General features: G+C 41.5%; 1 protein-coding gene and 1 long non-coding RNA gene across 4 annotated transcripts; one reads left to right on the top strand and one right to left on the bottom strand.

The window, feature by feature from the left end:
• The first annotated feature begins 4,942 nt into the window (after positions 1-4,942).
• LOC103755782 (sodium channel protein type 5 subunit alpha) lies at positions 4,943-210,894 on the top strand. 3 transcript variants are annotated; one of them, XM_018089200.2, is made up of 28 exons: positions 4,943-5,063; positions 39,831-40,149; positions 41,862-41,980; positions 47,188-47,277; positions 50,856-50,984; positions 55,762-55,853; positions 63,871-64,101; positions 78,547-78,610; positions 91,882-92,023; positions 93,694-93,891; positions 97,892-98,065; positions 100,469-100,870; positions 109,887-110,019; positions 113,172-113,410; positions 118,223-118,396; positions 119,816-120,172; positions 141,165-141,635; positions 155,718-155,864; positions 162,683-162,803; positions 172,113-172,267; positions 176,061-176,234; positions 190,293-190,415; positions 196,656-196,937; positions 203,496-203,549; positions 204,829-204,966; positions 206,288-206,392; positions 206,889-207,159; positions 208,926-210,894. In XM_018089200.2, the coding sequence occupies exons 2-28, from the start codon at positions 39,883-39,885 to the stop codon at positions 210,158-210,160; spliced, it is 6,087 nt and encodes a 2,028-aa protein (XP_017944689.1). In that variant the 5' UTR covers positions 4,943-5,063; positions 39,831-39,882; the 3' UTR covers positions 210,161-210,894. The 3 variants fall into 3 exon arrangements, with proteins under 3 accessions (XP_017944689.1, XP_025752603.1, XP_025752602.1); XM_025896818.2 differs by lacking the exons at positions 4,943-5,063; positions 39,831-40,149; positions 41,862-41,980; ... (4 more) ...; positions 78,547-78,610; positions 100,469-100,870 and adding an exon at positions 91,283-91,331 and having other exon boundaries at positions 155,721-155,864; XM_025896817.2 differs by lacking the exons at positions 4,943-5,063; positions 39,831-40,149; positions 41,862-41,980; ... (4 more) ...; positions 78,547-78,610; positions 100,469-100,870 and adding an exon at positions 91,283-91,331.
• On the bottom strand, positions 58,378-59,592 carry LOC108644425. The gene is made up of 3 exons (XR_001923245.1): positions 59,532-59,592; positions 59,001-59,168; positions 58,378-58,458 (listed from the first exon to the last, which is right to left on the bottom strand). It is a non-coding gene; the product is annotated as an uncharacterized LOC108644425 (long non-coding RNA).
• Positions 210,895-245,682: the final 34,788 nt, after the last annotated feature.

The raw sequence follows: 245,682 nt of genomic DNA, 5'->3' as shown, positions 1-245,682 counted from the left end.
TGGGCTGGCGAGCAGCTCTTCCCAAAACACAGGGCGGATGGTGGAATAAACGCGGTGATTCAAAGAGGATTTGTCAATACTAAAAATAAACAGGCCCGCAGATGTGTCCTAGAGGGTCATGTACAGGCTCAACATTTTCGGGGCCAATGAGCTGATTTCGGCGATTTTCCGTCTGTGTGTCCTGTCCAAGGTGCTGAAGTTCATTTTGCTGCAATTTCCCTGAATTTCGGGGTTTGGCAGAAGTGGTCTTGGAGGCTTCCTCTCGTCTGAAACTGGTGAGGGGGTTCCCCCCCGGGTGGTATGAAGAAAAAGCAGGGATGTGTTTTCAGACACGTATATTTGATCCCTCCTTTTGGCGTGGGAAAACAGGCCAGGTGGAGACGCAGATGGATCCGGCAGATCCTATAAGCTTTTGGTGGCAGAGAATTGGAAAGGTCAGAGCTGTGAGGCAGTGAGGAGTGAAACCCTCTCATTCTAATGGACCAAGAAAGTGGTGGTTTTGAAAGTGTCAGTTTTGTTGGTTTGAGTGCATTGCCTCAATGAGACATCTGGTTCTGGCAAAGTTGAGGGGAGCCCAGTGCAACAACGGAATGGAGATGATCCAAATGGAATTGAAGTGATATTCACTGATTTTGTTAATATTTTTTTTTTATTCTGATGTAGCCTTTTGAAAGGGCAAACACAGTTGGCAGAGAGCTTCAGAAGTAGAGGGTCCTTTAGAAAAGAAGAATGTCTTTTGGGGGCAAATGTCTCAACATGTAAGCAACAGAAGCCTGTCCTGCAAGTTGTGATATTTTTAGATTAAAGTGACAAAAGGTCTCAGCCTCGAGTAGTGGAGTTTATGTAACTTTGGTAGAGACAGATCACAGTATTGCCAGAAATAATCACAGATTAATATTTTACTTAACTTGTTCATGATTGGAGTTCAATACTGTCACATGGTTTTTCTCAGATCTTGACACTCATTCTGACTCATTCATAATGCAGCTTTGTACTTCTGTCTGACACTCCGAGGGTTTTACAAACACGAAGGGTCAGATTCTAAGGCCAGTGTTCTCCCACAGAAGTAGGTTTTGCTGTGAGGAGTCCTGCAGATTTAAAGCATGCCAGAACTCTGTACAGTGTGGTAGAGAACTGATACTGTTTCATGCCCTGAATCATTCGTCAGAGCTCACAAAGGTATTCGGTTGCATCATTGGGTATGTAGCCTAAATACCTTGACCATGAAGGGGGTATGTAGACCACGAGACTTCATGACTCTGAATGACATCTTATGGGTACAGACTTTAAAACTGCAACAGAGTTGAGAGCATTGTATTCCTGACTTGAATGAGAAACTGGCCCTGGTTCTCGCTGTGATGGACTAACACCTGTGGCACCGGCTAACATCTCTCAGGACTTTTACAGGTTACAGGAAAATGTTGAGTGGTTGCTGTGTTCTTGGTTTAAATGTGTTGTCAAAATTATATTCAAAAATTTGCTGTTAGGAAATGACATCCTAAACTGGCATGGGAGATTTACGAAATATAGCTAGTTAGTTTTAATTTCTTTAAAATATCCTGTTTATGATATTAAATAGGGATTGGTTTGTCTTCCCATTACCATTTTCTGCTCAATATCTTGAAAGAATCCTCTGTGTATGCATGTGAGTAAAGAACATGATGGCTTGCATATTAAAACATGTTGGTTGTCATTTGGAAAGCCTGGTCATGCTTTTCAAAAGGAACAGGCTGTCACCTGTTATCACTTTAGATGCCTTAGGTTTTGGAAGCTCAACTTGAAAAACATAGAAGAGACCTTTTGTTTTCAGAGAGTGAGTGCTCAGTTCTTCCTGAAAATTGCTACCTTGTAAGTTGTCTCTGAACATCCTCAAGAATCACTTCTGAAAATTATAGCCCTAATAGTTAAAAAGTGACAACAACTAATTTCTGAGTTCTGTAAAATAAAACTTTGGTAACACAGAAGCAGCATCACTCTTAAATATACACTTGACCTTTCTGCTTTGTGTTCACATGTTGTCTTCAGGTAGGGCCTTAATCAAAGTATACAGCAATTTATATTTGGAATTCTGTCATCACTTCTCACTTGCACCATCTAGCCTGTAGGAAAACATATGAAGTCAGTTGGGTATACTTCTATTTGATCATAGTGAATATCTCTTTAACAGTATCATGTGTGACTGCAAAAATGTTCAGATAAACGTGTGTTTATTTATCTTTTAAATAGGATTGTCCTTATGAATATCTACCAAAAGGAAACCCTGGTTGTATTTCTGTTGATCTTGGTTTATTATTTAGTCTGCAAACAAAACTGATGGGCCCACTTTGACCTGTCTCTGTCTCTTTGGGTTTCTCTTGCAAAGTGACAGTTTCTAAATCAGGAAGAAAATCAGGTCACATTTCTGGCTCTACAGGATTTATCTCATTGCTCTTCTTTCAAAGTAATTAGAGTTACTAATAATGAGGAAGAGAAAACTTTTCCAGAACTGTAATGTCCCTAACTCCTCTCTCCTTCTGGCAGTTTTTGTGTCACTGAAGAGATCCACGTAGTTCAGAAAGTTTGTTGTGGAGGATCCTTTTGCTCCATCATACACATGGTATCTTCCTTTTAGTTTAACTGCAGGTGATCTGGTCAGTCTTGCAAATGTACCTTCTTTTCCTTAGGTTAATTATGTCTCCTTATTTATTTCCCAGTCATTCTGGGATGGTGTTACTGGACCAGCTCCGGGCTGTCCAGTTGCAGTGAGCGAGATCCCGGATTTCAGGTTGGAAGAAGAAAAAGGGCACATCTACCGAAGTTATCGCATATCCCAGTCCCTAGCTGACTCAGGACAGAGTGGTTTTGTTAAATGCATGTAGTACCAGCTGTCATAATTGCCCCTTCTACGCCTCTTTTTCAGGTTTCTTATCAGTCTGACTTCACAAAGCCAAATTCCCAACAAAGATGGCAAAAGAACGACAAAAATTCCCTCTCTTCTCACACGCCCACCTTTGAGGAGGTGTGGCCTGGCCTTCCACGAGGAGGTCACCTTGTGAATCTTTTGTGTGCAAAATTTTCATCAGTGTCAAAAGATTCCTTATCCTTCATGGCAAAACCATGCCTCCTTGCTCTTTGTATTGAACAAAGCCTTTTTTAATCACAGTTCTGCATGACAGGAATGGCTTGGGTTTTATTTTTGTCGTAATATTGCAAGAGCTTTTTGAATTAAGAGATCTGACACATCAAATAGTACTACTGTTGTACCAAAACATGCAGAAAAAAAATTAAATTCTCCTAAGCTCCAAGTTTTCTCTTTTCCCTTTTTTATTTGATTTTAAAATCAGAGGTTTTCTTTTATATCTTGGAAAAAATAAGTCCATTCTTTACTGGATTATTTATTTCATCTCTCAGCTTGAATTGAGCTTTCTTGCTTTGCTAAATTTCTGCCAAAGAGGCTTTTTACTGCAGTGCTGAGAGCCCTACCAACAGGTTGTAGGTTCTTTTTAAAGCTTGCTGGATTCCTAAGGTGCTAAAACTGCTCTGCATTCAAGTTATCACTTGAAAGATATCTGCAACTTGTGCTTTATTAATTTTAATCCAACTGCAATATTAGTATGGAATACATAAAAAGTCTTACTGATTTTAATTGCAAGTTTGTAAAAGTTAGGTAACTGAATGCAGACTGTGGTGTGTTGGAAGAAATGAGTCTTTCTCAATATTCATGGCATGTGAAGCCTGACTGTGAACACTAAGCCTAAGGTTTTAGGGTTTTGAAGGGTTCTTGGGAGGTGTGAGTTGTGGTTGAGGTTTTTTGCCTGCTGACTTTAAGGCTTAAGAGAAAATAAAACAGATCTCTATGATACAAAGCTATAGAAAAACTTGTTGATGGGCAATTTTTTTTTAAGACCTGCTAACTGAAGGTAGATTAAAGATTAACTTTTTAGGCCAAAATCCATTCTTAAAAACTGTATTATTTCTAAAGTTATTTTCCCGAGATTCTTTTCCTTATCATAATGAAATGGTCACTTTTGCCCCCAAAAGTGGTCAATTTTGTTATTGTCTTGGTGGCTGAATATGCCACTGTTCTGCCTGGCTGGCTTGCAGCATGTTGGGTCTAACAAGCTTTATGTGCATGAAGGCTTCAGGTTTACAGAACCTTGGTCCTGGGAAATCAAAACAGGACAGCACAGAGGGATCACTTCTAGTTATTTCCAGTGAGCAAAAATTTACCCCTGTAGGAGCCAGCTTGGATTTTATGCCCCACTACCAGCCCTTTTTGGTCCTCTGAGGAGCATCTCTGTTGCCAGGCTGTGCGAGGTCAGACACTGCCCTTGGGAAATCCCAAAAAACATGAACTTTAGAAAGAAGCGATGATAAATAAAGAAAGCTCCCTCACCACGGTGTAAAGCTCCTAAAGAGGAGAAACTCTGTCATGAAGTTTTTGGGTTTCCCTGTGATGTAGAGTGGGCAGAGGTTTAGGGAGAGTGATGTTAGTGGGAGGCTCTCGGGGATAGGAGGGAGCACCTTTAAAGTGTTACAGCCTGACCTGCAGACAGGCACTTGGTGTTGTCTGAGGCCTGACACATTAGTGGCCGTTACATAATGCACAATTATAAAATCACACCAAAGCCTCTTTAAAATACCTGCCTGATTATAACCGGGTAATTACGCCGCATTTAACAGAGATGAGTGCTGCGGGGAAGGGACCCCCCTGCACCAAAACTTGTTCCCCTGCCTGCCACATCAGATGCAGCCAATGGTGCCGTTCTGCTGGCCCGTGGAAGCCCCAGACCCTCCAAAGCCCCCCACGGCGGTGTGCCGGCTCTCGTGTTACAGGGGTTGTCCTTTCCTTCCGGACGAGGGTTTCTGGCTGTCGCTGCTCCCCATATTAGTACAGCCAGAGCGACGCCGTGACGCGGCCGCCCTCTCTCCCTCCCCGGGGCCCAGCACATCGTCTTCTCCGCTGCCTCCCCAGCCTTATTCCCAGCCTCTGGCATCGAGTTATGCGCAGCTCCCGTGCTGCTGGGGGGGCCAAAGGCATTGCCGGCCGTGTCCGCAGCAAGAGGGTCTGGAAAGCACTGCAAGTATCTTAAGAATTGTTTTGTTTTTTTTTTTCTCCCTCCTCTGTCTCTTTTCAAAAGTGTTTCACGTCGAGAGGTCTGATCTCCCTCGATGCGTGCGTGTGGTTCTCATTCATGTGAGAGCAGGGGCTGCTCCGGCGTGTGTCGTGTGTCCCTTGGGAAATAACCCTTTCGGAGTTGCAGTGCGTGGCAAAGTTCCCCCCCCGGTTTGCTGCGGTCCTCGTAGCTCTTTCCTTCCCCGTGCCCGTCAAACAGAGGGATGAATCCTCCTCTCGGCTCTGCCGGTGTAAATCCAGATCGATTTGTTTGACTTCAGCAGAGCTAATCCAGATTTACACGGCCCCTTCCCTGAGGACTTCCCCCGTTTTTTGCTCTAGGTGACCGTTAGTGGGCCAATGTCAAAATACAAATGATCTAGTCAGATTCCCTGTCTCCAATCATTAATTATTCTCTGGCAAAAGTTTCTGAGGAAGAGCGGTTGTATTTGAAAACAATATACAAATTCTGTTGCTAATTTTAGAAAGTAAGGGAGATTTTTTTTTTTCCCTCCCGTTGAAACTAAATATAATTTGAAAGATAATGTACAAAGACTTAAATATAGCACTCAATTATACATTGCATATGAATGGTTTCTCTTGGTTTTAACATGTTTAGTTTGTTTTTCCATCTTTCTCAGCAGACAGCTGTTAGATAAAGAGAGAAAAGTAAATAGTTGTTATGAAACTGAACGTCATAGCTAAAGGGAACAAAAAAAAGGAATCATCATATGAATATGGAAAGATAAAGACAAAATAAATCCTATCTGTGCTTTTCCCCTTTGCCCCATCATTTTATGGCACTTCTGTAGTAGTACTTTAGCTAAAGAAGTACTTTAGTGTTTCTAGAACAAATTTCCATCATGCTCATGTCCCTACTGTGTTCAGGCAGTTTTGAATTGAGGCTCCAAATCCTTCATGGGAGGATAAAACTGGGGTAGAAACTTTCCCAGGAAAATCTCTGTGGTTTTGGGTTCTTTTACCTTTAGTGGAAGTTTTGCTTGACTTACACTGAGTTTGCTTTTCTATGAAGTTGCTAAACTTGACGACCCTCAAAAGTTTTGTTATGTCCATACGGTGTCTGAACAAGCACCTGCAAGGTGTACAGATGTCCTTCTGACTGCACAGGATAGCTTGAAGAGCTTGCTTTCTCCGGTAGTTGTGAGACGCAGCACTGCTCCTCACATGTCATTACACCCAGGAAAAATTGTTCTTTTTGTTAAAATTTTCTCGAGGTTTTTCCCTGTTTTGTGAAACCTGAGCAGTGCTGGGCTGGCGGGTTCTTGCTCTGTGTGTTGTGTGTTCAACAGTCAGGTCCCGGTGCAGATCTCTGCTTTTTAGCTGCTTCTTAGGGCAGGCCAGAAAGAACCTAGAAATGCCACACTGGGAAACACATTGCCTTCTTTTATAGAGATATGCAGAATGGCATAAAAGACCTTTAGAATAAAAATAACAATAACTAAAAAAAAAGACCAAAATTATGATTGTGGACTCCTGGGAACAGGGCAAGTGACTGTGTATGAGCTTATGATCTGAAAACATTGAAATATTCTGGGCTGTGGTTTTCTTTTATTAATTATCCTAAGTGATGTTCAGAACCTGAAACCAAGGCTTTTAGACACATCTCTGGTGCCTAATTCTGCTCGCTGTCTCATAACAGGGTGAATCAGGAGGCTGTTTATTGAAGTCAGTGATGCAGTGTCGATGTAAAAGCGACATAAGGGAGATGGAGGATTTGTTTACGAGCATAAAAGTCCCCTGGACAGTTTAACACTAACAGAGAAAATCACTGAATAGCTGCAAAGCACAGAGCTTAAATGTATCTGAAATAAGTTTTCTGGAGCATTTCCAGAACTATTTTAAGAGCCTGATCCAGAGCCTGGTGAAGCCAAAGGTAAAACTCCTTTTGACTTCTTCAGAGCTGACATTACACTTTGAAACATCATTCCCTCTCTGAAATTTTCTAAAGCTGGCTTTTAGATGGTTTTTAATTAACCATTATGCCAGATGTAATGTCTTTTTTATCTCTCTCGTGCTTGGATTTGTTAAATATAAGAAAGAAATAATAGCACAATTCCTTTTTTCGCACAGGAAATTCTGATTTCCTCTGTATTTAGTCATTAGTTGCACAAGCCACAAAAACTCATCTTCTGTTGCTCTGTTTCTCTGTTGGTTTGCCTTTGTGTCTCTCTCTTATCCTCTAGCTTTTGAACCCACTGGACAATTTGATTCAGAGGTTCAGGACTAGAAAATATTTGGGGTTTGTGAGTGCTGTTAAAGGATGTTCCTGGATTGACAATAGACAGACTCAAGGAGTGTAAGAAAGTGTAATGTAAGAAAGTGGCCAGGGGGTGACCCAGCCACATACTACACAGCTATGGATCCACCAGAACTCCATAGGGGAGCACATTACTTCAGTAATGTGTGTTGACAGAATTTTTAATGCTATTCCATATTATATTGCATTTTATGTTTAATGTCCCATTTCCAGGCCAGTCACTGCTTCACCTACACCAACCATGTCCACGAAATCAGGTAATGCCAAGTGTGGACTGTAACTGTATAGTTTTAAAGGGGACTTGGAAACAAAGCCCTGGGATCTCAGCACCTTTAGGAATAATCTGAAAAGGTTCCATTATATGGATTTAGTGCTGGATCCAAACCTGCTGAAGATCCCAGTTGGCTTCAGGAGGTTGTGGATAGGTCTGCATGTGCCATATGCTGAGGAGTGGGTGTCAGGAGTCAGGGACTAAGGGTGCCTTGAGAGAGCTTGAGGTCCTGTTGAAAGACTGGAGGAGGTGAAAGTGGGATGATGTCCCAGAGGACTATGGCCCTCCTGCTCTAATCCTGCCCCATGCACTGTTATATCTGAGGCTCCTTGTGTGCAAGGGGAATGTTTGACTGTATCAGCATTGCTGCCCAACTTATGTTCATCAGATATGAATACATCTAATAACCATTTTTATGCATATAGAGATAAATATATCTGTTTTATTTATATATGTATATATATAAAAAAAATATAAAACCAAATCAGGAAAGAAGCAAAGACATGGAAAATGCCATTTCCAGCTCCACCAGTTGTGTACTCCCCATTCTGCTGGGAACTGGCATATCTGTGGTGTCAGATGGCATATGTGTGCCCAGCTAGAAGGTGCTGTAAACCAGGACGAGAGGCAGCAGGGATCGCACCGAGGATACCCCTGAGCTTTGTGTGTCCATGCAACGAGGCTGTGGCTGTTTCTCCCCCGGCCCTCGGCCCGACCATCGCTGCGAGTGGTGCGAGGAAGGGAAAATGGAGGGTGTCCCTGACCCCGGTAATCTCCAGCTGCCACCGAGCCTCCCGGGAGGCACCCGCGGCCAGCGCAGATTAACACAGCCCACAGCAGGGACTGGCCTGCAGCCAGCATGGCCCCGGGATCAAAGGAGCGTGGAGGTGGCTGAGAGCCACCTTCGGGCTCCTCCTCCTCGCCTCGCTCTGCCACAGCTTTTGCCTCCCCCGATTAATCAAACCCACCCTCTGCCGTCGTTGCAGATCAATATGCTTTCCCCCTCCCCCTGTATCTTGCATAGGGTGTTTATGTCCAGGTGTGCTTTCAGAGCTAATAATTGGCACAGAGTCACCTTTCTTAAGGATCTTGCCAGGGGAGCGACGTGCACACGTGCTGGCTGCCTTTTTTCTTGATGAACAGAAACAGGGGCTTCTGGCCCCAAAAGATAAACCGTGACGGCGCAAAGCTGGGAACCATCGTGAGGTTGTCATAGGCAGATCCAGTGCAGAGGCATGTAATGAGCAGTGCCCAGTTCTCTACAGTCCTCTAGGATCAGGAGGGAGCAACATGCAGCATTACCTTTGAGTTTAAAAGGTCACAAGGCCCCAGGGAAAACACAGGCATTGGCATACACAGCACTGGAAATGGTGTATTTTATTGGCAAGCTAGTGCCTTGGTTTGGTTTGCAGGGGGTGGTCTACACCAGAAGCTTTATTTCTGTTAGAGAGGTTATTTTTGATGGCTGTTTGTTTACCTGACCCAGGAGGACAGTGTTTTAAAACACCTTTTGGAGGGACTGTCAGTGTTGTCCCTATGAATTCCAGCAGCCCAAAAATGCAGAGGCTGTTTCCTGCTGCATGGGTGAGCCCTTTCAGGGAGGTTCCTCATCCCATGCACTCCCTTTGGGCACCTTCATTTTCAGCTTCTCAGCTCTGGGCAGTTTTGTAAAGCAGGGAGTGTTGCTGACCAGTGGCAGGGCCATACAACTGCCAACCACCCCACCAGCCCTTGGGTCAATAGGTTTGTTTTCCAAGGTGGGGCTGGTGCCAGCTGCACTGTTTTTATGGTGTGATGGTCCCCGGAGGTGGCCAAGGAGTAACTCTGCCTTAACTTCTGTGCATCTGTTGTTTATCCTTTCCCAGTATTAACCCAAAGTCCTGCCCAGACAGGAAACAACCCAAGCAACAACCTGGAGGAATGCCCTTGCAAGGGCATTTTCTCCTCTCACTTCAGTGGACCAGAGTCTCACCTTGAATGCAGAGCAACATCACTTCATGCTCATTTTAAATTGTGGTTTGCAGGACCACGTGGCCCAGAGCAGGACTCAAAAAGCATCATCTCACATATTTAGGTCTATGGGATGCCAAATATGTTGAATATTTTCTCCCCAATGTCAGTTTGAAAGCTAGTTTTATAGTCACAGCTAGCTTTGCATATGTTTGAATCGTTCCCCGCTACATGATTTTTTCCAGGAGGTTCCTATAACATTAATGAATGTGAAAGTTGTGATTAGCATGGGAGATCATTGCTTATAGCAACTACACAGTGTATTAGGCCACCCATCAGTCTTGCTGTTAGAGCACTCTGCAGAATTCAATAAGCAGCGTTATTTGCACAGTTGCCTTTAGGAGCTTGAGAAACTTTGCAAAACGTCTTATAATCTAGGCAAAAGCTTTGCTACAAAGCAAGTTCACTTCATTGATTGCATTTCTTCACTTTGGTAACTGAATGGCAGGCTAAAAATAAATTAAAAAAAAAACAGAATTGAGATCAATCTCTAATTGATTTTGACTTGTCATATGCAGTTAAAAGCAGAACCAATGCTTTCTGAAATGTTACTGATGTTTGGGGGCTTTGTAAAACTGAATATGAAAGGAAGCATCAATAGCAGAGTATAAGATATCTTAATTTGGGCTTCATACAGAGTTTTTGGCACTTAAATGTCAGACTAAAGTTCAAGTGTTCATCAAAGTTCTACGAGGATCTTCAATGTCAATGAAATTCCTAGTAAAACTGTCCTGTGAGGCTTTGCTGCCTATAAATGCTGGTTCCTTGAACCAAAAATTGCACAGTCTGTTGAAACAAAGGCCTTCACAGGATAAAGGGATGTCCAGAGAGAGTTTGTGAGAAGGGAACAATGAGGGAGCTGCTGGGGGAGCTTCCACAAGAGCCAAGCTCAGCTGCTTTTCCTCAGCAGTGGGTTGGCTGGGACACCATCCTGGAGGGCAGGGGTGGTTTGTGTGGCTCTGCTCTGTCCCCACACCTCCAGTGGGGCCAGGGGCTTGGATTGCATCTCCTGTGCTAAAGGGGCTGGAAATCACTCTTTCCCAGTAGCAGGACAGCAGGCAGGGACCCCTGTGCTATGCTCAGCATCACCCTGACAGCACCCCATCCCGATTCTCCCCCTCCAAAAACACCTCCTGGCTCTCTCCGCTGAGGCTGCTGTTTTTCTGGATGTTTTTCCCTGGACCGCCAGCCTTGTGCCTTTGGCGGGGGGGATGGAGAGAGGGGAGAGCCAAAACAGAGAACAGCCTATTTTTAGGCTGACTATCTCCCACTCCCTGGGAGGCTGGGTGCCAATTAGGTGGTGTTGTGGGGTGACGCTTGCCTGTCTGTAACGCAGCCCGTCGACAGCCGAGCTGTGACAGGCACTGGAGCAGAAAGGGAGCAGAGATTTGAGCCATCTTTCTGCAGCAAGGGACCCTGAACCTGTCTGGATTTGCAGTAATGTTTATTTTTTGCTGTTGCATCTGTTTATCTTTGTCTGGATGGCTTTCTCCTCCCTCCCATCACATTTTATAACAGAGCTCCACGCACACTGTGAAGTGTGTACTTGAAGCCCAAGTACACAATTTTGGCTTGTGCCTCTCTGTTCATTTGGTAGTGGGACCAAAAAAAAAAAAGAAAGGCTAGGCAATTTAGGTCCAACCTCAAAATTTAGAAGTTATAAAACTGTAAAGTAAAACTGTGATCATGTACTCTGTCTCCAGAATAGCAGAGGGCTCCTCATAATTAGTATTGTTTCAGCTACAGCATATACTGTCAAGAAAAAAGGAATTGACATGGATGGATTTTCCACCCTTTAGTTTTTTGTAAACCATAGTTAAATTATTTTCTTTAAATGGTGCACGTTACACCTAATTTATATTTCTTTTGTTCTAGTTCCTGGCCACTGGATTTCTTCTATATCAGTCTTGACAGACTGCAGAGTACTCAGTAATATGGAGAGGAATAGCAATGTTTTAGCTGTGTTTGTCCAAGGGTGCTGGTACAGTGATTAATTCATCCCTTTCCATTTTCTTTGGTATGATAGAGCTCTCTGAAGCATTTACTATGAGCCTGTTTTCTAGCCCATAGTTGTCCTTAGTGATACTTCCCTAAACCTTTCTAATTTATCAGTATAACCCTTGTGTTTTGGGCATGGGAACTGAAATGCTCTACAAGGGTAATGTTCCCATCAATTTCTATCACTGTCCCCTGAGCCCTGATTAACCAAGCCCTGCATCAGCTATTCTATTCTTTTGCCCAGAAAGCAGAGAAGCCCACAGTCACTCAGATCTTCTGCTTATCTGTATAAAATACTGCCACAACCATTTTCTTGTGGTGCTTTAACACTGCGTCCCAGTACTTAGAAAAGCAACACTGATATTCAGAGTACATCTTGGCCAAGTCTGTGGTAACTCTTGGGTTCAATTACCATGACTTGTTGATATAGAAAGTCTAGCTAAAGAAACCGGTGTGTTTTGTACTTCTTTATCGCTCTTAAATGTGAAATGTCATTCTCAGCATATTATTGCTCCATTGCATGGATTTTTTTTCCTAGTACAGAACAGAAATAGGTATTGAACATTTCTGCCCTTTCTGTGCTGTTGTGCCTGACGGTACTTAGAGGATACATATTGTTCCTCATGTGTTTGAAAAGTTCCTTCTTGCCCTTAGAAAGGCCAGCAAATTCTCTAGCTGCAGTTTTCTCACTAATTCTTTCTGCTCTATCACAGACACCTGAGTAATGTGTTATTCTTGACTTCTTTTAATTTATTTTATTTTATTTTATTTTATTTTTTAATAAATCATTTTGCAGTCTGAAGTGTGTGCAGCATTTCTGGTTGTCATAGGATAGGAGGTAGAAAAATTTTTGAGCCATTCAGCGTCCAGGGAGAGTGACTGTACAGGCTCTGCACTACATGGCCATTGTGGGATTTGAAGGACAATGAAGCAGGTATTTGGAGAGAGCTGGGAAACTAGGAAAGGGAAAAGTCCTCAACATCTCATTAAGGGTGACACCTTTCCTCTGCAGACAGCCTCAGTAAAACAGATCTGCTTCACATCTCCAGACCTCCATACACCTCTTTTATTAAAGGACAGCCATTAATACATAAAAGTCTGATACGTGTTCCCACCTCACACGATGGCAACTGCAAATATAATTTTTTTTCCCAGGGAATGTGGTTATGATATCATGCCACCTTCTTTTTTGTTTCTGCTAACAGCCTGCACATAACTGGGACTTAGGAAAATGCTACCAGAGTCAAAAACAGCTATCATCCTACAGCCAGTGTCCTTCTCCAGCTAAGCAGTAAATTGCTGCTCTCTGACTTGATCTTTAGCTGGAGACTCCAACAAAACACCATCATTGGGACAGTCAGTGTCCTCAGCACACTTACTGGGCTGAAACATTCTGGGCTTTGGGATAAATCCTCTGCTCTGTGGGAAAGCCCAAGCTGGGAGGTGAGCTATAGCCCTGGGTCAATGAGCTGAACACCAAGGTTTATGAGGAGGAGGGATAACTTCCAAAACCACAACTGAATCCCTGCAAAGCAGTGAGATTTTCTTTCATTTACTGAAAGTATCTGAATTCAGTCTTTCAATCCCACTGATGCTGGGGTCCCTGAGCAAGAGACACAAGGCCTCCTGGCTTTGACTGAACATGAACTCTGGGCTGATGCATATTTATTTATTAATATTTTCTATTTCATGCTGCTGATTGTCCCAGATGCAGAGGAGGAAAATGACTTTCAAATGAGAAGATTTTTCATAAGCCTAGAGCATAGCTGTACTTGGAATGCAAGCTTTAATCAGTTATTTGCTGGAAAAATGTGTAACAAAAGTGCAATCTCTGCTGGGTTCTCTTTCATCCTGGTATCAGTTGCTGGGTGATATCCCGTGGATGAAACATGGATTCTGTGTAAAAAAATTAGGCTCTTTGTAAGCACCTTGTTGCAGGGACCATCTACCTTACTTGTGTGCCCTGAGGATAATGATAAGTATTAATAATAATAACAACAATAAATGTGGCTTGGTGGGAAAGCTGTGCTTCACTGGCTTCACTGGAGAAGTGCAGTACTTTTAGGTTGGAGATTTTCTAAATCTCACTCTTGTGTTAAAGTGTCTGCTTCTTCAGTTCAGCAGCAGTCAGGTTCCCCTACTCTCGGACAAAGGAGTGCCCTTAACCCCAGTGAGGCATTGCCTCTTCCAGCTGCTCAAATCCTCTCACCCCCTGCACCTTGCAGGTAGTCACACCAGGCATGAATGAACTCTGCTGAAGAGCAGCAGTATCTCTCTGTGGCTGATTGCAGGAGTTGTTGAGGGTCTGTACCATCCCTCACCATCCCACTGTGGCCAAGGGCAGCCCATGCCCCAAGAGCTTTTCCTCTGAACCTAAAAAAAAAATCCCAGGCTCTCATGTAAGTGGTTGCAGTAAAGAGCTACTGGAGGAGGCTATTTTTTTTTTCCAGGGCACAACCAGAGAGGCTACTTAGCATAGTTTTACATGCTGCTAATGTGGTTTTATTGCTTCTAGGACCTGACCTACTGTCGTTATATGCTGCTGTATTATGTGCTGTGGATGCTTTTACTCATTTGGAGCTGGTCCAGGGATCTCTAATGGGGCTCTGCACTGCATGACCTAGGTGTGCTCAGCATGACACCATCCCCTGCACTGTTGACTGGGAGGATTGGGAAATCAGGCCAGAAGCATGCCCTAACTTATATTCTGGTCTGGATCTTGTAGAGTATTGGGGGATGGAGGGAGGAACATCCCTGTGGTCCCCATCACCTCACAAGGCCATGGGTTACTTTATGCTCCACTGTGGACTCTGTGTGCACAGAGCACTTCAGTCCAAGCACTGGTGTGCAGGGAATTCAGTGAGCAGTGAGTCATCCCCCATTGCTGCTAAAGGGAAACCCAACAGCATCAAAGTTAGAAATGGACAAAGGATGGGTTTTGGGATTCACTTTTCCCTGCACTGCTGAACCCAGGAGTCCTGCAGCCACAGCTGCTGTACTCCACCCCATCTTCTTCTTCCAGTGCACTGAGCCTCCAGGAGGGAGAGGAAGAATGAGGCTGAGGAAGGTGGAGGAAAATGTAGAGTACTGATTGAGTGACCCACCACCAGAACCACTCCTGTCTCATAACTGTTCTCCTGGCCAAAAGAAAGGGTCCAAACATTATCCCTTTGGCCATATAAGCATTTACCACGGTGGTGTATTTAGTAACATGTTTTGCATGTGTTTGGTGTTCCTAGTTTTGACTTTATTTCCCATTCTACAGCCTCAAATTACTAAAGTGAACGTGTGCTGTTTATTGTGCTTTTCATGTTTTCTTGACAGTCATCAGCATTTTACACTTGGTATAGTTTTCTACTTTTTTTACCCCATATATAGAATGCTGATCCAGGCAATAACATGTTGGCTGTGAGGGCAGTTTCTTTCTCAGATGCTCAAATGTGGGTTGAGAAATCCTTATTTTGGTGAACAGTGACTTTTATGCCTGAATAGCTCATAGGGACCTGGTCTGTATTTTGAAAATCCAAAGACCTCTCCTTTGTTACTAAAGTAGCAGTTTTATATTGGAATTGGCAAAAATTTTTTATAATGGAGGTGAAAGCTTTGGATGGCAATTTGATTTTACTGTGAGCAGGAGGAACTCATATGTGCTACTTGCCATTAATGCTATTTTTTAAGGGCAGAACTTTCACTGTCCAAACACTGTTCCTGGATTTTATTGTCTGTGGCACTTCACTTGTTTCTCTGGGAGGGGAGAATGGGTGAAGTCACAGGGGCAGACTGATCACAGGGCTGGAGTGAGGGTCAGGCTGAGCTTCTCAGAGATTGATCCAGTAGGGCTGAGAAGCTCTGCTCTTTACTGTCAGTTCAACCAGCCTCAAGGAAGCTTGTGCTGGCCTGAGATAACCTCCGAAGGAAAAGCTGCAGCAGCTGAGGCAAAGGGAATCATAATTTTGGAGGACAGGGCCATCACTCCACAGAGAAGAGCCTGTGTCTTCTTGAGAATGGAGATGGAGATCAGTCTGAGAGTGATGTTTGCCTTGGGTGCTTTTGAGTTGCCTCATTGAGGTATCTGGGCATTTGATAACACAGCCAAACTGGGCTGGAAAATCAATGAAGAAAAAATGAGATAGTGGAAAAGAAAAAGAAAGAAAGGGAAAAAAAGAAAGTAAGAGAGAGAAAGAAATAAAGAAAAAGAAAGAAAGAGAAAGAAAGACAAAAAAAGACAAAAAAAGAAAACCCACCAAAAATGACATCTCTTGTGTTTATTTAGACAGCATCCTTGCACCACAGCGAGCGCTGTTTTTTATTTTACAGGGGGAAAACTAAGGACAGATTTCATGCCCAAAGTCCTGTGGAAATGGCACAACAGAGAGCTGGCCCTGCACCATACACTAGAAAACAAATTTTTGGTCCACCTCTTCAAATCTCCACAGATAGCCTCAGCATGCCCCTTTCAGTTCCGGGGACCCAGTGAAGGGTCTTTCCACCCACAGCTCTCCAGAATTTCTGTCTTCACCACCATTCATTTATTTTTTTCTGGAACCTTCCCACTCCTGCCTCAAATTCTACTTAGGTGACCATTCCCCATCACTTTACTTTTGCTTGCTTCCAAGCAGCAGCACCTCCCACTCCAAGAGACAGCACGGGATTCAGGCTTTTCATGGAGAGAAATTGTGTGAGCATGCCTTACCTGGTTAATCAGGTGTAGAGAGAGAACACAACTTATGTGACAATGCCCTTGTATGACCCCAGACGTTGCCTGGAGGTGCCTCTGTCTCTGCATTGGTGCTGTATGAACTTGAAACATCTGTGCTCTCACCGTGTGCTTTGCTGATGTAGGATGGCTAAAATGTGCTGTTTAGGTGATGAAACACAAAAAGGCTTTTGTCTTCAGGGATGCTGAGTTTTTCAGCCAAGGTCTGTGCTGGCCTCTAGTCCTCAAAATGAACCTCTCCTGGGGGCCTGTCTAGCTTTTTCTCGGCATGGACATTGCTGTGCATGTCAAGACTGTGCTGTAGGAGCAAGAGAGCATTCAAAGTGTGTTGGCATGAGTGGCTCTAACCCTGATCCTAGCCCCATATAGACTCTGAAAATGCAGACTCAACAAAACTGCTGAAAATGTGGTGCAGAGCTTAGCCATGAGTGTACAACATCTGTAAAATATTTAAAAAGCAGTCAAAGAGGAGAAGAAATTAAGAGCAAATGGGGAAGAAAGTGTACTATTTCAGCAGAAAAGACAATTGCACCTGCTAGTAACAAGAACAACTTCATCATCTGATGCATGGACCTCTTCCAGCTTGTCATAACAAATACTGCACACCCAAGGCTATTTGTTGCATTAGCAATAAACCAGGGAGTGTCAGGAGCTGCAGCTCATGTTGGCACAAAAGCTGGGCACCAGTTCCCACCTGTGCAGATACACTGCTGCTCAGAGAGTGGGGAAACTAGGGAAGATGTGCAATGGCATCGAGGTCACACCGTGTTTCCCACCTCCTCTGAACTGGGTGTTGATCAAGCCCAAGTGCTAAGTCAAGTCTCAAGTGGTAGTATTATCTACAATTTTGCTAGGAGGACTTAAAAAACACCTATCACCCTTACAGCTGAGGTTTGCTTTGCTGTGGTTAAGACAGGACCAATCTTTATTCTAGGGCTGGGCAGGGAACAGGAGCAGCTGCCTTCAGACCCCAAATGGCCACTCAGAGATTAATCTAAAGAGAAGCCTGTATTCACCTGTAAGTGAATAGGAGGACATTATTTATCTTATTCTGAATTCAGATTGAGGCGAGATCTTTTTCCCAATATGTCTGAATTCTAGAGGTAGGATCTGTTCTATGGACAAAGCTCAGCTCCATCACAAAGAGCTGTATCAGAACAGTGGTATAACTGAGGCTCAAATCTTTCCTGGAGTTTGTTGCTAAGGTTTTGCATTCTGAATGATGCCTGGGAGTGAATTAGCAGTAAGATGTGTGTGTAATTCATGTGTAATGTGCTCAGGTGGTGTGGTCTATGCAGAAGGCAGACTGCCTCACTGTATTCTTGACAAAACAGTCTTTAAAATTTAAGTTAGACCTAAGTTGAGCATGTTGCAATAATGCAGCTTTGCAGTGCCAGAGACCTGAATGAACTAGGTGAGATCTCCATTTTATAAAGATATCTACAATCTTCTGAATACCTGAAACAAAAGAAAGGCACTTCTCTACAATACAGAGAGAAATAATCCTCCAGGTTGCAACTGACTCAGGGGACACATGGCAGAAAAGACAAGATGAGGAAGAAGAAAGCCCACATTACTCTTGTTTAAAGCACATGAAGGTAGTTCTCTGCTGGACATCACTCTGTTTTATCTTACTGGAGGTAAAATCACCTGGCTTTCATCAAGGTTCCTCTCTGTTCCAGGACAGACAAGTGAGCTGCACCTTCTGAGAAAGGCTTGCAAAAGAGTGTCATTGGCTTTCATTGTGGAACTAAATAACAAAGGTGCATTTGACTTTGCAACACAGATTTTTTCTCAGCATCTCGACCTGAAAAGAGCAGTTCACAGGATAAAGGAATATGAAAATTACAGTAATAAGAAAACAGCAAATAGATGAATTACCTTGCAGGAAAAAAAGTTTGTACTACCTTGCCTTCTGACAGAAGCCTTGAGGCTGCCTTCAAGACAAGATTTGCAGGACTTGCAAACAGTAGACCCTGAATCCCAGAGATGGGTACAGCAAATGTGGCCTTGAAAAATCCCATACTGGTTAATAGTTATGAGTTAATACATCAGAAGAGTGTCTAGAGGCTGCCTGGGAAGTGCTTACATGGGCGGGAGAGAGGAATAGAGCACAAGATACCTAGAGACCATGGAGACTGGCCTTTCAGATCTGCACTGGTCAGCCCACATAAAGCAATTCCGAGTGTAATTTAGCCTTCCTGACACCTAAATTTTACCTTATCCTTTCAATTTTCAAAACCAGCCAAAGTTTGCCTGTCAGGTGCTGACTTTGAGGTGTGAGCTGCCTCCAGAACCAGAGTTTGACTGATGGGAAAGCAGCTTGGCTGTTGAGGGGATGATCTCCCATTGTGGGCATAATTGCTGCATTCCTTAAGTGGGAGAGGAGCAGAGCAAGCCTGCCTGCCTAGGACTTAGATGGAAATGGCATTTTTATGGGAATGTTTGAAATGCATCTTAAAGGCACCCAGTTAAACACTCCTCTCAGTCTGGCCACAGGCCAGCTTGGAGTTCTTTGAACTCCTTGCCCTCCAGGCAGAAGCCAGGGTTGAGTTTTCCTACTGGCTTCCACGATGCCAGGTCATTGCTGTCCACTGTGAAGAGAGCCCAGTTGCCTGAAGTCTTGCCCACAGCATTGCGTTCATCTCCTTGGCCATGACTGGGGTTTCGCAGGCACATCCAAAGGCAGGCACTGTTTTCTGCAGCTTTTGTGGCACTGTGTCCACTGGCAGACCTCTGTTTTTAGCAGGGTTAGAAATCGGACCACAGCTGGTAGCCAGGCAGTCTGCCAGTGTGCTGGGCACACCAACCATTTCTCATGATAAATAGCAGCTGAGCTAGATTTATTTTATTTTTTTTTTGGGGGGGGGGGAAGCTTTGAAACACGTTGAGCTTGCCATGTGGGAAAAAGTTCTGTTAGTCCTGTGCTTGTCTGCATCCGTTTGCAGCAAAGGCACCGTGAGTTTGGGAGCATATTTTCGCTCCTGGCTTAAAACTTTCTTTCAGCATATTGTGCATGCGTGCACAAAACCTGTTGTTAAGACACCAAGGTCCTGTTTCTAGGTTCAGATCCTCAGTGTGGTTCATGTAGTCTGGGAAATAAAGCTAAAAGTGTGTGTAAATTCAGAGGCTGCTTTTGCAGCTCTCATGTACCATATGCTGCTCTCAGGAGAGTAGGATTTCAGCCCAGCAATCAGGCTCCTATGGGAGTCTTTCCCTGCTGTTTTGCTGCCCGGGACAGAGGCTTTGCATGAAGTTGCTATCCCTGAACTGAAAGGACAGCTGAATGGCTTTCATGTTCTTGTTATTCTTCATGGTCCTGCTTTAAGGGATTGATTCATATTATCAGCGTTGGTTTCCTCCTCTTTCTTCAGGAGCTAAGGTTTAGACGTTACTATTTCAAGGCAGAAAAGGATAAGAGAGGAAGCCACAATATTAATCCCTGAAATTACACACTGATTCTGCTTTTCTAAGGTTATTGTCCTAAAAGAAGGAAAAAAAAAGCTTCTGTTGCTTTAGGACTAGCAAAACTAATCCAGCATAACTTCCTATGGATCTATCTCATTTATCTTTAACTCACTCTTCCAAGCCCATAGTTTCTTCTGGACCACTTGTGGGACTGAATGGCAATGAATGCAGGATTTAGGATTGAGGATTCATTTGCATCCCTAAACTGATTGACATGCTGACTGCCAGCTCTCAGAATGAGGGGTTGGAGCCACACCACAGAGGGGACATCAACTATCATTGATTTATATTTCTTAGCTCTCCATTTCTATAAGAAGAGTGGGCGTTTAGTGTGTCTGAAATGTCTACTTCCATCCCAAGGGTGGTTGAAATTGGCCAATGGATTCAAAAATTATTAGAGGGGATTAAAAGACAGACAGCATGACCAGATAAGCCTTTTTCCTCAGAAAACTAGGCTAAAAAGGGACAAAAAAATCTAGTGCAAGGACTCCTGTGATGTCCTCTCTGCATCCTGCTTTTCTCACCGTCTGTGGTGGTTAATACTGAAAGCTCTGAGTATTTACAAAGGAGTGATGCAGCACAAACAGAAGTGGTGCTCTCCTTTCCCCTGGGTGTTTATTTACATTACACCTGCAATACTGAATGTCACTGATTTGACCCCTCCCACTGAGCCCCTTGTCTCAGCAGCTGAAATCTTTGTGTGTGAGAAGTGGCTCCAGGTTACCCACATCTGAACAGCCCCTTGCTCAAAACAGGATAAAGCTGCCAGGAGACAAGCCCCATGGACTAGTCCCTGTTTGTTGAGGGGATGTAAGACAAGCCAACTAGTTGGTCATTTTTTATCCTTGAGCAGGTGATAAAGACTCTGCTGCTTCTCCTCAGTCAAGGTGTGAACAAGGAAGTATTTTAGTTGAGTAGGGAAAAGATGCTGTGCCCATCTCAGTCCCAAATATATCCTTGACTGGCACCTTTCACAATGGACAACATTTTTCCGTCTATAATCTGCCAGTCCAGACAGACTCTGGGAGGTGGGGAAGCCCATGAGGTGCTGTGCTTGGTCTCTAGATGACAGGTTGCCACTTTGCATGAACAGCAAAGCTGATGACCCTTTGATCCCTGTGCACATCTCAGTGCAAACTCTGTTAATTGTGATCCCATGATCCAGGAGGAGTGTTGGAAAGGGGTTGGGTTTAATAGAGCCTTTCATCTGAGAGAAGACTGCTGGGACAATAGCCAACCTCAGTTGCTAGAAGAAAAATAGTTAAAGCTTGTGCAGGTGTTAAAACTTGGGATTTAATTTCAGACTAAAGACAGACATGTTCTGAGAGATGGATTTTGAAATGCAAAGGAAAGGTATGAGGCTAAGATTTGATGTTCTGGTTATCCTGGCATTTCCAGCCCAATTTTCTGTGTTTCTGTTTATATAGCAGAGCTGGAACAGCTTTTCAAGCAGACACAGAAATCCAGAAATAAAAGGAATAGCTGGTAGTGAACCTGCCACCCACCCACACAAATCCAGTGAGCCAGCTGGGCTGCAGTACTCCTCCCTCTCTCCTTTCCTTCTCCTGTGACATCCCCTTTGTCTCAGTTCCTGAGCTCTTCAAAGCATTGCTGAGGCCCACGAGGCAGCTTTGCAGAGCAGGATGGGGGATAAGCCTGGAGAGACTGTCTTGTCCTTCTGTACCTGTAGGGCTGGGGTTCTAGCAGCTTCTAAGCAGTCTCAGGGAGGAGAGGTTTTATGGCTCAGAATCAGTGCTTTGAACACTACTTGGAGGAATTCGGATGAGGTGGTGGGCAACGGGGTTGTTTGAGGTGATGGACAGCAGGTTAAGTTCACACCTACCAAGAAAAGATTTCACCGGTGCTTGTTTGGGCTCTCAGAGCTTCTGAGTCTGTCTCACCCCAGCTCATGGTGCAGCTGCACTTTCTGTATGGGGGAGGCAGAGGATGATGGGCTGCCAGCAAAAGCTTTGGAGATATGAGATCCCTTCATCTTGCTGGTGGAAGGGGTAAATAACTTCACACCTTGCTATCCTTTGTCAATCCACAGTGTGTTTTTCCAGTGCCTACCTGCAAAATAATTTTATCTGAGGCCTCTGAGTGCTACTGTCAAAGAACAAAAAATAGCAACAGGAATTTTTGGGGCTGGGCTTCAATTTAGAAGCTCAAAAAATTTCTGCACACTTGGAAATCCTTCCCTGCCCTTCCCCCTCAGATGGGCACTTAACATTGTGAAGGAACGTTTAATAGCATGCCTAGTCCTCAGGATTAGTAATTTACTTTGTTGTCTGTGTTAATCTAAAGCCTCTGACAATGTAGCAAAACTTCAGCAAAGTGCCTCCTTAGAGAAATCTGGGAGCAGGGAATTAATGTGGTGTGTGTAAGAAAGCACTGTGCTAGAAAGGGTCATTATCTGTGATCCTGCTGTCCAGGAAGGACCCAGCTGCCTTTATCCTACATCAGGTGTGAACCTGGGGGGGAAATCCTCTGTACCACTGCAGACAGAAAAAAGCTCTGATGTCAGACAGCAGCTTCCCAGCTGAGGTCTGGTGTTCCCTCTCCTCCTGGGGACTGCAGAGCTGCTGCCTTTTGGTGACTTTCTCTCCAGAGGTTAAGAACAGATACTTTCTGCCCCTCCTTGGGTTGGGTTGCTTTTATGGGAGTCGTGGTTGCACATGGTGTGGTCCTGGAGCGGGTCACTGCCCATGCCTGAAGATTGCAAGGTCCATTAAGAAGCACTTTGTGTCTCCACCCAGGCCTTGATCCCTTGGCAATGTGCATTCCCTACAAGGTTCTACCAAATGCTCCTCCCACCCCACCCCCCTGCTGAAACAAGCTCACACTCGTTGTTTTCCTTTGTTGCTAATTTGTGGTGGTGTATTTTTCTTCCTGTGCTGCAAGAGATACTGCCTGATGTAACCTAACTCTGACAGACTCCTGAGAGCAGCTCCCCCCACTCTCCTTATTCCTGTTCATCTTGTGGCTCGTTTTGAAATTGCTATTATTTCATCCCTCTGGGGCACCAACTAAGGCAACCCCGATGATGGATGCTGCCAGACCAGATGCATAAATATTAAGAAAGGCAGAAAGAGCCAGACCTGTAATTTCCTTGTGAGGAACAGTGATGGGGATGCTGTTCTTACAGCTGACCAACGCAACTGCAATCTGAGCTTCAGATTTAAAAGCTTGTAGATGCTGGTTAGACTAAGGCTTCAGCTGGGACTGTAACTGGGGTTAAGCAGCTTGTGGTCAGCTGCAGAAGAGAAAACATGCTGGTTACACTGGAAATGTTCACTAGACTACTAATGGGTTTGTTCAGGACACTGTTCTCCAAATGTATACAGTACCTTGTCTGATTTACCTTGGTGGTAGTGCAAGACACGTTTGTGACTAGATGATTTTTGCATAGTTTTTTGAATCTTTACATGCAAATATTGCACCCTGTTCATGACCCTAGAAATGATTATATTAACTGTCAACCTGAGGTGTAACCATTGTAGGACAGTATTAAAAGACACCTGTCTATGTGACCACCTTAATAAATCAGTGTGGGAATCACCTGGAATTGCCAGAGGTTTGGTACTATCGGAAATATTCAAACACTGGAAGAACAGAAAAATCTTGATTAACGCTGAGTTAGCTGTCTCTTCTCTAATGGTGTTTCCAGTTCAATGGATGTCTTGATAATAGTGTTTGGTCTGAAGGCCACAGACTTATTGATGGTCATAGATCAAAATACCATCCCTCCTAATAAATTATGCTGCTCTATTTCTGTTAAGAAGCGCACCAAGGAACAATATCTATAAAAGCAAGGGGAAAATCTGAGTAGTCCAATCAAAGTCTCATAGCACCACTACTCAGGGTAAGAGCCAACAGGATTGAAGTACCTTTCCAGAAGTGACATTTCGGGAATGCAAATTTGATGCTGACAGTGCATCTTTATTTTGGACCCCACAGCACTGAAAGGCTCGTGGTGTTTTTAGAGGATGCCACATTCAAACTTTTCCTTCCTATGACTCATTCTGTATCCCGCTGCCCACCTATCCCACCTTGGAAGGCAGATATAATTTTGGAAATTTAAGGATATATAGATCAGAAATAATGTTAAGGATATGTAGATCAGGAATAAAATTGAAAAGGCACAGGATATTCTTTTTACAACTCAGGGTTGTAGCTAATAGTGCCAAAAGTTTTTGATTTACTAAATCAGCTTAATGTTCACAGTCTCCAAAACACTGTCTGTGTTATTAGCTGTGAGCGTTGAGGGCAAGGGCTACTGGTGTGATCAGACAAAGATCTTGATAACCCTGCACCCAGTCCCAGATGAGTAAACTGACTCTTTGTAAAATCAGGTATTATGAATGTTAAACAATCCTCATCTTGCCAGAGATGTAAGATCTCTCAAGATTTGCATGGAGTCTGTGGGTGATACTGCTGCTCTTCCAAGGATCTTACTTTGTCACATCTCATGCTCAGCAGGAAAAAGGAAGTTCATCACTTTAGCCTTTTCCAAAGCTATTAACTTCCACTTACAAAAAATGTGCAAATTGCCTTCCCCTATTTTAAACTAACGATCAGGGTCCATTATATTCTCTGCAGTAGGAAGATTGGATGGCATCACATTTCAGAGCATCCCAAAACTGACTGAAATTCCAAAATGCCTCACTTCAGTCTGCCTACTCCAGCAAACCCTGACAGCAGCTGGCTGCAGAGTTCACATGTTTCCTTAAGATGAAAACTTTTGCTCTGTGACAATCCATGAGCATCCATTAAAACACAGATTGTGGAGCAGAGCAGATTGTGTGGTACTGCCCATCTGCCCATCGGATAGCCATGCTTACTTCTTAATAAGAGCAAGGAGCTGGATGTAATGTCATGCAGTCATAATTCTTGGCAGTTGCTATAGTTCATATGTTTATTGGAATCTGAAGCTTTGGAGCATTTTTCAGATATCTTTACGCTTCCTGCATTAGTGCTTGGGGTTTTTTTCTCAGCTGAACTCTCAGGCTCCCAAAGTTCTGTTTGGTAGGGAAGGAGCCAGGTGTCCAGGGGAGTGTTTCATGAGGGGAGTGATTATACTGAAAAAAGGTGAATAAGTCCAGAAGCACGTACCTGGGCAGTGCATGTTTGTAAACTCAGAGGGTTTTTAGATGTTTTGAGAAGGACAGGGAGATAACTTTCCTGTAAAAGAGCTGGGTATGAAATGTAGGAGCTATCCTGAGTGATGACAGACTCTCCATTGGAGAGAAAGTGAGTTGTGTCAGACTGACCTGGGAGAAGACAGCACTTTCTGCTGTCTGAAAGCAGACTGCAGTGAGCTCATCTGTCAGGCTTAGGATGTCATTTAGGAGTTGGACTCAGATTTGGAACCACAGCCTGAAACAGAGGAGATTGTAGGACAGCTGGAGTCATGGGAGTGTTTCTATCTTGTTCGTCCAGGAAGCTTCTTCATACCACATGCTGTCTCAGCCACATGGACACTCCAGGAATGCTGAAGGAAGGAAGTCCAACCACAGTCCTGTTATGCATTCCCTGTGCCATGACACTGAGTTTTCAGCATCCCTGTTCACCTAAGACAGCTTGGCATGTGCTCTCAGGCATGAAATGAGAGTGTGCTCCTTGCTATGCAGTTATGAAGGAGAAGAGATGCTCCTGGGGGTTCACAGCTCTTGATGTGGGCTTTGGAAGCTGCAGGGAGGATGATTTCCTGGCTTTTCTGGGGCAGCCCTGAAACGCAGGAGACAAGACTCACAAATCTCCCTCATTTCTTCTTTTCCCAATTGCTTCCATCTGAATTTAGGATGTAAGAGGGCAATAAGAGAGGATGCTTGGAGCTCCCCTGCTCCTATGACGCCAACACCCTGAATAAGCAAAGTAAAGCTGGAGTTTGCTCTCAGGAAGGTGATATGGTATACAGTTTCTTCTAGGACAAAATTCCTTTGTTTAATAAAAGTTCTATTTAAATAATCAAAGTCCCAGGGCCGAGATGCAACTGGCCTGTGTGCCCAAGAGAGCATTTCAGAATACTTTTACCCAACAGTTGGTCTGAGATCAAACAGACTTGGCATTGTGCTGTTTCCTGGATAACACGCCATCATTATTTATTAATCTGCATCAAAGTTCTTGATGTTTTTATGCTCTCAGTTAGACAGAGCCTTATCGTCTGCCTCCCTTTTTTTAAAATTTGTTATGTTTCAAGAAAGTTTTGAAGCTGTTGCAGTGGGAAATCCATAGCTTAAGTGGCAGCTTGCTCATATTTTATTTATTTTTATAATAATCCCGTTGTTACTCATTCAAAGCTCAAAAAATCCTTGTCCTCAGTCAAAACTACATCTAGAGGAGACTGTAATGATGACATCTAGAAGAAAAACAGGTTTTACTCATTTTGAATAGGTATTGTTACTTTTTTTCCTTTCTGATTAAAAGAGATGTAATGTGTTTGGTCAAAAAATAATTTCAAAATTCATTTTTATTTTGGGTTCAAAATGACTATGTAAAGGTCCCAATTTTTTCATATATTTTTAAAACACAAACACAGGAATATCAAGCCAGTGGGAGAACCAGCAAGGGAATGTGATTAGGGTGATTTCTGGCCTGTTTCCCATCGTTCTTGGAGAGAAAATATATTTTTCCTCCTATGAAAAATGGTGATTTTCTCTGATAAATCTGTTCCCTTTTCAGTTTGAAGGCTTCTTTGTTGCAGAAAGAAATTTGTAACTCAAAGTAGATGCTCTTTACTAAAATGCTTCTCTATTGGAAAAGCATTTTTCCATAGAAATAGAGTTTCAATGGGAAATTTGCAGTCAGCTGTTCCATATGACAGGCAGTGCTGCTCCCCCTTCTTCTCAAAAGGGTGGTTTCAGAACCTCCACTTCTGCATATCCACACCAGTGCTGTGGTTTTATAAGAATATTTCCCTATTTCAAAATGTTTTCCTGTCTCCTGTTTTTGTGTAAAACATTCTCACAAAGAGGGAGGATGATTAATTGGAAACTACAGAGGAAACTAGAAAATCAATTGCACTCAAAGAACTGTCTAATGTAGAAACTAAACAAATAAAAAGCCCCAGAGAATTATATATTTTTTCTCTCTCTCCTTATTCAGTCGAGTTTTAACTGTTACTTGGAAGATTTTTCTGAACCAAAACTATAACCATTATCTGTGCACACTGCACGTTGTCTGTGAACATAGCAAACAATATTACAAAAATAGCTGAAAACTGTCTTGATGGACTGCAGAGTTATTCAGACCATTTACACCAAAAGGCATTCTGATCCCCAAACTCACTGTGTTTCTTTATAAAATTAATCCATAAGATTTTTCTGCTCAGAAATGAGTGCGAAATGACTGAACTTTGAAACGTTAAGACATCTCATGTGCTAAACCTCATGGAAGAATAATCTCTTGATAAATTTAGTTTTAAAGTAACGGAAGCATAGATGATTGCAATTCTATTTTCAGACATGCACAGTAAAAACCTTCTATTTAGTTTGTAGTAAGGCTGGTTTAAGTCAGAATGTCCAAATGAAGATGGAGGTGTGAGAACAAGCAGGAGCAGCAGGGTCAGTGTGTTGAATGGTCCTGGCCTGGGGTTTGGAGGCAGTTTTGTGAAGGTGAACCCAGATTGTGTTTACCAGAGCAGGGAGGGGGAAGTGATGAGTGAAATATGAGCTGGTCAGTGCTGGTGGCATCACTAGTCACATCAGAAAGACTTGAAGACCAGGGCCCTTATCTCTGCTGGCTATCTGCACCAGCCAGCAGAAAGCAAAGCATGCTGAAAACATCAGCTCCTGGGATCATTACTGTGTGCTTTGGGTAAGACAGAGGCAGGGATGTCCTGTGCTATCTAGGCCATACTTAAATAACAGATACAAGTAGACCAGGCACTGATATGTGTTTCTGCTTTAGATGCATAAGGAGAATGGAGTTAAGATAAATCAGCAGAACTTTTCATCTTTTTAGCCACCGTGAGTCTAAATGTTAAGCATGTGAACTGGGATTTCCCATTACTTTCTTAATGTGAGTATTCAATTTAATTTTGATTCATCTGGGAATATTATAAATTGTAAGAATTGAGAGGATCAGTAATGCTTTTAATGGCCCAATCTTTCAAGCTAGATGTTCTTCTTGCTTGGGCCGGAGGGCTGGCTTGCAGGCTCCTGTGTGTTTTGTGGTGGCATTTTACACTGCTTTCTTTGCCAGCTCCATCCCTTTGGGGGATGGCAAGGTGAGGTAGAAGTCAGACTTGATGATCCTGAGAGGTCTGTTCCAATCTAAATGATTCTATGATTCTAAGTCATGCTGAAGCCCAAGGCTGCAGTACAAGGCTCCAATCTGGTCTGGTGTGACCATGTCTTCCAGGACATGTCCTTTAACTTCTTTGCAGCTCACTGACTTGGAGATCAAGTGAGAGGCACAATTTCCACAAAGGATGGTGTGGTGGATTAACCTTGTCTGGCTGCCAGGTGCCCACCAAGCTGCTTCCTAACTCCATCTCCCTCAGATTGGATTAACTCACCATAGATGGTTATTAGGTAAAGGGGATCTAATATACAACAATCCTACATAAAGGATGTTGGGACAAATAGGCCCTTGGGGAGTGTGAAATATATCTTGGAGACATGACAAGGAGAATGTGTGAAATGCCATCCAAACTTGTCTCTTTTCTTTCCTCCACTCCGTTCCTCTCTTCTCTGTCTGGCAGGAGAAATAGACAGGAGAAAGCTGGGATCCCAGACCCTTTTATGGAATTAGCAGTTCTGGGAATATTTTTTGAAGGAAAGTAGAGACAGGGAAGGATATTTTGGAGCCTGGTTAAACACTTGTGTGGGAAGAGAGGAACTGTGCCATCACTTGTTCTGCTTTTAAAATCACTATACACTTTGATATAATCTGCAAGACAAGCCCAAGACTGGAGTAGAAGTGACTGTGAACTAGGACAGATGTGCAATTCCAGCTCTTTTTTGGATTGTTCTGTTGTGATCCTCTAGGAGTCATGGATGCCACTAGCCTGTATTCACTCTGTTTTTAAAAATATTAGCTCAAACCAACTTTTGCCTGTGTAACTGCACAATCAGATCTCAAACATCCCTTTAATTTGTAGAAACAAAACATAAGGCAGAAAATATTTTCTAGGTTTTTGAGTCCATGGTGAGTCTATCAGGATAACCTGGGTGACTCTGTTTCTGGGAACAATGTGGTTGTCATTGACTAATTAAATGTGTGCCGTTTGTTGAAATTGAAGATCTATACTTCACGTTCTAAAGTAATTGTGTGCACTGGAAAGCTGTTGTAGAAGTGTTAGTTTGCCACATGCTGGAGTGGAGCAGCCATTCCTTTACCATGGTGTGGTTGGAGGTAGCTGGTCTCTATTTTTGAGAAGAGTCAAGTAGGTGAAAAACTAATGCATGTCACACGCCTTGCATCGTATTCCATAATGGTCTGAATTTTGGGGGGGACATATTTCAGTCCAGACCCCCCCTGCTCTGCCAGGGAAAAGCAGACATGCAAGAGTAGACACGCAGTTCTCAGGCACCTAAAGGTACATATCAACACCTAAATTTCGGTGTCCTAATAAACAAATTGAATCATCAGGATCTTTGCTAGGGTCTGATGCATAGTTTATCTCGTTGAAGTAGACATTGAGAGAAGGAGAGATGACTCACGTCCTAGCACTCTCTACTTCTCCCTGAAAGTCTAACATCCTGCATTTCTTTGGTTCCAATGCATCAGAGAAGCTAGATTTTAGTTGATTCATTCTGTTCTGTCTATGAGGTTATTTCACAAGGGTTTCATATCCAATAGATATCTTTTTTTAGCCAGAAATTTCTAGAATACATTACTTGACCTGTCTGACTTGAGGAACTGCACTGTAGAATGGATAAAGATACAGGTGAGTGTATAGAGGAGCAGGCAGTACTTGAATTATGAGTCTTGTCCATGACACATTAAAATTAAAAGATCTGAACAAAATCTTCGATTGCCTTGTTGAATTTTTATTTTTAGTTGCAATTGTCTCGAAGAAGGGAAAAAAAGGGTCTGAATATTCAAGCAGTACAGTCATTTCTGCATCATTTTAGGGCCCTGTCAGAGTGGGTGTATTATACCTCATAGACATAGTGTCATAAGGGCACCCCAGTATTCATATATATATATATATATATATATATATATATATATGAGGAGATTAGGGTCAAGATATTGAATGATCTCTCAGTGGAATTGCTGCTTATCACTGCTCTTAGTAATCACAGAATCATATCATAGAATGGTATGGGTTGGAAAGGACCTTACAGATTATCTTGTTGCAACCCACCCCTGCCATGGGCAGGGACACCTTCAGCTAGAACAGGTTCAAAGCTCTGTCCAAACTGAAGACTTCCACAACTTCTCTGGGCAACCTGTGCCAGTGCCTCACCACACTCACAGTAAAAAATTTCTTCCTAATATCTAATCTAGACCTACCCCTTTTCAGTTTAAAGCCATTCCACCTGTCCTATCTCCACATGTGCTTGTCAAAAGTCCTTTTCCTGCTCTCTTGTAGCCCCCTTTAGGCACTTGGAAGTTCTGTAACGTCCACCCGGGACATTGTCTTCTCTGGGCTAAACAACCCCAATTTTCCCAGCCTGTATTATTAAGAAAGGTGCTCCAGCCCTGTGATCATCTTTGTGACCCTCCTTTCGACCTGCCCGAACAGGTCCAAGTTCTTCTTATGTTGGAGACCTCAGATCTGGATGCAGCACTCCAGGTGGGGTCTCACAAGAACTGAGCACCAGGACATGGCTGGCTTTCTGGGCCAACCAAGTAATGACAAAGTTATTTTTAGGAATACCGTTTTTTTTTTCTTTCAGGAAGTGCAAACAAGTTCCCAAATTATGTAGCTAGTGCATTTTCCATTTAGGAAACATCCTGCATTGATACCATAATCAGATATTTCCCTTTCACAGGCCAATTGATGTATTATTTTCTGGTTTGTTCATTGACTGCTTGGTCCCATAAGCTAAATTAAGCAAGAAGCCACAGCAGGGTTTGCAATACTAAGCCTCTATTGTGTGATTCCAATGCATTGTGCCTCAGGCCCAATTGAGTATTACCAACCACTCAAGCATGCACTGTTGACACATAAATGCATATTTGGATGTAACTTGTTAGTAAATGCAATGTCCCCAGCAGTTTTATTTGGATGATTATATTATTGCTAATTAACAGAAAATGTCATGACTTTTGGAATAGAATTGTTTGTGCAGTGAGTTATTTACTCTGAAAAATTCTTCCATGTAAAAACATGAAGAAATTATACAGTGGAGAAAGGGGGGAATGTCCAGGATTGCTACAGGGTTCTCAGAAGCATCAGTCTCATTGACATCAGTGGGACATAGCCAAAACCACTCTTGGTAATGTGACTCACTCACATACCTCTAATATTGTCCACGTTCACCACTCTTTAAATGCTTCTCATCATTTGCTCAGATGCACTTTAGGTTTTAGTTAGTGTCAGGAGAAATAAAGTTTAATTCAGCTAACCTGCCAGCAAAATGTAGTAGCTAGAAGGCGGCAATCTTGGCCATAACATTAAAGGCTACCTGATATTTTTTATAAAAAAACAATGAAAAATCCCCAGCTTCTCTGCCTCCATGCTTCTGTCAGCCTCATTTACATAATGGTTTAAGCATTATGTAATTCAAATCAAATTGCTGTCAGTCGACACCAGCATCCATTGCATCTTTTCCATGAAGCTACGCCGAGTTGCTGAAGTAAACTTCTCTGAAAGGAATGACAGAAATCTAATAATTCTGTCTCTCTGACGCCAGGGGTCTGACCCACTGCCTATTGCAGTCATACAAAATATTCCCCTTGAGTGACGTGAGCTGAGGATTGCACCCCCAGAACCCATGTAAGCTCTTAACTCTGATTCCTAAACTTGGCAAACAAACCCAAGTGGTTTTCAATCGCAAACAAGCAGAATATCCCTCCTCTGTGGACAGCAATAATCTCTCTCTGTCTCTCAGGGCGGGGGGGTGGGTGGTGAAATCTCTTCCATCAGAGTGGAAGAGCCACTAGCTTTATCCAAATAGTATTGTCACATTTACAGTGCACTAAATAATGAATCAAATCTTCAATATATCCTAGCAAGCAGCAACCAGCTACTTCTTGATAGGATCCCTGTTGTTCTTCATGACTCTCTATTTCCATTACCAGGAAAGATAATTTTGCCAGCACACTTGTAAATCTGTGCCTTTTTATTTTTTCTCCCGTGCATTTTATTGCAAAAGCAGTGAGAATTTTTGTCATTAGCTGGGGCTCTGTTAGCACTGAACACTATCCAAAGCCATAGACAAACAGAGATCCTTGTATCCTTGTGCAAGGGAACCTACCATGACAGAGAGAGATGCACTGCATGGAGAATAAAGTTATAGTCCCAAAATTTCATAGCATTGATGTGAATGTCACTTGAGAGTTATCGACAAGGACAGGCTTGTGGAACCATTATGTTGACGTGGAATAAAGTAGTTGGGAGGATTAAATAATTTTCTTGGCTAATGAATAGGAAACGGATAGAAGTGGAGAAAGATGGGAAGCTGGGTGTATCATAGGTGTGTGGATAGGGTGGAGTTAAGTGAAGGGTGGTGGTTGTGGAGCAAAACTCTCCTGCTACTGCAGACATGGCAGGACCTGCTGTATTACCTCGTGTCAGTCGGATGCAGGAGGGGGACCTGCCACCTCCCACAGCTTAACTTTGTGTGATTTGGGTCTGTCTCTCCCAGCCTTTCACATCCAATTTTTTCTTGACCCTTCACCTCAGCCTCTTTTTGTTCCTGTCACTTGAAAGAAGGAAAACCTATATTGCTCCATTCACTATTAAAAATGAAGTTTAGTTGTTATGTCATGTTTGTCTCTTAGTTCAGTGGTAAAATCGTGAAAGAGGTCCAGGCTTTGCTTATAGAGTTTCATCCATCTTTTTTAATGTAAACATGTCAGTTCTGATGATTGGCTTTTATAAGTCTGTTGGTTTTCTGCTGATGAAATGTGTCTCCATAGCTTAGATGGGAGGGGATCAGGGAACCCTTACCTATAACTTTGTGGTAATACATCAGACAGCTTTCCAGCCATGGCTCCTTCTCCTCTAGAAGCATGCAGCCAAGATTTTGCTGGCCAGCCTAACGCTGCCTTCTGTCTGTGGCATAACTATCCTATAATGGCTTCAGAATACATTTTAATGGCTGTTTTACAACTTCCTATATCCGTCTTTATGTCTTTACAAAACACTCTGTGAATAAAATGGACAAGATATTTTATTCATGTGAGCATCCAAAGCACCTAATGGTGTGAGCACTGTACATTATATTTGGCACAACATGGAGTTCTCCTGTAGATTTCTTATTTCTTATTCCAAAGCTAGTGACTGCATCCTGAGCCCAAAACATTCCTCTTTCTTGGTAGCTCTTTCCAAGCTCTTTCAGTTCAGAGTAGCAAAGCAGAAATCTTTCCCTGGATCTGAAGGCTGTGTAGTTTATAGTAAAATAACTCTGAGGACAATTTCTAGTTGATTAAAATAGAAATGAAAATCTGTTGGGTACAGAGAATTATAATTTTCAGCAAAATATAGAGATGTGCAGCAACTATAATGGGCTACTTCCCTCTTGCTTATTTATTTCATTTGGATGCAGCGTAATTTGAAATAAAAACACCTGAAAAGAAAGCAGAATATTTTTAGCTCACTAAAAATATATATTTTATCATAAGAGGAGACTTAGTGCCAGCATTTAATTCTTGGCATAACATTTGTCATCCTCAAATACTCTTTCAGTATCGGAATGAAATCTTCTGAATTCATTTCCTTTTAGCACATGTTAGCTTTCTGAAGACTTTATTTTATCAATAAGTCATTGGTGATGTCAGAGTGCCATGATTCTGATGAGAAAGATGCCAACAAAACTCATTAAACTGGATTTAAGAGAAGATAGGCAGAGCTGGTTGTGACGAAAGGCTTGTGTGTTGGTGATGGAGGTTTTGGTTTGGACATTTTGTGCTGTTTGTTTGGTGTGGTTTTTTTCCCCAACAATGTGAATGTAATGAATTCTCTTAAATATTTATTTCTGCCCCTGGTCAGCATTCATGCTGAACAACAGGGCTCATGTTAGGAAATGTGTTATGCAATGTCATATCAACCTGCAGGTTTGTCTTGTGACATGGGCAGCAAGAGGAACTCTGTCTCACTTTTCTTCCTGTGTCTGTTTGGGCTGATTTCAACACTGTACTTTGCCTAGGAGATCTTCAGGAGCTAAACATTTCAGCCATTTCCATCAGATTGTTGTGGAATACAAAGCTTTTCCCTGCAGACCAGCCATGGGAGCCTGCCTGGTCCCCACTAGGCTTCGGATTCTTCAGCACCCCTTTTTGGACCTTCAACTCTGAACTCACCCAACAAGATGTGTATGGGTGAAGGAGCATTTTCAAATTGCCTTCACAGGTTGCAAAAAGCTCGAGATTTTCCAGCTCCCTGGAAGCTTGGTTACCTTCTAGGCCATTAGTTTAATACTTCAATTACATGCTCTCTGGTGCTCGAGCTCTGGTGTGAAGGTGCTCTTTTAAAAAAAAGCATTTCTAGTCAAATATTCCTGATCCTAATAGATCAGTTCCACAGCTGTGACTTCCCTGGGATGGGTAGAGCTGTGCTGATTTGTGGCAGCTTGAGATGTAGCTGATTATATGTGTTAGGAACATGTGCTACGAAAACAATTGTTGTTTGTGGTCTTGACAAAATTATGCTTGTTGGAAAAAACAAACAAACCAGATATCATTTCAAGTAGAAGTAATGAGTGTGTGCTGTGTAAAATTGCAAGGACTGTATTATTCAGTTGCCCCTTGTTTTGATGTGAGCACACAGGCCATCAAAGTGTGTGCTAACAGCCACTGAAATTTTTCAGCTAAAAGAGAATTTCCCATGACACCTCCTAGATGTGAAATGTGAATTGTGGTATAAATATAAGTGAATTAAGTCTCAGAAGGTTATTTGTTTACCATCAGTAAAATTATGAAGTGTGTCTAAGTCACCTAGACTACTTTGGCTTCTTGATCTTTATGGAAAAGGTCTTTATTTGATCTTAATTAAAAACAAGAGTTCTTCATGAAGCCATTGCTTCATGGTTAGAATAAAACTTCCATGTGATCCCATATCAAACTGTGGTCCTTTTAAATATGATGATTTAAAAATGTTTGTGTTTGTGTGTAAATTTATGCATATGTATTTGTGAATCTAGACCAGTGACATTAAATTAGATGTGTCATTGTTCCATTTTTATTTCCCTAGCCTATTATTCTCCTGTTTTGCAGTGCTCTGCAGGTCAAAGGAAAATGCCAAAGAGATTATATGGAAAAGGAGGGGGAAGAGGGGAAGATGACTGTGCTTCATATAGTCTCAAACATTGAAAAGAAACCCATCCACATGACTGTTTTTGATACAGCAGTTAGGATTGCAAAATCCTTATTTAGTCACGAACATTTCTTAAACAAAAGGAGAATTTAGGACTCTTAATTCTTATTTTGTAAGACTTTGGCCTAGCAGAATTGCAGTGGAAATGTGCGTGCTGCCATGGACTATCATCCCTCTCCCCAGCCCATGGCTGGTGGTAGCTTCTTGATTAACACCATGGAAATCTGTAGAGTTAAATAAGTACAATGCTACTCAAGACGAGCGTGTCTGATGGTATCTAAACTTTAGCCTGTAAACACCACTTTCACAATGTTGATTTTTAAGCTTGGTTCCTTTATTATCACTACCAAGTGTCTGAAATGTATGGACATGTGTCCTTGATACTACGTCAGGCCACGTTTGGTGTTGTGCAAGCAGGAGATGGAGGTACAAGAAGTCCTGACTTCTCTGAAGGCAGTGTCCAGCCAGGTGTAGTGCACAGCAAAGACCTCATTCTCCACTTCTCCTCTTGCTTCTGGGGAATGGGACCTCCCTGCTGGCTTGTTGGGACATTGTAAGAGGTTCTGGGTTCTAGGATGGTGGCCTGAGCCCACAAAGCCCATGCCAGAGCAGGAGGGCAGCAAGCTGGAGGTGAGCAGGATCCCCTTCACCTGTATTTACCCCTTCCTGCAGGAAACCTGTTGACCAAGTTGGTCTTTTGGGTGGTGGTCACCTGTCCCCAGGGACTCAGAGAAAGGTTTGCAGGGCATACAGGTGGTGTTCTGAGAACCTGAAAGGCCTTTTGAACTGGAGTGGCTGAAACCTATGACAGTAAGTTTAAAACTGTAATGGCAGACAGCATTTACCTTTCTGAATAAATTCAGGTGTTAGAAATACCTAATTTGTTTGTACTGCTCTCACTTCTTGCCATGCCAAGGAAAGTATGCATCTTGGGGCTTTATTTTCATATGCACATTCTGTTTACATAACCAGGACATTTTATCAGCCAGAACCGATGTTAACTGACAAAACAAGAGGGAAATTTTCATTCTGTGCATGGTGATATCACAGAAACAATGTGTTTGAAGCCTTGCACTTCAAAAATATGCCTGTGAGGAATGGAAACCTCCAGGCTCATATTGTAAAAACGTGAGTCACAACAACTATTATCTCTTAAGAAATGGCATTCCAGCTCTTTGATTCAGTCATTGATGATTTCCCTTTTTAAGTTGTGGTTCTTTCTTACCCTTTTAAGAAATGTCTGGGCTAACCCTGGCTATTTGTAGAAATGTCTGCAATTCATAGATTAAAAGAAATTAGACATAGAAAGGACCCATGAAATTATCTTGTCCATTTCCTGAAAGCATATGAAATTGAAGAAGAATTGTGCTAAGTATATATATATATATATTAAAATTTGGAACTTTAGCTTATATACAATATGAAGACAAAACAAGTCAAGAATTTTCAATGGTAAGGATGCTGAAACATACTTTTTATTTAAATTAAATAGAAGACTTGAAAAAGTCTAATGAAGGTTTTGCAGGATTTTCCAATTCTTTCTAGGCAGTTACCTCTCTGGAATTTGTAGATAAAACTGAAAATATCTGGTTTTGACCAGTCTGAATTTGATTCAATTTACTAATAAGAGAGAACTTTGAGCAAAAATAATTCTCTTTAGAAAAAATAATTAAAACATCTGATTTTGATTAGGTTTTTTCTGGTTATTTTATCTCCCTCACCATCCCCCATCCATTTTTTGTTTCTATTTTTTAAAAATATTCAGCCAGTTCTGTTGCCGGAATGGCTTCTCTTGGAAGTCTTCAGGAAGTCTGCGAAGGATGCTGAATATTCTAGTGGATATTGTAGTTTTTTGTGTTCAAGCAACACCCGCGAAAACCGTGGTGCTTGGCAGAGACATTCCACTCGTTCTCTGACATCTCAGTAAGGACTTGGTGCCCCTCATGCTGTATGACCAATGCCTCCAGCTTGGAAGTAAGGAATGTGGCATGGAGGTGGCTGCCACCAGTTTTCCAGCCAAGGGGGTGTCTGTGTAGGTTGGAGGCAGTTGCCCATCCCGTGCTCCGAAGCACCTGAAGCAGGGAGTTGGTGCAATGTGGGTCTGGAGCACCTGCAGATGTACAGGGGTGTTAACAAATAGTAGTAGTCTTTCTTGCACACGCCCAGATTCTACAGCTGAGGGGTTTTCTCAGTCAGAGACAGCATCTCTGTGTTTAATACCACTTATGGACCTTTTGCCCTTTTATTTGCCTTGTGGCTTTGTGAATCCTTGTCATTTATGACCAGTAAGTTTCACAGGATGACTCTGCACCATGTGGAAAGTGGCCCCAGTGTTTGTTTCAAACCTGCTGCTCTGTGATTTCATTCGAAGTTTCTCCATTCTTGTATTATGAGAAAAAGCAAACAGTCATTCCCTGTTCACTGTCTTTACAGAGCTCATTATTATCTGGACCTCAGCTAACAGCTCACGATGTTCTCCTCTCTGGTTTAGAGACTTATTCTGTGCCCTTCCAGCAGTGATGATCAGCCACCGATTTTCACTGTCCCCCTCAGCACTGAGACAGGTTTCATTTTGAAGAAACAAAAATTGAAAGGACAAAAACCAGATAATTTTCTGACCACCTGTATTGATGTCATCTATAGAAAGCGAAATTCTATTTGCTCACACTGGTGCTGAGTCACAAAGCAGTGAGCATAAGAAACTCAATTTGTGGGAAAGCTTCTAATTTCCTGTTTTTCAGGAGGAATGGGATAAAACAAATGACATGGAGGGGAGAGGGGAAAGGAATAAAGAGAATAAATCCAAAAAAAGAAGAATATCAGAATACTCAAACGCTGGGAAGACTAATTCATTTTAGCCCCGCTTGTTCAAACCAGCAGTAATACTGAGTATAATGTACAAGCTTCAGTAAATCATTCCTATATGATAGACTGTGATCAATGACAATTTAATGAATTCATTTTAAAATGAAGTCAGAATAGGAAAAACAGTAGTTATTTGAAAGAGTACTTTACTCAAGTAAATTGAGTCAATAAATATGCTATTTGTCATGCAGAGTCCAGTTAAAGTCTTGTTTGCTAACAAAAATGCTGTCATCACAGAGCCTAATAGACACAAGCTATCTGGAACTATCCATTGTAAATAGACAAATACCATCTGAAAGCAGAAAACAACAATTGTGGCTGAACAAAGAATTGGATCCTGCTCGTTGCTTAATGCAATAGAGTAGCCCACCTCAAAATCTACTATTTTGTTTGTCACCAACATGTATTCTGATTTAGTATGAATGGTCTGCTGGTGGCAAAAAATCAAGGTCTGTTTTTCTTCTGTGAAATGAGTTTTAATTGTTGCATAGTGAGGGCTTCTCTTGCTGGAAAAACATGCCTCTAAAGTCACTATTAAATTGCAAAATACAGCTTCAGTGAGTTGGATGGATTTGTGCACACTACTAGAACAGGGATAAGCTACATCCTTTTTCAAACAGTAGTTTTACATTAATTTTCACAACTATACATGTTTAGTGCAGATACAAGAAGCCTTTTTGTTCGGCTGTGCTTTTCACACTTGGCTTTATTCATATGAGTTGAAGAGATGTGGCAATTCTCACTTGTTTTCATTCAGGAGGAGACTGGAAGTTTTAACAGTGAAGTACCATAAGGCCAAGATGGTCTTGCTTCACAACTTTGGGTTAGAATCACAGAATCTAAGAATATCCTGCATTGGAAGGGACCCATGAGGATCATCGACTCTTAACTCCTAGATGTTCAAATCGGTATTGAATGGAAGGAGCCTGGTTTTCAGATGTGATGAACTGGCAGCAGTGGCTATTCAGCATCTTGGAAGCTTGACGTGCTCTCATGAAGGTCCCAGGGCTTTTTCAGGCACATTTGGGCTTCCAACATCCTTCAGATTGCAGGGCGTGGAGGAAAAGAAAATGCTCAAAAGTTTTGACAGATATCTTGAAGATGGCATTTCCTGTCCCAAAGGAAAATGAAAATTACATTGCAGAAGCCTAAGACAGAGATTATGAAAAATTTCTATTGGATTTAAGAATCTAAACTTGACCCTTCACTCTTTAAATTTGGAATAGAACAGCTGGGGCATTTTTAGATTTTGCGTCATGTGGCCGGAGATCGGCTGATTTAAATCTGCCCTGCAGTCATCTTAGGCACATTGTTCACCCACTCCCAGAGCTGCATTTTCAAAAATGAGTTAGGAATCCGGATCTCTGTGGCTTTCAATGAAACTTAAGCTTGTATGAATCTGTTACTCCTTAGTTTGGATTTAGGCTCCTGAATGACTGAAAAATTGAAGAGTATTCTGCGCTCTACCTACAAAGACTTTTCAGCTCTGACCATGTGTGATTCCTTATTGAAATTACAGTTTCAGTAATTTTTGTTTTCCCGGATGTTCTATTAACCACATAAAAACAGATGAAGAGTTTCCTGATAATCAATAACCTACAAGTTATTTGTTTGTTGTTTGGTTTTTTTTCATTCTGATGGCTTTGTTCTTCTCGGTTTTCTCCCGCCACTAACTTCTTGGTAATTTTATTTCAGCTGTTTCCACTACTAGGAGTAAAGACCAGTAAAGACAAAGCAGGATGAAAAGATGGCTGACTTCTTGTTACCACCGGGTACTAACAGCTTCCACCGGTTCACGCCTGAGTCCTTGGCTGCCATCGAGAAACGGATCGCGGAGAAGCTTGCAAGGAATGCGAAGCAGGAATACAGAGAGCAGCTGGGCGAGGAAGAGAAGCCTCAGCCTCAGTTTGATTTGCAAGCTTGCAAGAAGCTGCCCGATATCTATGGGACTGTTTCTCCAGAGCTCATTGGGGAGCCCCTGGAGGACATCGACCCTTTCTACAATGACCGCAAGGTGAGCCCCAGCCAAGTGTCCTCCTTGGCTGCTGCTAAAGCGCAGCCACCATCTCTGTTTTGGGTGCTCTGGTTTTTATCTTTCTACAGCCAGTAAAAATGTTTCTTTTCCAGATTAAGAATCGGAGTTTTGGCATGAGCAAGGCTCCCAGAAAACATCTAAGCGGGAGGGCAAAGAGGGATAAAAAACAAAATTAGAACTTGTGTGTTTTCAGATAACCCTGAGTATGAATATACAATATCTGAAAAGAGCAGAGCAGTAGCTGAGTTAAATTAAGCCAGAGGTTTTATCTGCCCTATCTTGCCTACTGCATGAGCTGTGACTTTTCACAGGTCTGTTGTTTATCACTTAAGCCCCTTAATGTTAAGGGCTTCTGGGTGACTTGAGCCTTGTGCAAGCACTCTGCACAAGAGCAGAAGCAACTCCACAACCGTTCCTGGAGAGCAGCATTTCTGTTCCTGCTGAGGAATATTTCAATTCCATTTAAGATGACCAAAACAGAGCTGAAGGGAGATGTGTGAGTAGCGTGTGCAGTGCTGGCACTTTGCAGAAGGGTAAACTTCATCCCAAAGTGAGCATCACCTGATGAGGGATCACGTGTAGGCTGGACCAAAGCCACAACAGCGCAAACAGCTTTTGTCAAAAGGCTGTTGACAGCAGAGCTGGGTTGATTGCTTACTACAGTTTGTTCCCCTTTCCAAACATTTTGCAAAATGGCCAGCAAAATAAAGTTTGGAAGCACAGTGCATTTTTAGGCAGCTTCCGGTTCTTTCGGGTACTTATGTTCCTGATTTTGGGCTATGCTATTTCCTCTAAACAATGTTGGCCATAATGCTACTTCTATTAAAACAATGTAGAGGCAGGTGCTAGAGGTACAGAATAAAAGTTAAATGGATAAAGACAAATAGATTACTTACCTGGAAGGGCCAGAATTAATTTACCTTTTAATTTGCCTGCTATCCCCAGGCACGAGCAGCAGGATATAGATTTGCAATTTTAGTGTCATGAAGTATTTAAACCCAAGGTGGGTGATTTGCTTAGATTTTATATATTGGGTGTCCTGATTCCGTCTCTGAGTGAATATTAGTTCCTCTGTGCTTGTTGGGGCATCTTCAGAGCTCTGCAAATTGGGTCAGCATCCAATTCACCTTTGCTTTGAATTTAATGTAACTTACAGTATTGTTTTCCTCTGCCCATAATTATCTGAGTACAATGAGAGTGCCTCAGCACCAGGGTCAGATCCTGCCATGGAGCTGTGCCTCGTGCACCTTCTTACTTGGTGAGACAAAATACATTGAGAGCAACACAGTGCTCAAAGTAGAGAAGGTGGAGGAACAACACAGCAAGGTCCCCAGCACCTGGGAAGAAGAGCATCACATAAGTTCCCCCACCACATTTTAATCTCCAGGTCATTTTTATTTTTAAAGGTGATTCCGCCCTCTTCCCAGACCCTGATGGAGATGTTGCATGGAACTGTGTAAGGGTTGAAAGGACTAAAAATAGTTGGGATATTACAACAGGACGGACAACAGCTCTTTAGGGAAGGTCTTGGACAAAACATTTAACCAAGCAAAAAGGAATTTAGGGCTCTTGGGAGGGAAGGGGGGAAAAGGTATGGGATACTTGCAGGAATTTCCCAATGGGATGTGGGCTGGGAAGAGCTGAGTATAAATGCAAATACTGAATGTTCTCATTTTCATTTTGTTTTCCAGACATTTATAGTACTGAACAAAGGGAAGACAATCTTTCGATTTAGTGCCACTCCTGCCTTGTATATACTTAGTCCTTTCCATCCAATCAGAAGAGCAGCAATTAAAATTTTGGTACATTCATATCCTTTCTGTTGATTTCCCTCCTCATGTATTTTGTATGGGTTTTAAACACAGATGAATGGAAGTCAGAAGCCATTTTATTTCATTAAGCTGTTTTAAATCTTTTGGCTGAATTTGCTTGCACGAGCAGAAATGCACTTGGATTTTTGGTTTGTTTCATTTTATATTGTTATGTGAGCTATAAAAAATGACTGTATTATACTGCTGGCATCAGATAATGTGAACTGCACTGGAGAGTCTGGTGGGTTTACTCAGGATTAAAAGATGTGAAGGGACTGATCATCTTCACCGAAGAGTCAGTGGAAGAAAGTGGGTGTAGTACCTTAGAAAGGAAGGACACCAGGGGAAATCTACAATAATGGAGATCTTCGCTACCAAGCACTTCAGCAAATTCTCCCAGAGGTGAAACTCTATGACGCCATATGCAGACACAATTTAATTTTGAACTGCCTCAGAACTGAAATTTTTTTCTCTCCTGAAACAGAATATTTTAAAAAATTGTTTTGTTGGTTCTTTTCAGGTTTTCTTATTAGAACGTGTTATACAGGCAGGAGAAAAAGCACAGGCTGTCCTGCTGGACCTTCCAACAGAAGGGCAGTGCCTGATTTCCCTTGACTCTTGTTCTGAAGTCATGGGAGATGCACTGCAGTAGTTGGTTTTGCTTGTTTTTTTAACAAAACCACAGAAACATTATATTCTGACATAGACACATCTCTCTGAAAGGCCAAATTGACCCAAATATTCAGCTTTCTGTGAACATTACTGAAAACACACCCTTCTTTGTGACTTGGCTGCTTTCTCTGTGGGGCACATGAAAAACCTGGCAGTGATAATTCAGAGACTCCACATGCTGCTGTGCTCATTCTGTGATGTTTTAGTGATGGAAATCCCTCATCTGCAATGCTCCAGTCACCATAGAGAACTAACTAATGAAGGACATAGCATCTTAGAATCACTGGTTAATTATCAAGTTTGACGAAAAAAATAGGCAAAGAAACCAAATTCCCAGTGTTTGTCCATGTAGTGAGGGAAAAAATGTGATATTCTAGCAAAAGGAAAAAGAGGTGAAGCTTCTGATTGCAATAATTCTATGCAAAAAAATGAATATGTGATATCAGCCAAAATATTATTATGGTTACTAAGAATACACTGTAGAATTCCGCAGAGAGATTTGCTTGTGGATCAGATTATGTGTGTGAGCAATGCAACATATGATGCCACACACCTAGAGCTCAACAGAGTTTTTAAGTACACTTACCTCAGCACAGCATTGCTGAAGTTAATCAAGGTCAATGCATTTGTCCAGGTGTGGCTAAGAGAAGAATCTGAAAATTGAGCTTCTTAGGAAAAAGTGTGAATATTGCCTCCAGTTTTGGAGGCAATTTTTCTGTCTTGCCCTCACTTTCTTCTACGCTGGCTGGTGAAGCCAAGAGGTCATAGGTTTGTGTAGCACAGGAGCTACGGGCCCTTTGTATCAGTCAACCAGAAGATAAATAAGCAAGAAATCCTTATCGTTTTACTTCCAAGGATAAAGACCACAGAGAAGAGCATTTAAAATATTTGTCAGGAAAGAAATATGGTCAGATGAGGACTGTAAAAATTTGGGAGTGGCAGGTCTGTAGGCAAATATAAATTTAGCTCCCGAAATGTCCAAATTACCACCTTGTGTTGATAATGCCAGGAGATCCAGCAGCTCGAGCTCTGGCAGGCAAGAGCAGGAGACAACAACTCCATCCCAGTGAAACAGCAGCAAAGTTCCTGCATTAGGCACTGATTTGTTTTCTGTCAATAAAGACCTTTTGCATCAACCTGAAACACAAAGGCCAACGGGCTGAGCAGGCAGTCAATATCCCAGGCAAAAGGGAGCCTGAATCGGCAAGTGCTCAAGCAGATAATATCCCAGACATGAATCTGGGAACCAGATCTATCGTCTTGCGTGACTGTAATCAAGCAATCTTTATTTTCCCCAGGGCAAAAGCCTAAAAGGAGCATTAGCAAATGGTGCCCTGTCACGTAAATATCTGAAGCAACTTCTTCAGTAGATGCTGTACTTCAATTTTCAGCCATTGAGTGTGCTGTGAAGGCCAACAGGAGAAGAGAATAGAGAGGACAGAGAAAAATCATCTTATAGAGAAGCCGTGGGGGTCATATTTCTTGGTTAAGTAGCTGTATATGGAGTTCTTCCTCTGAGATGTCAGGCAGGATAGATTCTGTATGTTCACTCACTATGGCTCATCCAGCCAAGCCTGATAAGTCTAGTCTTTCAAAAATACATCCGTCCAAGGGAAAAAAAACATTCAGAGACTCCTAGGTATGTGAATTACTTCAACTATCAGCATATACTTAAACCTCTTCTAGATATTTCTCCTCCTATTCAGAGTCTAGGAGGCCTCACAAAAGGACCATGGCCAGAAGGTGGCCCTGGTCCATTTCTGTCACAGATGACACGGGGAGTATAGAGCTGCATCCTACTGATGAACACTTTATGCCTTCTGCATCATTATCAGCTGTTATTAACATCTTTCTTTACTATCTCCACCTATGAATGAGATTAAGCCACTGGTATAACACTTCATCAATGCTTATGTTTAAAATACTCCTCTCAGTTCTTGCCTGCAAGAAAAGGACCATTGTGTGGTGTCCTTAGTTTCCCCAAGCAGTTTGCTGACCTGTATAAAATCTGTAGCAATTGTTATTTCTTGTTTTTCTAAGTATTATAGCCAGTTGCTCTGAGCTCACCACTGATCCAGAATGGGGGTTTGGCCAAAACTACCTTCCTTGATAGAATTATAGATTCTGGTGCATTAGAAAAAGAAAAATAAATAAAGATTTTCCCATCTTTGTTCATGTTTTCTGATTGCAGCTTTTCTCCCATCTGATTTCGCACACTTTCCATAAGGCAAAATGAGACCTTGTGAAGCACCAATTATATGTACTATTCATTGGCACTAACCTTTGCTTGCACATATTATATGTAATTTGGCAATGATCACCTAAAGAGCCTCTAGTATTCAGTCTGCTAATTAACAATTATCCATCATAATGAAGTCTAGAATAGAAGTGTACCGTGGTTGACTCTATATCTTTGTGCTAGAAGATAAAATTTATAACTTTTAGAATCAGTTTGTGCAAAGCCTATTCTGTAACCTCAAATCGGAAATAATAGGTTTAATTTATTGCAGAAAGAATCCTGATGAGTAGCTTAGTATATTTGGTTTGTAGTCTTTCAAAAACTTGATTTAATAGCAGTTCTAAGATAGGGAACACACAATGCTGCTAATATTGCTTATCTCAATTTTATCTGCTTTGCTTTGTCCTTTCTGAGTAGATCATCATCACGGACTTTTTCTAGTGCAAGCAATTGCATTAGATTTCAGGTAGGAATGTTAATTTTCATTCTGTAGGAATTTCTGTAGGTTTTTTTGTTGTTGTTGGTGGTTTGGTTTGGTTTGATTTTTGTTTTTTAAACACAGACCTCTAACTTTGATGCATAACCAGCTGAAATGTTTCATTCTTCTCTGTTCTTTGTAGTTTTCAGCTTGGTCATGAAAACCAGATTGAATTCATAGTGCATTTGTTGTCCCAAAGCTGACCCTTTACATTTTCAACCTGAGTTCTCTGGTTTGTTCTCTTTGGTACTTGAATGAGAAGGTGATGACCCCTGCCTGTAAGTGAGTGTCTGCGAAAGCTGTTAGATTTAGTTTATAACACAGGGGAACAGAGATATATAAATGAAACCAGTGATCCTGAATTCCTGTAGAGGAGTTTATTTTCTTGGAATTGAGGTATGCTATTTCTTTGGCAAGATCTGAAGATACCACTTTGGTTTACTGTGCTTGTTTTCATAGCATTTCACGGTAGCTGAAAAAGTAATCCAGTGTTTTCTAGGCTGGCTGCAACTTAAAACTAATTGTGTTAACCAGAATGACACAACTCATAGAAACATATCTCAAGCTGACGTGAGAAAATGTGAGTGGATATCAGATATCCTTCCCAGTCCTTCAGCAGGAGGTGTTGGCCCAGAAGTGGAAAATGTTTGTGAGATGAGCAATCCCTGTGAGTTCAATTACTGCTTTCTGCGATGGCCCTGGGGAATGCACAGGTTGGTTACTACCAATTTACCCTTGTAGTTGCTTATGTGGCCCACTGGAGAACGTTCCACTCTTTATTCAGCAGAGATTTTCGTTCTGCAAAAGGATAAATTTCATGCAAACATTTCAGGATGTAGGTTTGAAATTGTATTCTTCAATCACTATTCTCAAACAAAAAATAACACCGATGGAATCAGTAAAGGGCTAAAAAAACCCTTTTTTTTTCCCAAAGAAAGCAAGAGAAATTTATATTTGGATGTTATCTGTCTTCTTTCCCAGTAGCATGGGACCAGTTATTTATGGAGGTGAATCCCATCATATTTTGAAATTATTTTTTTTTTTACACAAAGTGGCATGTGCTTTTAGGAGAGCCATTCAGTGAACTATGTTTCCCATTTCAGGAATTTGATTTAGGGTACATCTTTTCATATTTATGGCCTCAGCTTAGCAGCCAACTGCATGGACTGTACACGTGGGAGGTTCATTTTAGCCTCCAATTAGGGAATCTGGTGCCTCAGCTGAGGCAGAGAGCTCTGCAGACCAAGGCTGTATGTTTGCCAAGCAGGTTTGCAGACCTAACCTTAAAATCAGTGCTCTGAAACTCATACTAGCTTTTGCTAAAACTTTATATTGAAAGTGAGATCTCAAGCCCTTTAAAGAGATTAGAAAGACCAGATTTGTAACTTGCCCTGCTGCCTGAGAAACGTTTCAGGATGCAAAATAAAATGGGAATTTGCAGACACGGGTTTTTCTGTAGATACTTAAATGAGACTAATCCCTCTTTTCATACAAAGTTGTGCACCTATGCACACTGTCATCTGACCAACACAGCTGTAAATTTGGGGTATTGTGTTTTAAAAAGACTGCAGAGTCAGTACAGAGTCAGTACTGTTTAAAGTATGCATAAAAGATGTAGGCAATGAAAAAAAAGCAGAGAAAGTTCTGTCATTTTTTCTGTTTATATAACTATTTGTCTACTTATGCACTTGCAAAAATGTTTATTGTTCTTTAAGTGATTTGCAAATTATGATTGGGCTGTCATATCTTGTGTGAAGGGACAAAAATTTATGAAGTCTTGTATCATATGCATTGTTTTCCTTAATTCGCCTCTTTACATTGTTCAGTATGTTTATTATGTGCACTATTTTAACTAATTGTGTGTTCATGGCACAATCAGAGACTCCGTCATGGAATAAATATGTTGAGTAAGTATCCTTGCTGGTTTACAGCTACCCTCTCCTCATCTCATCCTTCTTTTCCTATTCATTGTATTCTTATTTTTGTCTTGTTTGCTGCTGTCTAATTTCTTTCCAGTAATACTGATCATGGTATCTACCCTCACAAAACTTTTTTCCAGGTAGTTTGTTGGTTTTGTTTTTTTTTTGCCTGTGAAAACTTCCTTCGTAAGTAAACTGAAAATTTTTAGTCCGTGAATCTCATATTTCTTGCTCAATGCACCTTCAGTGCTACATCTGAATAAAATCACATATGAGGACAACCCCGTTTGAACCTGGCCAGACTTCCACAGTTCTCATGCAAGAGATTTGATAGTTGGACACATCAGGATGGGCTGATGGAGTTTAAGTTGAATTATTTCAGAAAATACTTCCTGAACATATTAGGTCTATCCTTAAACTGAAACTTACTGGAAGCAAAAGTTTCTTCTGGACCGAGCACGTCGTGAGAAATGTTCCCCTGTGATCATTATTAGGAATATTTTATGAACATAAAAGTGTCTGGGAGCACTTTTAGGTGAATTCCTGTCTTTTTAGCTTGTCAAGCCTTTAGGAAATATAGCAAAGACATCACTTGAAGGTGTCTATTTGTTGTGGTGGTTTTGTGGTTGTTTTTTTATTTTTAATTAATTTTAAGGGAGGCAAGGGGGCTTCAGAAGGCCCATTTCATTTCTTTAAGTTGCTTTAAAATATTCCTTTTAGAAACAGATACCAGATGCACAAGCTAATCAACCTACAGTGCATTAAACAATTATTTTGGCTCATTGAACCAATCAGAACACACTTTTTATTTTTGACTGACATATGATAAACACAGCCATCTGCTGCTTCGTAGCCTGGTGGTTGGTCTACTCGGGGCTGTAAGGAAAGACAGTGAAACGCCCTTATTTAGGTTTCTTAAAATCATGCAGGACACATCTTCTAGGCCATAAATTGCTAATTATAGGCAGCACTGAACCAAATATTTCATCCGATCACAATAACATCCTAATCCCAGGATGTTTCATGTATTTCTGTAGAGTGTGGTACCCTCAAGTCTGTCTGTGACTGTCCTTTCCCTCAATGTTGTCCTTTTCCTATGGAAAACTGCCACACGTTTTTCCATAGCCATTCCACTGAATCATGGACATCTCATCCATGTGAGTCAAAATTTGGTCTGTTGGTCTACAGCTGGAAATTCAAACATTCTGGAGGGAAATATCAAAATGCTTATTGTGTCTCCTGTGAGCAGGAAAATGTGGATGATGTTATCAGTGCAACAAGCAGAGTGTGCAAGAAATGTAGAGCAGAATTGCAAATGGACTCATGCAGCATGGAGTAAATCCTTCCATGTTTCCTCTTCTCCTGTGTCCCCTCATATCTCTCAGCTTTTCCTCCTCAGGTGCATAGAATGAAATCAAAGTCAAGTACTTTCGAGGAGCAAAATAACCCAATGAACTGTAATTCAAATTGATTAATATTGGATTTGGAAAAGATACATTTAATCCATTTTTTGTTCTGCTGTTTCAGAGACTCACGGGGGATAGAAGAATAACCTTGTGAAAATATTTGTCCTAGATCTTCCTTTAAAACATTTTCCTTACCTTTTTGAAAATAGAAATCAATTCAACTTCCCTCCACTAAAAACAAAATTTTAAAACCCCCTGACTTCTGCTGTTAAAGAAGCTGTTCAGTTGCTGGAGGACTTTGCCCGATCCATTTAGAATTAGATGATGATTATACAATCAATTAAACCCATCTGACATGCTGAATAAATACAAGTGCTTTATCACTTTAATGAGCTTATGTACCGTTAAGTATTTTTTTTAGTTCTTTGCATGTGTTTTCTGCCTGTATTACTGAACACACACGCTCAAAGAGACTGTCACATGAGTGACCTATATTCGAAATACTGGAGCAAAATTAAATAGGAGCCGTGAAAAGTTGGATGCAAGATAATACTTAACTTATGGTCAAAGAGCTGGGAGAGACATGTAATGCCCACTGTTGAACAGAAACTGTCCTGCTAATCACCATTTTAAGATGAAGCACACTGAGGTTTTATAACATATGTAACTAGCTCTGCTGTGCGACAGGATGGCAGGAGGGCATGAGATTTGCCACTATCTGTGTTTGTGCCCAGTTGCAGATCAGTGCAATACAGCTAAGAGGAAACACCTCCATTTTATGCATAATGAAGTTCTTCCTTATATTGCACCTTTAATTGCTTACACCTTTCTTTTTTTTTTTTTTAGCAAATAGGTATCTCAGCTGCTATAATTCTTTTGTGTGTGATGGCACCATTGTAGCTACTGATGTTTAGCCAGTGTTTCCAGTGAAAGCCCCTAACATCACGGCTTATAATAGTCATGTTTTAGTAGATTTTAGGTGTTTGAGGTTTTTTAATAGGCTTTGGTATCATCTGCCTCTTTGTTTGGAGAAAAGGGATAGGGAATGTCAGTGGTGGATACTAAACATTTATTTCTTTTATTAAGATATGGCCTAGAATACCTAGTCCCACTGGGCTAGGTAGAAACATTAAAAAAGAGCTGTTGCATGCCCTGAACTCTGTCTCTGATGGTAGGTAGAGCCCTGGGTGAATAGAAATCTGAATGCTATAAATCACATGCATTACTGTCCTCCACAGAGATTTTGCTAAATTTTATTACAACTGTCAACTTTATTACAAAAGGTAAGATCTATGTTCTAGACCAGAACATCACTGTCAAGAGGCTGTTGGCAATAACTTACTAGGGGGGGAAAAAACAACCTCGTGTCTCCTTTGCTGTCAAGCAGGTCAAAATTACTACACATAGTTTTTGGGTGGGAGTTTTTTTACTCTTTTTCACTGAAGGTGTTTTGTTGTTTGATTCTCCAGGCTGGAGTGGTTTCCATGAATAGTGAAACACAAAGGAATTTGCAGAACAAGTGCTCTTTTCAACTAATAAAAGCAAGTGGTGACATTTTTTTAACCTGCTGTACTTCAAAATGGTCCTGGGTAGGATGAGCTGAGAGATATGAGGGGAACAACCACCCTCCTTCGAATTAGAGAAACAACAAGGATTGTGGCATAATGTTGCCAAGAGAGGTTGTGGACTCCCCATCCCTGGAAGTGCTCAAGACCAGACACCTGGTCTAGTAGAAGGTGTCCCTACCCACGGCAAGGGGCTTGGAGCTAGATGACCTTTAAGGTTCCTTCCAATCCAAAGCATTCCCTGACTCCCTAATCCACTCTTTCACTGGTGATCACAGGCAGAGCTTCAAAAGTCCCATAGCACAGCTCAGCATCGTAGTGTTCACGCTTGACTTAACGAGGGAGGAATCATCAAGGTACACCCTGTGGTGAAAACTATCTTCATCCTGTGGCTGTCAAGAGCACCTTCCCATTTCTTACATGTTCCTTGTTCCACACACGAGGCTGCTCATGCACAACCCATGCAGCCGTGACTCACCTGAGCAACCCCAGTGAGTTGGGCAGGAGTGTCTCACGTGAGTTGAGTGTGTCTCTGCCATTCCTGTCTGCTGCTTGCTAATGCTCTTGCTCACCTTGGCCGCTTTTTTTCCCCCAGGTACACTTTCACTGGCATTTACACTTTTGAGTCGTTGATAAAAATATTGGCAAGAGGATTTTGCATGACAGAATTCACCTTCCTTCGAGATCCATGGAACTGGCTGGATTTCAGTGTTATTGTTATGGCGTAAGTAGCACTCTTTTTTATTTTTCAAGATAGTTATATGCAATAGAACTCTTTTAAAAATTTTGTGGCTGCTATTTCCCCCCTGCTCATCTTTTACTGAAAATGAGAAGGGGCTGAAGTGTATTATGATGGAGGTATTTTTGCCTGAGTGACTTAAGAGGAAAAAGTCAGAGGAATCCTCAGTTCTGTTCTTTCAATTCACTAGACTATTTTGGAGAAATTATTTACTCTCTCCATGCTCCACAGAAAGAGCTGTTTGTAAAATATCCATAATAATACATATCTAAGGTAGTTTTGAGAAGCTCAAGACCCCTGAATAGAAAGTATTATGTGTGACTGAACACCCATGTATTTAAATCCCTATTTATAATCTGTCTATCCATAACATCACCAAAGCTGTTTTCACATCCTTCTCTTCACAAACCCTCTTCACCCAGAAAGTAATTACTATTGTACTACAATAGAAAATTAATTTATAGGCCTCTAAAACTTGTTATATATCTTGGGAATAGAAATTTGGCCCCCACCATGATATTCCCCTTCAGCTGTATACTTCTACCTAGATTATTAGAGTTCATTCAGGACATGTGGGATTCTGGTGCTTTGAAGGAGGTGATGGATTTGTGGCATCCAGACAGCTAAAAATACACAGGGGTAGGGGAGCAGTCAGCCAAAGCTTACAGGGGACACAGGGTCAGCCCAAGCTCTGGCCAAAGGCAAATGTCTGACACTGTCACTACTTCCAGCTAATCTAGAAATCCAGATTTTCTTCATAGTCACAGAAGAGAGAAAAGCACGCAAAGAACGCATGTAGTCTTTAAGTGAAAGCTGGTAGAGATGCATGAAAAGCTCCATTTCTTAATCATGGAAGGATTTCATCCGGTCTCCCTGGGTTTTTTGTGCTTAATGATACCCGTATTCAGTTCTGGGTTTAGGTTGGTTCTCGCTGCCATCTTTGAAGCTCATAATTCACAACACTAAGTGAGATGCAAGTGTGTTAGCACTGACATTTGAGCTGAGCTCCTGGGATTGTGATATTTGAATGGAACAAAAATTGGGAAATAATATTCAACCAAACTTAGCTCGCATGCCGGTGAGGGCCACTGAAGTTGAAAGCACAAGTCTGTTAGGGAGCAGGGATCAGGACCAGTTTTCAGAGTCCAGACTCTCTCTGGACTCTCAGGACGATTCTCTTGGTTTAGTTTTAGGCAGTTGTGCAAGGAACAGTTTGTTGGACTCCTTGGTCCTTGTGGGTCTCTTCCAACTTGAGATATTCTATGATTCTGTGGTCCTTGGCAGCATTTAGCAGAGCAGCGTGAAGGTGTGTAAAACCTGTGTGAACTTCCTCGGGAACACTCCCATTTATTTCAGTAGGCTTTGGATCAAAGCCAGCCCTAGGCCAGGTCCTGGTATCTGTTACTGCATTCCTATGGATTTGGCTGAACTGACATCTGACCGTTATGATAAGCTTTTAAAAAAACATTCAAGGCAGATGGGGAGAATCTTTTGGAGGTCAGCACACATTAGGTATTTTTCTCAGCTAAACTTTTCCTCAAGCATTGCTAAGTGCAATTCTCCTGCAACATTTAGAGGCAGGACAGAACAAAACAAAACAAAACCCAAAACAGAGTCACCAGCCTGCTCCTCTGTCTCCTGTCCATCAGGCAGTTGGTAAAAGCAGCAAACTCATCTGTGTGGGAGTTATTTGTAGGTCTCATGGAGAATTTCTGTGCAAGGGTTCCCTCTTTTTCTAGGGAGGTTTTTGACAGTAAGGTAGAAAGGAGCAGAGAAAAGGCCAAGAGGAGCCACAGCTTGCAACCTTGACCATGAACCTGCTTCACTTCATCTTCTCAACTTAGGCAGAAGTTGGGGCATCACCTCTGACTCTGGGAGCTCCTCTGGGAGCATCTCATATGCTGTCACTGAAAGTCAAGTCTTAACAGTCAGTGTGGGGCACAGTCTGGTTATCCCTTAAATTCGGTCCACATAATTTCTGGGTGTTTGGAATTTACTGAGCAGGAAAGATGTGAAGGTTTGCACAGACTTTGAAGTGGACAGTTACCCACAGGTGAACTATTCACTCCCTGTCGGTAGGAACCAGGATTTGGTGCCCAGAGGTTGTGGGCTTACCCCTATTTTTTCTTTTCTAACTCTAGACTTGAATGGTCTCTCAGTGCTCCAGCCCAGGGCTTCATGAAAACTTCCTTAAGGCTTCTCTAATGGGAGGCTTGGGAGTGTGTGCTTTCTTTCTTAGCTACATTTTAATTTTCTTTCTAAATGCTATTTCATCTCTTAGTTAGAAGATCCCTAAAACAGGGAGACCTGCAACTGCAAAATATCAAGCTTCTTAGTATCAAACTGTACCACTGACTGTGCTCTTCAGAACCAGCATCCATTCCTATTGTTTCTTACTTTACGACATACTATACCAACACTTTCAGAATGGAAAAAAAATTGGAATTCTGGAATAGAAAATAAATAGAGAAGTGCTTCCTTGAGTCTACAGGCAGCAGTGAGAGAGTTAAAAGTGGCTGCAATATGATCTTCTATGTACAATGAAACCTCCTTCCCAAATATGCAAGCAGAAGATAGCACAGAGCTTTGGATAATGGAATCTATTCTGATATGATTTAGCCTTCATATAAATCCAATTTGCAAGTAATTTAAAGTAAGATTGATCACACAGGTAACTCTGGTGTTGTCTTTGCTTGTAGCTAGTGTGCTGCCAGGGGTATTTCTGTATCTGGAAACAAAGAAGGCTTGAGGATTCAAAATGGAGGAGGCTGATAAGGGGCCATGGGATTCAGATGGGCAGAGGGGTTTTGAGCCAGCAGAAAATCTGATTATGTCACTGATGGGTGTTATAGTGGAAAGACAATCATTTGTTTTAGAGTTATTGCAAAATAACTTCTGACCTTCTCTTTTGGACAGAAACAGCACAGATTGGGCCATAGAGAGTAGTTTTAAATAGCACACTAGAGAGTAAGACGTACCACAGGTCTCCAGGGTTTTTCTCCCATCCTGTGCCAGCAGACACAGCTATGGCTTGTGAGCCTCTCTGGGGCCATGGATGGGTTCAGGGAAAATTATGAAACTGCCCTTGTTCAGATCCCTCTTTCACAGGCCAGCGAGTACTTCCCAGGACAGGTGAGGGAGATGCAGCTGTAACTCTGGGCTGTTAAAAGCTTAAAGACAAGAAGCAATTCCCTGGCTAACAGGAAAATCCAGGGTGGGAAATCCAGTTTCTTCTTGCTCCGCAATACAGAGGAACTGGTCTGCTGCAGTTTGATAGAAGAAATGGCCAAAATAAATCTTAGTTAACTATTACAAACAAGCAGCAGTATTATTTGCTTCGCATGCTTGCTCACATGTTTATAATGTGGTTTTACAAACCTCTAGCCAGAAAAACCATATTTTCCACCACCTTTCATGCTGCAGAAGAGTTTGGGAGAGAGGCACTAGGTAAAGCTGGGGAGGAAACAGGTAAATCTTTGCCCAGACTCCCCTATGAGATTATGAAGAAAAGCAATATTGCTCTTCCAGGCTATAATCTGGATTAGTAGATACGGAGAGGATGCTTTGTCCTCCCCAGGGGACTTTGGACAAAGCCCACTTAAGCAGGTTTTGTAAAATAACCAGGTGAGGTTTTATCTTAGCAAACAAATGCCTCAAAGAAGTAGAATATTTGAATGAAATTTAATGGAATTTTAATAGTGAAATTCAAGGGTCCAAGGCCTCTTTTATTCCGAAGGTACAGTGGTGACTATGCTTTTATTGTATACTGAGTTGGAGGAAATAATTTTGTACAACACTGATAAGACAAAACTCATTCCAGGACTGACCCTCCTGGGAGCATTTAGCTCAGATGTGGCATGTGTCTCCAGGATGACCAAAACAGGCATGGCAGGGAAGAGCTGGGGTTGGTATTTTAATCATAAAGAGTTTTTACTAAGATGGCAGTTATATTCATTTAAACTCCATCTTCCTGCAGCCAAAGGATATGAATTTGATGCACAAAACAAAATACAATTCTAAGCATCTCTTGAAACCAACATCTGCTTTACAACAGTATACAGCATCTTAAAATAACCCAGTAGAAGTGTTCGCATTGATATTTTCCCATGTTGTCCTATATGTAGTTTTCAGAAGCTATTATGTGAAAATTACTTGGGTATTTGAAGCTTTTATTTTATTTTTTTTTAAGAGCAGCAAAATAACTCAATATTTCCTATAATGTAAAGAATTTTTCTTTTGTTAAACTAAATGATGGTAAAATCTTTAAAGTATTTATTGCTGAACAGCACGATAACAAAGTTCACCCACTAGTTTTAAAGAATTGATGCCTATTAGATAAGTTTAATAGTTCAAGTAGCATTTGAAATAATGTGTACTAAGAAAAACCCAGGACAAATGGCATCAAAGAACAGCCTGAAAAGTGGATGCACCTCTCATTTGGCTGTGTTTGCTCCCTGTGTATGAATGCTTTATTCATTCAGGCAAGTCTCATACTCTATTGTATAATTCCAAATAACTGTGACTTAATTCTACAGGTATGTAGGAGAATTTGTGAATGTAGGCAGTGTTTCACCTCTTCGGACTTTCAGGGTATTGAGAGCTTTAAAAACTATTTCAGTAATCCCAGGTAAGAAGCCCTGATCCTTACGTTTTGGCTCTCAGCTACAAGTGATTCTTTCTCTGTCTCTCTTTGTCCCTTTGATTGTTGTTTTTTTTGGCTGGTGTTTTGTCATTGTCTGTGTGTGACTTTCCCTTGTTACAGATACATAACTGAATTTGTGGACCTGGGCAATGTCTCAGCCTTACGAACGTTCAGAGTACTGCGGGCGCTGAAAACAATCTCAGTCATTTCAGGTGAAAATCAGGTTAAACACTCCGGCTGCAGTTAAAGCCTACATGCCATTTCCAGTAGCAAACACCGTAATTACAAATGACTAAAACCATAGACACTGATCAGGAAATGGAGGAATGTAGGGAATGTGACCTGTCAATAGAATACGTTTTCCTATGTGTTTTTCCAATGTGGTGTTTGTGGGCAGAAGGAATGGGAGCGCCTCCAAAATTACAGACCTCACCAAGAGGAGTGCTGCTGTAAGAACAGTGGCTCATGAGTCACATGCATAAAGTACCCATTCCTGAACCATATGAAAATGGCATTGAAACTCTTTTAAAGCCTTTGGATATTGATTTTTAAAAATGGGAGGTTAATGACCTCAAAATGCATATTCATGTTTAAGAGCACATTGATAGAGGGATCTAAATCTGTACTATGAGCTGAGGTTTCAAGACTGCAGGCACAGATAGCCTAATTTGTCATGGTGTTTATCCAATTGCATGTGATAGAAGCACTGTTGAAATTTTGGGTCTTGAAGAGATCAGAGAACTTTTCATTATTGATTTTGGTAGGTCCAGCATTTCATCGACTCGCATTTTCTAGGATATGATTTCTCCACTCTTCCCCCCTCTGAAAAAAAAATCAGTGTTTTACTACACATCTGGTACTGAAAGAAGCTCTTTATTTAATGTTACTATTTTAAAAAAATTAATAACATTTACTATTAAGCAATTTATGCAGAGATGAGTCCACCGAGGACTAACCATACGACAACACTTTCTTGCCAAACATTATCTATGGACAGGTCTCATTCAGCCTCAGTGTTTAACATCTCCAACCTGCATGACAAGGTAGAGAAGATAGCAAAACCCATGCATGGTAGATCCTCTCTTTGAAAATCCTGAACAGATGTTGGCAATTACATGTCAAAAATATTCAAAACGTCAAAAGAACTGCTCAGATTCTCACACACAGCTCTTGAAGGTTAGAAAGGCTTTTCCACCCACTCTGTTATGCACATCCACACTGTAATATAAATCCAAACAAATTCTGAGGTGTAAACTTATATGGACATGTATTAAAACTAAACGTCAGCACTCATATGGAGTATAAGCTAGAAATGGAAATTCTGGAATGGAAGTGTTAAGTAAAAACATATATAGATCTAGAATTTGCTCACTCATTCCAACACCAGAGCAATGAACATCAGGGAAATTACTTGGAGAGCAAGGTATTTTTTCCTGAAAGTGTATGTCCATGTATAGGTTTTAAAGAATACTCTAATATGATCATTCTTTAGGTCCTTGAAATCAGTACCTGTCTTAATTTTTGTCTTTAAGTTTTAAAGAATAATCTATTAACAGAGAGGGTTTCTTTTAATTTTTTCTCTAATGGGATTTCCACTGAGAAATTATTTTTATTTTCACTGGGAAACAAAGCTGAGCACAGTTTTACAGATCATGTGGGATAGTACTGGCTAATCAGAGAGAAAGCCAGGATTTGTTTCCTAGTGTCCTTTGCTAGCAGTTTGAAGACTGACTTGGAGGGACAGCCATCTCCAGGGGACACCTTTCACGTTGCATCTTGTCTTAAGCTTGAGCCTCTTCAGAGCAGAGCCTGTCAACTTTTCTAAGTTATATATATAGCAATTTTCTGCTGTCCTGTATCAGAAGGGGAGCTGAAGTTTGTTTTACATCAAATGATAAAATTTGACTTAGTGGGGAAAAAATCTGAGTACTGAGATTCAGAAAAACATTATTTGAAAATACACCAAACCCCTTTGGTGATATTAAACACTGAGTTGTTCCATTTGTTGGTTAATAGAAGAAAAAAGAAAAAGAGTATTATTTATTAAAGTAATACATAATAACTCAGTCTCTTTTTTCATTCCGACTGAATATTTGATTAGTTTTTTGATAACTGAATTTTTATGTACAAGTCACTAAATTATTTGGTGACATAACTACATGAAGATATGCTAATAGAATATCTGGCCTTTGATTTTATCATCAAGATTACCTGTGCAGTGAGTATGTTTAAATTATGAATGTAGAGAGCTACAAATTGCCATGAAACACCGATCTGCAACACAGGTGAGGTGTTGGGTTTTTTTTAATGTTAGCAGATAATTTCAGAGTCAGTTCATTTTTCAGTTAGACACATATATTTTAAAAGAAATATTGAACATGATGCCCTGGTTTATTTGGAGATCAGTCTGAATTTTTAATGATAACATAGTCTTATGCTGAGGTGAAATATTTTTCCACAATAGGCTTAAAAATGAGAAAATTATGAACATTAATATCTTTCATGAGATTTTTGGGGTTAACTGCAATAGAGAGGAGAAGGTGGTTGTTATTTTTGCCACTTCCCAGGTGAAAAAACACTGAGTTGTATTCTCCTTTGCAAATATCTAAGCTTTTCCTCAATAAAATTGATCATGCTTTTCCATCAGGTACTTATATTTGCACAAACATGCTTGGACTCAACATGCTGAGTGAAAGTGCTTACCGAAAGTAACAGGCCAAGTCCTCCGTGGTGTAAGGCTTCTGTCCAGCAAAGCACTTAGAGGCTGGTTTTCAAAGGCTTTCTGCTTCACTTGGAATCAATGAGTTTCTCTATTGACTCCAGAGGGAGTCAGTAAAGCTAACAATTAGTGCTTTTAAAAATCTCACCTACCTTTAATGCCTTGCTCTAAGTGCTCAAGCAGGCTCGGGGATGTTTAGGGGACATGGACTCACAGGACTCAAAAATATCTCCTAAACTCAGAGTCCATTCCCCTGACCTAAGGCTGTGTTTAGTGTAGCTGTAACATGGCATGATATTTATTTCCCGACTACGTCTAGCAATCCTTCAAAGGTGGAGGTCTCAGGATCTTCCTGAGAAGTCTGTTCCAGAAACTCATTGCTTTTGCCATTAGAAGATTTGTCCTGGGAGGATGGTTCAGATCCAGATTCAGTAACGCAAATATTTGCATGTACCATCAAGCTGTGTGATTCCCTCTCACTGGGGAGCTGTGGTTTGATTGCCATAATGCCAATATCTCCTGCTTCCCATGGCCGTGGACCTGATTCCAGACTCCCATCCAGCCTTCCTCTCTCAGTGTATTATCAGCTCTCTTTTTTTTTTACCCTAGAGCTGTGTAAGACATCAGGTCAGTGCCTTACCTTCAGTGGCAGCCCTCAACATGCCAGAAGACCTTCATGGAAGCCCTTGATTTTCCTTTTTCTGCACTAAACACACCCGTTTCTTCCTGTTTTCCAGTTTCCCATGGCATCAAGAGGAAAAAAAAGCTTTGTACAGGTTCAGGTGCATAGAAATACACATCATTTTCTCTGTGGGAGCATAAAACCTTTAACTCTCAGTTATTTTATTTATTAATTAGCATCTTGCACATTGCCATGGCAACTGGATTAATTTGATTTTCAATCTAGATAGGAACCATGGTCAGCAGCAGAACAACCCACTGAACTCACTCATTTATCTCCCATTACCATCCCATTACCAGCATATCTGAGTCCCAGTGTGCTCCATAGGAACTCTTCCCATGACAACAGAGGGTCTTGAATCATATTTATCTTCATGGAGACCATCAGTGTTTTTGATAACTACTGATTGAGATAATATAAACCCCAAGGTACACCCTTCTATGCTTCTCCATCAAAAGACCACAAAATGCAGGCCATCACCATCATTACCATCATTATCATCATCACCATCACCAGGATTTCATAAACTGCCTGTATCTAGAGAAGCTCCACTGCTCTTTCTGGAACAGGCGTGTACATCACAGACATCTCTCATAAAATGACAGGATACCAGCGAAAGGTGACCTCATAGAAAATTGGGCCAAGGCACTTTGGGGCCTGATCCAGCTCCCATTTAAGTTAGTGTGAGACTAAAGTCTATAAATAGTGCTGTGAATGTTATCCAGTACTTTAATGATAGCCAGAACAGAGCTCGGAGAATAAGAATTAAGACTGTGTGGAGGTTGACCCTTGTTCACTGCTTCAGTCTCACTGAAGTCCTGCTGCAGAGAGATAAATGACATCCTTTGGGTGGGTAAATCACTTAACTCAAGAAGTAACTATCCCAGAAGTGAGAAATATATGACATATTTGTGTTTTCCTTGGAGACTGGCCTGTCAGTCACATTTCCATGCAGAGACAGTCTACGGGAATGCTGACAACCATTCGAGTTTGCCAACATGCTATTAAATTCTTTGCTGCCCCATGTCTCAGCGGCTAATTACAAAATACGCTCATCAAGGGTGAGCTCTTCTCTCCCTACATGCACATGACTCACACAGACATTTACAAGACACGTGAGTATCCTCAGGGGAAGGAGTGGGATAGGTGAGGACAATCATGCTGCAAGTCACACTCTCCTTTTTTTGGTTTTTTTTTGCTTTTTCTCCCTGCTTGTTTCCAGACTGTGCATGACAGTGTCTGATGTTCTGTAGGTGATTGCCAACATCTGGTATGGATGTCATACTGAATTATGCTAATACTTTCTCACATCTCGTAGAAGGAATGGATGGTGCTTTGGGATCTTGCCATTTCTCATTGTTTGGTGTTGCTTGCATTTTCTATCGTTTCTGATTTGCATTTGAAAACCAATTATTTGATTAACCTCTGAATGTGATAATTTCTACCTGCCTTCACAGGAATGTTTGGGCCAAATTCTTCTTGCTTTCTGCAGATGCCAGGCTGCCTATACAGCCCTCATTCCACTGATTTTGGGTCTCATGGTGTTTTTCATGTCATGCAAGCAGGATTTGGCCCAGAGGTGTGGAAAGAAGTCAGTGATTCAGAAAAAGCCTGTTATCAATTCACTCCACAGGGAGTAATCTATTGACCCATTGTCATTAACGGGTGTAGATGTCACTCAGCTTTGGATCAGATCCTCAGGTTTTTTCCTGCATGCTGCCTGGTTTGATGTTTGACTTGCAAGAATTAAATAAATGCCTCTAATGCCCCATAAATAGTATCTTCTATTAAGCTATATTTCAGTGCTCTCATTGGCACTATTTCAAAGAAGGATTATTTATCCAGAAGATTTAACTGTGCTCTAAATTTGAATACATCTAGCTTGCTTTTACAAAACATGGGATTGATTCAGAGAGATGCAGAGCACCTGGGAGAGGTTTTGGGTGTCCTTATTTCCCCTCAGCCCTTCCATTTCGGAGGCACAGAAAATTTAAATGAATAGTGACTTAAATATTTTATTTAGCTGTGGCACTTAGTTGTGTCAACCACCTTGATGGATGTGACTTAATTTTCTGGGCAATTCTGTTTTTAAAGGAGGGAAAAAAAGTTAAACTGTAAGTATAACACTCTCCAAATGGTTTTCCTGGAAAGTTTTAATAAAGGTCCAGGAGGCAGAGTACAAGTTATTTTTAAATGGTCTTTAATTACAGAAATTGTATTACTGAAGCACCATCTTCTTAAACTGTTCGGAAGCCTGTAAGCTATGAAAACAAACAAGAAACAAAAAAAGGCAGTAAAGCAGAAAACCCTCTCATAAAGAAATTACTTGATACCTGCAAGGAATGAACTCGTAAAACTAATAATATAGGATTACTATTCTATTTAAAACTACAGTAATTAAACTGGGAAAAACATGTTTAATGAAATGACCTTGAAATTACCAATACTGGGGCCTGATTTTGAAAAGATGATTTTGAAAAAAGATGGTCTTTATTGGTGATTAGAATTCTGTAGGTTTTGTTTCCTAATATTATCCCAGTTCACATTAGGACTCCCATCGTCCTTGCCTGTGTGAGTAAGATTAATTAGAGCACTTAGATGATACAAATACAAACTCCAAGCTTAACAAGCAATTAAATGTGCTGCAGGGATTTCACAGAGGGTACTTCAGTAAAAGAATTTGTGGATTGGTATTTTTTTCATTTCTTAAGACTCAGTCTGCATTTGAATTTCCCAAGTTTCACCAGTTTCAGTAAAGAAACATCTGTTCATTCAAAGGACGACCAATGATAAGAAGCATTGAAAACATTTCAGAATATTAGATTTGAAAATATTCTAGTGCATTTACAAATCTTATTTCTTTTTCTCACCTAACTTCTTGCTTGAGACCTGTCTGTCTTAAAGGTCTTGTAATGCTGGGTAGGGGTGACACTCCAGAAGTCCTTTCAAAATTGGGCTATGAGTAAAGCTACTTCCACCTTAGATATAAAGTTTACTCCAGACTAGGTTATCAGAAGAGCTCTCCTTTTTAGTTAGGCATCAAAACAGGTAGTCAAATCTACAGATGGACTCAAAAGTTCAGAGTCAGCCTTTTTGTGTTGCTACCTGAATAGAACCGATCTCATTTGTAAAATCTCTTTCTGGTGAGGAAGACAGGTAGCATGAAAATCCAGCTTTTGCCTAATGTTTGCCCTGCAATAATTTATATTCTATTTTTGAGCAGAGTAGGGAGCTGTCTCCCCTTGCCTCTTTATCGTGCCACAAAATAGCTTTAAGGAGGCAACCAAAGAATTTAATGGAGGAAGTTACCCACACCTGATGGGTCAGTCCCTTTTGGTTAAATGGCCACTTTATAGATGTTGATATCATTCACAGTTTAACCTAATGACAATATCCTATACAGGAGTGGGATATTTTAGGACTGCTGCACCTGTTGTCCATTCCAGTAGCTCATCCTCATTTGAGAAACCGTGAGTTCCCCTTACTTTAACCACAGAATTTTAAGCAAGACCAAAAACCCATTTTGCCTTCGTATGAGTCCTGAAATACATTTTTATATTATTTTCAATTACACAGCACTAGCTCAGCCTTTGAGGCTGCCAAACTCTTGAGGTGGAATTCCAAGGAACTGAGATTTAATGTGTATGATCATATTCAGTGAGCAAATCAATGTGCTTCTGAATATTGCCCAGGAGAATTTCTCCTGTTTCCTCTTTGCATTTTCTTTTTTCCATTTAACTAAGTTTCTCTTACTGCTGCCATGCTGGTGACACCAATTATCAGAAGCGCTTATTACTACTTACCAGTATTAATTACATATAAATAGGAAAGAAACAACAAAATTGCTACCATTGTGCAGATGATATTAATGTTGAACTATAGCCCACCAGTTTAGAATAAGGGTCTTTTTTTCAAAGGAATATTTTTTGGTCATAATCATGTAATATTCAATCAGCTCAAATAGTGCTGATTTTCAGGAGCAGTTCAAAACAAGGGATATCATTTGAGAAAACAGTATAATTACTCATATCTGAATATTTATAGAATAATAAACTGAATCTAGTGTTACAGGGTGAAATAATACTGGAGAAGCTAATTTGTGTGACCCAAGCCTTTGATGTTATGTAATAAGATGATTTATCTACGTTGGCAGCATATTATAAAACGATTAACTTTTGCCCAGGTATTGTTGAAGCCTCAGGTAGTTTTACTCAAATAATTTCCACTGGATTTATTTGATTGCCCATATTATTTGGCTTTTTTTAATCCCAAATTCTTGTTGTCTTAAGCAAATGAATTGAAGGCAGAGGAATTATTCATATATATATATAATACAACATGTTGGATTTGGCACTAAAATATGCAAAATAATCAGGGAATAAACAGCATTTCCATACCTCTTCATCTGTTTATGTGAGGGATAAAGTTATCTGAATCACCTGAGTGATTTAAAAATTAATTCTCCTTCTCAAAATTCGATGGGATTTGGGCTTTACAGCCTTTACTGTAGATCCATGAAAATATAAAACGCATTCCACATTTTCTTTATCCATGAATATTTTTGTACCTCACTGTCCCTCCGTCCAGTTCTTTCCCTCCATTTTTACACTGGTGTTTGTGCAATGCCAGGACTTTTGTCCAGACAAAAGCAGGCCAAACTAAACGTTCATGGTGATCACTTGTCTCTCGTTTCTGCCGCACAGTTGCGAACATGTGGTAGAAACACTTCCAACTTCCCCTTCCATGGAGATTTTCATCGTGAAAAGTAGCTGTCTGCAGACACGTTTCAGTCTCTCAGTCTGTAAACTCTCGGCTTTTATCTCCCTAGGGCTGAAGACCATTGTAGGGGCACTTATCCAGTCTGTTAAGAAACTTGCTGATGTGATGATCCTGACCGTTTTCTGCTTGAGTGTCTTTGCCCTCATAGGCCTCCAGCTCTTCATGGGCAACTTGAGACACAAGTGTGTCAGGGATTACACCATGTTTAACTTCACCAATGGCTCGTTGTATTTGGATGGTAGGATGTGGAACACCTCGGAGGAATTTCTTAGTGATCCAGGTAAGCTCTTCTTTGTCCTGTTAATCTGACTTTTGGTTGTTTAGGCTTTTTTTTTGGGGGGGGGGGATTTTTTTTTTATTTGATTTTGGTTGGGTTTTTTTTTAGGTAATGTTGACCAAGATCTGTAAGCGAATCAGCAAATGCAGCATTATGTGACCACTGGCTCTTCATGGTGTCAATGTGGTTTTGAAAGACCTAGGAAACTTTTTCTGTCTCTATGGTGCCTTCACAGTTCATGATGAAAGTGTTTCTGGTGCTTTCCTGTGATACAGAATGAGGTCCTTATTGCATTGTTGAGGATTGTCACAGTTTTAGGTTGTCTTGTTATATATTTCTTAAAACTCCATTTCCTGGAACTGAGCAGTCACTTGAAAATTTCAGCTCTGTGTGTGTGGGTCTGGTTTGCACACTGTTTCTTGAAGACAATTCATAGTTCTTGCATTTCGTAGAAAAATTTCAAAATTTGAATTAAGGGTCTTAAAAAATCAGAACGTAAAGCAGAGAAATTCAGTCTTTACTAATCTGAAAAATACCAAGAGAATTTTTTTAAGAAAATCTTACGTTGTTAGAGCCCTAAATAATTATCTGGGTTAGGCCATCCTGCAGCATCTCATGCTCTGATGTTTATTATCAAAAGGTTTGTTTCTAGTCTAAAGAAATTTTTTAACACTTTACAGTCTGCTGAACTTTTTCATTACAATGACATAGGCTCACTGAGCTTATTTATTAACATTAAAAAAACCCAAAAATATTTGATGTAAGTGAACTTCAGAATGTAAACAAGTAGCTCAAGTGTTGCTACTCCCAAACCCCCTGAGTCACTGGAGGACCTCCATCATTTGCAACGGACATGGCCTCACATCTAAAAAAATTTGATTATGCTCTTGGGGGCAGGAAGCAGCCAGATTGATGTGCATTAGTGGGAACTTAGGACCAGTGACCTTTGGTATTTTATTTATTTTGAGGAGAAAAACAAACCACTTAGTCAACTCCTTTACTGGAATTTATGTTGGGAGGCAGTGACATTGTACCATGGGGTACCTCTGCTCTGACTGTGTGGACCAGACAGTCCTGTTTCTCCAACCATCTGCACTATTAAAACCCCACACCTGACTCCTGGAAACTGCCTGGCGTGGCCCAGGGTTCTGTTGAACCAGGGATTAGGCCAGGGACAGTTCCACCATTCCCCACTGGTGACTTCTGGCCTTTCTGCTGGATTCCTCTGCCTGCAGTCTGAGCAGCCCTGGAAGCAGTGGTGTTAGGAAAGTTTCATTCAAGGAATAGAAAGCTCAACAGTGGTGTCGTTAAGACATGATGTGGTTGACATTAGCAGCATTAAGAAAGGGCAAGTCACAAAGCTCTGGCTGAATGAGGGTTGTCTTTGGAACTGACCCTGACCATCAGGTTATGTGTCCTCTCGATGTCTCTCTATAAGAGCCCTTTATCAGCTGAAAGGGGAAAGAGCTCTTGGACCCATGCTGAATGGTGAGGAGCCTGCTGACATGTTATCCTGTCCACATTCCCTGTGCTTCCAGCTTGGAGATGAGTGAGGAACTAGTAAAGATATTTGTGCACCTGTGGTGGATTAAGGCACTTCACGGCTCCTCTGCCCACAGATTGCTGACAGCTGTGTGAGGTGCTGCTCTCCCTCTCTCACAGAGGCATTGGGAGATCACATAGTGATGGCTGGAAGCATAAAGCCCTGCAATGAAGGTGAAAAGATGAAATGGAGCTGTGAAGATAGTCTGGCTCTCCGGAAATGGAAGTAGGGTAAATGTACCACTGGATAGGCTCTATTAAAATGCAGTTAATGTCAGGGCCAGCTGCAGCACTGCTTTAAATGGGTGGAATTGTACAGCTGCTCCAGCATACCATGAGCAAGTTTATTTGTGTGGTCCTGATATGGGGAGGAGGGCAAACATTCCCAGAAATCCGTATAGGAAATCCAGCAATGGTTAATATGGCCATGAAAATATACTTGTTATCACTAAAGGAGATTTAACTATTACAAAGATAATCAACTTGGTGAGATAATGGATTAAACTGAATTGAATTCTGACCACGTGGTATTACTAGGAAGTAATATTAATATCAATGAACGTTTTCATAGCATTTGAAAATAAAGACATAGTGCATTATGGCAAACAGTCATCTCTTACTTTGTATGGACAAAAATTATTTAAACAGTTCAAGTGTTGAGGCACTGCAGTAGGCCACTGAAGACATAGAAGAAAAGTAGATTTATAGGAAAAATATAGTGATCTCTGAAAAAGAATAATGAACCCTTCCTCAAAAAGCTGAAGGAGGCTTAGCTATAAGGCTAGGGAGAACATGTTAAGTAGGATTTTCATTTAATGTTGACCGTTGCACTAAAGCAATTCAGAAATGGAAGGACTGGCTCATTTTGTGACTAGATGGGATAGTGCTTTGTATTTCATTTTGCTTAAGTATTATGGTGAAATGAAGTGACTGTTTAAAAGACCAGTACTGACCAAAATTTAATAACAGTCCGAATTTCAAGTACTGCAGGGAATTAAGCAATACATACAGTTAGATTAAAGTGTAGGCAGACCAAATTAGATAAAAAGTGGAATATATTAAGAAACAGAATAGTGTCAGTGTTTATTCTGAAGAAGAACTAGAGAAGAAAATTGGCCAACATGTTGAGATAGCAGAGTTCACTTGAAGGGAGCACAATTACAAAAGCTTTTTGGAGATTTCAGAACCAGTGTGGCTGAGTCACTTAGTTTGGAGCACCGTAGAAAACAGAAACCTGAAGTACAGAGATTCGTAATAATACCTTTTAAAAAGAGGAAGGTAAAGAAATAAAGGAATGAAAACCACCAAAAAGTAAAATTGGAAAAATTGTTCATTTTGTTTATCAGGACACCAAAACAGAGAATTAAAACAGGATGATATGCCAGTTCTGCTCTTCTTGGAGAATAAAAATTTGCTTTGGATTATTTGAAAGAGTTTTTAATGTTTTAAAGGGCAGCAGGGAGCCTCTGAAATGGCACTGGCCTCCTCCTGTGCCTTTGAACCTTTTTTTTGCATGCATGAAAAAACAAAAATGAGTGAAACCCCTTAAAAGGGTAATGCAATGAAGAATTGCTTAGTGCTGTAAAGGAAATAACTGATATACTTAGTCGTGAGGTGCAAAGAAAGATAAGAACTCAGTTCTGAGTCTCTCAAAGCCCTTTTTAATTTGAGATAACTATGTGCCATGGACACTTGGTAGGGGAGACATTTTGGTTGTGTAGAAGGCTTGGCATAGCTATAGATCTGCTTTTTCATTAAAAACTGACTTTGTATCTGGACAAAATTCTGTACTCCTTCCTTAGTTGCTTTCAGCCTCCAGGCAGAAAATTTTTTCTCATCTGTCTTCTTGATCCTCTTGTTTCGGTTTTATAGGTGGGGAAAAAAGATCAGCTCATAAACTTTGTTTGCATCATCACTAGCTTAACCACAATTATGAGGTAACTCTTGATTTTTGGCTGATCCTTGAGGAAATAACCACCCACATTTCAGGAACTCCTTCCCTTAATTACATCTTTAAGACCCACAGGTAGTTTCCTGCTCTACCAGTGTTGTTGCCACAACCATCCTGGTTGATGGTGCAGGTGCTGCCCGATCCCTCTGCTACCCCTATTCCTGCCTCTACCACCAGCAAAGGCAGTGTACCAGCCCTGGGAGTGGTGGTGCAGGACTTGCAGTGGCAGAAGAAAAATCTTTTTCCCCTAAATCTTGTCAGTCCTGCATCAAAAGACTGCTAGTGTTGTTGAAAATTGTCAGGTTCTCTCCTCTTGTTGTGCATCTGCCATAAGATAATCATACTCTAAATCCCATAAGGAATTTCTACCTATCCACCCATCAATTTGCTGGTTCTTGCCATTTCCATGGCTTCTGCAGCTGGAGGAAGTGCCAGGTAACTTAGGAAGCAAGGGACAGTACCTTTAAGCATGGGGATTCAGTGGGAAAATTCACACTGAGAGATCTCTTCTGTTCACCTTCACTAATCACCAAGTGGTAGCAAATATTCCTGATCAGACTGTCATTAAGGGAAGTTTCTTGGCATTTTCTTAAAAAGCTTAATTCTATAAAAGAAACTTCAACCAAGTTACTGCAGGGGCCTCTGGTTTCTCAGCTTAATTACCAGGCACAGCAGTCATGGTAAGATGAGACACCTTTTTAGTCTTTCCTCAACTCACAGTGGAGATGCAGATCTAAAATATGCCTTTTAATGGGCACCTCCCTCTCATGAAAACCAGGAGAATTTTTATATTCTTTCCACCAATTTAAATACCTCTAGGTCTTCAGAATTTACACAACCTCCAAGAAGGCTTATCAGAAAAATTATTCCATTCTGGCTTTCCCTCCAGTGAGTAATGCTTACCACTGCAAACCTACAGAGGGGAAAAAAAGAAAGATTAAGGCAGAAGTAGCTCATCAGGTCTCACAGCCTCCTCCATAGGACTACTCTTTGTCTGTATGAGTGTATTGTGGGATGAGAAACAGCCGAGCACCAGATAGAATCAGGCTAAAAAAATCTTATGTCAAGTGCCAATGGTAAAGTTAGAATGGAGGCAGAGCTTGTTTGTCTGGGAAAACACTGCCTACTGATAAGTAATTATTTTTCTACCTGAAATTCTAGATTTGGTAAGAGATTGCAATCAATAAGTCCAAGGAGGAATATTTTTAGACATCAATAATAACAAACCTGGGAATCTGAAGTTTTAGATGCAGCAGTGATTGTATACAGAAATTAAATAAAATAAAAAGGTTGAAAATAATCATAGTTTACATCCACACCATTATTATGTGATCAATATATCAATGTCAAAGCTATGGGGCTGTTGATTATCTTTCGGAGAGCTCATAGTTTAGAAATACCAGCTGACTGAAAAACTGCAAGCTTAATTTCAATACTTGTAAAGATTTCTAGGAAAGCTTCTCCAAATAACAATCGTGTAACCCTGTCTTAAGTTGTGGTGTTTAAATTAAAGGTGTATTTGATGAAGCGAAGCTTTATGAATGTGTGAGTTAGAATGGATTGAAAGCTGTGTGATGTCAGACATGTCACTGGCTTAGAGATGTACCAATGGACTGAGTGTAGTTGATTTGTGTAGCTGATGATTTTAGAATCTTTAATGTCATTTATGTGTTCCATTATGAAAATGGATTATTGACTAGTCAATAAGTAGAAATCTGAGTACTTTTGCTGAACAGGGCTTAATGTAAGGGCTGAATGCATAAGAAAAAATACTTTAGAAAAGAACCTTAAAAATATAATTAAATTATAAAATCACTTATGGAATGATAGTCTCAAACTCCAGTATTTTCTTTTTCTTTAGACTAAATACCCTACTTAAGGCACTCTGAGTCTTGTTTTCAGAGTGTTTTACATATGTTTTCTCTCAAAATCAGACTCTTAAGGTAAAGAAGAGCAACTTTGTAATTTCCTTTAGATAGTCCTATCCAAGCAATTGACATTAAAAATAATTAACTAGTAAAATAAATGTTTAAGCTTTATTAACCTTTTACTGAGAGGAATCAGATACTAATTTTATAGATTAAAAGAGGCATTCCAGTGTTGTTACTTTTTTTCTTCCAGACTAGTTTCTGGTATTCATTTTGTGGCAGTAATTTTTTTTTTCTTCTGGAGTCAAATTGTGTAGTTAACAAAGGTCTGGGGGGGAAAAAAGCAAAACAAAACAACTTTAATTAAAAAGAAAAAGTGCAGATCAAGATAAATGTAATATCTTTTTTGTCTTCTCCAGTTAGGCCTGAAAGCCTTATAGTTTCTTCAAGCTCTATATTTAAAAAGATGTATATAATATGTGAAGTTTTGGTGATACCCATCCAAATCTTGGTCTTCTTGGGCACTTGAGAAGGGATCAAAGGCCTGTGGGAAGCAACTCATCTTGTGAGTGGTGTGAATGCAACCAGAGCCAGTCTGGCTGCTGGGAGTTGAAGAATCAGGAGCAGTTCCAGAACAATGTGAAGTAATCCTAGAGCCTTTCCACATCCTTCTCTCTGATGTCCTGGGTGAAATGCACTGTTGAAGTGAACAAGCATGGCTGTTGAGGCATATATCTGTGAATATATAGAAGTGTAGTTCTGCATATACATGAGGGTGTGTGTACATATGTATCTTCTTTAAGCAACGTGCCTGATTGTTACCTCTGCCTGATGAATTGCTTCATTTTTGCTTTCTGAACCACTGAAATGGAACAGATACTCTGAATCTGTATGAGAACTGTATAGAAAACAATGTCGTTCAAGTCAGATAATAAACGCAGCAAGTTTGGGGAGAGCTGAAGTGTTTGAGGTGTTGTCTGAGGTGGTAATGGAAGACAGAGAGTGTTTGATGAGTAATTATGGAGGTGGGAGGAAGGAGAGAAGCAATAAATCAAGTTGGGACTGGAATAGGTGTTTTATTATGTATGATTGTACATGAACCAGTGATTAAAACAAAGAACCTCTCTGGGTTTTCAGACTGTGCTTGCCAGCATGGAATCTATTAACGTTACTCCTCTGTTAACTGTAAATATTGTGGCTTTGTTTGGGTGCTGTGGATCTTTTGATAAATAGCTTCATAAATGCTCAAAACTTAATGCTCTGATGTGTTATTAACATGGGTATTGTACCTGTGCACTTTAATGTTTTAAGCTAAATAGAACGAGAAAGCCCTGACAGATATGCAAGGATCAGAAAAAACATGGGAATTGGTAATGTTGAATCCAATACAGTCTCTTTCTGACCATTCAGTAAGATATTTTTTGGCCTTGTCGTGAAAGATTTAGTTCTTACATTGGAACAGTTTGTACAACAGGAGTATTTATGCCTTGGGTACACTTCTTTACTCTCAGTGCTGCTCACAGAAAGATCTACTAGAGGAAAGATCTGTCACAGAAGATTCAGACTGAACCTGTACCTTCAAAATCTTCATAAACTACCAAATTAATATACCCCTTGACTTGCACAGTGATGTGCATTTGAAAGGGCTTTGTGTGTGCCCATTGGAACCAGTCCACGGACTGCTCCTTGCTCCAGGTTCAGCAATAATGTGCCTTGCAAAGGCAAGAGGGAGCTTCAGCTCTGAACACTCAGTCCAGGTGCACTGTGAGACCACCAGCAGAGAACAGCTTGCATCGCTGCTTTCTCTTATTGCACTGGTTTTAAGGAATAAGTAAAATATTTTCCCCTGATACTTTTCATCGGTGCTGAATTCCCCTAAGTGAGGTGGAGATAAAATGTGGGAATTCCCAGGCTCAGTCTTGCCTTGGTGTACCTACAGCATCATCTCTCTGTGGCAGTGAACAGCCTCATATGCTCCAGAAAAAATTAGTAGAGCTCCAAGTATAGATATTTTTCTATTTTTTTTGTTAACATTAACTATTATAACTCAAGATAACCTTATCTACATAAGCAACAAATCTCCCCCTTTGAATGTTTTGGCCACAGAGGCAGCCTGTGGCAGCAATTTCAGCAGTTCAAATGGGAAGCGTAGTGAAAAATATTTCCTTTATCTTTAGTTTTGAAAATTCCTCTCTTTTTTTTTCCCCTCTCCGTTTTCTCAAGGCAAAAAACATTGTTATCACGTTCTGTCACTGGAAGCACACAAAGCTCCCTGTTCTCCTTTTCCAGAATACATACTATTTTTTACTGGATAGTCACCTGTTTTCTAGGATAAAAGATGTCCATTTTTTCAATTTTTGCTCTTCTTAAATTTTCCCAGTCATTTTCATTACCTTCTCAGTACTTTTCAGTCTGGCAGTTACACTATTGAAAGCAATGTTGTGGTCTGTGTTCTGGATCATAGAGTTATTTAGGTTGCAAGAGACCTTTAAGACTGTCAAGTCCAACCATTAAGCCAGCACTGCCAAGGCCACCACTAAACCATGTCCCTAAGTGCCATATCTACACATCTCTTAAAACACTTCAGGCATGGTGACTTCATCACCACCCTGGGCAGCCTGTTCCAATGCCTGACAACCCTTTCCATGAAGAAATATTTCCTAATATTCAATCTAAACCTCCTGTGGCACAACTTGAGGCCATTTTTTCTGGTACTGACACTTGTTACCTGGGAAAAGAGCCCAACCCTCACCTGGCTACAGCCTCATTGGTTATAAAGTCTCCCTGAGCCTCGTTTTCTCCAAGCTGAGCTCCCCCATCTCCCTCAGCTGCTCCTCATCAGTCTTGTGCTCCAAACCCTTACCCAGCTCCATTGCCCTTCTGTGGACACACTCCAGCACCTCAGTATCTTTTTTGTAGTGGGAGGCCCAAAACTGAACACAGGATTTGAGGTGCCTCATCAGTGCCGTGCACAGGGAGACAGTCATTGCTCTGGTCCTGCTGGACACACTATTTTGGATCCAGGCCAGGATGCCCTTGGCCTTCTTGGCCACTTGGGCACACCTGGTTCATGGTCAGCTGCTGTCAACTGGCACCCCCAGCCCCTCCTTTTCCACTGGGCACTTTTGAGGCACCCTTGCCCTCTAGCAGTGCGTGGGGTTGTGACCCAAGGGCAGGACCCAGCACTTGGCCTTGTTGAACCTCATACCATTGGCCTCAACCCATTGATCCAGCCTGTCCAGATCCCTCTGCAGAGCCTTCCTACCCTCCAGCAGATCCACAGTGCCACCCAACTTGGTTCATCTGCAAACTGAAGGTGCACTCAATCCCTTTGTCCAGATCATTGCTTAAGATAATGAAGATAACTGCTTGAAACAAGCAGTTTATCAGTTTATCAACAGTTTAAACAACTGTTTATCAGTTGTTTCCTGTTTAATACTTCATCCTGGTCCTCCTGTATCTCAATATTACACTTTTCTTTGATCACAGCTTCAAATTGCATAAAAGTGTTGACTAAGAATCCCTAAAAAGAAATCCATCTCTCGTACCTGAACTTATACACAGAATTTAAGACTTGACAAGGTTATGAATAGGTTAGATTTTCTCCTTCTCTCCTTTACTTCACTCTCTGACAACATAATATCCCACTTTGCTTATCTCCATTCCCACCCCCCTCCCAAGTGGAATAGGCCCCTCTAGTGTTCCTCGTTCACTCCTGCTCTCAGACTTTATTTACCTGGAAAATCTGTGTATAGTAGATGTCACCTCTCTGGTCACCGTCTTTCCCTTATACTTAAAAATGTAACAAAGAGGTGAAGGCTCTGTTAGCCTGTAGAGACACTGACTTTTCATCTTAACATATGTTTTCTGTCTCTCAGTCAGTTTTTGATCCAATTTGTTTTTTTTCTTTATCACAGTAAGTGCAGGAGTATTTTTTTCCTATTTTTCTCTCATCTGTCTGTAATCAAAAATGCATTCGACCCTTGTAGCATTTTTTGATTTTAATTCTTTTGTGTGAAACATATTAAAAATTTCTGCAAAACACAAACCCTCTACAAAACTTCCAGAGAGCACACTTCAGCACTTTCCTACCTATTAGTGTGAAGCATATGTCTAAACAAGTGGTACTAAATATGCTTTTAGCTATGTGCTGTGCACCCTACAGTCCTAAGAGCGCGGGTCTGTGTGACTGGTCAGACACAGAGGCAGGGAAGGAGGTTACCTGAAGATGTTTAAAAGCCAGCATGTGTGCTTATTGCTAGTCATTGTCTCCTATCTCGTCTTCCTGGGGATGCTCATGGACTTGGCAAGGTCCCCAAACCAATTTGACAGCATCTAAATTCTCCACTCTCCTCTAGTGCACATCTCCAAATGCTCCTGATGTGCTTTTTGTTCCCTCAGACTGTGTGGGCAGCACAAACCAGGTACTGTGGATCTTTGAGGCTTTCAGAGCATCTTTCTTGTGCACGGGAGCCATCTAGCAGAGGGCTTGATTGATAGTTTTAGTGGCTTTTTCCCAAAGAGGGAAAAAGCTGTACTGCCAAAACTGGAGGTGTTTTCTGTGCTATGGTGACTGCTGAGCCTGGCTGGGAAATTACTTCTTTGGCTTGTCTCAAGCACGGGGAGAAGCACTAATAGGAGTTCACCAGAGACACTCAAGCTGAAGGAGACCACTTTCCTCCCAGCACCTGGTTGAGTGGTTTTCTACAACGTCCTCTCAGCCCTCCATATCTCCTGCAAGATTGTTCTTGCCCTGAATTCAAAACTGTGCTTACCATAAAGTCATGTAGTAGCCAATGACGTATATAACGTTGTCCCCTTGATCTCTGCCCATTCTCTTCTACCCACCCAACCCACTTATCTTCACTGTAATTCCTCCTGTTCCTTTTTGAACTGAAGTTTTGAAAATGTCCTTCCACATGGTTATGGGGTAAGGAGGCAGGAGAGAGCTGGGCCAGAAGTGAGTTCCCATGGGAAGAGGGAGGGAAGGATAGGAAGCAAGGAGAGGAGAGCACCCAAGAGCCTGTGAAACCCAGCAGAAGGGTCAGCAGCAGCAAATGCCAGCAGACAGCCAGATCCCCTGTCATGGCCTGAGCAAGAGGAGGGTAACTGATTATTATAATTATTTGCAACGCCTTTCAGCAGGAATGAACTAAACTGGCACCGCCATTTGTTCCCAGGCATTCTTCCCTAATAACACCCTTAAAACAGCCTGTTCCACCGCTTTTGTGAGGCATGTTTTTCATCTTCAAACTCAATTTCGTTTATTAGAGGCTTCACCGTGTGTGACACAGTGTGCACACAGCAAGTGCAGCAAGGATTCGTTTTAATTACTGTGTATTACCAGGAGGTACAGTGTGTTTGCGCCGGTGGGCGAAAGGGCGAGGAGGGGGTGTTATCTGGTTTGTTTCCGTGTCACGTATGGCGACTGGGGCTCTCTGAATTGTGTTTTTAAATTTGGAGTCGGGGTGTTTGGTGGCTGGTCCGTGCTCTGTGCCAGCCGTAGCACAGGGAGAAAGTCTCCGACCAGTGAGCACCCGTGCGGCTGCAATAAATAGTCTGAGATAACGGACACCTCTCTGAAGTTTTTGTTAGAAAGTCAGCCAGAGGACTCTTCCCCGGGCAGTGACTAATGATATTTGAATGTTGCTCTTTATGCAAGTGTGATAATATATAGGGTTGGGTTTTTTTTTTTTTAATTGGAATTAATTTGTTGTAAGATGAGTCAAAACAACATTTCGGTTGGGCCTTCGAAGGAGGAACAGAAGCTGGAGGCAAGAAAGTGTGTTTTCTAAGCTGACTCAAACCTTTTTTATTTTTCTTAACTAGAAAATTTTCCTTTCCTTTGCACAGAAATGAGGAAGGTTTCTACCCTGCAGTCTGTGAATCCCAATGGCTTTCTGCTCTGTTGTATGATATAGGTGTGGAAACCATAAACTGGAGCATACTTTTAATTGGAATAAATTATTTTTTTGAGGAAGTTTGCCCTTTTTTTTTTTTTGTTAATTTGACAAGTGGAGACATTGTGAATGTTTGCTCTCTTAGAATCAACTGATGTGGAAGGGATCAATGCAGAAACTTGAAAGATATTGAGAAAACAGACAAAGTGTAGAATGAAACAGCCAAAATGAGGAGGAAGTGACTTTGGAAGGAAGAGATTGCCAGAATAGTCCAAGAGAATTTGTGTATTTCCTCACGACTAGCATTTACAGCTAGGACCAGTGGTGTGTGCTTTGAGAAATGTAAGAGGCAGAGCATGGGCTTGCAGGAGACCTTGTTATTCAGACCATTTATAATTTTTTTAATGTGACTTACTCTATAAATTCCAGTAGAAAAGTTCCTAAAAGGCAATGTATACCCTGTAACTGTGACATCTGTATTTTAGTAAAACTGCTGGTAAAAAAAAAAAAAAAAAGTATTTCCTTTGGAAAGAATGGCACGTTGCATAAAGTTTATGTATGCACACACACGTGTATAAATGTCATTGTTTTGGCTTGATTTTACCTTGAAGATAAAATAAATAAATCAAAAGCCCACTTAAAATAGAGGGGTTTGCTTTTATTTTCCATATTTGTTTTCCTATTTTGTTTCCCACTCACATGCTGAAATTTTTAAGTGAAAAAACTGACAAAACAAAAAAAAAACTAATTGCACTTTTCCAAGACAATGAAAAAGTCATTGTGTTTTCCGGTGGTGTCTATCAGTTTGAGCAGTCTGTGTTTCAGAGAGAAAATCCTCCTCTATATGAAAAAGAAGCTTCTTGTTATTTGCCCATGTTAGAATTAACTGATGGAAAGCTGAGGCCATGGGTTAATATGATACCAAGGTGGTTTGTTCCTAAAAGCAAGAGTGATGACTGTTTGCTTCTTGCAGACCTCTGATTGCCCAGCAGGCTTGATTGAAATCCAAACCAACGTGCTCTGAGGGACAAAGTGATTGTTGTGCACATTTTTGTTAATACAGCAGTTTGTCTCCTTGGGTATAATACTGTAATACCCTCTTTATGTATCAGTAGGGAATCAGGAGCTCAGCTCTTCCTCAGCCTGAGGTTTGGTATGGTGGCTGTGACACTCCCTTGCACAATTGCAGACCCACTGGTGAAGTTACCCCCTCCCAGCAGCACCTGTGCACCAGTTCCTCAGTGTGCATTTACTGGGGCTCTTTGGCACCTGCCTTATTGCTTGTTTTAGAAATGTAGATGTTTAAAGTCAACAGCAGACAACAGAATTTTGTCTGTTCTTGAGAATTCAAATTTTTTGTTTGCACACAGTGTCTCCTTGTCCTCCTTAATCCTGTGCTCAAACTCTATTCTCATCTTCTGATCTGGCTGAGCAGGAGGTGTTGGTTCAGTCTTCAACCAGCACTGTGCTCCAGAACTTTGATCAAACCTTGAACCATAGAATCATAGGATGGTTTGTTTTGGAAGGGACACTAAAGATCGTCTAGTTCAAAGAGAAGGTGATCTGGTGTGTTTGTGTCACTGACTGTGTGTATCCCAAATAAGATACCACCTGTCCCAAGAAAAGCGCAAGTCTTTGACCAGCAGAACTGGAGGGTGGAAGGCGATGCAGAACGTGGCATCCTTCCCCCCTCTGTGGTGATTGATCACCAATCCTTAACCATACTGAATTCCTGGGTGTTGCTGTCAGGCAAGATGCTTCTGTAGAACACCCACGTGTAACACAAGGTTGAAAAACATACCGTCTGAGCAGGATATATGCTCTGATAACTTGTGAACACCATCACGTGCCCTCGTAACCACAAGCTCACGGACAGTAATTCCCTCTTGGCATGCAGCAGAGCAGGGCTTTTCCACTGCTCGCAGCTTACTGAGAAAGCCACAGCACATCTGTTCGGTGGTTGAGCCATTGAGCATTCTTTGCATACCCTGCCTGGATAAGCTGTCACTCTTCATTTTTAAAACATTTCACAACAGAGGGTTAGCCTAGAATGGAGAACCTGTTCGAGCGTCATCTTCAGAGGCCCGTCTGCTCACAAAGTCTTACTTTGTAAGGCTGCCACCATCGTGTGCTGTGTCAAGAGAGGATCATGTCCTCTCTGCTGCAGCAAAGCACACCAGATTATCTACCCTTCACCAGTCGCCTGCGGGCCTCTGTTTTGCATTTATTATGTTTTTAGATCAATGCTTTTATCTGTTTTTCCATGCCACCATTCGGGTTTTAAAGATGCTCCTTAGAACATCTCCTTTTCTTCACACTCTCGCTGGAACGCTGGTTTTGCTCATCCTTTAGAGAAGAAGTTGACCTCCTGTTCTGTGTCTCTGAGTGTTAGACTTGGTTGACTGGGGATAGAAGAGGGAGTGTGTATGCAAAGTCTCTCACTAGCCTGGAGATGGTTATTTCCTTAAGCCTTATTGATAGTCAACCAGGGAATGATCCACAGCACTTAAATTTAGCTTGCTCCTCTGAGTCTCCCTTTAGAAGTGTCTGTCTCTCCTCATTGCCATTACGGATGACTACATTGATAAATATTTGTCTTTATGAATACTTCCTTGTTTGTTTGATCTTTAGCAGGGTGCATTTTTGTTTCTTTTACTTTATACTCTGTTTTCTATGCAGAGCAAAATCCACCAGACTGGAGGAGTGGGCTGCTTTGTTAGTATTATTACATTCTGACTTATAGCTGGTTACATTTTTAACCTATGAGTCAGGAATTTCTATCACAACCTTCAATTAATATATGTATCATCAGTGCAGAGATTAAAAGTTACAGGCAAACATATGGCTTAGTTTCATTACATTTATGGAACTCAGTAACAGTGTTCTTGGTTAGAACAGCCAGGGACATGGCTAGATAAGGTTTCCTACAAACATTGCCCACAGCACATTGCCACCTTATTCAGCTGTTCAGATCTGGAATACAAACAACAAGTGCTTAAAGAGATTTGAAAAATATATTTGTTTGTACAATTAAGAGAAGTTAAAATTAGCAAAACAAAGCAAAAGGATGCCATTCATCTCTCAGTTACTGTCCCAACTGAATATGCTGGTTGGTGGATGATATTTTTGAATGCTATCATTCCCAGAATGTGTTTATTCAGAAGCCATTTCTCTATTTCTGTTGCAGTGAACTATTTCATAAAAAATGGTACAGAAGATGTGTTGCTGTGCGGCAATAGCTCTGATGCTGGGTAAGTACTTTAAAAATATCTTCACTTCTGTTTGGTTTTGTTGCTGGTTTTTTTTTATTATTTTTGCTACATTTCCTTTTGTTCTGTCCCCTTCTCACCAGCATGAAGTAGATATTTCAACTTCTTTGTGTCAGGCGTAATAGGAGAGAGGATAATGACAATATTGCGCATGGTAATACAATTTTCTGAATGGCAGGGAAGAGAAGTTTGTGTGTGTCACTTATTCAGGTCTAAAATCTTTAGGGGCCTTATTACAGTTCCCTTTCAATACATTTAAACTTCTTGGTAAAAAAAAAATAGCAAAAGCTAAGTAACACTTCTGCTGAGTGGAGAGTATTTTAAAAGAAACAGAACAGAAATGGAAACAGAAGAGCTGGAGGGATTTAGATTGATGATGAATTCCTGACTTTTGGCAAAGGAAGATAAACAAATCAACAAATGCTAGTCCTCAAAATAACATGCTTTGGAGGTGGGAAAGTACTGAGGTATGAGTTGTGATCTACATTTGTATTTGATATGTTTGTAGACTATGAGTGTTTCCTTTTCTTACTGTATAGACAGTGAAGAGATCCTGTGGTACACTAACTTATTTTGCATAAAGGATTTTATTCCTATCCCTGCCACCTATAGATGCTAGTGGTTCCTCCTGCATCCAGTCCTCAGGGTCTAAGCACACTGTCAGAGCATGTGATTGTATCTGACAGGTTCTCATGATCTTGATGGAAAAGATGGGATGGAGAGAGATGGGATCTTGTGTGGTCAGGCGGGATTATAAACCATGCAAAGTTTATAGGCTGTTAGCAGTCGTAGGAAAAGGAAAAAAATACCTTGGAGTGGTGGGATGGATGAGCTTTTGAGCCAAATATTTGAGAGCATTTGAACCAAATATGTGAGAGCACTTGAACAAAGGGGATGGGTGACCTTGGCCAAGTGAGGGGAGGAAATGAGATGATCTGCTTCTGGAGGGAGCTGAGTTTTAAGTTTTGAGTTGGTAGAAATAAATGTGGAACACTGCAAAAAAACAGTGTTTAACTTAGGGAGAACTTAATGAGAAAAAGGGCATGTGTGTGTAGGGAGACAACAGGAAGATGAAGAGAGATAAAATCTGAACTTACTTTTGGACAAGAAGGCAAGAAAAGCCTCGGGGTCCGTGGGAGAGACACTTTGCTTTCTGCTGCCACTCTCTGTATCTGTATTTACATAAAACAAAGGGAAAGCTCAGTGTCAGCCTTCCCTCTGCAGGTCTTGTGTGTCTGATCTGTACTGCCAGCCTAAGTCAGACTGTAGCTCTCCTTGGGCAGACGGCCATGCTTTCCCCTTTGTTTGTTCCATGAAAGGTACAATGTCAGCATCCATTAATTAAGTCCTTTGCTGATTGTAATACATTCCATTTATCCAGGCTCAGGCAGGACTCCAAGACTATTGGGATGTTTCCCGGGAATCCCAGGATTTGACAATCTGTGTATGCTGGAGAACTTCAGCCTTTGCTAACCAATAGGCAAAAATATTGAGAAAAAAACTGTTCAGCACAGTAATACAATTTTACATGTCATGAAATATAGCTTGTTCTCACTGATGACCTGAACTGTGGTTCAGGAAAGGTGCTAAGGTTGTGAGCAATGAATAAGGGTGGATTAGATTATAGCTATTTCTGAAGCGTGCTTTAGAGACTACTGCTTTGGAATTGTTCAAGTGGTGGGAAGCTAAATACCAATCCAATATCCATGGAGTATTTATATATTGGTAGCCTGTATGGATTTAAGTGTTAGGTTCTAGCGAGGTGTATGAGCAAAACCACCCTTATTTCCTTCCTTAGAAGTCAATAAATTGCAGCAAAAAGCCATGATTGGAGAAAACCTCTGATGGAGGCACTATGCCCATGAGAGATTCACAGCCTGAAACATCCAGGGGAGAACTTGCAGCTCTCAATTATAAGAAGAAAATGCCACCCACACACAGAGTGTCCTTGTACTTGTTTTGATAAATACATCAAAACTGTCAGTGTTTGTGACATTAAGGGAAACCCACTTTCCCTTTATGCCTCAGCTCTTTCTTCTTCAGCCTCTTGTTGTTTTAGTTAAGTATTTAATATCACTGGGTAAGGTTTGGTTTTAAATGCCTAAAACTGGGGAATAACTATTCCTACTTATATTGGTTTTTTTAGCTCAGGACTAGAAAATGTTGTCTCCTCTGCTATACATTGCACAGGATTACAGCTAGTCGTCCACTCCTGTTGTTTAAAGACATGAAGATAATTAGAAAAATGATCCTAAGGCCCCAGGGGATGTTCAAAGTCATGTATTCCCACCTGCTAGGACAGAGAGACCGTCATTTACAAGCTGATGTATCTAAGAGAGTGGATTGGTTTTCTCTCACCCTTCAGTGATCAAAGCCAAGTGCATTTGACAGTAAAACAAAATGCACATGTGTGGGACCTTCTGGGACAGGTTGTACCACAGGATCAGGGGAGGGGAGCTGAGAGGAAGTAGATGCATCATTTTGTGGTTCCCTCATTTGTTAGTAATGAAATTAATGACAAGTGAGGATCCTTAAGTTGGGAACCCATCGAGGCATCAGGAAGGTGTGCTGAGGAAAGACAGCTGGTAAGGCCATGTCTGACTGTTCATAGCACTTGTGGAGCTTGCTTCTGCTCCCAGTTTGGAGCTTGAATTCATTAACCTCTGGGGCGCACCGAGGACTCAAAGGAACCACGGGGAAGGGCGGTGTCATGTGTGCACTCCTGGAAGGATTTGTTGTTAGAGTGAGTGATATCTGTATTGTGGCCAGGATATTAAATCTCAAGGCAATTGGCAAAGCCATTTTAGTGCATTTTTAAAAGCATGTTAATGACACACTGAGGTTTGGCTGATTGCTGTTATTATAGAAGAGTAAGAAAAAAAATACCTAAATGAATCTGCTATGGCAATTATTAGGTGATGAGACTCAGATGGCCTAATGTAAGAGCATGTAGTGATGGAGACTGCAACCTGAGCTGGAGTAGCAAGCCAAAATCAGCAGGGAAAGGATCATCCGTGGATTCTATATCACAGACAACCTAATTATCTCTAAGGTGGGGGCTTTATTACATTACTAGGAAGGACTGTTTTCTGAACAAGCACCCAAGCTGCCAATAAAGGAGGGGGTAATGGATCTAGCTAATATTGATTCTGGTTCAGAAGGGATTTGAATAGATGTATGTCACTCAGCAGCAGAAAACATGTCTCTAGTACTCGATCTGGCAGATGCAAGAAAAAACGATTTATTTACATTCTTATAAATGCTCAAACAACCTCAAGAAGTTTTTTTTACTTTAAAAACCATGCTGCAAAGACCTGGTAGGAATGTTGGGGAGATGGCATATTTCTCAGGTACACAAAGGCTAATCTGTCTGTGGGGTTTCCCATTTGATGCCTCTTCTTGATTCCTGAATTTTGATATTTTTTTATTGAATCAAATAGAACTTTTGTGTTGCTTTTCATTTTGTTTGTCCAGCTGCGTTTTCCCCCTTGATGTAATGCAAGAATTTCCTTTGCACTTAGAAGGAACAGTGTAAAATGGAAATAAGAAGTGATGTCTGGAGAAAAGAGAAAATCAAATGATTGTGATCAAAGGTGTTGTTTGGCTCAAAGTGAATGCTGCTGACATGTACTTGGTGTTTCACAAGTACATTCAGAGAACTATGTTAATGGAAAAATCCTCTGCTCTGAGATGTGTGTCACAGATTGGTCAGACACTGGAAGCAGTGCTAACAGCAATGCTCTCTTGGCAAAAAAAGAAATAAGAATTGTAGTGTATTTGCAGAATTGTTCATGTTTCTGGATGTGTTTTGATGTTAAATTTGGTTGTTCTTTTGGATGTGATTGCACTGGGGTATACCCAAGGTGTTTCTCTTTGCAATTTCAACTTCTTTTATTTGCTTCATTTAAAATAAATGGAGAAAGCTCAGATAGTCTGATTTTCAAAGGGATTACAACTCTGTAAATTTGCTTTTCAATTTAATTCCCAGTATATAGCTTATCCAATTTTAAATACCTTGTTTTAGCTCCAAGGGAGGTCCAGTAAAGAGCCGGTACAATGATCAAATATTTGGAAGGTCTCAGCCAGGAGCAGAAGGTGGAAACTGCTCTATCCTTAGTGAAATCCAGTCTTAGCATCAAGTAGACTGTGATTTGCAAAGGCTACAGAACAGCAGGTGACAGCAGGCACCACCACACACTGCCTCTAATCAGGCATATGGGCCTTTTCCAGTGGCCTTTTGCCACTGCCCTACTGTGTGGAATTGCCACGTATTCACAGATGAGTACTCGTGGTGATAGTGCCAAAGGGAAGACCTGGGAAAGGAAAGGTGATGCTTTAGAGTGTGCTCAGGAGCCTATAGCAAGGACAAAGCCTGGCACTCAGTGCCTGGCCCAGGGCAATGGGACATGGGCGAAGTGATGGAGCCTCCAAGGGCTCTCAGAAGGAGAGAAGGTGGTCCCACCTTCAGATCCGACAAAGTACCAGCAATTCCTCTACCAAGCATCACCCTGTTGCCATCACCAGACCAGACCCCCAGTGGGTGGGCTGTGGGAACTGATCTGTGTCAGGCTGCACCAACCTGGTTGTGTTGCCCTTGCAATTATGACTCGTCCTTCCTGACTAGTAACCATTCACTTTGATGAGATAACCAGTACTGCGGAGTCCACTGCTTCCCTGCAGAGTAAAGACTTGTGGGGGCTGCAGCAGCTTGGAATTATGTGTCTGTGAGAAAGGAAGATACATTTCAGCTCTAAAGCGTTTCCACTTTTATCCTGTTGTAATTTCGCAGGGACGTTTTTCTGCTGTGCTTAGGCTGCTGTTTTTATTTCCCCTTCTGCCTGAAGGTTCGGTTGAGCAACAGAAACAGCAAGGAAATTTGTCCATTATGAGAAAGAGACAAGATGCTGTCAATGTACAAACTAAAGAAGCAGATACAAAAGAGAAACTTATATTTGTTCTTTTCACTTTTTTTCACTTGCAACTACAACATGGAGCTGAATTTTCAGAAAAGTGTACATGTTTTAAATCTGTTGTGTCCCCTTTGGATCTCAAGGTCAGACTGCTTAATATTTTATTTTCCCTTACACATAGTATGTCCTGTGTATTCAGCTCATGGGCAGGAATAGTCTACAAGATCATACTGACAATGAAAGCACATTTGCATCGTGTCTGTACTGATATTACCAAAAAGACTAGTGAACAGGAAGGAAAAGCAGGCAGTAAAGCTACTTCAGGAACAACAAGAAAGCACCTTTGGCAACTGCATCCTAGTAACTGTTGCTATAGAAACTTTAGCTACCTTTATTCTCACTATGACCTTGATTTTTCTTAACAGGATACATTAAAATGATGTACACTGTGGGGCAAGATTCTCTGTGATTTGGTAAATTCTGTCACTGAGCTTATCTCATATAAGGGATGAAGGAATGACCATGTGGTGTAGTGCTCCTCAAAGTTTTTGTGTCAGTCCTAACTCTTTCTAAGATATTATCAGAAAAAAGATTGTTTTCTTTTGTGTTGTGGCATTTTACTGAGGTAATTAATACCAGCACATAAAATTGCATCAGATGCCTGTTTTCTTAGTCTCCATGAGTACCAAAAGCAGTGTTTTTGTGGTAGGTTCTCCACATCACCTCACTGCCAGCATGCTCCCACAGTGATGCAGCACTTTTACCTCTCTGAGCTGTAGTGACATTCCTTTGCCTTTATACATCTCCATGCAGTAACTTAAAGTCCCTTGCAAAGGCTTATCACACCCCTCAAGGGTAGAGAAGAAGCATGCTATGTACTGAGGAGCAGCATTGCTACCAAATACTTCCACCACTGCTACTGCAGCTCTCACCCAGACCTTGGCATGCAGAGAGACTGGAAGAATATGGTATATGCACCAGAACATGTTAAACAACATCCAGTAACCCAGCCCCAACTGCTCTGGAAACTGGGGAGCTACACCAGGGAATAGTGCACCCAGTTGATTGTTATCCTGCTGCTGGCAATCAGGAGCCTTGTAGTCCTGAGTTACCTGAACTTAAATCTGTATTATTATTACTGTTGTTGTTGTTATTACTTCTTTTCTTAATATAAGAAGGCCCCAGATTCAGGCATGTGTTGTTGGATACTGGGCAAGTAGGGTGAGAAGAGCCCCCTTGGCTTGGAAGTTTGATATTTTGGAGTGGGGTGAAGAGGGTGCTCAGGTATCTTAGTTGCATGTATACACTCCTGGGGAGCAACAAGAATGGGCAAGGTCAGGAGAAATGTCTGGTTGCAAGTTACCTTGGGACTAGCCAACTTTATCAGGAAGGTCTGCCAGTGTTTAACTTGCTGCGTGAGTGGATCCATCACAAGAAACGGGATATTAGGAGTTTTGGTGTGCTCCTAGTGGGATTGGGGTGTTCACAACCCTCATGAAATGCAGTCTGATTGGGGTACAGCTGGCTGACAGATGGGAGAGGCTGTAAAGGTTGCTTGAGTGAGAAGGGGAACACCATTTCCAAATGTGTCCTCTTCAAATGTCACCAAGGCAAGGGTATTTTGAAAAGAATTTAGTGTGTAACGACTAGAGATAAAAACATAATTTTGCTCCAGATTATCAAGTGACAATTAGTGAATTTATTTCAAACCTTCAGGCTATACAGCACACCTTAAATGAATTTAACTAGATCCTGATGTAAATCACACAAACTTTTCCAACTCTGTGTTGGTTACAGCAGAAGCAGAATGAGGAAGGTTTGCCCATGGTGAGAAAGCCTCTCACTTGAGTATGTAAACAAACAGAAAGCAATTGTGACACCTCAAAGGTACTGCAGGGGCCACAGACATAACTTGAGGTATTATACAGGTTTAGGGACAATAGTAACAGTCCCCACTCTTAGGGATCAGTGGTGTATTTGAAAGATCATGTCTCTGGACAAACAGCCGCAGTAGGGATTAAATCCAAATCCACTCAATTCTTAAGAAGGGGTAATATTACCTCTTAGTCAAAGCTGTAATAAGCTCATCAGCCACATGAGAGAAGCAGACTTACTAGAGGCTACAGTCTTCATTAAGCAGTAATCTACTACTATGTTTATGATGATAAATTATTGCCCTACATTTTGTTTGATGGGTTACACAGAAGATCCGGTGTCTGGTCACTGGATTGAGTCAGAAGAAATGAGAGCTTGTTTGCCATGCTGCAGCATGAGGTCTAAAAAAGCCACATTGCATCAGAGGTAGTTCTTCCTCTCCCTGCCTGCGTGCCTGCATGGAGGGGGTTGATGTTGCAGGCTGGAACCACTGGTTTTCCATCTGCATGAGCAAGTAGCCAGTGGGGGAGGCTGAAACTTTTCCTGGACACAAATCAGCAACATGCACAGGTCAGTGGGTGCTCTGAGCCTGTGAGCAAGCCTGCTCACAGGCACCTCCTTCCCTTTTCTCTTCCAGTTTCAACTCCTGGTTGATGTTGCTTTTTATTCTGAGCTTTTCTTCTCTTCTTCGTCATCATTTTTTTTTTTTCCCCTTCAGCACTTAGTTGAATTTTCTTGCACTTCTGTCATTCCAGACAATTGGCACCCCTTCCCTTGCTTTTAAAAATGCCCTTCAAATTCTCTCTGACCTCTTAGATACTTGGAATGAGAGCTGCTGGGGGCGCCTAGTCAAAACCTATCCATACCGCTGCAAGTCAGATTTTGGCTTTTAGATGGTAATTAGTGGGGAATTGTAAGTCAGATTCTCTAACCATGATTAGTCTTTAATACAAAAGAAAGAGTAGGGGAAGGAGAGCAGCCTGTGACTTTCAGGCACACCAAGCACCCGCTGACAACAATGGCTTTGGCTGGGGTGCTGCTGCCTTTTGGCCCCTTTCTCCTACATTCTCAGTTCATCTTACAACATTCATTTCTGTAAATATTGTCCTGTTTCAGAGTGGGTAGTTTCATCTTGTCAGGCAGAAGCAAATGCCAGTCCAAGGATATTTGTCTGTTCCCCACAGCCACTGCACAGTATGCATTCCTTGTTTGGCCGCTGCTCTCCTCCCTCAAAGCCAAGGGAACGGAGAAAACATGGAAAGTGCAGAGAAAAATAATCAAGTCTGTGGCCTAAGGGAAATTAAAGCCTCTCTTCTGTGGCCTGAGGACTTTAGCAGGAAGAGGCAGTTTGAGGAAGACCCTACTGTGCACATCATGGAGGCCACGGGCATTGTCTGCCCTTCAAAGCCTGCTGAGCTTTGAAACCCCATCATGGGGTTTCCATTTCCAACCACCATGTCCATTCCCCTGGAATTAGCCACGTGTCAAAGACATCAGCTGTAAGTTTTTCAGCTTGATTTCTGCATTCTTAATCTGTGACCTAAGCGTGAACACTAAGGGGCCCTTATCAAAATACAGGTTTGATTTTTCCTGCTTTTTGCTGTGTCTGTGGTATGTACTTTATCTCCCATTAGTGCTTCTTTAGTGAACAGTTTGGTGTAGCAAGCTGTAGTGTCCCTTTGTAACTGAAACCCACGGGAAGTGCAGCCTTCCCCTCACAGAGGTCGTAGCTGACATGAGCAGCCGTTTGATGCTGACTCCTGGTAGCACATGGACAACACTCCCCATGTTTTCAGGATTTGGATGTTACAATCCAGTGCACAGTTGCTTTACGAATCTTCTTTTATTGCCTAACCCTGTTGGCCACTACAGCCAGGATCAGCAGGTTGCTTGGCTTGCCTAGATTAAACTCTTGAGACAGAGCATTTTGCAATTATGCCCCTCAGCTACAACTCTCTGCCATTCCCAGCCTGTGTTATTTAAACCAAGGCTGTTTCTTATGTCCTTTAATTTCCTGTACCAATGCCAGCTTACAGTGGTGATTACAGCCTGATAGATAGGTAGGTAGGCTGCTGCTTTTAACTTTTCTGAATCAATGACACTAATTTTATTGTGATCAATTGAATAGCATCCTGTGACGCTCCTGTGGAGGATGGTATATTTATGTAGCTTGTTGTTGCTGCCCATCCCTGTGCATCAGAGGAGAGTACAATCCTCTGAAATGCTTCCCTGAGGTGAAAGAAACTAAAGGGTTTGCTGAAAAATCCAAAGGGGTAGGCTTAATATTCTACATCTAAGATAAATGTAGTAAAATCTTAAGACTCCTTAAAAAAATCCTCAGAGGAAATGGTGTCAGTTGCAGAATAATATTCTCACGTGAGAGCCTTACACCTCAATTTCTGTAGTGTTTTTCTGGGAAGCAGTATTTTGTTTTCCTCTCAGTGTTTTTAACACATTCCCATACCCTGTGGGTTATCGCTTCTGTTGGCTACAAAAGAGGGTGAGCATGAATGAGGAGTTGACAACTGGGATATTCTGTCTCAAGTGCCCAGTTGCCGTAAGAAGGATGTAAACTAACATCAACAGCATTTTTGAGCTGGGGTTCATGCTTTTTGTGCTGCAGCAGCTTGTTTGAATGCTCTTAAAACTGAACATAATATTAGAGAAGCATTTTGTCCTGGTTTCAGCTGGGATAGAGTTAATTTTCTTCCTAGTAGCTGGTGCAGTGCTGTGTTTTGGATTTAGGATGAGAATGATGTTGATAACACACTGGTGTTTTCAGTTGTTGCTAAGTAGTGTTTCTGCTAAGTGAAAGACTTTTCAGCTTCTCATGCTCTGCCAGCAAGGAGGCTGGGGGGGCACAAGAAGCTGGGAGGGGACACAACTGGGACAGCTGACCCCAACTGGGCAAAGGGATATTCCATATCATAGGAAGTTGTGCTCAGTATATAAACTGTGGGGAAAACTGGCCAGGGGGGCACTGCTTGGGAATTGGCTGGGCACTGATCAGCAAAAGGTGATTGTGCATCACTTGTATCTTCTAATTATTTTATTATTCTCATTATTATTACCATCTTTATTATTTTGTTCCTTTTCTGTGCTATTAAACTCTGTTTATGTCAATCCGTGAGATTTCTTACTGTTACTCTTCCAATTCTCTCCCCCATCCCACTGGGGCAGGGTTGAGTGAGAAGCTGTGTGGGGCTTAGTCCCCATCTGGGGTTAAACCATGACATGTGTACACTCACTGTGGAGTCAGACAGATCTTTGCACACCAGCAGTCTACTGTGAGTGGAAAGGTCTTTTAAGACATGTAAAGACAGAATGAAAAAATGCTAATTGTATCATGAGCAGAAAGTATTAATCTGAGCCACCATTGTTCACTTTCCCAGTCAGAAGGATTGCATCTCCATGTCCTAGGGCTTTATAAACAGTTGTGCTAAAGTGCTTTGAGCAGTTGCTCAAATATTCTTCTGCATCAAAACAGTTTCCCTAAAAAGCAACATTGGCATTGAACCTAAGAGTGACTTTGTAGCCTCTAATCTGCGCCAAGAGGTTCCTGTGAAAATACAACTGCAATGTTCATAATATCCACCTTCCTTCAGACTTTGCTGTTCAAAATGGTGAAGAAATTTTTAGAAGAAATTCTCTCTTTCGTTAATATTAATGGCAAAATTTCCATTTTGCCTAAGGTTTTAGGCAACTTATGCTAGATGAAGCCTAATTTCCAAATGACTGCCCTGCTGAGGTTTAGGTTCACCAGTAAAGTAACCACCATCAAGTTTCTCACAGCTGTATTCAGATGTTTTAACCATTAATAATAACATTAAAATATGAGTGATGAGTCCAGTTCAGTGGAGCCACTTGGGATTGGCCTTTTGTGGGAGACTAAGGAAAGGGCTGTCACCTCTGGACATGATCACTGAGCTTCCAGGCAAGCACAGTCTGTGAGTGAAATCCTTTTCTCATGGCAAAGAGAACAAACCTTACAAAAATTTTCATGTCCTGTATAGACACGATGTCTTAGCGCAAACAAGCGAGAAGGGTTTCCTTCTTGAGAGCCCAGAGAATCCATTTCCCAGAGCTCTTGAACAGTGTGAGCAGCACGTCATGGGCAATGAAGGCTGTTTTCAGCAGCAGATCAGAGGCAGGAATCTCATGTGTCTACAGCAGAGAGTGACAGCAGATGATGCCTTTGGGAGAGAGGAGATTTATTGAAAAGGCTGCCTCAAAAAAGGACATGGGTGTACAAGAGAGATTCAGTGTGCATCTGCATATTTTATGCAGAAAAAGCTGACATTTCTGCATTTTATTATCTTCTAACTCAGTAATGTTACTGTAATTTTTATTCAAATGTAGCTTTTATTGGGAAACAATAGGCAGTCAATGTAGGAAAGATCTAGAAGGAGGCATTTCCAGACTGGCAGGGAAAAAATTAGAATTGACTCTCTTTTTCTTTCTTTGTGAGATACAACTGTTATTATCTAAATTCTCAACTGAGATAAGCTAACTTGGCTCTACCTAAGGTGACAGAATCACTTATTATACTCTCACTTGCGTGTTACATTTAATTCACTAAACATCAGCTGTTCATTTTTTATTGCTTATTCTGAAAACTGCTGTAAACAAGGATCTGCACACACTTTGCAGTGCTTCAGCACTCCTTTTATCAGTGTTCAAAGCAAATTTACTTTAAAATTTGTGCTTGACTACTGATGTTAAATTAAGATTATTAAAGTGTTGTTGAATGTCTAATATTTGTGGCAGACACCATAGATTTGTGTAACTACAGAATCTATAGCAATGTATTCTCATCTCAACATGTAATACAAGGTTGCTATCCTGTGCTGTAAAAAATTTAAATTATATCAGAATCAAATTTGTATTTTTTAAAGAAAAAGAACACTGATTTTCACACTGAGACACACTTTGCTTTCTCAGGGATCCTTTTTTTTTTTTTTTGGTGGCATTTTAAAAATTGCTTTGTATTATTTGTGTTGCTGCTTTGCATTTAAAATTGTGACAATATTCTACTTTGGTAAAAAATGCCAGTGATTGAGAAGCTCTAGATGGTTTTGCCAGGAGAAAATAAAGGTAAAAGCTGTACACATTGGACACACTCTACATGACTGGTGACATGTATAAGATGGTTGGATGTTACCATAATCACACTGCATGAAGGCAGTTTAGAAAACCTTGATTCCCCCATCCAACAGGAAGAACATCATGCCAGGACAGAGGGTATTGCTCTGGTCTCATGACACTGCCTGGAAGTTGGTGCCTCTCAATGTCTCTGGTCTCTGACAAAGTGCTTTCACAATCCCTCTTGTTCCAACCATCCCTATTTGTGTCAGCTGGAATTTTCACCAAATTGTACCAGGTTCATCTCTAGCTGAAGGATAAGGAGAACATACTGTACGTTCTGCTGAGATCTGCTTCTCCAGATAATTAGATGCTGCCCACCTAACGAATTCCCAAATACCACAGGGCTCCAGTACACTGGCAACACCCTTGATCCAATAATCACTTCTTAGGATACAGAAGTAATCCTTTGCATATTGCTCCATGTCTTCAGTTTCTGATGGGTCATATTTTGTGTTTGGAGAGCAGGTGTGGGGTTTTGACTAATTGTATTGCACAGCTGTGGGGGAGAGGATGGCACATCGACCTGGGATCTCTTCTACCTTGTGTTTCACTTGATGATGCAGTTCAGTACTTACACAGCATCACTGAGAGCAGTCTTTATCTCTTCTGGCATATGGGGCTAGAAAATTACTTGTAAAGAGCCTCCAAGGTTAATGAGAGCCAGTGAAATTCATGCTATCTTCATGCAATTTAATGCAGTAATCTGCAAGACACACAAGGAACGCTTTTTGCTGGCAGAAATAGAAAAAATGTCATGACCCCAGACTGCGGTGGTGAGTGGAACAAAAGGGCTGGGTTTCTTAGATTAAAGATTTAATCCTTGCAGGGGGGTGAGCATAAGGTCAGACACAGTAAGCAATTGGGAAGGTGCTCAGATAGCACACGCTGGTGTTTCCAGCCTGTGTCAGACTACATAACCAGAAAAGCAGGTTCACCATCACAGTATTACCTGCAACTGTAACAGGAGACACCAAGTATATGATTCTTAGAAATAAGTGCCAAGAGAAACCATAGTTAAACACTTAACTCCTGCTTCGGTACCTAATTCCATTCTATTCCAAATATGTGCTAGATGCTCATTTCTCATTGCAGCTTATATTATGGTTACAGTTTATCCTTTCCAAGGAAAAAGAAGATTGCAAAGATCTTTGGTATTGAGAAGTAGCATCCACCTGTTTCCTGTGTTTTTATCCAGTGGAGGAATTTACCACCTGTGATGTGTGCTCTTAATCAAGGGCATTCTGTGCATTTCCCTGGAAATCAGTTTCTCCATGTTGAAGCCACCTAAGATGTATTTCATAGATTGTATTTCACTTTTTGCAGCTCATGCCCTGAGGGGTACATATGTCTGAAGGCTGGGGAAAATCCTGACCATGGTTACACAAGCTTTGACACTTTTGGCTGGGCCTTTCTCTCTTTGTTCCGTCTTATGACTCAAGATTGTTGGGAGCGTCTTTACCAACAGGTATGATATTATTTTATTGCTGTTAAAAATTATAAATAAATACACCATCTTTTACAGTTACATTAATAATTAAAGACAAGGCAGAATTGCTGGTTATTAAGTAAACTGTGCTCTTTGTGTGTGTTCTGGAGAAGGACCTTCAACTGTTACAATTAATTTATTTTCTTAAGAGTGATAATATCAAAAGACATTAGACTGCATGTTTGGGGAAGTTGGGGAAAAGTGGTACTGAGAGAAAGACACTTTGAATGACTAATTCACCTGAGTCTAAGTGAAGTTCACCTCTTGAGAAAGATCACCACGTCACCACTTGATGATTTTTTTGATGGATGGTGTAACACAAACTAATCTTTTGAGTCCAGCTCAAAAAAGGGCTAGAAAAGCACCTGTGTGCTTGGCATAACTGGTTTTTCAAGGCACGGTAATGAACACAAAATCAGCAAATGGCAAGACTACCTGGTACACATCAGTTCTCTCTGCTGCAAGCTCTTCATCATGGAGAGACAGAGGCATGAATGGGGTCAGACTCAACCTACACTCACTTTGGAAGGTAACCTGCGAGTATATGCTCATTTTAGCACTCATTTCCTGGAATGTATGCGAACTCTGAAGAACTAAATATCACAGTTTGGCACAGAATGACATACTCTGTCCATGTTGCCACTGAAGATTTACTGCCTCATCTCAAAATCGCCCAAACTGGAAAACGGTCATAAGGAAATCAAGAGACAGTGCTGACAGAACTACTCTGAAAGTACTGAGATAGACATCGTTGAAGATTTTGGGGACTTCAGCTTCACACAGAGCCAGTTATAGAATTTCACTTCAGGGAAATGTAGAACAATTAAAATGAAGATTCTTTAAACAACCGTATTCACTTGACACAGAGCTGCGTGTACAACTCTGGGAGACAGAAACTGTCAGGGCAAATAAGGATGAACATCTCTCCCTTTTATTATTTGACCTTATAATATCAAACAGTGTTTTCTATCAGTAATATCAAGTCACTGACCATGGGACATATCTGTTACATATCTGTTACATACAAGCTTGGCCTGTTCCCCTAAACTCCAGTTATCCTAATAAATACGGTGAAGAACCAGGGAATACAATCAATGGAGCCCAAGGTTTGGTTCCTCTTATCCTGAGGCAGATGTCTAAATAATGTTCAGATGAGTTGCACCCTAAAAATATGTTTTTCTCCCCACTAACTGTGAAGGACCCAGAGTGTAGGCATCTGAAGGGATACAACATGAGTCCCACTTGGATGGTTTCTAAACACTGGTCAAAAACAGATTGAGCTGTGTGTAGGAATTTTTCACTGCAACTGATTGTAAGATTATCTATTCTAAAAGAAAACCAGCAGAGATATTTGGTAAAGGAGGGAAGCATTCTTCTTTTAGAAATTAATTCACTGCAAGGCACATAATTTTTGACCAAGATATAAATATTTATCAGTGAGAAGATTATTTCCTTGGATGTGGTTGTCATTTCTCATCAAAGGGTTTCTGCTTGAGCTATTAACAAAGGCTAGATTCAATTATATTGTAAATCTAAGAGTTTAAAAAAAATGTATTTAAAAAATAATGTTTTTTCTTTTAAGAAAGCACTTTTTTCTTTTAAAAAGCATTGTAAACAAATGATTAATGATTTTACTTCTGTGCTTACAGACTCTCAGATCTGCTGGGAAGATCTACATGCTTTTTTTTATGCTGGTCATCTTTCTGGGTTCATTTTATCTGGTCAACCTGATTCTGGCTGTTGTGGCCATGGCATATGAAGAGCAGAACCAAGCCACTATTGCTGAAACAGAAGAGAAGGAAAGAAAGTTTCGAGAAGCCATGGAGATGTTAAAGAAGGAGCAGGAGGTCAGTGAACTATGTGACATGATTAGCCTTGGGTAACTTGAGCAGATGGTAACTTGAGATTCACGTTCTCTTTATTTTACATTTATCTGATAACCAAAGTAAGATGCTGCTTTTGCCTGAAAGCAGCTTAATGTTTATTGTACTGGACAGAGTTATTACTGTTTCTATGAAAGCAAAATGAGGGTTCTCCCTGTTAAGACTGAGGCCATTAAAGGCTTACATATCCGGAGTTGTACTGATTTAACTATACTATATATGCCGGCAGAGAAATTTATATTGGGTGGCATGTAAGATGTTTTAATGATGGTGAAACTACATGGGCATTTGAGCATAAACCAGCTGTTTTGGTAGCTCAGCCATAGCACCAGATGAACTTTCTTCCACCACCACTTTAGCACAACTTCATTTCCTGACTCGTTCAACCTGCCAATTGTTTGATAATGAAAATAAAGATGTAGGATAACCTCTTTGAATTACCTACAATTTAATTCCTGAAAAAGTAAACAGGCAAAGCTTGAGGTTCAGCTTTGAAAATTATGCAGAGGGTGTGGATTTAATGTTATGTCGTAAGTTTAAACAAGCCAGGGAGGCCAAATGGTGGATGTAGCCTTATAGCCTTAATAACACTACTTAATTTTCATGTGGTTTGTGTAGGGTAGAAAGCCCTTATTAAACAGCGGAAGAGAACATTTTAGGTGCTGTGAACCAGAAGACAATAAGAAAATTAGTCTGAAATAACACGTAGCACTGTAGCACAGAGAAATAAAACCCTGATACACAATATAAACTAATATACATAATTTTCTTTTGAGTACATATGGTTTCAGGGCCTAATCCAAAGCCCATTTAAATCCTCAGAAAGAAAATGCAATTCTCTCTTGACAAAGTGCTACTAGAGGCTTATGCATCATTTAAGTCCTTTTAAATATCCTCTTTGATAGTTTAAGTAATAGGTAAATGCAATTTAGTCCATGTACAGGCACTTTGAACAGAATAACTCTCTGCCATAACCTAAGGGAGCAAACTGAGCTCCAACTCACACTTATTTTATACAATTTTTCATGTGTTTTGACTCCAGCTGAGCTCTTCCTCATAACAGTCAACTTTGGTAGCCCCAACTATAATTAAAGATATTTAAGAATTTCCTTTTGAAGGCTTTGATTTCAGTTAAGCCTGTATGTACACAAAAAAAGGAACATTAAGCCCCGAAAGTTGGAATGTGGCAAAAAAAAGCTTGCTCCTGAAAACCTAAATTGTTCCCATTTGTTTATCTGGTTTATAATATAGCCTCTTCTTCAGCCAGCCATTTCTCATTTTTCCTGTGCCCTGTTCAGTACAAAGGGTGGACAGTGCATGACTCAAGAGCAGCTCTTTGCTTTCTCATCATTTGTTCTGTTGCCTTAGGCCACCTCGAGCAGACTTCCCAACTTAGGCAGTCAAAGCCTGCTTCGAAGAGGAAGTGACTAACATCATCAGAGGTTTTTCAGTGCCTCTTGTCACTGCTCAGACTCCATGTGCTTCAAAAATACTCACTTTTATTTGTAATACTCCTGCAATATTGTCCTCATTTTATGGAAAGGAAATTTAAGAGTAGAGTGATTTGGATCTGCCATGTTCACTAATGAAGTCTAGTAAATCTGCAAATCAGCTCTTGACATCTCAAGTTAGACATTTTGAAGAAGAGGCTTAGGAAAGTGAATTGAGTGGCTGCACCATGGAGCTTTCAGGAGTCCTTCTCAGATGTCTCACCCCAGTCAAAGCTGCTCAGTTTTAGTCTTGTTCTCCAAACCTTGAGCAAGATCTTGGTTTTGACTTTCTTACTGTACTACTAAGTTCCTGCCTCAAGAACTGTCTCTTGCATAATCCCCATGTCTTGGGCTCATGTGAACTAAGCTTTCCTCCCATCCTTCAGACATTATATGTCCTTGCCAGACATGCCTGGTCCCACACACCTTTCCTGCTCCTTGAGCTGTTACAGTGGGTTATTGCTTGTAGTGCCTGAGGGACAGGACATGGTCCAGGCACAGGAACCCAAGCAGAAAGGGTGGATAGGCAGGACATGGGCACATCCTCAAGACCAGGCTGGATGGAGCACTGGGTAAACTGGTCTAGTGGAAGGTGTCTCTGCCTGTGGCAGGCTGTTGAACGAGATGATCTCTAAGGTCCCTTGCAACCCAAACAGAACTATGATTCTATGATCCTCCATTCCCTGAGGAATAATTCAGTCTGAATCCTTTTTCCAATAACTGAGAGAGGTGCACAGCGCAGAAGCAATTCCATATAAGCAAAAGGTAAGAAAATGCTAAGAAACAGAAAATTAGCTTATTTTGCAGTATGAGTACAGCATGCTTACTAGCACAACCTGCAATATTTTCTAGATCGACAAAATATGACAGCAATCAGAAAGAAAAACCAAAACTCTTTAGACCAGCTTTTACACTGTACAGTATAAAGAGACTAGAAATATAATTGATAGACCTGCTTGGGGGCTATCAGTCAATTTATACAATTGGTTTAACACATTCCTAAATCTGAGCTTAACACCAAAATGCTTAACACCAAAAGACTTGCTGAATCTTTATGAAGAGGAAGCACTTCAGCATAGCAATTAAATTGACTCCAAAAAAAACCCCCAAAAAACCCAGCCTAGACCAGTGTCTGAACCCTCCTCCTCTCTGCTCTAAGCAGCCTTGCTTATGAAAGATATTTCCCACAGGAATTAAGTTTTGTTGTGCTCTCAGCTTGATAGAGCTACAGCTACTCCTTGAAATACATGATTGATTCTTTACACGGCTGTTAAGTGCCTTCACTTTCCTTGGACTGATGCCTGTGGGAGGAAGGGAGTATTTTGCAGCGGAGAGATGATTGCCTGTTTGATTCTAGTGGCTTACAGACAATAGCACTGAGGATTCATCCGTTCCTCCTGTTCTGGGCAAACTGGAGAGGCTTTTTTTAATAATTCACTCTCTTTAGGCATCTCAGCTGGGGGCTTTGCAAACGGGCTTGTCTCCAGGCCACTGATGTGGCTACCACTGATTTCTCCGGCACCTCCAAACCTGACCTGGTGCTTTGTACTCAGAGCCCCCTCTGCCCACTCCTCCCGCCTGCACCCGGGACGGGGACCCAGCGCGTTGGTGTGAGCTCTGGCTTTCTCCCTGCTCCTATCGATCCTTCCTCCGGGATGCTCCTTTGCTCCCAAGGCTGCGTCTTTGTGCGCTCAGGGTCTCACACTCGGCTTCTGCCGGGTTTGTAGCTGTGGGTGTGTTATCATCCTCCTCCTGCAGCGATCCGGACAGGCAGCCGGCACAGCTGCGGGAGCACAGGGCAAAGCAAAGTCCACCTTATCTCCAGTTAAGCCCATGGTTTTCTCTTTGCATCTCTGATCACAGCTGCCTGTGCTGCTGCTCGGGATAAGTGTTTACAGAAACGTGCCAGCCGAATTGCCTGCTGTTCCAAGCATCCCTCTGTGATAGCGGGGGAAAAATCCCAGCTTGGATTTTTCCCTCCTACCCAGCCCTCCCACTTCAAGGGGCAGGAGTCCCAGGGGGACTTTATTCAGAGGTTCCCCAGCCTGAGGGTTTTTTTTGCCTGGCATCAGAAATGTTACTCCGGAGATGTGTGCACACAGGCTGTTCCTTCATGGAGTGTCAAAGGGTCTCTTGTGTGAGCTCTACATAGCCAACATTATTTTGTGCATGCATTCCTAATGCTCCACCACAGGATCCAGGAGGCAGACCTGGATGCGTGCATTTGTACTAGGAACCTGTCTCACTTGTTGTTTATTTTCCAGTGGCTAAATGTAGAGGTAAGAAACAGGTGAAGAGTGGTTCCAGCCACGTGAGACAGTTTTATGATTAATGATCTCCTGAAACTTTTAACGTATCTCCCATACGACCTGAAAATTTAAAATAAAAAATAATTGCTGAGGAGTGTAAGTAGTAATTTCTCACTGAAATCCTTAAATAATAATTTTTATGCCTTCTACCATCTTCTGATTTAGGCGCTCGCTGCTAAAGGAATTGATTCAATGTCACTTAGTTCATTGGAAATGTCACCCAAAAGTGGGAAAGAAAGAAGAAATAAGCGAAAGAAAAAGAAATCTTTGGGGACAGATGAGTATGTGGAAGACCAAAGGAATCCCAACTGTGATTACGACGATGGTCAGAGGAGGATGGTAAGCCATGGTCTGAAACATCATTTATTCTACACTTTCCTGGACAGGCCAGGCTCTGAACAGGCAGTTAAAGCTGAAACCTTCAGAAGAATCAGATATTTAATATCATGACTGATATCAACACAGCAAATACTGCAGACAGGCTGTGTTAGAACAGTGGAAGAATATGTATTGCCACTTTATTTTCAAAATTAATTAAAAATGCCCATTAAACATTTTTCCAAACGTTTTTTTCAATTTTTTTTCTTTTATTTTCTTTTGGCTTCAATATTGCCCACAGTCTGGTTTATTTTCTCACTTCAATTTCATTCATCTGATTATATTTATCCTATCCCTACTAGAGATGAAAAATTCTTAGAAGAAACCTGCAAAGCTTAAAAAGAAAAGAGAGGAGGAGAAAAAGAGGAAAGTTGTCTCTGAGGGCTTTTAAAATACTGTACAAAGACATTATTAACATTTTTATATTCCTTTGCTAGTTGCCTTCAAGTCAAAACTTTGTGGCACTTGTTTCTACTTTCTATTGTAGGGAAGAAAAACAGCGAGACTGTTGTTAAATAGGGTTTTATGTAAATGTTCCTGACATGCATGAATATGAATCTGCACATGCTGTATGTATCAAATGATCATAAATAGCTCCAGATAATTTGTCTTTGTTTGACTGAGGGCAAAGTTTAAATGAGTTTGTTTTGTTTTTTGAATAGCCATGTAATGGGCTAAGTCTTTTTATATTTTTTTTTGTCAGTGAATTTAGGAATACTTGGCAGCCATAAAAAGCTCATAGAAAACATGTGAGTGATGTAAGTAAACGTGACCAATTAATGACTCCCCAGCTCACAAAATTTACCCAGAGCTGGATTTCTGTTAATGACATGCATTTTTTAATCTAGTATTTTCTGTTATTGTCTCATTGGTCGAGAGGGTCGTGTAACAAATTACACATTTGGTAAAGCTAGGACTGCACTTTTAGCTTCATTCTGGGTGGGGTTTCAAGACACCACGTGCCAGAATGACCATGGATTGGAGCTGTGCATTGCCAGTTTTATTTCTTAGATTAATATTTCCTGTTTTCACTTTTCCCCCCTGGATGTCATATGCATGAGAAGCATGGGAGACACATTTCAAAGCTTATAGTAAATCTTCTCTGCAAGGCTGTGTCTGGCATGGTTGGAGGGAATAAGGCTGAGTCATCATTCAGATGCTATCTGAGCAGCTGGAAGTGTGTTGCCATCAGAAATCAGTCTCAACGACTGTGCCATCGAAACCCAGGCATGGATTTTTGACCAGTTAAAATTTGGTAGCAGTCAAAATGGGTTGTTTTTAGTTAGAAGGGGCCTGGGTTTTGTACTCCTACTTGTACCAGTGTCATTAAATGGCATCATTATGTAACTCAGTGGTGTAAGCTACAGCACAAAATTAAATCAGGCTTCATTTGGTTTGTCTGGTTTCTGTGTGCTGTGGTGATCTGACCTCTCTTCGTATGTACTTGGCTCATGGGAAAGTTCTGAAGAACCTGAAAATTCCGTACAGGCCATAAAATCAAAAATATATTCTGCCTAAAATCTCTTACTCAAATAATTTCCTCTTCAGATAAGTGGGAAGGGGATAGACTTGAATTCCTTACACATTTTCCGAACATCCTTTTTACTCTGGCAGATTTTAGGTGTGTTTAGTCCTTGGCTACATCTTGCTGGTGCTCTGGCAGAGTTGCAGTCTCACTAACTGACGTCAGAGTGGATCATCAAGGCTGATATTTGAGTGAGGGAGACTGCTGTGTACTGAGGTTACCTATCCCTTAAGCAGCCATGTGCATTGAGATAATCATTTTACAAACTAATAAACCATATCCCTCTTCTTGCTCTTGGTTTGTTTAGTTTTTTTTTCTTTTATCACCTTCTTCCGTCGTATTCTGATTCTTCTTCTTCCCTCTTCTTCTCATTTTCCCTGCAGTTCATTTCCTGCCCTATTTCTTTATCTCTTCTTCTCCCACTGCACTGTTCCTTCCCTAGCTGTTATGAAGATGTGTAACTATGCAGTAGATTGGAGCTGGATCCCCTTCCCTGCTCCTGTCTTCCACTCCTTGTGCTGCCTTCCCGGGTCCTTTGGCACTTATCATTTTGGGGAGAGTAGATGCAAAGGAAGTATCACTCCATGAGCTGAATGCCACCTTGACCCTTCCTATTTCAGTACCTCTTTAACTGTCAAGTACTAGAGAAATACCTGATGGTTAGGAATGACTGTTCAACCTCTTAACTTTGCGGAGGCTGAACGTGTGTAATTAAGTCTTTCTCTGAAGCGTTTGATTTAAAATGGGACTTGCTGCTCTCCCCAGAACTTCCTCGCTCCTGAAAACGTGTTGCAAAATGTTGTTTCTCTTTCCCCTTTCTCCTTTCTGGGGGTTTCTAGACTCTCCTTGGCATTAGTTATGGTCCCAGCGCAAACTTGGTGAAGCGCAGAACCAGCCACGGAAGCGTTTTCAGTTTCCGACTCCGTGGCAGAGACACTTGCTCCGAAACAGATTTTGCCGATGATGAGATCAGCATCGCTGGGGAAAATGAAAGCCACCGGGGCTCTCTCTTAATTCCAAGATCTGGGAGACGTCCAAGCGTGCAAAGTCAAGTGAGCCATAGTTCTCACCCTACTACTCCCAACTACACCCAGACGGGCAAAAGGAACAGCTCAGTGGATTGCAATGGTGTGGTTTCCCTGATAGGAGGAGGCATCGGGGCACTCAACCCAGACCCTACTTCTCCTGCAGGGTTACTGCTCCCCCCAGTTATTTTGGAAAAGCCTGGAACAGGTGACCTGGTGAGTACTTTATAACTTTTGTATATGATTTGAACTCTTGTTTCCTTCTAAATGTTGTTGGAGTTTGCTGTAATTTATTTATACAATATGGAGTCTTCAGGGAGAAACCCAGGCCCACCATTCCAGGCAGGGTGGGAAGACAAGGGGCTCACTCACTCAGTAATGTGTGTCTAATGCCACATCAGAGAGGTTCATACCTTCTGGTGAGACTTACTCTTCAGAGCTGGCTGGAGGCAAATACCTAAATCTTGGGCTTGACATGAATTTTCTTTACTTGAAGGGACATTTTTAAAATTGGTTTCTTTTGACTTTTGAATAGCTGACGTTGTCTGGTGGATAGAAAATTATGTTTTTTAAATGTTTGGGTGTGTCTTACCATCTTGAGACTGTGTTTTCTCTCACTGGTTGCTCTCTGTTCGCATCTGACCTCTGGTCATCTGTCGGGCCACTTGTGGAGGGTTTTTTCTACAGTCCAAAGGTTCTTCCCAGAAGGGTTTAGCATCCAATTCAAATAACACCTAGGAAATATGAGCAGATGATCAACAGACTTCAGGCCTTTTGGAGATTGCCAGAATCCTTGTTACAAAGCACTACTGCTGGGAAGCTTTTAGTAAAACTGTGAACACAATCATAAAGACTGGTACCATTAGGAGACCCAAGAACAAATTCACTTGGAAAACCATGAGATGCTTTTTTTGGAAATAGCTACTACACAGGCAGAGTAATTTGGACAGGTTGCTAGTTTGAGATGGTGGGAATTTATCTCTTTTTATGTAGTCCACATTGAAGCTCATCACTCTTTAAACAGTCTTTAAAGCAGCGGAGGTCTCTACCATAGTCAGTGTGTGCAAGATTTATTCCATCTTAGTGATCAAAAATGGATCAGAATAATCTCTCTCCCTGAAAGTGCCTCTTTCTGTTCACTTTAGCCACATGCCTTAAGTCAGGTGAGATAAAGCCCACTCAGAGTAACAAGGTGCCAAAAACAGGTTACACTGGTGGGGGAAAAAAAAGCTAATGTGATTATAACATGTATTAGGCAAGGTACCTCCTAAAGAGAAAGGTGAGTGAGATGGATCCCAGCCGTGGTGTCAGATTATCAGTAAATTGGGAAGTAGCTTTTTTCTTTAGAGCCAAGCAGCTTCTTTTCTTTCAAGCTTAGGACTGATGTTTTTTTCTTCACCTATCTGGGCATTCCCTGTAGTCCTGCAAATAGACTCTCACACCGTACATGAGAGGAGGGGCCATGCTGTGCGTGGGAAACTGGTTGGTGTGAGAATTATCTGTTATGTTGACAGTTTTGAGGCTCTTGCTGCTTTTTTGGATGTTCACACCTTAGTTCATTTAGGACTTTGGTAATCCCACTTTTATTCTCTGTGGACAAGGACAACCAGTCCTGAGACAAGTCTCTAGACAGCTGAGCAGCAGAAACACTCTTTGTAGATAAAGAAGTTTTATTGGATTTAGCTTGGTGCAAAAAACCCCAACCTGCTGTGTATTAAAGGAATTGGGGAAGAAAGTTTGTACATCTGTTTAAAAAAAAAATAAATCTGAACCAGAGTCAAAAGACCTCAGTAGATGAGTAGAGGATGTCCCCCTTTTCTCTGTAAGGAAAGCAGCTCTGCAGGTTGCTGAGGCTGTCCCAGCTGTCAGAAAAAACTTAGCAAAGCATGAGAGCACTCAACCTTTCACAGAAAATATCAGTATTTTATGCGATTGGGTCCTGAGGTGACAGGGAGGCTTTAAGCTCTGCTGGCATTTATTCTCATTTGTCGGCTTCCTGCCTTTAAAAAAAAATTAGATGTTGGAAATGGAATGGCCCAGGTGGGTGAGCTCACTTGGCAGTTCCCTGGACACCTAGGAAATAACGCCCAGGCTCTATAGTGACAGATGCTCATTCAGCGATGCGATGTGAAGGATGTTGTGTCTTCTGGAAAACAGGTTTGGTATCTAATCTATCCAGAATATGTGAGCTGGAGTTAAAAGCTAATTGGCAAGAAGCCCATTGCTGTACAGATGTATTCACTACAGGAATCATAAGTGCTGGGCACAAACGTGCAGCCTCAGCTGTGGCACAGGCAAAAAGAAATAGCAAATCCAGCACCTCAGTGTGCCTGGAGGTAAATCTGGTTGTTTCTGGACTTTGTGTTGGATTATTTTCACCTTTTTCGTGGTAAAATTTGAAGTTGAATTTGTTCTCTTTAGCAGATCTGGCTTCTCTTTATATTTTCTTGATACGTTTGGGGAAGTAAAAAAAGACATTGCAGGGTGAAGTTGCAGTTACCTCATTAACCCCACTGACCCTTCTACTGTTATTTATTTTGAATGAGAGTGAGCCCATGGTGAAAAAAGGACCCACTTGGGCCATCTGTTGTATCTTTCATGAACAAGAAATAAAGGTCCAGTCCATGAAAAGGCATCACTGTAATATGGGTCAAGCCCTGCTTGCAGCTTCCTGAGGTGTAAGTGTGGATTCAGTCATGCAAACACAATGTCTGGGTTGATGGAGCTGAAAAAACAGGATTTACAGCATTAGGTTTTGAGAATGCATTTGTTTAGGTCACTCTGCGATGCTCAGTAGTATCAGTCCAATTGTTGCTAAGTGGGGAGATCACTGAATTCTGGTTTGGGGAAAGCTCAGAAGAGCACTTCTGATTTAAAAGGCAGAGTAAATATTGAAGAAGGTCTGACCATCTCTGGTTTTAAGTTTCTGAACTTCAACCCTTAAGTAGACCATAGCTGTAGCAAATGATTTCAAAGTGGGCCTTCCTAAGGTTTCTCAGGGAAAGCACAGTCACCAGCCACTCTTAAGCATTTTAGCCTGACCAGTTTTAGCAATATTCAGCCTGAAGAGTTTACCCCAGGCAAAGTGTTTGACACCACAATGCACAACTTCCATGTCTTTGTGTCATTGCAACTGCTGCCCCCTGTCCCAGCCAAGGGCTATTTGCCCACAGGAGTGGCTGCAGGTGGTAGCTGAGCTGACATGAAAGCATCTGTGCAACTTCTGCCCTCTCCCACAAGAGAGGTGGCTGCAGCAGCTTATCCCACTACTCAGGCTGGTGACTCACATGACTGGTGTCCTGACACTTGGCTGCAGAAGAGCAACTGAGCTAAGCAAAAGTTTGAAAGTGGCTCTTCATATGGCCCTGGCTGCCTGGCACAGATGTGTGTTTCAATGAGAAACCAAGTGTGCTTGCACTTTCCATCTCCTTCCCCTAATCCCTAAATTCAGCTAGTGAAACAGGAGAAATTTCATATCATCTCCATGGATGGTGCTCAGGCCCATCAGTGCTGTCAGCAGGGGCAGTCTGACCGGTCAGCAGGTTTGCTGGCCTTGGGCAGCACAGTCTGTTCAGAGTGGCATCTGCTCATGAAGTCTTCTGCATCAAAGTGGCTTCAAGTGCACAGCCTGAGCCAGAGGAGGGGCATCCTACCCTCTGCAGGGAACCTGTGCATGTCTACACACTTTTCTACACCCACTGGTGTTCCCTTGGCACAGAAGAGCACATGCAAGGAGTGGTGGCATCATTGCTGAGGAGCTGCCCTTGGCAGCACAGGGGGTTCGCTGCAGTGCTCAAGACAGAGAGCCCACAGAGGTCACATGAAGAGCAAAGTGGTGCAATGTGAAGTGTAGTCTGCAAAAACCCTTCACAAAGGCAGCCCTGGGTCAGGCAGTCATCAGCTCGATGTGAAGAGTGACGGGTGTTCAAGTCTGAGGGGTGCTGGGAGCTTGTCCCAAGAAACCCATGGTTAAGTCCTAGTCACTGTCCTGGAATTCTCCAGTGTATCCTGCAGAAGACTCAGTCAGGGCTGCCCTGTTCTCCTACCAGCTTTATTCAAGTGGTCCAGCTGCTGATTTCATCAGACTTACCCCAGTGTAAATAAGACACGAGCAGACCTGGAGACTGTACCTAAGTCCTAATTCTTTTTGGCTTGACCAGAGACTGAGGGGCTTGAAAAATGGTATGTTTTTTTATGCTCGTGCTGATTGCTGGGTGGGATTTTTGGCTATTACTTTATTTAGAGAAGGTCTATGCATTATGTAAGTGACTTCAGGGCACAATCCAACCAAAAGTTTCTGCCCATTCCTGCAGTATTTATTTGTAGCTTTGTATTGCTCTGTTGTGTCGTGGTGTTTCTTAGTTAGGAGGTTAGAATAACATCTCCCTTCACAAGGTATTGATATGCTTCACCAGAATTGGATTTAGTTAATGAGCTGTTACCTGGAGCTCAATTTATTCATGGGATCTGATGAGGTTAAATAAGATATCACTTACTGTTGTTAAGAACCTCTTGAGGGTTAATAAACACTCATGACAGCATCCCCTCTTGCCTCCTAAACCAGCTGGAGCCCTTCCTGTAACAGTGCAAGGAAATCATGAGGTTTTAGTTTAACCTGACTTTCCAATTATTCTGAAGTGGAAGAGAAATGGGCGCAGGACTAAGGAGGTGGTGGTTTGCAAATAGGCTGTTAGCTGATGGTCCCCATTGCTTTGCTCTTCCTGGGGTGCCTGCTCACCAGATCTTCCCATCAGTCCAGGAGCAGAGTGGGACAACCTGTGGTGTGGCTTTGGGATGGGCCACGAGGCCAAGGCTGGAGCCACACAGAGTCTCCCTCTTGTAGATATAACCTTTCCTGAATTTCCTCTTGGTAACACTCATGGTTTTTTTTTTTAAGAAGCTAGAAATGCTGAGCACTGCTAGATTGGCAGGAGTGAAAACTACTGGGGGGTGAGCCCTTGAGAAAGGTCAGGCTATTTATTGAGAGGCTGAACTAAAAATTTAGAAGTTTACCTTCGGAAAAACTTTTTTTGATGATTTTATTTTAAAAGAAAAACAAAAAAGAAAAACAAAAGACCTTGGCTTTTGTTGCAACTAAGCATAAAAGGCTTTTGCTGACCACATTGCTTCGAGGTTTTCTTGTTGACCCTAAAACCACCCCGAGGTAAAATTTCTTTTTTTCCCTTCTTGCTTTGCCACAGGACTGGTAAAAAGGGAAAATGTTAGCAGTTTCCATGTTCAGAAATAAAGGTCAACAAAACAAGTCATCCAAAAATCACTACCAATAAGTTATAGGGATGAAAGCTACCCAGCCCCCTGCCGCTGTCACAAAGAATTGTCACCATGACTCTAGCTACTGCTCATTTCAAACTTTGCTTTAGCACACCCTGAGTGTAAATCACTCAGATTCAGCACAAATATTTCAAGCTGCTCCAGTTTATCTCTTTAAATAACCGAGCATCCCCAAAATTAAATGGCTTCTTTTTAAAGTTGTGCTTTATCGTGGTCACCTCCAATTTCATTAAGTATTTGTGCTAGTGCCTTACAGAATCCATTGTTCGTGGTATGGCCTGTTCACCTCTTTTTATGCTTGAAAAAAATTTTAAACCTGCCCCAGTTCCCAAATATGGTCTTTAAAAATGCTGCCATGTATAAGCCCATCTTCACATAATAGTTTTGACATAGCTCAGAACTGTAGGCAGTGAGAAGGAAACAATTCTGTTGTGCATCCTCATTTACATGTAAATTACTGAATAGTATATTTGTCCCTATAGAATTTAGCTAATCCAAAGGAGAAACATTTCTAGTCAATCAAGGAGCAACAAATAATCTTGTCCTGCTGGAGCTGCCTATGTTTAACTCCACTGTGATTTCTCCTCTGGATCCTAAGGAGCCTCCTTGCATAACTGTAGGGACTGCTGTTATTTTTGTTTAATTCCTATAGAAATATAAGTACAATGAGCAACTGTGCCTATGTATTTTCTCTCAGGGGTGATAATAGCCTTTATGTTGCCTGTTTGTCCAGTTCCTGGAACTGCTTTCTGTCTCAGAATGCAAAAACTACCAGTTCCTTGCTAGCTATTAGCCATCTCTGTTCTAAAATAAATAGTAATAAAGAAACCTAACCCTCCCTCACATAGAACAAAAGCTCATAAACTTCTTTAAGTAACTTCAATAATTTTAAGCAATTCACCTGCATGGAAGCTTTCTTTCCTGGACAAATACTTCCCAGTAAGTGGCAAGGTGACTATGTGATAGGCTTGCTGCTCTATTGGGAAAGAGAACACAGGAGTATTCCTTGTCCCTGACGTTACCTGCCACACACTGTGTCCTGGCTCTAGGGATTAGATGACCCACTGCCAAGGGGCTGGCAGGGAACAGGGTCTTTGGGCTCTGCACACACTGCTGGGCGAGTGGGTGGCTGTCACATGTGGTACCCTTTGCACTGAATGTGGGCCAGCAGCAAATTGCACCCCCTCACCTCTCCAGAGAGGGGAGAAGGAAGGGGGCATTCTCACTTCCTTCAGAAACACTCTTTGCACGTGAAGGATGGCACACTGCATACAGTCCCCTCGACTCCAGAAGGACCTCTGAAGTCTTGGGGACCACTTCTAGGTGGCAGGATTGAGACTGCTGGGCTGGAAAGACAAATAGAGTGACTTGAAGAACTTGTGGAGTGGGGATTATCGCATCAAACCTAGGGGAAAAGACAGTTCACTGCTAATTTTTTTAATGTAAGATGTGCCAAACCTGTTTGACTTGGACTTTTCATTTACCCTGGTTTAGCTGAATCAAAAAAAAATAGGAAGAATGAATCCCTGAATGTTTTTGCTTTGATTTTTTACCTCTTTGCACCTGTGAGTAAAAGGTGGCTTTCAGGTAAAGGACTTCTGAGGATGGGATTGTCTGATGACATGTTACTGGTCACAAAGGGTGGGAAGATAGTACGGTTTAAAAAGTTAGATAATCTAGAGGAATTTGAAATTTGAGGGGTTTGTATGTTTTATTCTACAGACAGAGAAGTTGTGGGTTTACTTTTGGGGTTTTGTTGGGTTTGGTTATTTTATTTTCTTTGTTTTTACTTTTTTTATTTTATTCTACTTAGAAACTTCTCCCTCGTGTTTTTTTATCGCCTTGTCTAGTTATTTCTTTTTGGTACCATGTATTTGTTATGTATTCCAAACTACTGTGAATGATTATGCAATTTTGTAGATGCTTTCTTCATTAATAAAACATTTGTTGTTTCTTTGCTTTTTATTGGATTTTTTTTTTTGAGGTGAAGGGAATCAAGCAAACTAATGCATCTGAAATACCATTCCTGGTTTCCCTGGCTCCTGAGCCAAGGATAGGGCGTTTTCTTTTTATGTTGTGTACAACTAGGACTCTCTTGGAAAAGTTTCTGATTATAACTTCCCTTTTGAGATGACTTTGTCAGTAACTCAATGAACAATGAGTTAATTGTAAAAAAAAACAACAAACAACCAAACAAAAAACCAAAAACAACAAACGACATTTTAGGGAAAAAAAGAAAAAAAAAAACAACCAAAACCATTTTGAAACATTACTGCTTTCCTGGCCCTGCTAATGTTTTAAGTGCTTACTTTGAAAGTCCTTACCCTTCTCTAGCCTTGCAGTGATTGGTATTTTTAACTGCAGTACTTTGAAGTGGCCTGGGACCAGCATCCTGCTTATTGTTTTCGGTGTCAACCTGTGGCAAAGCATCTTTGCCCTTTGCAATCATCTGATAAGGGGATGTCCCCTACCCTGAAGAGGTCACACTGCAGAAAGACAACTTGTAGAGCTTCAGCACTTTTTTCCTGCCGTTCCCACGGAAGTGCCTTTCTTGAAGAGCAGTTTTGCTACAGAAATGGTGAAGAGGAGGGATCCTGAATCCCTCTGGGTACATGTGCTGGGAGCAGCTGTAGAGCCACTGCACATGGTACATCTCAGTTGGCATCTTGGGTTCTGATGAGGGTGGTTAGGGCCAATTCAGACCCAAGTGATGAGAAGATCCAGAATATTGGATCAGATTCCTGTAGCTCATTTGACTATGGAGAAGCAAAATCAGCTACTCTGACGTCTGTATAAACTGGGGACTCTCACCTTTGTAGGAATTTCTTCTCCTTCCACATTTCCCTGAGCAGTATTGCAAGAGCCATCAGGATCCATCTTCTACATCTGTCTTGCTTACACAGTATCTCGGACCTCACAGCCTGTGTGCTTGGAGGAGCAGGGCAGAGGCTTTAAATATTTATTTTGGGAAACTGAGTGTCTCAACCAGAAGGTCTGTGACAGAGAATGACGTTGAGCCTGGCTTTCCCAGATCCTTACACTTCAACCACCACTTTTCCTTCCACCTGTGTGAGATCTGGAGGAGTAAACCAAGTGGGATTTGTCTCTATATGAAGTGGGAGCTCGTAATAATAAAAGTCTTAATATCTTGCTCCTGTGAGCTGACAATATAAAGTATTTAATACAATGTGTGTCTGCGGCTTTACTGTGCTTCTGTCTGACATCAAAAACCCAAGCCTACAAAAAGTGCAAAACTAATTTAAAATGAGACATTAAGCAAAGACAGTTTGGGAGTTTTGTTTTCCTGGTATTTGATTTCTTTAGGATTTTTTTTAATCTTTTCCTTGAGAAGCATGAGAACAAGAAAGTTAGGTTATTTTCTTTTTCCTGAGAAAAATGAAGCTAAATTTCTCCCCTAATTATGTAGCTTCGGAGTCCATAACACCAAAGATCACTAGAATGACAATATGTTCCTGAGACTTGGCAGTGTTTCAGAACAAGAAAAAACATGTGTTGAGGAGTCAGTTTGCTTGGTATGATATCAGAGATCTGTAATAGAGCTGTTACTCATGCCCTTTTCCTCTTCTAGCTGTATAATTAAACAGTTAACACATTTCAGAAATAATGGAATAATTAATGTAATTAAGCAGGGCTTTTTTCACAAGCAAAGAGCATGGTAAAGCAGCACTGATATTTCTCTGGCATCAGAAGTGTTCCTTTATTTTCACCCACAGTTTACAGGAAGGTAAAGGGCAGAACAACGTTTCCAAAATTGCTCAAAGTGCCATTTTCAAAAGCTGTACCCCATCAGCATGTCAGTGACAAGTCAGTGAGCTTTGGGCTCTTCAGATGGGAAAAATAGCGCTTAGGCAGTTTTGAAATTGCTACTCTCTGTCTGCCTTGGTTTTACTCTGCTGATCCAATGTGTTCCTTTACACAGACCTCTCCCTCGGACGAGGCGAGCAAGAAACAGCTTTTAATGCCCCACCGCCCCTCCGTGGACCACTCGGACGAGCCCTTTCAGAGGCAGAGGGCAGTGAGTGCTGTCAGCATCATCACCAGTGCCCTGGAAGGTAAGAGACATCCTCAGCTCCCCAGCTCAAAGCCATGTCCACGTTAAATGGCAGAGAAAAGGTGACGCGAAACGCCCTGATATTAAACCCTCGTTGTTTTGAAAGAAGGCACTAAAGATAGTTGTTACAACCCCCATAACAGAGGCAGGGCTGTAACAGAAGGCAGTATAGTCCCTATCTTAACCATGGACTTGTAGAAGCCCTGAGAAAATGCTTGTGGTGTAATCAAAATGGGAGCTGGTAAGATTTTGTGCCCCCGTGGCATTAGGTTTACACAGGGCTCACCAAGGTGCAGGGCAGTGGAACACCAGATTGTTTGGGTGACTGTACATATATTTACATCTCGTCTCCCTGGGGCTGATGGAAAGCCTGGCATGTGCAGTCACCAGCTACATGCAGAACATCCAAGCTGTGGGAGAGGAAAGTTCTCATGCAACAGGGACACAACAGTGTGGTGGGTGCTTGAACCCCACCGTGAAATTTAAAGGTGCTCAAAGGACCCTTTTAACCACGCAAATATTTCTCAACAAATTTTTCTGTTGCTCATGAGTCGTCCCATGAGGTGCAGAAGAATTTCCCTTCTCTGTCTTCCCACAGACAGGGACTTTGCATTTCCCTCTCACAAATTTATTGATATAGCAAGACAACTCATAGCAAGCCCTCACATTCTTGGGCTCTTTACATGCAGCATGAAAGGGCTTCCTGCAGTTCCTTGTGTCTCCTGCATTGCAAATTGAGACAAGACAGGAGGTAGCACCTAAGAGCACAGAAAAATGTCTGTCAAGAACACAGTGTGGAGCAAGGGAAGTTGTGGATTCTCCTGCAGCTTGATTCTCTGTGTGACTGATGAATAGGAAGGCAAGGCAAGGCAGAGGGACTTAGATAAGAGATGCCTTACAGACAGGAACTGGACATATCTCCTGGAGATAGACCAGCATGAAACCACAAAGCCCTTCTTCTTCCTCAGCTTTTTACCTTCTCCCATGGTTGTATGCACCAATATTGTGGCCAGAAGATATATTTATGTTTACATAAATATAGGGTTGTATTCTTAATAGGGAAATAATCACTTCAGTGTACTCCAGTGTTTAATGTAGTCTGCAAAGGTTTTATTTGTTTCCTGTGGGGTTTTTAGCAATTACCTTTGTGATTGATTTGCTATTTTTTTGTAATGTGTTAAGAATGCCTAAAAGACCTGAGCTGGAATTCTTATTTATTTGATGGTACTCTCTATTCTTTTATACCACAGAAATAGGGACCATGAAGTCTAGGGTAACTCAGAGCATGTGACATTCAGGGACATGGTTTAGTGGTGGACTTGGCAGTGCTACATTAGTGGTTGTACTCAATTACCTTAGAGGTATTTTCCAACATAAATGATTCTATGATCCTATATAGAAGAAAATTGTTTCAATCCTTATCAAAGGTCTCCTAACTCCTAGATTTTGTTAGTCACTGAAATTGAATAGGGGCTTGTGTCGAGTGGAACCTCAGAGAAAAGAGTCACTCATCTGATGTGTGTCCATCATGAAGGTCCCCAAATTAAAAACAGTGGAATAAGTAGGGTTGGGTAGGCATACTATGAGGAATAAGGATGTAGATAGGTGTGTTCTAGATTAACCTGGAAAATTATAAATTATATCCTTTAGGAAGTGACCACCTTAAACTCTTCATTACTTTCAGAAGCAGGTTTAAAAAAAAAAAAAAAGCAAACTTATGATTTTGCATTCAGATTGATGGTTCTCTCATCATTTTAGGGTTTACCTGTAAGCCTTTTGTTTGGAGGCTGGAAAGACAGTTATTTCTTGGAAGCTATTTGGTTTCCCAAAGATCTCAGAGCAATGCAGATGTTTGTGCAAAACCTGTGCATGTAGGACATAATCTGATATTCTGAAAGCTTGCTGGAAGACACTTAATGCCACAGCTCTGTTACCTGATGAAAAAAAGTAGACAAAGAATCATAGAATCATTATGGTTGGAAAAGACCTCCAAGATCATCAAGTCCAACCATATACCCCCTGCCCACAAAGTACCACATCTACTCATTATTTGAACACTTCCAGGGATGGTGATTCCAGCACTTCCCTGGGATGCCTGTTTCTGTGCTTAACCACTATTTCAGTGAAGACATTTTTTCCTAATATCCCAACTGAACCTCCCCTGCCGCAGCTTGAGGTCATTTCCCCTTGTCCTGGATGGTTCCTGCCCTGGGAGAGGAGGCTGTTTATGAACTGATGGAAATAACAGCCTTGGCTGAAGTTTTCCTGTTATCAGTGCAGGTTCTAATTATATAGACTAAAACTGTTATACAGCATTCCATGCCCATAAAGGAATCAGAAAAGGAAAGCATTAGGCAATTCCACTAATCATTATCATTCAGCTATTAACTGTCTTTTTTGGCTTTTCTTTTCCATCATTTAACACAAATTGTACTTACGAAGCTATTTCAATTCTTTTGTCTGCAAGTAAAATGAGGATCTAAAAGTTGTATTATAGGTAGTATTTTAAAAGCATCTTTAAAAAGCACAGGGGAGTTTCAGTAGCATGTTCAAATGGGCTTATGAGGTTCCTGGTTTTGTATGTGGGCCTCAGAAAAATCAGATGTTTAACACCTGTTTGGATTGCACATCAAGAACAGAAGCTCTATTGATAGCCAGAGATACTCTCGTTCTCAAGTACTTAAATCAGCTCTAAATGTTGGATTAAGCTCTTTCATCTCTTAACTGCTTTAAAGGTATTACTTAAGATACTTTGAAAATGTGACCTGGGATGAAAAAATATATTCCAATCTAAGTTAAAGGAAGACAGTGTATTCTTATCCATTTGAACTTGGCAAAATGGAAAATTGAGTAAGAATCCAAGCCTATATATAATACTGGACTTAACATATTTAGTGTGATTCTCCCTTTTTGCTTGTGCACTTTTTAAAGAGGTTATTACTTTCAGAATAGGTCACTGTCTGCTAAGTGCAGGTCAACTGGCAAAAACCCCACAGTGTGTAATTTGCCAACCTGCTAGGACAGAAATATTTTTACCCTTAAAAAAATTTGGGGTAATTCATGGGCCTTCCTCTGTGTTATGAGTCATTTTAAGTGGTCTCTTGTCATATAACTCAGTGTGAATTGACTGTTACTTTGCTGCTTGTGACTTAGAGCTTGAGGAATCGCACCAGAAATGTCCTCCCTGCTGGAACCACTTTGCTGTTAAATTCCTCATTTGGGATTGCTGCCCTCTTTGGCTTTTGATCAAGAAATTTGTCAAGTTTGTGGTAATGGACCCATTTACTGACCTCACCATCACTCTCTGCATTGTGCTGAACACGCTCTTCATGGCCCTGGAGCATTATAAGATGACGAAGGAGTTTGACCACATGCTTTACATAGGCAATTTGGTAAGTCACCCTGATCTCCAAGTGCTACCTGAGGAGTGTATTTCCTGCTTTTCAAAGTGTTGGCTGTGGCTTGGGAATACCCAGTGTTTTGACACACTGCCAGCATTGCTCTACCTATGACATATCAAGCAAGTCCACACGGGCACCTCTTTCTGGGGGTGAAGAGAATTGAATGAAGAACAAGGGTCTGTTTTTATCGAACTAACCTATTCTAATGTTATTAGTAAACATTAAAGCCGTGTTTCTGGGCTGTTCCTGATAAATATCTGTTTAGGGAAATGAGTTAAGAGAAAGGTTAATGAGCTTTATTTGGGATTTCTGGTAAAACAGTGATAAGACAGCAGTTCTTAGTGACTAACAGTGACTTTTAAGTACAAAAAGAAACCTACAGAAAAAAGCAAGGCAAGATCTTGGAAGGAAATAGAGTGGTGTTTGATCATGGGTTGATGTGTATGAAGGAAGAGGCCTATAGTACACTCTCTGTATGTCCCTGTATGCCCTACTGTGCCTTTCCAGAGGCATGTGTTGTGTCCTATGCAAACCCAGGGGCAAAGGGGACACGGAGCAAAGCATGGCTGATGCTTCGAGGGGAAACTCTTACTGTGCAAGCTGAAGCAGACGGGTGCAGAGCTGCAAAGCAAGCAGAGACCAAGGAAAAACAGAGTGACAGTCCACAGTCAAGCTGCAGGGACAGCATAAAAGCCTTTCCAGAGGCAATATGATACAATTTGTGACCCAGGGGTCCACTAAAATTCTGCAGTTACTACAAAAAAGAAGCTTTTTCTTTAATCATCTTTCTCCAAGTTATGTTTAAAAGTTACCTTGTGTTAATGCTTTAAAACTTGACTTTTAAAATCCTTTTAATTTTAGAAGAATCTGAATTGGAAAAGGCACAAGCCATCTAGCTATGGCGTGGTGGAGTTGCCCCTAAAATGTAGTGGTAGCAGCAGAGATATCCTATAGGACCACAAGTAATCTGGAGAGTCTGGAATGTGGATGCTGCTAAGTTTGCATTTGAGAAACTCACAGCAGAGATTAAAAAACCCCTTTATTTCTCTAAAATCAAAGGCTGCGGTGTCTCAAAACTGGATTCACATCACCTAGCTTTAGGTATTTACAGCATAGGAGTCTGCCTCTGTACCAGTTGCCTTTGTCTCCCTTTAAAGTCAGTGTAGAGTAATGGACAATTTTAAACCACATTAATGTGATGCCGTAAAGATATTTACTTTAGGATAAGGTGAACTATGGCCTGGAGGCCAGTGACTGTAGTAACCATCGACCATGGTGGGAATATGCAGAGACACTACAGATGTGATATTTGCCTTTAGTGAGATGCATTCTGTGCTGGCAAGTTTAGGTGGGTAGTAGCAGTAATCAGACATTTTGAATCAGTTCTAGAATATGTGACCTGTCACATATAGATTTTTTTCTTTATTTGGTCCTCTGGGCTTCCTTGTGCAGGTTGAGGTTATTCTCCTAGGCTGTGGGACTATTCTCCAGTTTTTCAGCTACTGTGTCTTGGCAAATCTTGCTCTGTTGTTGTCTAAGGAGAAATCTGTTTGGGTCTCTCTTGCCCTCTGCAGAAAGCAGTAGATAAGGACAGCTTGGAAAGTCATCTCACAGGACTGTACCCAGCTGCACTTTGCAGCCAACATTCCTTCTTGTTGCTCAACAATTTGTGGCCTTCTAAGATGACTTTAAAAAAAATTTCTTTGGACCCAGTGTCCACCAAAGCAGGTGGCAGTGCTGTCATTTCCCTCTCTGGCAGTCGGGATAGTCAAGGTGTCTGCTCTCCCTTGCAGACTACAGGCAGGGAAACTTTGGCATGGAATGCCCTTGGCATTCCTCCTGCCAACAAGACTCCTAATTTTTAGCAAAGAGAGAAATTTTGTAGAGAGACACATGGTTTGTTTTTGCTTATCTCTTTTTTTTTTTTCTTGGCAGGAGAAATTTTGCAAAGCAATTTCTGCAAAATTTTGCAAAAAAAAAAAAAAAGATAAATCTCACTGTGAGTTTCTCAGTGTTGCCTAGAGCCATTTCTGCTCTTTATTTTAAAGTGTAAAGTAAGCAAAACAGCCTGCCAGTATTTTTTGTAACAGGCTGATGGCTCAGGGCTCCCCTTCTTCTGAGGTCTGAGGTTGGGTCTGTGAGAAGCCAGACTGTGCCAGCTCACCCTCACCAGCTTTACTAAACCCCTGCATAACTGGACTGATTGTGAGTAGAGCAGGTCAGACAAAGGTAACTCCATTTTGTGGAGGATTTTGCAAAGTCATTTTTAATGAAAATTGACATTTTTTGCAATTCCCTATGAAAGGGAAGGGAGTCCCAGCCCCAGGGCAGGCTACCAGGTGACTGCATCCCCTAAGCTGCAGACTGCCAACCCCCCCTCAGCCCCCACACTGGCTGGCTGTCGCCTTCCTGTTGGATCTAACCCTCTCTAAGTGATTATTCTAGCATTAAACAGGGGAAATATTAAAGAGGACAGGTCTTTGGCATTTTTTTACTTGGAACAAATGCTTCTGAGTGAAATGAAAGAATGAGAGTGGAACATAAATTTGCTTTCTCTGGATCTGGCAGTCACTGGAGCTCTCCCACTCTGATTGTCCATCCGCTTCAGTCAGTATCTGCTACCTTCAGACTCCTTCAATTCATCACTTACAGGAATCAGCATTTTTAAGTGTCAGCAGAAGGCCAGCCAAGCACATGTGCCTTTTACATGCTTCATCTGCCCACACACCACCCAAAAAATTAGTAGATAGAGAGCAGATAGAGCAAGATTCCCTCAATTTTTGTTTTCCTTTTAGAAGCTGAAATACCTCTATGCAATATCAAAGCCTAAAAGGCTGAAATGATAGGTAAAAGATTTTTTTTTTTTTTAAGACAAAGTCCTCCAAATCAGCAGTGTCATATTTGGCACCAGTGGATGTTAAGCTACTTGTTTTCTCTCCAGCTTTCTCATATGACACATCCACATCCATCCTCTTGTGCAAGCTCAGCCGTCGTGTACCAGGTGTTGGCGGTTTGGCAACCACTGTTTGAAATCTGTAGCTGGTACACATACATGATTCCTGATGCCTCTAGGAAGGCCCAGACATTTTGCTACCTTGCTGTGACATTTCCTTCTCGGAAGGCTATTGATTAAAATGATTCAGGCAAAGAAAGTGATCCTCCTGAGTCATTTCTCAGCAAGACGGTTGCATAACGTGCAGAGTGGTATCGTAGTTTCTTAAGGCAGTCCCCTGGATACAATTTCACAGACATCCAGTTTTGTCTTGTTCTCTGTCCTAGGAAAATTGAGAGCATTATGGTGGGAGTCTTTGGTTTCTCTAACCACCGTGACTCAGAAATTGTTGGCTGGTTAGAAATATGAGACAGGTTGTTTGTTGCGTTCTTGGTATGAGGCGGTGATGGGAAGTTATGTCCCAAAGTATTGCTGCAATCCAAGGTATCATTTTCCTGATGAGAAAGAGAAGGTAATTTACATAAGGAATAGTGTAAAATGACCACTTGGAATAATTAATTCCAGAAGCATTAGAGAGTAAAGCCAAACATTCCTCAAATGCAGGCTATAATGATTTATTTTTATTCCTTAATGTCATAATTACATGACCTTAAGTTTTCCCTTTCCCATCTTAATGGGTGTCTTATCCCTGTTGCTCAGAGTTGATCAGTTCTGCTAGGCTAGTGCTGCAAATATTCAGCTGCTTGTAAGGAAAACATTTCTCCTTGACTGTATGTTAGTGATGCGTGAGCTCTGTATCCTCCCCTCTTTTTTGACCAAAAAAATGCATAAATGTTTATTGTTTCACAGAAAACCATGTACTGTACTAAATACATTTCCAGAAATTATCTGTTTCTGCAGATATATCTATTTCTGTTTCAGAAATATCAGAAATTCCAGAATTTTCCAGAAACACAAAGCTCTGTGCAGCTTGTACTAGGACTTGAAATGAAAATGAAACAGTATACGAAGAATGTGGTCCTCACATTTTGTCATTTTAAATTGACTGTAGCTTTGCATCGTGCATTTAAACTGTTACTTAAGGAGGGCATATAAAAGGACAAGATCTGGGATACTTTACACGAATGTGTTAAAACTGAATTTGTTGTCAGCAGCCTTCCTCCCCCCTCTCCCTCTGCCTCATAGGTAATATTTATATGCTGTTTTAAAGAAAAATGTTCCAATTAGAAGTTCCACCATATGACATTTGAACTGGGTCATAAATAACCAATGTGTTCCCAAGATGCAGTGAAAAGAAAATTGCCATGATTATTTAAAAAAAAAACCAAACAACAAAACAAACCAGGACTCAAATTAGAGTTTCTAATCGCCTTCGCTGCCAGCAATAACCTCAATAACTGGAGGCGTGAGTTGCCCTTCTATTGATAATAATAACAAAATAAAAAGGGATAATACAGGAGATACACTGCAACCCAAATAACCCTTAACACTCGCACTGAATTCACTCAGCTTTCTCCACTGATATGAATAGATTTAACCTTTATAAAAGGTACCTTTATACTTTCTTTTTTTTTACCACTGGGATTTTTCAGATGATGGAAGGAGGTAGAAATGTATATTCCAATCCAGAGCTTGAAGTCAGATGTCATTGTAACTTTACAGCAGCGTATTGTTGTGAAAAGAGAAGACAAAATTGTAATAGTGATAAAGAATCAGCCATGAAAAAGAAAGTATTTGTTTGTAAAAAATGTTTTTGACTTTCTACTGTGTTCACCTGCAGCAGTGGAAACTCTGCAAGCAAGGAGTTATGTTTAAAAGGTTACTTTGAATTCATATTTTTCTTTCTGCAGGTCTTCACTGGGATTTTCACAGCAGAAATGGTCTTCAAAGTAATTGCCCTTGACCCCTACTACTATTTTCAGCAAGGTTGGAATATTTTTGACAGCATAATTGTCATTCTAAGCCTGATGGAACTGGGTTTGTCCAGCATGGGAAACCTGTCTGTTTTACGCTCCTTTCGACTGGTAATGGTCTTATTCTGTTCTTACCCATATTATTACATATAAAGTCTGACATGAATGCTACTTGTTTTCTTAAAAACGCATCTGCCGATAATTGCTGCAAACTGGTGAACAGTACGTGACACTAATTATAGGCTGAGGGATAAATGGAATTGTTCCAGATTTACATTAGGGTAAATGAGAACATAATTTGATTCCTTCTAGCTGTGCCAGGTACTTGTAGCACACTTAAAATATTTGAATTCCAATTTGTAATAAAAATCTGCCGTTTTATACCCATACACCTGCTAGCATAGTCAGCAGATAATTGATAGCCCAAGAAATGCAAGAGCCAGTAACTTGTTGTTTTAGAAATTGTTATTCCTAAATTATGTTATAAACATGCTACTGTTCTTTTAGATGTTGTCAAAAGAAAGTGTCTTTGAATTATTCACAGAGTGATTTATTTTTTTTTTCTAGAACTGATCAGCATAACATAACACCTGTCTTTCACGGGAACTCCTTAGCTGTCAACTCTTTTGTTAGGCACAGGATAGTGGTGTTCTATTAATGAGAGACTGGTGACATTTTGGAAGAGAAAAGTACTTTCCTTGCCAGCCTGACATTTGTGTTGCACTTCGTGTACCAGGATGTCCATGCTAATCATTCTGGCCATGATATGGCTTCACAATTTTAAAGACCAGGAAAACAAGCCCTTATGGTTACATTTAGCAGAAGAATTAATTTTTTTTTTCCAAAATTCTTTGCTCTGCTCAAAAATACAAATTTTCCATCTCTGTCCTAAGTGTCTCCTTTCAGTTTTTGAGCAAGCCCTCTTCAATAAGGCTGATATTCAACCTTCACTTGAAAACAGAGCACAAGGGCTAGGCACCATTTACATCCTTAAAATAGGTCTTAAGTGGGACGTGGGTTGAGCACAGACTGCGTGAGCCTTGGCACAGAGGTGATTTTCACCCTGGGAGCTAACAACTAGTAGCATCTGGCTGAGGCTTGCTCTGAAACACAGAGGAATTCCTTCTCTCTCTGTGGGATCAAACCCTAAACTCCTTCCTCCAGATGCCTGCCAGGCTGTTTAATTTGAGGAGGAAAAGGAGGAAAAGCAACATGAAAGAAAATATTAAGATGTGTATTTTGTTCTTCCATCCCACCCCCACCGTGGTAGTTGAGGAATGCGCCTCTAAGAACTTTTTTGTCCAACCAGGCAGAGCATAGCTCTGGAACACTTAATGCTCATCCTAGAAGCCCAGCTGATATTTTATTAATAGACGTAATGGGGTTAACAGGAAGTATGGCTAAAATCACCCTGTACCGCACACACTGTGGCATTTAACATCTTTCACGTTTTGCCCACTTTAATAATTCATTGGCTGAAATGCCTGTTGCTTCTGTGAACTGACACTGTTGTTTGTGTTCTGTTCACAGCTGCGGGTCTTCAAGTTGGCGAAGTCCTGGCCGACCTTAAACACGCTCATTAAAATCATTGGTAACTCAGTGGGTGCCCTCGGTAACCTCACGCTCGTGCTGGCAATCATCGTCTTTATTTTCGCCGTGGTAGGGATGCAGCTTTTTGGGAAAAGCTACTTGGACAACGTGAAGAAGATAAGCAAGACTGGCAATTTGCCACGGTGGCACATGAACGATTTCTTCCACTCGTTCCTCATCATCTTCCGGATTTTGTGTGGAGAGTGGATCGAGACCATGTGGGACTGTATGGAAGTAGCTGGGCAGCCACTGTGCCTTCTTGTCTTCTTGTTGGTCATGGTGATAGGAAACCTGGTGGTGAGTTCTCAAGATGTTGGGGTTTTTTCTTCCTTTCCTGATGGGTGTGTGAAAATGTACCATTTTTTAACCCAGAAATGGCAAATCTCACGTCGCTCCATGACTTTAATTTGATGAACCAAGTTGTCACCCAGAGAAACTTGTTCCTATCCCAAATACAAAATTGCTAACATTGCATTAGTCATAGGGAATGAGGGCTTGCTGCTTTTTTTAGAACATATAGTTTTTTACCAGAAGTAAGTCGCTTGGGCTGGTTATAATGATTTTATTTCTTGGGCCATTCATGGGGATGAAAAGATTCAAGATCTCTTTTCTATACAGGTGTGAATATCACCTCAACTGTCACTGTTTTGTGACATATTTTATTTCCCTTCATTTTTAGTCCAGAACACGTGAACCTTACAGACAGCACAGTGTCTTTGACTGGAGTTTCAAATGTCTTTAGCCTGCACGTTCTAGGAAGCTACAGGTTGTGTTTACTGTAATGTCACTGGCTTGCCTGCTTTTTTTAATAGACTACCCCATAAGCATGGCTTACATAAGCTCTGAACCTATTAAGACTGAATTATATTTCCCTGTTGACATCTTAAGGAGCGCTTTGCTGGCTTTCAGTCATTGTGGAAATGTTTCTGCTGTTCAGCTTACAGAGCATCTTTGACATTGTGGCTCTAATGGCCTTACTGTTTATGTAGCGAGTTGTTTAACAGTAGATGCTGCTATAAAAAACATGGGGTTTTGCTGCTGATTGCTTTTAGTGGTTATTTTGCTTTTAAGTACGCGATGTTTTGGTTCTCAGCTGCTGGGATAAAAAAGTTCTTGAACGAGTTTATAGAAAAACAGTGTGCTCTTTTGTTTACATTAATTTATATTTTAGAAGTTATTTTTGTGCTGAAAATGTTGATTGCAAGGGCAAATTATATTTTTAAGGTGCTTTTTATTATAAAAATCGGAAGTTAAGCTGTGATTACTCAGAAAGTGGCAGATTACTTATGGTTTTTTTCCATAACTTACTGTTTTTATAATTTTTTCTTGGAATTAAATTTGATTAGAGGAGTTGGGGAAAAATGCTACTTTATTTAGAAAAAAATTATTTATTATATCTTCTGGGAGAGTTTAGCCAGAAATCCAGAAAGTTAATCTCCCCCTGCCATTAAGCAATGCATTCTGTGTATGATAATGAAAGCTGGAAATAATATGTGTTAAAATCCGGGGAAAATGTTAACATTTGAAATATTCATGGATTATTAAAAGATGTGAATTAGCAACATCTGATACCCTTAGATATTAACACTCATCAGTGTACATAAGTACTGTTAAATATGAAATCTGGTTCAGCAGAGACTGCAATAACATTATCTACATATATTTAACCTTCAGTGCTTGAAAAAGGCTGTCCCAGATGTAAAACCAGATATTGAAAAACTCTGTTAGCATGGATAAGCTGAAGTTATTAGTCAGGTGAAAGCAAAATGCTAGCTTTATTGTTTTCAGCCCACAGTTCTGTAAGGATGTGGCAAAGACCGGTAAATAGAAATGATTCTTGTGTGTGGGTCACTCAAAAAAGAAAAAAGAGAATGATTCATAGGTGATAAAAAGAACAGATTCTGAATCATGAGACTCATCCAGTGTTAACTGCGTTACATGGAGGTTTCATGATGTTGATTAGCAGGTAGAGAGGAGGTCATCTGACTCCTCTGGCATCAGCAAAATTCTTGCTTTCTTCAGTGAGGGTGGGTTGAACCTACTATTTCATTTATTTTCTGAACATCATCAGACCCAAAAATTCTGGTGTCTAAAAAGCACCATGAGCCCTTTCAAATAAGAATACTGGAGTGCTAAAACTTTTACCTGTAACACCATTGCGGTCTGTGCCAGCAAAGTTTCTCTTTTAACTTGCTGAGGTCCTTGTTCCTCCTCTGAGTTTCAAGAGCCAGTTCTGATAAAAAATATTATCCTGAGGCTGTATCTCATCTGGACCCTGAATGCTTCCATGGTCTCTGAAGGCATAGAGGAAATCCTACAGCATTTTCCCTGATGTAGCAGATCTGCACATTCATCTAGACTAAATACTTTTCTCTATCACATCTACGAGTACGTATGGTGGTGTCTGTACTCACTTTCCCAACAAGAAGGCCAAGTATTATGAAGCAGACCTGCTCTTGAACTCCTGTAAGGGCTGCAAACTGGTGATGAAAGTGTTACAAACCACTTTCAGATTCTGTGGCAGTTCAGTGATTCTGTTTGCAGGTCTTATCCAGCCTCACTAACATAAATTCAAAGGAATGGTGGAAGAAAATCTGGGAAAGTTAGTAACCACCCTGGGCAACATGATGTTATAGAGCAGCACAGCTGCTGAAAGGAATTTTAGTAAATCTTTAGTCTTTGGTTTGTATTCATATATCCTAAAAATGTCTTGGACAATTTGTGTGCAGTGCCACATGAAACTATATTTACTGCTGGTCAACTGATATATGAGTCATCTTCAAGGAACTAAACTTTACAACATAGTTGGAAAACTATGTGCTGTGGAACTTCTTTCACACAGTAAAACTGTGCTACTGTTGTCAGATGGCAGTTTAGAGTCATTGAAGCCGTTTTAGAAGGTAAAACCAAACCAGACAGATAATAAAAGTTTCTCCCTCATTTGTAAGAAAGATCTTCTGAAATAGCTGACTGAATAATTATGCTTACTGTTAAGTTTTATAAAGGCCTTAACATATCATGTGTATTTATGTTATTGAGGTTAATAAGGAAAATCACTGAGACAGGAATTATTAAGAAGATGTAGGAGAATTTGGGTCACAAGGCAGTTCCTGGTGGCCCCTGCTCGGGCAGGTCAGCCAGTGTCAGAGTCGATATGACATCAGCCACTTCTCAGGGGAGACTTGTGTGTAATGGGTGCAAACAACGTGCATGAATAAAACTGACACCTCAGTCACAGACAGAACAACCTCCAACCTCGCTCTGCGTGTGTGACATGCACTGGCCAAGCCACCCTTTTATTCTTCTGCCGGCCACACAGATGAAAATGTTTTCTACCAGCTTCTCCTGAAATGCCACCAAGTGAAGGACAGCTTGATGTGGCACAGAAATGTACCCACTGTCTTTGCTCATGCTCTGATCGAGCTGTGTCTGACAGAGAGCACCCAAAAAGCATCAGTCAGTGTTAACCCCAGCTAAGAGCTGCAGTGCATTAACTCACCCTCAGGGCTGAGTTCTGGACTGCCGTTGTCTCACCTCTATCTGATTCACATACACCCCAGTACTTCCATGGCACATCCACCACTGCTCCCCAGTTCACCACAACTGGTAAATCACTGCTGAATTTCCATGGTGGATTTTGTCTTACTGGAGTCACAAGCTTGCCAAGATGTAGAGTCTGTAACCAGGAAAGTGACATTTTCAGAATTTACCTGAAAAGTAAAATATAAGACTGGAATTGCTCCTTTAGCATCAGTCCTAGGCTTTCTTTTCCCCCCCCTACTGTCAATTCAGGAAAATATTAAAGCCTTTTTCTGAGAATACAATAGAAAGGTAGAAAGCATCACCAATTTCTAGGATATGAGGCTATCCTGTAGGCAGGATTGCATAACCATTATTGAATTAATGCATGATGCATGGAAATATGAAATATAAAGTGTAAGGTCATGCACTCAGCCCTATTTAAGAATTTATGTTATCATCAAGTAGCTTACCAGCAGAAATTGTATATGTATTAGTCACCATGGACATCTACATCTGCAATAATTGCATGGAGATGCCTTTGTAGTTAGATCTGGTTAATGGAGTGTATGAAGTCATAAAATATCTTACCACCCAAAAAATCTAAATGCATTGGATTAAATAACCCCTAAAACTACCTTTTACCCTCCCTGAAGTCTTAGGAGGAAAACTCAGGTGTAGAAATCCCCATGTGCATATCACTGGCTGACTGAGCCACTATGATGTACCAATACAGTGCACCCACTGAAAAAGTAAATGACATTCTAATTCATATTAGGAATACTAATCACAGAGGAAAAAAGAGAATCTGAATGCTATTGCACAGTGATCTGCAATGCTGCATATGCTATACATCCCACTGATGAATGACCCTCAAGAAAGATGAGGGTCTACCGGGAAAAGAACAGCATGGGAATATGAAGTTGAGGAGGGCAATGCAGAGCTAGGCATGGAAGAACAGTTTAAGTGACAGGATGCTGCTCATCCCAAACAAAGGAATGTAAATCACTGTGAATACCATTACTGGGACTGGAAAGGAGCCTTCTCATTATCAGTCTGGTGAGGTTGTTTGGGAGAACTTTCCAGCCCCAAGCCAGCAGTGTGTGAAATGGATTAGATGTTGAAAAAAACAACACATGTCAGCAGGGGACTTGCCTTGGTGACCCAAGAGGACCTTCCAATCCTGTGTCTCCCTATGGTAATTTCAGTGCCTGGCATGAGCGTGAGCTGCTCAGCATGGTTTGGATGAGATTTGAAGTGACCTGCTTTGGTTAAACTCAGTGAAAACTTTTCTCTGAAAAAGTCAGATGCAGCTGAAACCCATCTTTTTACTCTGCTTCCACATCTCAGGAAGCCTTAATGGATGTTTTTTCTGTTATAATTTGGCCCGTGACTGAGACATGCAGAAATATGAAAAGGTCACATTCTTGGAATGAAGGGGTTTGTCCCTCCCCACATGCCTTTCCATCAAGTCCATGTAGGACAGTTCCTTGAAGAGAGGAGGAGCTGGGTCCCATGTGCCTCCCTAATACCTTTTTTTTTCTTTGTTTGCTAGTGTTCCCTTTAGTTCAATGCGTGTGGTCAAGAAAACAGAACAAAAACCAAAGCAAAACAAACAAAAAAACATATAAAAGAGGCAGCTGTGATGTACAGCATATAAATATGTAAGACAGGGCTGCTGTTTGCATTGCATAGTCTTCAGCATGGGGGCTTTGCTTCTGTATAAAACCATTTCATAGAGTTAATTACAGACTGTTACTAAATGAACATCATGATCTCTAATTGAGGAACACAAGAGAGAGTGTATGTGGCCACCTGTGAAGGAGAACTGGTAGCCCACTGTGTGAGAATCCATCAACTGGACAACCATATGGGAGATTCACAGGCAAGGGACTATCCCTGCTGAAAATTGTGGTCAGTGCAGAGTATGGAGAAGTTTAATATTAGGGAGCAAGATGATCTTTTGCATTTATCCTCAGTGCCAGAAAATGTTCTTGAGCACATTTAATTTATTAGCGTAGCACTAGCCATAAATTCCTGTCTTGCCCAATGTTGATACATCTCCATCACTGCAAATTTCTCAGCAGACCATACTGGGCTTGAAAGAGGTTTATGGTAATGTGTCAGATTTTCTCTGGGTATAGAGAACTATCACTGTCCCATGTGGTAAAATCACAAGTAATAGCAAAATAGCTTCTAACAGGCCTAGGTGAAAGTGGATTACAATATTACATTTCAAGAGCTCAGACAAACAAAGTGTATTAGGATGGTCAAAGGTGATCTTCAGATGGAGGCTTGTGTTTCTGCCTGACATGATAGGGCTGTCACTGAGGGAAGATACATCAAAACTCCAACGCTTTTAAAAGGCATGAAGCATCAAACTAGGGAGTTTCAAGGCCATAAAACTTTTTAGAGGGTGATGGAGAGTTGTTTTACCCCAAATGGAATGAGGCCTCATTCATTTAGGTTGCCTGTGTCAATTAACAAATGAAAATGGAACTCCAATGATGAATGATAGCACTTTTACAGCTATCTCCTTATTTTATCTTCAGATTATGTACAAATCTAAAATACCAAAGCCCCATTTTTGTGGTTTTTCCTGTCTGTCCCCAGGGAAATGCTTAACTCAAAAGCTGCAGCGAGACTTGCTGCCCTGAATCAAGTAATTATTTTGCATTTAATGACAAACATGCTCTTATTCACGGGGGCCACTGTAGACATCCACTTTCTGAATAAAGGTTAATCCCCTTGGAGGGAAATGTAGTATTTGTATTGCATCTGATAATTAATATAAATGAAGTGGAATTCTAAAATATTGTGTACCTTCTAATTGCAAATACTAGGTTAGATCTGCTTGCTGGAAAAGAAAGCAGGTTTGGTAAGAAGGTATTACAACTCAAATTACAGCATTTTAGGGCTTAGCTTTTTAATTTTCAAACCACAGTAGAGGTCTTCATCCTCCAGCTTTATATGTTGCACTTCTACCACCAGGCAGGTCCTCTCCTTGGGGTCCACCAGTTCCACTTCCTGCACAATGGAAGGAACAGGGGATAAGATGCAACTACATAAAAGGTGTGGAAGAACAGCTTTTTGCAAGGAAATGGGGAGCTATAGGAGATTTGCAGAGATGTTCAGGTTGTCCCAAGTCTTGCTGGAGCACTTCCTTCCCTCCTCTCTCTCTACACCCCAGTGTTCACGTCCTGGGTGCCCTTGTTCACCTTATCTGCTCTTTCAGCAGTTCCCAACATTCTGGAAATATGCATTTGTGTTTTGGTTACATCAGCTGAGAAGGCCTGTAGATAAACAGGCAGGAATAGGCATGTCAGTAACAGTCATCGTCAGGGCGGACAGAATCCGCAAAGCGGCGAGCGGAGGGCGTGTGGGGCACCACAGAGGAGCAGGACTCATCAGAAAGCTGCAGGAGCCATAATGAGAGCTGGGAAATACTGGAGATGGGGGCTGGAGAGTTAGAGGGTCCGGAAGAAGCCAGGGAGACCAAGGGTTCATTAGTGAGGAGTGGAAGTGTCGTTTGAGCCTGTCTCGTCAACTTGGACACTTACATAAGGGAGGCGAATTTTCCTTCTCAGGTCACGTGTGACTTTGCAGAAGAGCAGCCCAGAATACATGAATAAGCACAACTGGGGACACAAACAAAGTAGTGTCAAAACAACTGTCAGCATGTTACTGTCCCTTTTGCTTCTACTCATGTACACTTAGGGCTGGGAGCGGGAACACTTGGTGTGAAATGGGAGAATTTGAAACTCAGAGGGAAGCAACTAAACCCCAAAACATTTCCCAGCTTCCCCCTTCATATTTCTCATGCCAGCTACCTGCATAGTCCATGAGTCCCAAAGCAGCTTTAGCTATTTGTATTTCCCATTATCCATCCTTTCTTGAGAAGTGCCTGGGAAGCAGAGCACTCAGGTAGTCGATGCTTTTTTGCAAACATCTGTCTGTATCTACTTAAGTATTAAACATCCTCAGGGGTAGTGAAAGGTCCGCCAGAAACAGATGGCATCATGTGATGCTTCAAAAAGATAAATCCTGACACCAACCATCAATCAGTCCAGTTGCCTCTGATGACTCCCAGCAGAGATGGAAAGCCTTCATCCTCACGTGGGTTGCTTGAAATGCAAACCTTTTGCCTCAGACTCCAGGCTTTAAAAATTGCATGATTTGTCAGCAGGCACATAAATAACTAGAATTCATTTTACTGAGTAGATATTTCCCACCATCATGTGTAACACCAGATGCTGATGCTAAAAAGTCTGGGGAAATTAACCTCACTGTAATTATGATGGACCATCAAAGGCTGCTGGTTTTCCAAAATGTCATTGTATGGTAGATTAAGTAGAGTCTGTTCAAAGCTGAGAGGTTTAGGGCTGCTTTGCCCAAGAGATGTGAGGGAAATGCACCTGAGAATAGACAGGAGGACAAACTACCTTCAAAATCTACTCCTAAAAAGTGATCTGCTTCCTTCTGTCAATTCAGATTTATGAGTGTCTGTATCCTGCTACAGGCTCAGCTGTTTCTTCTGAAGAGTTGAATCTTGGCACTTGGTGACTAATCTGAGCTTGCATCTTGTTTTAGGGGACAAGTGTGTTCAGTTGCTGTTTTCAAGGTGCTATATGGTGTCCTTGTCAAATATATACTAAAATCTGCCAATTTTTTCCCTGCAACATTCATTCACAGAAAGATAGATTTTTAAAATACAAATAGCCCAAATCCCCAAAACAGTTGGCATACAGAAGTAAGCTTTTGCTTCTGATGCAGCTCAAAGGAGGATGAAAACAAAAGGTGAACTAAGGCTTTTTTTTTTTTTTCATCTGTGACATAAGGAATTCCCAAAAACAATAATCCAAAGCAGATTCATTGGTGGGCTGTGCCAGATTTTGGCATTTGGTGCAGATTTTAATCAGTAGAATTATAAATATTTGTTCTTGATCTATAAATGAGTCGCTGGGATATATCAGAAAGAAATAAAATCTGGTAATAATGCTAGTGCTCTTCTGTAGGTATATATACAGGAATACAAAACTATCTCCCATTAACCTTCCTAGATGTGAGATGACTTGGAAATATGGAAGAAGAAGAATGCTAGTATATTAGTTCAGTCAACCTGGAGCTTGGAAACAACCCTCATGCCCTTTGTTCTAATTGTGTTTCCAAATCAGAGATTTTTCTCTAAAAATATTGTTTAAGCATTGACTCCATTATATGAACTGCTGACAAGATGAAAAATTTTTAATATGATCCACCATATATATATATATGTATGTATATTCACATTTATATTTTATTTGTGAAGATACTAGTGAATTCTTTTTGAGATTTCTTTGTAATCCAGGAATTGAACAGGAGCTGAATTTTTATTTTGAAAACTACAGCCCTGTTGATATAGTAGGCATCAACAGGGTAAAACGCTGCCCACTTTTTGTTCTACATTTGTCCTTGGTTCACAGTGTAAGTAGGGTTTTGTCAGTGGTTAAGCTTGCTAATAGGTGGGTAGTTTTTAAAAATCTAGAAGACACTGAGTCAAATTTAATTGGACAAGAGTGTGCAAAGGTAGGTACAACTAAATGTGTCTCTTTTTATTAATGTCACAGTACGTGTTGTCTGGATGTCATTGAAAGGGTAATGACAACAGAATTATTCCTAGCATGTGTTGAGGAAAAGTCAAGGTTTTTAAGGTTAAAATGGACCAGGTGGTACAAATTTAATACATTGTTCACTACTCCTCAACATCTTATACTTTAAAATAAAAGTTAAAAATATTATTCTTCCCCACCAAAACTAAGCAGTGAGTAGAGCATTCTAACAGTTACCTCTAGAAACATCTTGTTGAAAAGAATATGTGAAACAAACAGCTAGTCATGACATCCTTAGCCTTCTGAGCAAGAGATACTGGAATTTATCTTTCCCATGAACAATACATATTTATAACTGCATTTCTCCACCTAGCACATGTGTGGCAACATGGTCTGTGGGTTCCCAAGGAAATATGCTGAAGAATGCATTTGGAAACTAAATGTAGTACACAGGATTAGATACCAATTTCCTGCCTTTGGGGATCTTATTGAACAGTAAGAAATTCCTGCAGTCAAGGGGATCCTTTGGTCTCCTACTACTCTTCCATATTTCTTTCTGTTCCTGAAAGTCCACTTGTCTGGGTCTTACTGTTAGACTTCTCTAAATTCAATAAACCCACTGACCCACATTTGCTGAGGAAAATTTCCAGCAGATACAGATCTACTCCATCAATTTTGTATTACTGCAAACAGTGCAAAGGAAAGGAGAATCAGACCTGTTGGGTTTTTGTCCCTCTTAACATTTTTATTTCTTTGCTGCTACATAAGTTCCTTTTGTTCTATTTCCCTGACTGTAGATTCATGTGTTAACTTTTCTTCTTCCTGTATTGTTTGGGTCATCCTTAGCCAGAATCTTGTTTAAATTAATTCTTCTTGAATGTGATCCAGATCTCCCCTTCCTTTTATTTTCTTCTACCTAAAATGTATTTTCTTTCTTTTTGGTCAGTTCTGGCCTTGATTGTCATAGAATGTTTTGGGTTGGAAGGGACCTTAAAGATCATCTGGTTTCAACCACCCTGCCATGGACAGGGACACCTTCCACTAGACCAGGTTGCACAAAGCCCTGTCCAATCTGGCCTTGAACACTCCCAGGGATGGGACAGTAACAGCTTCTCTGAGAAACCCTCTCCAGTGCCTCACCACCCTCACACTGAAGAATTTCTTTCTTCTATCTTATCTGAATATCTTCTCTTCCAGTTTAAAGCCCTCCTCCCTTGTCCTGTCGCTCCACATCCTTGCAAAAGTCCCTCTCCATCTCTCTTGTAGCCCTTTTAGGTGCTGCAAGCTGCTATAAGCTCTCCCCAGAGACTTCTTTCTCCAAGATGAATTACCTTAACTCTCTTAACCTGAATTCATAGGAAAGGTGGTTATAGTTATTCTCTCTTTCACATTGCCCCATATCTCTGCTGTAGTCTTCCTAGTGTCACACTTTTAGCAAATCTCCTCTTTTCACATTGCTTTGGATTTCTGAGTTTCAGGTCATCTTCTGCAAGGTCCAGCTCCTCCTGTATCTTGACTTCACCCTTCCCAATGCACAAAAAAATTCCAAGACTCTGTCCTGAAACTCTTGTAATTATTTCTTGTAATTATTTCTTGTAATTACTCTGTTTGAAACTCTTGTAATTATTTCAGTGCAAAAGTAGTTTTATTTTTTGACCAAGACAATTTTTGCCATCTGTAGGTCATAGTAGTATTTTCTCACAAAAAGTGTACATGCTAACTGATCTTAGGACTTGGTTTTAAGTATACTTGATAGTTTCCATGCTGAATTTTCATGGAGATGAAAAGAGGAATTACATATGTTTTTCAGGATGGGCAATTTTTGTCAGCTCTGTTAGCAGTTAATTCCCCTGCCCCTCTGTTTGCAGCCTCCTCCCCACCATGAGTTCCCTTCTCTTCCTGGCCTCCCTCATGTAGACTAATTCATTGCAACAGCACAACTAAGAGCACTGTCATGCTTCTTGTGCTACGAACTCCTTTGTATGGAGGTTTCTTCCTGGAAGTCTTCCATGTCCCTTCTCCCCTCCTGTAATTTTCTTGTCTGCCACATTTAGATGTGATGCCATCCCATTTCTGGGAGGTTTGGCAAGTGCAAAATGCCTGCTGTTTGAAAACACAGGCAGGTGGCTGCCTCTATAAACTGGCTTAAGGCATGAAAACAAACATTGTGAGTGCCCCTCCTCTGGCACATTCCCTGGCCACCCCATTCCAGTTGATGCCTGGGCTTTCAGGGAACAATCTTGGCTGGGCACAGTGGCCAGGGAGCAATCCTGCCTGGGGGAAGAGCAGTCAGCTGCTTACCCTCAGGGATGGGGAACAAGCCTTGGCTTGCCTTTGCTTACTACTGTAAATGCAATTTTTAGATCATAAAATGGACTAGCTGCCTAGGTCTCAGTGCTTCCCTACTCCCTAGCAGACTGGCAGTGAGCATAAACTCATAAAAATGCTCTTATGGACAACTTACACCATCAACTTTCTCCTTTGTTTTCTCAATTTTATGTTCATCTTCCACTAAATATGGTTGTGGGTAACCCCAGTTGCTGGGATTTCAGCCAGGTGCAGAAAATACAATTAATAAAACCCCCTAATTTTCAAATTTCCACATCAGCAAAGCACTTTTGTATTTCCTGATGTAAGAAGGAAGTCAAAGATGAGGTCATCACACCTGGAAAGAAGAGCTTTCTTTGATCGTGTGTTTGAGCACAGCCTTGGTTTCAAGGATGCTGGTAACCAGTCCTCCATGAAGTGCTTTTCTCATGTTTCTAGTAATGCTTCTCTGAAAAACACAGCTTTATCCTGTAGGAAGAAAGGACACCCACCTCCTTCCCTTCCTTCCCAGGGATATCTCCCTGGAGGCTTTAGGAAGCACTAAGAAGTTTGCAGAATTAAACACAACTAAGCCGGGATCAGGCGATGGCAGAGGAGAAGGGTCACTCTTTAGGATGGCAGTGAGAGGTGTGTGTCAGCCCCACCCACCTTGCAGAGCTTGGCTCTCATTTTGGATACATAACTGGCACCACTCCTGCTGAACCCTCCTGCCCCATTTCTTTAATGAAATATGGAGGGTTGTCCCACTTTTGAGTTGTGGGTCTTCTCCAACAGGGGTATGTGAAAGCCTCAAGCCCAGCCATGTGCTGTGAAGGCAGGAGATTTCATACTATGCAAAATGACTAGTAGAAATCTATTTTGTAGCTTTTCTGAAAGCTAAACCTCCTTGGCTGGCAGGCAGCTCTGTGGCTTTGTTCTGCCCTCCGAGGAATTTGCACTTGCAAAATGCATAAAATCAGAACCCTCTTACACCTTCACTAAAGTTATCCTTTTCACATTCCACTTAATAGGAAAGTGTAATTTTGTGATGGAACTCAAATTATAATATTAAACCTGGGAAATGGATCAGAAAGTAACATTTTTAAAGGAAATCGTGTTCTCCCTAAAAAAAAAAAAAGGCGAAGCTTATGTTAATTATTTCTTGGCTCTCTGATTTAATTTTTGAGTCTCTGGGCCTACCCTTTCATTGATTTTGTTATGGTGTAATATATTGCCAGGAAAGCCATTGCTTACTGTGGCCATTATCATTGGTTTTCTTTCACCATTATTCTGTTTCCATATGGGTTTTCATCCTTTTGGTTCTCTGTGGCTTAGCTTTCCCCAGAGATTTTCTTCCATGTGTGAATGGAAATCACCTCTTTCCCTTGATCTCCAGTCCTGATTACCCAAAGGACATAATGGCCTCTGGATGACAGAGTGCAGAACCAGCACAATCCTTGGTCACAACTGGGTGTCCTCTTCTCAGTGGGTAAATTCAGGTAAAAACCACAAAGCTTTAACTTCCAAAATCAGAGGGATTTTTTCTTGTGTCTAGTCACTGTATAATAATTGGTAGAGCAGCTGATGAGGTCTTGTTTGCATACAGCTAGTGAAAATATTCCAGGGATAATAGAGGAGTTTCTCACCTGTCATCAGTCCTTACAGGGAGCAGCAGCAGCAAAGACCCTCAAGTGTGTTGAGTCAGTCCAAACCTGTGCAGTCTGTCTTGCTCTCTAATCGTCCTGACATCCTCACTGCCACAACAGCTAAACGTGTTGACTTAGCATAAAGGTAATTGTCTCTTAACTTGGAATCAATAAACTTTCTGTAGTTTCCCTAATGCTTTTGGGGTGTGTTGAGCCTTTAACACCCCAAATACAGCTGGTTTTGCTGGGAGAAGTGTTCAACTGGACTTGTCTGATAGCATGTTTCTTTTCTGTCTAGACAGTGGCTTGAGAAGTCCATAGCAGCTCTGAGGGAGCTCTTGCAATGCTGGTGAATTAGTGTTGTTTTGCTATCTAATGAAAAACCTGCAAGAACATGTTTGTTTTTATGCTGTGGTTCTAGTAGGGGAAAGAATTTATCTGCCTCCACTCACCATCTCACCCTCCTCTCATAAAGCACTTGGAGACTAAGAATTTCGTATCAGAAAACACTGGGTTTCCAAAGACTCATCTGTTGATATTTCTAAGGGACATATTTTGAATACCACTGAAAGTCAGCAGCTACAAGAGAAATCTAAATTCAGTTCATTAGTTCTTAACCAGCACTTGGAGTGGTACAGCTTGTCTGCACATTTCTATTCACATAAGTGGGTAACAAAAGAAAAATACTCAGCAGCATGAGGCAACCACCAGGTTGTGGTAAGAAGTGTCATGCATTGCTTCAGATCTGTGTTTCAAGGACTGTGTTTTAAGTGGCAAGGACATAGGCCCCTTGCTCTTCCAGCTTTTGGGGTGCTGCAGAAGCTGAGGGTGAGGAGAGGCAGAGACTGAAGGTTGGTCCCTGTGAGACAGGAGCTGGGGATACACCAGCCTCCTCTCTCACTTCAGCCTCCCTTCCTGAGAGGCATTTACATCGTGTGGTCCATTGTGTCAGGCTGATAGCAATGTTGAGGTGTTCCCTTTGCCTGCCTCCCTCTCCCAACAGGAGGTACCCGAGCCAAATCCAATGTACTCCAGTGCTAGTGCAGCTTTAACATCTCCACTGAAAGAGTGGAGGGGTGAATGGTAGCTCAAAATGACAAAAAAAATATCTTCTGTGACACAAAGGTGATGTGAAGTATAATTAAGGGGCTTAATCAACCCTGCCATTACCCAAGGAGTTTTCTTCTGTATAAAGTGGTGAGAACAACACTGAGGAATCTGCCCCAAAAAATTATGGATACCCCTTTAACCTCTGAGATGAGATATTGGGTGACAATTTCCCCCACCCATGCACATCCCATCAACAACTGCCATCCAGCATCACTTCTCTACCCTGAACAGCTTAAATACAAACAGCTGCACAAGAGACCACCAGTTATGGGGGGAAACATAGTGTCAATACCTGAAGTGGAGAATAGTCAGAAAAACTCCCAGCCTTATGGTAAATACCACAAAAGCCCTAATGGGATGGGGAAGACATTCATCTCACCCAGTTCCTAGAGTCTACCTGAAGATAGCTACGGCTGTATCAGCCACCCTACCTATTATTCACATTCAACAGAGAGAAAAGGCACTTTTATTCCTTAATTTCATCTCATGTGTGCAGCCGTCAGCTTTAGGATGGGACACATTGGGCTCAGGCTCCTCTGCCCATATGGATTGGACCCAGCCTGCCTATAGAGAGAACCCTGGATGCCTTCAACTCCCCTGAAGACAGTGTGAGTGCCAGCCATGCCCAAGGATGAGCATTCCAAGCATGTTCTGTTCTGTGCACTGTTCAGCACAGGCAGGGAAATGCATGTAGTAGTTGGGGCTCGGGGTAAAGCCAGGCCTTGTTCTCTTTGTTCTGAGGGTAAATAGAAATCATTCACATGAAATCACTTAAATTATAACCACTTTTTTTTTGCATATGAAAAAATTATTCCTACCATATTACTTGCATTTTTTTCTTTCCTGGGGATAACATCCACTTTCATTACCATCATAAAGTAGTTCAGAGATTTTGCATAGGAAATAGACTGTATTTGGTGCACAGTTTCTATTAAATTTCATTTTCTTATATTTAAGCGGACAAACCAGTTATTTCACTAAAGAGGTTTATACAGAGTTGATAAGAAAAAATTCCTGTTGCAACAAACTGATACTATAGCACCCCACAAACCTCTCATCTGCAACTGCTGGCCTGCTTGTAGGCTCAAACACAGTCCACTGGGGAAGTTGTGTGGCTGCAAGGGAGGAAATCCGTATTCCTATTTCCCTGTGTTTTCCTAGCTGATCTCAGGCAAAAAAAAAACATGAAGGAGATCGATGCTGCTCCATCCTGTGTTCTCCCCCACCTGCCCCAGGCCACAAGGACCTTGTGCCAGTCTTTTGGTATCATGATCATTTTGACAGCAAGAAAGTAAGATATCAGAAGAATGGGATTATGAGATTGACTGCAGGATAAAGAAAAACTGGGCTAGAAGGATATAAGCTTCTTATCCAACACAAATATCTGAAATAATAGAAAAGGGAATATAAAAAATAACTGATCATGTAAATTGCTTTTTGCAGGAGTACTCCCTCTTAGTAAACTTTGCCCTGGGATGAGTGTGTTCAAAGGATTGGAAAATACACTTCCAAGGAAACAAATAATCCTCCAGTAGCAGAGAGACTGACTACATGACCTATTACTGCAGATCTCAGATCTAACACTTACTTGATGCAATGAAAGCCCCTTTTCTGAGCAGTTTTTCTTTTCAGCTTCATGGATTTTGTGACAGTGAACAAAATATAACAACTGGTACCTATTGTATTAGGCTTGCTAGAAGTCATCAAAGTCTCCAAAGAGAAAACTGCATCTTTCCCATCTGTGCTAACCAAAGAACGGTGCAGATTTCCATTGCCATCCAAAAACAAACAGGAAGGAAGAAAATCAGATTTTTCCACTGGTCAGAGAGTGCCTGAAGAGATTCTTACTGATCTGTGTCTACCAGGCACTACCAGGGAAGTGTATTTGCATATGTTGAGGTCTGTAGGTCCTGTTTTATTCACAAAAAAAGTATTAGATAAGTAGTTTATGATCCTGGCAGGTAGCTCGTGTGCTCCACTGTCTGGGCTTTCCTGTGCCACTGAGTGACAGCAGTGACAATGAGCTGCCACAGGGTTACAATTTGGTTTAAGGACTTGCTTTTTTGCATGATGGATTTCACTGGTTGGGCATGTCTTCTGCTCTGGGCCCTGTTGCTACAGAAAAACCTGTTTGACTGTCTCCTAGGAGATTCTTCCTCCACAGGGAAGCACCCTCAAGTGATGTAAGGTCCCTTGTAGCTGCCCTCAGCTGTCCTTCCTATGCTCTGTCTCCTGCAGAGAGAATGGTACTGGTGTTCTTTGAAGGGTCCTGTGGGTTTACAAGCAAACAAGTGCACTTGAAAGCAGCTCCTGAACTACTCTACTCTGTGAGCCTCCCCCTGCGAAGATGATCCCATCTTTGATTCCAGCCTTTGATTTGTCCTGTGTTGTGTGGGCAGATGAGAAAGTCTGCCCTTAATTGCTGCTCAGCGTGAAAGATCATTTAGAATTCATGCACAGACAAGATCAGGAGTTTGAAAATCAAACTCACTTGTTTTGTGGACAGTCTGTGATCAAGGCAGATCCCACTGCAGGAGAAGCTGTGTGTGTGAGCTCACACAAGATCTGCCAGCACAAAAGACCAGTACTTGATGTCCTCACTTTGGAGATGGCTTAGCCCTGCCGCTCAACCTGTGCAGATGCAACATCATTCTTACTACTACCTAAATGAAATACAGAATTATTTTCAGTCTGCTAAGAAATGGCTTTAGACTTCCCAGTGGATTTTCAGCCTATATTCTGTGCAGCACTGAGCACGGTGTCAAATCCCCTCCTGGGTGACACAGTGAGAGTGCAGGGTAGGGAATTCAGTGCTGAATCAATTCACAGGAGGGCAGGAGGGCTTTAGGGCTGCACACTCTCTGACTGAATGACAGATGGAAGGTTAAATACACAAAGATTTATATCCCTTCATTTTTGCTGAATCAAGGTAAATAAAAAAATGGAAGGGAAATGAGGGAGTGGCCTCATTCCTGTGGGTGGGTCCTTCCAATTTGAGATACCCTGTGATTTTATGTTAGTTATTGACCTGCATTGATAAGTTCTCTGGCTTTAATCTAGCTCTAAGATACTAAACCCAAACTAAGTTAGGCTTTGATAGGCACCACCAGAGATAGTTCAGTTCTTCAGCATCTCCTGGGGTGCCAAACTGTCTCCATTGTCTACAGACATCCTAGGAAAACTCCTCCAGTTTAAGTACCTCAGGGAAGCACCTGACATTAGCCTGGATTAATCTGATTGTGCCTTATAGTGGAACAACCAGAGCTACAAGCTTTGAAAAGCATACTGGATTGTCATTAGACTGAACACTTAACACAATTATAGTAAAGGAATTGGGGTTTCTTTGAGTGCATCTTGATTCCTGACCTCAAAGATCAAAAAAAGTGACCTACTTTCACAGTCTGGCTGCTCTGTGTCACTGGAAAGCAGATTTCTTTTAAAAGGGGATACATATGGACAGACAAATCTGCCATTGCTTTTGAAAACTGAGGTAATCTTTAGCTTGCTTTTGCTCAAACTGAAAGCATTGCCTTAGCAGCCAGGAGGACTGGATATTATTAGTAACCTATTACAGGAAACGTGGTGTGTCATGGGTTAGGCATATATTTTTCTGGAAAATGCAGTGTGTAGTGAAATGGGGAGAATAAGTAAACATGAAGTGCTTATTCAGCAGTTCACTCTGTTTGAATGCCCAGCAATGCAACTCTGAGGTTACCTGCTCATAAAGGAAGGAGGGAATGATATTTGAGATTTATTTTTGGCTAAAAGCATGAAGTGCAAATAGCTCTTTGTGCAAAATGTCAGCTGTGCTTCTGGTAAGTAAACAACATTGCTTTTATAGTCCATGTAAGGGTGTTACCACCTATTATATATACCTGCAGGTGTATCTACATAAACTTATCTAGCTGTAGTTTGATGTCTGAAATAAATACAGAAAAGTAAAACAAGGCATTTCAAACAAGCTTTTCTGTGAACAGCAAAATTAATGAAGTACAGGATGAAATTCAGCTTCAGCTAACAAAATCTCTGTGCCTACGTGGAGGTATTCCTGTATGGAGAAGGCATCTGAGCTACTACTAATCTGCAGAGACCTAGGGCTTGACTCAGTTTTGTCTAGGACCACTGGGGACACTCTAAGGTATCCATCCTGGCCTCCAGCTGGACGCAGATCTCCCATAACAGTGTGTCCTGTTGGTCAGCTCCCTCAGGATGACTTGGGCATGGCAGGGGCAGTTGGCAAATCCATGTAGCCCTGGCCCAGTCACCGGTGTTTGGTCAGTCTCCACTGTCTGCTCAATGAATTTCTACTGATTGAAATGGGGCTTAGATGTCTCGTTAGACTCTCAAGATTTAGTTTCTGAGGCTGGAGGCAGCTGCCATCCTTGATGAGTGATTTGGTTGCCTGCTGCAACATCTCATCGTGTCCTGGTTGGGTGGTAGATGGAGCTTAAGAAGAACACAGGCATCCTGTAGGTCTGGTGCAGGTGTCCCAGGTAACCTCAAACATCAGCAGACACCTCTGCTAAGGTAACTGAGTTGCACCTATGAAGTCCAGAAGATTTTTATTCTGTTGCCTTCTTTCAGCTCTTTCCTATGTCCATAGGTTGTCACCAAGAAGGAGACACATTGTGTGGTTTGTTCCAAGCTCTTTCTGCGCTGATGTCTCTTCTCTGCACACATCTTATTTTGAGGACACCTTTAGCAATGTGATTGTCTCTGAGACCTCATCCTTCTACCAAACTTGGTTGAAAATGGCTAGAGGGGTTCTATCAGGGACTCCTTCCCTGATGGGCTCCCACCTGCTTGGCTGTATATCCAATACTCTGGTTTTCAACTACCTCTCACATCACTTGCGATGCGTCCGAGTGGGGTATGAAATGAAAGATCGATTCACACCAGACCACTGCAGTGATTAGGAGGCCCACACAAGCTGTCACTGACACTCCAGTATGATGGACCAGCTAAGGAACAATTAGCTTTAACCTCACCTAACTTCAGAGCAGGGCAGTGCTCAGCACAGTGATGGTTTACTCAGTGGTTCATAATGGACGTGGGCAACTGCTGTGCTACCAACTGCTTTTGTTTGTAATCACGGTGATTGCAAAGGGTACCTCACAATATTGACAGGGCACTTCAAATGCAGTGTCATCAGAGTGATTAAGACCAGGTTTTCAGAGTTCCATCTCACATATTCTGAATATTTGAAATAAGAGAGAACAGGTGGGGGGAGAATAGCAATAGATTGTGGTGTTTTGGTAAGGTCCAGTTAAATAGAAGTACTTTTTATATTGTTTATTTTGGCCTAGCGGGATTTATCCGTTTAAAATACTATCAGAAAGAGAGAAGTCAGGTAGCATTAAGAGATCATAGATAAAATATCTTCACAAAGTCAATTTTATTGCTATAAATGTCAGAAGTGCTGCAGCACTGATCTCTCCTTCGTTGTACCACAGAGCTGGCAACCACCCCCCTTGTACAGGCATCAGAGTTGATACCAGGCAATTTGATCCCAGTTTATTTGGGTTAAATATATTTTAGCTGATATTGGTTTGAGTCACTTTTGTTCCATTCTTGTCATCCCAGGCATCTACCTCCAGTGTGAACTTCTTGTCTTTGTGAATCCAGCACAAAAGCTGCAATTCATTCCTTCTCAGACCACAAGCAGGTGTAACCTCCAGTATACAGCAACTGGTGATCAGCCTGTGAGAGATGTTACTGGGAACAGCCTTCTAGAAAAAGATGGTTTTATTTATTGGATATAATTTTATTTATGTGGGGTGGGGGGGTGTAAAAAGAGATTTAAATCATCAAATATGTCACTCAGATGTGTAGTTGTGTCTAATCTTGCCATGCACTACCAGCAAAGGTAGGCAGTTCTAAGTTGCAAGAACAGGAGGAATCTAAGTCTCCAGTTCAGTTTGGATCTTCTCATACACCTGTGAAAATCTTCACATAGTTTTTTCATGACTAGTAACAGCATTTTCAGGACCAAACCTGCTTTGGGAGTGAGCCCTGCTCATATTTAGATACAGTAGTCTGATTGTGATGGCTTGTTTTAGCCTGGAGGGAAAAGTTTTTGAAGCTGCTTGACCTCTTAGGTGTTTATTCACAGTCACAATACATTTTCTTCGTGGCCCAGAGGATATTTAAAACAAGAATGTCTGTGAAAATGCATACAAATGTTAGAAATGTTTCCAACTGTACTATTTGGTTTAAGTGCCATGCCTATGTATATAATTATCATAAAATCATAGAATAGTTTGGGTTGGAAGGGACCTTTAAAGGTCAGCTAGTCCAACCCTCTGCGGTGAATAGGGACATTTTTAACTAGATCAGGTTGCTCTGAGCCCAGTCCAACCTGACCTTGAATATTTCCAGGGATGGAGCATCCACCACCTCTCTGGGAAACCTGTGCCAGTGCCTCACCATCCTCATCTTAAGAATTTTCTTCCTTATATCTAGCAAGAGACTACCCTCTTTTAGTTTAAGGCCATTTCCCTTGTCCTACTGCAACAATCCTATTAAAAAGTTTGTCCCCATCTCTCTTGTAGAGCCCCCTTTAAGCACTGAAAAGCTGCAGTGATGTTCTCACAGACCCACTTTTTGAACATATCCAGGTCACTATGTATCATCTACTATGAAACATAAATAACAATATTCACGCTGAATAAAAAACAAAAAGGCCCTGAAAACATTCTTCCTATAGTCTTTTTCTACATGCAAACAGTACCTTTACAGATGTCAATTAATGCTGTAATTAGTGATTTTCTCCAAGATGGAATATGGGTAATGACAGGGAATTCATTGTACCACCACCACTGAGAATGTTTACAACATGTAGCTTCCAATGAAAATTTTATTTGGTATTCTGTTTCTGAGCTTAATATTTTATTTTCCATATTTTGGGGTGTTAGGGGTTGGGAAAGGGGATGTCTGAGTGTGTCCATGGTGTATTTCTGCACATGAAATCAATGTATTTTCCTACTGAAACCACCTGTATTTGAGGGAGTCCCACAGTGGTGTTATGTTGTCACAGACGAGACAAAACTCAGACCCTCCTGCCTCCAAGACCTCCACATTGAAGGTTCACCCGTTTCCTTTCAACTTTATTAATTTCAGGTGCTCAACCTGTTCCTTGCCTTGCTGCTAAGCTCCTTCAGCGCTGACAACCTCTCGGCACCAGACGAGGACGGGGAGCTGAACAACCTGCAGCTCGCTTTTGCTCGGATCAACAGGGGCCTCCAGTACGCCAAAAAAGCCATGTGGAATTTTTGCTGCCACGTCCTCCGGCACCCCAAGACAACAGCTGAAAAGAAGGCAATGATGAAGCTCGCTGCCCAGAACCCAGGTGCCCTTAACAACTGTGTGAACAGCCACACCACCGCTGAGCTCGGCAAGGACATGGAGAATCACAAGGAGAATCACGCTGAGGATGGGATGAATAAAAATGGAGAGAAACACCTAGGAATTACAGAAAATGATGATTTTATGACCAATCCTGACCTGTCCATTTGTGTTCCTATTGCTGTGGGAGAGTCAGATATCGAGGAGGAAGATGAGGAGCAAAGCACCTTTACGGAAATGGAGCAGGTAGGCAGCGAAAATGTTTGCTATTTGCAGTTTATTAAGATGGCCTTTGTTCCCACCCTTGGTCTGGATCCCTGGCTAGTGATGCAAATGTCCTATGGCCTAATCCTGCCTTTGATATGTTGTTAACTTCAGAAGAAGTTACAGATGCATATCCTAGAGCAAAATTCAGTTTCCAAACAGAGTCATTATCTTTCTTTTTTTTTTTTTTTTGCTTGTCTAAATTAATTCTTCTAACCAGAGCAATTAAACCCTTTCTCACACAGGAGAATGTTTTTTTCCCTTTCAGCTGAATCATGGGAATGCTGCAGAACAAATCTTAGGTTAACAGGGGATTTTTCTCAGTGTGCAAAAATGGGCAATGTCATAGTTTGTTTTGTGCAACAAGAATAGAGGGCCAGGTAGTTCTCTTAAAAATACAATGAGACAGAAGCTGATATGACAAGGCACCAGAGAAAGAGAGAAGATATGTTATCATTTGTATTCAGACAGGAAAAGCACTTATTTGCCCGTTCTTTCGTGTGACATGGCAGATTTTCATTTTTTCCAGAGCACTCAGTCGTAAAGGCGGAAAAATTCTGTGTGGTTTGAAGTGTTGTGTAAAACGAAGAAAAAAAATCTTCAGGGGAATGCTTTTCTTTCTCTGCTTCTCCCCCTCTCCCCTTTCTACCAACTTTATCTCTTGGTTCCACACACCATATCTAGTTAATGTTTTCCAGACCCTCCAGCCTTGATCCAGCATCTTCTGACGCTGCCCGAGACCAACAGAGTTCAGCAGGCACTGGATCAAAGCTCCTGTTTCAGATCCAGCTGTCAGGAGGGATCCTCGATCTCTTGGTTGAGGGGAAGAAAGTTTTGAAGCAAAATAGTTCTTAGAGAAGGCCTAAAAAATCTCTAAGGAAGGACTCTGTGTCAAGAGTTGGGCGCAAATCAGTTGCTAAAATTTAATTTCTGCTGCTCTGTTGTGGAAACCTCTTCAGTGTCAGTGAATCTGCTCCCCAACAAGTCTTTCACATTGATCCTCCCACTAGGGAGAGGAAGAGCAAGAGGTCAGAAAACTTTATCATCAACCTCCACTGTCCAAATAGACACCTAGGTAACAAAAAGAGAAGACTTAAATTTTTGGTAAACACTTTTAGGGACATTTTTATCTCTTTTTTTTTTTTTCTTTTTTAAGGAATATTTTTATTGAAGTGACCTGGGGATTAATGTGGGTGGTATGGATAATATCTGTTTTTTCTTTGAAATCCTTCTCTATTCCCAGGTTGTATTACTTAAACCTAGAAGCAGAGAACATTTGGAAAGAGAATTATGAATACAGTAGATGGGGGAGAGAACTGGAAAAAGGAAGTAAAATTCATGAGTTGAGATAAAGACACTGGAAATTTTGCACTTGAGTGTCCATGAAGTCTGGTAGCCTGTGCCTGTACATGCACAAATGTGTATGTTGCATCACTGTATTCCTCCTTTCTCAAGATAAATAGTAAGATTTACAATTACAAGATTAAATTGCAGCATAGGGCATGGAATGTTAGGGATCTATATGTCGTACTGTACTTTAAAACTATAGAAATGCAGACTTCTGTTTAGGTGCACAGTGTGTCACTGTAGGTGCTGGTGTGTGTATTAGTAGATGGAACAGGTAGCTGTCATTTTATGCTGTACAGCAAGTAAATTTGGAATTAGAGCTTTAGTGAGATCTGTTATAGTCATGAGGGAGAGAGCTCCTGTAGAAAAATAAGCGTTTTATTGAAACAGAACATTATGAATAAAAGTTGACTTGAAAATATTAAGAAAACTTCTAATAGTTTCAATAATATTGAAACATCATCATATGTAATATAAACATTGAGGATTCAGAGTGAAACAAAATAGGGGGAAAAAAAACCCAGCAGGAGAAGCAAACCAAAATACTGTTTTCCCACTGTACCTTTTAATGAAATTTTCGATAAATGTTAGAGGAGCATTGCCACATTACCACAAGATATTTGAATTGCAGTGAAGTAATGTGGTTCACTGCTAGCATGTGCATTAAACAGAAGGCATGGAGCTGCGAAATGAATTAATTAGCTTTGTCACTAGTGTTTTCCAGGCTTGGACAAACAGCTGCTTCAGGTCACTGCTGTTCCCTTGTGCGTAGCCTTGATCAATGGTTTGCAACCTTTATCTTCAGGTCTGAGGGGTCTAGTGCTAAAAAGGTCCAAACAAGAGGCAAGTTCACATATCCAGCAAAAAATTTTAACAAATTCCTGGAGGGGAAAATGTGTGCTCACAAGGGCGTTCCGACTAAAAGGCTCGAAATACATTGGCATAATAAATAAACAAAAATAGGAAGAAACTTAACAGCAAAAATGATAATTGTGTGATGAGCTTTTCATTTGCTTTCCTCTAAAACCCTAATAAAGTTGCACAGCTGTAAATGTCTCCAAACAGAGCAGAGCCATGAGAAAGCAGATACCGACAAATTCAAAGATCTGTCATCTTTAATAAAGCCCATTCCAAAGATAAATGATCTCTGGACTCACAGAAAAATTCCCTTGATCAACATGGAGGTTCCTGCAGAAGATATTATTGCATCTGGAGGTTGGTATGAAATCCCAATTCCCTGGATATAGAGTTGTGGGCATTACAGTGTATTGACTGTACAAGGGCATTACAAGGGCATCCCTGTGGGACTCTGGGGAATAAACTTCCCCACTCAATCCCAGAAGCTTTAATCCTGCAAGCCCCAACTCCATGGATGTCCTTTCTTCCTCCCGTCCAGGATGGTCATGATAACCAAATCAGAGCTTGCAAAGGAAGAAAACATGAACAAGAGCAAAATTTACATGATTGCACCGAGAGGGCACAATTACAGTGAAGTGTCATTTAGTGGGGAGGGCATCACACAGAAACCAAACAAGAACTACCAAGGGTATGCTAAACATTCAAATCTATTCTAACTTTCCCCTAATCATAATCCATATTTTTACATATTTAAATATTTTAGGATGTACAAAGAGAATGTGTATGTATATTTACTTCTCAAGAGAAGACAATGTACCCCGCTTCCCTTTAAAGTTGCTGGCTGACCTGGAATTGAGCAGCCCTCTGGTGACATTGTCAGAACCTCTCTTCCCTCCTCCTGCATGTAGGTTTTGGTGCAACAGCATGGAAGAGGAGGTGACAGGAGATGCATAAAAAGGGAACATGTGTTTGTATGCCTCTCAAATGCACAGCTAGTAAACCTACAAAAGTCTTACACGTCCTTTGCACATCCCCTGTTAGTTGAAGATTCCAGACCACATTTAGTTCATCATGTGCCCCCATCAGTCTGACTTGTCTGTCATGACAGAGAGGCTAAAGGGAGGTTGGTCTCAGGCAGAACCACAAAGTTATTGATCTCGATGGGGTGTTGTAGGGTGATGATCAGCTCAGCTTACAACTCCTGTACCAATGCTGGGCTCTTCCCAGAAAGTCACAAAACTACTCTAAAGTAAGCCATTGTGGCTGTGACAAATGGGTCCCAGAGCATTCCACGCAGTGGTTTGAAATTTCAGATGATGAGAAAACCTTTTGTGACTGCACATTTTCCTCTGAGTAATAGAAATGTCTAAGTTTAAATTTCAGCTGCCATTTCTATTATCAAAGCTCGCGCTGGCAGCAGCCGTCTTCCTGAAAGCTACCAATTTGTGGCACTGTCATTGAGAGGGTTCTGAGGGAGAGAGCCCACCTGATAGCTTCTAAATCTCCTTTGATTACTGAGATGCAAGTGAGATACTCTGCCAACTTGGAGAGCCAGGGGAACCATGCCTGTAGCCCACACATACAGGGAAAGGATCCAAAAGAAAAGCTGAACAATGAAAGTCAGCACAGGTGCAAGAAGCAAGGAGTGAGGCTGAGAAAGAACCACCTTGAGCTAAATTAATTTGTCACTATTGTGTGATATGTGTGTTGCTGCTGGTCACTGCATAATTTTAGTTTGTATCTTTATTTAACCCTCTCTCCTTCATAGTGCTGGGAAATCTCTCCCTTTCAGATGACAAGATTTCTTGAGGATTTAATGATTTTAACTTCATAATGAGAACAAGAATAACTGTCTTTCATTATTATCCTTACCTTTGAGATGTATAATTTAAATAGGGGCTGTCCTATCAAGAAAACTGTTCCAAAAAGCTCAGCAGCAACCACAATAATGTGCTGGTTGCTTCTTCTCAAGATTCTTTTGGGTTCTCATTTTGGCTACCTAGATGATTAAAAGATGGAAATCATAGTCTTGAACCTCCATAGGGTGTCTTGTAATTGCTTTATGGCTATCTTTTCATATGTGAAATCACCTTTCAGTCTCCCGAAGGAGTAAGAACAGATCATTGGGCCAGTCACCTGGTGGGTCAATTAAGTGTACACAGTCCATTCCAACTAAAGCAGTGGATTCAACCAGAACTTACTTGTAATTTAGCTACATTGCAGGTTTCAGACATCAGAGAGACTTGTACCATTTGCATTAGATATCTAAGTCCAAAGCTTCTATCTTCCAAATTTCTACTTTAGTAATTGCTTTCCCTTCAAGTGGCCCACAGCTGTAGCCCAGAACAGTGTGTGCCTTTTTCACAGTGACATTACTTTGTGCTTCAGAGAACTCCTGGGATTAATGGACTGAAAGGAGGTTCTAGATGAGTAGTGCTGGGTGTCCTAAATTAGACCCTGAAGTACAACATCCTGCACTTGCACTGTTAACTCTTCCTTGTTCCTATTACCCCAGCCCTCACTGATGTCCAGGTCTTTTTGCACGCCATCTGCATCCTTGTCTGCATCCGTGAGTTCCTACAGGCAGGAAAAGTTAGTAGCATAACACCTAAGGAAATGGTTCTACCCTTTCCCCCTTTCCTTGCTCTTTCCGTCAGTCGAACAGGGTTGTTACGTTTTTCTCGCCTTCCCTGAATTTAGTTACTACACATATTGCCTTCTCAAACCACTGCCCTCAACTCCACCTGTTTGTAGTCACTCAGCATGACACTGAGAAGGTGGTCCATGCTCTGGTGGCTCTTGACCACATCTCACCCTCGCCCCCCGTGCAGTGACAGAGCCGGGCACGGACTCTGCTTTCCGCAGGGATAACACCTTTGTGTTTGCACAGGCAGCGCAGTGCCGAGCCAGCAGCACTTGCCTGCTTGTCTCCAGAAAATGCCATTATTGATTTGTTCCAACGGAGTGGCTAATTGGGTCATATGGAAAGTGCTGGCTGCCTGCTGCCGGGACGGAGCGCTTTGCAGCTTCTTACCCCTTCCTCGGCTCCAGGCATGCAGGCCCTGGGAGCGCTGTCTTTTCCTGCTCCGTGTCCAGGTCCCAGCTCCCACCACAGCCAGTCTGTGCCAGCCTGAGGAGGGCTGCCCCATTCTCCTGCCTCAGGCTCACCCATGGCTCTGGAAATCCTTAAACTGCAAGGAATTGTTCCTGTCCCTGCTGGGGCTTACCTTCCCCCGATGTGGCATTGCCTGAGGGGAAGGGACAGTGTCTTTTATTGTCTCTCAGAGTCTCCCAGTTTCCCACCGGCCCTACTGCACTTCTCAGTTGGATTTTCTGCACTTCTCAGTTGGATTTTCTTAGACCCCTTTGGCACAGAGCAGCACCTCTGCTGTCATTTTCAAGATGTTTGGGTCTGGGTCTGCACAGAGGACCCCAGGGCTGTACATTACCTGGAGTTTGCGCAAATTCCTTGCTACAGAGCACACTTTGGTCTCTCAATCATACATTTTTTTTTCTTGATTGTGAGTTCTCACATCTTGTATACCCTTGTCTGGACTTCACCAAACATATTTCCCAGGAAAAACAGGTTTCTAGCTTTAGATAAGTAACGACCTCTGTACACATCAAAGGTAAAGCTGGCTGCCACCTCCATCTCTATTCCATTGGTACAGTTTCTATATTGCCCTGAACTGCATCAAACCCCCAAGCTTTTATTCTCTTCTTCCCTTATATATATCAGAATTACTAACTCATTTCATTTCATTTGACAAGGTAAAACTGTATCTCATGGCTTTTTTGCATGTTTCTACTGGTAAGAGATTCATAATTTTGAGGTCAGGGGTGGCCATAAGGGTATGATGGTTCTGCTTTCTCATAGCACTGAGTCAAAGACTTCATCCACTAATTTCTGCACAGAGCCTGTGAGTTTATTTTAGCTATGATACATCATTTGTAAGACAGAGAAAAAAAAAAAAGAATGAAATTTCTCAGGTAACAGAGAGTTCACCATCTGCATGTGGACCCACATCTGTTTCCTTTGTATGCAGTGGCAATTTTACTGTACAATTCCTGTACATTACAGACCTGCTCCTAAACCTGAAGGGATTCTGTAAAATTCAATAGAATTATTCCAGGTTGATGTAAGTGTATCCAAAATTATTGAAAATTGCTATAAAAATGCCAGTGCACAAAGATTTTGATATAAAATTGTTTTTGACAATATCTTATGCTCCTAATAATTCTAACATCTTAAAATCAGAGATGCCATGAAACCCTGTGTTTATTTGTAAGCTGCATTAATTTCAGCCTTTTAGTGCAGGAAATATACTTTACTGTCAGGAATCCTAATGCCCTTTCAATCTGTATTTATATTCCTTCTGTTTTCAGTTCCAGTCTGTGGGACACATTCTCTTTGAGTGTAACTGGATAAAATACCTTTGAATTCTGTTGATGACTCCCCACTTCTCACTGGCAGGAGAGTGAGCCCACGTGTGTACATGCCTGCTGCACACAATAAATCTTACAGCATTCTTCTTGTCAGTTTTACTTGGGCCAATATTTTTCAGATCATTAAATAAGATAGAAGGGGGTTTTCACTGTTATTACCTACATAGTTTGCCTGGGTTCCTCACTTTTTAAACAGTATGTTTTGCTTTGTGCTTCTTAAAAACTGCATAGAACTACATTATTAGCTAATTATTTTTAACAGTAAAAGAGAACGTTTCTGGATTTATTGTCTTCAAAAGAATATCAATGAGGGCATTAGAAAAAGAGACAGGACTGTAAATCCCAGCAGCAGATTTAAAGCACCTATGTCCTCATCTTTGCTTCTTCCTGTAGAAAGACGTTTGTGTTTATTTTGTAGCATCACAGTGGGGCAGAAGAGTCCTGTGTCAGACCCTGCTGACGTGATTAGAGCAGTCACACCATGAACAAAGGTTTTAGGGTGCTTATTCAGTACGCGGTGGCAGGGAAATATATTTGTCCACAGCATAATGCCTAAGGTGCAGGAAACACAGGGAGTTGATGGAGGAGAGAAAGAGGGGGGAGGAAAAAAAAAACCAAAAACAAAACAAACCCAGGCTGGCATTGAAAGAGCCGATATCGGGCGTAGTGGAGTTGACAACATGCGTTTGGACAAGTGCCCAGACTGTGGACTACGCGTCGGTCACAGCTTACTGGATGCCATTTCCCAGTATCCATATCCCTCCCCGGAGCAAAATGCTGCCCAGAAGTGAGCATTTCTCACTGTTTCTCCCTTTGGTATAAAGAAAATGCCGACATTTAGCATTTTGGGCAAAATGAACAGCAGCCGGTTCCCCAACGGCTCCCGTGCCAAGTGAGGCAGTGCGCGCGCGCGTGTGCTGGAGGGGTGAGGTTGCTCCCGTTAATTATAGTCCAAAATAACAACCTTTAAATTAATGATTATTTTGTTGCTTTTGCCTGTAATAATATGAGACTTGCCTAATGATCAAAATATTAACATCTTATTTGGGTGAAAGGTTCTGGGTTATTTCAGGCACTCTCACTCACTGCGCTTTGAGGCAAACTTCCAAAATTCAGGCTTCCATCAGAGGAGCCCATTAGCTTGAGTTCTTCATATTATACTGTGGAGAGATCCCAATTACCAAAAGAAACATAAAGTAGATTGTGATTAAACTTCAAAATGCAATTTAGCAGAAGGTATTAGGTTGAACTCTGAACAATGAACACTTATGAAACACTTTCACTGCCTATTTAAGCCTATTGAATTGATAACAGGATAAATTAACTTTGGCAGTCCATCTTTTTGCCAAGTACCCCCTCTTAGACAAGTTTTAAGAGTCAACCCTTGGAATAATGAATCTATATTTTATTATGGGCAGCATGTTGCTCAGTGTGGTAAAAGATCTTAGACCAGGAAGGCAGAAGCCATTAGAAATAACGTGCCTTGCTTCTCTGCAGCCAGAACTCAAAGGCTTTAAGTATTCTGGATTAATCCAAGAAGGAGCACTGCTGAACTGCTGTTTCTGTCTTTGAGGGATGACGTTTTGCTAAGCATCCCACATTCATGCAGAGACCAGCAGTTAGTGGCTGTGATGACATTTGTCTGGCAAAGTTTTAATTTACCTTTATTTAAAGTGGAAGAAAATACCAGGTCGGGCTGGGTCCAGGGGAGTTTTTGCTGTTAACAGTCTCTGCTGAGCAGCTGTGGTTTCTGGCCAGCCCTAGCCTTAGACGTTCTGAATTGTAATGGCCAGATTCTGGTATTTTTATCCAGCTAAGTACTCACAGGTGCATAATTTTTCTAAAACAAGTACTGGATCTTTCTTCCAAATACCCTGTGACTTTCAGGGGGAAAAGAATGTGTTTCTTAGGTCAAACAGTGAGATGAGATCTGTGTTTATACACAGGTATAACTTCAGATTTCCATGGCCTTAACTCTGACAGATGACAATGCAGATGGAAACTCACCTGAGACCTGTAGACATCCAGGTTGGGGGTATCCTTTCATCTACCCAGGAGCTGGGCAACAGACCTCTGCTCTTTCCAAACTCAGAGGCTGTTGTGTTGATTACAGTGTTTAACCTGTTTTCCCCATGTTTTAGTGATTTGGGTTTTTATAAACATGGCTCCTATAAAGGCTGGGTCATCAAGAAAGTGAAGAAAAAAACAGCACGTGTGGATTCACATGACAAATATGAGCAGTACCTTCTAATTCTGATGTTTTAGTACTCTTCTTGCACTGTATTGATTCTGGCTTCTGCATAGATGAAATGACAGGGATCAGCAGATAAGGGCCGCAAAACTGATCAAAAATCAGCCTATTAAGCTAGTCTGATGTCTGGTTGTTTCTGTTGAAGTGGAAGGATGGCCCAGGTGGCAAAGGATGGAGAGTGGGCATCACCAGTCTCAAACAAGCAAGTTTAGACTTTTCTGTTTTCGTCCCCCCTCTGAGGAATTTGTAGGTCTTAAATTATGTGCATGTGGCAACCTTAAGGTGGGACTTGACACGCTTTACATCAGTACTGCAAACATTGTAGTCTACTAATAAAATGCCCTTGTAAAGGAACATAGTGTAACACAAGTCCTTTCTGTGTCTCAGCTATAATCCTAGTGCTGTGGGGTGGTATTGCTCCAGGTTTTTCTCTGATTTCTCATTAAACTGAGTAGTGGCAACTCTGCTTTACAGAAGCAATTCTTCAAAGCGGGTTAGAGAGATTCTTAAATATGCACACTTAAAATTGACAGCTGCACTCCAGCCCTCTTTTATTCCTAGCGGAATAAGTGATACTAATCTTCCCCTTCTCATATTAAGGAAGCAAGGGAATTTTCCTGATTTATTTGGTGATTTCTCTTCATGCAGAAAGATAAACCCACTGATTTTATTGGTGCTACAGGGATTTACATTTATTTGTGGAAAAGGAGAACCAAGATCATAAATTATCTGTTCTGGTAATAAGGGCCCACGATTTGTTTCTCTGGTTTGTGGTTTTTATTTCTGCCCCTCAGAATCTGTTTTACCTCAGATTTTTCAAGGCTTTTCAGAAACACTGAATTCAGCATTATCTGAGAGTTGTCATCCTGACAGCTCTGCAAACTGTAGTCTCCTGTCTACTTTACACATGAAAAAAGTGCCACCAAGGCAGCAATGCAAGCTCGCTGTGTTTCAGCAGCACTGCAATCTGCTTGCTTCTCCACTTATGTAGAGGTAGGATATAAACAGCTCAGTTTTCACCATCATTTACTTCTTGGCTTCTTTGTAGTGGAAAGGTGCCAGTTACTAGACACAAACTGTTGCTGAGAAAGGGTGCCAATTGCTACCAGGCATAGCAATTTTATGAAATCCGTAGCTGTCTGCAAGGAGGAACACAAACATCAACAACTACTTTACAGAGTAAACAGTCCTCTTGTAACTATGTGTGTCACACTGCTGAACTGGGTTTACTATACATGAGGTGTCTGAAATTTGGCTGTAGGAAACTTTGCAGGCTAAAATATGCATTTCTTGAGGAGACTCAGTTTCGTAGTGTTACTCATTCATGAATGGCTAAAGCAAAGATATTTCTGTTGTCAGTATCCTGGGCTGTTGCTGCTGCTGCTGCTTCCTCTGATGGGCAACATCCCATGGTAGAGGAGGGTCTCACCAGAATGGCCAAGTAGGGTGGGGAGGAGGCAGATGGACACATAAGTCTGCTGGGGAGTAGAGAACAAACATGGTGTCAGAGCTTCCCATTGCATTGTGGACTGAGTAAAGGACAGTTTGCATTTGCACTGTCTCACCAGAGAAAGGGAAAACCCTTATACTTTTCATAAAACAATTTTAATTAACTTCCTCCTGCCACATAATTTTTCTTGCTGGCTCTGCAGTGGCAGTGGCAAGGGAGAGGGGCTTGCAGAGCCAATTCCCACTTCTTTCCTCCCCACCTGCTTGGGACAAGAAGCTTTCTGCTATCAAAGGATTTGCACGTCATCTTTCCCACAACACTCATGGCCAGGGAATCAGGGAACAAATGTTGCAAGTTAGGGTCATGATCTAGGAAGAGAGAGAAGCATCAGGAGAACCCACTTGAACCAATCACCATCCGAAATGCAAGTCCTGGGATCCTCTTTCTAAATTTGTTTGCACAGAATGGAAAAAATGATATTTCCATGGGGAAGGAATAAAGTGAATCCATGCTGATGACAGGTATTTGTCTTGTTTTGCCAACAGCAAGTCCTCTTTCCAAAGGATCGGCATTTGCACTAATCCCCATTTGAGCCTGAAACAATTAGCTGATCTGTGCTTTTCAGAGACAGAACGTAGTGTGGAGCCTTTGCATTTATTTGTGTCAGCAAACAAGTATGTGGGTCTGTGCAGCAGCACACTTGAGATGTGCATCCAGATTATGCTCTGTTTTCAGAGCTGTTGCTGTTTTGCTGGTGCTACAACTGGCTTGCAGCACACAAGGGGACAACACTGTGTCCATCCTCCTCCGTGTACTAATTACTGGTGTGGTGTTGGCAGATCACCTCTTTTTAGGGTCCAGATCAGAGCAGAGGTGAGCAAACTTTTGGTTTATGTTCTAAAGGAGATGAGGTCAGTCCCAACTTTCCCTTTGCATGCAAAAAATTTTTGTATTGCTGAGTAATTTTACTTTATAAATGAAGAAAACAACTGAATCGATAAATATTAACATAATGTGTATTGCCTTGGCAACATGGCACTCGATACAAAAATTAAAAACAAATTATGTAAACCACCCACGGTGGGGAGCTTTACAGGAGATAGACCTGCTGCCGTTGCTGCCAGAAGAACAAATCATCTGGAATCAGAACAAAAGCAAACAGCCCGAAGTTAAACAACATAAACCAAAGGCACCTTTCCCCAGACAGGTCTCTGCTGATTTTCAGGTGCTGTGTGCTGTAAATGAGACTGTTGCATCCCATGAGAGTGGTTTACCAGGACTGTCATCAGCTGCTTGCAAAAGCTCAGCTGATTCCCAAACACTCCTTTTGGGATCAGTCTACCCAACCAAATTCTTTTGAAGAGTCTATTTCTCTTAAGCATTGTCTTGCACCTTATAAATTTAGAGGCCAAGTTTGAAAACACATGCTGATGAACCAAATCATTATCCAAGCACATGGATAAATTTCATCAGTTTTAATTAACATTAACTCATTGGGTGCTTGGTAGAAGTGTGATTCCTAGGAAGAAGCTGGGTCCATGTTTCCTAGAGTTTAGTCTCTACAAAAGGATTGCTAAGTCTTGATACCACACAGAGGGATTAATAAATAGAGATTTGCTGTAATTTTGGCATTTGACTCTAGATTAGTACAATAATTTGTCTCAGAGCTTGAATATTCGTCATATCAACTGAGTTACACAGTCTGTGCTCTTACAGTGCATAGTTTCTAATGAATCTGAGTACACAACCTTTCTGCATAAATGAACTTGAGACGTCACCTCGGATTGCGTTGCACTTTTAACATGAAACAATTGTTTCTGTTGTTCCAGTGCTATAACCAATATCATGCCATTAAGATTACTTGGTACTAAGTTGTATGCACATTGCATTTAAAAAAAAAAGGACTTTTTATGGCTGAATGCCTTAGTTGTGCAGTCTGTGCCTTCCACTTTGGCTTCTCCCCTGAATATTACACTATTTCCAAAAATAAAGACTGTTAAAGAGGCTGAAAGAGTGTTACTTTTTGTCCTGGACATACCTGTAACTCAGGTTATGGAGAAATCTTTGGCCTGTCAAGAGCAGTGCTAACCTGTGACTAGAAATTGTATGTAGTACATTCTTATGCAGAGGGTATAGTCTTGGACATGCATAATTTGATTTATTACAGTTAGAATGCATTTTAGACCACATGCCCTCTGAAGCAGGAAACAAGTAATTTGATTTTAAATTAATTTGCTAGAAACACGCGACGACATTTGAAAAGACTGGCACAAACCTGACAGCCCAAAAGTATTTATACAGAGAGCAATTTGCTTAACTAACTGCTTCCTTTGTGTCATTTGGTCTTTCAGATAGTTATATTTGGAATAAAGTGTTTTTTCTGCTTCGGGTACCTCTTGAGGGACTTCCTGTGGTGATGTGGCTTTAGAACTGAGGCAGGTAGGCTGTGGCTCCCTGGGGAAGGGAAATTCGCTTAATACATGAATAAAATCGAGTGTCAGTCAAGTCAAGGGAAAGAAAAGGTGGACAGGTGAAAGATAAATAGGTTTAAATAATTACTGTTGAAATCCGGTCATGCTTGTAATTTTTTTTCTCAGCATGGAAGTCCCTCTGTAAGCAATTCAGCACAACCCTTTGAGTCTGGCTGGAGTTTTATTAATATTTTAGTAGCCGCGTTAGTAATGGCATGAACAGTGGTGGTGTTGTGATGAGCTATGGAGTTTTCAGTGAAATCCCCATCTTAGGTGAATCAATAAAGCCCCACAAACAGAAAACCTGGGCCTCCAGAGGTAGGGACCAACCCTTGAAACATACTCTCCTCTGCCATTAGTCCTGGGAGCACTTCTTGAGAGCTCAGCAGCAATAATCATCACCCCAGGAAGAACGGGCTGGATTTAATGGCACCACTCATGCTAGCAAGCACTAGGTCTAGTCAGATGCGTTTATGGAAAAAAAAATATTGCTCTGATTCCAGAGTTCATCCCTTTTCAGGGAAGTACTTCAGAATGTGCTCTCCTTTCAACCTGCGGTCGAGCCCCGTTGGCATCAGTGGGTGCAAAGTAGCCTTAAGTGTTTTGCTGAATAGGAGCTGCAATGCATTTGTGTATTTACCTGAAGTTTTTCCACATCTACTTTCAGATACCTTTTATCTCTTCCAGTGAACTTTGCGTTTTCCTCCACTTCAATATGTATCCTGTCTTCTCTGGGTGTGGGGGGTTTTTTTACTCTCTTTCAAGCAGACTTGTAGCACAGCGTTGGGTTTTGCTCTCTTGCCTTTCTCCAACTGTTACACTGAGTATCTCCACCTCATTGTGCAACTTCAGATTACAACCCTTGGTTATTTGGCCGAACTACAACCACCTCTCTGTGTTCCTCAGATCACTGGAGGAAGTTTGTGTCTCAAAACCAGACTCAAAATAGAGATTGCAAGGGAATTTCCTCCCACCTCAGCAACAACAACTCAGAAAAAAAAAAAAAAGAAGTTGGACTGTTTGCATATCCATTTGCTACAGCCTTGGCATATCCATTTGCTAAAGCTCAAAAGTTGCAACATAAGCTTGTATTACCTTGTTTCTTACCATTTTTCTTAAGGTGCCGTCCCCTGACAAGTATAGTCCAGGCTATTTTCTCTTCTAGTTGGAGAGTTCTCCCTAAGAAATAAGCATGCTATCAAAGAAAAAAAGAAAATAAACCCATCTAGGATTATTTCCAGCAGGAAAAACAACTGCAGCTGAGGGGGCAGCGAGGTCAAAGCCCGGGAGTCCGGAGTCAGAACTCTGAGATTTGTGAAGAGTTAAGTGAGTTGCACATGGATAAGCAGTTGAAGGCTGAGCCACCACCTCCAGTAGGGCAAAAAGAGGTAACAGAAACAACTTTCCTACCTGATACTGCATGCAATGCATTGCACCAGCTCCATAGTGCATGTCACTGGTTTATGTGGGGTTTATGGTTTGTAAAAATGTGTGTTTGTCAAGGGGTAGGAAAGCAATAGTGTGTAGTAGGTTTTAGTAAAGAAGAGAGAGGATTTTGTTATAATAAAAATAATTGGAAAGCTTGGAAAATGTGCATTATAAATTAAGATGGGATTCTAAGAGGCTTTTGGGAAAATAATAAATTATCTATAATGTTATTGTCTTGTTTTAGGAGCAAATATGTGTGTGTTTTCCCACTGAAAATCAGCTCTGAGAATGGCATCTGCTGAATTGGCAGATCTGTACCTTGAGTTCACTGGAGGGCATCTGCTCTCTGTCACAGATTAACAATTCTTTTCCTGTTAACACATAGACCCAAGAAAGGTGTGACAATTTGAGTAGCTGATGTGTAACTAAATAGCAAGCCTTGGTATTAGTCAGTTGATCTGGACAAAGTGCAGCTCACTCATTGTTTCTTAATACGTACACATGGACATTTTTTTTCAATTTTTAGGATTATGTTGTCCCTATAAATACCAAGAATACATGTATTTGTACTGTACACTGAGTGACTTCAGGCTGTGTAATTCTCTGTATCCTCGTTGCTGACTTCCTGGGGTTTCTTCCCCTTCAGATTTATCATTTTATTGACATAACATTGCCTTTATTATTAGAGAGTGATGGATTCCTCTCTTTGAAATCAGGAAGTGGAGGTTTGGGATCTCCTCAGAGTCTGGAGAACTCCATAGCTCCTTGAGATTAGAACCAGGTGTGGTTGTGTGGGACAGAGTTAATGAGAGGGAAAGGATGACACAGTACATACATCACACCTCTCCCAGTTCTGCTGTAAAACTGCTGGCAAGTTTGTGCACAGCAGGAGCAATCCTATGGAGAAATCTTGACAGGACTACAGGAGACAGACTCATCCCTCAGCTGGGGCTCACCTTCTCCAGGCCTGCTGATTCATTTTGTCATACAGGGTGGAATTTACTGAACTAAATGTAGACATCTGCATCTGAACTTGTCATCTGAGGCCCCTGTATACTCAGTGTGTGTCTCATCTCCAACTGAACCCAACAATTGCATTAGGTCAGATGTTGTAAAAGTGCCCATTTCCCTCCATTGACCATAAAGGAAGCACTTAGGTTGCACACTTAGGTGAGATAAATTCCACTCACAGGAACCAGAAATCCTCTAGCCTTGAAGCTTTTCTTTAAGGAGCAATCCTCTTTCTCAGAGTGCTTCTTGGCATCTTGAACTTCGTCTTCAGAAAGAAAACGTCCTGAACTTTAGAGGAAGGAGACTCAAATATTTGGTATCCCTGTCTCAGGAAAAAAAAAATGTATGTATATTTAACAAAAAAAAAACACCAAAACTTTTAAATAAGGTAAGGAAGCATAATAACTAGGACGAATTAAAAGACCATGTCAGGAATTCTTCTCTCAGGGGTTATCCTTCATGTTTAAATGTCTTTTTGAGATAAATAAACCCTGTGATCCTAACAGGGAGGCCAGAAATCTAAGTCCTTTTTTAGTGCTATAACAAAATGTCATGACAAGTCAGGAACATTCTAGCCTTGATATATTCAGCAACATTGTGATAAAGAAATAATCCCCGTTTCCTCCCTCAACTTTCAAAGGGTCCTGAGACACAAATGTCACCTTTCTATAGCAGAGCATAATTGATTCTATTTGCAGCTGCTTAGAAAGAGGTGGAGGAATATGGAAATAATCCAGGGAGGACTTGAAATCAAACGGAAGTTCACATGAGGTTACGAATGCCAACATAAAAGAGCAAAGCCCAAAGGATGCTATTTTTGAAGGCCAGATCTTGTGCGGACACTACATACTTATGGTTCTCCTATTCAGAAGTAATCTCTGTGCCGGCACACAAGGACATGCTCATCGTCTTTTTGATGAATGTCCCAAGAAGTTGCAACCTGCCAAATAAAGCCAACAACTGCAAGGGAGTAACAGATTTGGTATGCCCAAGAGGCAGGGCTTTCAGTGATTCAGTCAGTAACAGGAAACGTTGAATGTGTTCTGAAAAAACACTGTTTATGTCAGTAAAGGATACATTATATGATTAAAAATTCATCCTGTATAAATCATCAGAAAGGCACCACAGAAATAAAATCGTTGATGTTACAGGAGGATAAGACCTCAGAGTACAAACTGGTTGCTTTCTCTGCCAAAATGCTGACCCATAAAATATTTTGTACAACTTTGTGGAATCTACCTTTAAATGTATCAGGCAACTTGGATTTCTTCATTTACCAAAGAGAACAATTCACTTGCTAAAAAAAAAATCTCTTGGCTGGGTATATTGCCTTAAATACCAGCCCATTTTTTCCCCATTTTTCCTTTCAAAGTGCCATTTCATTACTGTCTTTTACTAATTTTATCCATCAATCTCTTTTTATGATGTCTTTAATATGACTTACTTTATTAGACTGTTGCTTGCTTCCTATTGTCTGGGGCTTACCCCCCTGAAGTCACACAGCATTGTTCTTTCATTTCATTATTTCTTGCAAATTAGTATCTCTGTGTCCTTTTCTGACTTTTTTACCTCTTTCTCTACAACTCCCTCAATTGTTCCTTTTCGGAGTTCTTTTGCCAAGAAGTAAGCACATATTCCAAATACAATTTCTACAGAACTGTAAGAGAAGAAATAGCATCTCATTATCTAGATGTGATGCTTTCATATGGTTTTCTGCATCGTTATATCCCACTGCAAAATCACGCCTAATTTTTTTAATATTATTCCAGGTTTCCAAAATTTCATTTGAAATTTTCCCGTAACTCTTTCATCTGTACTTTTTTGAATCATGTCCCATTTTGCTATATTTTCTCCATATTTCACTTATCTTTTCCTTTCTGCTTCCTCGATTTCAATACTCTCTCCAATTTAATGTTATCAGCTAACATGAGGATTATATCGGTCAGGACCTCTTCTATATCTTTAGTGAAGATAATGCTGACCCTAATCCCTAGAGATTTCCTCCACTGAAGGTAAAGTTTGTGCTATATTTGGGTCCTTAGAATGGCTTTTCTGCACACAGCAATGGGTGAATCCAAGCCAATTACAATTTATTTTAAAACTAGACTTTTCTATAATAGACATCCAACTGTTTTCTTAAGGTTTATATATCATATGTCAATTTGATAGATTAAGGCTGTGATTTTGAGAGGTGAGGGAGAGAAGAAGGGAGATAAGTGAGCTAAGCCTTGAGCAAACATCAACTTTCAATAAGATTTCAGAATCTCACTGCTAAAGGCTTTTTGAAAAACGCATTCAGATCAATTTGTCGCTATTACAGGCACAAGCAGTGGGTGTGGAAGCCCTGTCTGGGTACTCACAACAGCCACTCCACCAAGAAACACATTAAAAACTACCCTCTGCAGCATGAAGACTAGTGAAAGATGTACCCCTGAATACCAGAGGAAAATCTCCCAAAGGAGTTTCTGCCAGATCCCATTGTCTCTGCCCAGTACAATTCCTCCACTCACTTATTCCAAGAAAGAAACAGGAGATTCTGTATTCGTCCTTTTTGCCTTCTTTTGACCTCTGTGCACAGTCCTCACCATACAGGAGAACCACCTCACTGCCTTTGTCTCTCTGACATTTGACTCTGAGTCAGCACTCTCGTTTTCACCTCCGAGTCTTTATTTAATTTACTTTAATCACAGGCTACAGCAAGTGTTTAGTGATCTGTGATTCCCATGATTATTCCCTTTTCTTCCTCTCTGAGCTCAGTGTTGTGTTTACTTATTGCTGCTCTCTTGGGTCGTTTCCAGTTTTCCAGGAGCATTCACTATTGATTGCTAATGATGTGTTAACTGGGTGTATTGGATCCCTTTATGCCCTACAAAGTGCCTTGCCTGGATCTGCTGCTTTGCATATGTTTTGGGCTTTCTAGGTATTTGTCTACTTACCTTTTTGTTAATTCTAACAGGCTCTCCCACTTCTTATTATTGATGCCCTTTTTGGATTATTTTATGAAAAGTTTATTTTCTTAGGCAATTGAATTTTGTTTAGTTGCATCCCCTCGTTGGTTGTTGTTATGTCCCTAGCTCTTTTCTTTCCCAAGTTCATGAAAACCTTCTTAATCCCTTTAACCTTTCTGGCAAAGAGTAACCTTTGATTCTTTCCTACAATCATTCCTAATCTTTCCCTCCTCTCTCATATGTATGGTTCCTACTTTTTCTAGTCCCAGTTCAGACCCTCAAACCTTTATCTACTGTTTTCTGAATCCATCTTCACTACCTCTTCTTCTTTGAAGGCTTTTCAGAAGAAATCCTGTCTGTTTACCTTGCATGTTCCCCATCTCCCTTTGACACTGATGCATTCTAATACTTTTTGGGAACTCCTCCTGATAAATAACTAAATAATCTATGATAATTGCATTGTATTTTGTTCTGTGAATTTCCTAACCTGTGTCTGCTAAATCTAGCTCTGTAGCTGACAATGTTATCCAGCTGACATTGTCCTCATAGTTTTCTTTGATTTCTGTTTACTTGTAAGAATTATATCCAACAAAGCTTCTGTTCTCATTGGAACTCCTATTTTCTACATCCTGCAGCTGCATATGATTTAAGACTGTTTCAATGATCTCTGTTTTGACATATTCATAACAGAACAGATAATGACTAAATGCATTCCCTAACGAACAGTATCAGAAAGTTCTGACTGTGCTAAAACTTGGTATGACATTTTTTCCACCATCATACACCGTTGTTAGACTGTAGAAAATGGGCTCTATATGACAGCTGCATTCTGAATATGGATTTTTAGAAGCTTTATCTATGTCTTTGACCTGTTCTGTTCTTTCTGTTCTGACTCTCTTTTTAAAAGGTCTCTTCTCAATTGTTGCAGTTCTTTTGAGTAGAGCATTAAAACTCTAGCCAAGACTATGACCTTCTGGATGCTGCAGCTAATTGCAAACAAGCAGCTTCCATCCCCGCTTGCAAGCAGTGCTGGAATGTTCAATCTTGCCCATTTTACCCCAGGTTCAGCATTTCTCTGAATTCAGCTATAAATTTTGCATTGACTGTGTATACTGGAAAACAGATGGTCCATTTTCACATTAATAATAAATATATAAAGCTGTACCTATTCTCTAACTCCATCACCATCATGCTCACAAAAATAATGCTTTATCTGTACATGACATCTCTCTTATAACTATCTCACAGGCTGTTTAAAAGCATGGGTAAGTATTATTGTCCTAATTTTTTTTAAATCAACGCAATGGTATCGCAAGACAAAGCACAAAAAATTTTCAGTAGTTACTCAGACAACAGAGTAAAACAGTTCAAAAATAACACACCTCTCCTGCTTAGAGCCATTTGGCATTGTTATGACCCACAGAAGATATTAGCTTTGGTATTGCCCATTTACACCAGACAGTGGTCCAGTACAGTCAGAAACAAACTGTGAACAGGACTGGACAAATACCAGATTTTTCACTTTAGTGGCCAAGCTGAATAATCAAGTAAAATTTAATTTTGGATTAACACAAAATGGAAATGCTTTATTTTGACTAGCAAAATAAAATAAGGGGGAAACATTTCCTGTTTTCTTCTAAAGAAAGTCTCTTGATTCTGTTAAAAGAAAGCTTTAACCTGAAATGAAATTTCTATTTCATATTTGGATGACTTATTTAATTATGTATCATATCTCTTTCATTAGTGAGTTCAGCCTCCAAAACAATTTCTGAAAATTATATATTCCCCAGAATTTTTTTACCCAGATCTGCTTGAGAGTTCCTGCTCTAAATAGATGAGACAACCAGTGCTTCAGGGAGTGGCAATATTCTTGTCCCCATTTGGCAGAGGAGGATCTGAGAAACACTGAATTTAAGCAGTGCACCTAAGATGGTGCAGTAGAGCAGTAGAGCCTTTGAGATGCTTCCAGAAACCTTGTGTCCCTACAGCAACTTGAGATCAGAAGTGTGTGATTCAAAGGCGAGGGGTCACATCATGTTGTGGGAACAAGCCAGGTGTGGGATGAGGCAGGTGGAAAAGCCCTCTCACATGTTTGTACCTGTAGCCTCATGCGACCAGACCCTGGTGACAGAGAGACTTTTGCTCATCTCAGAGGAGAAGCTTTGGCAGTAGAGAGCAGAGCGTGGTCCTGACTGAGAAGGTGCAGATTTCACCCACCAGCTGTGGGTGAGGAACCTCAGGAACGAGGCTTCAGAGACAGGAACCTAATGCAGGTCATCCAATTCATCCTTCAGCATTTCAGGAGATAGGTGCCACTTCTTGTCACCCCCATCTGGAGGTGTGAACCTTCAGGACATAAAAGCCGTAAAATCATGAGTGGGTCCATGATTCCAAGTTTCCACCTGCCATTAACCAGAGCAACCTGGTCTAGTAGAAGGCATCCCTGCCCATGGCAGGGGGGTTGGAACGAGATGATCTCGAAGGTCGCTTCCAACCCAAACCATTCCAGGATTCTATGATTAATACTCAATGGCTGTTGCACTACCCTTCTATAGTTTCCCTCTCTTTTGTTTCAGAAAGCAAGTTCTACATGTTAGCTTGTTTTGTTGTTGCTGTTGTTGGGTCGACCCTTGGGCTCACTGCAGCGTAGGCAGAGCTGTCACCCGCGGGGTGGGCACCGTGTGAAGTGCATGGCTGTGTCTCTGTGGTGGTGGTGGCTTTAGCTGGGGTGATGGTTAATGGGATAAAAAAACTCAGATACTTCCTTCAGGGCGATTGATCAATTTGTTTTCCTCATCTTTGCTCTTGCTGACAACAAGCTTGATGAAATCAGTCTTTCTGAAGGCAGCACAGTGGATTTGACAAATCCCGCGGAACTGCTGGAGCAGATCCCCGAGTTTGCTGAGGAGCTGATGGAGCCTGAGGATTGCTTCCCCGAAGGTAAGAGCCTGCATACAACACTGCAGTGGCGAGGCAAGAAGCATTCTTTTCTCTTATTGAACATCTCTCCACCTTCTCCCCACATTTCTCTGCCTGCTTGCAGTAGTGTTTCACTGGATGCACTTCATTTCTTAGATATTGTAATGTTCCAAACACACACTCAAAATCCCTTGTTATCGTTAGTCTTTGGATTTCCAAGGCAGGATAAGCTAAGAGCATGCTCTAAAATGGTCTGCAGCTTCTACAGTGTTAGGCTTTTTTTAATCATAATTTATGCCATAAAGGTTTTGTTGGGTTTTCTTAAATGTTGATTTTTCTAATTTGACCAATGACGATTTTTTACTTCCAGTATTTGTACGTGATCCCATTTGGTAGAAAACTGACCAGATCAGAATGTTTCTGTTGCTTAAATGTGTACAGGCAGTTAACAGAAACATTCTGGAGAGTTGATGAGTCCCAGGAGCTCACTTCCATTTATTTTAAAGGGTGTCAAGATTAGCACATCCAGTAGCTTTCATCTGACCATAGGAGTGCTATGTAAAGGGTATTTTACTTAATTATTTTAGATAACAGATCACATTTACATATCTCTTTTAGTACTGAGATACACCACCATTTTAATGGTATTTTAATACCAGCCTGCTCCAAACCAAAGGTTTAAAATCTAGCTACATCAGAAGACCTATGTTAAAGTAAATATATAGAGTAAATATTATATAAAGTAAATGACATACAAAGTTATTTCTTCTCCAAGTGAGTTCTATTCCAGATATTATCTCAGCCAAATTCCTCATTTTGCTTTAAATCTGGGTTAGGAAAAATAGGGTTAGCTGAATGTTAGTACATTCTCTTGAAAATTCAAGGATTATTACAAATAGAAACAGAGCAGCTCAGATGGGATCAGACAGAGATGATTTGCTGGGCATATGAATGCCCCTAAAGTCAGCAAAAATGTGCATCTCTATATCTGTGAGAAAGATGATTGAATGAGGTAAGGGAGCCCTGCAGGGCTTACAAATGTCCTTAGGATCCAGACATTTTTTTGGCAGCTCTGCTTAAAAGCAGTAGCCAAAAACTAATGCAGTTGACGGAAGAAAGCCTGGTGTAACTATTTGGGCCCAAACAATAACATTTGGAAATTAGGTCTGGTGTTTTCATTCTTTCACAATATATTTCTTAATGAGGTTAGTGAGCAGCAAATCTATGTCGTGTGCTGTGAAGTGATTATGTTACAGATGCTTAAACAAGCCTGTGCTGTAATATCGATGCTGGTCAGATGCCAGTTTACAAATTCTAAAACTATGGTTGGCCGTGGTCTCCTCCCTTTTTAAAAAAATAAGGTGGGCATCACACAAAACATTCCCAGAGCAGCAGCACTCTGTAATTTGCTCTGTCTTAAAATAACCAGACCTGCCTGAAATTCCGTCGCGCAGGACCACAACGGTACCAACCCAGTTTGTCGGTTCTTCACTGCTGTCAATGGTATGCAGGGTAACAATCTGTGCTCTTCTGGATGGATCACTGGAAATATTTAACTTGTTTTGAAGTCTACTCATCATTCTGGCAGCAAAGTAGAAACAAAAGCGCTGTGAGCTGAACCCCAAGCTTGCCTTGGGTTACATCCACACTTCAGGCTCCTTCACTCTTCTCATGGAGTATCCCTGCTCTTGCCTTTTGCCTTTTGTTCTCATCACTTCTATTTTCTCACCAGTCCACTTTCAGGGTGTTTTCCTCCTCTCCCAGGATACGGCCAGCTGAGCCTCGGGCTCTAAATGGGAATTGAAGGAGAGCCTGCTCCCAGCCCTCAGCATGGTGTTCAGGGGCACTGGGGATGCAGTTGCAGGGGATGTCCTGCCCAACATATCTACTCTCCTGTCCTGTGCAGCACGTATCCATGCAGATTTTTCAGAGTCTACTGTGTAGGCTAAATGTGGTCACATTCCTCATGGATTTGGCAAAAATGCATAAACTTACCATGACTATTCACTCATAAAATTTCAAGTCAAAGTGCCATAAACTGAAAGTCCACTTGATTCTTACAACAATGACATTAACATTTGGTTTAATTTCTACAGGGAAGTAAAGTGTTTCCCTACAATCAACTTCTATTAAATGCTTTCCAGTATTTTTATCCAAACTCACTATTGCAATTAAACCTCATGGAGTTGTCACTTCAATCTGGTTAAAAACCAAGTAAGCAAATAAACAACAGTCTAGTTAGCTAAGACGGCAAAATTGTAAAGTACTAAAATGGAAATATTGAAGGGCATGCACTGGTCAAGTTTATCTAGTGTTGCCTTTACTGGCTTGTAATAAAGAAATATGACAATATTTGGTATATCTGGGAGAATGACCAGTTAATATTTGTGAAAGAAGATTAGATTAAGAGGAAGAGCGAGAAGGGAAGGGTTAATTTCTTACCTTGTTAGCTCACCAGCTATCTAAATTCAAACTACAGCATTTCTAAACACATCCAGCACAGGTTATGTCCTGAACAAATATGTCCCGGATTCAGGCCCCTTTTTTCAGATAACAAAGGCAACGAAGATAATGCATGTTCTTGAAATAGTTGCTGAAAGTTTGCTGAGGTCACAGTTTTCCGGGAGTTGGGTGACCCAGATAAGCCATAGGTCGCTTTTCTTGGGGAGACTTGTTAATGTGTTATCATCTCAAAATAGCTTTGATTAGGGTCAACAGGGAACATTCTTGGGTCAGGAAATGTGAAGGCAAGGTAGGGTCACAGCTCTGGCAGCTAGCAAGTATTGCTGGGAAAAAACCTGATAGAAATGGAGAGGCCATTCTTGTTGCCAGTTGATGGGAAATCAACATCTATCCAATGCCAGCTATTTGGGTACTTTTTCCTCCAGATGCCTTGCAACACTCCAGTTCTGTTGCCTCTATTGGTATGTGTTCTCTGCATCAAAAATTGCTGTCTGTTTGGACATTATCTTCTGCGTCTCACAGAAGGTCATCCAAAGAGAGCCCCCTGGCCCCAGTGTGCTCCTCTCTCCCAGACCCTAATAGGAGAAAGTTCTCACCAAGTCCTTAAGTGCAATTCCCTGGACGCAGCCCGCTGGCACAGGTTTCAGGGGAATATCGTCCGATGGTCATGCGGGAATGAGTTACCTTGCTCAACACGCGGTTGGTCGCAACTCGTGACACCAAGGGCACCCAAAACCATCATTTCACGTGACCATGTGGGAGCAATTATCGCAGCTGGAAAATGCCACGCGCTGAAGTTACTCTGATTAGCGGTGGGATCCATGTCATGCCCTCCCCAACTGCGATTAGCGGCTGTTTAGAAGTCAAAAAGCGAAAAAAGGCCCCAAAAATATACCATTAAACTGAACAAATCTAAATGGAGCTACAGGGACTGCCACCAGATTATGTTTAAAAACTGTGTAAAACCAAACCAAGCCCAACAAAATGTCTTAATTGGCTTCCCAGGAAAAAAGTCATGGAACCAACTCAAGTTTTAAAGTGTTGCTTTCCTCTAACCATCAGTACCTGGAATACTGCGTGTTTTTCCATCAGGAAAGGCGTTCTAGTATTCTGTTGTATAGAATTTTCAGGCATCACAAGACTCTTACAGACCTATTGCACGTTCAGAATTAAATTTATACAGCTTGGACAGGAGCTCTAGATTTCAACTCATCCACCCCCTGGCTCAAAGCACAGATGACATCAGTGGTAGCCCAGGCTGCCACTGCCTTTGCTTCAAGGTGTCACACCACTATTTGTGATGACCACCAAGACGATATATTTTGAGGAGAGTAGCAGCAGAAATCTGAAATGTACCGTTTTTAAGCCCTTGGAAGAGTGAAAAACACTTGTCAGGCTGTGGCACTGTCAGATGCCCTTTTGGCAGCACCCAGTTGTAGCTGGGTTTGGATTTGAGTGAAAACTCAAATCTCCATGTGTGTCTCAGGTACCCAAATGCTGGAGACAGTGATGGCAAATCCCTCTCAGGTTAGGCCTAAAGCTGCGCACAATAAAACCCAGCTGTGCAGTCACAGAATGATAAAATGGTTTATGTTGGATGGGACCTTAGAAAGGTCATCTAGTTCCAACCCACTTGCCATATGACTTAGTACTGGGGCCAGAAGATGAGAAAGTGGTTAAATAAGAAGGGTCTGCAGAGATCATGTTCCCTGCAGCATGGGGAGACAGTTGGGGTCTTTCAAAGGGTTTGCTCCCTTGCTTGTGCATACTCAGCTAGGCAGACCAGTCATTAGAAACCCAGATTTGTGTGTAGATATATATATACACATATATATATATATTTATATACCATGTATTGAATACCTGCCTGCTTGAGTTTATGCTGAGAAAGCTGTATTTTGTGTCAAACTGAGCAATGCTGTAACCAGCATTCAAAGCTAAGCAAAATACTGTTTTGTTCTAAAAATGAATGTCTCAGTAATTGGGAACTCCTGTATAAAGGCAATAACAAAATTGCTGCAGTTTGAACACAAAGTGCCTGACTTAGTGGACAACATCATAGAATTAATTGGTATTCTTCATTTATTGAAGAGAACCAGCAGCCCAATCCATCCAAAATCACAACTAATAATTTTATGAAAATGTAAATATATATATTAGTGTGAACAAGAAGTGGATTTGTAAGGTCTTTATCCGTAAGCTTAAAATTAAAAGGTTTGGCTGTCATGCATTGAAGAGGAAGGTTTTGTAGTATAATTCCCACATTTCCTGATGCACTAAAGTAATGCAATCAGGTCTAAGAGCTCCATGATTAGAGTGCACCAAACTAGAAAATGTGAATATGGAACCAAAAGAATATTTACACACAAAGTACATTGTACATTAAAATCTTCCTGCCTTTTTTTTCTTTATTTGGTAACTTGTTTATCATTGTAGCAGATGTTTAACAAGAGGTTTAAGATGTATTATAATATTCAGTTTGTGATTGTGCTGTAGGACACCCTAGTGACTGAAGGGACCAGTTCCCTTGTTATGAAAGACAAACAAAAAGTAAATAACATCATGTTATACTGATGCATTTGGAAAGGTTTCTTGGTAAATAGGTCTCTTTTTCATGAGAAATGGTATGTAATATTCAAATGTGAATTGAAAATAGACATTATTCTTGGAAAAGTTGGCCAGTGATGCAGCTCAGAACAGCTTCACGGCTTTACCAGTAAAACATTCAATCCTTTGGGGGCACTTTTTCTGCCATTCTGTGTTTCTGATAAGTGGTAGTCAACTACACAAAATGAGTCAGTTTTCTCTCAAAGAAGATGTAGCCCAGCATGAATTACAATGGTAAAATAAGCCCTGAATAAATCACAAGGTGATCAGCTTCTTCTGCACGTTCCCTACTAGCTTTTATTCCAGGAGGATAGTACAAATCTGTTAGACAAGGCAAGATGAGTAATGCTGTCATAGGAAATGTCAAAGGGTTTATTCCTGCCTTGACACTTGCTGTGCTAAAAGGTGTTAATAAACAGTCTTCTTCGTGAGGATAAAGCAGCTTCCAAAACAAGAAGCTGCCTTAGGTCATGCCTTAGACTCATCGGAGTGATTTTGATATTTTGATTTCACAGAAACTAAAAAAAAACAAAACAAAAAAACCCAAAAAAACCAAAAAAACAACAACAAAAAAAACCCAACAAAACAAAACAAAACAAAACAAAACAAAAAAAACCCAAACCAAACCAAACAAAAAACCCCACAAAACAAAAACAAACAAAAAAACCAAAAACAAAACCAAAAAAACCAAAACCAAAAACAAACATACCAAAAAAAAAACCAAAACCAAACCAAAACAACACCAAAACCAACCTATTAGACTACCCACCAAGTTCAGGTAAACTTTTTTTGTTGGTTAGGTGAAGCTTCTAATTGAACATGTAAATTTGGGTCAAGGTGACCAGAGCAGTAGGCTACCAACATTACAAGAGAGTTCAGAAAAGCACAGGCATGAAAGAACAGTCAGTGAGAAAAATCAGAACATTTGAAAAGAAAACAGATTTTTACTAAACCATTAAAAGACTTGTTTGTGACCACTTTTCTTTTTTTTTTTCTTTCAATTTCCTTTTTCTCTTTGATTTATGAATAGTTAAAAGTAGCATTTCATCTGAATTGCAACCAGCATGATTATTCATGGAAGTGCTACTTGACATTAGTAATTGTATCAGAATTTGGTCTAAACATTTCTGAATTGGGCCCAATCAAAAGCATTGGATTTAATAGCACTGTATTTTGGGCTGACTCATCTGAGAAGCTATTTTGGATTTTTCAAGGTATTACTGTCAGTAACTAGGACTCTTTTTTTTCAGATTGAAATTGCATGGAAGCCATCAAAGAGCATAAAAAAATAAATTAGTGTTGCTGCCTGGCTTTCTGTCTTTAAAAATACCTCTCTGAACCTGTAGACTATCAGATGGAAGCTGACTGAATCAGTAACAACCTGGTTTAACCATTTTCCATCACAAATGAAGGGACTTTGGAACACAAAGTGCCCTGCTCATTAGTATCTAACATGAAGGTGATCCCCTAATTTTAGCTGTGTCTGGACTCAGGTAATCATGTAGGCTCCCTGTGAAGTGAAATGACAGAGGCAAACTCCTCCAGGGAATGATTCATCCAGCTGTCTTACAATGGGGAAAAACACTTCCTGGGAGACCCTAACCTTTTCCAACAGTATTTACAGGGCATTTATACTCCATAAAAGCATGACAGAACATGTCATGCCTGTTACTAGCTGAGCCTAGGTGTTCATGTAAGAGGCTAAAAAGCCAAATATCCATCTAGCAAGTCACTTACGAGAAAAGAGTGAGAAGTTCCTGTGAAAATATTTTAAGTTGGAAAAAAAGCTGATTTTTTTTCCAAATAGAAATTGATTTTTGGAACAATCCAGACTCAAGGGCGGTTTATTTTACTAGAAGCAGTGGCTACTTCCAGTAAAAAGGGGATTTCTGCTTAACATGAGCAATCCAACTTCCTCATTAGGCTGCTCACATGATAACTGACGGATTTGAGCCCAAGTCTTTGGACTTCCTGATCCAAGGCTGAGTTGATAATTAAGTGGATGGTCTACCTGAATATAAGCACAGAGTGTGAAGCAGACACTTCAAAGGTGGTAATCACTATACAGGTTGTGGAGTAAGAAATAGTTCAAGAGCTTCCTGGCAGCACTACTCAAAGATGCAATTAACAGCCCCCTCCATCACGTGGTGCTGGTGGGATTATACTGATGGGCATCTCTCAGCAGAGCTGCCATAGGAGTATGTTAGCTCAGAGATGCTGGTACCAGGCAGTGTTACATGCCTGAAGTCTGTTCCATGTACCTACTTCCTAAAATATACCCAAACCATAGGTATTACCATCTGTGAGCACTGTACGGGTCTTAGCAAAAAGTAGTGACTAATATGATGTCTTTTTATCCCTTGCCTTGATTCTTTAGTGTTTAGGATTGAAGTGCTTAGAAGGATAATGCTTGCCTTTGCTGAAGTGGTAGCTGACCTACAAAGAGGCAGAGAGCTGGCTCTTACATTTCTGTCTTCTCCCAGAATTATGTCTTTCTCAAATATGTTTATTAATTTAGTGTATTTCTGCTGAGCCCAGAATTTCTCTGAATTCCAGAATACAGTGGTAAGCTGGGAACTGATGTGAGTCTGTGTGATTCAGGCATGTAGAGGACAGTTAGTTACTTGCATCATGGTCCCATTACCTTTGCATAAGTGGTTTACTGTCCTATTAGTCCCACACCAAAACCTCCCACAGTCTAAAGCCTACACCTATCCAAAATCTCAGAAAAGTAGGGGAAAGGGGAGTTCTGGGAGTGGTTCATGTGTGAAACCTCCTGCAGTTCCGCTCCTCCATAGCAGGGATCTGGGATAATAAAAACTCACAGAAATTGCCAGGAGGACCATAGCAGCTCTCTTCCTCCTGGCAGAGCCCACTGCCAGCACAGCCCCACTTCCAGCTGCTTGGGAATCCCGGCATCCCAGGAGCTGCACTTGATCTCCTTGCATCTCGAGCACCTCAGTTATGCCACCTTGAATTAGCAGCGTCTGCTGCCTGTGTAACCGTGGCACTCGCCCTCTTTCCTTCCCAAGCTGCCTTGCCTAAATATTGTTTCTACTTGCAAGAACGTTGCATTACATCGCCATGGCGAGACGTCCTCCCTTGTCACTTCTGAGCAGTCTCTGTGTGCTGCAAGAAATGTGGGTGACCTTGGCCACCTTTCAGCTACAGAAGCTGTTGGCCCCTGGCTTTTTTTCTCATGATGGGGCTGATAATCCTCCATAATTAAGTCTCTTTCTATATAACACGTGGATTAAATATAGGGTAAAAAGCTTGGTTTTTTGGAAATGAAGTGGTTTTTGAGGGTCATTCTCATCAGCAAATGTGACATTTGAGTCAGATTATCTGACATAAGACTGACTGGCCAGGACAATTCTCACACCATCTTAAGCTCTTACCAAGCACAAGGCAATGCACATAGTGTTTTTTAAATGGGAGAGATGGATCTATCCATTACCAATGACAATATCTTTTTGCTATAACAAAGGAGTGTTGCTAAGGAAACTAAAATTGGCCATGGTCTTGCCAGTCAGAAATCCTCGTGTGGGCTCCATTACGACCACAGCATTTAACTGTTACACAGTATTCTTCACTAAGGTCAGAAAGTGCAATGAAGCATCAGTGGGGAACCTGCCGTGGACCGGGTATCTGAATTTCTGTGACATTGGAGGGGGTTTAACTGCCTCAGTATATTTCCAAGGTTGTTCTAATGCCTTTTTTAAGATAAAGAGAGTCCAAGAGATCAAAACCTGCTCCTGCTTTTTCTGCCCACGTCTCATCTGCACTGTAGCACCTCCTCCCATCATCTCTCTTTCATCAGATTGCCATTTTTAATCAGTAATTCCAGTGGTATCGTAGTACCAAGAAAATAACCTTCCTCCATTCAAAAAGATGTGGAAGCTATCAGCAGGACCCTCCTAGAGTCATTAGTCCTGATCAGGAGTGCTGCCTGAGCTCAGCTATCACTTTGTGAATGACCCAGGGCACTTGTGACTCGTGACCAATATATTCTGTATCACAAAAATCATTGGGAGAAATCACTGGGACAAATTTTATGTGATTTTGAGTGTTTTTTAATAGAGGAGTGAGAGGGAGAAATGGAAGGCAGAGTAGAAGGGGTTTGTGAAAAACAAAAGAGGAAAGACTTCGTGCAACCACCTATTGCTAGAAAAAATCTTTTTTAGCAGCTCCTTATTGCAGCTTTAAGAACTAAATGGACTTCTTTAACAATTTCTTTGGTTTTGTTTTACCTCTTTACAGTTTGTGTGCGATTCTTCCCATGCTGTTCAGTGGACATCACAAAATTTCCAGGCAAAATTTGGTGGAGGCTGAGAAAAACCTGCTACAGAATCGTCGAGCACAACTGGTTTGAAACTTTCATCATATTCATGATCCTGCTGAGCAGTGGAGCCCTGGTAAGTGTGACAGCTTTTCCTAGCTGGTTAAAAGTGGGTATGGGTCTCAGTGTTCTCTAGTTTACCTGACTCTAAGATCTTATGAGCCCTTTTTGGTCATTTCTCAAAGCAAAGTATGTTTGGGGCTAAAACAAGTCTTTGACTTTTCTGATTTTGTGTGCCCTTACCATATGGTGGGGAACTTTCTTCTGTTATAACATAAAATTCGGACTTGTACGTGTTTTGAAAAGAAAATTTTTAAGGAATTCTGTGTGAGGAAGTTTCTCAGCATTACTGATTCAGCATCCCATAACTGTTCCCTGAGAGTTCCCATCTGGAGAGTTGTATTTTCCTCCAGGGGTGGCTTTTTTTTTTCCTTTTTCCTTTTTCCTATGAAAATCATGGAAGACACAGAGGGCACTGAATCAGTGCTACCCATGGAGTTAGATGGTATTTATGCTTTGAATACACCTTAGTTTAACCCACTGCACAGGTAACTCCTCTTTGCATCCAAATAAACGTGTATGTACAGAGTCTGGTTGGTCACTGCCTAGGACTCTGACAGGGAATCCTCTCCTCCTGAGATCCCACTGCATACTGGGGTTATCCTCTCTGCGTTATCAGCCCTGGGCTCTTCACAGAGATGGCAGCATATATTTGTGTTTCTCTTTTACATGTCAGGAATGTCACTGAAGTTGGTGGGATTTCTCCCAGGTTTTATCCAGACATAGAGCAAGGACACAGATCAAGAGTTCTCCAGGCTTTGGTCTGGTGGTCACTGGTCTTCTCCTTCATAATGGAATAAGACATCCACTTACTAAATTTACAGGCAGTGCCGTGTTTGGGCAGGTTATCTGTATATTTCTGGAGGTCAGGATTAACTTCAGCCAAACGGATGAAACCGCCTTAAATAGCAAGGTGAACATCACCTTAGAAAGGTGCCTGCTTCAACTCATCAGGAATAACTAGGGGCAGGAAGGCAGGATGCAGGAGGACTGTAAGGTAGCAGATTTACTAAAAAGAGCTGGAGAGAGAGCAGGCAACAAACAGGGCAGAGTAAACTACATCACAGAACCACAGAGAAGCCGAACACCCCACTGGGCTGTATAAATTATCGTGTTCTTCCACTCCAGTTGGCATCAAGGAGGCCTCAGCTGGAGCACTGGCTTCAGCTCTGGGCACTGCGCGTTGGGAAAGACATGGGCTAATTGAAGAAACTCCAGAGGAGAACAGCACAAATTATCAGTGGCCTAAAAAAAAGAGGAAGACACAGAAGTACTGGGTTTATGTAGTTTAGAGAAACTCTCTGCAGGGAGACGAGAAGGTGGAAATGCATAAATGTTGATGCAAAAAGGAAAGTAATGGACTGTACTCCAGGTCCACCAGGGATGGGCTGAAATTTCACCCAGGGAATTTTATTTTATTATGGAAAGTAAAAGAGGCTGAAAAACTTGGGTAAATAGTAGGCTGCTGAAAATTGTCACAGCTTTGCTGAAATCAATGGAGTCTGACAGTTTTTGCACCAGCTTGAGAATCAGAATGTTAATTTTTGAACACATTTTGAAGGGGGAATGTCTCTTGCTATAATATGCTTTAGACGAATACACTTCCTTGCATGTGTAATTAAAAATGCCTTAGATAGCAAACGCTGCAATATAAATCTCATTTAATTTTCATTGCACGCATTCATTTAGTTTTTGCGAATTTCAATTTAGCCAGTGCAGTTCTGTATAAGGGCAAATTATCCTGCATTTTCCCACATATCAGTGCTGTGCTTCAGTATTTGGACTGGAGATATTGGAGGCAACACAACTTTTTTCCTCTGTTATTCGGGGGTGAGCTCTTCCAAAAACTGAGCTCATCTGGCTACATCCCTAGGTCATACTAAGTTCTTAAGGGAGAAGAGCTATATATACCCTTAAGCCAGTTTATATTTTTGTGTGGTAGTTAAACCATGAGAATATATCTGCAAAAGATCCAAAAACCTTTCTTAAATGTTTAAACCATAAGCACCCAAACTGGAAGCCTATTTCTTTAATAGTGATTGTGGATAAATGCAGGTATCCTGCTCAACTCTTTTAACACACAAAGCAAAGCAGAAGACATAACCCTTCTTGGCAAAGATTTCATGCATTGTCACCATGAAAAAATGCAAAGCACCAGAGTTTTGTCGTTTGGGTAATATCCACAGCTTGTCCAGAAGTACAGAAGTGTTCAGGTAGCATATTTTTCATCCCTTAATAAGCTGCTTCCTGACTCACAGTGTGCTCTTAGTAGACAAAACTCAATGTACTTTTGGATAAGTTAGTAGAAAATAGAGAGAGCAAAGGAGGGAGAGGAGGAAATCACTTTAAATAGTTTGTTGTTATTTTTGCAGTAATTGCAAAGTACAGCAAGTCATCTGACAAAGTGAGTGAGCCCCTATGAGAAGTGATAAACTCCAATCTGTGCATTGTTTTCTGTGGCTTTCTCCAGCAGCTCTTTCACACCCTTGAAATATCATTTTTGAAGGCAAGATAGGAGACAGAGTTGCAGTGAAAACGTCACCCCAAAGTGTGGGGACAAATGGACAAGCTTTGGCACAGGCTGCCAAAGCTTTCTTGTCAGTTTAATTACTGTTCTCTGGCAGGCAAACGAGCAGTGTGACTGCTTGAGTGACAAGTACCACACTTCTTGTATCTCCAGGCACTGGGTGTTTGCTAACTTTTTGAAGTTCATCAGAAAGTGGGTACAGACCTGGAAATATGTAAATGCAGATAATTCAGAGGATTAGCACAGACCCTCTCAAATAATGTTGTTTCTTGCTGACAAGTGCTCTGGGTCACACGATGGGACAAGAGTAATATGTCAAAGCTTGGGTTATCCGGGTTACAGGGGCTTGGGAGCAGCTTGTGTAACAGCAGTGACAAGTAGAGCTGGGGAACCAGACCATAACTTGACTTAGGAGTCCCAAAAAAGGTCATATATGGGCAAACCTGTCACTATGAGTCTACATTTTATTTGGCTTACATTATAAAGTGAAGGCTAAATTATGAGACAGCTTTATTTGCTCTCTTTTAGGAGGCATATTGTTTTATGTCTTAAATATTTTAAAGGGGTTATAAAGTTGCAGGTATTTGATAAAGTCCTTTCATGATGCCCTGCATAAGATTAGTTAGAGAGACAGATGAGGTGGAGAGATAGATACCTTGACCTTTAAAACATTATTGTTCTGTTAAGTGAATAATAATGAGCCTTTCTTGAGGCAGATAGCTGTAGCTACCTGAAATGTGATGACTGAACAGAAGCCGGAGAACTCCAGTACTCCATAACAGGCAGGTTAATAACCCAATTTGTCATCATTAGCAATAAGATCTATTTGGCTAAATGTAATGGTCATATTCTGTCTCCTAAATATAGACATCCTATGCCCTGGGACATCTGAGGTGCCTGGATAGCAGTGGCACTGCCAACAGGAGCTGAGGCAGGATGTTCTCGGGCAGCTTGGGGTGGGACTCTGCTCACAGACTCACACTTCCAAATTCAGGGATCATAAGCTCTTTCTACACTCAAATGATGTCTAGTCAGCACAGCCAGTAGAGGCTGGAGAGAGATAGCTAAGCTTATGTCCACTATAAAGGAAAGCTGAACAGATTTCTCTTAGGTCAGGGTCAGTCTTGTTTGTGCCTGAGCCCTCCTTCTGATTGTAACATTAAAATATGTCAGAAATCACAGACAGTATATGATATGTTATCAAATACAGACTTGCAGCACAACACCCATGCTTTCCAACATGATGTAGGAGAAATTGTTGATCAGTCCTTTGTGCTTCCAGGCCTTTGAAGATATTTACCTTGAAGACCGAAAAAACATAAAAACCATGCTGGAGTATGCTGACAAAGTATTCACTTACATCTTTGTCTTGGAAATGCTCCTGAAATGGGTGGCTTATGGCTTCAAGAAGTATTTCACCAATGCCTGGTGCTGGCTGGACTTCCTTATCGTGGATGTAAGTATCATTCTGGAACTACGATGCTTCTTGTGTTGGATTTTGTAACGGGTAAGAACACGCTGTTAAGTTTGGCAGCTTTGTGTTTGCAAATTGACAGCTGCCACTCCAACTCTGAGTATCAACCCTGGGCAAAGCTCAAAGGAGGTCTTGATATGTAATTGTCCATCGCCAGGAATGGGTGTGCCAAAGCAGAGGGGAATGCTTTGTGTCGTGACATAGGGGTGTCACCCTGCTAATTTGAGTCACGTTCCCTTCTCTTCCCTAGGAACTCACTCTTTCTTTTAGTGTTTAACATCTCTTTCCACACTCTCAGCTAGCACAGGGTCCAGTTACCTCCGACTGCTCCACACATGACCTCGACACACGTCTTTCAGCAGATTAGGGAAGCTGTCCTTGGCGTGGCTTCCTGGCGAGGCTGCCAGCAGCACGTAACAGTATGTTCAGTACTGCCTCCCAAGTATTTACCAGTGAAGGAGTCCAGCAGAAGGTGTGAATAAGTCCTCTTGGCAAAGTGACTTCACTATTACAAAACATTACAAAATACTCCAAATCCTTGAAATGCCGCAACGCTTCTCCTAATTTACAGATAATCGTTAAAAAGTGATTGCTGAACAAAAGGGAGGTCATGCCCCAGGAGTGTTGCCACTACCAGGTTTGTCTCCTCCAAACTGATGTGGGATCTCCCATATTTGGGAAAAGTCAGCAGCATCACATCCTCCAAAAGAAGCTTAACATTTCATCACAGCATATCAACAAGGAGGCAATTATCTCCCCAAGGCCATTTCTTGTTAGCTTGTGGTATTAGTGTGGGAGGCTGGCAGAGGTTTGTCATGATTATGTAACTTATTAAACTTCAGATAAATTATTTTTCCCCATTTTACATCTGAACCTTGACTCGGGGGAAGAACAACACTTTCTTTGGCCCCGGCCCAGGAGAGCACTTCAGTGGGACGATTTACTTGTTTGAAGTTATGGACATGTCTAAGTGCACTGCTGGATCAGAGCCTTTGGAAGCTTCTCCAGGGCTTTAATAAATTGATTTATGAAAAGGAAATTCTTTACATAAATTGTGGGTCATAAATTCTTCTTTGCATACATGCTTGGAAGCCTCTTAAAGGGAAGGCATTCATTTTTCTCAGATTAGCTTCAGCAGAAGAGGAAGGTCTGGTTTAATTATCTGACCACAAAATTGCAAACCACCAGTTCCTAAGTTATAGCCCAGCCCTGAAAACTGTTCTTACTGTGGTTTAGGACAAGTGACATAGCTTAGCTTTTCTGTTTTCTCCATCTGTAAAAATGAGACTAATAGGACTCACCTAAAGTATTGTGTGGGCTTCCCAGGAATTTTATATTGGGGTTATTGTTTCAATGAGCTTCTGAAGACTAGAAGGGCTGGATGAGGGCTGGATGTTGAATAAGTAGGGGTCTTCCTGACGGGAGCAGCGGTTCACACAGTGAATTCACTGGGGCAGTTTGGAGCTCTGCTGCATCATTAAGAGTTTGAAATGAGTTCCACACTTGTTAGAAATGTGCACGTTGTAGCTTGACATCTCATTAATGCCAAAGAGAGTAAACCAAAAGCTAAGCTGAATTCTGTCCTCCATGTGAAAAACCCCCTTGGAACAGGCGCCACACAAAAAACGCAAAGTCTTTGTGTAACGCCAAAAATTAGCTACGTTTGCCTTTTAATGATGGATTTTGTGGGTATAATGACAGTTATAGAGGCAGTCACAGGTGGGCTGGGGAAAGGGGCTTCACCTTTCCCTGTCACACATCTGAGCACATGTGGCATAAAACAGTGCTGTGCAGAAAGGCCCCTGGGACTGCCCTTGTCCCCAGAAAATAAATCACAGAACCTTCTTACTGACCCTGTGTTTTATTTTCTTAACGCGTGTTTAAAGGTTCCACCCACACTTAAATATTCTTTTTGCAAGCTCCCAATCTAACCAAAAAGTTGCTCCACCCTTGAGTTGTTTTGGTTGTTGATTGACTCTAGGCCATCACTTGCTCTTTAGTGTTCCCAATGAATAAAGCTTTTCCCCAAGCCTCATTCTTTCCTTGAAAACGTTTTCCCAATGCAAATTATGAGAACCTGGTACTATATTTTTAGCGGGTTTAACAGATGCTTTTCTCCTACCCTATTGCTAACCCACCCTGCTACTCTGAATTGGCACAGTAACATCCTATCATTTTTCCAGTACACTTTTTAGTTCAATTTGCATTTTCTTTTCGGTCCTTTGAGAACCAAATCATTGCAACTGAGCTGCAGAAGGGAGTGAATGGATGAATTAGCTGCTCCAAAAGAAGCAGATGAACTAGTTGCCTGATTTTCTCAAATTTATTTGTTTAAAATTATTCACTTAAAAATTCCTGATCTGCAAATTATTCATTAGGGGTTTGGTATCAGTATTCAGAATTCAAGCTGCAGTGGTTGATTTTTGATTGGACATGTGAAACCATCTCTCATCTGTGTTTTCTAATTGTACAAATGCAACTCAGAATCTATTTTCTGTTTTGAATAATTCATAAAACCAGCTCAAAATTTGCAAGTATTCAGTATTTCTAAATGTGATTTTAACCCAGAGGGGGTATAAGCATATTGCTTCTGAATTATATTGATCTTTTCTACATCCTGCCTTTTGAGAGACCTTTGACACTGATTTGGGCCACTGGAACAGCAAAGGCTCCATCTGACAGTTGTGGATTAATAAAGAAAATGCTGCCTCACAATGCCTAAACATCAAAACACCCAGTAATCCACAAACTGAGAGCTATTTTTGCTGGATATAGAATCCCTAAAGGATGATCTCTGATAATGGGCTTCTCAGCAACTCGAAGTGTGCTAGTGTAGGAAAAACCATAAGAAAGTGCTTTCAAAAATGTTGTAATACAATAAAGTCCTATCAACAACACTGCTGCATATTTCTTTGGGAGGACAGGAGAAAGGGTTAATCAAACCACAAAACACAGGCTCATTTCAACTTAGGGCACCTGGGAAAGATGCCTTAGATGTCTGCTGGAATTTGGATATACTGAACAAACATCGTCAAAGTCCATCTATATATGTTACCTACCTGTAAAAAACAAGTATACTGCTAAAAGTAACTCCTTTCTACACTGCAGAGATCACCTCTCTGTGCTCATGAGTTGGAGTGGTGGGCACTCAATCAACAGCTCTTTTCAAATGAGGGAAAAGCAGAGATCGTAGTATGTCTGTGTAGGCAGATATAAGTGTAGGCAGACATCAATATCACCATCAGGAATGGTATTTGTGCACAGCCCTCTTTGCTAGGATGCACAGGCAAATATTTTCACAAAGTATAGATATTTTCCAAGCATTCATGCGAGCAAAACCTCTTGGTACAAAGCAGATTAAATGAGGAGTCTGACCTTGGCCAGAGATGGAGGTGGGTGGCATTCAAAGTGAATGTTTATGAAAACTGCTCTTCACCAGTCCTGTCCTGCAACAGGCAGAGAGAGCTGGGGTTTAAAACAAAGGGCACATGGACTCCACCAGTTGTGCACGCTGGTGTCATCTTTATGTTCCTTTCAATTGTTTCCTCTAACCTATAAATATTATCTTGAGCTTATCTAGTTTGAGCTTCAGCCAATTAATTCTGAGCTATGTCCCAGTCTCTGCTGACAGCAGATGGATTATTCCATTGCATGGTCAGTTTGGGAAAGGCATCAATCTGGAGCTTAGCATCATTCAAAGACTGGAGGTGTTGCAGTCAACAGCTTCTTCACTCCCTGCTCATGCATTGGAGGCAGAGGTGAGAGACTGGAACCCTACAGAAGCTGTCACGAGAAAACTCATTGGAAAGGGATGTGAAGTCCCATCTCATTAGTAAGAATGCACGGAAAAAAAAAGTCACAGCCAAGTTTCATTGCCAGTGGCATTCACAGAAAAATCTTCTTAAACCAGCACTAATGTCATCACTCTAAAAAAAAGTCCATTATCACAAATCCATCATCTCCATTGCAGCTTTTGGGTTCAATTTAATTGACCAAAAGTTAGTTCCAATCCAGGCTTAAAAAAAAAAAAACAACCTTGATTGTCACATACTGATTTCAGAGATAAGGGAAGATGAGGGTTTCTCCACCAATTTTTTCTAAGATTATCCCATCTTTCAAGACTTGATACTTGCAGAAAGCTATTTTCTTAAGCAATTGCTTTTTTAGGGATGCTGGCAGCCTTCTTCCTCTCCAGCCATCTCCAGCAATGGGCAGTCCTTGCATTATGTCCTGCAGCAGCGGGAGAGATCATCTCTAATTCTCACTTCGTGCCCTGATGCTCCACCAGTTTCTCTCCAGCTGAGTCACCAGGGATAAAGATTGCGCTTTCTATCCCTTTTCCCAGAGAGCTGGCTCTGGTGCCGTGAACTCAAGGGCTCACAACAGCTTTTGGTAGTATATCTGTCTGCAAAATAGCTCAAGCAAGGCTCAGCAATGGATTTGAAGGCCAGACATCTCGAATCAGTTATGCAACAAGTCCACTAGGCAGGATTTTGTAGATGCTTTTATGGAAGTAAAATAATATGCATTTTTCAGTCTCCACAATAACTTTTGTGAATGATTCTAACACAACATGTTTCTGATGTTTGCCTGGAGCTGCTGAGTTTGTACCTAGGGATCTGTATTCCCCAGTCAGCAGCTTTCCAAATGTCCTGTTTGTTGCCAAATTTTCTGTTTGCTTGTTTGAGAACTGCTCATGGATGTTCAGTCATGAAATGCACTGTCATTTTCCCTGAACACTTAAACAAAAATAAGGGCATTACATAGGAGAGTTTCCTGGAAAGCACTTGCTCTAAGATTTCTGCTTTGGATACTTTATTGTCAGACAAATTAAGAAGCAGCTAATAATCCTTGAGTCTGAGATGAACATTTTAAAACAGTCTTTTTATCCCTAGTTAAAAATTGAATTGAATTAAATTATGCCCTTGTGCTGGATTGTCTTTAAGTGACAATTAAAAACTTGCTGTGTGAAGTAAATATTGATGGCTTATGATTACTTTAATTGTTTTTTTCCATCTGTATTCCCTGTTGATTAACAAGGTGATTTCTGTTTGCTGTACCAGTAATTACACAATCTGCTGTAATGAGTCGTTCCCAAACAGCACTGAAATCCAATTTGTATTCTTGGGAAATTACCCTAAAAGCATGTGAATTTCATCTAGCTCCTGTTCAGAAAAGCACACAGGAGCAGAATGACAAAAGTACTGCCAAGGCAAATTAAAAATAATATGGCTTGTCAGTTGGAGGAGCATCCTAAGAGTGAACATATTAGTGCTCTCTGTGAGTTGTCAAAAATCCATGGGTACAATGGGGTATTATTACTCCAGAGTTCATTTTTTGACTAGATTTTTTGCAGTTCCTCAAAGCAAATGGGCATGTGGGATTTTTGAAGATGTCTTAGTGCACATTCTTCTGAGCATCTCTGATGGCATAAACCTCCCAGATAACTAATAAGAATGAGATTCCCTCTCCAGAAGCCAGGGAGCCTGGTTTTGAAGAGGAAAAAAAACAGAAAGAAGAAAAAAACTAGTTTACTACGTATTGGATAATTTAGGATAAGTGGAAAAAAAAAATTCCATATGAAGTTAAGTGGTTTTAATGTGTGTTAGCAGGTCAGCTGAGGCTGCAAATCTCCCTTCTGCCACCCCACTCTTTATCTCAGCATAACACATGAAAAAACATCCAAATGTCTGGTCTTATCTTGGTTTGCACCTCATGTTTGTTACCACAGAGATGCTAAAAGGGGAGCAAGCAGGCTTTGCCAAGTGGAAGCACCAGCTCAGTTTCAGACAAGGCACAGCAGGACAAAGCACACTGCAGCCAGACCGAAAGGGATGGCAAAAGCAGGTGTGGAGAGAAGGCCACAGTAAGCCTAGTTCACTGCCTGCCTACACCTTTGCAAAGTGTTTAGGAGATGAATAATTACTGCAATTACTGTGGAATTTCAATTACTGAGGGAGAATTTCAGCTTTCAAGAGTGGTATTAAAAAAACCATCTCAACTCGGATTGTGCTGAGCTAGGTTTACCAAACATTTCTGTTTCTTGAAGTTATTGAAAGATGGAGCACGTTTCAATGTCCTTTTTTAGAAGACTATGCTTAAAAAGAAAATAATGAATAAAATCCTGGAGTTCTTGCATGCAGCTTGCTTGGCCCTTTCCATCACTGTGAGTGTAGCAGCCAAATTCCGTATACAGTGATTTTCTCCCTTGCATGAGAAATCAGAGCTGGGAGGGACACAGAGACTGTTTTTAACAGTCCAGAGTCCCACACACTCTGCAGGGACAGAGGAGGATTGTTCCACAGTTCCTCTCCCTGATGACCAGCACCTTTGAAACCCCAACTTGCAGACCAAAAAGTGTCTTCACACTTGTGGCTCCATCCAGAACGGCCAGGAGCAGCTCAAGAGACTGGTGTCAGGAGGAGGAAAAAGGAGGAAGTGAAGGGAGAGAAGCAGCCTGCAGAAGGACAGGGACTCCTTATTAATGGGAGAGAGATAAAAGGAATTGGGATGAAAGTTGAAAGCTGTGCCCTAGTGGTGTACAAACCTTGTGCTGGCCTCCTACCCTGGTAAGGCTGTCTTTGGGGTGTTTTGTGCTGAGGCAAATGAAGACTCCTGCTTGTGGTATATACTCCTACTTTTATCATTAGCCTTCCTGGCAAAAGTCAGAGATCCTATAATTCTTCAGAGTCCCTCTCTATTCTGGCATATCAGGATCAATCAGGTTCAAAAATCCAACTGAACAGCGACAATTTTCAAGCTTAGACGGTCGTATTTCCCACATCAGCTTGGTATTTTTTGTATTGATTTTGAACATCTGATTAAATAGATACTTTAGGGAAACAAGCAAATCCAGAACAGCACCTTGTGGAAACAAACCAAACAGATTTTTTCTCTTTTTTTTTTTCTTTTTTTTTTTTTTTCATTATGTCATGTATAAGTAGGGTTGATCCTAATCCTGCCCAGAAATAAACATGCCTTCAGCTCAGCACCTCAACTCCCACTGGCTGGGATGGAAATGCAGTGGAGTCGATGGGGCTGAGCCCCCAGGGAAATGTTCTCTCAGTGATCACTATGCACACCCCTGGCATGCTAACGCCATCTTCACATAATAAATAATAATCAAGTGTATTCCTGTCTCTCCTGACTACAGCAGTCAGCATCAAGAAGGTACCCTGGGATGAATAATGAGGTGGCTTTGGAGATCTTTTTAAGGGGAGAATGTCTTTCCTCTTCAGCTGCCCTAACTAAATCCAGGCTGTCTCTGCACAGCATCTGGATGAGAAGCAGAACATAGTTGGTGATGAAGAAACTATTTTGCTCTAAATCATGATAGTTATAAATATAAATATATATATGTATACAAAAATATGTATATAAGTAACCCAGACTTTTCAGGACATCTGCACCTGCACAGCCACCGCTGCTGCAACAAGGAGAAAGTCTTTGAGTTTGGATGATCAAGGTTTGGATGATCAAGGAGCATCATGTGATCCCCAAAATTCACAGCAATCCCTCTGCCCGGTGTTAAAAAACGGGACCTTAGGGTGTGGCAAAGGTGCCTGTTTTCAGTAAGAAAGGTGAATGGAGACAAGCTGAAAATCCATTTGGAAAGGGAGAGGTGGGAAAGCTGCAGATCAATAAGTCAGTTTGCTGCCTCGCTGGATGCAAGCTCGCAGCAGCAGGTCGACTCGCCCTCAGAAATTAGCTGAGGTTTAATCCATGATTCGCAGCCATCTGCCTTGGGAATTGACTGGAGCTGTTAGAAAAGCCTGAGCAGGTGTAAAGGAGGTGACAGATTAAGAGAACAGCAAGACGTAAAGAGGTTCTTCTGGAAACCACCAGGAAGCAATTAGGATGCAGGGATGATTTATTTAAAAGCATTTAACCCAACAAAAGTGACACATGCTGTTTGCAACAAGGCTGCCCTCTGACAAGGAAACATTGCCTGAAAAGCGTGGACATGAGGAGAACAAAGCTGAGAACATGGAATATTAAAGGAGTTTCACAGTTTTAGTCTAAGTAGTAGATGGGGGGGAAAAAAAAAGAAAATAACATGAAAAAGAAAAAAAAAAAAAAAGAAGAAATATCCTGTAGAAAAAAAAAAGAGTGAATGATGTAAACAACTTTTTAAACCTGAGTTATAAGAAATAATGCTGGGCTTTCCAGGAGATATTTTTTTTTTTTATAATTAATCTAGGCATTCGTGTAGCCCATCATGTTATAATACATGAGAGCACTCCATGAGCAGTAATGAACTGCTGTGGTGAGAGAAGCTGTTTGATAGCTCTTTTCCAGGCACGCTTTCATCTCCATGCCATGGACCAACCCCAGAGCAGCCCTAAGGAGTTTATATTCTTTACCTGAATGTGAGGGTTGTGATTCAAGGAAACAGGTAGCAGAGATGGGAATTTAGGTCATCTTAGTGTTTCTTCAGTGTCCTAATTTTAAGACTTTCCTTTAACTTTATGCCCTCCTTTCATAACATGGAATTTCTTGATTGACAGGTGCAATCATGCAGTTCAGCATCTGTAAAGGGAAAAGGGATATTTTAAAAAAATAAGACAACAATAAAAGTCTGCTCAGAAATGGTGGATGTCAAGGGGAATATCAGCCTCATAACAAGCTCCTTTCTTCCAACTTTATTTCAGAATGCTTAAGAAATTCCATGTATTTCAGTTTATTTGCAAATTTCCCTTTCCATGAAAAACGTAGGTTTTCCAGCTTGCATTTGGGGTACAGACCTAATTTTGGTCCTCTTCAAATCAAGGGGAGCAACTTGTAACCTCAGGCCTGGCTCTAAAAAGCACTGTGAAGACTTCTTTGGGTAATCCTATCCTTGGCAGCAATGGACAGGAGAAACCAGGCTGGACTGAAAAGAAACACTCAAAGTAAAACAAGTGCTCTTTCCTCTTTCTCTACTTTTTTTTTTTTTTTTTTTTTTGCACAATTAGAGAGGGAGAGACAGGTTCCTGGAGCACATAAAAAGCTATTTGAAAGCACCGTGGGCCTGCATTAGCTGAAACTGCTTATTTAAATAAGTGGCCAAAGCTTTCAACTCAGCTGCTGTTCTTCAATTCAGACGTCCTTTTCTTTTTTCTCTGATCCCTCCCCTCTAATTTGAACAAGCAGGTTAATTTGATGAAATTCCTGGCTGCATAAAGCATATGCTGTTGCCCATACCAGGAAGGAGGTCTCCTCTTCCCCCCGAGACAGACGCTCACAGGGCATCACTCACAGATGTGTTCTGCAGCAGGCAGACGATTAGTAGAGGTTCTCATTGGTTTTGGTATTTATATGTATTTATTTGGTATTTATAGGATTTTTGCTGTTCCTCAGGCAGAAGTCCTTGTTTTCTGGGCTCTGCTGTTAATTCATCTCAGGGGTTAATTAACCCCTGGCCAGGGGTTAATTCAAAAATGCCATCTGTGCTGCGTAGCATCTGCCTTGGAATAGTGTCTCAGGTCTGCTTCCAGCTGGATCCAGTGGATGCTCATGGGTTATCTGAAATGATGTGCTTTTAGGCTGGTGAAAAGGAATGCAAAAAAGGAAGGAGCAGCCTTTATTCCACCTGAAACCCACCTTCTTGCTATAGGAAACTCCATCAGCCTCAGGTGAAACACTGCTCCCAAAGTCTGTGCCCTTGACTCCCTGTAACCTCCCATGGTTAGAGAGTGTAGGGATGCCACTAATATAAAATGTATGCATGTGGGAAGGAACCCACTACTGTTATAAATGCAATCAGTCCCTGGGAAAAAAGTCTGTGATCCTCTGATTAAAGGCCTTTTCCCCTGGGTGTGCTGCATTATCACCCTTCCTACTTAACAATTGTTTTTCTGTTGCCTTAAAATTCTCTTCTGATGGCTTTACTGGGTTTACATCAGTTTACAACAGTGATTACTTAAGTCACCATCAGATAAAGAAGACATATAAACTTATTTTAGAAATTTATCTCTGTATGTTCATGGTGAATAATTTAAATAGTCAGAAAATGCTGCGTATCTGTAACTAGTGAATGACTGTGAGCACCAACATGAGCACACTGGGAGTCTAACATCACATGGGTGCCACCTGGGTACACATACACAAGTCATATTTCTTATCTCAAGAATGATTTATTTCCCTAAATAAGTGAAACTACCACAAGAAGGTGGAAATTAGTGAAAAAATGTTCTGATTCACGGACAAGACATTCAGACAATCTCATTAGCATTGTATTATATATATATATAGTTATATCAGCAATAATTTCAACAGTTATCAATTCCTAATCTTAGGATTCATGTGCTCTCCACTGTGTTACATTACTGCCTGGCCTTCAGGGGCAGGTTTTTATGAAAAACCTGCAAAACTATTTGCAAACAGGTACTGAAAGGATTAAAAATGTGTGTTTGCCTTATTATGAATCTGGAGGTTACATTGACCCTAGAGGTGTTTTCTGGGTGCCAGCACATTTCTCATACTAAGTAGAGCACAAAGCAGAACCTTGGAGCAGTTCTGGGCTGCACAGCCTCGTAACAGAGAAAAAAAGTCACAGAAACAGCTGACTTCACCTTTTGCTGTGTTTATGTGGGGCAGTCAGCACCAATTTTGAAAACTGCTTGATTTTGTCCCTAAAAATAGCCTTCCGGGTCACTTTTAATCAAGTCTAAATGGCCAACTCCTTGCGTTAGAAATTCTCCTCTAAATAAAATTTGACAGGGATACCTTCAAAACCAACATCCAAGCATTTAAACAAGTTGTCTCAAACTCCAGCCTTGTAAATCATTGCCAAATATCACACAGTTTCGTGACCTAATCCTCTGAAGAGATATCTAATGCTGTGTAAATCTGTGTCAGGAGGACAGCAGCACCTGTGATGTGTTTCAGGGTGACATTTACAGCTCTGGAAATGAAACAGTAACCCACTCAGATCCAAAGTCTGGTTTTGCAGGATTTGAACCAGACACCTTCTACCTTGAGAAAAAGGGAAGTTATGGGACATAAATCCAGGAGGAGGGAGGAATCCTGTAGCAATCAAGGTAGTTTGAAGACCTTGAGAAGATCTGACTTTCAGTCATTGTGTGTGAAACTAGCAAAGAAGGGTGTTGGGTACTCTGTATTAGATTAATTTTCTTTTAAATATATACATTCACTTTACAAATCAATTATACAGATGAATGAACTTCCCTTGGTACGTGAGTGTATGGATCTTAATTTCTATATCTGAGTACACTATCATTGAACTGTTTTTCTTATACCTCCAGCCTTTCTGGATAGGAAACTTGAAGGCTTTGTGAGGTTAAGGCTGTTTTCTACACTGAACTTTCCACCAGAGACAGAAATATGTGCCACAGTGTTCTTCCTATCATGATATCTCCATAATGCCACAGTTTTAAATTACTTAATTGAATGGGTTTAGTATATAAGTACGTCGTGCATTTGTTTACTGCTGTCAGACAAATCCTCAGCCCTTCCTCATTATTTAGGCAACATTAAGTTAATGGGGAGGAAAAATGAAAAGAAAAGGCTTTGAACTCTATGTTAATGCAGCTTCAGAGCACAGGATGAAATCAAAGCTGGTAAGAAATGGGGAAGACAGAAAATGGGTGGTGCCTCAGTCTGGGAGCACTGGGGAGTTTAAGATGGTTTTTAAGTTGAACCCAGGTTTTCATCTTTAACTGTGAGTATTGAGTGAGCAGGACTTAGGTGAAAGGAACATGTCAAACATACAGCACTGCTTACTCTAAAATGACTTTTTAGGTGTGCTCATGTCACAGGTTTACAGCTGCTTTCTTAGAGATGGAAGCAAAGGCTTTGCCGGTGATTTTTACCTCCCCTGTGTCTAAGGAGCCTAAGAGTCCCTGAACTCAGTCTACCTGTTTATTGTGATGTTCTTATAGGACTCTCACCAGTAAAATGCAGAAGTGTTTATTAAGACCTTCCTTCTGCACCAGCCACTGGGTCTGTACACGGGAGGTGAGTTTGTGTCACACCTTGTTAGAGGGTGACATGTCACAGCATGACAGCCAGCCTCTGTGCCACTTCTGCAGACGTGGTGTCTCTGAGACCTCCTGCCCTTAGGCTTGCTGTCACCCACATGCCACAATAAAGCCATCAATAGGTAAATAATTTAACAAATTCAGCAAGTTTTACAAAGGTTCTTAGCTGTGCAGAAAGCGCCTGTAGGTAAATGGATGCAAAATCTGGAGAAAAGCTGCTCCATAGAGGAGACTGGTTTGTGACTTATGGGATCAAACTGGTCTTATCCTGCTTTATCCCAAAGCCCCTGGGTGATGCTGGGCTGGTCAGCCAGCAGTGGGGTTCAGATGAAAAATCACCTCATCCTAAAATGAAAAGGGAGGTTTCCCTCCAGAACTGTCTGTCTTCATGGGGGACCTTAGAGTTTCCTTTTACACTAAACATCTAATTTTTATAATGTAGAAGAATCCTCGATCTTAGGCCTAGCTGCTGTCATTAAAATGGCAGTAGCACACCCTCCTCAAGATGAGCTCTGCACACTCACATTGGTGAGTGTAAGGTAATCTGATACTATGAGAACTGGGGCTGTGAAAATGTTAAGTGAGAAAAAAAATAAAGTAAAATGGAAGTAAGGGAACTGTGATAAGCAATATAAATAGGTCTCTCCTTCTAAGAAAATAGTATTTTATAGTATGTGGAAGTTAATGCTGGTTGAGTTTTCTTGTTTCTTGGTTGTTTTTTTTTTTTAAACATGCAAATTGACATGATACCTATGGTGTTGAAGAGCTGTTTGTTTTCACTCCTTGCTCAGTAGGAATTCAGACTGTGAACACTGATTCGAGCACACAAAACCCAATTGCTCCATGTGTTCATAATTTCCACTGCCATTCAGTTCATTCAGATCCCAGTCCTGTGCCTGATAGCATCCACATTTCTGACCAGTTGGGCACTGCAAAAGCTCTTAGAACATGAAGGGCATTGGAACCAATCCATGCTTCCTCCAGATCTGGAAAGAGAAAGTTTATTTCAAAGAAATAGTCTTTGAAAGGTATGAACCCCAACATTGATGTTCCATCTCCCTTAGAGACCATTTAGAAACTAGAAAAAGTAAAAAAAAGTGCAAAACCAAAGAGCCATGCACACTGTTCTTTTTTTAAGATCTATGGCATAAAGTCATGTCTTTCAGCAATCTTGAAGACTTGTTTCTAATCATTAAGTTGAAGACTAGTGATTGAGTGTTAATGCTAAAATCCTTTATCTCAGCTGGAAGGGGTTAGATCTTAGAGTTGCTTTCATCCAAAAAGCCCTAAATTATAACACTTACATGAATCCTATTTTGGATAGTGGAAGATACACCTGGAGGAGTGCAAAGGAAACCTGTGGCACAGGTGGCACAGAGGGGTGGGGCTGTAATGGTGATCTCCTTTCTCATCCACTTTGTGGAAGATGATCCTTTTTTCTGTGTGGGTCCAGTGTAATGGCATTCATTTAGAATCATAGAATCAACTGGCTTGGAAAAAACTTCTGAGATCATCAAGTCCAACCCTTGATCCTACACTGCTGTGGTTACCAGACCATGGCACTGATGCCACATCCAGTCTCATCTTAAAAACCTCCAAGGATGGCAGATCCACTCCCTCCCTGGGCAGCCCATTCCAATGTCTGATTGCTCCCTCTGTAAAAAATCTCTTCCTATTGTCCAAGCTAAACCTCCCTGGCAGAGCTTAAGATCTGCCCTCTTGTCCTACTGCTGGTTCCTGGGAGAAGAGACCAACCCCCACCTGGCTACAGCCTCCTGTCAGGGAGTTATAGAGAGTGATGAGGTCTCCCCTGGGCCTCCTCCTCTCCAGGCTGAACAACTCCAGCTCCCTCAGCCTCTCCTCACAGCACTTGTGCTCGAGTCCCTTCACCAGCCTCGTTGCTCTTCTCTGGATCTGCTCCAGCACCTGAATATTTAAGACTTTTTTTTTCCACTGTTCCACTCACCACCTGTTTTGTTTCAGGAAGGAAAGTCGGAAGAGAAGGAAAATGGCAGGAATGCACTAACAGATTGGATTTTTGCTTTGTGTTTCCATCCAGGTCTCTTTAATAAGCCTCGTCGCCAACACACTTGGATACTCTGAGATGGGTCCCATTAAATCCCTCAGGACTCTCCGAGCTCTGCGACCACTAAGAGCTTTGTCACGATTTGAAGGGATGAGGGTAAGAGTATACGAAGCATTTGGTCAGAGCTTAACATCAAGCATGTAACACGGAACCATTGCACGTGGTTTTGTCTTCATTTTGTCAGCCAAAGGAAATGAATGATAATGCTTTATCAAAACAACAAAATCAGAAATCCCTCCTTGGTCTTGATTGCAATTGTATCATTATATCTTTATCCTCAGGTGGATTTAGTGATAAACTAATCATGCTGCCTAACTCATCGTACTGCACTTTAAAAAACAGCTTTTTGGCTGAGGAAGCATCTGGCTAACAATTACCTCTCAATTATAAGGTGTATCAGGGGAATAACCAAGCTACAAGTTTGCTCCCTGCTTTTGACATGTACTAAAATGAGACTGACTGGAAAGTTCTTAAGGACTTTTTCACTAATAATTAAAGCAAAAATTAGAAATGCTAAAGATAGGGAAAGCAAATGAATGAATTTTTTTTTTCTCCTTTGAACAGATTGCAGTTTCAATGTGGAATGTCAGGATTAACATTAAAACCATGTAGCTTGTGTTTGGTGCTCCATCTCATTCCCTTCTGCATTCCTTTGCCACTGTGGCTATATCCCTACAGCATACCTGTTTATTGGTTAAGCCTACCTGCTACGCAAATCAATTATTATCTAGATAAACATTTCATTTAATTCCTCACACCATGCATGACTTGCAGATGATGACAGCTGTGTTCTGTATGAGTCGAGGTTACTGCTAATCTTGCAGATTGCATAGCAAGGTAAAGCAAATCTTTGACAAATTTACACTTAAAACAGATTACTTTGATGATCCCAAACCTCTCCACTAGGCCAAGGAACATGCTACATATTTCACGATGAGATATATTCAGGGTAAAGCTCTTCTATAAACAAAATTTTGGTCCTAATCATTGTGATGTATATGTGTAATTCATGCACTGATCTCCCAGCAATTCCCTGTTGACATTGCAATACCCTCAGAGGAAGACAGACTGAAGTCTAGAGAGCCTAACTACCAAGATGAGCCAGGAAATGTGGTGATACAGCAACTTATGAAAACCCCAAACCCATAATCTTCCTCTTCTGTGGATGATTGGAGACATAAGGCTTTGTTCCAACTATCTTGTGATGAGCTAAATCACATTATTTTTGTGGAGGAAGATGAGACAAGTGTCGTGTCAGAACACCCTCCTCTGTGTTAGTACTAAGACAAATAGGTTCAAAAGGCTCTGTTCATCCGGGCATCCAAACCTGAATTGTTTTGTTCACCACAATCTTTTCAGCAAAGACAGGCAATATTTTAAAGGTAATTGACCAAATAAAACGAAAGCAAACCACAGATCCTCAGAAGACACAAAGTGATGTTGCACTACTGACATTAAATGAAGCTCTCACTCCTGTGTCGTCTGATGACCCCACTCCAAGTCTTTATTAAGCATTCACAAATGGAGCACAATCCAGTATTAGCAAAAGGAGTATTTTAACTACCAGAGTGATTTGTGCTCAGGCTCTCTCAAATCAATTTAGATCTGGCTTATGAAGGCTTAGCTTCTACTGGTGGATTTACAAGTCCAAGCAAAACCCCTTCAATGTGTTCTAAGCTGACATAGGATTGTACACCCATGGCTTTGCATTGGTTTAACTAAATTGGATTCAAACCTGAAAACCAATGAGAAGATGAACCCAAAGGCTCAGAAAAGTGAGAGTAAAATAGGAAAAAAAAATTATATGAAAAAGTTCTCATTTCTACCTGAGAATAGCAAGAGGCTGCCTTGGTGGATATCTTACATGACACATGCACCAGCCCAGCAGGTTTCCTTCCCAATATGCTCATTCTTGCAGGTCCCCCTGGTCCCTGACTCTACATCCCCTTTTCTTTCCTGTACCATTGCTGCAGCTGAAATATATTCAGTCATTCTGAGCTATCAGAGGCAGTGAATTAGCTTGTAAACTATGATAAAATGTAATTGAGAATACGTGCTATTGGAAAAGCAAATCATTTTAGTTTTAGTTTGTCTAACCACACTTAACAAGACTAGGGACAGTTAGACCTTTCATTATTAGGAGTTCATATGCTCCAAAATGCACAGGAAAATTGCCAGCTCAGTGATGGATTAAATAATGATAATGTTGAGAAGCAAACACTGACAGTAAGAAAATAATGATAGTTGGCTCCATTATAATGTCTTTTTCTTGACTAACTGAAAGATCTCTGTGTAGCTAGAACAGGAGCTAGAAAGTTCTCATTTATACTGCAGTAAGAGACTTATTTCACTGGTGCTGTGTCTAAATTTTAGAAACAATTGGTCCTGAGGCAAAGGCACAGAGTAGCACTTGGGTGGCCAAGAGGATCTGTTGCCATCAGGCTTCAGTTCTCTCCCTGTCTTCAAACAGACTGAGACCTGTGCAAGTTTTACACAAGTCTCTGCAGCTCCCATGCCATGAGAGGTCTTCAAAATAAGGATGAGCTGGTGCCATCCTGCCCCTCTGTGCCCAAAAAAAGAGGAGAGACCCCAGAGAGACCAGGATCCCACCTGAAAGTTGCTGTGGACACTGAGGCTTTCCATGCATGAGCCCAGAATAAAGTAGCTTAGATCTGCCTGTCCCAAGTCATGAAGTCTCCCATGTCTCCTCATTTGTTGCCCATCAGGAAATTATTTCAGAGGTGGCACTTCCCTGCAAACTACTTCCCAGCAAGGGAGGTTATTGCAGTATTTTAAAAGGGTAAGGGGGATGATGATGGACCATTCAATGTGAAAATGATACTAGGCAAAGTCATGGTGAGACTGCTACAAGATACATGCAGGAAAGAAACAGCATAATTAATGCTAGTTAGCTTGATTTCATGGGAATAGTTCTTGTAAAACTGATATGGTCCTTTGATTTGATTACAAATTATGCTGATGATGGTAACTGTGCTGTTATAGAATCCTTAGATTTCAGAGACGAATCTGATACCATGGGACACTGTGATGAAAATATGAGCTTTGTACTAAGACAAGCAATTTTTTTTTAAATGGTTGATGTATCTTGAAAAATAATTGTAACCAGTGATGACACTGTAAATTCGGTGATGAATGTCTCAGAGTGAGGGATCAGTCAGAATGAGAACTGTCCTTCAGCTGGACTTTAACAGCATCTGGAAGAAAATATAAAAATCTTTGCTGACAACACTCAAAATGAGTGTAACTGATATTACAGATAAGGGTATTATACTGGCTGATCTGGATCACAGTGGAAAACAGATCTATTGTACAACATGCATTTTAATAAAACCACATACATCGTCTACCTCTGGAGGAGGAATGTAGGTCACTCTGGGGGATGTTTCTTGGAAAACAGCAGCTGAGAAGGACCTGGGGATCAGGATGATTGTTCAACAGTACAAAAGCTTTTGGGCAGGTCCAATAAAAGAGGTGACTGTTAGAATCCCCCAATACACAGGGAAATAACCCAGCAAGCAGAGGGAGAGGACAGTGCTTCAGTACTGGAATTCCACAAAACTGCTGGAAAGGGGGTGTCAAAAAAGGGGAAAGTCTCTGCAGGGAGCTCTATGAGCATGATTAGAAATCTGAAGGACCCATGACAGCCACAAAGAAACTCTGATTTTTTAATTATCCAGAGCAACGTGTAGTGGTAACTCACCCACAGTGAAGATGGGAACGATAGAAGACACCTAACAGCAGACGATTAGTGCCTCCAATTCAACAAATTCTACCTAAACATACAGCACCTGCTTCTAACACTGAGTACAGGAATAGATTCTCTAATAATAAGTTTTTTTCTCCATTATTTGGCATCATGACTCTGTAAATTGTATGTCTTCTTAAAGGCTGTGCCTAAGCTTCACTAGGAGCTACAGTCTGGGCCCGAAATTCCTGTGGAAAGTCTGATGGGCTCTGTTGTAGCAAAGGGAGGATTAACACATCATGCAAGTCTATTTCTGAATTTAAAATCTGAATCAGCTTTGGCTGAGGAGGTAGCCTGTGGGTTAGGGCAGAGGGTGGCTCAGTTTCTAGGCTGTCCCTAAAGAAGTCACCTGGAAGGTTGTTTCACCTATAAAGGTATTGATGGAAACCAGGGTATGAAACCTTCTCTTATACATGGTTACATATGTTGCTATTCCTAGGTGAAGGAGAAATTCATCCCTTTCCATGGCAAGGTTTGCAGCTAAACTTTTAACGTGAATTTGTGGTAATAACTTGCCTTTATGTATCCAGGTCTTTAAGTCCTCTCACTCTGCTCAGTGAAAAGCAAGGAGTGCTTCCAGCAGACCAAATGGCATCACACTGGTGTAAGAGCAGAAGCAGTGAGAGAAGAATGATTCTCTCCCGTTAATAATTCATTACCAGAGGTGTTACAGGATTTGCTCCAGCCTCATGTCATGTTTTGTTATCTACAAGCCATTGAACATAATTCAGCAGAAGGAAAAAAGCAGAATGTGGGCATGGCCATCGCTTGTACTGCTAAAACCTGGATGCCTGTGTGCTGTCACAGGGCTTGTGTGGGGAGTGGATTCAGCAGCACATGTAACAGTAGGGCAGTAATTTTGTGCTAGCATGGATTAAAATTGAACAAAAATATTGCTGTGCAGAGAAGCAAATGAAAGCTACTTTGACAAGAGCCAAGGCCCTTGATTTGGAAATTATTTGGCATTTTGGTTAACACAGTAAATTTTGTCTAAAAATGATGAAGTTAGAAATTGATTGACATCCAAAACTGAAAGATAAAATTAGCAAACAAAAAAAAAAAAAATCCAGAAAAGTCATCAGGAATCAGCCCATACAGAAAAACAAAACAAAACAATTGGTCAAACAGCTTTTCCTGTGTGAAAATTAGCTTCATTCATAAATGCACAAAATATAAATCCGAGTTTTGGAAGATCTACATAATGTTGTATTGTATAGTGCAGATGAAGCTGCTGCCACACATGCATGAAACCCATTTTACTCCTCCGGGTATTTTTCTTCTGCAGGAATGCAAAAATGATGGAGAAGTGAATGTTACACTATTAGCTTGTCAGAAAATTGGACACTAACACAAGAGAAAAGAAGAGCTGACATTTTCCGTAATCAGATTCACAACTGAATAAAATTTAATTTTTATGGATCAATATCCTTTTGTCTCAGTTTCAGAAACGTAGATGGAGAAGAGGAAGGGCTGAGTGGCTGCCCTACCAGGTTTTAATCTCCAAAATGTGAAACAGAGATGGAGACAAATTCATGTTGAGGGGCTGGTGTCAGCAGCAATGCTGTGAGGCAGCAATGGCAGCATCTCTGGAGGCTGTGAACATGGAGAAACCTTGTTGGCATAGAAGAGGATAGTGGTAGTGTTTGTGGCAGTGTTCTTCCCTCAGAAAATGTCTCCCATGGTGTGACTCTCAGGGTTGTCCTGTGCAGGGCCAGGAGTTGAACTTGATGATCCTTATGGGACCATTCCAACTCAGGATACTCTATGATTCTCTGATTCTTTAATGTAAGGTGTGACATGCATAGATGTCTTAATGCTCAAAACAGTAAATGATGTGACTCTTACCGTGTTGATGTAGTGGCATTATAGTGCTGTATTTAATCCTGACAGCTGTAGAGGGTCTGTAGATGGTCTGACCTTTGTTTCTTTTGCTTGGCTTCGGAATTGTGTCCATTCCCAGTGCCATCGCTCCCACACCTTAAAGGCTCCTTTTGCTTTTCATTTTTATGCATGATTTTACACAGGGGTTTTACAGCCCTGTCTGGATTAGTGTGTCAGAACATTACAACATGACACAGGAAAAAAATAATGAATTTTTTTGTTACATTAGAATGATTTCACTGTTCTAATCATGCAGACTGATCAGACAGGGGAAGCTGGCTTACCGTATGTCTCAATCAGTTATTATTTAATTAAGCAAAATTTGTCACAGCTAGAGTTCACAACTCGCTGGCTACAGAGGCCTGAGTAGAAGATTTCAGAAGTATTTTTTCTCTATTTTGAGTCACTGTGATACACCCCGTCCTTTCCAATTAATTCTTCGATTATGATAGTTTGACTGAAGTGTATTATCCAGAAGGATCTGAGAGGTCAAGATGACTTCACAGATTACTCCTGAATTCAGAGATCCCTCTTGAACAAACATCATCCCATGGGTGGGATGCCAACAGATTAGTTCTTCTATTACAGAAGCTAAAAAATAGTCATGTGTGAAACACAACAGCTTGTTAACAGAGTGTCTATACAAGTGCTGACATTAATTCTGTTTTCCCTTTCCTGTTTCCCCCAAGGTGGTGGTCAATGCCCTCGTGGGAGCCATCCCTTCCATCATGAATGTTCTGCTCGTCTGCCTCATCTTCTGGCTCATCTTCAGCATCATGGGAGTGAACCTGTTTGCTGGGAAGTTTGGGAAGTGCATTAATAAGACGGAAGGAGACATGCCTTTAGACTCTAAAATTATTAACAACATGAGTGACTGCATACTCTATAACGTGTCAGGGACATTTTACTGGACAAAAGTTAAAGTTAACTTCGATAATGTTGGTGCTGGGTACCTGGCACTGCTACAAGTGGTAAGTGTGACCACCAGAAGCTAATAGGCAAATGTTGCTTGTTCTCATTGAAAGCATCAGTTTAAAGGCTCAGCTTAACCTCTATGGGTTTTTCATCCTTACCCATCAGGAGAGTGCCTTTCCAGACAGGTAAATTAGTCAAATGGTTTTAATTTGAGTTTCAGCTGCATCACTAATATAGTGCTCTGGGAGGCGATTGGACTATTGAGGTGAATTAAAGACCATTTTGACAATATTGTAATGCAGAGCAAAGTTCAGCTCCAGAAAAAAAGTCCTGGTCCAGGAAGGACTGCTCATGCAGATGGAGTGCAGTGGCCTTCCTGAACAGCCTGAAATTTCACTATGTCCTGCTGGGAAAAAAAATGAAGTCGTACCTTCAGTTTCTCAGCTGAAGTTACTGCATAAAGCCATAGTCCTAATCCTATTTTACAGACCTCTGCTCATTTTCCGTGTTTAAGAAGGAAACTGGTGCCTCTCATTCTGGTTTCTCACTTCATTTCCAGCAGCTAAATATAATGAGTCAGACTGTACCTCCACCAGTATGGAACCTGGTGGTGGTAGTGGTCAGAACTCTGACACTCCACCCAGCTTGGTCCCTCTGGAAAGGTGGCAAGAACATATCAGAGAAGAGACTGTTGAGGTTCAAAGACAGTGGCAATATTTGGTCTGTAAAGGCAGAAGTAGACACCTTATACAGCCTTTTTCAGGCAGCAAATGTAAAACATGGATAAATGAGTGGTATGCACTGAGATTCACTGAGTTGTAACACAGCACAACCTAATGGATAGAGCCATCTTCTTGTCCAGGCTCTGCTGCTGGACTGCTGAGTGATTTTAGACAAATTGCTTTCTGTTTCAATTCTGTGAGGCCCTCATGTAAAATAGTGGTTATGATGCTTATTTCCATTGTTCCTAATTTGCTCTCAAGACAAATGATGACAAGGGCTGGATATGCACTGGGAGTGTTTGCTGTGTTGCATTTTTTGTATGCAGAGTTAAACAAGCTCCTCGCTACATCCCTGGACAGGAAGGTTACTTTCTCGAAACACCTGTGATGGCATTCCTCAATACTGGGATAAAAAATTGCTTGCTGGGAGCTCAATTCAGTTGTCACATGCAGAATCCATCCTTTCCAGTGTGGCAGGGTATTGCCCTGGGCCCCCTCCTGCCCTTCCAAAAGGGCATGAGCCACACACAGACAGGTCCCTGTTGGATCTGCCAGCCCTCCTCCTTGCCATGAAGCAAATTTGCTTTTCCCAGATCTTGTTTTCTCTGACACAGACACAGGAAACAGCTCCATGAAGCAGTTTCCCTTTCTTGTATTAATGCTTGTCCTTATATGTGCTATTCCTGGTACACAAACACTTGAGTTTGAGATCATCTGACCACTATCCATCGAGCCTTTGCTTTCATACCCTCTGGAAAGCAGAAACGTCAGAATGGGCACAACCACTTTTGGTTCTTTCCATGACATAAAGATAAACTTGCTGAGAGCAAGAGCTTTTATCTTTTGCATGTAATTATGATATTCAGCCCAGCCTTGCAGGGTAGATTAATTCACTTTGAACATCTTTAATTAGATTTTCTGTTCTATATGGTGTTTTCTTTGTCTTTTGTTTAAACATCCAATCTAGATGAGCAGGAATTTCCAGGTTTAAAATATTTTTCTTACCTGAAGCTTCTCAATTCCTCTATGACAGCATAACAGATGAATATGGGTTTTTTGTGAAAAAACTCCATCATAGTAGTAGTTATTCCTTCACCATTTCTTTTGTAAGACTCAAGCTCCAGCTTTCTGAAAATCTTTAACTTTTCATAAACTGACACTGCCTAAGGGAGTATCCTGAAGCAATCTTCTCTAGTCACTTCTGTTGGGATCAGTGATGGCAGAAGAAACATAACTGGATATAAGGTGGATCTCAGCACACATTTGAAGGGACAGTCTAGTACTGCTCTTTTCTAGCTGAAAATGGACTTGATGACCCTGCAGGTTTCTTCCAAACCTGCATTGGGTAGGACAGAAGTGGATTTTCCAGAAGTACAAAAGGAATGTCATAAGAATAGGACCTGGTAGGTTGGACAAACTGATCATAGCAGGAATCAAGGGAGTCCTAAATCTCACTCAGCTTCTATGACAGGTGCCAATTCCCTCTTCCAGGAGGAAGGGCAGGAGCCAGATGCCACTAGGGGATTGATTTAAACTTTAATCCTGCATCTGGAGCTCTTATGTTTGCTGCTAATGACAGTCTTAGGCAATAAAGTGTAAAGGTGACACCCGCAGAAGAGGGGCCCAAACATCTGGATCTCCTTTGCCAGACTCCCGCCAAGGACTGTCAGTTACAGGTGCTCCTTGCCAAATGTCCTTCATATGGGGTCACATTTCATGAGCAAACCACCGTGGGAAATGCAGGGGATCAGCTAACAGCTCAGCTCTCCTGAAGAGACAGACACATCTGCGTGTCTCTTTGCACACTGGGGCAGAGCGTAGCAGTGAGGAGATAAGCGTTTTGGTTACGGGATCCAAAATACGAGCTTTTAAGTGGGACTTGTCTTTTGACTGTTGACATTTTCAGCCGCTGCAACACGCTCTAAGTGACTCTGATCTTCCTTTGGATGCCTGAATGTGACTGAAAATCCAACTGGAAACACGTAAAACAAACCTGTCTGCCTAATGTTCTGTCTCCGCTTCTGCAGTGTACTCGAAAAAAAAATGAGAAGTTGCTATTATGGAAACTTTAAGAGATATTGCTATCCAGAGGCATAGTTTCTGACAATGTAGTTGAAAAGCGCATGAAATTTGTCCCAAATGTCTTCTGCTCTTTTCTTACCTTGTTTGGGGTCCATCATGTTTTTCTTAACATGCCACTTTGAATTAATGAGTCTGAGAAAACAGTCATGTGAAGTCAAGTTTCAAGCTTCTCCAGCTAACAACCAGGCTCTCACAACAGGTTGCTAAATAAGAGGTAGCCTCCACTCACTCTGCAAGCAAGAAAAATGCCTCATTCATGGGGAAGAAAAGATCTTTGTTATCACAAGCTTTTAACTTGCAAGAAGGATGATTCACTTTTCTGGAGATTTAACGCTCTTAAAACACTAATCTATCAGGAAAAAGTTATTGCTGCAACCCAGTGCTTCAGTAGTAGCTTTTCTGTATTCCCAGATTTGCTTAGAGGATCACAGCATCTATGTTTTATAAATCTATATTTGAGCTGAACAAAGAAATGTCTTAAATTTCCAGTAGGAGTTTTACATTTCCCTTGCAGAATCCTTCCCTTCTACTCTGTGATCACCTCCACATATTTTTTTACAATGGATTTTGAAATGTCAGCCATCTATTGAAGAACACCAAGGAAACAAGTGGACTTTCATGTAGCATCGGGCTTTCCTGGAAAAGTTCTCCTTAGGTAGAATGGACTTCCATCGAATATGTCCTACAAATCTTTGTCACATTGGGACTCCAGATAAGGAATGGAAAGATAAGAGAAGCACTCACAGACTAGCACAGCAAGCAGGAGCTGTAGAGTTAAAGCAACCCCTCCTGCCAGGTTGGAAGTCATGACTGTGCTCATAAATCAGGTACAAAATGGTCATGAGACAGCAACGTGTGTCTAAAGTTACTGAGTTACTCAATGTCTTGCACTTCTGTAAACTGCAATGCTTGATTTTACTTTCGCAGTGGATGCAAAATGTACAAAGAAGAAGGAGGAGAAGGAAAAAGAAAGGGAAAAAGAAAGGGAAAAAGAAAGAGAAAGAGAAAAAGAGAAAGAGAAAGAGAAAGAGAAAGAGAAAGAGAAAGAGAAAGAGAAAGAGAAAGAGAAAGAGAAAGAGAAAGAGAAAGAGAAAGAGAAAGAGGAAGAGGAAAAGGAAAAGGAAAAGGAAAAGGAAAAGGAAAAGGAAAAGGAAAAGGAAAAGGAAAAGGAAAAGGAAAAGGAAAAGGAAAAGGAAAAGGAAAAGAAAAAGAAAAAGAAAAAGAAAAAGAAAAAGAAAAAGAAAAAGAAAAAGAAAAAGAAAAAGAAAAAGAAAAAGAAAAAGAAAAAGGAAAAGGAAAAGGAAAAGGAAAAGGAAAAGGAAAAGGAAAAGGAAAAGGAAAAGGAAAAGGAAAAGGAAAAGGAAAAGGAAAAGGAAAAGGAAGAGAAAGAGAAAGAGAAAAGGAAAAGGAAAAAGAAAAAGAAAAAGGAAAAGGAAAAGGAAAAGGAAAAGGAAAAGGAAAAGGAAAAGGAAAAGGAAAAGGAAAAGGAAAAGGAAAAGAAAATAAGACCAAACCCCCAAAAGTTTACAGATTTAAGGACTTGCTTTATTTTAAGGCACCGTTTGGTTTGAGGGCAGCCAGTGCTATCCCACCTATCCTCCTCTCTACTAATTTACTGCATTGCAGCTCTAACCACCAGTCAAATAACAAAATGTAATCCCATCCCAAGACGAGTTTATCGGTAGATAATCTCATCACATGACAGTTTCAGTAGAAAATGGTGTTTCTCTGGATAGCTTCCAGGCAGGATAATATCACAAACACTCCCATGAAGATTTTGTCACTTCCTTATCCAGAGTGTAAGTGGTTACTAATTCCAGATAAATAATTTATTTTCTCAGTGTTATATTTCTTTCATTCTCAGTATCTTTTACCCTCTGCAGATGAAGTGTCTAGGGAAGCTTTCCAGAAACCCTGTGGATTTTTAATTCTCTTACTGTTGGACAACTGGGGAATATAGAAAATCACAGCACTTCATTCCCTTAATATTTATTTTTGTCAGATCACTTCATCATCTGTTATCACTACAAACCACTGTGCCTTGCAGTAGAGTCTCCCGTGTCTGTGGTACACATTGAGGGGTAAAATAGCTACTCAGGAGAAAAGATTTCCTCCCAAGTGGGAGAAAAGTACAGGCTGAGATCATATCATTTTGTGCCACAGGGAAAAGATTTCTTGTTTCATCCCGTCCACCCTTCCTGAACAGCACTTGGAGCTGAAAGCTGTAAGTGACTGTAATGACACCAGAAAACCTTTCGTCAGATTAGAAAGAGAATGGCAAAAAAGGAGAATATTAGAACCCGTAAGGGATATAAGCATGACAGGTTCAAATAATTATTTGTTTTAATAAAACTGCTGATCGTTCCTGTAAATACTTTTCATCTAAAGTGGTTTTTAACACATGGTACCATGGAAGAGATTTTCCAAAGGATTCTCGTTTGGGAGAGTGCATTAATCTCTTTCAACCAGTAGATAAAAATGTGCAGCCTTTCAAATATTGTTTTATATATACTCTCATGAGAAATATGATTGACCTCTTGTACAACATTTTCCTTTGGCTCAGTAACATTCAGAAGAAACTGGGAAGACATCATTACCTCCAGGACTTAATATAATAAGAGAGAGTGTATAGTGGAGCATTTCTAAAATCACTGGATGTGCCTCAGCACAACTGCCTGGGTTTCTCCTGGGAACCTCTGGCCAAATTCCTATTAGCCTTATCTGGAATTGCGTGCCCACACAACAAGAGAAAATTCAACCTATGTGTCAGTAGGATGTAAAAAAATATGGGGTGTGGGTCTTTCCTGCATGCTAGTGTAAATCTGATTAAATGAAAAATACCTTGTTATCTGCTCACACTGAGTTAGATTCAGGGTGAGTCTAAATGGGTCAGAAGTCAAATGAGAAACAACCCTAGAGAACTAATATGAAGGTAATGGGACTTAGGCCAGAGTCAGACCTAATGCCAAGTGTGTTTGGCATCAGGCTATGTCTAATAAGAGGCCTATATTGAGATCTAAGAGTCATGGTTTTGCTACAGAATAGTAAAAATCACTTCCATGCGTTTCTCCTGAGATTTCTGTCCCTGCTCTTTCTCCATTGAAGATTCCAGTAAGAGACACTGACTTCTGTGGAATCCTTCCTTGTTTAAACAATTTTAAAGAAAAATTAAACCCCCTAATTTAAGAAAAATAAAGTCTGACCAGTAAAGCAGATGGAGTTTCCAGGGCCGGGCTCACAGCAAGTGTTGATTGCCTTTGCTCCTTTCAAATCAGCTGTGATTCGTGCAACTCCCTCGGCTTTACCACTGTCTTGACTTGTCCTGGTTTAAAAGAGGGCAGAGTCCAAGCTTCAGTGGGATCCTACAACATAGTTGTCAGTATGAGCAAGCAATATGCATGGGATCCATCTCACCTGGACCAAGACTTGTGCAGGACAACACTCTTTGTTTTATGTGCAGCTGTTATCTCTTCATTACTTGAAATTCTTAAGGTAAAAACTTACAAAGATTTAATTGCCATGTTTTCTCTCCTTCTTAAATTCTCTTTTAAAGCCCTCTGTCTTATCCCTACAAGTACAGAAAATCAGGAAACACAAATGGGAAAATCCAGGAGAAAAACATTCTGGAATGATTTTAAATATCAAAATGAACATAAACTCATGGATATGTATTGCTTTAAAAGGCAGACAGTCCATTAATTGTGAAGAACATGCTCAACATTGCATTTTGAAAGTTCAGCACAGAGATGATGTTATAATTTCAAGATGTACTTATTTAATTTGCTTATATATAATGTGGGTTTTTTTCAGGCCACATTTAAAGGCTGGATGGATATTATGTATGCAGCAGTGGATTCACGAGAGGTAAGTCCCTGCATGGAAATTAATCATTTCCTTTTCCATGGACTTTTGCGGCACTCAAGATGCTTAACAATAAACACAACAAAAAAATTGCATATAGGTTGCCAGTCCCAGTATAATTCTGATTGGGACAGTTGCAGACCTTCACTTTTTGCAGCTGCTACTGAAGCATCACAACCTTGAGATTAAAACAAATGCAGCTCTACACTGAAGGAGCATGGAGGGACTTCTGGTAAGGCAAGAGGCTGATGTGAGCTTTAAACTCTGGCTTGAGATGTTCTGGAGCTCTGGGTGCTGGTGACTGCCCAGGTCTTACCTGCATCCTCTACAGCTGCCAGGTTTCCTTAAGAAAAATGCATTTCCTTTGCTACATCACATATGCTTTGTTTGTTTTTTTTTTGAAGGACTTATTGACTCCTTTTCCTCTATTAATGATATTAAAGGAACAAGTTTATGCTTGCTGTTAATTTTTGAGAGAGCTGTCTGGTACTGGGAATTTGACAAGGCTGAATTCAGTAATAGGGGGTCAAGCCTTAAATGGAGGAATAAGGGGTGGGAACACCTCGTGGCATCATAGAAGCAGAAAAGTACCTTTGCAGAACATAGCTCATGATGTTTTTTTATTCTGGTACTACATGTACACATGTGTATCCTCCCTAATGCTGAATGAAACTCATGGGTTACCCTTGAGAAAATACGGCATTTCAGGGATGCAAGTTCCTGGCACCTTGTTTGCATACCTGTTGCTGACGGGGCAAATCTGAGCACTGTTGTCAAATGCAGAGGTGACTTGAGGTTATTGGCCTGCGTTGCTCAGTTATTCAGCAAAAGATCTTATTCAATTCCACCCTTCATTTAAAAAAAAATCGTACTTATAAATACAGGTTTTTTCAGTAGCATTTAATTGTACTGGATCACAGTTCTGTTTTTTGTAAGTTCCATTAGACCATATAAGTTTTACAATAATCAGAAAATTGATCCTTTTCCCCTTCTGGGTTCAGACTGAGAACATTTTAGAGGATTTATTCTGGCCTTGCACTTTCTGGAGCAGTGTGATCACTGTGACAGTCTTGTGAAACATTGCTGAAATGACCATGGCAGTGCAGATGCCAATAGTAAACTTCAGAGACCGAGGAGAGCTGACTCTGTTCATGGGAGTGACACCATTTTTTTCACATTTTATAATTTTTATTGCTATTGGACAGTTCTCATTTAACTGCATCAGTATTTTGATGTGTGCAGAGATGGTGTAATTTTCACATTTTCCCTTCTCCCTTTGCAGTACGAGGAACAGCCTGAATGGGAATATAATTTATACATGTACCTGTACTTTGTGATTTTCATCATCTTTGGGTCTTTCTTCACATTGAACCTCTTCATTGGTGTCATCATTGACAATTTTAACCAACAAAAGAAAAAGATAAGTACTGCATATGCTACATATAATCTTGTGATTGCTGCAGAGACCAGGTCAAGGAATAGATTTATCAGCAATGGCTTTGCCACAGTAACCTCAAGATTAGCAGTGGCAGAGAAACTGCAAAAAACACCTTACAGGATTTTTACAAAGGCACAGCTGTAGCAGTCCCTGATGTCCCCATAGCATGAGCATCCTGAAAATATAGGCTGGGAGATTATATTCCCCCACAGAAAGCAGTAGGGCAGCTTCAGGCAGAGGGGATCTCTGGCACAAACTTTGACGCAGAGGCACAGACCGTCATGGTGTCCCCTGTGCACAAATACCATCGTCCCTCCAAGAAGTCCATCCTGCTCTCCTCAACCAATAACCTGCCCCAAGGTACCTGGCAAGGGCCAGGGAGGAGCAACCTAGCTTGGGAGTTGTATTTCTCACTGCTTGGTAGGCTCTAAACACAGGAGTGGGGTTCTTCTATTTCCCCCGCTCACCCTGGACCTACCTTGACCGCTGTCAGAACCTGAGTCCTGCTCCTCCATCATTACCTACACTGCTCTCTGTCTCCTGCCCCACACATCCATGTGATGAGCAGCTCCCAGCACTGCATCTCAACAAACCCATCAGATTGTTGTTTAACCCCAGCCAGCAACCAAACCTCTCACCTACCCACTTGCTGCTCCCATGACGGTGTGGGGGAGAGAACTGGAAAAGTGATGAAACCCTGGAGTTGAGATAAAGATTGTTTGTTAGGGAAAGCAAAAGCCATGCACAAGCAAAGCAAAACAATCCACCAGTTCCCATGGGTAGGCAGGTGTTCAGCTATCCCCAGGGAAAGCAGGGCTCCATCACACAGAATGGATGGGAAGACAAAGGCCATCATTCCGAATGCCCCCTTTGCCCATCTTCTTCCCCCAGCTTTGTATACTGAGCATGGTGCCACACAGTATGGAATATCCCTTTGGTCTGTTGGGCTCAGCTGTCCCAGCTGTGTCAGCTCCCAGTTCCTTGTGCACCCCCAGCCTATTCATGAGTAGGGTGGTGAGAGAGAAGCAGAAAAGGCCTTGAGAAACTGTGTGAGCCCTGCTCAGCAATAAAAACACCCCTGTGTTATCAACACTGTTTTAGGCACCAATCAAGCATAGCCCCATCCTGGTTACTGTGCAGAAAATTAGCTCTATCCCAGACAAAACCAGCTTACCTTCTTAGATATTTTGAAGGAAACTACATTAAAAGGAAAATGAAATGGGAGAGTATGCAGCCTTGAACTTTAGAGTGGGTCAGTGGAGTTCTCTTTGTCAAAAGTAATCATGTTGTTCTCACCCTATACTTAGGTGGCCAGGACATTTTTATGACAGAAGAACAGAAAAAGTACTATAATGCAATGAAAAAGCTGGGATCTAAGAAACCTCAAAAGCCAATCCCAAGGCCACTGGTAAGAACAGCATAATTCAGTTGAACTTTGTGTAATAGCTGAATGTTTTTTTAGTAGAATAAATACAATTCAACTTAGTATAGGAAGGTTTATTGCTCCCAGATGAAAGGCACTTTGTAATTATATGTTTTGATTTTGGATGATATTTGCAAGTTCATTGACCTGTGGTACAAAATTCCCACTGTTCTGCAGCATTTACTAAAATTCCAATTTACATATACCATTTACTTATTCCAGTGACCACCTGCCTGCATTGAATAAATTCATGGCCACAGTCCAGTGTCTTGTTTTCAGTAGTTTCAAGAAGCATTAGGAGTAAATTGGTTTGAAAACTCTATCATAAAACCATTCATCACCATCTTTAAGTTTATGAAGTTCTCATCAGAAACAGTGCATATTGACTGTTTTCCTCTACTTTCTGATCAATTAGGAGACAACTATGTTGTCATTTTGGCACAACTCAATTTTCCTAACTAAACCCTCTCCTTTCCCCCAGAACAAATACCAAGGTTTTATTTTTGATGTCGTCTCAAAACAAGCCTTTGATGTCTCCATCATGATTCTCATCTGCCTTAACATGGTTACCATGATGGTGGAAACGGATGACCAAAGTCAAGAAAAAGTCAACATCCTCCATAAAATCAACATGCTTTTTGTTGCCATCTTCACTGGAGAGTGCATCTTCAAAATGCTGGCTCTGCGACACTACTACTTCACCAATGGCTGGAACATATTTGACTTCGTGGTTGTGATTCTGTCCATCGTAGGTAGGTGACCCTGGATTTTCACACCCAAAACTCCAAAGTTAAAAAGGGAGACATAAAACTTATTGACGAAGTTAAAGGCTTTGTGCAGTAATGTATGCTATCGGCTCAGAGAATTGAATCTTAAACACACTTTTTTTAGTATGTAATTTTAATTTAACATAGCACTGCCAAACAATAACTGGTGTGATCAGCAAAATTATGAGGTTTATCATACCTTTATTATCATACCTTTATTATCATACCTGAACACCGTTATGGTGGTAAAACACGGTCCAGAACTGGCCCACCACATACACTTAACACCAGTTCTGTGTGACAGCCAAAGACAGGGAAGTAAAAAAGCCACATGAAAAAGGGTATGTGTGGATTGTTTTTGTTTTGCTATTTATTTTTTGTTACAACATTATGAAATAGTCCTTCAGGGCAGGTTCAAGCAGTGCAGTGAGTCTGGCTGTTCTCAGCCCCGTTGTCACTAGAGCTCCGCACCCTCATATATCCAAGGGATGAAACAGGAAGGCACAATTTTATTGTTAGTTTGTGCTTTTTGCTGTTCTGCAGCCCCAACCCCAGATCATACATTAAATGCTACAGAAGTGCAGTTCAAGTGTGAGTTTGAAATCCTACCAAAATTGTTTTCATTACAGTTGGAAATAAAGTAGCAACTGGAAGATGGTCAACTGATCCAGCGAGCAAAAGGAGCTCAGAAATTCAGCTCTTCCAAAAGAAAACTTCCATTTTGAAGGGGGGAAGAGTTAAATGAAAAAGTGTCATGTTAGGAAAACAGAGACCTCTCGTTGACTGATGCTCTTTTTGCACTAAACACTCTCTAATGGACCAGGGAACCTGCAAGGTGCCAATGCAGATCTCCAGTGCCCAGAGAGCAGCCTGTGCTTTGGGGGCCTTGAACGACCTGGATTTCACAGATTTGGGTCACCCAGGGAACATTACTACCATGCAGCTGTCATCAGAACCTTGATGCTAGGTGCCCTGGGTATGCCCATAGCAGTCAATTAACCAGAGATGTCACGTTGGTCATAGTGCTGCCTGTGATCAACCATGTCATTTCAGTGTCAGAGGCCTTGGTCCATGCCAGGGAACCCTCTCCCAGGTGGGACACATGAGCTCAGCACATCTCAGTGCAGCCAGGGACTGTTGGCATCAGACAGTCTGCACCAAGGGCTCTGTTTCTGCTGGAAGAGTTTAGTTACAGGGATGCAAGCTCATGTTGTTGCTAGTACAGTCTTAGACCTTAATCCCCTCCCAGCCCATCAGGGAAACTGGAAAAATTTATAAGCATCCAATCAGCCAAGAGGCTGCACAGTAGAAAGCTGCACTGTTCCAGTGATGGCTCAGAAAAACAGGCCCAGCACATCAGCACTTCAGTGCTGACTCTCTAATATTTTACAGACAAAAATGTGGTCATGTCAGAAAAATTCTGACCATCTGCACTCAGGATAAATTTCTCAGGTGGGTCATGGCCAAAAGCAGCAGTTATTTGTGTCCTATCTGAGTTGGTCCTGGTTTATCATCCCCAACAGGAAAACTTTTCCTTACTGAAACTACCACTCTTTTCTCATAATGTCAACACAGTCTGTATGGATTAAATGGGCATGAAAGCACCAACAATGCCATTCCCTTTATTGTAGGCCTTCCAGTCTGGGGAACTTTTCATTTATTTTCTCAATAATCCTTACTGATGGCTTTAAAGGGAAGCCTGGGATTATTTTCCATGTACTAACTTGCTGTTTGTCTCTTTTCTTTTCAAGGCACTGTACTTTCTGACATCATCCAGAAATATTTCTTCTCTCCCACACTCTTCAGAGTCATTCGTTTGGCTCGGATTGGCCGGATCCTCAGACTCATCCGGGGAGCCAAAGGAATTCGAACTCTCCTGTTTGCCTTAATGATGTCCCTACCTGCTCTGTTCAACATTGGCCTCTTGCTTTTTCTGGTCATGTTCATTTATGCCATTTTTGGCATGGCTAACTTTGCCTATGTTAAGAAGGAGCATGGGATTGATGACATGTTCAACTTCCAAACCTTCGCTAACAGCATGCTCTGTCTCTTCCAAATCACAACGTCAGCTGGATGGGATAGTCTTCTCAACCCTATTTTAAACACTGGACCACCATATTGTGACCCAAACCTTCCTAATGCAAATGGTTCAAAGGGAAACTGTGGAAGCCCTGCTGTAGGGATTTTATTCTTTGTTACATATATCATTATATCATTTCTCATTGTTGTAAACATGTATATAGCCATTATTTTAGAGAACTTCAGTGTAGCCACTGAGGAAAGTACAGAGCCTCTAAGCGAGGATGATTTTGATATGTTCTATGAAATCTGGGAGAAGTTTGACCCTGAAGCCACTCAGTTTATTGAGTATTCTGCACTTTCAGACTTTGCAGACGCGCTATCAGAACCTTTGCGCATAGCGAAACCAAACAAAATCAAACTCATAGCGATGGACCTGCCCATGGTCAGCGGAGACAGGATCCATTGCTTGGATATTTTGTTTGCTTTTACGAAAAGGGTGCTAGGAGAATCCGGAGAGATGGATGCCCTTAAAATACAGATGGAAGAAAAGTTCATGGCGGCGAATCCGTCTAAGATCTCTTACGAACCGATTACAACAACTCTCAGGCGGAAACAAGAAGAGGTCTCTGCCATCGTCATCCAGAGGGCCTACAGGAGACATTTGTTCCGGCGCTCCATGAAGCAGGCATCTTACTTGTACCGGCACAGAACTTTGGAGAGCAGCATCCTCGAGGACGATGCACCCGAGAAGGAGGGTCTTATTGCGTTCATGATGAACGAGAACTACGGCAGGCCAATAGACAAATCCCAAAGTCTGTCCTCCACCTCCTTCCCTCCGTCCTACGACAGCGTCACCAGGGGCACGAGCGATAATCTCCCGCTGAAGATAACGGACGTGAGCAAAAGCGACGAGGCTATGGATTGTCTTCTCTCGCCGGACAAGGATAAGGAATCAATTGTTTAAATGTTTGTTTAGAATGCTTTAAAATATTGTTTACAGAATGTAATGCTGTAACTACACAACGGTTGAAGCAGCCTTCTTGTTAAAAATTAGTTGCAAAAGAAACAATGGAGTTTTTACCCTTAACTACAGGAGTCTAATAAGTCATATAACCTTTGACCCTGCTCTTTTTGACTTGGTTCAATATTTATATTTATATATGCACAGGAAGAATCTTTGCAGGGTCATAGCTGTTATATCAATGGTGTGAATAAGAATAGGCTAGACTGTAAAACAGTAAACACAGTGTATATCTATCCACAGATAAAGCCTGGCTGTATAAATTCATTTAAGGTCTTACTCATATTAGTGTGTTTACTTATGGCGATGTATGACCTTGCATTCTAAAAAGAAAAAAAAAATATCACAGCTGCTGTAGCAAAATGTAACACTTACTGTATATGTTGTGAATGGTCTTTCATAAATTTATTATATTTGATATTTTTTTACTTAAAAAAAAAAGTCTCTTTTTCCATGGAGATTATTGATCCTTACACTCTTCATGATGAACTCTGAGTTAAGGTAATAGGAACTTGTGGGATCCCCATCGCTTGAAGAGGAAAGTTGTTGCAAATAAAAGTATCAAATTAGCAACATTTAAACTGTTTATTACACTAAGCCCTCCCTCTTGGGACTTGCAGCTGCACGTCAGCAGAAACACACAAAAAAACCACCAGAACAGCAAATGATGTCAAAACAATGAGAGAAATGGCTTGTTCTATCCTTCAGGAAACTAGACAGTAATGGATCCTGTTTGTAAAACTGTTAATAAAAGCACTAATTTTTTAGTATGTTTCAAGATTCTGCTTCGAAATCCGCAATCAAACTCGCCATAGAAGTAGCGCATCACGTTTGTGTGTAGTGCTCCAAAGCACCATCTATGCTGGCAAAGTTTCTGTTAAGGTAGTGGGATAGGATATGTTTTCCCCAGGAACACTGAGCTAAGCAGCCTTATTGGGATCTCTGTGCATCAATATTGCTCACAAAAATACTACTACGAATAATAATAATAATCAATCAATGCCAACTGGGCCGTACAGAACGGTTGTGACAGTGTGATCAAGAAGGTGGGAGGGGAATTGCCTCTGGATCTGTACATAAATTTTGAGGTTTTGAATCCTGTTTACTCGGTGTCCATCTTTCATTTTCTCAGATGGTACAGTTAGATTTCTGGGGAAGGACAAGAAATACAGGAACCAATAAAAAGAATCTACTAGATAATAGATATATCCTCATTCCTGTAGGCAAAGTAATATTTACAGTTGATGTGTCCCTCAGCTTCAGGCCAAAGAAATGACAATGGGGTGAAGGGTGGATGTGTGGCTGTAGAAAAGTATTAGAGGTTTTACGTGCTAACATAGATTATTATTTATTATTAATATTTCAGCCTCGATAGAATGTGAGAAATTATTTATGGAATATAGAGACAAGTCCATCACTACAGACAAGTTCTTTCTTTTTCACTTTCAGACTGATTGTACTTGGGTTTGGTTGGACTTCATGGAAAATCTTGAGATTTCTGTAATGAGCCATTGCACTTTAAGGAAGAGTAACTGTGCTTTTCACCTTGGAGAAGCAAAGATATCAAGAATGTATTTAAGGTGTATTGTCATGAACATTTAGTTACATCCCAGGTTGTATAGGAGTCAAAAACCACATGGGGTTGGCAACAAGAATTAAAACAACATGTTACAGTCAAGTTTATCTATGGCCATTGTTATCTGTCCTCTAAACAAGTCAGAATATGTAAGACAACATGTCAAAAGGATGACAATGTATCTGTGTAAATATGGGCTAATAATATTCTCTCCATTCATTGAGAGGTGTCTCAGGCATTCACTTGAGAGTGGTCTATTGGTTAATTCAGAGGATTTGCCATCAGGATTCCTGGGGTCTATTCCTGATTCTTACTACATGATTTTTAGGCAAATAATTTAACCTATCTGTGCCTCAGTTTACCCATCTGTAAAATGGGAATAATAATACTTACCTACCTCACAGGGGTGTTGTAAGACTTTCTGGTTGCAAAGTGCTATAAGGGAATGAACCGTACTATATAAGTATTATTATAATCATGCTCTCTTGCCCTTTTAACCCCATGTCTATGGTGTATAACATAGGGCTGTTCCTCTGGGCATTTTGTTGCCTTTAAATCTTGTATGTAATTAGATTCTAACTTAAGGGGACTACTCTTTGTTCCTTGAAGTGAAAACTCTCTTTATTCTTTCCCCCCTCCCACCCCTAACCTCCCCTGAAAAAACCAGAATTGCTCAAGGCTTCTCAAATTAGAGAAACTTTATACAAATTCCCTGTGTATTTATGCTGTAATGTTATTCTGACTGTACATATCACCCAGAAAGAGTATGCGATTTTTATATTTATATGCATATATATATATACACACATACGTATATCTATACATATATATGTATCTTGTGAGTTTATAGAGTGGCTGACACTCAGAGGACACGACTTACTGATTAAAATGTTTTCTCCTCAATGGGATTTATTGATCATTAGCAACAAGCTGCTGCCTATAATGAAACTGTTTAATTAGAAAATAGTACATTCATTACTTGCTGAACAAGCATTTATTGGCTGACAACTAGTAAAATTATTTTCCTTTCAAAGCTTTAAAATAAAAAAAAAAAAAAGAGGGAAAAATGCTAAGAAAAAGGAGAATTTCTCATGTGATTTATTTTCACTTACAATGTAAACTGTTTGAAACCCAAGGAAAATGCCAGCCTGCACTCAGAAGTGTGTTGTTGGTCATGCTGTTTTAAAAATATTTTTGTTATTTTCGACTTATATTAGAAAATATTCAACTGCTGTTCTTATTAAGAGTCAGGCCCAGTAATGAACGGGATGTAAAGAGACAATTAGCTGGTCATTGATTATATTAGAGAAGTGCTCTTCCTCTGGTCATTTCACTCTTGAGTTGAACATTTTAGTGTCATTGCTGTGAGACCCTATAGTACTGATGCAATTAGAAATGGTTCTGTCTTTTACCCAAAACCTGTAAAAAAAAAGAAAAAAAAAATGTAATGCAAAAAAAGTCTGAAAGATGGGTCTTAACTCTAGATGTTTACAGTGCAACTTTCTAAAACTGAATTGTAAATTACTTTCAAAACCTTTGTAACTGGAAGGTTGGTTTTCTATTGGGTTTTCTATTGTTTTGTGGCGCATTTCTTTAGAGATGAAGAGGAAATGGTATCTTTGTATGGTTGCGGAACTCCCCTAGAAAATGTCATATAACCTCACTTGTAGATCCTTATTAATGGAGATGCCAATCCAAATCCAGCCATGATACAACCTCCCAGTGCAGTGATTTAGTTTAAGACACTAACTCAATAGTTGGCCCACACTGTCTATAAGCATGGTGAGTGCTACCATTCTTTTCTGTTGATTTGTTCAATAAAGGCAACCACATGAATCACTCAAGCTACAAAAAGAGCAAGGAAAATATCAGCCAATATCATAGGACATATTAAGCTGTTTGTACCTGGAAAAATTCAAGTTTATTATGTTTCTTTATTAAATAAATAAGGATAACAAATACATCCTGTGCTTTTTTTTTTTTTATGCTATCAACATTTATGTTATTATTTCTGTGACTCTTTTCCAACACATTTGTTTGGGAAATTCATGATGACTTTTGTTAGAAGACTTGAGGATGAAAACACCTGCAGTCCATCTTACATTGTAAGGCAACCTGCAGGGCATTAAAGGCTTGATCCAGAGCTTGTTGAAATCAATGGAAAATTTCTGGGTACGTCAGATGAATTAGAAGCAGATCTGAAAATTTCTCTTCAAAGAGAGTCATTTATAGGATAAACCCAGCATTGATATTTCAACCTATCCTTCCCAGTAGAATTAGCTGGAGGAGGAAAGATTTTACTGGAAACGCAGGATCTCATTTAGAGATTAATAAAAAGCATATAAAAGAGATTTTCTTAATGGTAACATAGATGTCTTTCCATTTAAATCATATTGATTTGCATTTGGTTATTATTATATTAGTTAGATCTTAAAATTTGTACCAAATAAAGAGTAATGTCCTTCCTAATGCATACGTGCCTTAATCCTGGAAGGAGCTTCAAAAGGGACATGAATGACCCTTAGCCTTGATTGGATCAGCCTTATCTTCATCCAGGTCAGCACTAATTTCATTATCCTGTTTCAGTGCTATGATTTTTATTTAAACATGGCAGGATCCTAACCATATTAAACCAGAGCAAAATTGAGCTAGTTTGAACTGCAGTTCTGTCAGACCTTTGAATTAGCTTAATAAAATCAGTTTATAATCATGTTTTACATGAAGCTGGGGCAGTCTGACTTATAGAACATACTTTTTTTTAAATAAGAATTTGCTAAAACGTATCCTATAATAATTTGACTTCTGAGTAATCATATGTACAGAATGAATCTGTCTAAAAAATTTCAGCAAGATGGTTTTGGTTAGAAGGAGCAGTTTGCTGAAATGACAAATCTCTGTGGAAACATGACAGGTTAGTTAAGGAAATTCCTGGTTATAATTTGAGGTCAAAATTCCCATTAGAAGGAAATTCAAGGTCATAATCCCCACTATGAAAATTTTCAGATCTAGATTTTTAGCAGAACTGCCTGACTTATATAGTTGTGTTCCCATCACTGTGCTAGGAGCTGCTTTGGGCTACAGGACCCTTCTTATTTTCATGTAGATCTTGGGGAAGTTTCTAAGGGCTTTTGGATTTTCTATTTTTCAGGATGAAATTTAAAAAAAAAACAACAAACAAACAAAAAAAAACCCAAAAAAACAAAACAAAACAAAACAAACAAAAAAAAAAAATTGCAAAATGTATTTCTTGTCTTGTTTTCCAGCCCTAGCAAGGAACCTGGAGGATTGGCTTCTCAGAAAATGGGGATTTTTAAATTTTTTTAGTTTTTGTTATAGAATTATTTGGGTTTGAAGGGACCTTAAAGATCATCCAGTTCTAACCCCTTGCCATGGGAAGGGACAGTTTCCACTAGACCAGGTTGCTCCAAACCCCGTCCAACCTGGCCTTGAACAATTCCAGGATAGGGCAGCAGTAACTTCTCTGGGAAACCTCTTACAGTGCCTCACCACTCTCTCAGTGAAGAATTTCTTCCCAATAACCAATCTAAATCTCCCCTCTTTTAGCTTAAAGGCATTAATCAATCAAATTATGTTGATTTTGCAAAGCAGCAGATCTATTAAATCAAGCCTGTGTGAAATCCATGAGATCAGAGCCTGCAATTTCCAGATTCGTGTTGAGATTTTTTTTTAGTGGTTTCAGTTCCTTCTTACCTTTGATGCAAATTGTTTTACTAAATACCAAGATCACTTTTGAAACAAGTCGGCATTAAGAGAGTTAACAGCAGCGCAGGCAACTCATGAAGTTTTCTTAGGAAAAGCCAGACATTAGCAATTTGCTTTAGATACAAAGAGAATTTTTATAACCATCAGAAGTTGCTGTAGGAAGAGGAGGAATAAAGAACAAATACTTTGCAGCGTGAAGCCTCCACTGGGCTCTAAAGGACACCCACGTAGGATGGCAGTGTCGTGTTTCTGACACCAGCAATGCGTTTTGCTGCTGTGTGACAAGAGCAGAACTGGATTTAAAACACGGGAAAGCAGACTGGAGCACAGCACATGGAGGAAAAGTGCCGAACACCTGCGAAACGGCTGCTCCTTCACGTCAATCCCCCCGGCGAGGCGCGAAAGACCGGCCGCGCCGGGTGAAGAACAAACATGGAAATCCTCCTGAGTGTTTACATGTTGCAAAGAAATAGCAGCCGTGTCAAAGGGAAAGCATGTGAAAGCAAATAGTCCACAGGGAATAGCTATTGGCAGTGAGCAAAAAAATGCTTCGGAGTCAAACGTCACCGATAACCCCACGAGGGCTGGAGGTGTTGGGCTGCAGCGCAGGCATGGGTTTGTCAGCACCTCCGCCCGAGCTATTTTAGCCAGCTAACAAACAGGACTTTGAGCAGCTCCTGACCCACGTGCTTTTGCCGTGGCAAAGTTTCTGAGACTGCTGCTGCAGTTGTTTTTCCCTGGAATCTCAGTGCTTTGCATTGGGTCGTGAATCCCTGCCTAAAGTCAGGGCACCGGAGGTCTTTTTCTCCCTTGAAAATAGCTGCACGGTCCCAGAGACCAGCATTCAGTGTTCAAACATCATCAGAGTGGCTTAAACATTGAGATTTCGATTCAAATTAAATGTCTCTTTTCCTTGTTCTTCTGATTATTATTACTACTACCACCATTATTTTTAATACCCCAAAACTTCAAGGGTATGTCCTGGTCACATTTTCAAGCTTTCTGTTTTTCTAACAGCCATGTTAGTCAAAAAACTGGGGTTTCAGATGAAAAAGACAAAAGACTGAGGCAATTATGGTTAAACCATGCTAAATGGTTCTAAAAGGATTTTAAATATATTTCTCTACTAAAAGCGGACTTGAACTATGTAGCTGTACTTTAAAACACCTGTGCTTTATGTGCAATCTCAATTTCTCTAAATCTAAAGGGAATTTAGCAATTCCCTTAGGGAAACCAGGTTTCCAACACCTTTTATTTTATATAGACTGCCTCAGTTGCTCATGTTTGTCTTAATTTTTAATCTTCCCAAACCTGCAGACCAAGCAAAAAAAAATAAGTTTTAGTTCAGGGACAAGTTGTGTTTGTGATAAGGATTTCTACAGAAGATACAAACATGGATTTATGGAGCCCTCTACATTATAGGACAGTTAAGCTCTTTGTGGTCTAGGAAATAGACTTATTGAATCATAGAATGGTTTGGAAAAGGAATTTTAGAGGTCATCCAACCCCACTGCCCTGCAGTGAGCAGGAACACCTTCCACAAGACCAGGTTTCTCAGAGCCCCATCCAACCTGGCCTTGAACACTTCCAGGGACGGGACATCCACAACTTCTCTGGGCAAGTTGTTCCTGTACCCCACCACCCCCATCTTAAAAAATGTATTCCTTATATCTGATCTGAATCTCCCCCCCTTTTGTTCACAACTATTATCCCTTGTCCTATCAGAACAGACTCCACTAAAATGTTTGTCCCCATCTTCCTTATAGACCCTCTGCAGTCCAGGCACAAGGAAAAGTTGACCCTAAGATCAAAGCTGTCTCCTTTATTCAGGTTCTCTTCTAGCAAACCCACATGCTCACTGCAGATCTGCTCACACCTTTCTTTGCAGGATCTCTAGACCTGTTGTGTTCCTGTGGGTGCTGCTCTGAACCTGCTCCCAGCAGATGTGGAAATGTTGGAGGCTGAGCTAAAGAGCTTCAGGTTAGGCAAAGGTGACATTCATGCTTTGGGCTCTAGCACAGACAGCCTGCCAAAAAACTCTGCACCCTCCTACACATCTTTCACATGGGTGGGGCAAGGTCTGTGGGGAGGGGATTTATCCCTGGGACTGCTTTTCCTTTATAGGCTGGAGCAAAGAGCTGTGTTTTCTTATGACAGAACATGTCAATTCTTAGAAAACATGCCATCTGCTTTTGAAATGAGTTTTGTTGATCTTGAAGAAATTTTATATTCTTTTTTTTTTTTTTTTTACTGCAGACTTTAGACCACTACTTGCAGTCATATCCAAATTAAACCTTAAATGGGAGTGGACATCACTTCCACCTGTCCTTGCCTTACCCCATAGGCCAAGCAAGACAGAAATCAGGCAGCTTTAGACAGTCTACTTTCTCTTATTACGGAAGTGAGGACTGAAGGGGTGCTCTGGGGCTTTGCTGGGTTTGTTGTGATGTCAGAAGTTGCTGTGGGGTTTGCTGGAAAGACTTTGGGGGAAGCAGAAGAGAAGAATGTCCTGCTGAGCCTGTGAGGAAGTCAGATGCTGTGGTTTGAGGGTGGGTTGCCCTGGATGTTGCAGGGGGAGGTTTGTAGCTGTGTCAAGTGCTTCAGCACGCTGTGCTGAGGTGCTGCAGAGGTGTGGGGTCTTCTCTAAAGCCTGTGGTTGAAATGGGGTAAAGATAATTGTTTCCCTTGTGCAGTAGGAGAAGGGAGCCCCTGACCCAGGAGGGGAAGAAACCAACTCTCAAAGGAGGGCAAGTGCCTCTCAGGACCTCTCTGGCTTTCTATAGAGACAAGCTATGTGCCCACAGGGTCCATGTACCTCTCCTGCGTCTCTTCCCCTGGCCTGTTTCTATCTGGTTTGGTGGAGGGGTGGCAGGCTCAAAGATAAATGAATTCCTATGAGTTTTGCAAAAATAAGCAGCTGAGGAGGCTGTGAGTCTTTGGCAAACAAGAAAGGTTGTAAAAACAGCTCAGATCTTAGGGAAAGACAAAATATTTCCATAGAGAGGGCAGGTCTTATAAATGCCTCACTTTGTAGGGGGAACAATGAATTCACATTTGCTGAACCATCAGGGACTACCAACTCCATGGAACAAAACACAGGAAACCAGAGATTGTTCATTCTAATGCCTTGAGATTTGTTTGGATTGCCCTGGCTATCAAATGGGAAGATACTTGAGACAGAAACTAGTGTACTTTTTTTTCCATGAGGAGCTGGGAGGATGTCTTTTCACCTCAAAGATAAGATCAGTTCTGTACCTCTCTCTGTTGCCCTACTTCTGTGAAGTGTTTCTTATCAAAGGTTGGTAGACTTGGAAAAATATGGGGAGAAGCAAGGTGAGGGTTAGAAGTTTACAAGTACCTGATTTGCTTCGGTCCAAGCCACTACTGAATACTGTGGTGGGTGGGTGAAGGGGGTGAGCTCAGTGGTGATGACATTGGCATAAATCTCTTGCAGTAGGTGTTGCTCACCTCAGCAGCATCCGCAGTGATGCAATTTTTTAGCAGCTCAGGTTTGTGCTCAGTGCCCAGCAGATGCCTCTGTGTGTGCACAGCACCGATAGCTGCTTATCTGCACGGCTGGTGCTCCAGGAATCTTTTATCTCCATAGAAATGTTGCAGGGGTTTGCTGGGCAAGCTCTCCAGCCCCAGGGTTTCACTGCACTGTCCTCTCCAGGCAGTGAGAAGGTGCAGAGGGCAGCAATTTGGATGTGCTCCTGCAGGTAGGGCCCCAATGGGTGGATTCACTTCCCAGAAGTGTATCACAAAGCACCATGATACAGTAAGACAAAAGAGTGGATGAGGTGGGCTAGAAAATATGTCCACTGGAAATAAGATCCTCTTCCATTATTTGTTTTTTAAAACTCAAGGCTGTGTTGGGGAATTTGGATTCAAGTCCTCTTCTCCTCACTGTCAGGGGAAAGCCCCTCTGAAACCCAGTAATATGCAACACTGGTGATACTACTCCTGTGAGCAGTCACAAGCCAAACTGTTTCTCTCCCTATAGCAGGGCCCACTGCACATCTGGACATTAGTATAGGATCCAAAAAAAAAAAACCCCACCACTGTTAAAATGCCCTGGTTTAAGGCACAAGTTTTTTTCAATTCAAGCCACGATGAAATATCTTTTGCCAGGAGTGTGTGCCTGGCAATAAAGCAGATCCTTGCAATGGCATTTGCAATAGAGCTGGGCTAAGTGAGTGATCCCAATGTCCACTGAGAGGCCAGCAGAGGCCAGCAGAATAACTTCTCACATTTGGAGACTTTCTAGATTTCAGGGAGGGCATCTTCATTTTGTTGCAAACTTATAGTGGTTAATCAGAAAGGAAAATGCTCATCTGGGTGAAGCTGGGTTTCTAACCCCATTTTGAGCCTGGAGATATCGGGCTGCCCTATTGCAGCCAAAGATACATTGTCCCTCATGAAAACAGGAGTGCCTGGTGCAAGGGGAAGCTGGCCAGGTGTCCACAGATCATGTGTGACCAGCAAGGACGAAGCCTCGCTGTTGTCCCATCCTCTTGCACCACGAGAAGGTCTTGTCTTTCATTTATGGTATACATACACTGGGAACTGTAACCCACAAAGGCTGCAGAAATTATTTTTGTGTAGGGTCTTGAGGATTTAACAGCTTCAGGGGCCAGAGTGTGAACCTGTTACCCAGCAGCTGTGATCTCCTCTCACCTCAGCCTCCCCAGGAAGGATGGGAAGATCAGCCTGAAGATTAGTCAGTCTTCACATTCCTGGAGTGTTTGGCATAGAAACACTCCTGGACACTGACAGGGGGAAGGTGAAGAGCTACCCCAGCTCCAGAAGGTGGTAAACATGGCCTCTGTCCAAATCTAACAGGGATAGTAAGGCTGTTGCTTTATAAGGTTGCATGAGACATAGGAAGTGGGGTGAGGGAGGTGACTTGCTGGCTTACACTTCTCAAGTCAGTTCAGTGTGTTGGGAAGGGTGGACAAAGCACACTCCTTCACACTTGAAGTGGACCATCTTCCTTAGTTTCCTCTGAAAGGAATTTAGTTCACATACTCAGAACAGGTATGGGGGATTTTCAGTAAAACCAAATTGTCACCTCCATGCAGGAAACCAGGGCATGTCTTCCTTAGCAATCTGTCCTGGAGCAAACTCCAAATGAAGTTAAAGGGAGCTTCCCAGAATAAAGAATGAGATGAAACATGATCTACTAGGAATCTTTTTATCTGATGATGTTTGCAATTATCAATCTGAGCTTTTTTAATCCTCTCTGCTCTTGGTGTAGGCAGTTGATGGTTGAAAGTATCACAGTTCTGGTCTCAGAGCTGTGTCCAAATCCCTGAAGCCTGAAGCTTAAGGTCCTTACCCAGCTCTAATTTGAGAGCTTTGACTCTCACACCAGCTGACTGTGTGGATTAAATGCATGTAAATACCTTCATAGTGACTGGCAAAACATACTCGTGACGACATCCTAAATTGGGATGCTCTCTCTCCAGGGGTGTCAGTTTGATGTTATCACCTACTCAGCGAATAAATCCCTTTATTGAAGGACAGAGAATTCACGTTCTTCAGTCAGGCCCACAAACAGCTTCTTTACCCTGTAAGTCTGTTTTCTACTCTGCTTTGCTGTCACTAAAGCTGGTTTTCTAAACACTTCAAAGATGCTGTTGTTAATGCTTCGATATCATCTCTGTTTCAGCTCAGCTTGCTATGAGTCACTCCAATGTTTGCACCTTGGTGCTCTGTCTTATTGGTCTGTGAAAGAGGCAGGATTAGAGCTTCCATTCCAAACACTCATCTCCCTCCCAAGCTAATGGGGTCAGACAGGTCTGCCTGCAAGACATAGATTTTCTTAGGGGCATCATGTTGCTGACAGAAGATGAGAAGGTGGCCCCTTCAATATGAATCAAGTATTCCTTGGCTTACAGCTCTACCTATATGACTGGATCAAGGCCATGCCTCACATCCAGCATTGAGACGTGCTTCATTCCCCCTTGCCTCCAAAATGGTTGAGATGCCCTACACTGGTTCCAAGCACTAGTTTTCTGCTAAATTCTCTGTTTGTAAGGATATATTAACTTCTTTCTATTGGATTTTTTTTATTTGATTATTTTTTTTTTTTTTTTACTCTAGAGTTTAGGTGAGCCCCAAAAGAACCATGCCCTCAGCTATCAGTAGTGTTGGAGCAGTGAGGCAGACAAGCCTTTGTGGACCAAATCTTGGGCTGTGTTTCCATCTCATACAGGTTACATTCCTGCTCCTTACCAAAATGAGTCACAGATTGTTTTTCTTGTCCACGATGGCAAGACTAAACTCTGGTCTAACTGAGGAGAGTGGGGGTGTCTCACCTTCCAGCCTGCTTAGCTGAACCAGTCCTTAGTCAGTCTGACCTCTTAAAAAAGCGTGTTTGGGAGATTGACCTAAATCAGGACAGTCACCTATCAGGGTGTGCTGCTAGACTAGTCCCCTCCAAAGCCTCAGGACCTTCCAAGAAGGGAAAATGGCTCTTGGGAAAAGAAATGTTGGTAGAACAAGCAGCTGGTGATGGGAGACAATCAGAAATTGGGAAGCAATGTGAGGGTACGGGGGGGTTAAGTATGGATGGCATGGGATGACCTGGGGACATCACCAAGCTGTTAGCACTATGAGAAAGCACACAGGGAGCAAGTGGTGCAGTCCTTGAAGCAGTTTTGTAGTCTGGAAGATAGTGTGGCAGTACTGAAGTCTTTGCCTGCCCGTGTCTTGTTCAGTGTTATAGGAGTAATCACTTTGACAAAGGGCTCTCACAGCTTGGGAGCATCCTGGGAAGTTCCCTAGACAGGCTGTGCTCCATCTGTTCAGTCCCAGGGAGAAACCTGGCTGGTTCATCAAACCACCAAAAAGTGTGGTATATGCTGGTTTGAGAGTTCTCCTCGGTAGGCTCCTAGGAGCTGGGGACTTTGAGGGAAGGATATCTGAGGATTTTTTTTTTTTTTTTGCCCCTAAGTCTAACCAATCTCACAATATTTAAAAAAACAAAACAAAACAAAACAAAACAAAAAAACCCAAACAAAAACAAACAAATAAACAAAAAAAACCCCCAAAAAACAGAAAAGCAAAATCTGCATGCATGTGTGTGTATACATGGAAATATATGGTTTCAGGAGGAATTTCTGAAAGTGATTTACCTGAAGAGGACTCCATGTCTCCATCCTGGGCTTCTGAGGCCTTTTTTCTGAGCTGAAACGCATTCTTCATTTTCAGAGGACAGCCAAGGTGGGCTGTTTCATACTCTAAAAATGGGTGTTACAATAATGAAGCCAGAGCCACAGAAGGGCTCAGTTACACATACATTACAAAGTAACCACAAAATCTAATACTGGTGGAGTTCAAATGTCTTCTGGCTTGCTAGAAGACGGCCACAAAGAATGCAAAGCATGATCTGGTTATTGCTGTCACTACTCCTGGGGAGAAACCCTACTGGACTAGAAACCTACTCCAAGCAGCTGACGACCCAAAATGTAAGTGCAGGTTGCTGTTATTGTTGATTCCTGCTTGCTAAACCTCTTTACTTGATGTTTATAAGGGATCACCGAGGAAGGCATGATGCTCTTTGTGCTAGAGACTACTCACCTTGCTAGTGACAGCAGCAGCATCACAGGGCTCAAGGCCAGAGTGAGAGAAATGTGTCTGACTCAGCAGTAAATCCAGTTTCCTCCTCTCCTCATGTGCAGCAGGACTGTTGTTGAGCCGCAGAGGCTGCTCTGGGCAGCTCTCCTAACAGCAGCTGTCCCTCTGTGCTGAGCAAAGGGGCATCCAAGAAATCTTGGTATGTCTCCTGCCACACTCAGCAGGAAAACTCAAACTGCACTGCAGGCTAAAAGTGATCTTGCAGCAGGGGCTGAAAGGTTCAACACCCAGTCGTCCTTGTCATGGCACATTAAAAACAGGTGATCATTCAGCTGTGCACAAGCAGAGGCTTTTATGTAGAGCAAATGTAATTTCTGCCACACATCAGCATGAGAAGCAGCGGGCAAGCTCCAGGAGTGAGTTTTCTGCTGACACTTGGAGCCTCTGTAAAGATTGCATGCTTGGCAAGACCGGGTCTCTGAGAGGGGGAAACAAGTAAAAGATTCCACTTTTCTTCACAAGATGCTTTCTGAGGAGCAGTGACAGCCGATGTCCTCTGGCCACAGGGCATGTGCAGTCTGTCCTGCATTGCTTATGGCAATTGTTTGAGGCTCAGAGGGCCACAGGATGCTTCATGGGAGGCTACATGGCAGTCCAAGGGTATCAGCCATGCCAATGTACTCTCCAAAAACACCATAGCTCCTCTCCCCTTTCCCTCCCCCAGGCTCTCATCATGGGATTCTACAGCTCATCACTGGTTAATAATGATTCTCTGCCAGGACTTTTCCTAACTTTCAGTGTGAGCAGTGCAGCCAACAGATGTTTTACTTTCAACGGCTGAACAAAGTCACAAATTCTAATCTTTTGGTCAACTTCATATTAAGCATTTTGACTAAACCTAAACTACATGTAAGTTTATTAAGGGCAGCTTTGGCTGAAAACATCATATTGAAATATTGTGCTCAAGCATTTGGACTCCTCGATTTTCTCTCTGAATACATTGTTCCCTTATCTGTCTTTTGGTTCATTAAGATTCAGGATAAAAGAACTTCAAGTTTTGGTCAAGCTTGGGCATCCAGCTCACACCAGCTGTCTCTGGTACTACTGGCAGCATCTAATTCCTCTCTAGTAGCACTACAGTCTGAAGCTGTACCATGTCCTGGAGGTGAAAGTCTCCATTGCCCACTGGGGTTTTGTAGTACCTGAAAGTTCCCCTACATTGTTAATGCTGCAGTGAGCAGATCTGGGAGCTGCTGCACCACAACATTGTGCAGCCCTTATTGCAGAGAGAGGCAAGCTGCCCCAGCTCTGCCCAGAGCCAGCCTGCTCCTCTGCAAATCCATTGCTGGACACCACATGTCAAGCCCAGCCCTGTAAAAACAACCTTTTCCCCAGATGTCTGATTCTGTAAAGAACCAAAATCATCTAATATCTCTTCAGTGTGGATATTCTTAATATGCCATTAAGAATTGAACTCTGTCCAGCTTCCTGCACACTTGAAAAAAGGGTTAAGTATCCTGCTGAGCAGCAGCAACTGGAAGCTGTTACCTTAAGCCTGCTTGATCTACCATAACATTTTTTGACTCTTCTGTCATGTTTGCTTTCTCCAGAACAGCCTAAGAAAATGACCACCGTCCTAGAGGATTTTGGTGGTAATAGTCATGTCAATAATCACTTCCATAGCCTCCTTCCAGCTACACAGTGAAATATTGCCTCTCTGGATATTGCTGGGTCTGTGAGACTGAGCCTGTGAAGTCCTGATGACTTGCAGTCCCATCTCTTGTTGCTTTCCTAATGAAGCACAGGAACTGGGATGCAGACATGTGCCATTGAATCCCCAGTGACAGCAATGCCATGGCACCATGGAGCTGCCACTCTTCTGCTACAGTTAGGTTCATTAAAGGATCACTGCTCTTCCTCCTGTGGTTCAACCCTTCTAATATCCTTGATAAGGTTATTAGTGAACCATTTGTGGTGGGATTCAGCTGGCAGCACTGCTCTTAAACAGCAAATACGTTATTTTTTTGCTCTTGCACTCCTTATGAACAAACAAACCTGTTATGACCACTCAGCTCCACACTTACACATCCCACTTTAAGGACACAAACCCTCAAGAACAGCCTGCCCACGTGCTTCTGGTGGGTTAGAAACTATTTACATTGCAACAGCCATTGCTGAAATGTGGTCACTTCTGGGAAGTGAAGCAGCTGCTGTTTACTAAGGGACAGGAGGCTTTGTGGTTTGGACAGTGGCTGGAGCCCAAGATTTTATTCTGGTAACACCACTGCTGGGAGCTGCAGTATCCTGTAGACATGTCTTTGCAAGACAAGCATTACTTAGCTCAGGTGCTGATGGCAATGTAACCACAGACATGAGCACAGAGCCCTCCGTGACCTGATTCCTCTGCTGGCTTGGGTACATGCTACAGCCCATGTTGCCCCTCATGCTGTTCTAACTAGATTTCTGAAAGCCAGCAGAATAAAAAAGGACTCAGGTACTGCTGGTACCCAACCCCAGAAGGCCCTGAAGCGCAGCCAAAGTGTTACAGCACAGAATCCTTGAGGAATCTGTCAGCTTTCTCTGCCCTCTGTGAAATGGATGGATGGAGTGTGTGTGCACAGATGTGGTGGAAGTACAAAAAGAGGAATAATTAAAGTGTTAATTAGAAGATAGGACATGTGTCTGCAGCCCAGCAAGGTCCAGTCCTCCCTTGGGCTCTGTCCTGTCACTGTTCAAGACTGTAAGTGGAGAGGTGGTTACTCAAATGTGACTGGAAGGTAGAAAGAATCTCCCAGGTAGACCTTAACAAGGGACATCATTAGGCAAATTTTGCCCAGAGAAGTGGTGGATGCCCCATTCCTAGCGTTATTCAAGACCAGGTGAAATGGGATTTTGAGCAATCTGATCTAGTGGAAGATTCTCTACCCGTGGCAGGGGGGTTGGAATGAGATGATCTTTAAGGTCCTTTCCAACCCAAAGCACCTTATGCTTCTGTGATTCTATGAAATGTATGGCACTTGCAGACTCTTCAGATCTGCTTTTGCTTTCCTTCTCAGAAATGACCCTTCTCAGTAGGGATTTAGGAAACAGATGAGGTGAGTTTGGAGTTCTCTCACAGCTCCATATGGAGAGATGAGATGTCCCATATTGTAAGCCATGGGAACATGCCACTCCCTCTGACCTCTCTGTCTGTCTCAGGTGCAGATAGCAATAGCAAAAGGCCTGTTTTGCCAGACACCAGAAAACAGCAGAAGAGATGAAGCTGGAAATGGCCAAATGGGAATAAGTAGGAGATGGCCTGTTGATTATTTTATTTGATCAGGAAAGGGATCCAGTTGGATCCTATCTCTACTATAGCTTTTTTCTGTAAAGGTAGCATAAGGTCATCACTGGTGGCACATATCTCAAACCAGACAATATCGGAATTACTAGAAATATTTGTTCATTTAGTCTTATACCTGGATGAGCTTTATTTAGTAACCAAACTGGACAGTTTTTTTAATGGGATCCAGATGTGAAGCAACCTTTAAGCACTAACAAGGAAAGGTCTGAATCCGCTGGGTACAGCTCTTCCTCATCCATCACTTTAATGTGATGTAGCAGGCCAGGATTTTGGAAGGATGTGCTGGGAGTCAGCAGACAGCAATGGCTGTGTCTGTCAAACTGCAGGACACTTGGGAGGCTGCATTTGCAGCCCTTAGGGATGGTAGGGACTGGCATTGATCGGTCAGATATAGAGAGTTTCTCAAGGGTGGGGATGGGAGCAGAGCTGCTGTGAACAGCAGATGAAGATTATGCTGCTGCTTCCCTCTTGTCTACCTGTCTGGATAAAGCCCTGTGCCATCAAAAGATGACTGACACATGAGGTTTTCTGAAGCAGAGTTAAAGCAGATTTGGGGTTGATAAGATAGCCTTTTGATAAGGAAGTGTCAAAGCCTATCTCTGTGCTGTATCCAGCACACTGAGATAAGGGCCTGCTATTCCATTCCTGTGGCAGCCTCCTGCTGCACATGCCACAACACCAAGTCAGGGCGTGGAAAAGGTAATGAGACACTCGATACACCAAACATGTGGTGAATCACAGAGGAACATGAAGAAATACTCAGATACTCAACCACAGGAACACACTAACCATCCTGAACGCAGTGTATCATCTTCCCCCAAAGGAGACACCCGTGCTCGACAACTGTTACAGTCCATCAGTCACACCCCAGCACTCCTCCAGCCATACACGGGTTGAGCAGGGGAGTATTTGCTGAATTTGTTGGAGGGTTTTTGTTGTTGTTGCTTTTAGGGCTGCCTGCTCCCAGTGCACAGTATCCCACTGCAGCCCCTGCTCCGGTCCCGTCTCCATCCCAGCTGCACAGGATTGAAGGGAAGAGCCAACAGGAGCGGCTCCCTCGCTGCAATCCCCTGCCTGCCAGGGGTGGCTGCATTTGTCAAAAAGCTCCCATTAGCTGTGCATGCCAGCTATAATCTCCCAGCCCAAACACAGCAGCATCTGCTCCAGAGCCAGTATTATATAACCACAATTGGCCTGTACAGGGCATGTTAAAGCCACGGGCAGGAGAGAGCCCTTGGCTCCACTGCAGAGCTTGTCTTCAGTAAGAGCCTTTCTGTGACTACAAACTTACACTGGTGGGTTTTTCCCCTGGTAGAATTAGAGGGCTGTGTTTCTTGTAAGTATTATAAACCTACATGTATCCATAGGCACTAACTCCTTGAACTAATGATGTTAAATTCCCAGTCCTGGGCTACAAGAAGTTAAGAAGAGTTTTTAGAAAACACTTAGAAATGGTGACAGTGAGAATACATGCAAGGGAAACTCCAGCGTGTCAGATTTGTTAAGAGGCTAAAAATATGTCCCCTTTTTAGAGAAAGGGGAAAGTGACTGGCAAATAGAATTAATCTGAGACAGTCTGAAGCAGATAGAAGGATTATGCAGCAGCTCATTTAGGACTGCAGAATTCATTTTCAGGCACTCCTTTGCGAAATGCTCAGTGATTCCTGGGCACACGACAGAAGGTCTCTGAAAGCAGTGTGAACACAGGGAGGGACTTCAGACCCATTATGCACAATTGCAAATCTCTGAGTAGAATATCTTAAACTGTACTCAAGTGACAGCCAAGGATTAACCTGTCTGAAACCAAACAGTAGAGGAACATGTAGGACTAAATTCAAGGATGCCTCAGAAACTGCAAGGATAATCTGTGGCAACAGCAGCTTTAGGCACGAGTAGCCAGAAGGTCCAGACAGACTTTTCTGCTGCTCCATGGAACTGATGCATTGGTTTTCATTGGTTTTAAGTGGTTCTCTGTGTGTTTGTGCACAGCACAAGTGCACAGGTAACACACACCTCTCCTTTCCTCTCTAGGGTGGTGGAAGACCCTCTTAAAGTGTAACTGTGGTCGACCACTCAGCCTTACAGACCCTCCTGCTCCTGCACTCAGGGGTGGGCCACCAGGTGACTTTTTGAATGAGCATGAGCAAAATCTCAGGATTTCACACACCATCACTCTCCAGGATGCTTCAAGTCTGAGACTGCAAGTAAAGGTGGCTTTACACAGTCTACCATCACAGGAGTCTGGAGTGCACAGGAGAAAAGGCCAACCTGCCTGCAAATACACGGGTCAGTGCTCAGGAAAAAGGTTGGCTCTTGGAGGTTGCCAGCAGCACCCTCTGGTGACCTGAGCTGCCCCAGACAGCAGTAGGTACTGAGGAGAAGGGATTGGACTCTGCAGGGTTTTTGCCATTCCTGGAATAAATAATTCGAAACTCTGACAGTCCCCACAGGGAGTTTGAGGTCCTGGAAAAGTGGTGGGGGAGAAGAAGAAAGAAATGCGTGGCAAGGCTCCTAGGAGGTGAGTGAAGGTTACCTTTGTGCAGTCATCCTGTACCAGGGCTGGCCTTGTGTGCAGACGCAGTTGTTTAAGCAGGTCACAGTGGTGTGGGCAGGAGAGATGTTAGTAGCTGCTGTCTGCCCCAGTTTCTGCCTGCAAAGAGGTGGTAAGGAGTTGCCAATACTACAGCCTCTTGCAGGGGCAGTACAGTTGCTGCCTAGAGGCTCCTCGAGCATAAGGCGTCACACTATGAGCAACACTTACCAAACACACAACAAGCATCACCTAGAAATTTAGACTTTCTATTTCCTCCTGTATATCTTTTTCTACTGACTGGTGAAACAGCTAATCTGTTAATGCTTCCTGTTACCTCTTAGCAACATGCCTGGCATGGGAAACCCCAGGTCATAGCGAGCTGCGGGTCTCCCTGGTGATATCAGTTCCTGAGCACACATTAAGTCTTCTTTGCTTCCCTCACTTCCCAGGGAATATCAGATCAAATTCACAGTCTAGTCCTTACCTTGCAAGTGTTTAAAGCATGGGTTGAAATTAAATGAAAGATTGCCTGGAGCAAAAATAAAATTCGTGGTCTATAACTTTGATTTCTGTGGGAGAAGTCAGTAATGTGCCGTAAAATCATGAAACTGTTTAGGCTGGAAAGGACCTCTGGAGGTCCAATGCCCTGCTCCAGCAGAGTTCACTTCAAGTGTTTGATGTTAAATCAGGTTGGTCAGAGCCCTGCCTACTCAGGGCTTGAATATCAGTACAGGGATGGCACAGGCTCCTTGGGTTCCTGTTCCTGGCTGCATCTCTGTTTTGGGGATTTTTTCCCTCTTATAAGTAGTTGAAACTTCCTTTGCAGCATATTGTGTCACAGTTTCTTATTTGTTCTGCTGTGAACTTCAGGAAAAAACATGGGATTTTTTTCTCATTGATCCCTCATCAGGTAGATGAAAATGGCAGTGTGGTGCCTCTTAGCCCCTTCTTCCCTCTAGCCTGGTGAAAATACACTTTCTCCCCTTCTTCTCACACACTAGTACCCCCCAGCACCCCAAGCATCAAGTTTGCCCTCCACTAGACAGGCCCTAATTTATCACATCTGCCTTGAATTGGGAAACCTGAATCTGGAAAAAGTAATCCAGATATGACCTTATGAAGATCAAAACAAGGAAAAAATTACATCCCTGGGCATGCTGCCAGCACTTGTCCTCATAGAGCCTGATATGTGGTAGACCTTCACTGCTGTGAGGGTTCCTTGTAGATTCCTGTTCAACTCATGAGCAAGTTTTTAAATGTCACTTAATGCATGTGCAGCTTCTGAGATCAGAAACCAAGAAATTCAAAAAAATAATCAATTGACTTGTAGGATTGTGCCTCTTCTTTTTGAGGTGACAACACCAGACTCCCAGTAAGCACATTGACTGAAGGGTGAGGACAAAATATGCCTTAAGACTTTGCTAAGGAAAGCACTCTTCTACATGTCATCTGGTAGAGCAAAACTCAGTCCCAGTCTCCTATGTTCCAGAGTAGGTTCAAAAAAAGATTTTAAGCAGCACTTCAACTTTACACCTACCTACATACACAGGCAGACAAAACTTCTCTCCCTTGTGCTCCTCTCCGAAAGCAGACCAGTACACACACCAAGAGTGTGGTGCAGGCAGGCTTGAATGGCCCTGCTGGGTTGGCCAAGATTTGGTGGAGCTCATTCCTTTCTTAATGTCCATCACAAGGCTTCCTGTGGGACCCCTGTGCCCAAGGCACGTGAAGTCTGTCTGAGGATCAGATCAGTTTAGAAAATGCAGGCACTGGTTTGCCCAACTGAGATGAGACAAGTAACTTTGGATTTCAAATAACAGTGTATCCATTTTTATTTCATCATTACCTAATCACAGAATTACTTAAGATACTTGAGTACAACAATTAACACAACAACTGCCAAGTTTACTACTGACCCATACCCCTATGGGTCAGGGTATGTGGATGTGCCACATCTCCACAGCTTTGAAATACCCTGAGGGATGGTGACTCCACCCCTTCCCTGGGCAGACTGTTCCAGTGCTTGACAACCCTTTCAGTGAAGAAATTTTATCTAATATCCAACCTAAACCTCCTCTGGCACAACATGAGGCCTTTCCTTCTTGTCCTATCACTTGTTACCTGGAGGAAGAGACCAACTCCCACCTGGCTACAACATCCTTTCAGGGAGTTGTAGAGAGCAAGGTTTGCCACAATCACGTCAGTAGTTCTTGACACACTTGTGAACAAGACTGCTCAAATCAATATGGTCTACCTAAGGAAGCTGTGCAGGAAGGTTCTTTCAGGGGTTATGGCCAGGGTGATTATAATTTCAGGATGCTCAGAGAGTGGGACTGAAACAATGTGGGTGTTTTGCTCTCCAAGTTTGGTTGCCTGTGGAGGAGAGGCTTTCACTGAGCTGAAGAAAGGTCTTTTTTTCCAATTATTATAGAGCTGATTACTGTGTGAGGAACTCAAATAATTCTTTAAAGTGTGAATTACCTTACAACTGCAGAGAGATGTAATCTGCTACCACACTCTCAGGTCACCTACCTCTGGTAGATGAGCTGTGGGGGAGGTTTGTATGAGTCAGTGCTGGACCAGCATCCCAGTGATTAGAGTACTTCAGCAGAGATGCTTCTTTAAAAATTGTAGCCTCTCTGGAAGGGTGGCCTCCTTTCTTCTGATGGGGACTCTTAACAGAAGTGTTTTGAAAGGAGGAACTTTAAAAATAGAACAGGAAAACTTCACTAGATAAATTAGAAGAGAAAAACTGTGATGTGGACATTGCTCTCCTAATCACACAGGCTGAGTTCACAACTTGCTTCTAAGTTCTAACATCGGAAACTTGACTCATTGGAACTGTAAATGTTATTCAGAGGCTGAAAAATCCTGTTGGAAGTCCCTAGAACAACAAATATTTTCTTCCAAGTTCTCCGTTTGGGGTCTCCTGGGGGTTCACAAGACTTTTGTTTTCATGCAGGTGAAATACTCCAAGTAAAGATAAGGGTCAATTTCTGCTCCAGAATAAATGTGGAAACCTGAACACAGAATGCTTAGGTCAGCACCCTGCTTCTGCAGCTGGGGATGGAGCATATTATTATTTTGAGTGTGCCATTATCATCTTTACTTCACACTGCCCTATGACCTTTCTCACCCATCTAACCTAATTTCCAACTTCTCGTACAGATGAGGTGTTATATATAGTCCCAGAACTAAACCAAGAGCAAGCTTTTCACCATTTTATTTACAAGCTCCTTCTGATTCCTGAGCTGGCTATGTGGCCATCTGCTTTGCTTGACCTACAAGACAGATCTACCTGCAACAATGTTGGTACTAACCTGCCCTTTCCATCCTGGAGTATCTCAGTGCTGACTTGGCCTGCCTGGGAGGTGGGTTGCCCAGTTCCCAGCTCAAGGGTTTCAGAGGATGTCACACCTCCTGGTCAGATGCCTCAGGATGCTGCAGAGGCTGGCAGATGTTCTCTGCAGGCAGTGCAAGGTAACCTGCAAATGTAGGGTGATCTTAACACCCTGTCTCAATGAAAGCACTTCTCTTCTGAGCTGTGTGTATGAATCAAGAAGAGAAGAAAGGAAAATATTTCCCAGTGGGCTTAGGGGAGGATGGCAAAATAAAGCCCTGCTTGAGGCAAAGTGCAGGGCCTGAGGTTGGCTTCCTGTCCAGAGCAGAGTGATTTCCTACTTAAAAGCTGATTAATCCAAATGCTTTTCAATTTAGAAGGCAGAGATCAATCAATAATTATCCCATTTAATCCCAACATAAATCCTTTAATTTTTTTTTAATTAAAAGCAGCCAAGCACCACTGGCTGGGATACACCGAATTGCATTAAACTCTGGAGTCCCTGGGGAGAGGCACAGGCAGCAAATTGTGCATGTGATTTTCTTCTTTCAGTGTTGGGTTTAATGGCTGTTCTCTCTGCCCCCTGGTAGAAAATGATGAGCTTGGGATGTGTTTGGCAATGAGCAGGCAAATTAGACTTTTCTTCCAAGTGTGCAATGACTCACAAATCAGACAAGTGTCCCCTTTCTGGAAGGAAAACCAGGAAGGGGGAAATTCAGCAGTGCCTCTGGTTCTGTAATAGTGCCCTCCAACAGAGATAATGGACTTTGGCCATTCAGGATCCTTGAGATTCAAATTTCCCATATCCATTTGAGCAAGATTTGGCTGACTCCTAAACCTGGCTCTTGATTTGAGAATTTCAAGGTAACCTAATATTACAGTACGTCCTATTACCTGCTTGCCTAAAGCAGAATCCTCTCTTCCTGGTTAACAATTTTCACTGTGTAATTGTAGGTCTAATCAATTGTTTCATGTAAACAGCAAAAATGTCCCAAAAGCTGTATCTCATCTGTCATCAAATTGCACAGCCCCTGTGCCAGTAAAGTCTGCAGGACAACCACAGGGTGTACAGCAAATGCCTTTGTTTACAGCCTTAATTTGGTGGTTGAATCATGAGCACTACTTGCAACCAATTTTCAGATACATCCAAGTTCTACCTCCGTTGGTCTAAGTAATTAATCTGGAGTCACACCTTTCTCCTCTGATGATGAGGAAATCTTCATTAAATATTTTCATATAAGTATGCTCCTGCTACAGCTTTAATGATAAAATTTAATTAAAAATGTCACTAATTAAATCAAGCTGGGCTGTGGTGGCTGTACATCTATTCCATGCTTCTAACCCACAGTAATGAGTCAGCTGTGGGACATAACTACTGAAAGGGTCAGAGGCTCACAGGGTTGGGGGATCCCTTCTACAAACAATATCCTGTGTTAAATCCACCTTCTGCTCCTCCAGCTTGATGTGAACACCACCAGGGTTTAAAAAATGTAGGAAGGGGCTGAAAATAGTGATGATACTGCCTTTTACGTAGCATGATAGCAAGGTAGCCTTTAGTTCCTGTGCTGGAGGGGAAGCCCTTCCTGTTTGTTTCTTCTCAAAAAATCCATCTGGCAGGAACAGCATACCCTCGTGACTAACTGCAAGGCAGAAACGAAGAGTGGGGATCATAAAGCAAATGCAGCCAAATCCATGAGACATTCCCCTTGGCTTGTAGAGTAGCTTTCAATGTAATGTGGCTACAATTTTTTTCTTACCCTAATCTGATGGCCTTTTAAAGACTTCTTTGGATTTTAAAAGGCTGTTTATATTGAGCTAAAAAGGGGCTTTACAGCACTGTCCAGTAACAGCAATGTCGTTGTTGTCAACCACAGAACAAAGGACCCTTATTTAAATCCCTCCTTTGTGATCTGCTTTTGAAGTGTGGGTAATTTAGATTACTCTGTAAAAGCAACCCTTCCTACATTTCTTGGAGTTTGAGGGTTTATTTTCTGCCAGCTGTTCTCTGAAAGCTTTTGAATAGAGCAAAGTTTAATTATCCATAGCAAAGAAAAAAAGAAAGAAAAAAAAAAAGCCTAGTTATTTTGAAATGATTGAGGCTTTTCAGAAAATAAATTGTCAAATAGATGTCACACCTGGGGAAAGTGAAAGCTGTGGTAGAGCTACACCATGGAGGCATCCCCTAAAGTGTCAAGTTTTACCTAAGAAGTACCCACAGAATATTTTGGATTGCAGCAAAGGCTGGAGCATTTTTGAATCACGCATCACATAGCACATAGCATTGCTCCATGGGCTATTAAGGGTGTCCTGAAGATCAACTGAAGATCAAATCCATTAAATTGAATATTATGTGCTGGCCTGGCCCTCATCTGCCTCTGCTCCAGAACACAATACTACTTAACTTACTTAACAGTGCAGGTCACCTGCTGGGCTGGCTCAGGGGTGAGGATCTTTCAGCAATGCTTGGTAGCATGACCTGTGGGAGAAGAATGCCTGTTCTGGCATTTCCATGTGTATCAGCTCCCTGAAAGGAAAGTGTGTTTAAGAAGGATTCAAAACTTGTGGTGGTGTCTGTTGCATCTAATGGATGTTAGAGGAGAAGTTGGGAATTTTGATGCTGGCATTTTAATTGCTTTTGGAACTGCAGACAATGTCTGGAAACAGCAGAAGTTATCTTGTGGCCAAGATGCCAACTATGATCAACATCCATCCACCTTCTCTAGACTCTGGCTCTGGGCATGTCTGGCCACTCCCTGGACATCCCACCTCCCTGGATCAGTCCTTTGCTTCATGAAACCCTCTCTTAGATCTGCCAGAAGCTTGAGAAAACAAGACAAAGCAGCAAGTATAGTATTTGTAGTCACTCCTCCCAAGTTTGCCACATGCAGAGTCTCTGTGGCTCCTCTGTTTGAGTTTTATGTTGAGGATGGGAATGGGAGACGCACCTCATAATTCTGTCCAAGCAGCAACCTGTGTCTTCTCCATGGTTTCCTCCTCAGATCAGTAATGCCCCAGGATTAACAATTCTGCCGACTCACTGAGTGGTTGGGAATGTCCCTGGGATCAGTTGCAGCTGCTGCTATCCTGCTGGAGGGACTCTGTGAACTCATTAGCCCTTATCAGGACAGCCACTGTCATCCACACAGAGCCGCCACGACAACACCGGGTTTTCTCAACTGTGTTTTGAGGACACCAAATGTGGGATTTGGGTGCCTGCTGCAATGGAAAAGGTAAGGAACAGGAAACATGCCCTGCCCTGAGCAAAAAGCATTGAGGTTTGAGGTAGCCATCACCTCCTGGATTATACACCTGCTGAACTTGGGCTTGGCCTCCACTGCAGCTTTTCCTTGTGCTCTTGTGAATATCATCCTTATCACAGACAGCTCTGCAGTGCCTCCAGAGCACAGCTGTCAACATCCAACCCCTGGACTTCTGAGAGGAGAAGGGACCTGCTGGCATCTTGGAGATAAAGGTGTCTTGAAGATAAGATAGAGCTTGGTGTGAATCGGTGCTCCCTAAGGATCCTGTGGTATAAGAATTTCCCCCATACAACAGCAATCCTATAGACCAAATATGCTATAACTTACTTTCAGCTAAAGTTTCCTGTTAAAATTCACCAGAGAACCATCAGGGCCCAATTATAGTCCTTTTACACTAATGACTGTTAATTGCAGCAGGAACAGTTTTTGGCACACAAACAGTTCAAACAATAAATCCTCAGTCCTAGGGAATCTTATCCATGCTCTAGCTGGAGTCCACCCCTTCAAACAAGGGTTGCTTGAGTGGATGCTGAAGGAGGGAACTTCGTTGCACGGTGTGAGAGATCTGGAATTTTGTCCCCCAGAGTGAGGTGGCAGCAGGGTGATGCAAGATGGGTTAGTAACACCTGGGTACAGTGGAGGTGGCACAAACTCCAGTGCCACAAATGCCCTGGGAAGTTTCTCTGGGGTCTGTCAGAGGAACACCTACAGAGTAAATGTCTGTTATCCACACTGGCCTGCAGCCAGGGAACTGGGTTATGCTGCTGCACACCACCACTGACAGATTGTCCCTACCCCTCCAGCCCAGCAGATTAGGAATTATTGGGAAGAGCTACCACACAACACATGCCATAATTATAATATCGACACTGTCAGAGAACCCATGTAGCAGGGTATGCCCTAACACTTTACTTACCCCCCATAGCATGAAGCCCATGCCTATGGTTTAGATTAGAAAATAGGAAGAATTTTTTTTTACCTTGAGGATGGTGAGACACTGGAACAGGTTGTCTAGAGAAGGTGTGGATGCCCTACCCCTGGAAGTGTTCAAGGCCAGGCTGGATGAGGCTTTGAGTAACCTGGTCTGGTGGAAGAGGTCCCTGCCTATGGGGCAGATAGATGATCTCTAAGGTCCCTTCCAACCCAAATCATTTGATGATTCTATGTCTTCCAAGTGAGTCCCTTCTCTGCCTGTGTTATCCATAAATGCTTTTCCCTGCCACTTATCTGGTAAGACATACATAAGCTTTTATGAGGATAGAAAGCAACCCTCCTCTTTTACAAACATGAATATCCACAACGTGAGATGGCCTCGAGTTACCTTTGCACTGGCACTTTCAGCATCTTTTCATTTTTTAGCATGTTTCATTAATCAAAGAAATCTCTTCTACTCAGTATGTGACCAGCTCTGCAAGGACACCAGTGGGATGAGCTGTTGAGGAATAATGATGTTAATGAGTTACAGCTTCAGTGCTCCTGGGTTTGGACACCTTTATTGCACCCCCTTTATATTTAACTTGTGTTGAGCTGAAGGAACATCCCTGCATCTGAATAGTAAATTCACATTTTAATTTGCCTCTTGCCTCAGCATAGATTGTAAGCTTCAGAAATGGACCTCAAAAAAAAAATCATATTTTTTCTTGCTGCTGGGATCATACCTGTCTTCAGATAATGCTCAGTGACTGACACCATCAGTGAAGAGAAAATTAGGACAGGAGCTGATGTACTCTAGGAAACCGCCTTATTCTTTTGTAAACCTTATATTTTTATATTATTTGGGAAAAATGTGAGGAAGTGGAGTTTAGGGAAAACAGTATTTCTAAATCTGTGTTGTGGTATGGGAATTATGTTCTTCTGGCATATACTTGATACCTAGTTAGCGAAATCTTGTCTTTTATCACCCATCAATACAATTTGTCAAAGTCCTCCAGGTTGCTTCTTTAAAGGCTCTGGCAGTATTTTATGTAAAGGGCTTAGATTCATGGGTAGAAACTCAGGAAAGTGTCCCACATTTGGGATTTCTACACATGCAGCTGAGGGCAGAGCTTATTCTGCCTCTGAGTCCAGGGATTATCTTCATTCCAGTCAAAAGTCAGCTGCAGTGGGAGGGCTTCAGGACACAGACTTGACCCCACATGCTCTACTGCTCTTGTTAAAGCAAATGCCTCTGTGAGCTGTCAATGTGGAGCTGCTCCCTGGTTTTACCTATAATCAGGCCTCCCAAGTATGGGCTCAGTTCAGACAAGACTTTTGGGTGCTAATGTTGGATGCACCTAATTCAGGAGCCATTAGCAACAGGTTGTGGAAAGATTTTGAGTGATATATTGCTCAGGTATCAGGATAAGTGGCTTCCAGACAGGTTCTCAGCTCTCCTAACCCTTTTCATCCTTAATGCAGGGTTTGCTTTCTGTACCAGATTTGGGCAGAAACAGACTTTCTTCTCTCTTTCCAGTCTTTTCCCTAGGACAGATTTGATAGGAGGAGGTTGGAAGCCTCAGTCTCACTGTGGAAAACTCAACCTTGATATTATTCTTCAGGCTGTCCCAAGCACAGAGAAGGAAGCTGTGGATGCCTCATCCCTGAAAGTGTTCAAGGCCAGTTTGGATGAGGCTTTGAGCAACCTGGTCTGGTGGAAGGTGTCCCTGCCCATGGCAGAGGTTGGAACTCGGTAAGCTTTAAGGTCCTTTCAAACCCAAACCATTTGTTGACTCTATGAAATACAAGTAAACTGGGAAAATGCCTTTCCGTGAGAAATTGTTGATCAGTGACCTTCCTTCTGCAATCAAAGATGTAAACTGCTGCAAGCAGGCTTGAAGGAAGGTTCATGGAGACATCACCTGCCAAGTGCTGGTTATGGGTCCTGGCAGACACCCTACAGGTCAGCAATCCTAAAACCACTGGCAGCCTAAAGCATTGGGATTAATTTTACTGTACATACTCGCACTGGACTAAAATCAGTTTGCACTCAAGGCTAGTATCTAACCCATGACAGGTTTGCCTTGGGATGCAGCTCATGGCTGACATGTTTCTGACCATCCAGCCTTCATGCCAGTGCTCTTGTACAACAGAGGGTAATAGGGGGAAAGAAGAGCTGAGCACTGTTTGCTCATCAAAATCCCTTTTCACCAAGATATTGACTCTGTGGTGAAGTCATCTTTCGTGAAAAGTGCTTGTTTGTGATTAACAAATCTCTGTCTTGTAAGGAAAAAAATTTTTTTCTTAAAAAAAAACCAAAAAAACCCACCAAACCAAACAGCAAAACCAAAACCAAAACAAAATTTCAAAAGGGAAAAAAACCCAGTAAATATCCTTTGGGGATAAAAGGTTAACATATATGTGTTAATATATATGTTCAGGAATACCCATCTGGCCAGCAGTGAATGAATCCACTCTGAGGGAACACCCATCTCCATGGGAGCACAATCCCCTTGGCTGCTGGGATCACTAACATAAATGCTCCTAAATCATGACTGGCTCACCCTTTTTTCACCCCTCCTGCCCCAACAGAAGGGTGGGAGAAGGCAACAGCATTTAAAAAAGAAAATAAAAACTTCAAACTCCCACTTTTTTTCTTTTGCTTCTGCCTTTTCAGCATCTGCAGGTCACATTTTCAGGCTGCAACATGACAGGCATTTTCTCCCACTGTAAGACAAAACACTTGCTTTTTGAAAATCTTTCCAAAAAAATGGTTTAAAGCGCCTCACTTCTACACTCCCAAACCCAGGGCTTTAAGGAAAACACAGGCTGCAGCAAAACAGGTAATTTGAAGAGCAAGCACTAGCAGAGTGTGCTCCTTCATCCATGGCTCTCACACAGACTTAAAAGCTCTTATTACTTCTCCCTAGATTAGGAGAGACTTCATTTTGCTCGCTGAAATAGTTTTATCCCTTTATTTGGAATCTGAAATGATTACTTTGTTTAGTAAGCAGTGCCGGTACCGAATTACCACACCCGCAGGCACTCTCTGCCCTTGGGCTGCCAGCATTTTCACAGGATGCAGGGGGAATTTTTCCCATTTTAACACTTGATACCCTCCTCCTGGTTTTACAAACATGTGCCAGTGCCGACGCAAATATGATTTGCATTCAGTAACCTTTGTGCCTGTGCCTCCTGAGGATACATTTCTCGACTCTGTATCGCCTTGTAAAATACTTACAGTGAATGGGCAGTAATACACAGATATTACCCCATGGAGCAACCATTCAATATGTAAAGTCAGGAGTTCAAAGAGGATTAAGGATTGCTGGCATCCAGCGAGCTGCATTGCTTGTGGATGTGGAAGCAGCCACAGCTGCTCTCACTTTTCATGCGCTGGAATTATTTCAGCGTCAAGAGAGGATTGCACTGGAGTTTTACCTCTCCAAAAGCCATTGACCCATATTTGTTGTATTTAGCAGAATGAAAGGTCAAGGGGTTAGGAAAGGTGTCCTGAATAGCAGACATGAAGGACGTGGTAGCCCTCAGTGTGAGAAAATTCACTGCATGCATGCAAGGTGGAAGGCAGGCTCTCTTCATCTGGAAACCTACCATCTACTCCAATCAAAAAAGATGAAGGACTTCCTATCCCATTCATGTCATTCCCCTCAGGGCCACTGGCTGCTTATTCTAGTATTTGGACTGTCACTTCAGAGATTTCTGGCTGGTTCATTTCAACTCTATGACTATTTTCCTGCTAAGAATAATTGTTAAGAGAACAGAGGTGATAGCACAGGAAAGAGGTACTAGAGAATAATATTACTTGGACAGTAATGTTTGCTCAAAGGAGCTGCTGTTTGGGAGTATTATAACAGCCTTTTTCATGCTGGTGATAGAAGAGTTTATAAGGCAATAACCTCTTGGGTCCCCTCTCCATATCCCGTTTGCAGAGCACCATTTAAATGCTTGTGTATGAAATAGGGTGTCCAGATTTTGGACCACCTCACAAGGCATGAGAATTGCCTCTTTCAGGATCCGTAATTATTGGAACAGTGATTCAGATCCTAATTAATATGAGCAAGTATTACAAGGTCCTGCTAGCTACCAAGGAGATGGGGGCACGACACTTCTCGGTGCCATTTGGTCTGGTGGAGCCTTGTGAGGTGACAGCTGCCAAGGGAGAGTTCATTCCTGCGTGGGCTGGCAGCTCTTCCCATCCTCCCTGCTCCAGCCTCAGGGATGTGCCCTTGGATCCCATCTGCATTGCAATTCCCCCATGAGTGGGGGAAAATGAGCCCTTCCACCCCCAAAAGTGCTCTTGATGCCTGGACAATCTGCTCTCTGCAGGGTGTGGGTGTCACAGGCTGACCCAGCAGCTCATCTTCAGCTGCCCCTGTGACATCTTGCTTGCAGATGCAACCAGCCAAGAGCTGGTGCTCCTTGCAGCAGCTGCACACAGCTGTCTATTCACCAGCTGGGATTCCCTGTGGGAAGGGTCAATTATGCAAGTAAAGCCACGATGAGTGAGGCCACATCTTGCTTTGACTGTTTGTGATACACAGGACTACTAAACAGGGGCAGGGGCGAAATAAGTTCTGCCACTGTAGTGCTCATTCCTGGATGCAGAACAGGGAGTGGAACTGCACTGATGATGTATGGGACTTTTTTTTTTTTTTTAATCCTACAATTAAGGTTTGTGGCAGTATTTGTAAGCTGGGAATTTTTACTCCTTCGTTACAACTCCCACTGGAAAGTGTTTGACTTCATGAAACTAACTTATGGAAAATCTTAACTTTAAGGAGTGAGAAAATTCAGACATGGGTCTTGTTTCTCTTTAATGCCCTTTTTAAGGCTGAATAGCTGAGTGTTCACCTTCAGGGACTCTCCCTGGGATTCTGTCCGTGGATTATGTCAGTGCAATGTAGTCTCTTCTCCTTTAGTGGTTTATTCATAACTGAGGTTCTTCTAAATGTAAACCCAGAATACTTTAAATGGGACAATTTTATCTCTAACTCTGCAGCTTGCTTGGAAACAAGATCTAATGGTAGGAGCAAACCCCCAGGAAGACAGGTAAACCCTTCGTGGATCTGCTTGGTGCCTCCTCTGTGGAATATAATTTGGTTTAGCCATAGAGGTGGTTTTTAGAGCATTCAAAGTTTACCAGATGCTTTGAGATATGGGGTGATGTGCCCTGAGTGATGCAAAGCCACAGGAAAGGTTGTTCCAGGAGATGTCACTGGCAGAATCCAGGTCAATTCCTTGCTCTGAGTTTCTCATCTAAAACTGATGTCTCACTCTGAGATAGGAACTCTCAGCTCCAATGGAAGTCAATAGAAATAGGCAATTTGAGAGAGCAATTCCCCATAGACAGCCATATTAGGAGAAGATGGATCACTCTGTAGAGACACCGATTTCTCTCCATTAACTTAAAGACAGCCTGGAGCAATAGTTCAGATGAGGTCCCACAGAAGAAGAGTCTCATCCTGGCTCTGTCCACCCCATTGTGCACAGACACAGTCACAGACTCAACATCTATACCATGTCCTTGATGTGATAATTCACCATGGGCACCACATGGACAGCTTGTCCATGTGTTCATGCCCAAATGCATGAGGGTCTACACCACTGTACTTCATACCCAGAGTTTTTTATGTGACCCAGATAAACTACTCCATAGGGGCTTCAAAATTCAATATTTATTCTTTCAGGTCTCAGTTCCCAACAGGTAAAGTAGGAATGATTTCATCTCTGCTACCCTCAGGGTTTTTGTAAGGACAAATACAGTCAGGTCTTGAGAAAACCAGCTCCTATAGAAGCTGTGGGGAGGCATGGCAGTAAAACACCTACCTGTCATTTCTGAGAGTGCCTCTGACAAAAGCCACTGGCATTCTGTTATTTGGGAAAAGGTCGGTTCATACCCCGGGAAGAAATTTTTTCAACAACTTCATTGGATGTTGGATTAAGTTTGTCATTCTGTTTTTTCGGATTACGTAAAGTTTAAACCAATTTTTAACAGAAGGAAAAGTTTTAAATCCCTCTATTCTTCTCTTGCTCTCTGTGAGCATAATCTGACCCCAGATAAGCCTTAGACAGATGTTTATCTTAAGTGCATTCTCACACAAGATAATACCGGAAAACTTGGGATGAAGATGTCAAGTGACCTTGTAAAAAGAAGTCCCAGTGTGGGTGTTCAGGTCTCTGATCCTGGTGCAAGACACTTGGTGAGATAAAAATCAAAAACAAGCAATAAAAAATTATGTGAAGAGCCCGCTGCAAAAGCATACCCATCTCTCTAGTGATGAAAGAAAACTGGGATCCCTCAGAATCATAGAATCATAGAATTGTTAAGGTAGGAAAAGACCTTTAAGATCATCGTCCAACCATGTTCACCACTGAACCATTCCCTGAAGTGTTATATCCACATGTTTTTTGAACACTTCCAGAGGTGGTGCCTACACTACACCTCTGGGCAGTCCATTACAATGCTTTAAAACTAAAGGGGTTTGTTGTGGAAAAAAAAAAATTCCTAGTACCTAGTCTAAACCTCTGCTGGCACAACTTGAGGCCATTTCCTTTCATCCTGTCACTTGCTACCTGGGTGAAGAAAGAGACTCACACCCACCTCACTATAACCTCTTCTCAGATAGTTTAGAGTGACAAGATCCTCCCTGAGCCTCCTTTTCTCCAGACTAAACAAAACCAGCTCCCTCAGCAACATCCCATAGCCCTTCCACCCCCTGTCAGAGGAGGCTGCAAACCATGAGACCCCCCCCCAGAGTGGCCTTGGCCATATCAGGACTGAGCCCTTGTGACTTTGGAGATTTCCTGGCATGTATAGATTTCTGCACACAGTCAACAGGAAGGGGTGAGTAGATGACTGAAAGAGAAGTATGAAAAAGGAGGAAACAGAAGTCTTAAAAATAACCCAGGATTAGACTGATTTATGTAAGATGACAATATAGGTTTGAATAGATATGCTGTGAAAAGAATAGGGAAGTGCACAGAAAAGTGAGTTGTGTTTTGTCCTTTTCTATTCCCATATGACCTCATGTTAGGTACTGAGGAGCAGGTTTTGGCAGAATCTGATTCTTATCTTGTAATGGCTGGTAAGAAAGGGAATTGTTTTAGTTAGAATAAGAGGACCTGGAAATTTTAAAATGCCTTAATACAAGTGATGAAGGAAGAAATAAGAAAATCATGGCTAAACCAAGAGCTGACAATAAAAGTCAGTGCTGTTTTATGCTTGGATTCCTGGTTACAGAGATGCCTCTCCCAGCAGCACCTTTAATACCCAGAAACAACACAACACTGCTGGAGGGACTGTGTCATCATGCCTACATCCAAATCAAGTAGAATAACACAAACATCACACTAAAATGCAATATTTTAGCTCCAATGACTCTTCAGACCATTTAATTTTTCAGCTTTCATTCAGCCACTGGCCCCTTTCCCACATCACACAGGTGCCCCAAGAAGAGCTTGACAAACACTGGTTACACACAGCAGCAAAGCAGGATCAGGGAAAGTGTTTGCAGCACCAAAGTTCCAAACCTGTACCAAAAATTACATTTGTCTTTATGGGGAACAATGCTGGGAAGAAGGTTTGATGAGCAATAAGAAGACGAACGCTTTAACCTTGTGGCCTTGTCCCTTAGACTCTATTTTTGCCCCTTTTAATGTCTAAGGTTGGTTGCTGGCAACCTTTCTAAAGCCCATAATATTCCTTGCTCAGCCTGATCTTGGCCACAACTCCACCTGTAATTAGCAAAGAGGTGGGGGCATCGTTAAACAGACCTGGCTGTGGCAGCATCCTGCCCAAACTGCAGAAGATAGTGCAGGAAACAGGAATCTGGGATCAGGCAGCATCTCTCTCACCATATGTAGGAGTTCACCTGAAGTTCACATCTGACTTTAACGTGAAGTTAAAGCTGATGTGTGGGCTCACATCCATCACATCCCTTGGCTGTAATGAATTCAGCGGGGGAGCTTGTTTTGGTGGAGGAAGATCACAGAGATCTGCTAGCAGGAACTGAGCAGCAGTGAAGACTCCAGGCAGAGACAGGAAGGAGGAGGAGGTGTTTTAGGTAACACCATACACGTAGGTGTGAAACACATTGATTTTTCCAGCCCTAAGTTGTAATGCATATATCTCAATTATAACTCCCTGACTGTACTCAAACAAAAGCCATGAAAAGAGACTCGTTGAAATATTTCTTTTTTTTAATAAGAGCCAATTTCTATTTCTTGCACTTTTGAGTTCTCCAAGTCACTGCAGTGGGATGACTTTTTACAAACTACACAACCACTCATGAATGTACAGCAAGGACTAAGGCTAAGTTTATAACATATAGTTCAGGCAGGTTTGAGCTTGCTTTGATAAAGCTGAGCCAAACCATAAGAGAAGTCCCATGGCCACACTTGCACTGCCATCCTGCCTCACCCTCAGCTGGGCAGTGCAAGGTGAACAGAAGCCACACACCAGCAATGCAGCAAGCTCCTTCCCCAAATCCTGTGCAGTGTGCAGAGAACACAGCACTCAAAACTGTCTCACATTCCCTCCTCACAACTGGATGGATGACCTGAGTTGCTTTTTTCTGCCACCCTCCCCATGAGACAGCATGGTGAGCCTGTTTGCTGTAAAAGCACTCAGGGCTGCGAGGTTTGGCATCAATCTCTGCAAGAATGGCTTTATTCAGCACTCTTGACAGCCCTGCAGAGCATTCCCTGTTATAACAGGATGGTAAAAAAAACAGAAAGAAGAAGCAAGAAAACCCTGCAGCCATCAACATGGTCTTCATAGCTGTTCAGGCTGTCTGGCCCGAAACGTGTATACAGGCTGCATCCTAAGTGCCCTGATAAGATTGGGGCTCCAGAATGTGTTGTCCTGAGAACACTTGCTGCTGTTTATCTGTGCGCTGAAAAACTTTCCAAAGCTTCCCTGCCATCAGCCCTGACACCCCGATTCAGAGCAGATGACAGGCAGACACGATACCGAACAGCTTTCGTGCCATGGGGCGATACCGAAGTGGCTGAGAACCCAAACGCTTCGAGCGAGCTGTTGAGTCGGGTCTGCTGACGTGGTGGTGGCTGTCGATACCTCCTACCACTGCTCTTGTGGCATCCTGTAGAAAAAGCATGGGATCTCTCCCCTCCCGAGGCCCCGGGGTGCTCCTCACCCTCCCGCAGTCGGTAGT

This window comes from Manacus vitellinus, unplaced genomic scaffold, assembly GCF_001715985.3.
Source record: "Manacus vitellinus isolate BGI_N305 unplaced genomic scaffold, ASM171598v3 scaffold_12_pilon, whole genome shotgun sequence".
Taxonomy (NCBI): domain Eukaryota; kingdom Metazoa; phylum Chordata; class Aves; order Passeriformes; family Pipridae; genus Manacus; species Manacus vitellinus.
Note: the sequence above shows the minus strand (reverse complement) of the source record. Positions and strands in the feature narration are given on the sequence as shown.

Coding starts and splice junctions, on each gene's coding strand:
- LOC103755782 (XM_018089200.2), top strand. CDS start 39,883: ATGGCTGACTTCTTGTTACCACCGGGTACTAACAGCTTCCACCGGTTC. Junction 40,150..41,861: donor CTTTCTACAATGACCGCAAG/GTGAGCCCCAGC, acceptor TTTGTTTTCCAG/ACATTTATAGTACTGAACAA. Junction 155,865..162,682: donor CTCCAGTAGGGCAAAAAGAG/GTAACAGAAACA, acceptor GCTGACAACAAG/CTTGATGAAATCAGTCTTTC.